Raw genomic sequence first — 288,358 nt, forward strand, 5'->3', positions numbered from 1 at the left:
AATGTACCCTAAAAACACTTCACTACACTATACTAACCCTAAATTAAGAGTAAAACACTACATATGCACTACATATACACTGTTGCCCACCTCAATAAAAATTAAAAACGTCTTGTACGTCAGTTTTTCCAAAACAGAGACTCCAGCTGTTGCAAAATAACAACTCCCAGTATTGCCGGTCAGCCATTGACTGTCCAGGCATGTTGGGAGTTTTGCAACAGCTGGAGGAACCCTGTTTGGGGAAAACTGACGTACAGTATTTTTGGTGGAGGAGGCAAGTGTAACACTTGCATCCGGGTACACCCCTATGAAAATCCCTAATTTAGGCCTCAAATGGGCATGGCGCTCTCTCACTTCGGAGCCCTGTCATATTTCAAAGCAACAGTTTAGGGCCACACATGGGGTATCTCCGTACTCTGGAGAAATTATGCTACAAATTTTTGGTGGCTTTTTCTCCTTAAACCCCTTATGAAAAGGAAAAGTTGGGGTCTACACCAGCATGTTAGTGTAAATGTTTACATGTAACATGCTGTTGTTGCCCCATATTTTTCATTTTCATAAGAGGTAAAAAGGAAAAAAAGACCCCCAAAATTTGTAACACAATTTCTCCTGAGTATGGACATACCCCATATGTGGGCGTAAAATGCTCTGCGGACACACAACAAAGCTTAGGATTGAGAGCTCACCATGTACATTTGAGGCCTAAACTGGTGATTTGGCTGCTGGTTACAGCGGTTCTGACATGAATTTAAAAAAAGAAATACCCACATCTGACCTCATTTTGGAAACTACACCCCTCATGGAACGTAATAAGGGGTATAGTGAGCCTTAACACCCCACAGGTGTCTGACAGATTTTTGGAACAGCCCACTGTTACAAATATCTGTCAAACGCCAGTGGGGTGTAAATGCTCACTGCACCACTTGTTACGTTCCTTGAGGGGTGTAGTTTCCCAAATAGTAAGCCATGTTGGGTGTTTTTCGCTGTTCTGGCACCATAGGGGCTTCCTAAATGCGACATGACCCCCAAAAGCCATTTCAACAAAATTCGCTCTCCAAAATCCCATTGTCTCTCCTTCTCTTCTGAACCCTCTACTATGCCCACAAAGTACTTTACAGCCACATATGAGGTATTTCCTTACTCAAGAGAAATGGGGTTACAAATTTTGTGGGGCTTTTTCTCCTTTAAAAAGAAAAAATATGGGTCTACAAGAGCATGTTAGTGTAAAAAATGAAGATTTTGAATTTTCACCTCCACTTTGCTGCTATTCCTGTGAAACACCTAAAGGGTTAACAAACTTTCTGAATGTCATTTTGAATACGTTGAGGGGTGCAGTTTTCATAATGGGGTCCATTATGGGGTTTTTCTAACATAAAGACCCTCAAATTCACTTCAAAATTGAACTGTTCCCTGAAAAATTCAGATTTTGAAATTTACTTTGAAGCCCTCTGATGTCTTCAAAAAGTAAAAACATGTCAACTGTATGATGCCAGCATGAAGTAGACATATTGTATATTTGAATCAATATATAATTTATTTGGTATGTCTATTTTCCTTACAAGCAGAGAGCTTCAAAGTTATAAAAATGCAAAATTTTCAAATTTATCATGATTTTGTTTTGTTTTTCACCAAGAGATGATGCAAGTATTGACGGTGGTCAGGTGTCCAAAAAATGATCTGGTCCTTTGGGTCAAAATGGACTCTGTCCCCAAGGGGTTAGGTGATCTTTATTACCTTTTTTTTCACACTTTTATTTTGCAATGTTATAGCCCCCTCTAGTGGCTATAATACTGCACACACTCAACTTCTACACAGATCACTGCCATGCGTTAACATGGCAATGATCAGTGTTATCGGCGGTCGATTGCTCAAGGCTGGATTTCAGGCTTGGAGTAATCAATCGTGGATCGAATGCACGAGAGGCAGGTAACGGACCCTCCGCTCGTGTTCTAGCTGATCGGGACATTGCGATTTCACCGCGATGGTCCCGATCAGACCGACTGAGCTACCAGGAATGTATTTTTGTTACTTTAGACGTGGGGATCAAATTTGAACGCCACGTCTAAAGGGTTAATAGCGCACGGCACAAGGATCGGTGCAGCACGCTATTAGCCCAGGGTCCCGGCTTTCATTAGAAGCCGGGACCGACCCACTATGATGCGGGGTCACGGCGTGACGCCGCGTTATAGATCGGGAACGGGCGCAGGGCGTACAGGTACACCCTGAATCCTTAAAAGGTTAAAACATTTTGATGGTATTCGACCTACAAAAGCAGACCCCATACCTTATCAGTTTTACCAAAGAACCAAGGCAATGGAACATAAAAGTGTCCCACCCCTTGGAAATTTGAAGAGAACTGTTATAAAGTATTTATAAATGCACAGCATGATATGAAACAAATAATATACGCTTACATAATACGAACTCTACACCCACACACGCTGCTTACCTGCCAGGCTTTAAAATATTATAAGTGGGTTACTATAGCATCATTCTAGAACACTATGGGACTGATTCCTTAACGGGAAAAAGAAAAAAAAACACATGAAAAAAAATAATCGTGAAAGCGTTAGCTATGTATTAAAAAGATTTACATCAAAAAGTGCTGCACTGTTCAGAAGACAGCAGAGGGAAATATTTTATGCACTATTTAATCCAACGAATTCTAATTCTATTTGCTGTTACTACTGCTTTAACCGTATCCCGCAGAGCCAAACAATCAGAGGGAAATAGTAGACACACAAAGGAAAATTACATAGACTATTACATTTTTAATTAGTACATCAGCCATTGAAACCAATGATCATTATCGCTTACGATGTAAACTAGAGGGAGTTCAAAAATAAATATCTTTATAAAACTCTTTTTGTATCATGCTATATATATATATATATATATATATATATATATATATATATATATATATATATTTAGTTATTTATAAAACTCTTTTTGTATCATGCTACACATACACCATAGAAACTAAAATGATAAAATATGAACTAGTCACTTGGTTTGTGCTAGTTTATGTATAAAAGGGGTTATCCAGTGATTTATTTTTTTTATTCTTCCTGGGCTACCACCATAAAAATAACAAACTTTAACTTATTTTCCTCTACTGTCCTGGTGCCACCGGAAATGCTATTTCGTCCTCGGACTTCTTTATTCTGAGGCCCGACACGTCAAACTGTACTGAGCTTATCGCCAGCCACAACGATGTCCCGTATCGGCCGGAGATGAGCTGAGCGGCAGTGTTATGTAATGTGCTTGGCCAGTTATCTGAATGCAGTGTGGTGTTTTGGGCCCAGAATGCGGAAGAAAACTGGGGCCTTTTGTTATTTTGTTATTTCTAAAACCCAGGCAGATTGAGAAAAAAAAATAAACACTGGATAACCCCTTTACGTAAACCACATTTGGCACAGGGACTGCAGAAAAAGATTGTGTTGGCAACACAGCTGAAAAGAGTGTTAGGCTAAGTTTCCACTTGTTTTTTTTCTGGCAGTTTTTGGTAATCTGCCACTGCAGTTTTTGAGCCAAAGTCAGAAGTGGATCCATAAGGGAGGAGAAGTGTAAGTTCTTCCTTTATATGTCCTATTCCTTTATATGTCCTATTCCTTTTGAATGCACCTCCAGCTTTGGCTCAAAAACTGCAGTGGCAGTATTCCAGAAACTGCCAGAAAAAAAAACAAGGGGAAACTTGGCCTTAAACACAGTAACCATGTATTGGCTGTCGAACGAGCTGCTTATAAACAAAGTTGAGAGAAGTGATGGAGTGAAGTCAAGCATTATGGAAAGCTTTGTGAATAAGGATCAGAGTTTGGAATACCATTAACCCTGAACAAGAAATAAGAAAGGAGTATAAACATTAAAGGGGTCATCCACCATAAGGTGATTTTAGTACGTACCTGGCAGACAGTAATGGACATGCTTAGGAAGGATCTGCGCTTGTCTTGGGGCTAAATGGCTATGTTGTGAGATTACCATAACACTGTGACTAGATTTTTGTGAACTGGTATTTCCTGTTTGAGTTTTCTTCTTTGCCTACAAATCCCATAATTCTATTTTCCTCCCTCCCACACATCAGCCACCCCACCCATTGAAACATAAATGAGCTGCATCAATTCAAATGACCTGTGGTTTTCAATCAGGGTGCCTACAGCTGTTGCATTAGTTGCAGATTGATCTCTCTCCCACCAAGCGATCCCTCCACCCATTGAAGCAGACAGGCTCCCTGTCATCAGCTGACTAGTGAGTCAGGTCTTGGCCGCATTGCAACCTGGGAAAAATCTGAGACAACTGTCATTTTGAATGCTGTTAAAAATAAATATTGTGGTGAAAATCACAGAAGAATTGTGAGAAAACCGTCACAGGTACAGACACTATATTGTGAACTACACTAACTTTACAGCCCCTGTAGCATGGTCAAATAAAAAAAATCCTGGAATACCCCTTTAAGAACAGTCAATCTCAGGAAGAAAGATCAATATGGTAGATGCATTCAGGATAAATTAAAGATGAGTCAATATGATTGCTGAGTGGCTACTCCTTTTAATACAGAATTAGAATAGTCAATGTGAGTAAAAAAGAGATTACCGTATGTGCAAAGGTTGTAGTTTTGGCATTTCCGTTATAAAGCATATGATGACTTGCTGAAATTATTTGAATAAAGGGGACATTTATCAAGAGATTTAGAGGTTTTTTTTTTTGCTTACAAAAGTCGCACAAAAAGTCGCATGTGCGCCTAAACAATTTTTTGTACGACTTTCGTGGGTAAGCAAAAAATACCAATCAGCTCTACCTAAGAAATTTTCAGTTTTCACTTTGCAGTGGTCGTGAATTTATCAAGTGCAAAAGTCGCACATAAGCAAAAAAAAAATCGCAAACCCCCTTCAAAAAGTCGCAAGTGTAAGCCAGGTCAGACCTGGTTTACAAAACTCACTTTTGACAGCACTAGAGATGAGCGAACTTACAGTAAATTCGATTCGTCACGAACTTCTTGGCTCGGCAGTTGATGACTTTTCCTGCATAGATTAGTTCAGCTTTCAGGTGCTCCCGTGGGCTGGAAAAGGTGGATACAGTCCTAGAAGACTCTTTCCTAGAAATGTATCCACCTTCTCCAGCCCACCGGAGCACCTGAAGGCCGAACTAATTTACGCAGGATAAGTCATCAACTGCCGAGCCGAGAAGTTTGTGACGAATCGAATTTACTGTAAGTTCGCTCATCTCTAGACAGCACTTTTATAAAGATTTTTGCACAAATTTTTGCACAGCTCTGCTCCCTGGTCACCCGCCCGCGTCTACCTCCCGCCAACTAGCTGGTGCAACTCACTGTAAGGGCATGCTGGGATTTGTTGTCCTCCAACAGCTAGTGGGAGGGTGATAGATGCGGCCCGGCCGGCCAGGGAGCTGAACCAGCTCACTCACAGAAATATGAAAGTACGGCAATGTAATTTCACATTTCCCACCCGGAGCCCTGACCACGGCTCCGGCGGGAAATATGAAATTACAGTGCTGTACTTTCACATTCCTGTGAGCTGGCCTGTTTCACTCCCCGCTGACCACCCGCATCTACCACCTGCCTGCTAGCTGTTGCAACTACAACTCCCAGCATGTCCTCATTGTAAGGGCATGCTGGCAGCTGTAGTTGTTACAGCTAGGGGGCAGCAGATGTGGGCGGGCTGCGGGGAGCGGAACCAGCCGGCTCACAGAAATATAAAAGTACAGCACTGTAATTTCATATTTCCCGCTGGAGCCGTGGTCAGGGCTCAGGGCGGGTAATACTGTATGAACATACAGTGCCGTACTTTCATATTTCTGTGAGTAGGCTGGCTCTGTTCCCCAGCCACCACCCGCCCGCATCTGCCACCTGGCCACCAACTGTTTCAACTACAACTCTCAGCATGTCCTAACTGTAGTCTTGAAAAAGCTAGCCGGTGCTGCCTGCTAGCTGTTGCAAGACTACAACACCCAGCATGCCCTTACAGTGAGGACATGCTGGGAGTTTTAGCTGCAACAGATAGCAGGCAGGTGGGAGATGCGGGCGGCTGGAGAGACATTTTAACACCAGGGTTCCTCCAGCTGTTGCTAAACTACAACTCCCATCACGGGAGATGTAGTTTAGAAGAAGCGAGACTCTAGCTGGTGCTTAACTGGAGGCTCGTTGTTGTAAAATTACAATTCCCATCATTCCTAGACAGGAAATGATTGGGGGGAGGGTGTATTTTAGAGACAGCTGGAGGATCCCTGTTTGGGAAACCCTGCTTTATGGGAATTCTCCCCAGGGTAGAGCGCCATAAATGTACTGACCATTTTTTTTGTGTTTTTTTCTTTTCATTTCAGATCCGTGTATGCAGAGGACTACTTGGGATTCAGTGGGCTATGTGTTAAATAAAACCGGAACACTAAAATATAACCGGTCTGACCATGGAGAGAGTTAGCTCTTTGTTTGTATACTAAAACATACATTTATTGTTATATTTTTGACATCATGGCAGAAAGTACATAAAACAAGAAATCTTCATATAAAGGTAGTCCTTAGCTTAAGTAAATAATGTAGGAGGGTTATGTAGGCATGCCCATAAATCTTGTCTCACCAGCTGGGATTTCTTCCTAAGTGCTTTATCCAGCGTGGTGGATCCATGTTGAAATATCCATCAAAATGGCCGCCTCTGTTAGCTTCCTCCAGCTGTCATTCTCCTTGTGCTGGAGGGCTATACAGGACTTCCTGAAGACCCTCGTCTGTTCCTCCGTTCATGTCAATCCTGGATTTTTCTGGAGCCACTTATACTCAAATGATGGGTGTGTCCATCATGATTGAAAGTATGTCCTTTATAAATGTGGGTGTGTTTATCCTAAATGATCATGTGTCTGCTATCTATAAATATACAAATATGGTTTATTAAAAGTATATATATATCCTCCTTGTGGGTTGGCTGAATATATATGTTTAACTTGTGGGTGTATACATTATGTCATGTCTATATTGTAATCTGATTGGATACTACTAGCTCTACAAATATGGTACTTCTCTGAAGTCTCGACGAGACTATTCTCCTGCTACATATATACTGTAATAGTATATAGTGTGTCATGTTGTCTATCTATAGACATGATGGTGGAGATTTATCAAAACCTGTCTGAAGGAAAAGTTGCCTGGTTGCCCATAGCAACCAATCAGATTGTAACACTCACGTTTCTGAAGACAGGACTCCGGTGTATGTGGATCCGCTGGACCTGTATGGCAGATGACTCGGACCGTACCAGGGAGTGGAGTCTAAGGTGCCGCTTGACTTCACCAGAGCCCGCCGCAAAGCAGGATGAAATTGCAGCTGCAGGCGATACCCAGGTTGCTACCTCTGGCACGGCTCGACCACACAGGCGGCTGAGGAGATGCGAGGCACAGGAGGGATGAGGCAACTCGTAGTCTGGATAGCAGTAGGTCAGGGCAGGTGGAACAGTAGTGTAGTCAGGACGTAACAGGAGTTCAGTAGGCAGGTGGCTTTGGAGCAAGGTCAAGTCACAAGAGCAGAAGATCTGGTACACGGCAAGGCAATACAAAGGAACGCTTTCTCTAGGGCACAAGACAACAAAGATCCGGCAGAGAACTGAGGAGGGTGGAGGAATTTATAAACAAGCCACAGGTGGTTATACTAATGAGCATACTGGCCCTTTAAATCTTAAAGCTCCGGTGCGCGCACGCCCTAAGGGACGGGGACACGTGTCTGGAGCAGAGAGGTGGAGGCAGAGGCAGGAGAAACACCCGGAGAGTGACAGACTGGGGCTCGCATGCGGGCCAGCGTGTAATGCCGGAGCGCATAGTGTAACAGTACCCCCCCCTTTGGTCTCCCCTCCTTTTACATGAGAGAAAACTCCTGAGAAGTTCACGGTCCAGGATATTCTCCTCAGGTTCCCAAGATCTCTCCTCAGGACCGTAACCCTCCCAGTCGACCAAAAAAAATTGTTTACCGCTCACAGTTTTTGCAGCAAGAATCTGTTTAACTTTGTAGACGTCCGATGAGCCGGAGAGAGGTGTTGGGAGAAAATTCTTCTGAGAGAACCGGTTTACGACAAGAGGCTTGAGGAGAGAGACGTGGAAGGAACTGGGAATACGTAACGTAGCAGGTAGACGGAGTTTGTAGGAGACTGGATTGATCTTTTGTAGAATCTGGAAGGGACCAAGGTAGCGGGACCGAGCTTGTAACAGGGGATCTTGAAGCGGATGTATTTGGATGAAAGCCACACCATGTCACCAGGAGAGAAGGACGGAGGAGGTCTTCTATTTTTATCCGCTTGCGCCTTGGATACGGCGATAGGCGGAGTGGCAGGGTGACGATTTCGGCCCCGGCAGCAGGTGCCGGTGTAGTGAAGAATTGTGTGTCTTGAAGCGTTCTCACACTCGGGACTTCGCTGCGGCCGGTGATTGGCTGAGTGCAGTATGACTCGCCGACCACCGGCAACCAGGAAGAGGATCGCAGCGGAGACTGGAGCCGGTTACGGGAGGCCCGGGGGAGTGAAGGAAGGTATGTACATCTTTATTTTTTTTTTTCTGCCGGCAGTATGGAGGACAATTTTTCTATTCTGGAGTTCTCCTTTAATAAAAATTTTGTAATAAAAAAGATAAATTTCGTTAGATAAAATATTTTCCATCACTACTGTATCTTTTAATAATTTTTTTTAATGGTACCCTATGAAATTTTATAAAAAAAAAAAGGTATCTCCATCACTTTTTTGGATCGCTAAAGTCCAAAAAAGAATAACAAATGCATGAAAAAATGCCAAAGTTAAAACCCACATATTCTTTTTCTTGGCGTTTTTTCACTCCCATAGACTTCTATGGGAGAAATACGCCACAATTTTGACAAAAAAAAAATCGCCAGTGGCTCAACATGCTGCGATTTTGGAAAATCGCCAAGGAGCTGAAAAACACAAAAAAAAGAGTGAAAAAATGACAAAAGGATAAAAAAAAAAAAAAACGCCAAAGTTAAAATTTTTCTTGGCATTTAAAAAAAAAAAAAAAAAAAAAAAAAAGACATAATACTGTAGAACAGTGGAAGCAGAGTTTGACGTCTGAATTGGCCATGTACAATAAAACTCAGGCAGATGCAGCGTTTGTGGGCCTATTTAAAGCAAACTAAGTGTTCCCTGACATATACCTCAACATATGCCACCATATAGCCATAGAGTGCTATGCGTCAGCCTTTGGTTGCAAAAAAAAAAAAAAAACAAACATCAAATAAGTATACTTATACTTATTTTTACAATGGCTCGCAGTACATGAAAGCCCAGTCTGCTATGTTTATTTATACATTGCTGAAAGTATACCAGCCAGCCAACATTTCTGATATCTGGTAAGAACAGATATCACTGTATGGCTTTAACTTAGACTTCAGGCAGTAGAAGTTAGAATGGGTTTGCAGTCCAGTTATTTTGAAGGTTTTTCTGAATTCTAGTAACCAGAGTCTTATTGGCTAAGTTATTATTGCCATGTTATCAAATACTAATGATCCATTTGGCAAAGCCACTGATGAGGAAATGAAGCTCTACATGAGGAGCGGATAACCTTCTGTCATACTAAGTGCATCATGTTGGCTTTATTGTGTCTGAACAGCAGGCTCCTTCCATAGACTGGCTGGCTAGTGACCATCATGAATACTGTCATTCCTGTATAAGCTGAACTTAGCTGTGCTCTGCGCCATGTCTGCCTACCAAAAAACAGTCAATCTTCAACCTTGCCACCTAACCAGGGCTCAAGTCCTGCAGGAACTCATGGGAACTGAGTTCCTGCACTTTTTCCACAGCAGGAACGCAGTTCCCATTAGCAGGAGTCCTGCAGGACCAGCCCTTAAAGGGGTACTCTGCCCCTAGACATCTTATCCCCTATCCAAAGTATAGGGGATAAGATGTCAGATCATGGGGGTCCTGCTGCTGGGGACCCCAGCGATCTCGGCTGTAGCACCCCAGACATCCAATGCCGGATGACTGGTGATGCGGGGCGGAGTCTTGTGACGTCACAGTAATGCCCCCTCAATGCAAGTCTATGGGAGGGGGCGTGACGGCCAGACGGCCGTCACGCCCCCTCCCATAGACTTGCATTGAGGGGCCATGACTGTGACGTCACGAGCCCCGGCACTGCACCCAACGCTCTAAACGAATGCAGGGCGCAGCAGGGAGAACGTGGGGGTCCACAGCGTCGGGACCCCTGGGATCAGACATTGAGTTCCCACACTTTTTTTCCCAGGACTTAACCCCTGCACCTAACCATTTGTGCAGTGGGGTTTCTCCCTAGCAGGATTCCTCCACATGCTTACATATACCAAATCAACGTTTTAATAAAAAAAATAAACAAACTCTGATCCTTTTTTACCCATGTTATACCCTGCCAAACACAGTACATATTGTTAAGCACTCAATAATGTCACTGTGAAAAACAGCCTCGGACTGGCAGTGACGGCTAAATAAAGATTGCTCCAAAAGTGACCAATCAACAGTCACCGTGGCAGAAATTTTAAGGGTTCCACGTAAGCCCTAGGTCTCAATTATGTTCATCCAGCATAGAGCATATACAAAAAGTGGGGGAGCAAGTGCTCAGGATGTGCTATAAAACTAAATTTTTAATGTCATTAAATAAAATTACTTATTATAAATACAGCGTCCAAGTGAGTGATTATACTAAGGTTATAAAGGTCACGGTGCACTCTGGGTTTTGGCAGGGCCCAGCCAGCCCAGAGGAGCCTCACACCAGGGGCTGGCCGGGCCACTCACGTCAGACGCCAACTCCTCGCCACACCGAGCCATGAAAGCCGGTGTACTGAAGAAAACTGTTCCCGAGAAGCTGATGATAAATGCTGTCAACAAAGCCACTCTGATTGGCTGAGGCGCGCACACCCACCCCATACTATTGGTTGTTGGGGGGGGGGGGGGGGGGGGTTGCAGTCTGGTCTGCTCACTATTTTGCAGCCTTGCTCTCAGATCAGGGGAACAATTCTCTACAGCCTCCCTCTCTGTTCGCTCTGGCAGCTGTTGGGAACATTTCTTTTCAGCGTCTTCTTGCACCAAAATATACAGTGGAAAATCCACATGATTTAGCATTTCTGCGATGTGTGGCCATACCCTTAGGGCAGTGGCCTCTAAATTGTTGACCTCCCTCAACTGTAGCCATCCACATCTTGCAAAACTACAACTCTCAGCATGCCTAGACAGCAAATGGCTGTCTGGCATGCTGGGAGTTGTAGTTTTGCAAGATGTGGATGGCCACAGTTTAGAGTGCTATGCACAGTGATCTGCAAACTGTGGGTCTCCAGATGTTTCAAAACTACAACTCCCAGCATACCTAGACAGCAAACGGCTGTCTGGACATCCTGGGAGTTGTAGTTTTGCAACAGCTGGAGGTAAACAATTTAGAGGCCACTGCCCTAAGGGTATAGCCACACATTGCAGAAATGCTAAATCATGTGGATTTTCCACTGTACATTTTGGTGCAAGAAGACGCTGAAAAGAAATGTTCCCGACAACTGCCAGAGCGAGCAAGGAGGGAGGCTGTAGAGAATTGTTCCCCTTCTGAGAGCTGCAGGGAGGGAGGCTGTAGAGAATTGTTCCCCTTCTGAGAGCTGCAGGGAGGGAGGCTGTAGAGAATTGTTCCCCTTCTGAGAGCTGCAGGGAGGGAGGCTGTAGAGAATTGTTCCCCTTCTGAGAGCTGCAGGGAGGGAGGCTGTAGAGAATTGTTCCCCTTCTGAGAGCTGCAGGGAGGGAGGCTGTAGAGAATTGTTCCTCTGCTCTGAGAGCAAGGCTGCACAATAGTCAGCAGAGCAGACTGCACCCCCCTCCTATTAGTATGGAGTGGGTGTGCGCATCTCAGCCAATCAGAGTGGCTTTGCTGACTCAGCATTTATCATCAGCTGCTTGGGAACAGTTCTCTTCAGGGAACAATTTTCTTCAGTACACCGGCTTTATTCGCTCTGTGTAGCGAGGAGTTGGCATCTGGCGTGAGTGGCCCAGCCAGCACACCAGACAACTCCGGCTCCCTGCAGCAGCAGGCATGCGTTGTTAGCCTAGAATGTTCAGCTAACCGTGGATCTTGGGCACATTGATCCCGCTGAATACTGGACAACTCGCTTTCCTATGTGACCATCAGGGACAGCATTTTTTCTCCCTATAGGAACACCATTACACAACAAGGCTCTCTACTGAGCCATACTTTGTTTTACAGGTGGCATAGGATTAGCGTTATTCTGCAGGTCCCAGGTCACAATCATTGTTGCACATTATTATACTTGTGTGTTATAAGACTGTAATGGAGAGCCTGCTTTGTGCTTGCTATATATATAATTTGCAGGTCATTTAGGAGTACATTTTAGGCTCGTAGCCATCCTTTTCCACACCTGGTTGCATTTGTGTAATTTGTTATTATTTTGACATATTGTAATCGGTCTTTCCATTGTTTAATTATCTACCCCCTGATGACACCAACACTGATCTGTTGGTAGAAACACGTTGGTGGAAAGTACATCATAATCAACCAGAGTGGCAGTATACCAACTTTGCCCCTGGTGTGAGGCTCCTCTGGGCTGGCTGGGCCCTGCAAAACCCAGAGTGCGCCGTGATCTTTATAACCTTGGAACGAGTTTGCATTATAATCCCTCACTTGGACACTGTATAGAATAAGTAATTTTATTTAATGACATTAAAAGTTAAGTTTTATAGCACATCCTGAGCACTTGCTCCTCCACTTTTTGTATTTCTCCAAAAGTGACAGCAAAGTGTTGACCTGAGGCTCCAGTTCCTCCAGCATGAGATTGGAGGGGGAGGTAAGTAACATATGTTGTAAATTTGATATGTTGTACATCTAATATACTTAATTAAAAATGATGGCTTATAAATATAACACTAGGAGTCCCCATACTGTCCAGAACATAATCCTGTCTGGTTGCAGCATCTTCTTTGACCAAGCTGAAGCACAGACAAGGACAAAGTCCAGTAAGTTAGAGTGGTACCAGCACTCCTCTGTGCTCACTCCTGTCCTATCAAACAACAGCATGAGAACAGAGAGGAGGGGGTTACAGAGCAGCCTGCAGTGACTGGATGAAGAGACCTAGCACAACAGACCCAAAGAGGAAGGGGAGTCATGCAAAGTGAGCACAGAAAGACAAACCAAGTGAACAAGTGAAATAAATATATGTGCTAGACACATAAAAAATGGTACATAGGTACATGATCAGGATTAAGTACAGAGTAATATATAACAGTTTGTTTAGTTTGGGGGGTATTACAGGTACTATTTTAAGTATTTTCCTACAGGTGGTATGGGCTGGTATTTAATTGCACAAAAATTGTGGCTGTGTGTTGCATAAGTTGCAACAATTAAAATGTCAGCAATTGATGAAATCCTAATCACTGCAACCCTAATAAGGAAAATAACCTACGTAAGAGCACGTCTTAAAAAAAAGAAAAAGAAAAACAGCAAAATGGTGCAGCTTGAAAAGGGCACAGCCTGTCTAACAGTGTTTAATGTTATGTCCCCTCAAAATAACTCAACACACAGCCAAACCTGGGTAACAATATTGAGAACATCCCTAAGTGGAAATGTCCAAATTGGGCCGATTAGCCATTTTTCTCCCTGGTGTCATGTGACTCATTAGTCTTACAAGGTCTAAATGTGAATGGGGAGCAGGTGTAACTGAAGGCCCTCCAGATGTTGCAAAACTTCAACTCCCAGCATGTCCAGACAGACGTTAGCTGCAGCCACCTGTTGTCCAGGCATGTCCAGGCATGCTGGGAGTTGAAGTTTTGCAACAACTGGAGGACCACCAGTTTGAGACCCCTGCTCTACATGAAGATGACCTAGGTTACAAGATGACTGTCAAGGTCCCAAGCTGCAGTGCGGGGAAAAGTCTAGACCAGTGATTCCCAACCGGGGTGCCGCGGCACACTGGTACGCCGTGTCACCCATGTTCACCCCCCATTGTCCACCCCTCTGATCACATCCTTGTCACCCATGTACACCCATCTGTCCCTTTGTCACCCCTGACGCCCCCCTGTCACCCATGTACAGTCTTCTACACCCCTCTGTCATCCATGTACACTGCTCTGTCACCAATGTACACCTCTTTACACCAGTGGGGTAACAATAAATTTGGGGGCCCCCCTGCGAGATCTTTTGAGGTGGCCCCTAAGCTGCTCCCCGACAAGGTGTGCCATGCCCACGCCAATATACCCCACCCATCCCAAATTACTCCGCCCATACCTCACCAGCAGAATAGTCAGTACAGCTCTGGAGTGCTGGCCAATTAGTTGCGGGTGTGGTCGTGCTTCAGCTGTGCTGTGTGTGTCTGCTGTGTCTCCTGAGCTCCAGGGATTTCCATCTGTTCCACCTGGGGCCTGCTTCCTCCTCCCCAGGGAGGGAGTGGGTTTCCAGGCATGAGTGAGGGAGGTGAGGCCCAGGCTTCTGCTCCTCGGACTAGGCCGCAGGGGAGCAGTAGAAGCCAGCAAGCGGCCGGAACATCGGAGGATTTGGGGGTGAGGCACTCCACCAGGAGTCGCAGCAATGCTGCTCCAACTCCCCCCACAGAGGCGAGAAGCTCCAAGGTGGGATCCTCCTTGGGAAAGCTGGGTGCTGCCAGTGGAAAGCTGGGTTCATCCGGAAGAAGGCAGAGTACTCACGGAGGTGAAGCCGACCTCAGTGAGAAAGGCTGGGGAGTGCTGAGGACCCGGGAGTCAATTTCCACCTATACCTCCCGGGTAAAAAGTCACCTCCGTGAGTATGAAGATGCCTGTAAGACCATCAGGAGGCTCCGAGAGGAACTGCGGTGTGCCCGTGCCAGGGCTAAGGTTACTCCTAAGAGGAAAAAGGCAGAGATCCAGTCAGAGATAAAAAGACTTATGGCTGACATGCAAGTTTTGGAGGAGAGCAGAATTACTGGAGAAGAGTGGGCCATTTAAAGAAAAATTGGAAAATGAGGAGCGCTTCAGGGTGACAGAAGAAGAAAAAAATAAAAGGTTGATGGGGCTGCAACCTGAGAGCCAGGTGGATAATGTGGAGGAGATGGAGGAAGAACTACAGCCAGATCCACCTGATGGCCTGCGGCAACAGCAGCAGGCCCCGTACAGTGGGCCCCCAGCACAGCAGCCAGCATTATCACCTGCCGACTCAGGAGAGGACAGTGACAGCAGCTACCAGGGAGGGGCGCTAATGGCCCAGATCCGCATGCTGGAATCCCCAGTGTGTCCTCAGAATCTGGTGTTTGGAGATGAGCTCCCAGATGAGGCACCTGGGGATAGGAAGAAAAAGAAAACCAAGCCAAAGCAGCAAGAAGTGGTGAGTTCCATCTACACCCCCCTCCCTGTAAATCCTGAGTCGGCCGCAGGGTCAGCTCATTGTGCAAGCCCCGTTACCCAGCCCAGCCCGTGTTCTGTGGTGGACTCGGTGCAAAGGTGCGGAGAGAGTACAGATACTAAAAGGGCGCAGAGCTCCATGCCTGTTTGCAGTAGCAGGGATGGAGCAGAGAAGGCATCGGCCGAAAGGCCGTACAATGAGGGTGGCCCAGCAGTGGGCAGAGAGGCACACTCCGGTGCTGTAGTTCGCTCCCCTGTGGGAGAGGGGGGTGACTCAGTGCCGGAGGTAACAAAGGGCATAACAGACACTCCTAAAAGTAAAGAAAAACGTTAATTTTGCATTGGTGCCGCTGATCCCATTGATCAGCGGCGCCATGAAAAGACTGGAGATGATGCTGATGAGGCGGAGGGCACTAATAAGAACAGGGCTGGGGCCTCCTCTAGACCAGGCAAGCATGCTACCCGGTCCCTTAAAGGGCCAGTGGAGGTTGTTCCAGCCCCAGTGCCCCGTGATGCTGAGGCAAAACAGGAAAGAACATCATCATCATCCTCGTTTCCCGGATTTGCTATTTCTGGTCCAGCTAGAGTGAATGAGAAGGTAAATGGGGGTGCGGGGTGTATGACTGGGGAGAGGATGGAGGTTAATGTTATTGGAGAAGGCGATTTTGTTGTTGCTGTAATTGGGGGTGGTGGTGATGGGACTACAGATGAGGCTATTGGAAACAATGTTGTTGGGGGAAGTGCTAATGTTGTCATTAGGGGTGGTGGGGATGTTGTCATTGGCAGTGGTGTAGGTGTAGGGTCTGGTCCGGTGGCCCCCCCAGTGGTGACAGACCATAGGAGTTATGCCAATGTCACTGCTGGTGGAAGTAGAATATTTTCCTCGTCTCCTGACTCTAGGGACGATTTATTGCAGCGACGTCTCCTGGAGGCTCTGAAAAAGGGGGAAAGGTCGATTAATGTAGAGGGTAGAGCAGTTGATCTGTCTTTCTGGATAGAGAGACACGGTCTCTCTGCCTTCCGAGAGGAAAGAGGGGTCGATACTGTGTGGTCCCTCCCAACAGCCGGGGCAGGTAGTAACTGTAGGAATGTGGTTCGTCTTCGGTGGTAGGGCGAAGATATGTGTCCTTCAAGGACCAAAGTGGTTGAGCTCTTGCTAAAGATGGGCTTCAAGGCAGTCAATATCTTCGCCTTGATACATCCCTACGGTACTCCTGAATTCGATATCAGTTTTGTTCGGCCAGAGGGGCTTTAGCTTTTCTGGTCGAATTATGAATTGGTAAAGAATGAGCCCGGCTGGTGAGACTTTGCCATAGAGGCATTGTCTCGTCAAAACGAAATCAAGAAAGTGACCGTTTTGACCCGTAACGAATCACTCTCTTGTGTTGACATCATCACCTGGTTAGGACGGTATGGCGAGGTAATGTGGGTCCCACAGAAGAACAGGGACGAGTTTGGCATCTGGTCAGGAGCCTGGACGTTTTTGGTAAAACTTAAGCGTTCAGGAAATACAGTTACCCATATTCCATCCTCTGCCTTTCTCGGTAGGGATCGTATCCAGATTTTCTACCGGGGTCAGCCGAAGCTCTGTCACAGATGTGGTGACCCCACACACTTCAGTGCAAACTGTACGGTGCAGAAATGTGCCTTGTGTGGGGGTGTAGGCCATCTTGCCGCATCTTGTGCAGAGATTAGGTGTCACCTGTGTGGTGACTTAGGTCACCCATTCAGTCGCCCACGGCTTCTACCTCTCAGGCCACGCCTTCAGGTATGCCACATCCTCCACCGATCATCACGCCCGCACATTTCATCCCGGCAGCCATAAAAAAGGACATCCTTGAGGGAAAAGAGGTCAACCTCGCCTCTCTGCTAATTGCCACCACGGACTTACATGATACCAAAACCGTTGCCTGCGGGGAGCTGGCGGTCACGTTCAAAAGCAAGGACGCTAGGCTCAGCAGGAAGTTGAGTGTCACTGAGTTTGTGCTGGCATTTGGACTATTCAGGGACGTACTCTGTTCAGTCAGCCCTGGCCGCAGGGAGGAGTTGGACCTGTATTTACACAGGGTAGTGCAGATGGCCTACAAATACGGGGGTACCACGTTCTACGAGTACCACAAGTCTTTTTCAGCAAAAGTAGCAGCCGCATACGCTCAGTTCGGCTACGTCACCAACTGGGGGTCTATAGACACAGAGCTATACTGCGAACATTTCGCTGGTCTGAAAGCCCCCTCCTGCACCGCATGCGGGGTGACCACGCATTCTTCCAGCTGGTGCCCGCAGGTCAGCAACCCAGGGGAACCCAGCACCAGTAGGAGCCTGAACACCTTCACCCCTCCAGCTCCAAGGAACGTGGCCGCCTTAGATAGGCTCGGTAGACCAGTGAGGTACCTGGGCAAGACCCAGATCTGCAACAACTTCAATCTTTCCTCCTGCATATACAGCAATTGCAGACTACTACATGTGTGTTTTTATTTGTTTCAGGGCTCACCCCAGCTCTATCTGCTCCCAGAAGGGCCCTCAGGCATGACTAGGCGTGGTACAGGCCCAGGTCCTCGCCCAGGTCCTAGCTGGTCATCCTGAGCCCGACTGGGTGAGATGGCTGGTGGCGGGTTTCTGCGATGGGTTCCACACAGGTTTGGTCGCTTTGCCACAAAGCACGCATGAATGTGGTAACCTGTCATCAGCCCTTTCCGAGCCAGAGATTGTGTCCGGGCTAATCCAGCAGGAACTGGCAAAAGGTTTCATGATAGGTCCCTTTGATGTGCCCCCTTTTTCATGTTGGAGAGTCAGCCCTCTGGGGCTTGCCACAGGCAAATATTCCAATAAAAGAAGATTAATTTATGACCTCTCGGCGCCTTATTCCTCCATCATTCCCAGCATCAATGCTTTAATTCCCTCCGACGAGTTCTCCATGAAATATGCTACTATTGACCGAGCCATACAGATCATCCTACAGTTAGGGAGGAACACTTGGTTATCCAAAGCGGACATAACGGACGCTTTTAAACTACTCCCGATCAGACAAGACCTCTGGCAATGGCACGGTGTCAGGTGGCTGGACAAGTATTATTTCACAGTTAAGCTCACGTTCGGGGCAAAGAGCAGCCCCTGGCTCTTCGACCAACTAGCCACAGCACTGCATTGGGCACTCCAGAACGTGGCCGACTGCCAGCACGTCATACACTACCTGGATGACTTCTTACTACTCGAACATCCCAGTCTCGCTCCTCTCAACCTCACTTCACTACTGTCTCTGTTCAAGGAAATCGGGGTCCCAGTGGCACCACACAAGACGGAGGGCCCCGTCAGGCAGCTGGTGTTCTTGGGCGTCATCCTAGACACTGTAAACATGCAGGCTAGGCTTCCCCAGGAGAAACTAGTCAGAACCCGGGAGATGATACACAACCTATCCAGGAGTCGCACAGTAACCAGGGTCGAACTCCAGAGCCTCCTGGGCATGATGGCTTTCGCTATGAGGATCATCCCGCAGGGGAGAGCCTTCATATCCAGACTTTTGGACCTTCTCCCCTCAGTATCGGGTCAGAGGCAGGTCATTCACATCAACAATGAGGCGATGGCTGACCTACTCATGTGGGATCATTTCTTGGAGAGCTGGAACGGTGTCTCTTTCTTCGTTCCCCCTTTATCAGACGGGTCCCCGACAATGGTGTCCGATGCCTCATCGGTGGGCTTCGCAGCCATTGTCGGGAACAAGTGGTTAGCCGGCCCCTGGCCAGCTGAGATCCTCAACATTCCTGACTTCAGAGTAACTTCAGCCCTGTTTGAAACATTTCCCATCGTAGCCGCCGCTGCTGTCTGGGGAAATTCCTGGGCTAACTCCACAGTTCGATTTCTGTGCGATAATTCCGCTACAGTCGACATTCTCAACAGAGGACGCTCTAGGTCCCCCCACATAATGCGCTTTGTCAGGAGGTTCATTTTATTGTCTCTCCAGCACAATTTCCAATTTTTGATCGAACACATAGAAGGTAGGAAGAACTTGGCGGCTGATGCACTCTCTCGGGCTAAATTCAGTGTGTTTTTTCAGGTACAGCCAGACGCAGACCGGGTCGGAGTCCCGGTGCCTCCGTTCCAACAACTGCTGACGGACTAGCCAGATACGTCTCCATTGCCAATACTCTAACCAAGAAGTCTTTAGCTCCCAGCACGATCCGGGCTTATGATACCGCTTTGGCGGTTTTCTCCTCCTTCATGCAGGGCTTAGGGCTTTCCCCCACAATCACTTTACACTCTGCCCTAGCTTTTGTTGGTTTTTGCCATTCTTCTTTACACTTATCCCAGAACACCATCAAACTTCACTTAACAGGTCTTCAACACCACAGGTGGCTCTCGCACCCTCACGCCTCTTCTCTACTCTCTGCTCATCCGATCAAAGCAGCACTCAAGGGTATTTCAGTCTTGTCGCACCCCAAATCTCTTTCTCGCGCACCGGTCACGGGGGATCTTTTCCGGGCTATGTCTTCCTTACTGGACACGCACCCTTTTGGTTTTCACCTCAGCACGGTCATCAAAGCTGCCATACACCTTGCTTTCTACGGCTTCCTTAGACCAGGGGAGTTCACGCGCACTGGCTGCAGAGCACCCGGGCCAACCCTGAGCCAGCTATCATCCAACAGGCTAGGTCTCACTTTCACCCTTCCATCCACCAAAACCTGCAGATGGGGAGCATCCATCAGATATTTTCCCACCTCACATCAGTGGTGCCCAGTCTCGTCTCTCACCGACCTCCTCTCAATGCTGTCCGGGCAAGCAGCGGACAGTCTGCTCCTCCCGGTGGCTGGGCATGCTCTGTCTTCCCCCAGTTTACCAGATACGTCCGCTCCCTAGTCACCATGCTAGGTCATGATCCCGCTGTCATCTCAGGACACTCATTCAGGATCGGGGCGGCCTCCGCAGCCTCCAAACATGATGTCCCAGCTCACATCATTAAGAAACTAGGCCGCTGGAACTCCAGCTGTTTTGACCGGTACATTCCGGATCCCTCTACCGAAATGGCTAATGTGTTTAAAGTTTTAGCGTTGTGATACAAATAAAATAGAGTTACACCCTACTCTTGACTCTTTGCCCTCTATAGGCGTGCCCTCGGTCGCGGTTATTGGGCACACCTCATCCGCTGTTTGTATTTCATAATTCTGTACTAGGTCTACCGGGGTTCCAAGGCTCAGGACGGTAAGTACTCTTGTTCTCCTTTTTTCGTATACTTGCTCGTACGGCCTTTCGAGCCATGACCACAAGTAAAAAGCCTAATTGGCTGCATTTGTGGGAGTGGCGTGGGGTATATAAACTCCCCTCTCCCACAGGTAGGGGCGTATGACTCATGGGCGTCACCCACCCAACCCTCCCCTTTTCTATCATAATCCATACATAGGGCATGCCCTCTATAGGCGTGCCCTCGGTCGCGGTTATTGGGCACACCTCATCCGCTGTTTGTATTTCATAATTCTGTACTAGGTCTACCGGGGTTCCAAGGCTCAGGACGGTAAGTACTCTTGTTCTCCTTTTTTCGTATACTTGCTCGTACGGCCTTTCGAGCCATGACCACAAGTAATGTATGTACACAGTGACCTCACCAGCAGAATAGTGAGTACAGCTCTGGCGCATAATACAGGACATAACTTAGGATCCGTACAGGATAAGTAATGTAATGTATGTACACAGTGACCTCACCAGCAGAATAGTGAGTACAGCTCTGGAGTATAATACAGGATATAACTCAGGATCAGTACAGGATAAGTAATGTAATGTACACAGTGACCTCACCAGCAGAATACAGAGTACAGACCTAGTAGTATATTACAAGATGAGGATGACCATAGACAAAGGCTGTCCAGGCATGCTGTGAGTTGTAGTTTTGCAACAGCTGGAGGCACCCAAGTTGGGAAACACTGGGTTGGGCCCTAAGGCAGTTTTTGCCAACCCGGGTGTCTCCAGCGGTTGCAAAACTACAACTCACAGCATGCCCGGACAGCCAAAGGCTCTCCGGGCATGCTGGCAGTTGTAGTTTTGCAACAGTTGGAGGCAACCAGGTGGGGAAACACTGGGTTAGGCCCTAAGGCAGTGTTTGCTAACCAGGGCGCCTCCAGCTGTTGCAAAAATACAACTTCCAGCATGCCCAGATAGCCAAAGGCTCTCCGGGCATGCTGGCAGTTGTAGTTTTGCAACAGCTGGAGGCACCCTGGTTGGGAAACACTGGGTTAGGCCCTAAGGCAGTTTTTTCCGACCCGGGTGCCTCCAGCTGTTGCAAAACTATAACTCACAGCATGCCCGGACAGCTAAAGGCTCTCCGGGCATGCTGGTAGTTGTAGTGGGAGGGAGGCCATGCCGGCGGGGGGGTACCTCTATGGCCGCAGTAGGCCTGGCGTTGGAAAATCTGCCGGTGGGTGCTCATCTCAGCCGGCACCACGTCACGTGTTCACTGACATGATGACGCAGCCGCACGCCGAAGGCTGGGAGGTGCCTGTGGGGGGGATTTGCGGGGGGAGGCCGGTATGTCTTAGTGGAGTGGCAATGGGGGCCCCGTGGGCGGCGTGCCCCCTAGCAACGGGGGGCCCGATCCTGTGGGGCCGGGTCGGGGGCCCCCTTCTTCACTGGGCGCGCGAGGGCCTGGAGCAGGTGCTCCAAAGCGCCAGTGATAATCCGGCCCTGGCCGGCGCCCCAGCCTAGACGGAGCCCCCCCGCTGCGCCCCTGCTTTACACCCATGTACACTCCTCTATACCCTTGTACATCCCTTTGTCACCCATGTACACCCCTCTGCCACCCATGTACACTCCTCTACACCCCTCTGCCACCCATGTACACTCCTCTACACCCCTCTGTCCCTTTGTCACCCCGGTTACCACCTTGTCACTCCTGTTCACCCCTGTCACCCCCAACGCCCCCCTGTCACCCATGTACAGTCTTCTACACCCCTCTGCCACCCAGGTGCACCCCTTTACACTCCTCTGTCACCCATGTACACCCATCTGCCACCCATGTACACTCCTCTATTACCCATGTACATTCCTCTACACCCATCTGTCACCCTTGTACACCTCTCTGCCACCCCTGTACACTCCTGTCACCCATGTTCTCCCCTTTACACCCCTCTGTCACCCATGTACACTCCTCTACACCCCTCTGCAACCCATGTACACCCCTTTATGCCCCTCTGCCACCCATGTACACTCCTCTACACCCCTCTGTCACCCATATACACTCCTCTACACCCCTGTCACCCATGTACACTCCTCTACACCCTTCTGTCACCTATGTACACTCCTTTACATCCATGTACACTCCTCTACACCCTCCTTTCACCCATGTACACTCCTCTTCACCCCTGTCACCCATGTACACTCCTCTACACCCCTGTCACCCATGTACACTCCTCTACACCCTTCTGTCACCCATGTACACTCCTCTACACCCTTCTGTCACCCATGTACACTCCTCTACACCCCCTCTGTCACCCATGTACAGTCCTCTGCCACCACTGTAAACCCCTCTATTACCCCCTACAGCCCTGTATACTCCTCTACACACCTGTCTCCCATGTACACCCCTTTGACACCCATATACAGCCCTCCGTCACCCCTGTATACTCCTCTACACACCTGTCTCCCATGTACACCCCTCTGTTACCCCTTTACACCTATACGCCCCTGTATCCCTCTTCACTTGTAAAAGGGGAATCTTGAGGCTAATGCTGGTAAAGTGCGGAGCCCAATAGATTTGTTTTGCAGGTTTAACGGTGAAGAGTTGTGGCTGGAAGAAATGGTCAGGACGGTCCAGACCAGACAAATGGCGCTGATCAGAGAAGACATCACATGTGAGTTGCTGTATAAAGCAGCACTTTAAACTACATACCCACTGATAAATATATATTGGAATTTGTGTGCATTGCAGCTTTTTTTTTTTTTTTGCTCGTCAACTTCGGAGGGGTGCCCCGAGCTGAAAAAGGTTGGGAAACACTGGTCTAGACAGTGGTTTTACAGGACAGCTTTCACTTAGAACAGGCCTCTCTATTGTTGATCAAAGAAGTTGAGTGCACATGCTCAGTGTCATATCCAGAGTTTGTCTTTCAGAAAAAGATGCATCAGTGAAGCCAGTATTGTTGCAGAGATTGAGAGGGTGATGGGGTGGGGGATCAGTCAGTGCACAGACTATACTCTACACCTTGCATCAAATTGGTCTGCATCGTTTTCTAGAAGGATGCCTATTCTAAAGATGAAACACAAGAAAGCCTGCAAACAGTTTGCTGAAAACAAGCAGAGTAAGGATATTGTTCAATGGATTCATGTCCTGGGGTCAGATGAGACCTACATATATTTCAGATGAAAAGTACAAAGACCAGTGTGTTTTGCCTACAGTCAAGCATGGTGGTGGGAATGTCATGGTCTGTGGCTACATGAGTGCTACTTGCACTAGGGAGCTACAGTTAATTAAGGAAACCATGAATGCCAACATGTACTGTACTAAGCAAAATATGATCCCCTCCCTTCCTTCACAGACTGGGTTGCAGGACAGTATTCCAACATGATAATCTCAAACACACATCCAAGATGATTACAGCCTTACATAAGAAGCTGCGGGCAAAGGACATGGACTGGCCAAGCGTGACTCCAAATGTAAACCCTAGGGAGCATCTGTGGGGCATCCTCAAACAGAAGGTGGGGGAGCGCAAGGTCTTTAAAGGGGTACTCCGCCCCTAGACATCTTATCCCCTATCCGTGAAGCACCCAGCATTCTAAACAGTATGTTTATAACACTGGGTTCCCGTGGCAGGAGACGTGATGTCATGCCACGCCCCCTCCATTCATATCTATGGGAGGGAGTGTGCCGTGTGCTGCATGGAGATCACGTGGATGGAATAGGGCATAAGATGTCTAGGGGCAGAGTACCCCTTTAACATTCGCCACCTTTGGGATTTTGTCGTAGAGGAGTGGAAGAGGACTCCAGTGGCAACCTGTAAACTCCATGCCTAAGAGGCTTAATACAGTGCTGGAAAGTAATGTTGACCACACAAAATATTTACACTTGTGGCCCAATTTGGACAGTTTCTCTAAGGGGTGTACTCATTTCTATTGCCAAGGCTTAGACATTAATGGCTGTTGTTTTCAGTTCAGCAAAATTAAACACTGTTATAAAGGCTGTGCACAAACTACTTTACATTGTAGCACAGTGTGACTTCTTCAGTGTTGTCACATGAAAAGATATATTTGAAGGCAATTGAAATTCCGCAGGGGAAATTCCACAAGTAGAATTTCAGCAGGGGAAAACCCACAGCAGAGGGTGGTTATTAATGGTGCTTATTCTGATTGGGTGACTGTCTTGGGTCCTGTTCTATTTAATATATTCGTTAAAGACCTTGTAGAGGGGTTGAATAGTAAAGTAGCAATCTTTGTAGATGATACTAAACTCTGTAAAGCGGTAAACACTATAGAGGACAGTGCACTGTTACAAATGGACCTGAATAGGTTGGAGGTTTGGGCTGGGAAGTGGCAGATGAGGTTCAACACTGATAAATGTAAGGAAATGCACATGGGGAGGAAAATTCCGGGCTGGAATTATGTATTAAATGGGAGAACACTTGGGACAACTGACATGGAAAAGGACTTAGGAGTCTTAGTTAACAGTAAATTTAGCTGTAGTGACCAGTGCCGGGCAGCTGCTGCCAAGGCAAGTAAAATCATCGGGTGAATCAATAGGGGCATAGATACCCACGACAAGGAAATAATTCTACCGCTGTACAAATCACTAGTCAGACCACACATAGAATACTGTGTACAGTACTGGGCACCAGTGTACAAGAAAGATATAGTGGAGCTGGAGAGGGTTCAAAGATGGGCAACCAGGGAATTACGGGGAATGGGAGGACTACAGTACCCAGAAAGATTATCAGAATTAGGGTTATTTATAGAGATGAGCGAACTTACAGCAAATTCAATTTGTCACAAACTTCTCGGCTCGGCAGTTGATGACTTTTCCTGCGTAAATTAGTTCAGCCTTCAGGTGCTCCGGTGGGCTGGAAAAGGTGGATACATTCCTAGGAAAGAGTCTCCTAGGACTGTATCCACCTTTTCCAGCCCACTGGAGCACCGGGAAGCTGAACTAATTTATGCAGGAAAAGTCATCAACTGCCGAGCAGTTCGTGACGAATCGAATTTACTGTAAGTTCGCTCATCTCTAGTTATTTAGTTTAGAAAAAAGAAGGCTTAGGGGAGACCTAATAACTATGTATAAATATATCAGGGGACAGTACAGAGATCTCTCCCATGATCTATTTATACCCAGGACTGTATCTATAACAAGGGGACATCCTCTACGTCTAGAGGAAAGAAGGTTTCTACACCAGCACAGATGAGGGATTCTTTACTGTAAGAGCAGTAGGACTGTGGAATTCTCTGCCTGAGGAGGTGGTCATGGTAAACTCAAGGTAAGCTAAAGCATGAGTGGGAAAAAAGCCAAGATGGTGGCATCTCACTCCGTACACTGACCCGCTGTGTCACTCCTTACTAAGTGTGGTGATGTCACACGTTTTCTATGTAAATACATAACAAAATACTAGTGACAGTCACTCTGTGTATGAACAGGTTTTATTACAACATGCTTGGCAGTCTGGACAATTACAGTACAGTGATCCCCCGACTTACGATGGCCCCGACATACGATAATTTCAACATACGATGATGGCCTCTCAGAGGTCATCGCATGTTGAATGCAGCATCAACATACGATGCTTTTGCATGTCAGGGCCATCGCATAAACGGCTTTCTGGCAGCGTAGACTGCTTCAGCTGCTGCCGGATAGCCGTTTATGGTGCTCCGTGTGCTGCGGTGATGATCACTCACCTGTCCCACGCACTCCAGACCGTCCTCTTCAGGATCCCTTGCATGGCTGTTGCTCTCCTTCGTCGTCATCACGTCGCTGCGCACACCGTCCCGTCAACGGTGAGTATAGCTTCCTATACTTATCATTGCACGTATCCCTCAACATACGATGGTTTCAACTAACGATGGTTCATTTGGAACGAATTACCATCGTATGTTGAGTGATCACTGTATAGACAAATAGGTCTATGGTTAAACTTGCCTCTCCATAATCTGTATAAAATAGATGACAAAGTAACGCTGCACAACTATAAACAAAGCCTCCCTGACAAAGAAGACTGTTGTCTTTTAAATGAATTGAAAGTTGCTATTCGCTTCTGCAAACCCCATCAATGGGTGACATCTGAACGCTGACTTGCAAGAGGCAGAGAAAGCCAGAGTGAGGCGCCACTGGCTGGTGCTCTCCTTGCGCTTGTGCAATAACTTACACTGAACAGAGATAACAAAAGAAGGCAGGTTGTGCCTGTGCCACTTATTCCTCTTGACAGGTACACACAGACCCTAGCAAGAAACATAGGGTGAGCCGGTTGAGGATTTTTTTTAATATTAACCCATGCACTTCTAAGAAATATTTTACTGTTACACAGATTGTGGAGATTGAAAAATAAGTGCATATGAGTGCAGCTGGAATTGCTATGCATTTTATCATGTTGACTATGGCGGCTTTGACCAAATGTTCTCTTTAGTGGATTATGTACTTTTAAACTCTACAACAGTAAATACATAAAGTTATGTTTGATTTTGAGTACGTAAAGGAAAAAGAACAAAGAGTTACCACTTTTTATATTTATGTTGATTTGTTAAGAAGAATTTTTAGCATGCATTTAATTTATATATAGACTATGCATCTTAGTGATAAACTACATTCTTTATAATAAATGCATTTCTTTGTGTAATATGCCACCAGCATATTTTAGTTTGTTCTTTAACTGGTTACAGTTTACAGGGTACTGTATATCATAAAGCAGCAAGGTGTGGGAGGGACAGGCTTTCTAACAGTGTATTGAAAAGGTTGCCCCATTACACCTTACCCCTAAATTACAGTGGCACCAATTACAACAGACTGCTATTAATATTGCAATAATTAATATATCATTAAAATACTGACATAAAAGTACCTTAGGTTTAAACAATACAGCTGAGAGTGTCCTAACCACGTTTGTCCAACAGTTTCTTTCTTATTTTTCATATCAATAAATAAAATACTTTACGTTAGTGTTTTTTTTATTATGAAAGATAAAAATATTTGCTTTATTCACATTCAGAGCCATCACAATGGAAACAGCTCCTATGGCACCATTACAATGTGTGCAACAGTCACAATTTGTCTTAAAGCTGAGTCATAGTCATTAGGCAACCTATGGATATCCTACATTGGTCTCTAGTCTAAGCTGATTGGCTACTTTATTGGAGAGACACAAATCTGGTAGCATGTTGGGCCTCCTTTGACCTTTAGAACGGCAGCAATTCATCATACTATAAATTTTAGTAAGCATTCGACAGGAAGGTTGGCCCAAGTGGACAGGATACCTCTTCATAGATGCTACAAGTTGGATGGAAGTAATGACATGCCCTATTCTACCTTCTCCCAAATGGTTTTTAAGATTAAGAGCTGGAGTCTGTGAAAATAAGAGAAGCAAGGAAAACTCTCTGTCATGTTAGAGGAACCAATCCAACACTATACAACCCTCATGGCATGTCAAATCCATATGTGTCAAAGCACCCACGGTGTGCCCAGAAAACATTAACTACACTATTACACCTCCAATTCACTAGCCTGAATGATTGTCATGTGACTGGATGGGTTCATTGTTGCTGTTTGCACCAAATTCTGACCTTCCCATTAGCATTGTGCAACAGAAATCTGAATTAATCTAAGCAGACAATGTTTTTCCATTGTTTAGTGATTCAATTTTGCTCTTTCTTGCCCACTGGAGTCTTATCGATCTGGCACTCAACCTGGTCATCTACTGTAATAGTTCATGACTAGGAATTGTGTATTCAGATACCATTGTAGCACCAAGTATGGAGTTGTATTTGGCTGCAGTCTGATGACTATGCACTACCTGTTTACCAGAACAATTCTAGACATCCTATTGTGACCCTTTAATCAACGTTTATCCACATGATCCTTTTTTGCTGGATGCTTTTCCTTGATCACACTTTTCTTGATATACTCTTGACACTGCTGCATGAGAAAACCTCACATGGTTGTTTTTAATATACTGGCCCTGGATAGTCTAGCACCATGCCATGGTTCAAGTCTCTGACATTACTTGATTTTCATATTCTAATGTCGATTCCTACTACAAATAACCTTAGAAAATGCACTCACTTTGTTTTATACTGCACTCCAGGATCATGTGTAATTCCCATGAAGGGAATCTCCAATCGTGAAGGGCAAGTCTCTAATAAAGTGACCATTTAGTGCGTGTGACAACAGGTCTATAAATGAGGTAGATTAGATACTGGTGGTGCTAGGAGGTTAACTGAAAAACTGGTATCAGTGTCACAGTACTAACCTGTTGCTACAGCTGGTAGTGTGGGTGACACTGATGATAATGATGCTTACCTGTCCCTGATCTGTGGTCCTGTTAACGGGCAAAGATTCCAGACATTACTGCTGCTGCTTCCCCAAGCCTGCTCGTAGTGGGGCCCAGCAGAGAAGCAGTGGTGATGTCAGGAAGCTCTGCCCATGCCCCAAGCCTACTGCCCGAGTGAGAAGGGTAACGGGAGAATGGGACCATGGATCGAGGATAAGCAGGTTATTAACAGTGTCACCTGTACTACCTGCCTGTACCAACAGGGTAGTGTGGTAAAAACTGATGACAGTTTTCCTTTAAGGTCTAATTTACACAGTGCAGTTTTTAAATGTGTTTTCTATAGCCAAACTCAGGAGATAGAACATTGTACAAACACAATATTAATTTATTTTAATGGCACATAAAATTAGTGGCAGCGTTAACCTTTATGTCCAGCTGTCACAACATGTCACAACTGAAAATTAAAAAGTATGACTACTGATTTATGGCAGTCCAGTCTTTCAAGTCAGTAGATTATCACGCCTGTCCCAGATTGCACCCAGTTCCAGTGATCATCACAAGCTCATTGTTCACATTATTAAGAAGGTGCAGGGAACTTCTAGAAGGAAGGCCATTAAAGGCTGCGTTAAAAAAATAACCCAACTCCTGCTTTTCCCCTGGAGTTGGAATGGAAGACTCATGATTCAAATGTTCAGCTTGTGCATTTAGGGTTTTCTGTATGAAACAGATGGAAGTGCTGATATAAAATCGCAGAATCCTCCAGGTGGATGTTGGCTGATGAATGACTTATGATTAAGGTCACTTGTCATCACTATCAGAGGGACTGGATTCACGAGGTAGTAGGTGCCGACGGCTTCTTTCCCACAGTTTATTAACATTGGCAGTCTCTGTCTCACTACTACTTGTGAAACTGTCTCTGAAGCTGGCCAAAGGAGGACGCACTTTAGCACCTTTAGCAGTCACTGAGCCTTCAATAGCTTTGCGAAGCTTAAAGAAACAAAAAAAAACAGACCTAATGTGTTACAGTCTATTAAAAACATAATTTAAAAAGGTTTTCTTTTGTGTGCACACTCAAAATAGTATAAAAGAGACAAATTAGAGAAGGGGCTACAAGTTGCACCTCTGGTTTCAACCATTACTTTAGTTTCTCTATCAACATCATTTTAAATGGGCATAAGTGCTATAAGTAAAACGAGAATTTTAACCAAAGTGTTTCTGCATTATCCCAGTACAGATCCTGCTACAAGCAATAGGTTGGTTGTAGGATGATTGCAGTTTTGTTACAGTATGTAATTGACATTACAGTGCATTGTATATTCTTATATACCTTTTACATGTGCTTATGTTGTATAATGTAATATTTTGTCATCTAGTGGTGGCATTGTACACTGGTAATGAGAAAGGCCCCCATCCCACACATGACTCCTTAGCCATATTATTGTAGAAGGTTCTAGTGTGTGTGGGAGTGTTTTTTTTTTCAGTTCAGTTGAGTTAGCCTAGAGAATTCAGGAGGGAGTGTAGAGTATAGGTCCCCCTCACAAAGGTCTAAAATCTGGCAACTCTACCAATGAACACTTTATGCTAACACTACAGCTCCTGCGAAGAACTTATAAAGCCTGAATTAGTCACAAGGAGATCTGTTAGAGACTGAGATGTGTGTACATGAGTATTTCAAAGGTTATCTGGGATCTGAAAGGATTTCAGGCGAGGCCCAGAGATCTCATGGCTACCAAGTCACATATTTCCCCTAACACCTGTATCCCACAGAGGACAATGCAGCTCAAGCATCTTTAGTATGTTTAATCCACTTGGAGCCCACCAGTAAATATCCCCTCAGTAAGTTATTTCAGGACTTATCCCAACACTTAAAGGGGTACTTTGGCCCTAAGACATCTTATCCCCTATCCAAAGGATAGGGGATAAGAGGTCTGTTCATGGGGGTCCTGCCACTGGGGACCCCCGCAATCTCTCATGCAGACACAAAGTGATCATCGCTTCAGGCAGAAGAAACAGGTGGGTGCTGCATGAGAGATTGCAGGGGTCCCCAGCAGGGGGACCCCCATGAACAGACATCTTATCCTTTATCCTTTGGATAGGGGGATAAGATGTTTTAGGGCCGGAGTACTCCTTTAAGAACAGAGAGGAGAGAATAAGCTGTCACAGACCCAATACATATTCTACTACTTTGACTAAGGAGTACCTCTTCATTCCAGCTTCTAAACTGCTGTAATAACTTAAAGAGACAGTACCTCTAATTGCTCTGGAAAATGCATTGCCAATGCTTCCTAAAAGACTCACGTTTATTGCATTCAAGTGCCCAGCTGCATTGCTGCAGTCAACTGTCAAGGGTCCCTCATGTCCCAACCCCATCATCAGTTCCTCCCCATTTTACAATGCTGACCTAGAGAAGTGTGAAAGCACTGTGCACCCACTGTTGCCCCTGTGACAGCAACCTTGGTGAGTGTAAACACTACTACAATTATCCTGCTTAGATAATCCAATGGTTCCCAAGTCACAAGACACTTAACCCCCAGGTTGCCACACTGCTTTAATACATAACATATAGACAAAATGCCTCTTTCACAGCAATTTGGTAGCAATTACCTCTCTCAATGTAACCATCCCAATGAGTCTGCCTATGGAGGTGACATAAGCATGGTCCATCCCAAGCAAGGAAAACACTGTGTGTGCCTGAGAAGAGAATGTACATGGTAAGGAAAGAAAACCGAAATAATATGAGTTGTATTCACCAACTTGACAGTAACAAAAGTACAATTAAGTGTAATCAAGTGTTTCTTCTGTGCCCCCATCCGCCACCCCCACCAAAAAAAAAAAAAATCAAAATTCTTCATTAAAGCACTCTGCCCCCTAGGGGATAAGATGTCTGGTTGCTGGGGTCCTGCCGCTGGGACCCCTCCAATCTCCGTGCAGCACCAGCCATCCTAAACAGTATGTTGAGAACACTGGGTCCCCGCGGCAGGTGACGTGACATCACGCCATGCCCCTTATATTCATAGGGGATATGATGTCTAAGGGCAGAGAACCCTTTTAACAAACCAAGAAGCATTTAAATACTTTGTGATTTTAAGGAAGACATTTTCTTAAATGCTTTGATATAATTGTCAAATAAATATTAGATTAGATAGATAGATAGATTGATAGATAGTACTTTATGTAGAGATGTTCTTTCCACCAATTGGAATGGTGCTGGGTCAATTTTGCAGTTGTTGAAACTGATTGTTTCATCCAGCTGAAGCTCTTCCCATTCCAAAATCTAATGAAAATAAAGAGACATTTTCACAATTATACCACCTCAGCTTGTGCAGGCTTCCTCTATGCCATTCTCACTGTCAGAATCTATTCACACGTACAGCATCCCGTCCATATTTCATACACAGTATTTCAAGCTGCAGATTTTATGCTGCAGATTTCGATGTTTGATGTAAACTAAATGACTAAACACCGCTTCAAATCCTGTGCATCAAATATTTATTGCAATATTCATTCAATATTAATACATTTCTAGAAGAAAAATGGTGACATGTCCTCTTTACAACAAGACTACAAAAGTGTGAAGGCAGTTCATCCTTAAAGCAATTTAATAATAAAAAAAAAAAGCATCAATCTCACAGTATGATGACCATTATGGTCCAAGTCCTGCTTGTGGCCTATGTTACAAGGTCCTAAATGGTAAATGGGCCCTTATGGTGTAATATTTACCAAGGAATTTCAGAGCTTAATTTTGCCCAGGAATCCTACTGCATAAAGATAACGTTGGTGTGAATGGGTTTTCCGTTGACCCATTCACTGATGAATTTTCATGTTCATTCTTTCAATGAAATTCTCACTCCAAGAGAGCAAATGGGGTTGCAACAAATATACGCAAAAAAAACAAAAACGCACGTGCGACATAAACTGCGACATAATAATAAATAACAGGTGAAAGCCCAGAGTCGGGTAGGAATACACAGTACAAACACAACTAGACTTTCTAAGTAAATCAGGGCCATAAAGTTTGTAATTAAAATTCCCAAAGAAATGGAGTTATATAAACATTTGTGCTTTTTTCCTAGTCTTGTTTTAGTCTTTCTGTTTTACAATTGCTCTGTATGCATGACAGTTTTTACTTTATTTTGGCATTCTATTCATGAACCACATAAAACTGTTTTATACATTCCCCTCTTGAAGCACTGCATGCAATTCTTGGAGAACTGATAAGAGTATCTTAGTTATAGGAAAAATGCACTTTGTAAAAGTAAATAAATAAACTAATAATTAATATGGTTCTGTGGCTCCAATTTACAGTATAAAGAAGGGAAGGAGAAGGGGGGATGTCATATGACACAGCCCTAAGACTCTTGCTGCAGTAATAGAAGAGAAGACACAAACATCTCAGTGGAGTAACAAATCAATTGCAGACTCACCTGTGATTGTGTCATTGTATCTATCTCATCCATGTCTTCTCCCTGAAACACAACATCTATTTCACTTTGGGTCACTGGGGGCCATCACGTTAATTATAGAAGGAGGTAAATTGACTGAACATTGCTCTTCCTTAGAGGATTTCATAAGAATTAGAAATGTCTTTGATTTGATCTATTACCTTAGTGATGCAGACAGCTTGTGCACAGATTAACAAGCACATAGGGGAAATTTATCAAAACCTGTCTAGAGGAAACGTTGCTGAGTTGCCCATAGCAACCAATCAGATCACTTCTTTCATTTTTGAAAAGGTCTCTGAGAAATGAAAGAAGCCATCTGATTGGTTGCTATGGGCTAATCAGAAACTATTCCTCTAGACAGGTTTTGATAAATCTCCCTCATAATGTATATAGCAGAATTTGCTGTAGATTAGTGGCAATGTGATGTGGAAGCACATGGTACAGATTAGCTCTCTTTACTTACCTTCGCACACAGCCGTATCCGTTTGGACTTAACCTTTGAGGGAGATGCAGGATTCCTGGCAGACTTATGTTAGCAACAACACAGAAAACAAATTTGAGCACTGCATGGTGAGTAACAATAGAGCGAAAGGGCAAACAAGAGGATTGTTAGTAGGTGAGTAATAAAGACAAGCAGTGAGGGAAATGCATAGTAATGTGAAAAAATGCACTACACAAAACATACCCAAGAAGTAAGATGAGAATAACTGTACAGTATAGATGCTCCTTACCTCCATGTTTTCACTAAAGTCTTTGGCACAGAATATATTTTTCAAGGCAGCTACGGAATGATCGGACTCATCTGAAAGTAATAGAGAACAGATCTTCCACTGCTCTTTTCTGCATGTAAATCAGATGCATACTGAGTCTCCTTTAGTACCTTGGGAATGTTCCGTCAGACTACTCTGGTTACGTTTCAGTGCTGGTTTAAGAGGTTTCTGACTTTCCGCTACTCGAGGTGGACAAAATGTGGACTCCTCTGTTTCTATCTAAAGAAAAATAACAGCACTTAAATATAGGACTCCACAAACATAAGAAAGGAAAGGTGCTTGTATAGCACATATGAATCCAAAGACATTCACCACTGACATTTATCACATGGTTTGGTCAAATGGCCTCACGCATGAAGTTGTGTAGAACAAAACCATAATATGGCGCATGTACCAGAGGGCCTGAAATCTGTGCACTGACTTCAGTGTCACAGCAGCTGCACACAGTCTAAGACACGGCCAACCTATGTGATCAGTGGGGTCCGACAAGGTGCCAGCTGTCATGTGCTAGGGGGAGACAGCGGGATGGGTGTGTGTGCTTCCTGCCCATCCACGCTGTGCCTCCCGAGAAGGTCACCTGCGACATCTTCCTAACATACAAACCAGTGAACATTAGCTGGATAAAGCTCCCTAGTCCACCTGTTCCGGACCCCTACACCCGGTTGAATAAAACTTTCCCTGTTTGCAGCACATCTACTGTGGGTGAGTGTGTTTTTTTTTTCCTCTACAAATGTAGAGGTTAGCTGTAAGGCTGCATTCACATCTCGTTTTTTACATACGGGTGCCGGATCCGGCTGGGGGAGGGGCAAACCGGGCGCTCCCGTACCCCAGCTGGAACAGCCCGTTACTCCATTTACTTTAATGAGCCGACCGGAGTCTGACGGTGACTCCGGTTGGCTCAGTTATGACCCGCATGCGGTTTCCTGACCGGACCTAAAACCGTAGTATACTACAGTTTTAGGTCCGGTCCAAAACCGGATACGGGTCAAAACTGAGCCGACCGGAGTCACCGTTTGACTTCGGTTGGCTCATTAAAGTAACGGGCTGATCCGGCAAGGGTACGGGAGCGCCCGGTTTTCCCCTCCCCCAGCCGGATCCGGCACCCGTATGTAAAAAACGAGATGTGAATGCAGCCTAAATTGATGAAAAAAACGCAAAATTCTTTTTCCACTTTGTGTTTTTTAATTAAATTTTTTTTTAAATCCTTTTGGCGTTTTTTCACTCTTTTTCAGCTCCTTGGCGGTTTTGCTAAATCGAAGCATGTTGAGCCTATGACGTTTTTTCCCCTGAAATCGTGGCGTTTTTCTCCCATAGAAGTCTATAGGAGTAAAAAAACACCAAGAAAAACGCCATGTGGGTTTTAACTTTGGTGTTTTTGCATGCGGTTTTTATTCTTTTTTGGACTTTAGCGATCCAAAAAAGTGATGGAGATACTTTTTTTTTTTTTATAAAATTTCGTAGGGTACCATTAAAAAATAAAAATAGATACAGTAGTGATGGAAAAAATTGTATTCAACAAAGTTTATCTTTTTTATAACAAAACTTTTATAAATTTTTAAACAGGAATCGATTAATGTGTGCGGGCAGGGCCCTAAAAATGTAGCCGACAATAATAAAAATGTAGTGTGTGTGTTTTTTTAACTTTTTATTCTTTATTTTTTTTTAGGTAGTACTACTACTTCCAGCATGGAACACACTGTTCCATGATGGGAGTAGTAGTACCTGTACTAATTGACAGATCACCCTGGTCTGTTGCGATCCTTCTGTATAATTTATAGATGCAGCCGGCCGCTTTTCTATGGTCCCCTGCACTGCCATATACATACACCTATTCATATTTCCCGCAGAGAGCTGTGATTGGCCAGATGGTTCCAGCCAATCACAACACTCTGTGGGAAATATAAATAGGTGTATATATACGGCAGTGCAGGGGACCATAGAAGAATGGCAGGCTGCATCTATACATTATACAGGAGGATCACAGCGGGTGTCAGAAGTGACATCCGCTGTGATCTTTCCTTAACTGCAGGTACTACTACTCCAAACATGGAGCACACTATTTTCAATGCTGGGAGCTGTAGTACCTGCATTAATAGACAGATCGCAAAAGGTGCCAGAAGTTACAGTCGCTGCGATTTGTCCATTAATACAGGTACTACAGCTCCCAGCATGGAGCAGAGTGTGCTCCATGTTGGGAGTAGTATTACCTGCACTTAAGGACAGATCACAGCGGATGTCACTACTGACACTCGATGCGATCGTCCTATTTATTGCAGAGATGCGGAGCGGCTTTCTCGTGCGCTCGCATCTCTGCACTATACTGCGGCCAGTGATGTGAATAGAACATCACTCATTCATATTTCCCTCTGAGAGCTGTGATTGGCTGCAACCATCCGGCCAATCCCCACTCTGGGCGGAAAATATGAATGAGTGATGTTTTCTATTCACATCACTGGCCGGAGTACAGAGCAGAGATGCGAGCGCTGTATAGAGTTGCTCCGCATCTTTGCTATATTATGGATGATCGCATCGGGCGATATGTCTATTAGTACAGGTACTACTACTCCCATCACGGAACAGTCTGTTCCATGCTGGGAGTAGTAGTACTACCTAAAACATTTTAAAAATAGAGAGAAAAAAAGTGAAACACACACACACACACACTTTATTAAAAATTTATTTTAAATACATTTTTCCCATCCCTACTGCATCCTTTTTTTTGGTACCCAACAAATTTTGAAAAAAACGCCAAAAGGGGCCAAAAATGCAATTTCCACTCAAATGCAAAAATGCCAGAAAAAACGCCAGACGCAGGAAATTGCACTGGCATTTTTCTGTGAAGTGGAATCCTAGCCTAATAGTGGCACAGTTTAGAGCATTCACAATCAAATATGCATAGGTTTAGATACCGTAACTTCTTTACTAAATGTTTATTCCTGTAGCACATTAGTAAAAATAAAGGCGAAAACCCCCAATAAGCACTGACAATGTAAAATGCATCTTTTCACCTGAAACCGCACACTGTTCTCTGTTTCTTTCCTTCCCCCATTCTCTTTCTCTCTGAGCTGCTGCAGGCGGCGTTTTCTGCTGAGCTGAAACCGCAGCAAAGATACCAGCTGAGCGCAGTCAATGGAGCCCAGCAACACCATGGACTCTGGAGAAAGAGACAATCACGTCATCAATATTTCATTACTCCCTCTTTCACTGCACACACTTTCATATCCTTAATATTAATGATGTAGGATAAAAACATAGACTGGCCAGAGAAAGGCAATGATTTAGGTTCACAATATCTGGGACACAAGGACAACAAAAGTGTCCTGGAACCGCGTAAAATCATTGGAAACATAGAAAATGCATCACAGGTAAGCTATTGCATATCACTCATTAAAGGGGGTCCTTGTTTCAGATCCTCATAGGTAACAGCTAAATGAAGAGGGTTACAACAAGGGGGTACCTTGTGATCAACTTATTTTCAAAGTAACTCTCTAACAAGGAATTTTTCTAAATTAGAAAAACCCTTTATATATATATATATATATATATATATATATATATATACACATATACATACACATGTATAGTAAATTTGAGTAGCCATATTGGTCCAGTAAATTCTGTTAGTCCATTAAAAAAGGTATTACAAGATGTTGCAACATTTTTTGATTTGCATCTCTCTCTCTAACAAATACCGTATTTATCGGGGTATACCACGCACCGGCCTATAACACGCACCCTCATTTTAACAAGGATATTTGGGTAAAAAAAGTTTTTTATCCAAATATCCATGGTAAAATGAGGGTGCGTGTGTGCGCGTGTATACCCCGATACACCCCCAGGAAAGGCAGGGGGAGAGAGGCCGTCGCTGCCCGCTTCTCTCCCCCTGCCTTTCCTGGGGTCTAGAGCCCTGCTGCCGGCCCTTCTCTCCCCCTGCTGCAGGCCTCCGGCACGCGTCCCCTGCGTCGTTGCTATGCACGGTGCGGCGCACTGACGTCATGCGCCGCACCGTGCAGCGCATAGCAACGACGCCGGGGACGCACGCCGGAGGCCTGCAGCAGCGCGGACCCGACCCACGTAATTATGCCACCGGGGATGGGGGGAGGCAACGGGGCAGCGGCGCCGGCAATGGGTGCCGCTGCCCTTTCTCTCCCCCTGGCTGTCGGCGCCGCTTCTCTCCCCCTGGCTATCGGCGCCGGCAATGGAGCGCCGGCACCGATAGTCAGGGGGACAGAACGGGCAGCGGCGCCGATAGCCAGGGTGAGAGAAGCGGGCAGCGACGGCCTCTCTCCCCCTGCCTTACCTGGGGGTGTGTCGGCGTATAACACGCACATAGACTTTAGGCAAAAAATTTTAGCCTAAAAAGTGCGTGTTATACGCCGATTAATACGGTATATATATATATATATATATATATATATACACACACACACACACAAACTACAGGGATGTGGAATTCCTATCGCCCAACTAAGGGCCTGAAAAATTCACCTGCCCGGAGCCGGGCAGGTGAATTTATCAGGCCCTTAACCCTGCTTCGGGCAAGCAGGGCGGATCTGAAAGCCTCCGACAAGCACGGCGGCGCTCAGAGGGGTGTATGGAGCGGGCTCCGGACTCCTGCCCGCTTCATACTCTGCAGCCCCCGGCCGTTTTCAGTAGCTGGGGGTGGCAGCTAATAGCCAGCACACAGCTTGCTATTAACTGTTTAGATAGCTGCTGTCAAAGCTGACAGTGGCATCTAAAGGGACATGTGGATGCTTCCTGGTGGGCTAGTGAGGTTGATCGACCCCCCCCCCCACAGCGCGATACACTATAAAGGTAGTAGTTCTATGGACCTCCATTGATCTGTGTGAGGAATCTAATGACTCCTCCTAAAAGTCCCCTAAGGGACTAATAAAGTGTACAACAACAAAAAATGTTTCAATAAAAGTTTAAAAGACACACATTAACCCCTTCCATTTTAAAAGTTCAAATCACCCCCTTTTCCTATATAAAAACATATAAACATAATAAAAATAAACATATTTGGTATTGTTTTGTGCGCAATTGTACAAACTATTAAAATATAACATTATGTATCCCGTACGGTAAATAACAAATGTAAAAAAAAATACCAAACCACAGAATTGCAATTTTTATAATATCCCAGAAAAAAAGTTACAAGCGGTTAAAAAGTGAGATCAATACCAAAATGGTACAGATACAAAAAAACTGATTATGGCACAAAAAATTAGCCCTCATACAGCCTCGTATGCAAAAAAAAAAAAAAAAAAAAAAAAAAAGAAAAGAAAAAAGCTACACAGGTCAGAAAATGGCAATAAATTTTTTTTTCAGTTCAGAATTTTTTTTAAAGAAGTTAAACATGAGGGAAACTATACAAATCTGGTATTGCTGTAATCAGGACGACCTAAAGTATCAAAATAACATGTTACCTCAACCACAAGATAAATAGTGTAAAAAGAAAACCACCAAATTTGCTAAATTAACTTTTACTATTTCAATTTCACTTCACCAATATATTTTTTGGGGGGTTTGGAGAATATGTTATGGAAGAATGAAAAGGTATCATTATAGCAGGTAGTTTTGGCTATTATAGAGTGAGGAGGAAAAAACAAGAATGTAAAAGCGAAAATTGGCCCGGACAAGTGGATCGTCATGAGGGACAAGTAGATTTTGCTCCGTTTTAGTCCCGTGGACAAGTAGTTTTTTATAAAATTTCCACACCCCTGCACTGATATACATATGGATTTAACCCATCCTCAAAGTTGCTATATATGCTGTATTACCTGCATATAAAGTAAAAGATTCTTGGCAGTGTCACTGGGGTCTGTCACGTCACATCTATTGTCAGAGGTATACAGAAGTGTGCTGTGACATACTCAAATGTGTCCTTGTGGCATGGGTTTGGCAGGTTAGCTGGATAGTTCTTATCGGCTGTATATGATAATATAGGCCTTTGTGCTTTTTAATACCACCAACTATAGTTAATTGAAAGGTCTTAAATGGCCATAGTCAGATATAAAAACATTTAATATGTTGTACATCTTGGCAAAACAATAGTTTTTCTAATATACTTCTGTAAAAAAATTTTATTAAAGAAAACTGTCTTTGAAAATACCACCACTCGGGGTCCCCATACCTCCTGGGACACTGATTAGTCCTACAGCAGCATGAGCGTGTCCAAGGGTCATGGACACGAGATGGCTGATTGACAAGGCTGCAAGAGGAACACAGCTTGCTGAAACACTGCTGTAACACAGAGCTTTACTGAACATGTGCCTACAGCTGTTGTAAAATTACAACTCCAAGCATGCCTGGACAGTCAAAGGATGTCTGGACATGCTGGGAGTTGTAGTTTTGCAAAAGCTGTAGGCTCACAGCTGAAGACAACACTGCTGCAAAAAAGAGTTATCCAAACACTGTACCTCCAACTATTCTAAAACTACGAGTCCCAGAATTACAGGACTGGCAAAGGATGATACACATGAATGACATAGAAACATATAAAATGTATGCATAAAAATAAAATAGTTTTAGCACTAAACCTTCGCACTAATTTAGTAAGATGTAAGTTATACACTCACCATATTGTCTTTGGTGGTAGAGGACAGGCAATCTCCAATAATCATTGTGTGTGTGATGACCCAAAGTTGCAATATAGTCTTTTTATGGGGGTGGCCCTCTCACGAAAGAGACATAATTATCAGTTGCTGATCCCCTTCCAATGCTATTCCTCATTGCTAAGTGCTTTTTGTTGTCTGTCCCCACAAAATAACTGTCTAAGGCATGTAACCACTGTGGCCAGTTATTGGCTGAGAGGGAATTTTCTATGTGTTGCCACAGAGAACAAAAGGTGCTCAGCAGCAGAGTTTGAAAGCAGGTGAGTACATGTGTTCATATTTCTATTTCCCACCTTGAGAAATTTTGAACATAAAAATATGTATCCAAACAAACCCTTTAATAAACTATACACCCATACAAGTCAACCCCGCCCATACAATAACCATAGGTGGTATTACATTTTTTTTTTTATTCCCCATGGTTACTCCCTTCTTTTCCTAGTTCCAAGATGGCTCCAACATTCATGGTCTCCAAAAAGGCACCCCTCTCATTTTTGGTCTCCAGCAAGATCCCCCTCTAATTTCTAGTCCCTAGCATGGCCCCTATCTCATTCTGTGTTCCTAGCATGGCTTCCCTCTCATCCCACCACAGCTCCAATTACTCTTAAAGCCTCCATACCCATTAGACATGGATCAGTTGATCCTATCAATTGCAGTAGGAGGTGCTGACCGTTTAATGGGGGCCTCCCAACACTCCTCTTATAAATGATGTTAGGAGACATAAACATTGAGCATATTTAATTTAAATTATCTGATCATTTTGTTCTTGGGAGATCACTTACTGCCAAGTGACTCTGGTAGTGGGTACCCCCTCTCCATTCCAAATACATGAACATTTGGTTGAGCTAAGCATTCATGTGTATGTACTAATGGATAATTAAGAGTAGTACACACCTTAGAGAACATGATGTTTTAGGTTTAGGAGCTAGAGTTTATTACTTTACAAAGCATACATTTTTAGTGACAAAAGTCTGAGCCAAAGCATCTGAGTGTTCTATAAATCTAAGAAAAGTTTATAAGAAAAGTTTATATGCCTCTAACTGTGGAAACAAATTTCTTTAAAGTGGTTATCCAGAGGGAGGGTGTTTTTTTTCTTTTTAACAACTTTTCCCATTGCACATAATATGAAAAAAAATTAAATCTTTACTTACCTTCAGTGTTCCCTGTGGTGCCTCTGGTGTCGCAGCCGCTTACCAGAGCAGGACACCAGAGGAACCGCAGGAATGCAAGAGGTAAGTAAAGGTTTCTTTTCTTAACAACATGTACAATGGGTAAAGTTGTACCTCCCCCCCTTCCTGCCGGATAACTCGTTTAATTTTTCTTTTTAAAGCTGGTCAAACATATATACATAAAAATGTGTTGGCTGAATTTGCTAATTACACCAGGGCTGGCCGATCATCTAAGGTGTGTGGTGGCTTCCTGACTTTCCCCCAACAGATTATGTCAAGGGAAAATGTGTAATTTTTTCATTATCTGGGACATAAACCACTACCAGAGTGATCTAGCAACCATTTTCAAGAGTTTCTGGCAATGCTCCCAGTAACCTTTATGCACTTAGTATACAAAAAAAAGCTCAGTTCACACTTCATTTAAGTGCAGAGTTTGTCATCAGTATTATTGGAAAAAACAAAAAATATGGTAAGGTATGTTTTTAATGATTTGATGGTCCTTTTCCATTCGGTTAGAAAATACAAGAATCATGCATCGTAATATTTACCACTGAGTTTGGAAGCTGCTTCTCTATGACATTGTTGTGTATTTATTGAATTTCCCCCTTCAAGCTGTTCAGTACTTTATACTTTACTTATTTGCTTTGAATAGTCATGTTGAAGGTATGACAATGGTTAATAGAGATTTCTACAGAAGCACCATCCATGTGCTACATCTCAACATAAACACGTTGCTGGGAATCACAATGGAGCTCATGGTAAACGGCATATTCTTATTTTACTTCACTCATTTCTTGTTGCTGTGGAAACTAGGCATCTTCAGTTGCTATGGTTATGGAACTGGTTAGGTAAAAGAAAAATGAGGGTGAAACTGGAAATTGGCATTTCCCTGACCACAGAGGTGGTGTGATTGGCAGGATTATATACCATTTCTTCAGACATTTTCTATGGGAATGGTTTTATTTTTTTCATTATCAAATGTATACACTTTATAAAGTTTACAGGAGAAATCAGGTTACAAAGTGAACAGAATGTTCATAGGAACATATATAGTATTATGGATTAGGTACTAGCACAAGTAATGAGACTACTTTAACATTCAGCTAAAGAGGGGAAAAGGGAAAACAGTAGGGATCATGGTATAAAGGTGATTAATAGGGTCATATCATACTTGGAGAATGGACTGAGGACATCCATATGGTGACCAAGTTATCTTAAGCATATCAACTGTGTTGCCCTGCATTGCATTCGGTTCTCATATAGCATAATAACATGTTTATGTGCTTACAGTAGGGAAATTGTCACGATGCCGGCTGGCAGGTAGTGGATCCTCTGTGCCAGAGAGGGATTGGCGAGGACCGCGCTAGTGGACCGGTTCTAAGTCACTACTGGTTTTCACCAGAGCCCGCCGCAAAGTGGGATGGTCTTGCTGCGGCGGTAGTGACCAGGTCGTATCCACTAGCAACGGCTCACCTCTCTGACTGCTGATGATAGGCGAGGTACAAGGGAGTAGACAGAAGCAAGGTCGGACGTAGCAGAAGGTCGGGGGCAGGCGGCAAGGTTCGTAGTCAGGGTGGATAGCAGAAGTTCTGGTACACAGGCTTTAGACACACAAAACGCTTTCACTAGGCACAAGGGCAACAAGATCCGGCAAGGGAGTGCATGGGAGGAGGTCAGATATAGTCACGGACCAGGTGGAAGCCAATTAAGCTAATTGGGCCAGGCACCAATCATTGGTGCACTGGCCCTTTAAATCTCAGGGAGCTGGCGCGCGCGCGCCCTAGAGAGCGGAGCCGCGCGCGCCAGCACATGACAGCAGGGGACGGGAACGGGTAAGTGACCTGGGATGCGATTCGCGAGCGGGCGCGTCCCGCTGTGCGAATCGCATCCCCAACGGCCATGACAGTGCAGCGCTCCCAGTCAGCGGGACCGACCGGGGAGCTGCAGGGAGAAAGACGCCGTGAGCGCTCCGGGGAGGAGCGGGGACCCGGAGCGCTAGGCGTAACAGTACCCCCCCCCCTTAGGTCTCCCCTTTTTTTTGTCCGGTGACTGCCTCCCCTGGGATGAGGACACCGGGAAGGAATGGATGGTTTCCTCAATGGCAGGCAGTACAGCAGGAGTGGGAATGGGGAGGGAGGGCAGAGGGCGAGGCCTGGCACGGGGCAGTGTGACACCAGGACGAGGGCCATGAGGAGGCACCGAGGCTTGCCTGAGTGGACTGGGAGGGGGGGGAGAGGCATTTTCTGTGGCAGGCAGAGTCCCTAACGACCTTAGGGGGACCGGATACAGGAGGAACCACAGGGTCACGGCAGGGAGTACTGGGAACCGGTTTAAGGCAGTCCTTGGAACAAGAGGGGCCCCAACTCTTGATCTCCCCAGTGGACCAGTCCAGGGTTGGGGAATGGTGTAGAAGCCAGGGTAGTCCAAGGAGAATTTCGGAAGTGCAATTGGGAAGGACCAAAAATTCAATTTTCTCGTGATGAGGTCCGATGCACATTAGGAGGGGCTCCGTGCGGTAACGCACGGTGCAATCCAACCTGGCTCCGTTGACCGCGGAAATGTGGAGTGGCTTGACAAGACGGGTCACCGGAATGCGGAATTTATTCACCAAGGACTCCCGAATAAAATTCCCAGAGGCACCAGAGTCCAGGCAGGCCACGGCTGAGAGGGAAGAGCTGGCTGAAGTAGAAATCCGTACAGGCACCGTGAGACGTGGAGAAGCCGACTTAGCATCAAGAGACGCCACACCCACGAGAGCTGGGTGCGAGCGTGCGTTTCCCAGACGTGGAGGACGGATAGGGCAATCCACCAAAAAATGTTCGGTACTGGCACAGTACAGACAAAGATTCTCTTCCTTACGGCGATTCCTCTCTTCCAGGGTCAGGCGAGACCGATCCACTTGCATGGCTTCCTCGGCGGGAGGCCTAGGCGCAGATTGCAGTGGAGACTGTGGGAGAGGTGTCCAGAGATCTAAGTCTTTTTCCTGGCGGAGCTCTTGATGTCTCTCAGAAAAACGCATGTCAATGCGAGTGGCAAGATGAATGAGTTCATGCAGGTTAGCAGGAGTTTCTCGTGCGGCCAGAACATCTTTAATGTTGCTGGATAGGCCTTTTTTAAAGGTCGCGCAGAGGGCCTCATTATTCCAGGATAGTTCAGAAGCAAGAGTACGGAATTGTATGGCGTACTCGCCAACGGAAGAATTACCCTGGACCAGGTTCAGCAGGGCAGTCTCAGCAGAAGAGGCTCGGGCAGGTTCCTCAAAGACACTTCGAATTTCCGAGAAGAAGGAGTGTACAGAGGCAGTGACGGGGTCATTGCGGTCCCAGAGCGGTGTGGCCCATGACAGGGCTTTTCCAGACAGAAGGCTGACTACGAAAGCCACCTTAGACCTTTCAGTAGGAAACTGGTCAGACATCATCTCCATGTGCAGGGAACATTGCGAAAGAAAGCCACGGCAAAACTTAGAGTCCCCATTAAATTTGTCCGGCAAGGACAGGCGGAGGCTAGGAGTGGCCACTCGCTGCGGAAGGGGTGCAGGAGCTGGCGGAGGAGATGATTGCTGCTGAAGTTGCGACTGAAGTTGGTGCACAATGGTGGACATTTCCGACAGCTGGTGGGTTAGATGGGCGATCTGTCGGGATTGCTGGGCGACCACCGTGGTGATATCAGAGATATAAGGCAGAGGGACCTCAGCGGGATCCATGGCCGGATCTACTGTCACGATGCCGGCTGGCAGGTAGTGGATCCTCTGTGCCAGAGAGGGATTGGCGAGGACCGCGCTAGTGGACCGGTTCTAAGTCACTACTGGTTTTCACCAGAGCCCGCCGCAAAGCGGGATGGTCTTGCTGCGGCGGTAGTGACCAGGTCGTATCCACTAGCAACGGCTCACCTCTCTGACTGCTGATGATAGGCGAGGTACAAGGGAGTAGACAGAAGCAAGGTCGGACGTAGCAGAAGGTCGGGGGCAGGCGGCAAGGTTCGTAGTCAGGGTGGATAGCAGAAGTTCTGGTACACAGGCTTTAGACACACAAAACGCTTTCACTAGGCACAAGGGCAACAAGATCCGGCAAGGGAGTGCATGGGAGGAGGTCAGATATAGTCAGGGACCAGGTGGAAGCCAATTAAGCTAATTGGGCCAGGCACCAATCATTGGTGCACTGGCCCTTTAAATCTCAGGGAGCTGGCGCGCGCGCGCCCTAGAGAGCGGAGCCGCGCGCGCCAGCACATGACAGCAGGGGACGGGAACGGGTAAGTGACCTGGGATGCGATTCGCGAGCGGGCGCGTCCCGCTGTGCGAATCGCATCCCCAACGGCCATGACAGTGCAGCGCTCCCGGTCAGCGGGACCGACCGGGGAGCTGCAGGGAGAAAGACGCCGTGAGCGCTCCGGGGAGGAGCGGGGACCCGGAGCGCTAGGCGTAACAGAAATACAATGTTGGGGGTCTTTCGACTGTGAGGCAATTTGAATTGGCTACTTAAAGCATAAACTGAGATAATTTAAACATTTCATTAGCCATTTTTGCAATCACTACCTTATTCCCTTTACCAAGGATTAATCTAGGTTGTTCCCAGTTCCTGCCTTTCTGGCTCAGATTGATAGATCTCACCCTATACTGAAATATAGAGAGTAGTGCGGCAGGGATGAGCTGGCAGGGATCAGCCTGATGACTCTTAGTTCAGACAACATGATAGTGATAACAATTTAAAATAGCTTAAAGATAGTAAGCCCACCCTGAGAGAGGAACAGGGTCAGGGAGATGGTATTGCATTTAAAACTTGCAGTTGACTTATAATGGGTCCATCAGATCTCCTTGTATTGTGTTTTAACAGGAAGAATAGCACTGCAAGCAGATCAGTTCTTCTCATCACATATGACAGTAGTGTGAACAGAACCTTTATGTGTGCTAGGAAAGGTTTTGAAATTATCATTAACATAATGTGAATAGGGCCTAAAACCTCAAAAAATGGCAAAAGGCACTGAATCCTGTGCAAATTTATCATTTCATATTGTCCTCCGGCAGCACAGGAAACAATAAGGTTAACATGCATTTCTTACTATTAGGCAGAAGAAACAAAAGAGCTAATTAGCCTAATTAATTATGAAACAAGCAATTAGCCCTGGACATCCTCCACCCCCTCACATAAATAGCCCTAAGAGACAATAGCACACTGTGTTTTTCTGTTTCTTCTTTAGGCAGAAGTATTTCTCATCATTCTAAGAAGTTTTCGTCTACTTAGGCCCCCTCCGCTCCCTTAGGGTGAGAGAGCGCTTGGTTGGAGGTGTGGCCCTGGCTAGGCTATTGCAGCATTCCAGGTGTTAATCCGCTTACCGGTGGCACTGCTGACTGAGCGCAGTGTAAGGCGCATCACAGAGCGACACTCTGCATCAGGGATTCCGGTACGGCCAGCGCTCGGAGCGCACATATAAGTAGATTTTTTCCTTATTGTTGATGCGCGGAGCCTCCGGTGGCGTCTGACGTCACTTCCGGTCCGGCCGGAACGTGCGGATGTAGGTTGTTTCTGGGAATATCTCCATAAGCAATTTATGATCTTGCCACAGTTCTGATGTTTTTTCAGAGGAGGCATCTGGAGGTTCTTTTCTCTGCTCCTGAGTACATGTTACCTGAAGGTGTGTTTCCTCACTTCCGGTTTTGCGGACCGTTGTCCAGCTTCCGGCCTCAGGGTAGGGGGGCGTGTCCTCCCTAGGTTATTTAGATGCAGGTTTAGAGGTGTTCCTCCAGCACTCTGCCGGGCAGCACCTCTGGTGGTCAGGAAGGTACTATATCTCCTGCTGATGTCCTGTGTTGTTTTCTCAGTACCTTGGTTACAGGGTCTTTATTGGTTTTATTTGCAGATGGCTAGTTGTAGCGATAAAACAGGGAAGAGGAAAAGGAAAGAGAGACACAGGAACTGTGTTAATTGTGAACAACCTTTGCTTGATTCTTGTATTGAAGATATCTGTCAGCTCTGTAAACCAAGGGAGCCTAGCTTCCATTCTGAAGCCAAAGAACTGGTTGGATGGATAAAATCCCAGATGACCGAGATGTTTAAATCCTCTTGCCAGAGTAAAGGTGACAAGTATAAGAGATCCAGGCATGAGGAATCCTCTTCATCTGAAAGCAGTGCTGATGATATTTCAGAGGGAAAGGTGTTTTCTAGTTCAGATTACTCAGAACCTCCCAAAGATCCGGAGGATGGGTATCTCTTGAATAAGGAAAGAATGCCTTGCTTTATTGATGCAGTGAAAGCTACAGTGGAAGATGATGCGTCCACAAAAAATATGCTTCTGAAAAAGGCACTATTCTCTTTTCCTAAAGAGAATAACCAATTTTTGCCCTCACATCCTCTTTTGCAGGATTTAATGCTGGCCTCATGGAAAAATCCAGAAAAGAAGTTGGAACTCGGGTCTAGATTCAAGTCAGTTTATAAAATAGACCCCAAAACTTCCTGTTCCTGGGAAGACCCTCCAAAAATTGACATGGCTGTGGCCAGACTATCTAAAAAGGCTTGGTTTCCATCGGAGGAGTCTTCTCTCTTAAAGGAGCCAATGGATCGTAGAGCAGAAGTGAATCTAAAAAAAGTATATTCTGCAGCAGCTAACACCTGTAAGGCAGCCTTAGCTACGGTTCCGGTTGCCCGCGCCTTAAGGTTATGGCTCAGCAAGTTGGCAAAAGATATTGCCAGAGGAGTCTCCAGAGAAGATCTGTTAGACAGCATGACGGAAATGAAGAGGGCGTCAGATTTTCTAAATGATTTCCCTTTAGACTGTTTAAAGGCTAATTCTAAAATATTAGCACTTTCCAATTCAGCAAGAAGAGCCTTGTGGATTAAGGAGTGCCTTCCAAAAATCACTTCTGTGCCTTACCATTTAAAGGGAAAAAGTTGTTTGGGTCACAGCTGGATAAAATATTAAAAGCTATGAGTAAGTCTAAAGGTCCTGCTTTTCCTTATGTTCAGAAAAGGTCGAAATTTCGTTCTTACAGAAATACGCAAAGAAGATCTCCTTTCATCAGGAGAGCAAGGCAAAATGGGAGGCAGTGCAGATTCAAAGGAGGAAGAGAGGGGAAGACGTTGCCTCCTAAGAAGCAGTATCCAGATGGCAAAGACCAAGCATTGTGACGCCAGAGGCATTCCAGTGGGGGCAAGACTCCGTCATTTTGCCTCTGCTTGGATGACCACCACTTCAGATGTGTGGGTAAGGTCAGTGGTCTCAAAAGGTTATTGTATTGATTTTTCCAGCCTCCCGCCTTGTCATCAGTTCATCAATCCAGCAAAACCTCATCTTCTAAATCTGGTGCAAGATTTCATCAAGAAAGGAGCTCTGGAAAGAGTTCCTCGTCATCAGAGGGGACAGGGAGTTTACTCCAGAATTTTTGCTGTCCCGAAAAAAGAAGGTCTGTGGCGTCTAGTAGTAGACTTGTCTTTTCTCAACAGGTACATCAAGAAAAAACATTTTCGGATGGAGACAATCCGTGCAGTCACTGCGTTTCTTCAAGAGAATGACGTAGCAGATACATTAGATCTAAAAGATGCATATCTGCATGTTCCCATAAGAAGATCGCACCGCAGGTGGCTATACGGAAAGGATTGAGAACACGTCACCTCCAGTTTACCTGCCTCCCATTCGGGATATCATCAGCGCCCAGAGTGTTTACCAAAATTGTGGTAGTCTTAGCAGCTCATCTCCGCCTCCAAGGAGTGTTTCTAGTGCCCTATCTGGACGATTGGTATATCAAGGCCGCGTCTCCAGCCCTTCTTCAACATCATTTTCAGATGACCATCTCCACTCTAGAGAAGCATGGCTTCCTAGTAAATATCCAGAAGTCAAGTTTCTGGGATACGTGGTAGACTCCAGGAGAACGAGAATCTTCTTGTCGGAAGAAAGGTCACTCAGTCTGATGCAGGGCGTTCGCAGTATTCTCGAGAATACAGACATAAGCATCAGATTAGTCATGAGAGTGTTGGGTCTCATGACCTCATCTTTAGAAGTGGTCCCTTGGGCCAGGGCACACACCAGAAGGCTTCAGTCGGAAATTCTCTCGCAGTGGAAGGGGCATCGTTCAGCTCTAGACTCTCCCCTGATTCTGTCCAGTTCCACCAGACGGGATCTGAGTTGGTGGTTGAACAGGGACAAGATCCCCTGCGGGAGGTGTCTTGCCAATGCTCCCCAGTTAGTCCTCACCACGGATGCATCCAGTCGAGGTTGGGGTGCTCACCTAGGGGACCAATGGGTCCAGGTGAAATGGTCTCTTCAGGAGTCGGAGCTCTTCCAATCTGCGAGAGATGAGAGCGGTTCACCTTGCCCTGCGCCACTTTGCCAGCTCCCTGAAGGACCAAAGATAATTGGTCCAGTCAGACAATCTGGTGACCGTGTTCTATATAAACAAGCAAGGGGGTACAAGATCCCCGTCCTTGATGGAAGAATGCAGTGCCATGATGAGATGGGCAGAAGCGAATATTCAAGAAATTCGAGCAGTTAACATACGAGGGAAGAAGAATGTGCAGGCGGATTGGCTAAGCCGCCATCAAATAGACCAATCAGAATGGAGTCTCCACCCAGAAGCTTTCAAGTGGGTCACAGCCAGAATGGGGCTACCACATATGGATGTGATGGTGAACAGGCTCAACAAGAAAACTCCACGATTCTGTTCTCTCAACAGGAAGGACAATCCGAACTTTCTGGACGGCCTCTCCATCAGTTGGAGCAACAGCTTCATTTACATATTCCCTCCCCTCCAACTGGTCTCTCAAGTTCTGAAGAAAATCAAGTTGGAACAGGCATCAGCGATTGTAATCCTGCCCTTCTGGCCCAGGAGGGCATGGTTTCAATACGTGTGGGAGCTTTCGAGGGGCTCATTTCTGGAAATTCCATACAGACCGGATTTGTTAACCCAACAGGGAATATGCCATCAGAATCTGCACAATTATCGATTAACGGCATGGAAGATATCTGGCCGTCCTTGTAAGCGAGAGGATTTGCTGATGAAGTAGTGGACATTTTGGCCTGCTCTCGCAGGCCTTCTACCATCAAAGTGTATGATAATGTGTCCAAAAAATGTATGTCATGGTGCAACCGCAATCAAGTCATTATACCAGCTTTGAAAGATGTACTGAAATTTCTCCAGGAAGGCTTTGAGAAAGGCCTTAAATGGAATACACTCAAAGTTCTTTTCAGCAATTAATTACATTTTTGAAGGGAAATTTTCAAACTGTAATCTAGTGAGAAGATTTTTTAGAGCCATCAAGAATCTTCGTCCCCCAGTAAAGATTCCAGTGGTATCTTGGGACCTTTCCATTGTTCTGGAAGCTTTGAGTAATCCTCCATTTGAGCCATTACATCTAGCCTCAGTAAAATTGCTCTTCCTGAAGACCATTTTTTTAGTAGCCATCTCTTCAGCTAAACGTGTTGGGGAGATTCAGGCTTTATCCTGTAGAGAACCTTATTTAAGGAGCTCTCCAAATTGCTTAATACTAAGAACAGATCCGTCTTTTCTACCAAAAGCTTCTTCAGTGGAGAACATCAATCAAGAAATATTCTTGCCAACATTGTACGAGGACCCTCAAGGCGAGGAGCAACAGAAACTGCATCTGCTGGATGTAAAATGAGCGGTTCTTTTGTACATAGAAAAGGTGGAAGAATTCAGGAAATCAAATTCATTATTTATCCAGTTCCAAGGCCCCAATAAGGGTAATCAAGCCTCTAAAGCATCTTTAGCAAGATGGATTAAAGATACTATCCTGTTGGCCTATTCTTCTCAACATCTTCCAACTCCGGAGGGAATTAGAGCCCACTCTACCAGATCGGCATCTACTTCTTGGGCGGCTTTGGGACCTGGGACCAGATTTGTCGAGCAGCCACGTGGTCTACTCCAAACACATTCATCAACCACTACAAGGTGGATGTGATCACCAATAAATAGGTGTCCTTTGACAGAAGAGTGCTTGAAATGGCTGCCACAGAGTTCCCTCCCTAATTAGTTATTGCTTTTCATCCCTATTGTTTCCTGTGCTGCCGGAGGACGATATGTAAAGTTCAGATTTACTTACCGAAATCTCTTCTTTCCATGAGTCCGAAGGCAGCACATGGACCCTCCCTTAATAAATATTATTGCTGCATATAAACACAGTGTACTATTGTCTCTTAGGGCTATTTATGTGATGGGGGTGGAGGATGTCCAGGGCTAATTGCTTGTTTCATAATTAATTAGGCTAATTAGCTTTTTTGTTTCTTCTGCCTAATAGTAGGAAATGCATGTTAACCCTATTGTTTCCTGTGCTGCCTTCGGACTCATGGAAAGAAGAGATTTCGGTAAGTAAATCTGAACTTTTATTGTTCTTCTGTTAAGTGCCCATTTCTGTCCAATTGCTACTCGCTGCCCTATTGTTGCCCATTTGCCATGTGCTGCCCCTTTAGCATCCTTCTGTCACAGAAGGGAAATAAAGATGAAATAAGTGTCAATTGGGCAGAAGTTGGCAGTGTACAGAAGAATAATAAAATGGGAATGACATATGGGTACAAGAGGCAATGTAATCTGTGCCCATTTGATATGTATTGCCCTCAATTGAAGCTCAAAATGACTGACTCAAGATTCTCTGGTCTGATAACATCAAAATCAACGCTTTTGGCCTCAATTCTATGCTTCATGTTTGGAGGAAAATGGGCACTGTTCATCACCTGCCCAATACCATCCCTACAGTGAAAAAAGGTGGTGACAGCATCATGTTGTGGGGTGTTTTTCAGCGGCTGGAACAGGGAGATTGGTCAGGGTTGAGAAAAAGCTGAATAAAGTAAAGTACAGAGATATTCTTAATGAGTGCTCAGGACCTCAGACTGGGGCACAGATTTATTTTCTGACGTGACAATGACCATAAGAACACAGCCAAGAAAACACAGGAGTGGCTGTGAATGGCATTTAGTGGACCAGCAAGAGCCCTGTCTTGAACCCAATCAAACATCTCTGGAGAGACCTGAAAATGGCTTCCACTGACTATCCCAGTCCAACAAGGCCAAATCCAGGTGTGCAAACCTTGAAGACTGAAGATGTAATCATAAATGTAGTTGTTCCTTTTCAATAAATAAGCAAAGATTTCTAACATTCTGTTTTCACTTTGTTATTATAGGGTACTGAGTACTTTTTTAAAGCACAAGGCCGCAACATAACAAAATGTGAAAAAGTTAAAGGTTTTAAAAACTTTCCAAATGTACTGTAGCTCTTCCCTTTCACAGTTGTATCTGTGGGTATAGAGAATCGAGTGCAGATTAAGTTGCACCCAACCTGTGGATGCCCCTTCTACTCTACTGGCATTTTGTGCATCTACACGGGTTGCATGTAGCTAAGGCCACTCATGATTAAAATTCTTCTTTTTTTTTTTTATTCACTTTAACATGTACTGCCATGTACTTCCTGTTTTCAATAAAAATAATCAGAGGATGGTGAATTCCTACAATACTCAGTGGAAGAAGCCCATGCTGCAGAAACTTATAGGAAAAACAGTGTCTCCCAGGCTTCCACATCTACTGGATGCCTCAGTCTCTGCTAGGAACTTAGTGGCAAAGCCCCTCAAGTGTTTATGTCAGTGCGCCAAGTTTATAAATCGCACCCACTCAGTCTTTATTTCAGGAAACAATTGAAAATTGACACCATTGTATCTTGAAAGTATTGAAAGTCAGGGTACCAATCCGCAGAATATATGAGTAGACGGAAGATCTATCCGATCTGTATATGCCTTTTAGACAAAACATGCATAAGAGTTGCTAAAATCAACAGGCAATCATCACAATGCACAAATAAATGAAACAGCAGGCTCTACACCAACAAGGTAGAATACATCACTATATGTGATATGTGTGTTACAATGTCTGTCAGGATAACCCAGTACTAAACTTCAGTTAAGTTGTTGCATTTAAATACAGTACTCTGTGCAAGAGTCGGTGCAGGAAGTACAGTGATCCAAGTCTATCTTTTTAGGATACGTTCACATGCGTGGATGTGTAGAGAGTTTCTCGCTGCAGGCTTGAGCCGTGGCGGATTTTCCTCACCAGAAATAGGTCATGGAAAACCTGTTGTGGCTCTAACCAGCAATGGGAAACCCGCTTAACATCGACTCCTGTGAAAGTACCATTAAAAAGTACCTGTCATGTGCTTGATTTTTATAATCTTCCCCCATCATGATAAACCGCCCCCTGCCTTTATTTTCATTATTTTTTTACATTGATACTGTTCTGTATCTTCTGTTCAGTCTCAGTGAGCTCCACAGACTGGAAAGAGGAGGAAGTTCTCCCCAGTAGAGCTTCAGATGATGTCACGCCTGAAGGAAAGGGAGCTGAAATATTCTGCTATATATACTGAAGGAAAGGGAGCTGAAATATTCTGCTCCATACACTGAAGGAAAGGGAGCTGAAATATTCTGCTCAATACACTGAAGGAAAGGGAGCTGAAATATTCTGCTCCATACACTGAAGGAAAGGGAGCTGAAATATTCTGCTCCATACACTGAAGGAAAGGGAGCTGAAATATTCTGCTCCATACACTGAAGGAAAGGGAGCTGAAATATTCTGCTCCATACACTGAAGGAAAGGGAGCTGAAATATTCTGCTCAATACACTGAAGGAAAGGGAGCTGAAATATTCTGCTCCATACACTGAAGGAAAGGGAGCTGAAATATTCTGCTCTATACACTGAAGGAAAGGGAGCTGAAATATTCTGCTATATATACTGAAGGAAAGGGAGCTGAAATATTCTGCTCCATACACTGAAGGAAAGGGAGCTGAAATATTCTGCTCAATACACTGAAGGAAAGGGAACTGAAATATTCTGCTCCATACACTGAAGGAAAGGGAGCTGAAATATTCTGCTCTATACACTTAAGGAAAGGGAGCTGAAATATTCTGCTATATACACTGAAGGAAAGGGAGCTGAAATATTCTGCTCCATACACTGAAGGAAAGGGAGCTGAAATATTCTGCTATATATACTGAAGGAAAGGGAGCTGAAATATTCTGCTCCATACACTGAAGGAAAGGGAGCTGAAATATTCTGCTATATATACTGAAGGAAAGGGAGCTGAAATATTAAGCACAATATTCAGCACTGCACACTGAAGACATAATGATACTATAGTTTAATACATAAAGTTACAACATTTTATCAAGAAGTATATTAGAAAGGTAATTCAAATAGGCTAATCTACAGCATATGTTTATAGCATATTTATTACATTATTTTTTTTTACATATTACCATTTAATGTAAATTATGTGGAGAACGTTTAATAAGACTGACATACAGCATACTTCATCATTGTTCTGCTAGGTTCATTTACATGTTAATAAGGCAGCATGGTGGGTAATAATAGAGAAATGAAGCAAACATCATGTACCATCACCTTTTTCTCACATGAGCTACTACTTTGAATACATTTTTAAGCAGTAACAAAAACAGACCTTGAAGATGTGCCTATTTGAAAGTGATGAACCAATTTGTAGTTGCTCCTGCCTCACTTTGTATTATTTTTGTGCTAATTTTTCTTCACACTTTTTTTTTTCCATATTGGGTTGACATTAAAGGGTCAATTACCAGTTTTTTTTTTATAGAATTATGTTTTCAATGTACAATTTTTTTTACACCTATAGCTACCTAAAGGGGTATGCTGCACCTACAACTACCTAAAATGGGCTGCTGCACCTACAGTTTACCTAAAGTGGGCTGCTGCACTACAACTTCCTAAAAAGTGATGCTACTATATACAGGGGGCTACTATCCACAGGAGGACCTACCTACAGGGTGTAAACCCTACTTATAGGAGGCATCTACCTATAGGTGACATCTAACTATTCAGGGCACCTGCATAATGGGGGAAACTACGTGAAGGGACCTGTATACCTACTGGAGCGACCTAACTACTTATTTCCCAACACACTTATCTACCCTTTCTACTGTGTAGGACACTAAGAGGGTTATGATTACTGCTTGGAAAAGTGAAAGTGAGATCCTAAAATTTTTGTCTGGAAGGTTCTGTGGAGATGAGTTGTGGCTGAAAGAAGAAATCATCATGATGGTCTGGGCAGGATAGAGAAGAAAAAGGAAAGTGAACGACTCCAATCAGAGAAGACATGACCTGTGAATCACCGGATTTAACTGTATGTAATCAATTTTATGGTCTGCAGAGCAGTGAAAAGCTGATAACTACTACTATATGATCACTGTAGGGGGGTATTTGCTCCTTGTATACTGTTATTGGTAATAATGGTCTCAGTATACAGGATTTGGTCAGTAACAGTACGATGGTAATATGTATGGTGATAATATTCCTCCTTGTACACTGTTATTATTGGTGATATTGGTCTCTGTATACAGAATTTGGTCAGTAACAGTATGATGGTAATGTGTATGGTGGTAATATTCATCCTTGTATACTGGTATTATTGGTGATATTGGTCTCAGTATACAAGATTATGTCAGAAACTGTATGATGGTAATATGTAATTTGGACAGTAACTGTATGATGGTAATAATGGGGGTAGTTTCCCCCATTATGCAGGTGCCCTGAATAGGTAGGTATCCCGTAGGTAGGTGTCAGCTAAAGGTAGATGCCCCTGTAGATAGTTACTCCCTTTAGGTAGTAGCAGCTCCTATAAGTAGAGTTTACACCCTGTAGGTAGGCCCTCCTGTGGATAGTAGCCCCCTGTATATAGTAGCAGACCTTTTTAGGAAGTTGCAGTGCAGCAGTCCACTTTAGGTAAACTGTAGGTGCAGCAGCCCCCTTTAGGTAGTTGTAGCGCAGCAGCCCCTTGTATACTGGTATTATTGGTCTCAGTATACAGGATTTGGTCAGTAACAGTATGATGGTAATATATATGGTGATAATATTCATCCTTGCATACTGGTATTATTGGTTATATTGGTCTCAGTATACAAGATTTGGTCAGTAACAGTATGATGGAAATATGTATGGTGACAATATTCCTCCATATATATCAGTGTTATTTTGTAAATATAAGATTTATATAGAGATTCATGTGTTTATTAGGAATTGATATATACAGTCATGGCCGTAAATGTTAGCACCCCTGAAATTTTTCAAGAAAATTAAGTATTTCTCACAGAAAAGCATTGCAGTAACACGTGTTTTGCTATACACCTGTTTATTCCTTTTGTGTGTATTGGAACTAAACCGAAAAAAGGAGGGAAAAAAAGCTCATTGGACATAATGTCACATCAAACTCCAAGAATATGTGGACAAAATTATTGGCCCTCTTAAACTTAATATTTGGTTGCAAACCCTTTAGAAAAAATAACTGAAATCAGTCGCTTCCTATAACCATTAATAACCTTCTTACACCTCTCAGACGGAATGTTGGACCACTCTTCCTTTGCTTCAGGTCTCTCTTACTGGAAGGACCCCCTTTCCCAACAGCAATTTTAAGATTTCTCCACAGGTGTTCAATGGTATTTAGATCTGGACTCATTGCTGGCCACTTCAGAACTCTCCAGCACTTTATTGCCATCCATTTCTGGGTGCTTTTCGACGTATGTTTGGGGTCTCTGTTCTGCTGGAAGACCCAAGATCTCGGACGCAAACCCAGCTTTATGACACTGGGCTGTACAGTGCGACCAAAAATCCGTTGGTAATCCTCAGATTTCATGATGCTTTGCACACATTCAAGGCACCCAGTGCCAGAGGCAGTAAAACAACCCCAAAACATAATTGAACCTCCACCATATTTCACTGTAGGTACTGTGTTCTTTTCTTTGTAGGCCTCATTCCATTTCTGGTAAACAGTAAAATGATGTGCTTTACCAAAAAGCTCTATCTTGGTCTCATCTGTCCACAAGACGTTTTCCCAGAAGGAATTTGGCTTACTCAAGTTCATTTTGGCAAACTGTAGTCTTGCTTATGTCTCTGTGTCAGCTGTGGAGTCCTCCTGGGTCTCCTGCCATAACGTTTCATTTCATTTAAATGTCAACGGATAGTTCATGCTTACACTGATGCTCCCTGAGCCTGCAAGACAGCTTGAATATCTTTGGAACTTGTTTGGGGCTGCTTATCCACCATCCAGACTATCTTGTGTTGACACTTTTCATCAATTTTTCTCTTCTGTCCACACCCAGGGAGATTTGCTACAGTGCCATGGGTTGCAAACTTCTTGATAATGTTGCGCACTGTGGACAAAGGCAAATCTAGATCTCTGGAGATGGACTTGTGACCTTGAGATTGTTGACATTTTTCCCCAATTTTGGTTCTCAAGTCCTCAGACAGTTCTCTTCTCCTCTTCCTGATGTCCATGCTTAGTGTGGCACACACAGACACACAATGCAAAGACTAAGTGAACTTCTCTCCTTTTTATCTGCATTCAGGTGTGATTTTTATATTGCCCACACCTGTTACTTGCCCCAGGTGAGTTTCAAGGAGCATGACATACTTGAAACAATCTTATTTATCCACATTTTTGAAATGGTGCCAATTTTGTCCAGACCCTTTTTGGAGTTTGATGTGACATTATGTCCAATTTTCTTTTTTTTCCTCCCTTTTTTGGTTTAGTTCCAATACACACAAAGGGAATAAACATGTGTATACCAAAACATGTGTTACTGCAATCCTTTTCTCTGAGAAATACTTCATTTTCTTGAAAAATTTCAGGGGAGCCAACATTTACGGCCATAACTGTGTATGTGTATATATATATATATATATATATATATATATATATATATATTTCCCTACTGTGTACTGTACGCCCAACTATGATTGACATTTTGCCCTTCCCTTTGTAGCTCCGCCTTCACATAGCCACACCCATAACTGAAATGGGCTGCTTAGTATAAAATGCCCGAGCCTATTTTTGGTTCCAGTCTGACCCTGCATCCTGCCATTACAGGGCCCCTCACTATAGATAAAGGGATGGCTAGCTTCAAATGCTTCCACCTTTCTCCTTCTGCTAACGATAAATGCAAAGAGAAGGGCAGCAAGCAATCTGAATGAAAGAACAGCCAGCCATGGCACTTTTTGATCACTGGAGTGCAACACTGCCTACTTTTACTTTGGCTGTAGTGCTAGTGCAGGGATCATTAATTAACCCAAGTCGAGAAAACTATTTGCTCAGCACATCTGAATGCTGGGGAAAAACCATTACAGAGTGTGTAACTGGATAAGGGTGCCTTAACAAAATAGGTAACTCTCATTAAAGCTATTCTGCTGGTATCCTAATCATGATTTATTCCCTTGTGTCGACTTATTCAAGACTTCTGCTATTCACCCTGGCATCAGCTTTTGGACCAAATGCCGATTGATGGCAACTCATACCTGCCTAAACAGTGCTTGGAGTTTATTATAATTTCTGTGTGTTTAATTTCCAACCGCTTTTTGAGGATTGGCAACAGGTTCTCAATTGGATTGACATGTGAGTAGTGCACCTAAGTGCAAAAAAAAGGTCCAAGTGTGTCACGCAAAAGGTGCACAAGGATGGGATCTATTGCAAGTCCTCTGCCAAAGGAGAGAGGCCCTCACAAACCTTCTCTTCCCCTCCAAGCCAAAGGGTCCAAGGTCGATGTCCTACCTTTGCCATATCTCATGGAGGATTAACAATGCTCCAGCTTCCACATCTAAAAGCCTTGGATCTTACCGCTGAGCTGATTAGGAAGATTGGATTGGGAATTGGGTATAAATTGACAGCAGTCAGTCAGACTATTCTTCTAATAATTGTTAGTGGATTATAACACAGAAAGGCATTTTTTTTAAATAAATAATTTATATAGAGGCTTGGTAGACTCAAAGCTTCCTAAACATTGTAAAACAAAAATAGAAAAACAGAAACACAGCCGCACATCCACAATTAATATTTTGATCTGGATGCTTCTCAGCATAAATTCAAAAACTAAGAGGTTGTTAGCATACATTTTGATCAAAAAGTACAAGCCCACTCACCATGTCAAGGCCACCTATTCAGAGTGGGCTTAACCTAACACTGGCGCAGCGACAGGCGGCAGCCACTGCAACAATGTGCCCACAGGGTGAATGACCCAGTGGCCAGGCAGCCCCACTGCTGCCCGACCAATCTCTTTTTGCCAAGACATATGTCTTTTTGGCTTCCATATCAGTATTACGCTAAGCTTACTATACAATCCCATGTGTAGTGTTATGTACAGTTTGATATTTAAAAATAATCACTTCAATTGATCTAAATCACTTGGTGATTCAGACACTGCTGCAAGATCTACTTTACCTGTACTGTACTTGTTTGTCCATGCCCGAATATGGCAGCTTTGAGCAAAGTGTTTTAAATGTACCAACATTGGGGTTCATGTTCTTTAGCTGTCAAGTGAATAGCTAAGCAGTCTCTTGCAAAGGTTACAAAGTGATGTCCATATTTTTTTCTATTCTAGTAGCAAGAATAATGCTGTCACCCTGTAGCACATTGGAACACTGACGAAAAGGCTGAGGCAACAAAGAAACAGGAGCCATCATGCTGTCAAACAGTTGCTATGGAGGGGAGAACCAAGACATGTGCAGTTTTCAGAATGCACGGATACCATTTGGTCAGGCAGATAACAGAACAGCAGGCAAGTATTTTAATTAGACCATATTACTAATGTATTAAAATGACAGTAAGGAGGAGTCGGGGATCTCAGCATATCGCTGAGGAACGTAAAGTATTGAATGTTTTACTACTGTTATGCAGATACAGATTAGCCAAAGTCCTTTCATCATGATTGATTCTAGCCAAATATTCCGAACAGTTATAACCCCAACTTTTCTGTAAATTAATGCAATGTAAAAACAAGCCTCCCAAAATGACTTCTACGTGGTGCATCACTTTAGGTAAAAAGCAATCTTTTTTTTTTTACATTTTCCCTCCACCTTAGGTTACCAAAACACTTTGTGCTTTCATGATAATTACAAAAGATAGCTGAATGTTCAATTTTGCCCATAATGGGGGAGATTTATCAAAACCTGTGAAGAGTAAAAGTTGACTAGTTGCCCATAGCAACCAATCAGATTGCTTCTTTCATTTTGAAAAAGGTCTCTGAAAAATGAAAGAAGCGATCTGGTTGCTATGGCCAACTGGTCAACTTTTGCTCTGCCCAGGTTTTAATAAATCTCACCCTAATTATTAACCCTCTAATCATTTTACCTGCAGATTCCACCAAAGCCAAGTTTTTCAACCGACAGTCTGTAAGCAGTTCCTGAAGTTCACGGTACTTGGTGTTTAATGATAAAAAGGGAATATTTCTTAGCATAATGTCCTCAACTCGTACATTGTACCTCCTGTTACAGAAATACAAAAGAATACTGTATCTGGTAGACTGTCTAAAACATATGGTTATTGTCAGATTACTTTATTTCAGTTTCTACAGATGCTAGATGTGTGAATTTACTGAGGTTAGTACAGTACTAGGTGAAACGTGTATACGTAACATGCTCTATTGAAGGAAAATGGAATAACTATTGTGCTGTGAAGGGTGAACAAAGGACAGTTATGCTTAATTTGTAACAAAACTGTAATATAGGTAAAAAGGCACAGATTTCATTGCACAACTTTTACAGTGTATATACTGTAGTTCACACAGTGACTATGTCTGTCTGGTCTTATCCATGTGGTGTGATGCTTTTATCATTTCCTCCGCTATCAGAGAGGTTGTGGTTGGCCCTAGATTTTACCATTGATGCACAAAACCTAAATCTCTGAATTGAAAGAATCATCTTCTTCACGTAGAGAAGGCTCGCCTATTTTCATTGGGGTCTGCAAACATGTCTAAAGGGGTACTCCAGAGGAAAAACATTTTTTTTTAAATCAACTGGTGCCAGAAAGTTAAAACAGATTTGTAAATTATGTTTATTTACAAATCTCAAGCCTTCTAGTTACTTATCAGCTGCTGTATGCTACAGAGGAAGTTGTATAGATATTTCCAGTCTGACCACAGAGCTCTCTGCTGACACCTCTGTCCATGTCAGGAACTGTCTAGAGCAGAGGTTTGCTATGAGGATTTGCTCCTGCTCTGTAAAGTTCCTGATACAGACAGTAGTGGCAGCAGAGGGCACTGTTGTCAGACTAGAAAGAACTACACAACTTTTTAATAAACACAAGAATTTTTAATAAACATAATTTACAGTATTGTATAACTTTCTGGCACCACTACCCCTTTAACCCCTTAAGGACACATGACGTACTGGAACGTCATGTGTCCACTCCCGATCTATAACGCGGGGCCACGGCGTGGCTAATAGCGCATGGCATTGATCGCAAAAATAGTACCGTTAAAAACTTCAGATCACGGCGCAAAAAATGAGCCCTCATACCGCCCCATACACGGAAAAATAAAAAAGTTATAGGGGTCAGAAGATGACAATTTTAAACGTATTTTCCTGCATGAAGTTATGATTTTTCCAGAAGTACGACAAAATCAAACCTATATAAGTAGGGTATCATTTTAACCGTATGGACCTACAATATTTTTTTTAAATAAGAAAACACCCACAAGCAAAAATAAATAAATAAAAAAAAGCTATTCAAACAAACACAATTCTGAAGCTCATTGCATTTTCAGTGTTTTACAACATTCTGCTTTTTCAGAGAATGCTACATTTTTTCGGAAATAAGAATATCACTATAATAAGGTTGTGTTTTTCTTTTTTTTCTTTTTTTTTTTTTTTACAAAAGGTACTGCTACATGTAAAGAAAAAACAAGGTCCAAACAGAAATCTATAGTTGCATGGCATCTTAGAACAGCAATGTTGTGGCATGACAGCAAGCTAGCAGTGATAAGAGGTATGCTTAGACAGAACACATGGGCTAGGAAGCAAATGAGCTTAACAGCACCTCCCAGTGGCAAAACAACCATCTTATTTATCTTACTACTCTGATGTGAGTGATCACAGTCTCAGAATATGTGGGTGGTATAAAATAGGAAACAAAAGTAATTTTGAGCATAACAGTACAATATATTGTGGGAGATTGCTTGTCCAGACGAGTTATTGTGTGGTACAGACAAGAGTAACAAATTCAGCAAAGATCTATTTTTTTTGCATAAGAGTGTAGCTCCCATGCTTTTCGCTGTCACAGATACTGCTTCTGCTTGTGTGCCATGCTAATACCTTAAAGGGGTACTCCAGTGAAAACCTTTTTTCTTTTAAATCAACTGGTGGCAGAAAGTTAAACATATTTGTAAATTACTTCTATTAAAAAATCTTAATCCTTCCAGTACTTATTAGCTGCTGAATGCTACAGAGGAAATTCCTTTCTTTTTGGAACACTGATGACATCACAAGCACAGTTCTCTCTGCTGACATCTCTGTCCATTTTAGCAACCATGCATAGCAGATGTATGCTAAGGGCAGCATGGTGGCTCAGTGGTTAGCACTGCTGCCTTGCAGTGCTGGGGACTTGTGTTCAAATCCCACTAAGGACAACAATAAATAAAGCGTTATTATTATAATAACGTCAGCAGAGAGAACTGTGCTCGTGATGTCATCAGAGAGCATTCCAAAAAGAAAATAATTTCCTCTGTAGTATTCAGCAGCTAATAAGTACAGGAAGGATTAAGATTTTTTAATAGAAGTAATTTACAAATATGTTTAAATTTCTGCCACCAGTTGATTTAAAAGAAAAAAGGTTTTCACCGGAGTACCCCTTTAAAATCTCACTCTCTTATTTGACTGAGACTTTTTAGAAGGGTTGTCTAGAATATAACATCAATTGTCTTTATTTAGCAAAGGATGAGGCCCCTGCACTCTGATGATCAGTCATGTCCCACAATCAGACCCCCCTCCTTCACAGATGATACACTGCTCATAAAAATAAAGGGAACACTAACATAACACATCCTAGAAGATTAGTTCATCCTGAATGAATGAACTAATCGTATGAAATACTTACATCTTTATATAGTTGAATGTGCTGACAACAAAATCACACAAAAATTATCAATGGAAATCAAATGTATCAACCCATGGAGGTCTGGATATGGAGTCACGCTAAAAATCTAAGTGAAAAACCACACTACAGGCTGATCCAACTTTGATGTAATGTCCTTAATACAAGTCAAAATGAGGCTCAGTAGTGTGTGTGGCCTCCAATGTGCCAGTATGACCTCCCTACAACACCTGGGCATGCTCCTGATGAGGTGGTGGATGGTCTCCTGAGGGATGTCCTCCCAGACATGGACTAAAGCATCCGCTAACTCCTGGACAGTCTGTGGTGCAACGTGGCGTTGGTGGATGGAGGGAGACATGATGTCCCAGATGTGCTCAATTGGATTCAGGTCTGGGGAATGGGCGGGCCAGTCCATAGCATCAATGGCTTCCTCTTGCAGGAATTGCTGACATACTCCAGCCACATGAGATTTAGATTTGTATTGCATTAGGAGGAACCCAGGGCCAACCGCACCAGCATATGGTCTCACAAGGGATCTGAGGATCTCATCTCAGTACCAATGGCAGTCAGGCTACCGCTGGCAAGCACATGGAGGGCTGTGCGGCCCCCCAAAGAAATGCCACCCCACACCATTACTGATCCCCCAAAAAACTGGAGGATGTTGCAGGCAGCAGAACGTTCTCCACGGCGCCTCCAGACTCTGTCACATGTGCTCAGTGTGAACCTGCTTTCATCTGTGAAGAGCACAGGGCGCCAGTAGCGTATTTACCAATCGTAGTGTTCTCTGGCAAATGCCACACACCCTGCAGGGTGCGCTGTAAGCACATCCCCCACCTGTGGACATTGGGCCCTCATACCACCCTCATGGAGTCTGTTTCTGACCGTTTGAGAGGACACATGCACATTTGTGGCCTGCGGGAGGTAATTTTATAGGGCTCTGGCAGTGCTCCTCCTTGCACAAAGGCGGAGATAGTGGGTCCTGCTGCTGGGTTGTTGCCCTCCTACAGCCTCCTCCACATCTCCTGATGTACTGGCCTGTCTCCTGGTAGTGCCTCCACGCTGTGAAAACTATGCTGACAGATACAGCAAACCTTCTTGCTACAGCTCCTATTGATGTGTCATCCTGGATGAGCTGCACTACCTGAGCCACTTATGTGGGTTGTAGACTCCGTCTCATGTTACCACTAGAGTAAAAGCACCACCAGCATTCAAAAGTGACCAAAACATCAGCCAGGAAGCATAATAATTGAGAAGTGGTCTGTGGTCACCACCTGCAGAACCACTCCTTTATTGGGAGTGTCTTGCTAATTGCCTATAATTTCCACCTGTTGTCTGTTCCATTTGCACAACAGCATGTGAAATTGATTGTCAATCAGTGTTGCTTCCTGAGTGGACAGTGTGATTTCACTGAAGTGTGATTGACTTGGAGTTACATTGTGTTGTTTAAGTGTTCCCTTAATTTTTTTGAGCAGTGTATATAGAGGGTCTATTTAAGGCATAGGTAACCTTTGGAACTGCAGATGTTTTGAACTAAATCTCCCATGATGCTCTTACAGCCAAAATGCTACCAAAGCAGAGTTGTAGTCCAAAACATTTGCAGTACCAAAAGTTTCCTGTGCCTGGTCTATTCTAAGGAGGGGTCATCAGTGATATATCCTAGAGAAGCTTTTCCCATCCAGTGTGCCTCCAGATGTTGCAAAACTACCTTTGGCTGTCCGGACATGCTGGGAGTTGTAATTTTTCTACAACTGGAGGCACACTGGTTGGGAAACACTGTCCTAGAGAATCTCTTTAAGCTGTGTTTACAATAGACATTCTGCTTAGGATAACTGCCTGGGTGGGATTAATCTATATCAATTATTAATAGAAAGGGAGATTAATCAAGACCTGTGCTGAGGAAAAGTTTACCCATTGCCCATATCAACCAGATTGCTTCTTTGATTTTTCAGAGACCTTTTCAAAAATTAAAGAAGCGATCGGATTGTTGCTATGGGCAACTGGTCAATTTTTCCTCTGCACAAGTTTTTACATGACCCAACCTAACAATAATGGTAGATAATAAAAAAACTGGCTAAGGGTGGGTTCACACTACGTTTTCTCCCATACGGGAGCGCATACGGCAGGGGAGAGCTAAAACCTCGCGCTCCCGTATGCCTTAGTATGCGCTCCCGTATGTCATTCATTTCAATAAGCCGGCCGGAGTGAAACGTTCGGTCCGGTCGGCTCATTTTTGCGCCGTATGCGCTTTTACGACCGGACCTCAAACCGTGGTTGACCACAGTTTTAGGTCCGGTTGTAAAAGCGCATACGGCGCAAAAATGAGCCGACCGGACCGAACGTTTCACTCCGGCCGGCTCATTGAAATGAATGACATACGGGAGCGCATACGAAGGCATACGGGAGCGCGAGGTTTTAGCTCCCCCCTGCCGTATGCGCTCCCGTATGGGAGAAAATGTAGTGTGAACCCACCCTTACAAAGGGTTAGTAAAGCACATGAAGTGTAAGACAATTGTTGGTTATGACAGCCATTAACTTAAAGCATATGTCATCAGAATCTATTGCTTAAATCAGATTTATGTTAAACATTTTTCAAACCTTTTACATTTTTTCTAATAATTTATCTCATTATCTATATTTTAAAATAATCCTGAAATCTTGCAGTTTTCTCACTGACTACCGAGCCTTACAATAGTCTGACACTTAGTCTTTTGTAGGCATCACTTATATCATTATCATCATAAGCAACACCACTATTATACAGTGGGGGCTAAAATTGTGCCTGCTTCTCCAATTTTTTTTGTACAACTTTGCATATGTAAAAAAAATATAAAGTTTTACCAAATAATAATGTTTATGTAAGGCTTGTTATCAGGATTCTAAGCTTACATTTTAATCTCTATAGTCCTTTCCAGCACTGACATATTAGAACAGCATGAGCCCAAGGTTAGCTAGTACATCTGGTCTTATTCACCACCTCAATGTGGTAAATAAGCCTACTATCTGTCAATGAAAGATGGGGTAGGCATGAGTGGCATGTGTCAGCGCCATGATTACAGCTCGTTCTGCCCTAGGCACTTTGGCTGAATATACCCCTAATAGGGTGTCAACCAAAGCAGGAACATTTTTCTTTCTTTCTCAAGGCCACATAATGCAGCAGCAGCAGCCAATGGGAGTTATAATTGTTTTTACTCACTGAAGTGAGGTCTCCCTTCCCTCACCTTCAACACTGCTGCCATAGGCACTGGCCCAAGGGTGCCTAATGGCAAATAGAACCCAGGCCTTTATCTAATACTATATTTCAGCTGCTCCAGGGAAAAGGCACTTATGCTTGGAGGAAGTTCCAGCTTCATGAAACTTCAGCCATTCAATCTCTCAGGGGTTCCTGAAGCATGATCAGAAGCAATGTAAAAGTACTGCTGAATATGATGGTGCTATAAAAAGAAAGAATTCAGGTTTTTGTTTTTCTGCTGTAGTAAACAAGTCAATGTCCTAAGAAGACATATTAATGTGTTCACTATATTCATATCAATATTTAAACTTAATTGCATTGATTCCATTGGTACACAAGCTATCTGCATCATTCTCTATATTTATTCTGATGTAGTTGATAGTTACTAATTTAATGCATACCCGATAGTATAATTAAATACAATCCAATATATTGAACACTCACTCTTGATGCCCAAAGCCCAGCTCTGGAAGATAAGGCAGCTTTTTAATGCGAATAATACTGTCATACAGGGAGGGCTGCAGACTCTGAGCTACTGCATTTGCCAGAATGACAGCAATCATCACTGGTAATATATGAGAAATCTGTCCAGTCAGTTCAAAAACAATAACTGCAGTAGACACTGTATGTGTGACAGCTCCTGAAAGCGCTGCAGCACCTGATAGAGGGAAACATGCATAAGTATAAGAACCGACTTTGGACAAGAACAAATAATGCAAAGAAGTACAAAGCAATTTCTTACCTACAACTGCATAGCCACCAGGTACAATCCGATATGTGCTGCCATCACTGTGAATACCATCTGGGAACCAAGCTGCCATGCTCTCACCAACTAGCCTGCCAAACGCAGCACCTAATGGAAAGTTCATTTTGTTATTTCTTTTTTTATTAAAAAAAAAAATAAAATAAAAAAAATAAAAAAAAAATATATATATATATATATATATATATATATATATATATATATATATATATAATTATTATTATTTTTTTAAATTAATTTATTTATTTTAGGAATCATTGTCCAATACAAAGATTGCAAACTGACTTAAATCTGGGAAGGTCAAGCTCCTCTGAAGAAAGGGTATTATGGTAGAAATGTGCTGTACAAGACTTAATAGTATTTGCCCATTATACTTTAAATAATGCAGTAATAGTGGATTATGTGTAAATCAAATCCAAAATACAACCGTGTCTCATTTACCATCACTAACCCGTCACTTGGCCCATTTTAAGTAATAAATGTCACTGTATGTAATATGATTAATTTTTCGGACGGTGGGGCAATAAGATAAAAATGTCAAGTTCCCTGCAATATTAATGCAGAATACAGGCTAATGATATAAATCCTTTAACCCCTTAAGGACTCCGCACATTTTTACCTTAACAACTCAAAACAATCTTGATTTTTGCACTTTCGTTATTTCCTCCTCATCTTCTAAAAATTATAACACATTCAATTTTGCACCTACAGACCCATATACGGTCTTGTTTTTTGCATCACCAATTGTACTTTGTAATGACATTACTTATTTTATAACAGTCTGCGACAAAAAAAAAAAACATTATTTGTGCGGTGAAATAAAAAAAATAAAACAACCGCCATTTTGCAACTTTTAGGGCTTCCGTTTCTACGCAGTGCACTTTTGGGTAAAAATGACACATTATCTTTATTCTGTAGGTCCATACGCTAAGCTGCCAGATAGTTTTACTTTCAGTTTAGACGCCACAATCAACTTTGCTCGTCACGTCTAAAGGATTAATGCCGGGCATCAGCCTGATCGGTGGTGCCCGGCATTAGCCGTGGGTCCTGGCTGCCTATAGCAACCGAGACCCACGGGGTTTAACCTGTTCTCTGCTCGTGAGAAAGGTTTAAAGGGGTATTCCAGGAAAATTTTTTTTATATATATATATATATATATATCTATATCAACTGGCTCCAGAAAGTTAAACAGATTTGTTAATTACTTCTATTAAAAAAATCTTAATCCTTTCAATAATTATCAGCTGTTGAAGTTGAGTTGTTGTTTTCTGTCTGGCAACAGTGCTCTCTGCTGACATCTCTGCTTGTCTCGGGAACTGCACAGAGTAGAATAGGTTTGCTATGGGGATTTGCTTCTAAACTGGGCGGTTCCCTAGACATTTGTCATCAGAGAGCACTTAGACAGAAAAGAACAACTCAACTTCATCAGCTCATAAGTACTGAAAGGATTAAGATTTTTTAATAGAAGTAATTTACAAATCTGTTTAACTTTCTAGAGCCAGTTGATATATATAAAAAAGTTTTTTCCTGGATAACCCCTTTAAAACCTGTTAGTGGGACTCAGGACGTACAGGTACGCCCTGAGTCCTTAAGGACTTTGGAACGGGGGTGTACCTGTATGCCCTGCGTCCTTAACCCCTTAACGAAGCAGGAGGTATATGTACGTCCTGGTGAGGTGGTACTTAACGCACCAGGACGTACATTTACGTCCTATACATAACCGCGAGCATATGAGCGATGCTCGGGTCAAGCGCAGCAGGTCCCGGCTGCTGATAGCAGCCAGGGACCAGCCGGTAATTGCCGACATGTGCAATCGAGCAGATGTTCGCCATTAACCCCTCAGATGCGGTGATCAATACAGTGCGGTCACTAAAATGGATGATCGGACCGCCCACAGCACTGCCACGGTGATCAGATAATCCAGAACGGCAGACGGAGGTCCCCTCACCTGCCTCCGCTGCCTACCATGGGTCTTCTGCTCTGGTCTGAGTTTGAGCAGACCAGAGCAGAAGATGACCGATAACACTGATTAGTGCTATGCCCTATGCATAGCATTGAACAGTATTAGCAATCGAATGATTGCTATAAACAGTGCCCTATGGGGACTATTAAAGTATAAAAATAAAAGTTAAAAAAGCTAAAAAATAAAAGTTAAAAAAATGAGAAAAATCCCCTCCCCCAATAAAAATGTAAATTGCCCGTTTTTCCCCATTTTACCCCAAAAAGTGCAAACATTTTTTAATAAACATATTTGGTATCGCCGCGTGCTTAAATATCCAAACTATTAAAATATAATGTTAGTTTTCCCATACGGGGAACGGCGTGAACATAAAAAAAAGTCAAAAATTGCTGCTTTTTTTTTTTATAACATTTTATTCCAAATAAAATTTATAAAAATTGCCTTAAAAGTTTTATATATTCAAATGTAGTATAAAAAAAATTACAAACCACGGCGCAAAAAATGAGCCCTCATACCGCCGCTTATACGGAAAAATGAAAAAGTTATAGATCAGCAAAATAGAGGGATTTTGAATGCACTAATTTGGTTAAAAATGTTATGATTTTTTTTTAAGCGGTATAATAATAGAAAAGTATGTAATCAGGGGTATCATTTTCATTTTATTGACCCACAGAATAAAGAAAACTGGTCTATTTTACCGTAAAATGTACAGCATGAAAACGAAACCTTCCAAAATTGGCAAAATTGTGTTTTTTTTTATTAATTTACCAACACAAATAGTATTTTTTGGGTTGTGCCATACATATTATGGTAAAATGAGTGATGTCATTACAAAGGACAACTGGTCGCGCAAAAAAACAAGCACTCATACTAGTCTGTGGATGAAAATATAAAAGAGTTATGATTTTTAGAAGGCAAGGAGGAAAAAACAAAAACGTAAAAATAAAATTGAAACAGTATATGCAAACAAGAAAGCAAGTTATGCTGACACTGCTTGCCCTGCTTCCCGTGACTCCCTGATTACACTGCAACTGTGACTTGTTAGAGTGAATTGCATAGACGGTGGTGCTCGTGTGAAAAAACAGTTTCACACTGTGATATCCATGAAAAGAAGAGAGTCACAGGCGACTCACAAATACTTCAATGCTTCATCTTCATTCTTAGGTTCGTGCAGGTAAAACAGCTCCATGCAGCACCGGTGTGCTGAACGCTAGTGCGCTAATGATTACAGCTGTTTCTTTCCGTTCAGGAACTTCAACAGATCATTTCTGCTCTCCTGTGCATGTGACTTATATATGTTTCTCCTCTTGTAACGTCGTGAACTGGTGAGTAGAAAAGAGATCTAACAAATAGTGTAATATATACCAAGAGAAAAAAAAATTCAATGATTAAAAACGCATCATTGCAAATATAAAAGAATTTGTTAATATTTACTCTAGGCTAGAGATCATTTAACACTTTTCTTTCTTGTGCTCCTGTCTGTAGAATCCATCTAGCTTCTATTTCTCTTAATTTTTTTCACTTAATTGTATTTTGCCCGTCTCTAATCTCTACTTTTTGTAACCCCATGAATTTCAGCCGACTTATATTTCCTCCGTATTCTGAGTTTAAGTGCTCAATCAGACGTGACGATTAGAGATGAGCGAAATTACAATGATTCGATTCGTCACAAACCTCGCGGCTTGGCGTTTGCTGACTTTAGCCTGCACAAATTAGTTCAGCTTTCAGGTGCTCCGGAGGGGCTGAAAAAGGTGGATACAGTCCTAGGAGACTCTGTATACACCTTTTCCAGCCCACCGGAGCACCTGAGCTGAACTAATTTATGCAGGCTAAAGTCCGCATCTGCCGAGGCGAGAAGTTTGTGACTAATAGAATTACTGAAACTCCGCTCATCTCTAGTGGCGATCCTTTTTTTGTTTGAATGTTCCCTGAATCTCACATTCATGGGTCTGATAGTACTTCCAATATAAAATCTTGTGCATTCACATTCTATTGCATAAACTACGTGCTTTGATCAGCAGGCCATAAGCTCAGTGAGGTCTCGTTTTACACCTCCTATTACTGCATTTTTTCCTGTCAGGTAGTATTCACACCAGTTGCAGTGAACACACTTGACATTTCCTTTTATTTGTGTTCTTCCTAGCCAATGTTCATTTTGTTTTCTTTTCTCTGTGAATTTGCTTCTTACTAGTATATCTTTAAGATTTTTCGTTCGTTTAAAGGTTTCCATTGATTTTTTGAAATTTAGATGACTCAAAACCGGATCTCTTTCTATTAATCCCCAATGGGAATGGATAGATTTTTTTTATCACTTCGTGCATCGGACTATATTTTAATGTAAATATGAACCTTCCAGTATTGTCATTTTTATGTTTAGTATGTTTTCTGTGTCTTTTTTTCAAAAGAGTACTCCGATCTGTTTTTTTGACTTTTTCCAGTGTCCTTTGTAATTTTTCCAGGGGATAACCTCTTACCAGGAGGCGATTTACTAAATCATTAGCTTGCATGTCGAATGTTTCCTCTGTACTATTTATACGATTATCTTATTATTTTGAATTTTTACTTGTACGTCCAGGAATTCTGTGGCTGCATTCACATCTCGGTTTTACACTACGGGTGGCGGATCCGGCTGGCAGAGGGGAAAACCGGGCTCTCCCATACCCCAGCTGGACCAGTGCTGAACTCCATTCACTTTAATGAGCCGACCGGAGTCAAACGGTGACTCCGGTCGGCTCATTTTTGACTAGTATCCAGTTTTGTAACCAGACCTGAAACCGTAGTATACTACGGTTCTAGGTCCGGTCACAAAACTGGATACGGGTCAAAAATGAGGCCACCGGAGTCACCGTTTGACTCCGGTCGGCTCATTAAAGTGAATGGAGTTCAGCGATGGTCCGGCTGGGGTACGGGAGAGCCTGGTTTGCCCCTACCCCAGCCGGATCCGGCACCCGTAGTGTAAAACCGAGACGTGAATGCAGCCTAAGTGTGTTTTACTCCATTTGGAGGTAAATGCCATATTCATTATTATTGTTATTTAGATATGTGAAAAATTGGCAAAATCTGCCGGGGACCCACTCCAGAGGATGAAGAAGTCATCGACAAAACAAAAATAACGTCCTACAAACCTCAGGAATGGCTTCCGAGCAGAAAAAAAAATCTTTCCTCAAAACATGCGAGGAACAAATTTGCTAACGTACATGCTACGGGTGTCCCCATAGCAGTACTGCCCCTTTGGGCGTACCACTGTTCCCCGAATTAAAAAACATTATTGTTAAAAACGAACTGCAAAGCCTCGCAAACAAAATGAATAAATGGTGTGCTTTTATCTGTTCGAACGAAGGTATATCTGCTGCATTCTATTGCAACCTCTTGAGGTATACGAGTATATAAACTCTCAACGTCTATTGACGTGAGGATGTACCCTTCGATAAAGGGAGTGTCGTTGAGTGCATTCAGGAATTCGTTAGTATCTTTGACTAATGACGGTACATTAGTAAGTAGCGGTCTCAACAGCCAGTTTACATACTTTGAGAGGGATTCTGTCAGAGAACCCACCCCGGAGACAATGGGTCTCCCCAGGGGTCAGCTCAAGGTTTTATGGATTTTAGGTACTAAGTACCAAGTGGCATTTTTATGATTTTGTGGCAATAAATTTTCGCCCATTTTCTCTGACAGAATCCCTCTCTCTACCTGTTTTCTCAGTAGGGTTTAGACTGCAATTTGAGGATAGGGTTTGTAGTAAGTTTTTTTTTCGTACACCCTAGTGTCCTCTAACTGTCGATGTGCCTCCTGTAAATAATCAGATTTGTTCATTATGACTGTGTTTCCCCCTTTATCAGCTTTTTTTTAAAATAATTATGCTATCTTGAGATTTTAACCAAGATAATGTTTTTTGTTCAGCTGGACTTAAATTAGGGGTATCTTTTGGGTACACAAGTGCCCTCATATCATCTAATACTTTCTGTTGGTACAGGTCCAAGCTTCCCCCAGGTGGTAATGGTGGGGAAAATGTGGATCTGCTCCCTCCTATGAACTCCTGGATTTCAAGTTCAGAATTTTCAATTAGGTAGAATGACTCTTCGCTTAATAACTCAGTGAGGGCCAAGAGACATTCCTTTTCTTCATCTATAGCTTCTCTCATCACATTAAAGCCCAAGGGACCTATACTGGTAGGAATTTCTCCTTCTTTTCTACATATCTCACTGGGCATTTTATTTTCTTTACAGGAAAAAAATATTTTTAGGTTTAATTTACGTATGCATCAGAACAAATGTATTTCAAACTCTTCCAGACATAAATCTTCTACTAAACAATAATTTAACCCCCTAGATAATAATTCCATAGTGGCTTCATCTAGAATAAGGTTAGACAAATTGATGACTGCTGATGCATTTTTATTAAGTGACTGTTCAGTCTTTTCTTCTAAAGAAGAGTGGAAGTGTTTAGTGCAGATAAGTCCTTCTGTTACAGATACTTGTTCACATTCTGCGTTCTTGCTGGTGGACTCCTTCGGACAATTTAATTGTGCCATGACACTCTTTTGCGTTTCATTTTCTTTTGACTTTTTTATTCTTCTCCCATTTCAAGATTTTTTCTTTCCCTGTTGACTTTTCATATTTCTTTTATAACTGGAGGTTTTCACTGTGAAAATATTACCGGTTTCGTAATCATACGGTCTCAAAGAAATGTATATTTTAATTTCTTTTATTGTTTTTTGCAGAGTAATCAATTTCTCAGTTTTTTTGTTAAATTCTTCAAACTGTTCTTCAGGTAATCTCAGGCGCAGTTCACTTTTAGCTTGGCTGAATACTTTTGAAATTTTGTCATACTCTTCTATTTCTCTGCAAAATCAGGTATGGCATTTCTAATGAATACATTAGAAATACATTGTTACTCCATGTAAACTCTGAGGCCCCTGGGGACCCATCCTACAAAGCTTGCGAATGGGTCCCCAGGGGCCTCAGAGGTTACAAGGAGGCCTCCCAATATACCGATGACCCTATTTTTATGCAAAAAATGGCAAGATATACACAAAATGTATTCATTAGAAATGCTATACCTGATTTTGAAGAGTTTCACAAAATTTCAAAAGAACTCAAGCCAAGCTAAAAGTGAACTAAGCCTGAGATTACCTAAAGAATTTAACAAAAAAACTGAGAATTGATTACTCTACAAAAAACAATAAAAGAAATTTAAAAAGAGATACATTTCTTCAAGACCGTATGGATTACAAAACTGGTAATATTTTCACAGTAAAAACCTCCAGTTATAAAAGAAATATGAAAAGTCAACAAGGAAAGAAAAAAATCTTATAATAATAATAAAAAAATGACAAAAAAGTAACAGATTCCAGCTCATCGGAAGAACTAAATAATTCAGAAAACATGGAGGCAACAACAACGACAAAAAACGAGAAAGAACAAAAAAAACAAACAAACAGAAAGAAGAAAAAAACAAGAAGGAGAAGAAGAAGAAAAAAGTCAAAAGAAAATGAAACGCAAAAGAGTGTCATGGCACAATTAACTTGTCCGAAGGAGTTCACCAGCAAGAACGCAGAATGTGAACAAGTATCTGTAACAGAAGGACTTATCTGCACTAAACACTTCCACTCTTCTTTAGAAGAAAAGACTGAACAGTCACTTAATAATAAAAAAATGCATCAGCAGTCATCAATTTGTCTAACCTTATTCTAGATGAAGCCACTATGGAATTATTATCTAGGGGATTACATTTTTGTTTAGTAGAAGATTTTAGTCTGTAAGAGTTTGAAATAGATTTGTTCAGATACATACGTAAATTAAACTTAAAAATATTTTTTTCCTGTAAAGAAAATAAAATGCCCAGTGAGAAATGTAGAAAAGAAGGAGAAATCCCTACCACTATAGGTCCCTTGGGCTTTAATGTGATGATAGAAGCTATAGATGAAGAAAAATAATGTCTCTTGGCCCTCACTGAAATGTTGGGTGAAGAGTCATTCAACTTAAAGGGGTATTCCAGGATTTTTTTTTTTATTTGACTATGCTACAGGGGCTGTAAAGTTAGTGTAGTTCATAATATAGTGTCTGTACCTGTGTGTGACGGTTTTCTCACAATTCTTCTGTGAATTTCACCCCAATATTTATTTTTAACAGCATACAAAATGACTGTCTCAGATTTTCCCAGGTTGCAAAGCAGCCGAGACCTGACTCACTAGTCAGCTGATGACAGGGAGCCTGTCTGCTTCAATGGGTGGAGCGATCGCTTGGTGGGAGAGAGATCAATCTGCAACTAATGCAACAGCTGTAGGCACCCTGATTGAAAACCACAGATCTTTTGAATGGATGCAGCTCATTTATGTTTCAATGGGTGGGGTGGCTGATTTGTTGGAGGGAGGAAAATTGAATTATGGGATTTGTAGTAAAAAAAAGAAAACTAAAACAGGAAATACCAGTTCACAAAAAGCTAGCCACAGTGTTATGGTAATCTCACAACATAGCCATTTAGCCCCAAGATAAGCGCAGATCCTTCCTAAGCATGTCCATTACTGTCTGGCATGTACGTACTAAAATCACCTTATGGTGGATAACCCCTTTAACGAAAATTCAGAACTTGAAATCCAGGAGTTCATAGGAGGGAGCAGATCCACGTTTTCCCCACCATTACCACCTGGGGGAAGCTTGGACCTGTTCCAACAAAAAGTATTAGATGATATGAGAGCACTTGTGTACCCAAAAGATACCCCTAATTTAAGTCCAGCTGAACAAAAAGAATTAACTTTGTTAAAATCTCAAGATAGCATAATTATTAAAAAAGCTGATAAAGGGGGAAACACAGTAATAATGAACAAATCGGATTATTTACAGAAGGCACATCAACAGTTAGAGGACACTAGGGTGTATGAAAAACTTACTACAAACCCTATCCTCAAATTGCAGTCTAAACTACAGACCCTACTGAGAAAACAAGTAGAGAGAGGGATTCTGTCAGAGAAAATGGCTGAAAAATTATTGCCACAAAATTCTAAAAATGCCAACTTGGTACCTAAAATCCATAAAACCTTGAGCTGACCCCCGGGGAGACCCATTGTCTCTGGCTTCGGTTCTCTGACAGAATCCCTCTCAAAGTATGTAGACTGTCTGTTGAGACTCCTACTTACTTATGTACCGTCATTAGTAGAAAGATACTAACAAATTCCTGAATGCACTCGACGACACCCTCTTTACTGAAGGGTACATCCTCCCGTCAATAGACATTGAGAGTATATATACTCGTATACCTCAAGGGCTTGCAGTAGAATGCATCAGAGATATCTTGGTTCAAACAGATAAAAGCACACCATTTATTAATTTGTTAACGAGGCTTCAGTTCATTTTGAACAATAATGTTTTTCAATTCGGGGAACAATGGTACGCCCAAAGGGGCGGTACTGGTATGGGGACACCTGTAGCATGTATGTTAGGAAATTTGTTTCTCGCATGTTTTGAGGAAAGATATGTTTTTTCTGCCTGGAACCCATTCCTGAGGTTTGTAGGACCTTATTTTCGTTTTGTCGATGACTCTGGAGTGGGTCCCTGGCAGATTTTGCCTATTTTTTAACATATCTAAATAACAATAATATGAATATGGCATTTACCTCCAAATGGAGTAAAACACACTTAGAAATTCTGGACGAACAAGTAAAAATTCTAAATAATAAGATAATCACTGAAGGGTTCAGAAAACAAACCGCAACCAACACACTTCTACACCATTCCAGTTATCACCCTATTCACACCAGTGAGGCGATCCCTTATGGACAAATGTTACGCCTCAGATGTATAAATAGTACAGAGGAAACATTCGACATGCAAACTAATGATTTAGTAAATCGCCTCCTGGTAAGAGGTTATCCCCTGGAAAAATTACAAAGGACACTAGAAAAAGTAAAAAAAATTGATCAGAGTACTCTTTTGGAAAATAAAGACACAGAAAACATAGGAATATGAAGTAATAAAAAAAATCTATCCATTCCCACTGGGGATTGATAGAAAGAGATCTGGTTTTGAGTAATATAAAATTGCAAAAACCAATGATAACCTTTAAACGAACGAAAAATCTTAAATATATACTAGTAAGAAGCAAATTCACTGAGAAAAGAAAACAAAATGAAAATTGGCTAGGAAGAACACAAATAAAAGGAAATGTCAAGTGTGTTCACTGCAACTGGTGTGAATACTACCTGACAAGAAAAAATGCAGTAATAGGAGGTGTAAAACGAGACCTCACTGAGCTTATGGCCTGCTGGTCAAAGAACGTAGTTTATGCAATAGAATGTGAATGCACAAGATTTTATATTGGAAGTACTATCAGACCCATGAATGTGAGATTCAGGGAACATTCAAACAAAAAAAGGATCGCCACGTCTGATTGAGCACATAAACTCAGAACACGGAGGAAATATAAGTTGTCTGAAATTCATGTGGCTACAAAAAGTAGAGATTAAAGAAGGGCAAAATACAGATGGATTCTACAGACAGGAGCACAAGAAAGAAAAGGGTTAAATGATCGTATTGATATGGCAGTATTTCTCTAGCCTGGAGTAAATAGTAACAAATAGTTTTATATTTGCAATTCTGCGTTTTTAATTATTGATTTTTTTTCTCTTGGTATATATTACACTACAGTATTTGATAGATCTCTTTTCTACTCACCAGTTCATGACATCACAAGAGGAGTAACATATATAAGTCACGTGCACAGGAGAGCAGAAATGATCTGTTGAAGTTCCTGAACGGAAAGAAAGAGCTGCAATCATTAGTGCACTACCGTTCAGCACACCGGTGCTGCGTGGAGCCTCTTTACCTGCACGAACCTAAGAATAAAGATGAAGCATTGAAGTATTTGTGAGTCACTTGTGAATTTCTTGTTTTCATGGGTAAAAATAAAATTGTCTGAGTCCTTAAATGGGCACTGTCAGATACGAAAACTTTTGATATGTTGTACAGCACGCAAAACCAATAGGTTTTGCAATTGCTTTCATTAGAAAAGTATTTCATACTTAAAAAGCCAGCTTGGACACATACTAGTCCTGCTGTGTCCATGCATCATCACCTATGTCACGAACACACTTCCTTGATTGACAGCTGTGAGCGGAGGGCTCACAGCTGGAGGAAAAGTCCTCCCACTGTCAGCTTGTGTCCCGCTACTGTCAGTAAAGACAAGCTGGAAGTTGTAGTTTTGCTGATGCTAGGGGAGATGTGAGCAGACAGCATACTGAGGGAGGGGGCGGAGACCTGCACAGTGAGGCAACGCCCCCTCACTTTGAGAAGAATTCAGACTAGTGAGCTAAATTAAAAGTGTAATAAAAAATAAATAAAGGTGCTAGACACATAAAAATTAGATGTACAGTGGGGATCAAAAGTTTGGGCACCCCAGGTAAAAATTGTATTAATGTGCATAAAGAAGCCAAGAAAAGGCATCAAATTACAGATTAGACATTCTTATAATATGTCAACAAAAGTTAGATTTTATTTCCATCATTTACACTTTCAAAATAACAGAAAACAAAAAAAATGGCATCTGCAAAAGTTTGGGCACCCTGCAGAATTTATAGCATGCACTGCCCCCTTTGCAAAGCTGAGACCTGCCAGTGTCATGGATTGTTCTCAATCATCATCTGGGAAGACCAGGTGATGTCAATCTCAAAGGTTTTAAATCCCCAGACTCATCTGACCTTGCCCCAACAATCAGTACCATGGGTTCTTCTAAGCAGTTGTCTAGCAATCTGAAACTGAAAATAGTTGACGTTCACAAAGCTGGAGAAGGCTATAAGAAGATAGCAAAACATTTTCAGATGTCAATATCCTCTGTTCCGAATGTAATTAAGAAATGGCAGTCATCAGGAACAGTGGAAGTTAAAGCAAGATCTGGAAGATCAAGAAAAATATCAGACAGTACAGCTCGCAGGATTGTGATAAAAACAATTCAAAACCCACGTTTGCCTGCACAATCCCTCCAGAAACATCTGGCAGACACTGGAGTTGTGGTACACTATTCCACTATAAAGAGATACTTGTACAAATATGGTCTTCATGGAAGAGTCATCAGAAAAAACCTCTTCTACGTTCTCACTACAAAAATCAGCGTTTGAACTTTGCAAATGAACATATAGACAAACCTGATGCATTTCGGAAACAAGTTCTGTGGACCGATGAGGTTAAAATTTAACTTTTTGGCCGGAATGAGCAAAGGTACGTTTGGAGAAGTAGGGGAATAGAATTTAATGAAAAGAACCTCTGTCCAACTGTTAAGCATGGGGGTGGATCAATCATGCTTTTGGGTTGTATTGCAGCCAGTGGCACAGGGAACATCTCACGAGTATAAGGAAAAATTGATTCAATAAAATTTCAGCAAATTTTGGATGCCAACTTGATGCCATCTGTAAAAAAGCTGAAGTTAAAGAGAGGATGGCTTCTACAAATGGATAATGATCCTAAACACACCTCAAAATCCACAGGGGATTACATTAAGAGGCGTAAACTGAAGGTTTTGCCATGGCCTTCACAATCTCCTGACCTCAACATAATTGAAAATCTATGGATAGACCTTAAAAGAGCAGTGTGTGACAGACAGCCCAGAAATCTCAAAGAACTGGAAGACTTTTGTAAGGAAGAATGGGCAAAGATACCTCAAACAAGAGTTGAAAGACTCTTGGCTGGCTACAAAAAGCGTTTACAGGCTGTGATACTTGCCAAAGGGGGCAGTACAAGATATTAACTCTGCAGAGGGCCGAAACTTTTGCAGATGCCATTTTTTTTTTTTTTTTTTGTTTTCTGTTATTTTGAAAGTGTAAATGATGGAAATAAAATCTAACTTTTGTTGACATATTATAAGAATGTCTAATCTGTAATTTGATGCCTTTTGGAGATTTTTCCATCTTTCCTTGGCTTCTTTATGCACATTAATAAACATTTTTACCTGGGTGCCCAAACTTTTGATCCCCACTGTACATGGTCAGGATTAGGTACTGAGTGATATATTAAAAAAATGTTTTTTGTTGGCGACGGATACGCTTTAAGGCCCAAATGGGCTGAGTCCTTAAGGGGTTAAAAGGGAATACATCAACTAGATTTTCACGTTTCTAATTAGAACCAGATACGGAAACATGTTCTTTTTTTTCTCATTTGGTAATATTTTCTGATTTGAATTTTTTTATTTCATTTTTATGTACATTATTATACCGGGACAGGTTGGGGACGTGGAGAAGTAAGGAAAGGAGCAACTAGTTTCGTGCCCTGAGGCACTTTGTCAAGCTAGCACACCTTGTGCTAGCTTGGGAAAGCGCCTCAAGGCGCGAAAATAGTTGCTCCTTTCTTTGCTCCTCCATGTCCCCAACCTGTCCCGGTCATACAGATGATCATGGAATAAAAAGCATTCAAGTTTACAGCATCTACAGTGGGTGAGTGCATTTTTTTCCTATCTCTCATGGACAAATAATATTTTTAGGTTGTGCTGGACATTTTATAGCAAAATGAAAGATGCCATTACAAAGCACAGTTGGTCCTGCAAAAAACAAGCTCTCTTATGGGTCTGTAGATGGAAAAAATGTTATGCCGCTTAGAACAGAGGAAGAAAAAAAGAAAATGTCAGGTGTTTGGTGTCAGTAACCAGATGGCTTTTAATGAGTTTTTATAATGCATAGGGATCCCATGCTTTGTACATATATGAAATTTTATATTGTTATGTTTTATTAAATATGATTACTAAATGTGATTGTTTGGCGCTCATCTATTACAGACTTGAGGCTATAATTTTTCAGATTTTATTGTTAATAGTTGTGAGCCTGGACGTCAAGGGCAGGGATGTGGAAATCCTATCGCCCGACGCCTGGGACAAGAAGTTTTGGGCGCCGGGCAGGTGAATTGTTTATAGATTTAGCCCTGTATCGGGCTAGCAGGGACAGACGGACTTCCCCCTTATTTTTCTTTAATGCCGGTGTGAGGCGCAGGAGCCGATGCAAGTCTGCACCTCACACCGGTGCTCAGAGTGTATGGAGGGGGCGGCGGTGTGAGGTGAGATTTTCGAACCCATTTCACCTCACAGCGGCCCCCAGCTGATTTCAGTAGCCGGGGGCCGCTGCTCAGAGCCCCCCCAGCCGGTGTGAGGGGATCTTACCTCATCGCTCCTCCCCTCCGCTCTCCGAAGTTTGCCGAAGCTAGAGCAGGGAGGAGCGAGGGCAGAGCCCGAGGACGGTCTGCAGGAGATGATTAAGCCACGCCCCCTCATCCCCCTCCTGGAGAATGGAGAGCGCAGCTCTGCATAATACAAGAAGACAGGGGGAGAATGAGGACGTACACAGCTCCTCCCTCCCCTGCTCTGTCTACACAGGACCTCGCTTATCACGGGGAGGTTTCAAGTTTTCACGGGGGAAAACACAGAGCGGGGGGACGGGAGAGGACGTGTGTGAGGAGACATACTGAACTGCACTGCACAGGCTGGGGATTTCACCTCACACCGGCATGTATATGTATGTATATGTATGTAATTTATGATTGGGGGGGGTGTATCTGCGGAAGGTGTATGATGTGTGCATATGTATGGTGTATGTGTCATGTGTATATATGATGTGTGTATGTCGTCTGTATGATGAGTCTGTGTGATGTGTGTATCTAATGTATGATATAGGGGGCAGCAGCCCAGTGTATGTAATGTATATGTGTATGTATGATGTGTGTATGCATGATGTGTCTATGTGTGATGTGTGTATGTAATGTATGATGTAGGAGGCAGCAGCCCGGTGTATGTAATGTATATGTATGATGTGTGTATGTGTGATGTGTCTATGTGTGTATGTAATGTATGATATAGGGGGCAGCAGCCCGGTGTATGTGTATGTATATGTGTATGTATGATGTGTGTATGTAATGTATTATATAGGGGGCAGCAGCCCGGTGTATGTAATGTATATGTGTATGTATGATGTGTGTATGTAATGTATGATATAGGGGGTAGCAGCCCGGTTTATGTGTATATATGATGTTTGTATGGTGTATGTAATTTATGATGTGGGGGGGGGGGGCAGCAGCAGGTGTATGTATGATGTGTGCATATGTATGGTGTATATGTATGGTGTGAGTGTATGTGTGATGTGTATATATGATGTGTGTATGTGTGATGTGTGTATGTAATGTATGATGTGTGGGGGGGGCAGCGGCGGGTGTATGTATGATGTGTCTATGTATGATGTATGTATGTAATGTATAATATAGGGGTCAGTGGCCCGGTGTATGTATGATATGTGTATGCATGTATGTTTTGTACAGGGGCGGACTGATAAGTGCTGCTGCCAGTTGTGCTATCTAATTTTATTTATTTTTAGTGTCTTCTGGCCACCCGCACTGAATTGCACCACCAGAATCCCACCCCTCCATACTTGCCCGCTGACCAAGAGCCCCACGGATGCACGCAAACATGCCCGAACCAAAACTACAACTCCCAGCATGTTACACCATAACCTAAACTGTAGAACTAGAAGTGTAACATGCTGGGAGCTGTAGTTTTGGTTCGGGTCAGCTGCAGAGCCATAGGCTGCATCAGGGCATGCTGGGTGTTGTAGTTACTAACTGCAATTCCCAGTATTCCTTGACACAGCCTATGGCTCTGCAGCTGACACAAACCAAAACTACAACTCCCAGCATGTTACACAATAACCTTAACTGTACTATACAGTGCAACATGCTGCAACACTTCCACAACCATAGGCTGTATCAGGGCATGCTGGGAGTTGTAGTTATCTACTAACTAAATGCAACATAATGACACATAAATTATAGTAAATAAAATGCAGCATATAAACAGGAGAAGCAGACCCCCCCCCCAGTAACACAGCGTTGTTTAGTGTTTTCCAATCAAAAGACTCCATATATAAGTCCCTATGAAGACTGAAAAATAGTGATTAAAATATTTTAAAAAGTGCGTATATATGTGAATAAGCCCCTTTTCTAATAAAAGTTCTGATAATAAATGGTTCCAATAAAAACTACAGATCACGGCACATAAGATTACCCTCATACATCCCTGTATATGGAAAAATTGGAGTTATGGGGGTCAGATGGGGGGGGGGGGGCTTGCCTCGGGTGTTAAAGGAGCTAGCTACAGCTCTCCCGCCACTAATAGCCTGGCATGCTGCGATCACCGTGGCCGCTATTAAACCATTAGATAACCACTGTCTGAGTTGACAGCAGTGTCTAAAGGGATCTTATAACCATCCCTGGTCTAGTGGGGGGGGGGATCAGACTATTTTGGTTGAAATTATTTTATCTACCAGGACAAGTGGATTTTCTTGAGGGACAAGTAGATTGTGTTCTGCTTTAGTCCCTTGGACAAGTAGTTTTTTTTTTTTTATTTCCACACCCCTGAAGAGTCATCTTGTTTTATATATTGGTTTTCTTTAGTACTTATGGGTGGTACACAGATAGACCCTTGGCTGAATTGAGGGTGAGCCGCAATAGTTTTTGTTTTGTTCATATTTAAAAATATAGACAAAAAAAAAATGGCACCAACATTTTTATAACATGGTTAATTTTGATTTAAATAACAGTTAATTTCCTGATGACAAATTTCTGAAATGCCTGACACATTCATTGTCTGTGACTCCACATCCTAGTAAAGTGGAGTCGCAGAAGTTGAATATGTAAATTCAGCAGACAAAGCCCCGTCCCCTGCACGATTCACTGAATTTAGCAGAGGATCTTCTGGGGGACATATCTCAGGACCTACTGGACATATTTAAGTAAGTGACCCCTTGTTGGACTCCTGTTCGCCCACATTATAAGCCAGTGTATTGGGTTTAGTGTAGGTGAACAGGTTGACAGTTTTCCTTTACCCCTATCCACAGGATCCTGTGGATCCCCAGCTCTCTCCATACACGGAGTGATTTCTGCTCTGTGCATGGATTACTGCCTACCATGACACAAAGCGGTGGCCAACATTCCCCTCTGTGTATCTCTATGGGAGGTACAGTGATCAAGTATCGAACCTGGAACCTCGCAGGTACCTTTTGGTCCGGAGGCGAAGGGTAAGGTTTGTTGGGAGGCATCTCTCCTATCAGAGAAGGGCTTGCGATAGACCGCATCCTCTGTGTACATTTTTTTTTGGGTAACACGTTTGCACTTTTTCCTGCACTCTGGGTGATTCGAGAGCACGTTCCTCGGCTCTTAAAAAAATAAATAAATAAATAAATAAAGTATCTTTGGATCTCCCATAGAGATACATGAAGGGGCATGTCGGCCACCGCTCCGTGCATGGGGAGAGCCTGGGTGCTGGGCAGGAGATTGGAGAGGGTCCGAGTTGTTGGATGCCCTGCAATCAGACACTTACCACCTATCCATGGAATTCTGGTACTTATGTACAGGAGTTCCCCTTTGACACGAGAGTTTAGAGAGTCTGGTTCTCTAGGCAGACTTTCTCTGAGGATAACCTGTGAGCTGCATTTCCACAGAGCTTACAGAAAGCAGAGTCTGGAATACTCTATGCTAATGGCGTATTATTTATTTAAGCACACCAATTTGTGACTTGTTTGAGAGATATCTGAGCAGTATGTGAAAGTTTCCTTGGCAATAGAAATGCTGGGTTAAAGTGTTTTCTTAAATCAGGCAGTGTTGTGACAGATGTTATTGTAGAAAACAATGGGTATTGCAGAGGTGCCAACTTTGGTGAAGTGGTCAGTTACGTAGGAGATTTTAGCATAGACTCATGTTTAGGTATGAATTTCTTACTCAAAACATAAACAAAACGAAGAATAAATGTCAGAAAATATTTTTTTTGTAATGTTTTAAAGATCTTAAACATACATTTTGGCTAATGTGGGAAGGTGAGAGGGAGTTACTGCTGTGTCAGTTAACTTCATGAAGGAAGAGGATTGGTTGTTTATAAAATACTACAATATTATATTTATATATTATATATAAAATAATATATATTTATATAATATATAATAATATATTTTAGTGTTTAAATGTAAGTCTTGCTTAAAATACAACCCAAAATAAAATAAATTATATTTATTCAGTGTTAAAGGGGTATTCCGGGCAAAAATATTTTATCCCCTCCCATAGACATGAATGGAGGGGATAAACCAGGAGGTTTCCGAAACTGGAGATACAGCACCCGGGTGCGGGTGCTGCAGGGAGATCGTGCGGGGGGGGCTGGCCTCAGCAGCGGGCCCCCCGCAATCAGGCATCTTATCCTCTATCCCTTCTGTTTGTTTCCTTTTGTTTTGTGGAAGTGCAGTAGATCACACAGATTGAACATAGTCACTACTAAGGGAATGGGCCTGCCATGGGTATGCTAAGGTATAAATAGACATACTTTTACATTAGGTGATGTATACCACAGATGTAAAGCCATGGCCTAAATGTGTGCCCACTTGTGACTTTGACCCGTTTGCCACAATTTTGGATGAGCATAAAAGGATGAGGAACCTGACTGTCCAGAGACATTTTCCTCTATGTGATCCTTCTAATTTGAATAGTGATGCATATGAAAATGTGACTAATGATTGACAAGATGAAGAAGAACATGTAATCTATACAGATTTTGTGGACCAATTTATTATACTTTCTTTGCATACCTTAAGTTTGGAATCGCATAATTTTTGTGGGAAAGGGAAATAATTTCTGTATTATTATTCCAGGTTTTTACCCTATAGCTTCTAGGACACAAGCTCTGGATAAATTCCAGGAAGCTGTAGAAAAAGAGCTGGTAAAATTGCTTAATAAAATCCAGAAGCAGAAGGGGTTTAAAAATCTGAAATCAGATGAATTTACTGCATTAACAGAGTTAAAGAGGCACTGTCATTATGAAAAACTTTATATTTTGTAGTACTACTGATAAGATTACTTTTTTCAATTTATATTTAAAAAAATGTAAATTTTACTAAAAAAGAAAAAATGAAAACAGCCTCCACTAGGGGTCATATGTCTTTATGCAGACAGACTACTCTGTATTTTACAGCTTACTGAATACCGTCCATAAAGTATGTTGGTATCCGGTATAGGAGGAGATCACTGCAGCACTACAGCTTTCAGCTGTTCCTAAACTACAACTCCCATGATGGGAGTTATAGTTTTGCAAGAGCTGGGGGTACAATGTTTGTAAAACTCTGATTTAGAGCTGTGTATTCTCCAGCTGTGTGACTCCAGCTCTTGCAAAACTACAGAACAAAGGATGTATGGGCATGCTGGGAGTTGTAGTTTAACAGCTAAAGGCAACACTGCTCTAACACAGTGCTTTACAAACACTGCAGCTCCAACTGTTGCAAAGTTAAAACCACTAGCATGCTTGAACAGCCAGAGCTTTCTCTGACTCCTGAATGGCAAAGAAGCTGGTCAGACATTCAGGAGTCTGCGAAAACTGAATGACACACATAGTGACAGCTATGTAGATTAACATCCAGCTTTACTAGGAACAGATAGAAAATGTATGAATAAAAACTACTGTGCAGTGATTTGCAGATTGCCAGGCTGCTCCCAGACTCAGAGCAGATGAGTCATCCACAGTGAGGGAGAGAGATGGACACGCCGTCAAGTGAGCCAGATATACTGTAAACGCTATTTGTTAGGCTTCTTTCAAACTGCCATTAGTACATGACAGTGTGACGGCCATCGGGGGAGCCTGGGGAAATAGCGGGAGAAAAATTACTGCATGTGCCATCTTTTTTTCTCCCGCTAGTCCCGTCAAAAAATAACGGCACCCCACAGCCCCCATTATAGTAAATGGGAGCTGCCGGGACCCTTGTTGCCCGTCATGAGAACGTCTGTTAACGTCACATAAAAAAATTAGACTTTAACCCCTTAAGGACCAGGCCCATTTTGGCCTTAAAGACCAGACCAATTTTATTTTAGCATTTTCGTTTTTTCCTCCTCGCCTTCTAAAAATCATAACTCTCTTATATTTTCACCCACAGACCCATATGAGGGCTTGTTTTTTGCGTCACCAATTTTACTTATTTTACCATAAAACGTACGGCGCAACCAAACAAATATTATTTATGTGGGAAAATTGAAAAGAAAACCGCAATTTAGCAAATTTTGGAAGGTTTTGTTTTCACGCTGTACACTTTCCGGTAAAAATGACATGTTTTCTTTATTCTGTGGGTCAATACGATTAAAATGATAACCATGTTATATGCTTTTCTATAATTGTACCGCTTAAAAAAAATCTCAAACCATTTTAACAAAATTTGTATGTTTGAAATTGCCCTATTTTGACCAACTATAACTTTCTCATTTTTCCGTATATGGGGCAATATGAGGGCTCATTTTTTGCGCCATGATCTGTAGTTTTTATCAGTACCACTTTTGCTTAGGTTTGACTTTTTGTAAATTTTTTTTGGAATAAAATGTGACAAAAAAGCAGCAATTTTCGACTTTTTAAATTTTTTTTTACGTTTACGCCGTTCACCATACGGGATAATTAACAATATATTTTAATAGTTCAGACTTTTACGCATGTGGCGATACCAAATGTGAAATTGCCATATTTTGACCAACTATAACTTTCAAATTTTTCTGTATATGGGGCGATATGAGGGCTCATTTTTTGCACCATGATCTGTAGTTTTTATCAGTACCACTTTTGCTTAGGTTTGACTTTTTGTAAATTTTTTATACATTTTTTTTGGAATAAAATGTGCCAAAAAAGCAGCAATTTTCGACTTTTTAAATTTTTTTTTACGTTTACGCCGTTCACCATACGGGATAATTAACAGTATATTTTAATAGTTTAGACTTTTACGCACGTGGTGATACCAAATATGTGTATACATTTTTTTTTACGCTTTTTGGGGGGTAAAATGGGAAAAATGGACGTTTTACTTTTTTATTGAGGGAGGGGATTTTTCTAATTTTATTACTTTTTCATATATCATATATTATAACAGTGTGCTCAATCCAGCTTTTCATGTTTTGTGAGTATTTTTTCCATAGTGATTTTAAGTATTTGCATGTGACTATTTGATACTATATATATGTCTGTTTTATTGTGTGTCATTAGTCATGATTAAGGATCAAGTATGATCAGAAACGTGTTGGAATATGTATCCTGTCCGTGTGTCCTTGAACATGTTGCAATAAAAGTTTCCAGCATTTATCACATTCAAGTGCTGGACCTTGTTTTGTGTATACCACAGATGTACAGACATTTTCTATTGTGAACCTAACCATACAGTTTTTCATACATATTCTATTGTTTCTGCTAAAAAAAAACAAAAAAACATTGTATAACTCACCAATTACAAATACTGGCATGAATGCTCCACATGGAACTGGAAGAGTGGTAGCCAGAGCGGACATCCAAAACTAAGAAAAAGAATCCGAAAATTTTACATGCAAAGACACTAACAGACGTAAAAAGAATACATAAGCTGTGTGACACATGGAACAATATTAACTTACACCAAATTAAACTTACCTTCATTAGAATGAAGACCACCAGGCTGACAAAAACGTTGGTTCTGGGGTTTTTCCAGGCATTGGAAGCACTTCTAAACATGAAGTCCTCAGAGACCCCTTGTTGAGCCCATGTACAGTTATCAAATAGTGTCACCAAAGTCTCTTTTTGTGTTAGCTAAAGAGAGGTATTTACAATATGCTTGTTACTTTTCAACTGTGTCGTTAGCTGTGTATACTATTACCACTGGCAGACTTACCTGACCAGCCATGAACTGACCGAATCCTGGTGGGAAAGTCAGAGTTGATATGAGTAAAGTGACCACAGCAGGAAAGAGAAGGCGCCTGTGGGTTAAGTTTTAGCAATCAGTTTGGTAATCATTAAAAAATCTGCAATGTTGCTACCAAAGGCTAACTATAAGACTGGGTTCCCACATGGTAGTGGGCCACACACATGGCCAAACCTTACATCTTATACTGAAAATTGCATTGTGGTTATTGCACACAGTTATATAGTAAAAAATGTGTTTTATACTGCCATTCATCCTCTACTTTGTGCTAACATACATTTGTTAGCTTAATAAGAAGAAGAGGGCAAATAGAAGGGAATAGAATATCAGAATCAAACTATGCACAGTTTGTTTGCTCGCCATTACCAATGAGACATACAGTCTACACAGAAGCTGTAGACACTTAGTGGGAAACTTTTCATCAAGACCAACTGCAAAGTTGGATTTATTGGCACAATTAAAAGGTTTGTTTACAAAGCTTTGCTAGATCTTCCCTAGACAACAGCTATTATTGAAAGCATCAAGGATTAACAACAGTTCCAAACTGCATCTGGAAGTGACATAATTACAAGAACGGTGTGTTGTAGGATTCAAGAAATGGGGTCTCATTGTCAACCAGAAGCACACAAGGGGTGATAATCGAAAAGTCGAATTCTTAAACATTGTTAGATTAGACCAGGCAGTCTAAGAATACACCAAATTTTGAACAGTGGCAGGTTTGGTTTGAAAATCTAGCTCATCTTTAGACTGACTAGTCTAAGGCTACATTCACACTGCCGGTTGTCTCTGGCAGTATGAAGCCCATCATTTTCGGATCGCGAAGAGCGGGAGAAAAAATAGTGCTTGCACAGTCTTTTTCTCCCGCTATTGTCTCGGAAGATAAAGGTGCCCGACGGACCCCATTGACTATAATGTGTCCATTGGGACTCGTTATTGCCCATTAAGGTTGTACCTTCTAATAGTTGGCTTTTTTTTTTTTTACACCAAAAAGTGATTCATTTTTGGAACATGTAAGCCACATCCTTATTAGAGGTTACGCTCTTCTGTTGAAAGCACTTTTGACTTTACTGTTCATTTCTTCCACAACAGCTACCAGTCTAATGAAGGGGAAACACTACCACATAAGATCCACATTAGGGATCGACCGGGAGCTTTAAATCAATGCACTGCAGTGGCTTTTGCGGTGCCATAGGCCGCCGCCCGCTTCTCTCCCTCTGCCTGTCAGGGGGTCCTGAGACTTATCACCGCGACCGCCCCCGACCCGTCGCACCGCGAACACCGCCCCCCTGACCCCGGCCCCATTGCCTTCCCCATCCCCGGTTTTATAATTACCTGTTCCCGGGGTCCACTCTACATCTGGCTCCGGTGGCGTCCTCCTGAGCTGTCACTGGGCGCACTGACGGTGACATCACGTCGCGTCACTCGTCATTGCGCACAGCGTAACGCAGGACGCAGCAGGAGCAAGAAGTAGCGTGGGCCCCGGGAACAGGTAATTATAAAACCGGGGATGGGGGAGGCATTGGGGCCAGGGCGGTGCGGTGCGGTGGGGGGTGCGACGCGGTGCGACGGGTTGGGGAGCGGGGCATTATCGGCTTATCGGCAAGATAATTGCCGATACCGATTATGCACAAAATCGTGATTATCGGCCGATAATATCGGCCATACCAATAATCGGTCGATCCCTAGTCCACATCATATCTTACAAGTTCCCAGAGACAAATTTCTAAATCTTGTAGAAAGCTACCTGAGGAGAGTGAAGGTTAAAGGGAAACTCCAATACTTAACTTCTTGTCTCCTTTCCAACCACTGGGACCCAGCATGATCTCCTGCACGGCACTCCTTGCGCATGGAGTAGCGGTGGTCGACACGCCCCCTCCATGCACTCATGCATCTCCAGCTCTCCAATAGAAATGCATGAAAGGGGGCGTGTCGACCACTGCTCTGTGCGATGGTTGATACAGCTTAGTGCATGAGGAGACGGGGTCTTCAGGCAGAAGATTGAGGGAGGTCCCATCAGTCAGATACCCCGGGGATAGGGGATAAGAAGTTAAGTACCGGAGTTCCCCTTTAATATAGCAACAATGGGGGCACAACTTTATATTAACACTCACAGTTTTGGAATGGCATGTCCAACAAGCTCATATACATGAGAGTCCAACATATTTTTGACTTTAGAGTATCTCTATTGCTGTTCTACTAAATACACTGCAGCATATTACTGCATTGTATAGTACAATCACATTCAGAGATTTACTGCAGAACAGTCATGACCTGGCTGCAATGTGGAGACAGAAAAAAATCAATCAAATGGTTTCCTTGGAACTGGCCGCCTAGAGAGGGAATTGAAGAACCTTTTGTGACCAGGGTTAGTGCTGAATGCTATGATTTTATTATCATTGCTAATAAAATCAACTCAATAACTATAAAGGAGGGACTGGAGGCATTATAAACAATTCATGTGACAAAGCACTTAGGAAAAGCAGTGTGGTGTAAAATTAGCTATATGGCACTTATTCAGCTAGTTTTATACAACTATTTCACATTTGAAGAAATAATATACACTACTTTTACAACTTTATCAAGTAGGTTAACACTTCCCTGCTCATGTTTTAATTGTTGTCATGCCTTCAGCAGTTTTGTTACTTGATATTATTGTATGGGTTACTATGCTTTGAATTCATAGTGTATACTTCTCTGTTCATGGTGTAAAAGCACCATCTAGTGGCCATTTGCATACACTGCAGCTCTGCACATTAGAAGTTTGACCCATTTCAGCTTCCATAGCTTGTAGCCTATGACATCATCAGCTCAGCCCATAGCAGCTATTTCCTAATTTTTCAGCCAAAAATCCAGATGCAACCACTCAGCTTAGTAGGATCCTGAGCCATTCTCTTTATCCAAGCTTAAAGGGGGTTATCAACCATAAGATGATTTTAGTAGTACGTACCTGCCAGAACTGGTTATTTCCTGTTGAATTTCATTCTCTAAACTACACATCACATAGTTCCATAGTTTGTAAGTATGAGGTCCCTTCTATCCCTCCCACACATCAGCCACACCACCCATTGAAACACACCTGTGATTCAATGCAATACACAAGTGTTTCCTAATCAGGGTGCCTACAGGTATGTTCAGACGAGTGGATTCATATTGTATTTTACCCTGCGAATCCGCCGCCGAAGGACCGCTACAGTGTGCCTTTAAATGTGCCTGCTCGGAGTGGCAATACGCCGCTACGAGCAGACACACTGCGATGTGCAAGCCTCGGCACCCATACACAGTATACTTGCACATCAAGGCTGCTCTCAACCTAGCAGTGGAAGCGGCCACGATGTGTGCAAGTACACCGCGCATCTCAGCAGTGTGTCTGCTCATAGTGGTGTAGTGCCGCTCCAAGCAGGCACATCTAAAGGCACCCTGTAGCAGTCCTTCGGCAGCGGATACGCAGCTTAAAATACGCTGTGGATTCACTTGTCTGAACATACTCTGAGACCCTGGGCCAGCTCGATGGACTCTAACCCTCAGATCAGGCTGCAGAGCAGGGAGAAGAGAGACACCGCACCTCCTGAGGTGACACCCCAGTGCACCCAAGTCTGTGGAGAAGATCTTGGTAACAAATCTTGCTCCAAGATTTGTCTTGTTACAGTTAACCCTATTGGTCACAAAGAGAAAGTGGTAAGATTGTTTGCCATCCTTGATGATCAAAGCAATAGATTTCTCACTAACTCAGCTTTTTGATATCTTCAGTATTAAAGGACCAGCTCTTCATATTCACACACAGGTGTGAGTGAAGAAAAAGGGTGAAGAGCTACCAGTTTCCAAATCGGATCCATAAATGGTGATGCATCCTCTCCCTACCCTGACAGAATGCAGATTCCAAAATAGAGAAGAGATTCCTACAACTAAGGCAGCATTACATCATGGATATCTGAAGATCATAGCCATTTTGTAACTTTTGGGGGCTTCCGTTTCTACACAGTACATTTTTCGGTAAAAATTACACCTTATCTTTATTCTGTAGGTCCATACGATTAAAATGATATCCTACTTATATAGGTTTGATTTTGTCTTACTTCTGGAAAAAATCGTAACTATACGCACGAAAATTAAATGTTTAAAAATGTCCTCTTCTGATCCCTATAACTTTTAAATTTTTCCCCATACGGGGCGGTATGAGGGCTAATTGTTTGTGCTGTGATCTGAAGTTTTTATCGGTACCATTTTTGTTTTGATCTGATTTTTTGATCGCTTTTTATAAAAAAATTTTATGGTATAAAAAGTTACAAAAAATACACTATTTTGGAATTTTATTACGTGTACGCCATTGACCGTTTTTATAGTTTGGACATGTCCGCACGTGGTGATAACACATATGTTTATATTTATTTTTATTTACACAGTTTTTTTTTTTTAAATGTGAAAAGGGGGGTGATTCAAACTTTTTTTTTCACTTTCTTTTTTGCAATGTTATAGCTCCCATAGGGGGCTATAACATACAATACACTGATTGCCAGCACTGATCAATGCTATGCCATAGCATAGCATTGATCAATGTTTTCGACGCTCGACTGCTCTTGCTTGGATCTCAGGCACGGAGCAGTCATTCGGTGATCGGACAACCAGGAGGCAGGTAGGAACCCTCCTCGTGTCCGTACAGCTGATCAGGACACCGCGGTGGTCCCGATAAGCCCAACTGAGCTGCCGGGAATGCTTTTTTTTTTTTACTTTAGACGCAGCAATCAACTTTGATCGCCGCGTCTGAAGGGTTAATACCAGGCATCGCCATTTCCAGCACCTTGTAGAAAGCATGCCATGAAGAATGAGGGCGATTCTAAAGGCAAAAGAAAGTCCAACCCGGTAGTAGCAAGGTGAATCTAGTAAAGTGGCCAATGAGTATACAAGAACAGAATTTGTACATGCAACCTCTCAGGTGCCAAAATTTAAATGAAAAAAAAAAAAAAACAGCAATAAAAGTCACATAGGCAGCTGCTGGTTGTTAAAGGGGTACTCTGATGCTTAGACATCTTATCCCCTATCCAAAGGATAGGGGATAAGATGTCTGATCGCGGGGGTCCCGCCGCTGGGGACCCCCGTGATCTTGCACGCAGCACCCCAGTTAAAATCATTCCCGGAGCATGTTCGCTCCGGGTCTGATTATCGGCGACCACGGGGCAGGCGGCGTGTGACGTCACGCCTCCGCCCCCGTGTGACGTCACGCTCCACCCCTCAATGCAAGCCTATGGGATGGGGTGTGACAGCTGTAGTAAGCAAAAATAATAAAAAATAATAAGCAAAAATCAATAATCCTTTATTCACTAATCACTACCAACAACAATTGCTTACTGCATTTTTAATAACCAAAAAATGAATGAAAACTAAAAATCCATTAAATCCTGGCCTATTGTACTCCCTTTATGAATCTAGCTTTGCTATGTTTTTTTTTAATTCACATCTCTTATCTTAATTTAGCAAAGATAAAAGTCAGAATTGTACATGCCACGTTAACTGTAAAATACAATTATACAGCACCCTTAAGACAGTAAGGCAGTAGAAACAATTTACTGTTGTTTTCATGTTAACACACCGTAGTAATGAATAACAAAATATGAAATCATAAATGACAAATGAAGATACAAACCTGGTGAAAATAATTTCTTATTCTGTTTCAGCCCAAATATCTACCTTAAAGGGTACCTCTCATCAAATAAACTTTTGATATACCGTATTTATCGGCGTATAACACGCACTTTTTAGGCTAAAATTTTTAGCCTAAAGTCTATGTGCGTGTTATACGCCGATACACCACCAGGAAAGGCAGGGGGAGAGAGGCCGTCGCTGCCCGCTTCTCTCCCCCTGCCTTTCCTGGGGGTCTAGAGCCCTGCTGCCGGCCCTTCTCTCCCCCCCTGGCTATCGGCGCCGCTGCCCGCTCTGTCCCCCTGATGCGCCGATAGCCAGGAGGAGAGAAGCAGCGCCGACAGCCAGGGGGGAGAGAAGGGACAGCGGCACCCATTGCCGGCGCCGCTGCCCCGTTGCCTCCCCCCATCCCCGTTGGCATAATTACCTGGGTCGGGTCCGCGCTGCTGCAGGCCTCCGGCGTGCGTCCCCGGCGTTGTTGCTATGCGCTGCACGGCACGGCGCATGACGTCAGTGCGCCGCGCCGTGCATAGCAACGACGCAGGGGACGCGCGCCGGAGGCCTGCAGCAGCGCGGACCCGACCCAGGTAATTATGCCACCGGGGATGGGGGGAGGCAACGGGGCAGCGGCCTCAGCGGCCTCAATGGGTGCCGCTGCCCCTTCTCTCCCCCTGGCTGTCGGCGCCGCTTCTCTCCACCTGGCTATCGGCGCCGGCACCGATAGTCAGGGGGACAGAACGGGCAGTGGCGCCAATAGCCAGGGGGAGAGAAGGGCCGGCAGCAGGGCTCTAGACCCCCAGGAAAGGCAGGGGGAGGGAAGCGGGCAGCGACGGCCTCTCTCCCCCTGCCTTTCCTGGGGGTGTATCGGGGTATACACGCACACACACGCACCCTCATTTTACCATGGATATTTGGGTAAAAAACTTTTTTTACCCAAATATCCTTGGTAAAATGAGGGTGCGTGTTATAGGCCGGTGCGTGGTATACCCCGATAAATACGGTATTTTAGATTAATGAATGTTGAATAACTTTCCAATAGCATGTTAATGAAAAATATGCTTCTTTCTATTGTATTTTTCCCGATCAGTCCTGTCAGCAAGCATTTCTGACTCATGCTGGAGTCCTAAACACTCAGAGCTGCCAGCCTGCTTTGTTCACAGCCAAACAGGCTGTGAACAAAGCAGGCTGGCAGCTCTGAGTGTTCTCCTTTGTGAACAAAGCAGACTGGCAGCTCGTAGTGTTTAGGACTCCAGCATGAGTCTGAAATGCTTGCTGCCAGGACTGGTAGGGAGACCCCTAGTGGTCATTTCTTCAAAGTGGAAAATTAAATAGAAAGAAGCATATTTTTTAATAACATGCAATTGTAAAGTTATTCTGCATACATTAATCTATAATATATCAAAAGTTTTTTTGATGAGAGGTACCCTTTAAATTTAAAGAACTTAGATCCTGATAAAGTAACCAGAAATTTCCACCTGTCCACGTACACACACGCTTACAGTATATATTATACTTTAGCACAGAAATCTATTCCTTTCCACCATTTTAGCAATGGCGGCTATAAATAAAACATGACAATGACAGCAACTGGAAGTTGAGCTGAGGTCTACACGAGCTAATAGAAATTAGTGAGGGCTATAATGACTTTTTATTTCTCATTTTTGTGATAATGTGACCAAGCCTGAGAATACCATTGTAAAAAGGCGCAATAAAGGCGCAAAGCCACTGAAAAGTCTCTAAAACTACACCAGCCCAGACTTAGCTTAGCTTTTTGGTGTACGTGAAGAGAGAAATTTCAGAAAATGTCTATCTGCACAAAATGTATCAAATGCTCTGTGACCATTTAATAAATTTGGCGCTCCTACACATTACCAGCACACAAAAAAAGGTGAAGAAAAATTCTTCATTTACACCTACAATGATAAATGCTGGCCATAGTGCATAATACTGTACAACCAAGTATAACAACTATACATATGTTCATATCTACATTTATAAAACTCAATGGGGGAGATTTATCAACAACTGGGCAGAGGCAAAGTTTCCCAGTTGCTCATAACAACCAATCAGCTTGCTTCTTTCATTTTTCAGAGGACTTGCTAAGAATGTAAGAAGTGTATGTGTGTATGTATGTGTGTATGTTCCAAGATCACGTCCAAACGGCTAAACAGATTAACATGAAACTTGGAACACATGTTACTTATATGTCAACAGCAAACATAGGATAGGGAATTTAACCCTTACTCACCCCCATTTGCCAGGGTCGGTGTTTTTGTTTAAAGACCCATACAAGTCTATGGGAAATATATGTTACTGCATAACTTCTGTACAGCTGGAGATATTTCAAAAATACCTGGTACACATATTACTAATATGTCAAATAAAAATATATAATAGTTGAATTAACCCTTACCAACACCCTTATATAAAACATGGGTTTTTGTTTCAAGTCCCATTCAAGTATATGGGACTTAAAGTACCTTACTCCACATGCTCTGCTCTGCATCTCTCCTGGTGAATGTGTCAGTCCGGCTTACAAGCCACACCCCATCTCACAAAGACACGTCCACTGTTTAAGCCCCACCACTTTTATTCTCTACCCTTTTTGTGCATCAGTCTGGCTTGCAAATCACCACGTCCCCTTCTATTTTCAGTTACAATATCTTCATCACATATCAGTCCCACCTGAGGACAGAATATGAAGATGGGACATAAGGACGGCATGAGGACAGCATATGAGGCTGGGATATGAAGACGGGATATGAGGTCGGGATATGGGGACGGTTATGAGGACGGGCTATGAGGACGGGCTATGAGGATGGACTATGAGGTCGGGATAGGAGGAGGAGGACGGGATAGGAGGACGGGATAAGAGGTCGGGATAGGAGGTCAGGACACAAGGACGAGATATGAGGTCGGTATAGGAGGTTGAGATAGGAGGTTGGGATATGAGGACGGGATATGAGGTTGAGATATGAGGACGGGATATGGGGTTGGGATATGACAACAATATGTGAGGATGGGATATGAAGTCAAAAGCTTCCTCCTTTGTTAATTTTCCTCCCCAACAAGGATTAGGAAGGAAAAACCAGGCAACGCCGGGTACTCAGCTAGTATCTTATAAAAAAGAAAACAAATCATTGCAGTCATTAAGACACAGAATACCTGTGGCTCCTGTACAGATGATTGCCTCAGCCTGTAGTAATCTATTAAGCCGATCTGTACTACTCCCTGAATGCAAGATTACTATAGGCTGAAAAAAATCATTCATATAGGAGCCATAGATATTGTGTGTCATAATGACTGCAATTATTTGTCTTTTTTTTTACAAGATATATGTACATATGTATATTTTCGATACTTCGTATATGTATTACGGTATGTAATCTTTAATGTTTTTTCCTGTATTACTGTTGTGCAATAATTGAATTAGTGAGCCAAGGTGTTAAAGAAATAGGGGCGTCTTATACAGGATACCATAAAGCGCCACATAATGCAAAATTAATGTAAAGAGTGTTAGTGTTCTAAGTAAACCTCCAGTGTATGTCCTGCTAATGAGCAATAAAGAAGCCTGTTTATTTGCAACTACTGGTCCTGAGTAGCATAGATTCTTCTACTGTAAATGTTTTGTCTAAGGTCAGTAATGCTTGCTAGAAGGCAGTGGTCAAAATCCTGTGCTCCAGAATTGCATGTTACTTACCCTCTATCGTGTGTATATATTCTATGATTACAACTTCGAGAATGCACATATTGGTGCTTGTATTCCTACAACAGCTAAAAGCTAAAATAGTTTATTTGATAATATATGTGATCGACAGAAACTGCAGTGGTTGCAGATACTACCACGGAAGATTTATTTGTCCTTGGATTTTCACCAACCATAATCCAGCCCTGTATACATGCACATGCTTCCCTAATCTTTTATTTTAAAATAAAAAATCAGTGCTGAGTACTGAGCCATTAGGGAGCAGAATCAGTAAGTGTAACTAGACAGAGATCTGTGTATAGCGGTCATGGCGGTGTACTGGAGTATTGTAGAGTAGTCCAGACAGGGCAGTACTGGGTGGATCTCAGAAAGTATAGCCTCTAGGCATGCTGGATATGATGGCAGAGAAGGCAGGAAGAAGAAGTAAAGCATGTAAACACACAGGGCAGAACTGCACATAACATTGCAAGAGATAAATAAAGAAACGGTACATGTGGAAAATTGTCTAGGTGTCTGCTGTGCAGATTCATGTTCTATATATATATATATATATACACACACACACACACACACATTTAGATAGTGAAAAACACCTTTAAAAAGAGTTTCTAAACATACTCACTTTTTCATAAGAAACTTGTTAATCGCTTTCTGTTTCCTCATGAACTCTACAATCTTGCGATTGAGGTAGACAAACAGTGCTCCACCAAACCCACTAGCGATCCTGCCAGAAATCAAACAGAAAATGTCAGAAAGAGCACAGTAAGTTACCACTAATGTAAGCAAACAAGAAGCCATATTAAAATAATGTGTAAAGAAAAACAATACAATCCTTAGCATTGGCGTGTAGGGAAATTTTTTAAAGGAGTCATTGCACTGTTAGCATTGTGCCTCCTTAGGATTGGTGGGGTGCCAGGAATTAACTAGGATATGCTATCATTTCCTTTTCTAACACATCGTTCAGTGAGAAAACCTCTTCATATATCAACATTTTCAAGCATTTAAGGATATGCAACAGCAACACATTATCTATGACTATATTCAGCACATCTCTCCTCAGGTGGTGTTCTATCCAGACTGCAGGAAATCACAATTTAACCTCTGGCCCTGCGCAACTTTGCATACATTTGTGTCAAAGAAATGATTGCCCATTGCAGTCTTGTTTTGTTTTTACTGTGCAAAAAAAAACATGAGAAATCATGCCAGATGCAATGTTATTAAGGTACTAATGTTTCCAGGAGTAATATGAATATCTGCACAGATAAGGTTACAGCACATTCAGGTCTTCAAGGCAGCAAGGTCTCACAGGGGATGATCAGGAGAGGGAGACGGCGAGGGAGAGTGTGTGTCACTGTTATGGATTTTTCATGTGATGTCCGTGTAATGTTTTTGGGTTATGATCTGGGACCTGTTTTGGGCTCTGTAGATTTTTTGGGGTCTATATTTAGGAGGTCTGAGTTTTGTATTTAGGGGTCTGGTCATGGTCCTGAATGTATTGTTGGTCTTGTTAGTATTAGTAAATTTATTATTAAAGGAGTACTCTGGTGCAAAACAAAAAAGATAGGGGATAAGATGTTATATCGTGGGGATCCCGCCGCTGGGGACCCCCGCGATCGCCCCCTCCATTCATGTCTATGGGAGGAGGTGTGATGGCTACGTACTAACCGTCACACCCCTCCCATAGACATAAATGGAGGGGGTGTGGCGTGATGTAACGAACACTGGAGCTCCACACTACCATGTTCTGGACGCCGCTGCTGTCGTCCCAGAGATCGTGGGGTACCCCAGCGGCGGGACCCCCGCGATCTAACATCTTATCCCCTATCCTTTTGATAGGGGATAAGATGTTTTGCACCCAAGTACCCCTTTAAGGTTGAGTCTGTGGTCTCTACTTTTTCTAGAGTCTGCGGTCTCTACTTATTCTTGAGTCTGCGGTCTCTACTTATTCTTGAGTCTGTGGTCTCTACTTATTCTTGAGTCTGTGGTCTCTACTTATTCTTGAGTCTGTGGTCTCTACTTATTCTTGAGTCTGTGGTCTCTACTTATTCTTGAGTCTGTGGTCTCTACTTATTCTTGAGTCTGTGGTCTCTACTTATTCTTGAGTCTGTGGTCTCTACTTATTCTTGAGTCGGTGGTCTCTACTTATTCTTGAGTCGGTGGCCTCTACTTATTCTTGAGTCGGTGGCCTCTACTTATTCTTGAGTCTGTGGTCTCTACTTATTCTTGAGTCTGAACTAGTTTAGGGCTTTAGTCTGGATTGCGTTTAAGTTTAGGATGTTTTGTCTGGGGTCTGTGTTAGACTTTACATCACCTCTATTACAGCAATGCAGAACTGCTAAACATCAAAGTATGGCAGACAACTTTAATTGTAATAGTATGCTCCTGGGCCTGAATAATTTTTTTAATCTTTAGTCTGTATTTATATTGAAATATTTATTAGAAGTTTGAAGTTTCTGGGGTCTGAATTAATTATTTGGTCTGGGACTGTATTAGTTTATGCAGTCTGGGTTGTGAATTCATTTTGGGGTCTGTGATTTTTTTAGGAATCAGGTATAAATAGGTCTAAATTCATTTTGGAGGACTAAACTTTGGCATCTGAGGTTTAGTGTATTTAGACTGTGGTCAAAATAAATTCATAGGATCTGACTCGAGAGTCTGTATTCATTTTAGTGTGTGATATTAATTTAAAGTACTTGTATTTGTGAACATAGGTTAGCAGTGTTTGGGAGTATGGACTATGCAAATGGACAGGTATATATTAAATAAGTGAGGTACTTCCGAGAAAAAAACATTTTCAAATCACCTAGGGGAAGGTTTATCAAAACCTGTGCAAAGGAAAAGTTGCCCAGTTGCCCATAGCATCCAATTAGATCGCTTCTTTCATGTTGCAGAGGCATTTTTAAAAATGAAAGAAGTGAGCTGATTGGTTGCTATGGGCAATTAGGCAACTTTTCCTCTGGACAAATTTTGAAAAATCTCCCCCTAGTGCCAGAAAGTTACGCGGATTTGTAAATTATGTCTATTTAAATAATTCAAGCCTTCCAGTACTTATCAGCTGATGTATACCCTGGAAAAAGATGGGTAGTTCTTTCCAATATGACTTTGTGCTCCCTGCTGTCTCCTCTGTCTGTGTCAGTAAGGACCTATTCACATGGCGGAATTTCAGAGCAGAATCCAGCAGAAAAACTCTGCTCATGAATTCCAGTGAAGCATTCTCCCGTTGTTTTCTTGAGACTCTGTTGCTCTGTGCACACAGCAGAATTTCTGCACCAAAACATTTCAATTCAAACTCTGGACTCCGCATGGACATGCATTGTTTGAAGTATGCTGCTTAAAACACCACTGCAAGGAATCTATTTATGGTAACAACTTAAAAGTAGGAAAGTGTGGCGATTCTGCATTAGGGTGGCAGGGATCACTGAATGCAAGCTTCTGCGGGTTTAGTACAACATAGAACCCACTCTCATTGTCCCTTTTTTTTTTTTTTAGAGGGGGGGGGGGGGTTATGTGATCAGCCCCTAGTTATCTAAAAGGATACACTAATTCATTTTTATAAGTGACCAAGGGTCCTCTTTAAATCCAATAAGCACTCAGGTTCATACAGCCTAGTTTTGGAAAATATGCATAGAAATTATGATGTGGTCAAAATACTCACTTGCCTAATAATTGTGGTCACAGTGTAGAATGTTCTACAACAAGGTTTGGAGTCTTTTAATTTACTATATGAAAAATGATCACGCAAGCTCCAAAACACACAAGCAAACGTGTTTTAGGCTTTATGGGTATGGATAAATAATGTTTCTTTTAACATGGTGTATCAATAAAGCCAGATTTTTTTTAAGTGTTAGTGTTTTTCTGACTACTATCTGGTGTTGCTGAATTCCATGTCCCCCTCTCCATACTTCTCCCTAGTATACAACTAGTCAACTGAGATACATTTTTTTTTTGTCTTTTGCATATTGATCACAGTGGGGCAAAAAATTATTTAGTCAGCCACCAATTGTGCAAGTTCTCCCACTTAAAAAAGATGAGAGAGGCCTGTAATTTTCATCATAGGTATACCTCAACTATGAGAGACATAATGAGAAAAAAAAATCCATAAAATCACATTGTCTGGTTTTTTAAGAATTTATTTGCAAGTTATGGTGGAAAATAAGTATTTGGTCACCAACAAACAAGCAAGATTTCTGTCCTCCACTTATTAACTGTATTAATAGCACCTGTTTTGAACTTATCAGTATAAAAGACACCTGTCCACAACTTCAAACAGTCACATTCCAAACTCCACTATGGCCAAGACCAAAGAGCTGTCGAAGGACACCAGAAACAAAATTGTAGACTTGCACCAGGCTGGGAAGACTGAATCTGCAATACGCAAAACGCAACTTGGTGTGAAGAAATCTGTGGAAGCAATTATTAGAAAATGAAAGACATAAAACACCACTGATAATCTCCCTCGATCTGGGGCTCCACGCAAGATCTCACCCCGTGGTGTCAAAATGATCACAAGAACAGTGAGCAAAAATTACAGAATCACACAGAGGGACCTAGTGATTGACCTGCAGAGAGCTGGGAACAAAGTAACAAAGGCTACCATCAGTAACACACTATGCCACCAGGGACTCGATTCATGCAGTGCGAGGCGTGTCCCCCAGCTTAAAGGGGTATTCCAGGCAAAACCTTCTATATATATCAACTGGCTCCGGAAAGTTAAACAGATTTGTAAATTACTTCTATTAAAAAATCTTAATCCTTCCAATAGTTATTAGCTTCTGAAGTTTTCTGTCTAACTGCTCAATGATGATGTCACGTCCCGGGAGCTGTGCATGATGGGAGAATATCCCATTAGGAACTGCACAGCTCCCAGGATGTGAGTCATCAGAGAGCAGTTAGACAGAAAACAACAACTCAACTTCAGAATCTAATAACTATTGGAAGGATTAAGATTTTTTTATAGAAGTAATTTACAAATCTGTTTAACTTTCCGGAGCCAGTTGATATATGAAAAAAAGTTTTGGCCTGGAATACCCCTTTAAGTTAGTGCATGTCCAGGCCGGCCTGAAGTTTGCTAGAGAGCATTTGGATGATCCAGAAGAGTATTGGGAGAATGTCATATGGTCAGATGAAACCAAAGTAGAACTTTTTGGTAAAAACTCAACTCGTCGTGTTTGGAGGAGAAAGAATGCCGAGTTGCATCCAAAGAACACCATACCTACTGTGAAACATGGGGGTGGAAACATCATGCTTTGGGGCTGTTTTTCTGCTCAGGGACCAGGATGACTGGTCTGTGTAAAGGAAAGAATGAATGGGGCCATGTATCGTGAGATTTTGAGTGAAAATCTCCTTCCACAAGCAAGGGCATTGAACATGAAATGTGGCTGAGTCTTTCAGCATGACAATGATCCCATACACACCACCCAGGCAACAAAGGAGTGGCTTCGTAAGAAGCATTTCAAGGTCCTGGAGTGGCCTAGCCAGTATCCAGATCTCAACCCCATAGAAAATCTTTGGAGGGAGTTGAAAGTCCGTGTTGCCCAGCGACAGCACCAAAACATAACTGCTATAGAGGAGATCTGCATGGAGGAAGGGGCCAAAATACCAGCAACAGAGTGTGAAAACTTTGTGAAGACGTACAGAAAATGTTTATAATTACCAAAACCCTATAGGAGGACAAGCCCCCTTCGGGGAAAAAAAAAAAAAAAAACCTTCACTAGGGTACCACTAAAAACTAGCTTTATTGATATGCATTAAAAGTAAGGTATAAATCCCAAATATAACAAATAGTGGTGTTTAGCTGTATAGCTACATGAGTTCCTGATAGTTTTAAAACACCACTATTTTGTTATATGTGTGATGTATACCTTACTTTTAATGCATATCAATAAAGCTAGTTTTTAGTGGTACCCCAGTGAAGGTTTTTTTTTTCCCTGAAGGGGGCTTGTCCTCCTAAAGGGTTTTGGTAATTATTATTGTTGCCCTAGGATCCACACAGGACATATGAGTTTGGTACAGAAAACTTTGACCCAACAAAGGGTATATAACAAAGTATTAAGATGAACTTTTGTTATTGACCAAATACTTATTTTCCACCATAATTTGCAAATGAATTCTTTAAAAATCAGACAAAATGATTTTATGGATTTTTTTTTCCATTATGACTCTCATAGTTGAGGTATACCTATGATGAAAATGACAGGCCTCTCTCATCTTTTTAAGTGGGAGAACTTGCGCAATTTGTGTCTGACTAAATACTTTTTTGCCCCACTGTATATTGCATACATATGCATACATATATATTGTATATTGCATGTATAACAGTGTCTGTGTAGCATGATTTCTGCACTTTCAGCTCCTGACAGTCTAATTGTGGACCTGAGGGGCCCCAGACAGCACTGGACATCAGACACTTGACAAAGAAACATGTCTATTTACCTATTCCTTTCTAAAGACAATCAGGAATGTTCCCATTAACCCCTATACTACCAGTAACCTTTTAACATAGCACATCTGGGTTCTGATTCATATTTTTGTGGTTTGCCCTCAACAGAAAACTTCCTATAAATGTGATACATGATGTGGGTTTCGCTATGGATCCTCCCCCCCCCCATCTGTGAATGGATTTTGAATTCCAAATAGTGAACTTTATGACCAGATCTGCTACACAATTGAACAACATATACGGTGTGTACTATGAACTGTGGATTTCCCACAGCATGAGAATAGTATTCTTCTCGCAAGAAAATGCAGGTGCTGTAGTAGAAACCAAAAAGAATAACAAAAATATTGGAGAGTGAGCATGACCACAGTATTTGTTTCTTTTAATATCCTTATTAAGTGCACTGAAATAGACTTTGCAGGAGAGGAATCTCTCCCCTCAACTCCAAGTCTGCTCTTTGCTTATACTTTCCCAGGATTGTCCACACCAGTCATTCTGTACCAGGCACATATGGTTCCAAGACTAAGTTCAGTAGCTCTTACTACTTTTATTTTCAAAATAAAATGTACAGTTATTGTATGTTTCATTGTGAAAATAAAAGTAGTAAGAACTGTGTCATAGTGCTCGTTCTCCAATATTTTTCTGTCACTCTTTAGATGCTTTGTGGGAGGGTTATGCCACCAAAGTCTTATGTTTGTTTTCCGGCAGAAAGGACATTCAATGGACACAGAGATTAAAGCTGCAAGCACTGCTGTCCCAATGCTGTTTTGAGATTATACCCTAAACTGTAAAATTTGCAAATCTGACATTTATGATAACAACAACTCAACATCTGAGTAAATTCCTCAGGTCATGGGTGGAGAAACGTAAGTGGGAAGTGTGACAATTTAGGATGTTTGCCAGATCTGATTGGATTACATTCCAGTCTGTCCAAGAAAAAAAAACGGTCAATGGGACATACAACAACACTTTTGTTTATGCAGCTGCTCACAGACTGAGTAGGCTGTAACAAATAAAAGTAACAAATTCATGTCTTCGATAGATTTTTGCATAGTTGCTTCAACATTAATCTATACTTATAAGAAATATACACCAACAACTGATATGTAGAGTAATAGAAAGACTGCTCATCCATTTAGAATACAGTGAAATCTTATTAAGCTCATTATCTAAATTTGCACAAAAACTGGTCTTTTATGGGGGTGGGCCTCTAAAATGACATTACAAAGAGTGCTGGTTAAAGTGTCAAATGAAGTCAACAAGCATTTCAAGCACACAAATAATGATGAAAGAGCCAAGAAAATGATGTCTTTCATCATGTGTTAAATTCGTTTTCCAGCATGATACACCCTCTTATTCCTTATCATCAGTATCACTTCCCATCTGATTTAAAGTCCATGTGGTTAGCACAGTTGCCTTGCAGTGCTGGGGTCCTGGGTTCAAATCCCACCAAGGACAACATCTGCAAAGAGTTTGTAAGTTCTCTCATGTTTGTTTGGGTTTTCTCCCACAATTCAAAAACATACTGATAGGTTTAGATCGTGAGGCCCAATTGGGACAGGGGCCAATATCAGTGTACAGTGCTGCAGAATCTGTGTACACTATATAAAAAAAGAGTTATTATTATCATTGTCTCATTCCTAGTCCACTGCATAACTTTCCCTGTCTTGCCTGCGTCCCAGCCTGGATAATTAGCTCATTCCTCAATTCCATCTACAGCTTGGCTCCTTAACTCATTCCTAGTCCACAGCATGGTCTCCCATCTTTGTTATGATCCTAGCATGGCTACCTCTTATCCCTGGTCCCCAGCATGGATCCTGATCTCATTTTTAGTTCACAGCATGACTTCAAGTCTAGTTTCTGGTTCCCACATTGGTCCCTATCTCATTCCTGATCCCATACATTGCTTCCCATCTTATTTCCTGTCTCCAGAATGGTTACCCAGCTCATTCCTGGTCCCCAGCATGTCTCCCCATCTCATTCTTGGCCCCATACATGTCCCCAAGACCCAAGTGGTCTTTTTCAGGTTTTACTGTATATAAGAATATTGGATTTTAGGATGATAGAGCCTTTAGAGTACGAAAGGTATGCCACACATGGAATTGGCATTCATAAGTAGGCTTCAAAAATGAAAAAAAGTTAAGATAATAATTTGACAAGCTATTGTTCCATTTAGGAGGGACAGACACTAACCCAATTACTGCAAATGCTGGAAGTTCTTGAAGGTCAAAAGGAAAGTCCAGACGAAAACGAGTTTTAAACAATGCAGTTATCGTCTCTAAAAAAGAAGCAACAAGACAGAGCAGAATAAACATCAGTGAACATGCTCAAGTGATTGACATAAGATGTGTCATCAGAAGGGTTCACCCTGAGCGATACTATGCCTATGGCAATTAGTAACATGGCAACCCATGTCACTAGCTTATACTTCGCACACAATGATAAGGTTTTTATTGGAACAGTGCATGCTAGGAAGAGGAAATATTGAAATATGCAGTTGGTCAGAACATGGGCACTAATCCAGCAGTGGCATCTCTTGTCATATTGTGTCACAGATAAATACATCACAGTAAAATCTTTACAGTAATAGTGCTAAGAATTCTTTCATTTGCTTAGTCTTGCTCTCCAAAAAAAATCTCATTATAATCATCAGTATTCCAAAGATCAGACATGTCAAAGAGTTTATCAGAGCGTATTCACACTACCATGAGATTTTATGTCTGTCAGGGGAAATAAAAGAAGTAGGGAGATAACTGTGCAAAAGATTGTTCACATACAACTAGATACAAATGGAATAGTCCCTTCATTCAGAGGCGGCTTCTGACACATCACTATGGCATTTTTAAGGTTCTCTTTAAACAAACAACAGTATGACCTTGGGTTGACTAGAAACATCTACGGTATATCCCAAAATGTATGATCTAAGCCTCATACTTGTTTTTATTTACTTATTTTAGGTATCTCTGTTTAACTTTTTCTCCTTCTCGATTTCTGATGCATGTGTAGGATTGCTCAAATGCATTGTTTGTCCTAGTTGTCGACATTTAATAAAATATGTGTGTGTGTATGTGTGTTTATTTACAGGAAAAAACAAAATAGTTGATTCAGCAAATGGATAAAAATGTCCAGTTATTTCCAATGCTCAAAAGCAATTCACACCAATGTGCATAACAGGGACGATCATCTGGACGTGTTTCGAACAGACACCTGTTCTCCATCACAGATAACCAAATAATGCCAAATAATTGCTTTTAAACTTTGGAAATAAAGCTGGAAATGTTATCCATTTGTTGGATCAACTTTTTTTTTTTCTCCTGCTATTGCCACGCACTTGGTCTGTGCAGATCCGAGCATTGGACACAGGAGGTAAGCTGACTATTTGCTTTGTGCATTTTCCATGATTATTTACACACTGCAACCAGACTTGAATTTCTTATTCAAACTACTGCTAATTTTATTTGGTGACATTGTAAGAATATAACAAATAACCTCAGTGACACTAGAACTTAATTCCATCCAATAAGATAATGCAAAACTAGATTCCTCTTCAGGTTTTAATTTCTACCCTTCAAAACACATTTAACGTAGAAACATACAATGTGTCGGCAGATAAGAATCATTTGGCCCATCTAGTCTGCCAAATAATCTGAATCCTATCAATATTCCCTGTCCCTATCTTATATGAAGGATAGCCTTATGCTTATCCCATGCATGTTTAAACTCCTTCACTGTATTTGCAGCGACCACTTCTGCAGGAAGGCTATTCCATGCATCCACTACTCTCTCAGTAAAGTAATACTTCCTGATATTACTTTTAAACCTTTCCCCCTCTAATTTAAAACTATGTCCTCTTGTGGTAGTTTTTCTTCTTTTAAATATCCTCTCCTCCTTTATCATGTTGATTCCCTTTATGTATTTAAACGTTTCTATCATATCCCCTCTGTCTCTTCTTTCTTCCAAGCTGTACATGTTAAGGTCCTTTAACCTTTCCTGGTAAGTTTTATCCTGCAATCCATGTACTAGTTTAGTAGCTCTTCTCTGAACTCTCTCTAGAGTATCTATATCCTTCTGGGGATACGGCCTCCAGTACTGCGCACAATACTCCAAGTGAGGTCTCACCAGTGTTCTGTACAGCAGCATGAGCACTTCTCTCTTTCTACTGCTTATACCTCTCCCTATACATCCAAGCATTCTGCTAGCGTTACCTGCTGCTCTATTACATTGTCTTCCTACCTTTTAAGTCTTCTGAAATAATTACTCCTAAATCCCTTTCCTCAGATACTGAGGTCAAGACTGTGTAAAATATTCTATATTCTGCCCGAGGGTGTTTACGCCCCAGGTGCATTATCTTGCACTTATCCACATTAAACTTCAGTTGCCAGAGTTTTGACCATTACTCTAGTTTTCCTAAATCCTTTTCTATTTGGCGTATCCCTCCAGGAACATCAACCCTGTTACATATCTTTGTGTCATCAGCAAAAAGACATACCTTACCATCGAGACCTTTTGCAATATCACTAATGAAGATATTAAACAAAATTGGTCCCAGTACATTCTCCAATCTTTAATGCCCTGGGCAGTGCTTCATTGGAGAATATCTATTATAGCTTGCAAAGTAAAGAAGACAAGAAACCACAATTCTAGTCAGCCTGTTTATGTCAGATTGGTGATAGAAGAGAAAGCTGCATAATCTGACAATGACAAATTTGAGCAGAGGAAATCAGGCTCATGAATAGATATCATACAATAAATTACTTGGCACAAGGGAAGCAACAATTACTTTTAAAGAAAGCTGCTGCCACCATAAGGAAGATCTTCTGCACATACAAGGTTTAAGAGTTGGTTGCTTAAAAAAGAAAAAAAAAAAAAGAAGCATACTCACCTGCCTGATCCCCCTGCAGGAGCTCACTGCTTCCAGTGATGTTCCGTCCCCCTAGTAAATGCCTGTTCAGCCAAACCACTGGCTGAGGCGTATCACTGCAGAGATCATGTGACATTTTCATTGCACCCATACAGGTGTCATTTAAGTTAATTGGTTGGATCAGACCTTATTTAAAGGGGTTATCCAGGAAAAACTTTTTTTTATATATCAACTGGATCAAGAAAGTTAAAAAGATTTGTAAATAACTTCTATAAAAAAATCTTAATCCTTTCAGTACTTACGAGCTGCTGAAGTTTAGTTGTTCTTTTCTGTCTAAGTGCTTTCTGATGACACCTGTCTCAGGAAATGTCCAGAGAAGAAGCAAATACCCAAAGCAAACCTCTTCTACTCTGTGCAGTTCCCGAGACAAGCAGAGATGTCAGCAGAGAGCACTGTTACCAGTCAGAAAAAAACAACTCAACTTCAGCAGCAGATAATTATTGGAAGGATTAAGATTTTTTAAAGTAATTTACAAATCTGTTTACATTTCTGGAGCCAATTTATATATATATATATATATATATATATATATATATATATATATATATATATATAAAAGTTTTTTTCCTGGAATACCCCTTTAAAAGGTTTCATTACAAAGCTACTTTTCATTTTCTATTCATTTATTATTCAAGATATTTTTTTCCATGCCACCGATTGGGACTATTTTGAAAAGTCCATTACATAAAATCTAATATCAAAATTCATTTTAATTCTATATTTCTTTGCAGAGAAAAAAAGAAAAAATACTTTCATAAACTACTGTTTGGTATATATGTAATTAACATAGCTATGGTTTTACTACAACAAAATAGACACTCTTAAACCTGGCCCCTAATCCAGGCAATGCCCCATATATATAGCCATATAAGCAATATTTACCTTCATCTTTGTTCCACACAGCAAGGACTCGAAATATAAAAGCACTAAAGGTTGCAGCAAAGAAACCCCGCCAGTAATTTCTTACAGCAAAAAATGTGGAGGTGACCTCAATGCTAAACAGGACCCCTAGATTAGAAATAATGAGAAATGTAATTAGGCACTTCAAGGCAGTATTTTGACACTTTGTTCAGGCTTATTCAGCAGTTTTACCAAAAGCATCAGAAACTACTTTTTTCATGATAGATACTTTGGGGCAGATTGAAGAAACTAAAAGAAAAATTATCTGAATGGAAGGCCTCTATACATGTTATTTCATTACATACAATTAAAAAATCAATAAAGATTTGAGAATATGGATCAATTAACAAGGACATTTTTCTTTGTGTTCTATAGCAACCATTTACAGCACTGCTTTCATGTCTTATAGTGTTCTTGAAAATCAAAAGGTAGCATGGTGATCAAAAGGTAGCATGGTGATTGGTTGCTATGGGCAACAGACAGTTTTTCTTCTAGACAGTTTTTATAAATCTGCCCCAAAGTATTTCACAGAGAACATCAAAGCTTTAACTAAGCATAATGTATTTCTTCTAGTATTTTCAACAATTTTAACTTTTTTTTAAATTCTACACACACTCTACATCCTAGTGCAAAGGTCGTCTTTCTACAAGCTAACAGGAAGTAAGAGAAAAGGAGGAAATGGTTAAATTTCAAGGCCCCTGACGCATTTGTCATTGTTATGGTTACATAACTATAGATGTAGATAAATGTCACACATATGCTTCGAACAGCCTTTCTTTGTACCGGCTTGGTCTTCCCACCCACAAATCATTTACATTTTCTTCTCCTACCCACGCCTTGTCTCTACCCCCAGATCCTCATGAGTCACTCAATCCTCTTACCTCCAATAGGGGCAGCAAAGCAGCATCCCACTCCAACGGCACAAGCTGCAGCCAGCATCTCAATGTTTCGTGACTCATTCTACAGAGTAAGAAATAGTATTGTTAGGATAACTAATATTACCACCCACATTATCAGGATGTAAATCAACCTACTTCTGAAACTCTACTTAGTCCAGTAAAGTCACTGCAGGTAAAGTACACACAGACTATTTTTAGTTTATTTTGACTTGTCATATCATTACATTTTTAAAGAAGACACAAACTGAAATAGGGACCTCAATGACCAACCTTCAACAACATCACTGTGCTAATATATATGCCTGGACAAAGCATTGTGCAAAAGAAGCACCTTTATAGGGTCACCAAGCATTATATTGTACATCTATTATAATCACAAAAAAAAAAACACGTCATTCCAAGACAGCATTTTCTCAGGTATTGCTTTTAACTAAAGACACTGTTAATGCCTTAGTACGAGTGAATCAATTTTAAAGAGCACCTGATCTTGATAAAATATAGAATCCTCCCAGTTAACTCTCCCTATCATGATAAACCACCCTCTGCCTTTATTTTTATTTTTTATTTTTTTCATTTTCTACAATGATATAGTGCTGTATCTTCTGCTCACTCAGTAAGGTCCACAGACTAGGAAGGGGCATTCCCAAGCAGGCACATCATCTTCTGAAGCCTGACAGGGGAGAATTTTCTCCCTCACTCTGCTGCAAACAGCCAAGAGAAGTCCAGTGGGAGAAGGGCTGTGATTTGCTGAGACTGCACACACCCCTCTCAGCTCTCGGCACTGAACTCTGTGTGCTCAGCTCTGCCCAGCAGCTTGCATGAAATATTAAGCACAAAATTCAGCACTATACACTGAAGGCACTATGACTCTACAGTCTAGCTCAGCTCAAAGGGAAAGGTAGCTGAAATATTCTATACATTCTATGCAAGTTTTCTAGCATCATACTTCTCCTTTAATAGACTGAACACAGTTTTCTACATTTGGTCCATATCTCAGACATACACTGGGGGTCCTTTACCAATGTGATCCAGACTCTTTTTTTCTCAGGTTTACCGCCCAAATTGTGTCACATGTTTCATGCACCAAATTTTGCCACCAAACTCCCCCCCCCAAACTCCACTCCGCTCCACTCCTAGTAAATTAGGGCCACTGTGTCTATGTGAGACTTAAAAACGTGGTCTACTGCACTACTGGTCAGTATTTTTAGCCAATCCAGGAGTGGGTCAAAATACAAATAAAAAGGAGCAAAGCTTTCCATTATAGTTTTATTCTGTGTCGGTTCCACAAACAGAAGGAAGAGGAGGAAAAAAAGAAAACAAGAGGAAAATGTCCCTTTATATGGGCTTAGTATCATCAGTGAGCATTCATAGGAACACTAGTTTCTGATAATTGGCCTGTGTAAAAGGGTCAGAGAACCTTGGCATGTGCTGTACACTGAGAGGTACTGCTTTACATAAAAGGGCGGGTGCTTGACACTGAGAGGTACCGATTTACATAAGGGGGCCTGTTTTGTGCACTGAGAGGAAGTGATTTACATAAGAGGGCGTGTGATTGACACTAAGAGGTACTTATTTACATTAGGGGGCATGTGCTATATAGTGAGAGGTAGTGATTTACATAAGGGGCATGTGCTATATTCTGAGAGGTAGTGATTTATATAAGAGGGAGTATGCTGTACACTGAGAGGTAGTGATTTATATAAGAGGGAGTATGCTGTACACTGAGAGGTAGTGATTTATATAAGAGGGAGTATGCTGCACACTGAGAGGTAGTGATTTATATAAGAGGGAGTATGCTGTACACTGAGAGGTAGTGATTTATATAAGAGAGTGTGTGCTGTACAGTGAGAGGTAGTGATTTACATAAGGGGGCGTATGTGTACACTGAGAGGTAGTGATTTATATAAGGGGGCTTGTGCTGTACACCGATGGGTAGTGATTTACATAAAAGGGTGTATACTGTACACTGAGCCTTCTTATATCTACTGCAGTTCACTTACAGGCTGCCTGAGCCTCATACATACCTCAGTGAACAGAGCATAAGGGTACATCACACGCCCCTTATGTAAATGACTGGCCCCTCAGTGTACAGCACATGCCCCTTATGTAAATAACTGCCCCCTCAGTGTAAAGCACAGGCTCCTTTACCTAAATAACTGCCCCTCAGTGTGCAACACACGTTCCCTTATGCAAATCACTGTCCCTCAGTGTACAACACACGTCCCCTTATGTAAATCACTGTCCCTCAGTGTACAACACACGTCCCCTTATGTAAATCACTGTCCCTCAGTGTACAACACACGTCCCCTTATGTAAATCACTGTCCCTCAGTGTACAACACACGTTCCCTTATGTAAATCACTGTCCCTCAGTGTACAACACACGTTCCCTTATGTAAATCACTGTCCCTCAGTGTACAACACACGTCCCCTTATGTAAATCACTGTCCCTCAGTGTACAACACACGTCCCCTTATGTAAATCACTGTCCCTCAACACACATGTGTACAACACATGCCCTTTATGTACGTAACTTCTCTTCAGTGTACAGCACATGTTCTCTTATGTAAATCACTGCTCCTCAGTGTAAAGCGCATGCCCTTTATGTAGATAACTTCTCTTCAGTGTATATCACACACCCCCTTATGTAACTCACTACCTCTCTGCACACTATTGTAATGAAGTATCTGCCCTGATGCTTACCCATTTCCCTGGCCCAAGCAATTTTTTTCTGTTTCTGTTTTTCCATCGTCATCTACCAATAGCTTGTTTTCTGAGGGACAAACTGTACTTTTTAACATCACAATTTTGGGGTTCAGATATCTTACTGATTCATTTATAGAACTCTTTTTTGCTTGGGAAATGGGAAAATGCAATTTGTTTTGCATTTTAAAGTGAATATTTGGGATACAAATACGTAGAAAGAGGAGTGGTCTCGGCACCAGCTACCTGCTGCTCTTCAAACCGTGATACTTCACCGGAGGTCTAATGTTATCCCTGGAAGTCACACCTGTAGTCCGTCTGGTGCTATACATGCTGTGCAATGTAGTACAGTCAGATATTTATGGAAGAACAGAAGCGGAGCACTCACCAGGTTCTTGAAACACTTTAATTCACTGGAATGGTTTACAAGCAGTAGAGCGAGTTGGAACACATGCGGGGGGTATACAAGCTGGCGACTGACCGTTCTCGCGCCGGAGCACTTCGTCAGGCCGGTGCTTGATGACGTGAAGGAAGAGGTGTGCTTATAACAGGTAAGGGTTGCCATAGTTACATATAAACAAAAAAAACACCTAAAATAATGTGCATGGTGCAGATCACATTAAAAGCATCCTTCTATCTTGCGTGCAAGAAACATTACACATGCATACTAATAGGGTTTTCCCTTATTAGAAATAAATTCATATAAGCGCATTTAATTCATATTTATCATTTAGGCCGAGCGGGCTCTATGCGTTCATTCTCAAGATCCAAAGAGCTTCTCTATTGAGAAGATCTTGGTCTTTAGTGAATCCCTGTCTAGGGGTTTCTATCCTTTCAATAGCAAATAATTTTAATGCTTTAGGATTGTTACTGTGGACTTCTGACATATGGGTTATCAGGCGTGGAGCTCCTACCCCTGTTGTCAGGGATCTAAAATGCTCTCTTACCCTATGAAATAGGAGCCTTATTGTTTTCCCAATGTAGAAGTACCCACAGGAACAAAGCATGCAATATACAACAAAAGAAGTTCTGCACATAAAAAACAGTTTGATGTTAATAAAAGTAGCAGATTTCTGTCTTCCATTGTGTGCGCAAAATGAACATGACCCGCAAGGGAAATTTCCCATAGGTCGGCTTTCTGTTAGCCAATTCGTTTTCTGCTTTTTATTCTTTTTTGTCGTTTGTTTATGTAGTCTCGTATGGTAGTATTTTTTCAGTATATAACAATGGGATTATTTTGTACAGTGGGTGATAGATCAGTGTCTCGTTGCAGCATGTACCAGTAATTTTTAAAGGCTGTTTTGATTTTATCGTTCATAGGGGTATTTTTGAAGGCAAATGTGAACCTGTTAGAATTTACTTAGTTTTTTGTGGATTAAATCAAATCTGGATATACCATCAACTTTTTTACGGGCAGATTTGATGACTCTAGATGGGTATCCCCGCTGTTGAAATCTGTTTTCCATATGGGAGGCTTGTTTGTTATACAGTTCAGAGTTATTATTGATCTGCTTTAAACGGATAAATTGGCCGACTGGGATAGCATTCTTGGTGTGTGTGTGTGGGATGGGACGGCTCATAATGCAAGAAGGCATTTTTTTGAGGAGGGCTTCCTAAAGCCAGATGTAATGATGCCGTTCTCAACAACATCTATTTTTACATCTAAGAATTCAAGTGACTGATCACCATATACACATGTAAAATACATATTCATGGTGTTGACCTCATTTAGAAATTTGACAAAATCAGTGAATTCATTCTCGGTCCCATCCCACACCACCAAGATGTCATCCACAAAGCGGAGAAAAAAGTTTGATGTGTTTGACATGCAAATTGAGGGCTGAAAAAACATATTTACGTTCGAAAATGGCCAAAGATTTTGATTTAGTGGGTTTTGAGGTGGACATGCAGAAAGCGATCCCCAAACTTTCATTAAAAAAATTTTTTGCAGCAACAAATATGTCTGGTAGACCATACCTAAAGGGGGAGAGACCCGATGTAAGATCAACTCCCTAGGGTTTAAAATCGTTGAAGATTTCAATAGGGAGGATGAGGAGAATGTTAGAACACTATTCACATTAACAGAAAGTGATCTCCCAGATAAGATATTGCCAGAGGATGATGGAGCTTCTTTCAGAGGAGGTAACCCCTCTAGGTGGTAACCCCTCTAGGTTCAATTGACCTTTTTTATAGGGTTGTATGTGCTGAAATCAAAGCACTTGTTTATTCTGAGGTCAAAGAAAATATATCCTTAGATGAGAAAAAAGCTCTCAATTGGCTTGCAGACAGAGAAGATCTAATCGTTTCCAGATCTGATAAGGGGGGCTCCATCGTTGAAAGATTATGAGAACTAAGTGTTTAAACAGTGTTTAATCCCATTGTTACATACAGAAAAAATGCTACCATACGAGACCACATAAACAAACGACAAAAAAAAGAATAAATTGCAGAAAACGAATTGGCTAACAGAAAGCCGACCTTTGGGAAATTTCCCTTGCGGGTCATGTTCATTTTGCGCACACAATGAAAGACAGAAATCTGCTACTTTAGGAGGTTATGATATTAACATCAAACAGTTTTTTATGTGCAGAACTTCTTTTGTTGTATATTGCCTGCTTTGTACCTGTGGGTACTTCTACATTGGGAAAACTATAAGGCCCCTATTTCATAGGGTAAGAGAGCATTTTAGATCCCAGAGAACAGGGGTAGGAGCTCCACGCCTGATAACCCAATAGTCAGAAGTCCATAGCAACAATCCTGAAGCATTAAAATTCTTTGCAATTGAAAGGATAGAAACCCCTAGACAGGGATTCACTAAAGACCAAGATCTTTTCGCCTGCTCGGCCTAAATGATAAATATGAATTAAATGCGCTTATATGAATTTATTTCTAATAAGGGAAAACCCTATTAATGTTTCTTGTACGCAAGATAGAAGAATGCTTTTAATGTGATCACAAACCAACTTCACAACAAATGCACATTATTTTAGGTGTTTTTTGTTTATATGTAACTATGGTAACCCTTACCTGTTATAAGCACACCTCTTCCTTCACGTCATCAAGCACCGGCCTGACGAAGTGCTCCAGCGCGAGAACGGTCCGTGGCCAGCTTGTATACTCCCTGCATGTGTTCCAACTCGCTCTACTGCTTGTAAACCATTCCAGTGAATTAAAAAAGTCCCTGTTTCAGGAACCTGGTGAGTGCTCCGCTTCTGTTCTTCCATAAAAATATTTGGGATAGTTTTGGTATACCTGCAACAGTGACAAAATTCAGTCAGATCTTTTGAACTGGTTGTTATAATAAGAGGAACCAGGGAGAAGAAAGATTTCCCAAACTAGTTTCTTATTATATGCTTACAGTTGAAAAATCATATACTAGTTGTATAAGGGAGCCTTTGGCTCTCTGCTTTGCACTGCCTGTAAAATGCAGGCAGGGTGATTACGCCATCACTCTGCCCATGTCACCTCTCAGGTAACAGGCATGAGCAGTAGAGGTTAGAACAGCGATGTTCCATAAGTGCTTTGTTTGCTTGTAATGTGTGCAGTGATGATGGGTGAATGAACAACTCCTAGCATATCCTTAGCATTGTTCAGGAGCACAAACCAACTTCACAACAAATGCAGGAATCTTTCAGCGCTGAACAGAACCAACACATCAAGAAAGGTAGACTGAACTTTTATTTTTCATCATGCAAAGCGTTTCACTGCACATGGGCAGCTTCCTCAGGCGTGATGAAGCTGCCCATGCATACCTCTACATACAAGTACCTTTGTTGTGTATGAGAGTAACATAACCATCTTTGGTAAGCTGCTTTCATACAGATTTGCTCACCTACTTGGAAGTTGTCACACTCTGGAACGCTTCTTTTTCTCTTACCATTGTTCAGGCCATACTAGAGATGTAGTTTTAAATGGTAAAAAATGGAAATTGCTATATTTTATAGATAGAAAAAATGTTCTGTGGCGCTACACTGCAGGCATATGTCACACAAAGTAGGAAACCTGTTATTAGAAATTTTAATCCCACCTCTGGTCTGCAATATGTGTAAAAGGATTGTTTCCCATGGGTTTTCTTTTTGAATATTTTATTCTGATTTTCCTTTCTTTTTACACATTTATGAATGTATAAATACATTTATACACACCTTATTATAACATTGTTGTTTTAGCTATTTTAATCTTTTTATTTGTCATTTAATGTGTCCTTTAAGGTTTTATTTAACCCCTTAAGGACCGGGGTTTTTTCCGTTTTTGCATTTTCGTTTTTTGCTCCTTGCCTTTAAAAAATCATAACTCTTTCAAATTTGCACTTAAAAATCCATATGATGGCTTATTTTTTGCGCCACCAATTCTACTTTGTAATGACGTCAGTCATTTTGCCCAAAAATCTACGGTGAAGCGGGAAAAAAAATCATTGTGCGACAAAATTGAAAAAAAAAACGCTGTTTTGTAACTTTTGGGGGCTGCCGTTTCTACGTAGTACATTTTTCGGTACATTTTTCACCTGATATGTATTCTGTAGGTCCATACAATTAAAATGATACCCTACTTATATAGGTTTCATTTTGTCGGACTTCTGGAAAAAATCATAACTACATGCAGGAAAATTAATACGTTTAAAATTGTCATCTTCTGACCCCTATAACTTTTTTATTTTTCTGTGTATGGGGCGGTATGAGGGCTAATTTTTTGCGCCGTGATCTGAAGTTTTTAACGGTACCATTTTTGCATTGATAGGACTTATTGATCGGACTTTTTATTCATTTTTAAATGATATAAAAAGTGACCAAAAATGCACTATTTTGGACTTTGGAATTTTTTTGCGCGCACGCCATTGATCGAGCGGTTTAATTAATGATATATTTTTATAATACGGACATTTCCGCACGCGGTGATACCATATATGTTTATTTTTATTTACACTGTGTTTTTTTTTTATTGGAAAAGGGGGGTGATTCAAACTTTTAATAGGGGAGGAGTTAAATGATCTTTATTCACTTTTTTTTTCCACTTTTTTTTTGCAGTGTTATAGGTCCCATAGGGACCTATAACACTGCACACACTGATCTTCTATGTTGATCACTGGTTTCTCATAAGAAACCAGTGATCAACGATTCTGCCGCATGACTGCTCATGCCTGGATCTCAGGCACTGAGCAGTCATTCGGCGATCGGACAGCGAGGAGGCAGGAAGGGGCCCTCCTGCTGTCCTGTCAGCTCTTCGGGATGCTGCGATTAGCCGCGGCTATCCCGAACAGCCCGACTGAGCTAGCCGGGAACTTTCACTGCGCTGCGCGCTATTAGAGGCGGGTCACGGCTTCACTATGACGCCGGGCCCGCCGTGATATGACGCGGGGTTACTGTGTAACCCCGCGTTATATCAGAAGAGCAGGACCAAGGACGTACCGGTACGTCCTTGGTCCTTAAGGGGTTAAACACATTTGTTTTCTTCAGTTTATTCCTAAATAAGGTGTATATAGAGAAAGAGGCAATATTTAGAATGCCTTCAAAAATGCCCTGCTTAATTTGCCATATATATATATATATATATATATATATATATATATTGTGATGACTCGCTCTTGTAGACAGGTGCGGTTGCAATTAAAGAGGCAAGGAATCAGGATTTTTAAATCAAAGTTCCGTGTTTTATTCACACTTAGCAATAACAAAACAGTCTTAGTTCAGAAAAAGAAAACAATGTAAACCTGCGTTCCTTAGGCATTGGTTCACACCAGAGTCCATACCGTGAGGCAATAATAAAGTCTTTTCCAGGCCTCCAGGCAGGTTGCTCCCCAGCTTTCAGACTAGAGCCAGCTCACCGCTCACACAGCGTAAGCTAAAAACATGCATTCCAGGTGGAGCAAGCTGCCTTTAAGGCCAACAAAAGGCGACCTGGATTGTGGGGAATGGCCCCAAGCCAACACTTGGCCATTCCCAGTAAGAACCGTCTCGGGTTAGCTTTGCAGCTATACTACAACTGCAGTGTCCGTCTGCAAACTGCAGCACAGACACTAGAAAATTATCAACTTTTAATCCACCGAGGCCAGGAACCTCGGTGGCACATACTGGCCATCCACGATGGCCCCTTTCTTTCACCTTCTCACAATATATATTTATTTAAATATATATTTAAATATATATATATATATATATATATATATACACATACATACATACATACATACACTAGCTGAGTACCCGGCGTTGCATGGTTCTTCTTTCCTAATCCTTGTTGTGGAGGAAAATCAACAGAGGAAGCTTTTGACTTCATATCTTGTCCTCATATATTATTGTCATATCCCGACCTCCTATCTTGACCCGTAATATGTGTACCAGGTATTGAAATATCTCTAGTCGTACGGAAATTATATGGGAACATACATTTCCCATTGATTTGCATGGGACTTTAAACAAAAACCCCAACCCTCACAAATGGAGGTAGTTAAGGGTTAAATTAACTATCCTATATTTTAAGTGGACATATAAGTAACATGTGACTGAGTATTATCAAAATATCTCCAGCAGTTTGGAAGTCATGCAGTAACTTATATTTCCCATAGACTTGTATGGGACTTTAAACAAAAACCCCGCCCCTGGCAAATGGGGGTGAGTAAGGGTTAAATTACCTATCCTACGTTTGTTGTTGACATATAAGTAACATGTGTGCCAAGTTTCATGTTAATATCTTTCGCCGTTTGAACGTGATGCTGGAACATACATACGTTGAGTTTTATATATATATATATATATATATATATATATATATATATATATATATTTATATATATTTTTATTGTTTTAACCATTTTACAAAAATGAAACTGTAGTCGGGACATTCCCTGGACAATTCAACAGACAGATAATAAGACGGATCTACAAATTCCAGTACATTTATCCAGTCATCTGTATAAACAGCAAGTAACAGTAAATCGTGTGGAATTGAAGTGAGCATACGATAGAGCATATCCAGGTAGCTGATCATAATAAAACATAAGCCAATAAAATAATCTATATATATATATATATATATATATAAAACTCAACGTGTGTGTATGTATGTGTGTATGTTCCACAAAAACTTTCAAACGGCTAAAGATATTAACATGAAACTTGGCACATATGTTACTAATATGTCAACAACAAACATAGGATAGGTGATTTAACCCTTACTCACCCCCATTTGCCAGGGGTGGGCCTTATGTTTAAAGTCCCATGCAAGTCAATGGGAAATATATGTTACTGCATAACTTCTAAACGGCTGGAGATATTTCGATAATACAGTACTTGGTCACATGTTACTTATATGTCCACTTAAAATATAGGATAGTTAATTTAACCCTTAACTACCCCCTTTTGTGAGGGTCAGGGTTTTTGTTTAAAGTCCCATGCAAATCAATGGGAAATGTATGTTCCCATATAACTTCTGTACGGCTGGAGCTATTTCAATACCTGGTACACATATTACGGGTCGGGATGGGAGGTCAGGATAGGAGGTCGAGATAGGACGATGGGATAGGAGGACGGGATAGGAGGTCGAGATAGGAGGTCGAGATAGGAGGTCGAGATAGGAGGACGGGAAAGGAGGTCGGGATAGGAGGTCGAGATATGAGGAAGGGAAAGGAGGACGGGAAAGGAGGTCGGGACAGGAGGTCGGGATAGGAGGACGGCATAGGAGGACGGCATAGGAGGTCGGGATAGGAGGTCGGGATAGGAGGTCGGGATAGGAGGACGGGATAGGAGGACGGGATAGGAGGACGGGATAGGAGGTCGGGATAGGAGGTCGGGATAGGAGGACGGTATAGGAGAACGGGATAGGAGGACGGGATAGGAGGACGGGATAGGAGGACGAGATGTCAGGACGGGATATGAGGTTGAGATATGATGACGGGATAGGAGGTCGGGATAGGAGGTCGGGATATGGGGTTGGGATATGACAACAATATATGAGGACGAGATATGAAGTCAAAAGCTTCCTCCTTTATTTATTTTCCTCCCCAACAAGGATTAGGAAGGAAAAACCGGGCAACGCCGGGTACTCAGCTAGTCTAAAATAAAATAAGATAAACAGACAAACTCCCCCCCCCCCCCCCCCTTCCCACAAAAATATAGGTACCAGCTTGCATGGCTCCCCTGGACGGAAGGTTAGTTATCGGAGCGCACTAGACAGCTCACAAGAATGACAATATATATGATAATACAGTGGTCCCTCAAGTATCAATGTTAATTAGTTCCTGGACGACCATTGTATGTTGAAACCATTGTATGCAGAGACCATAACTCTATGGAAACCTGGTAATTGGTTCTGAAGCCCCCAAAATGTCATCCAAAAATAGGAAAAAGTGAGGACTGAAGAAAAATAAGTAGATACCTAATACAGATAAAGCAAATCCTTACATATTAAAGTAAGAAAGAGCTGCTGGGAGCTTTAAATCACTGTCTATGTAGAGAACAGGAGCTTCTTCGGGGTCCTGTATAGTACAAGCAATGTCCTAAAAAAAAGTAAAATGGAGCTGCTTTTACCTGGTGTCCATAGGAGCGGCTAACCCTAGCACAGATAAAGAGTACAGAACATGTAGTACCTCTCTGTACTGTAGGAGGCACTACCAGACATCAGTCAGTGCATGCACTTTAGTAATACAGGTGTTTTACCAGTGAAATGTCCATTTTGATTGGTCAGTTCTTCCAGTCATTGACACTTTTCGCAGATCTGGACTGTCCGTAGCATTGTATGTTGAGTCTGGTTTCAAGTTACAATGGTGCAGAAAAGACCATTGTATATTGAAACTATTGTATATTGAGGCCATTGTAAGTTAAGGGATCACTGTATAAGGGAGCAATTATGAGGGTTGCACCAATCCTTTACAAAGTACAGTCGATCGTGTCCCCCAACCTACCTGACCGCCCTAAAGTACCCTCCAAGCTTCTCGACAAATACCTGTCATGTTTTTGTCTCTATTGCCTAGGTGATGCCCACCTGAACTACTGACATCATAGCAGGCCTATTTGTGATCATTAGGTCTTGAAGTAGCCCCTCTTTGTATGGACTGCACTAGTTGTGAGGGGTGATTGTCTTTTATTACTGTTGAAAACATGTCTGCTTCTCCCCCTCTGTCAGTCGGCAAGTTACTCTGTGTAATGCTCAACGGTCCCATGTTAGTGTCATGCACTGTTACTTTTATCATATGTAAAGTGCCATGGAACCAAGGGCGCTATATAAATAAATAAATAACAATAATAATAATTTCTCGCAAAACTAGCGAAGCAGTCAAAAAGCACAAGAGACAGCCAAACTATTCCACAAGAGTAGAAATAAAATGGATAACCGGAGAGCGTCACCTTATGTACTCACCTCGTATATTCCTCCAAAGAGAGACATGAACTTGCTGAGCAGAGCAGCGCACATACTGGCAACATGCACAAACGGACCCTGAGGAGATGAAAAGGAGAAATGTCAGCTTCCATTCATTCAATGATACATAATGTCACTGCATGTGGCGGGCTGGCAGATTGCTGACTGAAACATATTTGCTTCAAACAAATAAATGCTGTTTCAAATGACTTTCGCAGGTAATCCTATTTCAGGGTTCTGCAGGCATCATTTGTGCTCCATGTGTTGGTATTAGAGGCTGCATTTATCTGTCATGTGTAAAGCCCATTGGTTCCTGCTCACTTTACATTTTCATCTTCTAATAATATGCATGTAACAACAAGATCAGTACTCAGTCACCCATGATGTAGCCTTAACATTGGCTACTGATCACCGAAAATTCATATTGGCCCGTGTCAGTTTAACATTTATTTTTCATAAAGAGGCAAATTCACATGCACAAAAATTTTCTGTTGTAAAGAACTGTTAGACAATGTTCACACACATTGCTGTTGTGCTCTGTGCCATTGTGGGTCCATTCGGACCCAAAACGGGTCAGAGCACAACCGACTCCACCAAGACCTGACAGATACCATTGACTTTAATGGGGCCTTTCGGGGATCCAGTAGCTTAGTGGAGAAAAAGTCCATACTCACTTCTTTTCCTAATGGCATTCCACTTCCAAGGGCACAAGTTAGTCCAATGACTTTGGCAATAAATGTTTTAAGTGTTAGATATTCCTTGAGTACCACACCACGTAAGATAGTCTTCATTTCTGGTATGCCAGAGCCTGTAAGATATTAAAATGAAAGTTATCATAAAGAGACTACATTGCACTATAAGAGTGATAACATAAAAATCAACTTCCTTTCTATACAGCCAAGTGTCCACAAACATGGCTTCTTTTTAAAGGTATTTGAGTTTCTCAACTGCTTATCATTTCATATTGGTAAAGAAACATATCTGCCTGTAATCACCTAGAACTGATGGCTAGAAGTCTGAACTTCTATATTATAACATAAAAAAGCATATCCAAACATTATACATGTGAGAATAGAGAATTCCTACATCTTGGTCATGCATTCCAACCACCTTCTGAAAGTTAGGTTTCCATCTGCATTTTTTCCATTGTTCTGCTCAGTCATAGATGTAGAACAAAAGACCGCTGCGGCCTATCCTCTGCACGCTGGACACCAATAGGGCCTGATGAACCTTATTGGCTTTAATGGGGGTCTGGTGAGTTTCCATCATGTTGCCCGGCATTTTACCAGACAAAACAGTGCATTGAGCAGCATTACTTTTTGCAGCATCAGGAAATATATGTTATATGAAGAGCAGATGGTTCAGTTATTTAATAGGACTTGCTTCACCTAGAAAGCTAGGTGGTGGGACATGGTGTAAAGTAAGATAACAGTACTATAAATATAAGCAGGAAAATGTCAGATAGCACAGCAGGGGTGAGTGAGTAAAATGAAGCCTGTCCTTAGTTGAAAGGTCTCAAAGACAGTAATGGACTGGTGCTTTGACTAAAGGCTATTTTACTTCAATAGACACAAAAATACCCTGTAAAAAGGAGAAAAAAAAGTCAGCCACAGTTAAAATCACTTTTTGCAGCTTTGAACTTTATAAAATATTGTATAAAGTTATGTATACTGGTAAGAAAAATATAGAACAAAATTGGGGAGTCAAGGTTGTCTATGCTTATAAAGTAAATAAAGTACTACAAAGTTGGTGCGACAGCAAGATACATTGTTAAAACTCCTAGCAACTCCATAGCCAGCTGCTAAAGTGAGCTGTCTACAGGTTTATTGGAAGTCCCATGTAAGTCTATCGGACTTTCGGCAATTCCATAAACCACTTATTTTATCAGTGGGCTAAGGAGTTGCCAGGAGTTTTAAAAGTGTGTCTTGCTGCCGCACCAACATTGCAGAGTGAGGGAAGCAATAAACATTATAACAACATTAAAGAAAAGCGTTAATTTTTAACGTAAATTTGTTTTCCCTTAGTCCTAACAGCAGCACAAGTGGGGTGTTCTGCCCCTGTGAAGCTGGCAGGATGGTGGAATTTTGAATTCCGCCCAAGCAATTTAAATTAATTAGCCCCCCCATAAAAGGCCTCCTCCCCTAGGCCATCTCGCTTAATAACAAGTAACAAAAAAGGTTAGGGCGGGAAATTTGTGTGCTGCTGTTAGGACTAAGGGAAAACAAATTTACGTAAAAAATTAACGCTTCCCTTACGTCCTAACCAGCAGCACAAGTGGGGACTTAGCGAGTAACAACACAAATAGGGAGGGACTACGGCAGAGTGGCACTTAGGATTGACTGCCCAAAGGCCAACTCTTCCGATCGTTTGGCATTAACCCTGTAATGACTCAAAAAAGTATTGTGGGTGCTCCAAGAAGCAGCAGCACAAATCTGTTCCAGAGGAACAGACCTTTTCTCAGCAAAGGAAGTAGCAACTGCCCTAGTGGAATAGGCAGTGACAAAGGCAGGAGGAGTTAGCTCCTGGACTATGAAGGTCTCTCGGATTGCTTCCTTAATCCACCTGCTTAGGGTAGGTTTAGAGGCTTTCAAGCCCTTGTTCTTTCCAGAAAAAGAAACAAGGAGGTGTTCAGACTTCCTGAATTCTCCAGTTCTTGAAATATAGACTCTGAGAGCTCTAGAGATGTCCAGAGTGTGGTCAACCGCTTCTTCAGGAGAGGATGGATTAGGAAGTAGAACTGGAAGGGAAATAACCTGGTTGGTATTGGAGAAAGTCGGAACCTTAGGAAGGAAGGTAGGTAAAAACCTCAACAGGACTCTGTCCTGTAGAAAAACAGTGTAAGGCTCGAAAGCCGAAAGGGCCTGAAGCTCACCCACTCTCTTGGCTGAGGTTATGGCCAATAAAAAAGTGACTTTAAGGGACAAATACCTAAAGTCTACTTCTTCCAGAGGTTCAAAGGGGGGGGGGGGGGGGGGACGCATAACCCCCTGAGAACAGTGGTTAAATCCCAACTGGGAATAGGTCTGAGAACTGTAGGTTTAAGTCTTTCAGCCCCTTTGAGGAATCTTCTAACCAGGGATTCTTGTGATAGAGACCTGCCTAGGAAGGCAGAGAGTGCTGCGACCTGAACCTTTAAGGTGGATGGGCTAAGACCCTTTTCAAGGCCATCCTGGAGAAAACGCAGTATTGCAGAAAGAGGAGGATCTGAGGTAACTACCTCTTTCGTTGCACACCATTGAAGGAAAATCTTCTTTATCCTGGAGTAAACCTTGTTTGTAGACTCTGCTCTAGAGTGTGCAATAGTTCTCAAGACCTCCGCAGGAAGCCCACTCCTTAGTAGGGTCCTGTCAATCTCCAGGCTGTCAGATTGAGTCTCCTCAGATCTAGGCAGGAGCCTGTGTTGTGAGACACAAGGTTCTGAACGTGGGGAAGCCTCCAATAACGCCCCTGACTCATCCTCATGAATTGGGTGAACCAAGACCTCTTCGGCCAGAATGGGATGATGGCAATCACTGAGGTCTGGTCTTGCCTGACTTTCATCAACACCCTGGGTATCATGGAAAGTGGAGGGAATATGTAGGCCAGCCTGAACCTCCATGGAATGGACAGAGCGTCTATCGCCACCGGATTGTCCTCCTTGTAAAGGGAACAAAACTTGCTCACCTTGGCATTCAGCCGGGTTGCCATGAGGTCTATTTCTGGTGTATCCCACTTCAGGGTTATCCTCCTGAAGATCTTCTCGTTGAGGGACCATTCTCCCTGGACTGCAAGCCCGCGACTTAGACGATCTGCCACTACGTTGAGATCCCCCTTGATGTGGACTGCAACAAGGTGGGATAGGTTGAACTCTGCTCACGATAGAATAAGTCCGGTCTCCTTGAGGAGCACTTGGGACTTTGTGCCACCCTGTCTGTTGATATAAGCCACTACGGTGGTGTTGTCTGACCGGACTCTTATTGCTTTCCCTAAGATATGGGGAGCAAAGTGGAGGAGCGCAAGACGAACTGCTCTTAGTTCTCTCATGTTGGATGAGAGTAACCTTCACTGAATCAAGGACTTCCCATCTGTCAGGTTCGTCCACCACCTGAGAGAGGCACGGACTTCGGACGACAGGGTGCATTTTTTGTCCAACCCACTGGGGTTGCGATTCCAGGCAGTCAAGACCTGATCTTGGAGAGGTCGGAGGTGCCACAGGGCCCAGGGGACTGCTTCTGCAGACGCTGACATGTGGCCCAACATCTTCATTAGAGTTCTGATGGGCACTCTGCGAGGTGCCGACAAAAACCCTGCGGCTCTTATGACGCGCTCTCTCCTTTCTGGGGTGAGAGACAGCGTCATCCGAGAGGAGTCTAGGACAGACCCCAGGAACCTTCTTGAGGTAGATGGAATGATCTCGGATTTTTCCCAATTTATGAGCCACCCTAGGCGTTGAAGAAAATCCAGGGTCAGTTGAAGATGAGCTTGAAGAATGTCTAGAGTCGCGGCTTTTAAAAGCCAGTCGTCTAGATAAGGAACAATCTCTAGGCCTTTTAGTCTTAGAGCAGAGACAACTGGAGCCACCACCTTTGAGAAGGTGTGGGGAGCGGAGGTAATGCCGAACCGTAGAACAGCAAATTGGAAATGCCTTACCATACCTTTTATGGTGACGGCGATTCTTAAGAACTTCCTGTGGGCAGGAAATATAGGGACATGAAGGTATGCATCCTTCAAGTCTATAGTGACCATGAGATCTTGTGGGTTCAGGATACTGACCACCGAACGAATGGTTTCCATTATGAACCGCCTTTTCCTTATAAATCGGTTTAGGTAGCGCAGGTCTATTATCATGCGCCAGTCGCCATTTGGTTTGGGAACCAAAAATATTGGGGAGTAGACGCCAGATCCTCTTTGATCTGGGGGAACTTCTTCCAAAGCTTGTCTTTCCCAGTATTGGAGAACTGAGGTTCTATGACAGCCTGTTTTGGCTGAGGAAGTAACTTTGTTAAGACAAACTTCCTTGGGGGAGGGGAGGTAAATTCTATCCTGTACCCCGAGGGATCCTGGATTTCTTGCATCCAGGTTGTAAGGAATAAACTTAAACGTCCTCCTACTGGAGGAGGATGGGCAGATAGATTCTCTGCAAAAAACACTTGAGGGGAAGGGAGAGGGAAAACGTTGGTGGATGTCAGTGGAGAGTCATAGCTCGGCCTTCCGGTCTTTACCGCGGCCGCGACCTCCACCACGTTTTTGGAAGGACTGACGTCTCTGGGATCTAGACGGGCCCTGGGACTTCCCCCCTCTGGTTCTACCTTTACCCCGAAAGGCCTGAACAGGAAGGCACCTGCCTTTTTTGTCAGCATAACCTTCCATTATGCGATCCAGTTCAGAACCAAATAGCCAAGTAGGCTCGAAGGGCATCCCACACAAGTTAAACTTGGAGGTGTTGTCCGCTACCCAAGGGCGTAACCACAAGGGACGTCTGCTAGCAGAAGCGAGTGCCATGGACTTGGCAGCTAGCTTAAGGTGTTGCTGGGAGGCCTCGCAGAGGAAGTCTATACCAAGGAGGAGTGTCTTGAAGCTGTCCAAGATGTCTTCCCTGGGGACATTGTTGTCAATCTCGGTTTGTATGCGCTCCACGCGCTCCTTCACGAAGTCAGACACTTCTCCCGAGGCAATAGCCACAGAGGCAGACGCTGATGCTGCTGAATATGTGCGTCTGAGAAGGGAATCCACCTTCCTATCAAGCGGGTCCTGGAGGTTGCTTCCATCATCCGTGGGAACCAAGACTCTTTTGGACAGTTTATTTACCGCCATATCAACCTTAGGAGGTGGCATCCAGGAATCAGATTCCGCGTCCGAGAGAGGGTACATCAACTTGAAGGTGCGAGTGACAAGCGCAGGTTTATCTGGGTGCTTCCACTCAGCCTTCATCATCTTTTTGCATGCATCATTCACCTTGAAAACCCAAGGTTCTCTAGAGGTGGATGCAGAGGCTTCCCCTTGGTCAACATCCTGGTCCCTTGACCGGATGGACCTAAGTAATCTCTGCGTCTTTTCCGCAGGGAAAAGAGGCGGAAACATCTTCACCTCAACAGGTTGTTCAGACTGTACAGATGACCTCTGGTCCAATACATCGACCGACATAACGGATTCTTCCGCCACAGAAGGAGGAGTGGATTCAGTTCTAGCTCTTTTGGGAACAAGAGCACTCTTAATTTCAGATATGGAATTTCCCATAAACTCCTTCATCCAAATGAACATGTCCTGGACAGTAGGTTCAGCTGGATTAGAGAGTGGATGGCAACCGGGACACCTGTTATATTCATAAGCGTCCGGAAGAGGAGTGCCGCAATTGGCGCAAGTTAGATGACGTTTTTTGGCGCTAGCCTTACGACCACCAGAGTGTGGGTCACTAGAGGAGGGAGTAAACATGACTCTGGAAAGGAAATAAAATAAGTAAGGGATAATAAAATAAAATTATTATTGCCCTAGCGCCAAATAGAGAGGGAGAGATACCTATAATGCAGATAGGAGCTCTAACCACTAATGCTAGGCTTGTAAATAGGACTAGCTATGATGGCAGCAGAGAATGAATGAAGGTCTCAGCTGTCTTTATATGGGAAGGGACCCGGAAGCCCCGCCCCCTTCAGAGAAAGAACAGCCTGCAATAGGCTGAAACACACGGAAGGGAATTTTAATAAAAATTATCCACTGAGCCCTTCCCTAACTAGGAAAGGGCTCACGCCTGAATTTTCACCTAAATATAAACTTTAAAGGCAGCGCAAAGCGCTGAAGAAAAGTGAGGCCGGGACCGGAAGTCGTCAGACGACGTACTTCCGGTCCACGGCTCGCACAGTGTAATGGAGGCGCGGAGGAAAACAAGCGTGCGCCGGGACACGTGGGACGCCGGCGGGTAAGAAAAAACCTGCGGCGGCATCCCTAATGCTAGGAGGGATTACCAGATCCTTCTAGCAACATAAAATAGTCAAAACAAATTGTTTTAAGATAAATCAGGCCGGAGGCCCAGATAATAAAAAGAGAAAAAAACAGGGGGCAGTTGGAAAAGGTACTGCGCCCCAAAAATATCTCCCCAAAATACAGGGGAGACATCCAGGCAGGCTCCAAAGGAGCCTGCACCGTCCTGCTGTCCTTACACAGGAAAGAAAAAAAAGCGAGATGGCCTAGGGGAGGAGGCCTTTTATGGGGGGGCTAATTAATTTAAATTGCTTGGGCGGAATTAAAAATTCCACCGTCCTGCCAGCTTCACAGGGGCAGAACACCCCACTTGTGCTGCTGGTTAGGACGTAAGGGAACAAACAATTCCAACCAGAATGAACAATAATTGGGTAAATTATAATAGTGAATGAAAATTTAAGCTGACAACTAACAAACATAACAAAAATAATGTTATCTGTTAATCACTAATAGTTGAATATATATGGGTCAATTGGTCAATACATATACAGCCGTTGTAAAAAGAGCAAACAACAGGGAAAGATTGTCATGTTTCTATAATGTCACAGCAGGCAATATACATCAGCCATTTCTTACCTGGGGAAACAGAACATGTATGATAAATGTGAACAACTGTATTGGACAATATCACCTAAAATGTGCCTACGTTGGTAAAATGATCATTTACCAGATGGTTCATTCAACCATTCAAACGCCCTTCAAATGCAATATCTCTGCAGAAACCTTGCACAGCACTTGTCAATATGTGACACAAGGTTACACATGAGGTGTTTACACATACCCACAGCCTGAGGAGCCAGAATCTGTGTGAATCCTGCAGAGAAAGTGATGAGGACAACGGGATATGTGACCCAGGCCAAGTACTGTAGAAAAACATTGCTCTCTAAACCACCGTACATCCATTTGTGAGCTGTGAATGAAGAGTTGAAAGAGATAAGACAGAGATTATAATAACAAAAAAAGCTTATATCATAAAGCACATGATAAACTGATGGAAAAGATCAAATATTACAACAATACACCTGACTTTTAATTCTGCTTACTTTCTCCAGTGACTGGTAAGATCCTGAAGCAGAGGCTCTTCAAGAAATGAACTGGGGGAGGTGTAGATAAAGCTGGCTAGTGGTGTATGTTCTATCACAAAAAAAAGGATGTTGATGTAAGCGCTGCGGAATCTGTAGGCGCTATATAAATAAATATAAATAAAAGTATACTGTAGTGCACAGCAGTGGGTTCATTCAGTATGTAGAGACTACGTTCAAGTAGGGCTGGGCGGTATGGCCAAATATGTGTATATCGCAGAATTTTTGTAACTTATGGCGGTTCCACGGTATATAGCGCTGTCCCCATTGGGGTACTACTCACGTCACCCGCAAGCACTGCCTCCTCGTCCTACTGTTTGTTGCGGGCTGCCGGCGCTGACACTCTATACTGTGCGGTATCCCTATGCCTGAGCTGCAAAAGGTAAACTAACGCATGTTCCGACGTCGGCCTTACGCTGGGGACGTGAACGTAGAACAGCCATCAGTCTATCACCGGCCGCAGCGATGTTCCGCCTCGACCGATGATAGGCTGAGCCCACTGTCATGTAAGAAGTCGGCTTCTTACATGACAGTGGGCTCAACCTATCACCGGCCCAGGTGGAACATTGCTGCGGCTGGTGATAGGCTGACGGCTCTCCGATGTTCTATTCCCTTGGAATCAAGTACGGACCGACGGGGAAGGCGAGTTAAAGTTAATTTTGTTTACCTTTTGCAGCCTGGGCATAGGGATACAGTATAGAGCAGTGGTTTGCAATCTGTGGACCTCCAGATGTTGCAAAACTACAACTCCCAGCATGCCCGGACAGCCGTTGGCGCTGCGAGTTGTAGTTTTGCAACATCCGGAGGTTGAATACCACTGGTATAGAGTGTCAGTGCCAGCGGTCGCAACAAACAGGAGGACCAGGAGGGCAGCGTTGGGGGTGACATATGTGAGTAGTAGCTCTGGGCTGATAATTAATTGGGGGAACAGCACTCGTGGGTCACATATGATTAGTTCCCCGATGTGGGGACAGCGCAGCGCTGGGCTGATAATTCATTCATTTCCAGGGGGAGGAGCCAAACCGGTATAGCGGTATTGGTTAAAATTCATATCGTGCAGCACAAAAATTTCGGTATTTGGTATGAACCGGTATACCGCCCAGCCCTACGTTCAAGCCTGTTTCCTGCTCCGCCACGTTCATCTTGCTGTACTCTAAAGTCCCTGTGCTCACTGGTGTACGTCACAGTATACATCAGCATCACTTTTTTGACAGGATGCTGACATATAGCTGGGAGGTAAAGCAACAACATTGTGTGAAATTAGCCTATCAGTTAATAATACTTATTTATCTTGTTTGTGGGCTCTTATACAGTTCGAAACTGTACACATGCTGTTCACCACCAGGGTCATGTGTAGAGGTTCCTGGAGCTGAAGAGAATCCAGGGAGAAAGAATATGTCTATAAAGGGGTCTAGTCTGGAGTCTGCAGATTAAGGTTCTGGTCTCAGATCTGAAGATAATTGTCACATCTGGGGGTCTGAATAAGTTTTGGTGTCTAGCCTGGAGTGTGAATTTGTTTTGGAATATAAATCAATTTTAGGGTATGGATTTTGGGGACTGAATTAAATTTAAGGGTTTGGTCTGGGGTCTGACAATATTTAGAAATGTGGTCTGGGGTCTATATTCATTTAGGGGTCTAATCTGAATTAATTTAAGGGGTCTGAATTTATTTGTGTTGGGGGAGGAGTGACTGTAGAAGCAAGTCTTGGCAGCAATATCCTAAGTCATCAGGAAAGGCTGTCATAGCAGGATGCGCTGAATGAAGAATAATACAACAAAAGAAAATGAATTTAATAAGAGAAGACATTGGCTGTGAGTCACTGGACCTAGAGGATCTGTCACCTCTCCTCCTTGTATTGGGGCATTTTTACTTAGAATTCTATGTTGTGACATTGCTATGTTATTCCTCTTAAAAATGTATGAAATAAGTGTGGCTTACATGCATACATAATTTTAGCTATGAAAAAAAATTGTATGCATACTTGTGGACTGCAATTTATTCATACATTTTTAAAAGGAAGAAAATCCAATAGAAGATGTTCCAGAATTGCTATTTTTGGAGGAAAACAAGTATTAAGTCAGTAAGGTCAAAATAATTGTTATGTATTGTGTCTGTGACAGCAACTATCAGTATTCTCTGCATAGTGATGACAGTTTGCAGATCGTCTCTGTAGACCTGGTATCTGGCCACTAGATGGTAACTAAGGAATTATTTCTTGTATATGTTCGTATAGTTGTACGGTACACTTATCCCTGACTTAAATAGCCAGTGTATGCCTGTCTGTGACCATATGATTAGGTATTTCTATGTTCCAGTTTTAATTTCTTTCATGTATTAACCCCTTAAGGTCCAGGCAAATTTTCTTTTTTGAACTTTCCATTTACTTCTTTCCTTTTAACCCCTTAGGCTGGGTTCACACCACGTTTTTCAAATACGGTTACCGTAAACGGTTTTCTGCTAAAAAAAACGTATGGCAAAAACCGCATGCAACCGTATACAACCGTATGACTCCAAATACGGTTTTTCCACGTATACGGTTCCAAAACGTATGTACGGTTCTATCCGTTTGAATCCGTTTTTGCCAACGGTTTTGCAATTTTGTTGGAATTAGTTTTCCAGCAATTTAATAAAGTTACTATTGTTCTATTGAATTTCCTTCTGCGCATGTGTCAACTCCAAAAACGGATTAGAAAAACCGTATACAACCGTATTCTGAAATTCTGTGTACAGTTCTCATAGACAACAATGTTAAAAGAACCGCATACGGTTTGCATACGGTTTTCCAACCGGAGGCAAAAACGTGGTCGACAGCGTTTTTGCCTACGGTTGAAAAATCGGCAAAACCGTATCCGAGGCAAAACGGATGCAACCGTACACAACATTTGGAATACGTCTTACAATGCATTCTCTATGCATACGGTTTCGGATACGGCCGTATACGTTTTTTTGTGGAAAACCGTATATGGTTACCGTATTTGAAAAACGTGGTGTGAAACCAGCCTTAAAGGGCCACTCCGGTGGAAAATATATATTTTTAAATCAATTGGTGCCACAAAGTTAAACAGATTTGTAAATTACTTCTATTAAAATTTGTATTCCTTCCAGTACTTAACTGCTGTATGCTCCACAGGAAGTGCTTTTCTTTTTTAATTTCTTTTCTGTCTGACCACAGTGCTCTCTACTGACACCTCTGTTCACGTCAGGAACTGTCCAGAGCAGGAGCAAATCCCCATAGCAAAACTCTACTGCTCTGGACAGTTCCTGACTTGGATAGAGGTGTCAGCAGAGAGCACTGTGGTCAGAGAGAAAAGAACTATACAACTTCCTCTGTAGTTTACAGCAGCTGATAAGTATTGGAAGGATTAAGATATTTAAATAGAAGTAATTTACAAATCTGTAACTTTCTGGCACCAGTTAATAAAAAATAGAAAAATGTTTTCCACTGGAGTACTCCTTTAAGCACCAAGCCCATTTTGGTCTCAAAGACCAGGCCAATTTTTGTGTTTTCACTTTTATTTTTTCCTCCTCCCCTTCTAAAAATAACACTTTCAATTTTCCACCTGCAGACCTATATAAGGGCTTTTTTCTTGCATCACCAATTGTACTTTGTAATGACATCAATCATTTCACCAGAAAATCTATGACGAAACAATTTATTTGTGGAGTGAAATTTTAAAAAACATACACCATTTTGTAAGGGGGCTTCCGTTTCTAAGTAGTGCATTTTTTGGTAAAAATGACACCTGATCTTTATTCTTTAGTTACATACAGTTACAAGGATACCCAATGTATAAAGGTTTTATTTTATTTTACTACTTTAAAAAAATAACTACATGCACCAAAATTAGTATGCTTAACGACGCAGGACGTATACTTACATCCTCCGCCGGCTCCCGCGATATGCCGCAGGGTCACGCGGTGTCCCCGCATCATATCGGGTCGGTCCCGGCGGCTATCAACGGCCGGGACCCGCGGCTAATACAGGACATCACCGATCACGTGATGCCCTGTATTAACCCTTCAAACGCAGCGATCAAAGCTGACCGCCGCGTCTGAAGTTAAAGTATCCCAGCTGCTCAGTCGGGCTGTTCGGGACCGCCGCGGTAAAATCGCGGTGTCCCGAACAGCTTACAGGACACCGGGAGGGCCCTTACCTGCCTCCCCGGTGTCCGATCGACGAATGACTGCTCCGTGCCTGAGATCCAGGCAGGAGCAGTCAAGCGCCGATAACACTGATCACAGGCGTGTTAATACACGCCAGTGATCAGCATGAGAGATCAGTGTGTGCAGTGTTATAGGTCCCTATGGGAGCTTTAACATTGTAAAAAATAAGTGTTAATAAAGATCATTTAACCCCTTCCCTAATAAAAGTTTGAATCACCCCCCTTTTCCCATAAAAAAAATAAAACAGTGTAAATAAAAAAAAAACATATGTGGTATCGCCGCGTGCGTAAATGTCCGAACTATAAAAATATATCATTAATTAAACCGCACGGTCAATGGCGTACGCGCAAAAAAAATTCCAAAGTCCAAAAAAGCATATTTCTGGTCACTTTTTATACCATTAAAAAATGAATAAAAAGTGATCAAAAAGTCCGATCAAAACAAAGATCATACCGATAAAAACTTCAGATCACAGCGCAAAAAAATAGTCCTCATACCGCCCTGTGCGTGGAAAAATAAAAAAGTTATAGGGGTAAGAAGATGACATTTTTAAACATATATATTTTCCTGCATGTAGTTATGATTTTTTCAGAAGTACGACAAAATCAAACCTATATAAGTAGGGTATCATTTTAACTGTATGGACCTACAGAATAATGACAAGGTGTAATTTTTACCGAAATATGCACTGCGTAGAAACGGAAGCCCCCAAAAGTTACAAAATGGTGTTTTTTCTTCGATTTTGTCGCACAATGATTTTTTTTTTCCGTTTCGCCGTGAATTTTTGGGTAAAATGACTAATGTCATTACAAAGTAGAATTGGTGACGCAAAAAATAAGCCATAATATGGATTTTTAGGTGGAAAATTGAAAGGGTTATGATTTTTAAAAGGTAAGGAGGAAAAACCGAAAGTGCAAAAACTGAAAAACCTTGAGTCCTTAAGGGGTTAAAATTGTCCCCTTTTGATCCCTATAGCTTTTTTTTATTTTTCCACATACGTGGCAATATGGGACTTTTTGATCGCTTTTTATACATTTTTTTATGGTATATGAAGTGACTAAAAATGCAATTTTGGTCATTGGTGTTTTTTTTTACGTGTATGCCATCGTCCATCTTGTATTTTAGTAGTTTGCAGGTACCACATATGATTATGTTTATTTTTTATTACATTATTTTAAAAAACTGGGAAGAGGGGCAGGGATTCAAACTTTTATTAGGGAAAGGGTTAATTCACTTTTATTAACAATTTTTTTTTCCACATTTTACTTTTATTTATTTTTAGTCCCCATAAGGGGTTATAACATGCAATCTTTTTTTTGCATACACTGTTCAATGCTGCCTCAGCATTGATCAGTGTTATCGGTTCTCTGCTGGTCTAGTCTTCCATGGCTGGCCAGAGCTTCAGACAATCGATCAGACAGCGAGGAGGCAGGTAAGGGCCCTGATCGGAACCTGCGATTTCGCCACAGATGTCCTGATCAGCTCCACTGAGCTAACGGCATGTTAACCCCCGCATTTAGACGCCACAATCAAATTTCATTGCGGCGTCTAAAGGGTTAATGCTGAGCATCGGCTTCAAACCCAGGTAACGGGACCAGGGCATACAGGTATGCCCTCGGTCTTTAAGTACCAAGACGAAAGGGCGTACCTGTACGCCCTTTATCATTGAGGCGTTAAGAGCCATAACTCTTAATTTTTTCATCTCGAAACCCATATGAGGGCTTGTTTTTTGCAGGACCAATTGTCCTTTGTAATGATTTCTTTCATTTTTCCATAAATCCGCTCTGTTTTCCTATTCCTGGATAACCCCTTCAATGGTGTGACTTACATATTTAAGGCAACTGTTAAGGGTGTAAACAAATAGAGCCATATTAACTCCAGTATGCGTTGTGCGCTGCTAAATCACAAATACGCTTCTGGGCTATGATCTCAACTTATTCGCATTGTAGTATACATAATCTGTTGAAAACCAACATCTCGGAAGCATCTTTTATCTGGCTAACCTCTTCACTTCCTTAAAGGGGTACTCCACCGAAAAACATAATATCCCCTATCCAAAGATCATCTCCGACACGACAGCGAACTCCAATCCGTGCCAGATAACTGGCGACTACAGCCGCTATGCCCCCTCCATTCATGTCTATGGGAGGAGGCGTGATGGCTACGTACTAGCCGCCTCCCAAATACATGAATGGAGGGGTTGTGGCGTGACGTCACAAACGCGGAAGCTCCAAGCTTCCGTGCTCCAGAAGCTGCCGCTGACGGCCCGGCGATGGGGACCCCCGCGGCCAGACATTTTATCCGGTATCCTTTGGATAGGGGATAAGATGTTTTTCAGCGGAGTACCCCTTTAAAGCTCAGAAAGCTGCATTAGCTATATCTTCTCTGTACTAGAGGAGACACAAGTACTGCAGCCAGCAGAGAGCAGAAACAATGAGGAATGCTTCTTCCAGCACCTGGAGAGACTCTTGGGAGAAGAAAAGTGAACATGTGGGGGTAGTTAACTGCACTGTGTATAAGGGTGGTAGCTGGCTGCACTGTTTATATAGGCATGAGGCTGGAATATGCAGAATGTGGGTGGTATTAAAAAATGGTTGCCTTATAAAAAAAAAACTTTTTCAAATTGACATCTAGTAAGGCTCCCAGAACCCCTAATGAACAGCTGATTTCCTAAGGAAAGCCACATGATGTAAAAGATAAAGGTTGCCCAATGAATTCAGCTTAAACTGTTCACCATGACATACAAGACCATCCACAACCTGTCCCCTCCATACATCTTAGACCCAATATCCACCCCTCATGTAATTTCCAATCCTCCTCTCTGCCAGCAACCCTATGACCTACAATAACCCTACTGCCAGGGGAACTGCTATTTCCCTAATCTCTCATAGATAACCAGCTGTGTCCCCCCCCCACCCCCCGTCACTTTCTGATTGTAAGCCCTTAATAAATGTAAAGTGCTCTGGAACCAAGGGCACTATATAAATAAATAACTACTATGACTAATAATAATAATAATTTATGGGATAGGTCCACCTAGTTTCCATTGCTAGAGGGTCTAGTTCTAATGCTTATGTGGCCATTTAGGTTCTTTTGTCTGTTGACAGGGGTCAACATGCAAACTTTGACTGGTCAGCAGCTACACAGCCCCATATACCATAAGCTGTGATGCCATGTATGTTCAGATGCCAGTATTAAAATTTGTCATCAATTTGCGCTACAGTATCTCTTCTCTGGAACCTGACTAAATGGGCTATAGCCATTACTCCCAATGCACATTGATGACCCTGATGTTGGTTCACAGGATGCAGGTACTGACCACTGCATACCATGAACCATACCATATAACCTGCCATTTTGGCAATGCACCAACTAACGTAAAGCCAATACAATGTGTCCCTTGTCAAAGGGGGAAATTTTATCAAAATCTGTGTAGAGGAAGAGTGGATCAGTTGCCCATAGCAACCAATCAGATTCCTGTACACAGGGTTTGATAAATCTCCTGCACTCAGATCTGAACACCAGTCAGTTTTTCCTGCTTCCAACGCTTCAATTTCAATGGGTCCATGGAAAATCTGTGTTAGGCTGGGTTCACACCACGTTTTGTTAAATACGGTTCCCGTATACGGCTGTGAGGAGGTAGGGCGGGGCTTAATCGCGGCGCCCGCACATTCGGGAACCATATTTAATGTATGTCTATGAGCCGACCGGAGTGAACCGCAGCCTCCGGTCGGCTTCGTTTTCGTCCGTATGCGGTTTCCCGACCGTAGGCAAAAACGTGGTCGACCACGTTTTTGCCTGCGGTCGGGACTCCGGTCGGCTCATAGACATAACTTAAATACGGTTCCCGAATATGGCTGAGTGCGGGCGCCGCGATTAAGCCCCGCCCCCCTCTTCCCAGCCGTATACGGGAACCGTATTTAACAAAACGTGGTGTGAACCCAGCCTTGCAGACTGACTGTTATTCACTCATTGAAGTGAATGGTTGTTAAGCTTTCAGCAGATCTGACACAGCGGTAAAAATCCGCTGTGGGTAAAAACGTATGAACTTACCCTAACAGAGGAAAGAAGGTTTCACCATCATCACAGATGGGAATTCTTTACTGTAAGAGCAGTAAGACTATTCAACTCTCTGCCACCATGATGTTGTGATGTGTGACATAATAAACAAGTTTAAGAAGGGTCTAGATGCTTTTCTTGAAGAATATAATAATATAAGTTATGGATTCTACATTTATGGTGATAGATCACTGATCTAGGGATTTATTCCATATTTGAAATAGGAAAGTATTTTTTCCCCTTGTATGGGGAATGTGGGAGTGTAACGACCCCTTATTATACTTTACGCTGCGGATCCGCCTCCTGCTGTGGCTGTCTACTCGTAGCGTCAATCTCCCTCTATAAGCAAACACACATGGACCTGCGAGTAGCCGCATGCAACAGTCATCGCAGCCGCTGCCCCTGCTCCCTGAGTGAGTAGACTGCGTGTGCGTGGGGCAGCTCCCAGGTCCATGTGTGTATGCTGGTAGCGGCGGATTGCCACTATGAGTAGACAGGCACAGCAGGAGGCACACTATAGGGTAGGGTCATCAGTGGATCTGCAGCATAATATATGCTATGGACCAATTACATGTGACCCTACCCAAATGATATAGATCAGTGTATACTGTATTTCAGCTATATAAACATTTTTCCTTTAAAGTACAGCCCTAACTTTTATACTTTTATATATACTACCACACTATTACAGCTGAAATTACATCCCATCATAACAGGTATTGTATAGAATATCATAGAACAGAAAGTGGGGTATGCTATAATAAATGAATGGTGACTAGCTTGTTAAAAATAAGCCATATCAAATAATATTATTATTATATAATAACATTATAATTCTTTGTTACCTTGTAAACACACACTACGCTCAATAAAATAAGGAAAAGCATGCCCCCACCACCCAAAAAAATAAATAAATAAAATACAACCAAAAATGGAAAAAAAAATACATCCATGGAGCAGATAAACATGTTCATGTAGCTACAATAACGTACTATGAAAACATGTTTATTAAAAACAAAAATATATTTTGTCATGTAAGAAAGTCTTATCTATCCTAAATAATAACAAACAAGCACACATGCACCCCTCCCTTTCGAAAGGAGGGTTTTAAACCGATAGTTAACCCTGCATTTGTCCATTCAGAGGCTATATGCCCAGCAGAGGTGGGTATAGTGAGGCCATCTCTGTGATGGGGGGGGGACACGTTTGATCAAAAAGTGCACTTAGAACCTTACATTTTTTTGATCAAGAGTGCTGCTGCAACCTTCTTTTTCATCTCATATATTGTATATCATATATTAGATTACGTGCTTTTTAAAATGCGTCATGCTAAAAGATTGTTTCCTGTAGACATGAATTTTCAAAGTATAGTTTATTATTAGATGGTTATGAATTGAGGAATTATCCCTAGCTTATTGGAAAAAAAAACTAACAAAAAGCAACATAAAAACCTTGTAATATTTCTCACCTTGCAAACACACAGCAATTGTGAAATCCATGACCCAGCTCACCAATGCCATCACTAAACCCAGCAAAATAAGGAAAATCCAGTCCTCTCCGATACGAGACAGTATAATCCGCTGTGAGTGTACACAACAAACTGTGAAAAGAAGAATTAAATTATAATGCATAACTGATGAAACATAGTTAATAGGATCATCAGGGCACATGACTGGTTAAAGACAGAAAATCAGCAAGAAAAAATCCAAGTACAGAAATGCTATGTATTCCACCAAGATCAGACTACATCAGGTTTGTTTGTAGTCTGTTACCATAGTGCTGCATAGGGGCTTTTAGACTCAAAACTATACTTACAAAAGTAAAAAGTTTAATTTAAAAGACAAATGGAGTCTCTTTCCTGACTCTAAAGAAATAATTATTGGTATTAAAATAGAATGAATATGAAGACTTACGTAGACTAGAAAAGATCAATAAAACTGACGGAAAAACTTGCAACTAAAAGTCTATATTTGAGGTCATCAGGGAAATATATAGTGGAACCTCTTTGTGATCACTCAAAATTGCATTAAAAAGTGGTCTTCTCTGGGAGTGGTATTCTCAAAGAAAATGTCCACTATACATAATGTATGGTGGAATGAAAATTTGTCATACAAAATCTAATCGGCATACGGGGGTGGGCTTCTTGAAGTGGTGATCAGAGGTTTTACTATGTATATATTAGTGCAAAGGGGGCAGTTACATTGCTGTAAAATTTAGCCACAGTTACATTTTTTTAATTTCTTGAGTTCTTAAATTTACTCTTCAATTATTTAGGCATATTTATGCAGGTTGTTTCTGCTGCCTCAGTAAGCTTTATGTGTTCTGTCCCTCTTGTCCTTGCATTTTCTTGGCTGTCCTTAGCATTCCATTTCTTATTGTCCCTAGCTCTCTTAGCTATCCATGGCCAGAAATATCTGGGAAAGTGTACATAATAAACACATATTGTTTATGCAACATTTAAACAATGGATTAATATAAATGAAACAATTATAAAAGCTATTAAAAAAAGGGATGGGGGGATGCACAAGGACAATACATAATGTATGGGTCAATGTTCTGTAGAACACAACTTGTGTAAATATCCACTAATAATGGACTGCCAAGGACTGACAAAGGTGAAGAGATTACTGAGAAAGTGGGGTTTGTCTTTAGGTATCATCAATGTGTTATTATTTATAGAATATCCAGCCTGAATAACTATATGACAGATGAAGACAATACAGCTGCAACTATTTCAGTGGATGGCCACAATATGATGACCCCACAATAAAACAGAAACATTAGATACCAAAGGTACTAAATAATTAGTAAACAATACTTAGTAAAACAATAATACAGTATAGTAAAATTATGTGTGTACAATGTAGATACATAAACTTCTCAACATTAAAATTTCAAACCAAAAAAGCTGTGAGGTTATACAGATCAAGGAAGTAGCATGTGTCACTAAGATCGCAAATCCCATTTCCAAGCGCCTAGCTCTAATCTGTGGTGTGTGGGAAGGGCTTCAATGGCATAAAAGCTCATTTTTTTTTAGCAACATGAAACTTGAGAAACTCGATAATTGTGAGATGAAATGTCTACATGCAAGTTATTACCACAGAGGGACAGGATCCTTGAACTGAGAGACGTCATTTGTCGTCAATTGCAAAGGGAGCTGCCAGTAGTGGATCTTCATGATTTGTGTGCCCAAGTGCACACCATGGCCTCTCAGAGACCATGGTAAATTAAATCAACTTAAAATGCTGCTGTTTGAGGGGCTATCCTAAAAGCAGCTATCTGGTAGCACTGCCAGCTGTAGCTGCGGCCTGGCAGCTTAATGTGCCCCGTCCCGCTGCACATTCAGTAACTTCAGCTGTGATAGAGACACAGCGGGTCTCTGTTACTCACTGGGGGAGATTTATCAAAGGATTTAGACTGTTTTTTCCTGTCTAAATTTGTCGCACAGAAAGTCGCAGTCTAAATATGTGCGACTTTTCTGCGACTTTTGCTGTAGAGGATTTTTAGAACATGATGCATGCTAGTCTATTTTAGACGGAAATGCATTGGAAAATGCATTGGTGCTGAATTTATCAAAAGCGACTTTTGTGCGACAAGTCGCATCTGCCCAAAATACGCTGAAATGTCAGACCATGTTGGAGCAGGTCTAAATGCAGTTTAAGCTGTAGACCCTGAAGTCTGAGCACAGAATTTATCAAGGGCTGTGAGATCTTTGATAAATTAGGAGCACAATAGACAGGAGACTACCACATACGCTGGTCTATAAGAATACCCAGAATAGACTAGATTAGTAAATGTCCCCCACTGTGTTTTTAATTTGGCCCTGGCTTCACAGCCTTCTATTCTGAACTCTCTACACTGATGACATGCAGCGTTATAGCTCTTCCCATAACATCACGCCTGCACTTCTATAAAATACCAGTGACTGTCTCTCTGCTGTCTCAAACATCATGTCCTCCCTATATCTGAAACTATATCTTTCTAAAACTGAACTTCTTGTAGTTTCTCCATTGATTTATCAACCTAAATCTGAAATTTCCATTTCGGTGTGTGGTACTACTATAACTCCCGTGCAGCTAGCTCACCATCTTGAAATTATGCTAGACTGATCTGTCTTTTACTACCTATATTCAGTCCCTTTGATGTACTTGTCACCTGCACCTCAAAAACATCTCCAGAATCCACTTGTTTCTCACTAGTGCTTTGATTCATTCTCACCTTCCCTTCTCTAAACTCTCCCCTCTTCAGTCCATCCTCAATGTCCCAGCCAGACTCATCTTCCTCTCCATCCGTCCATGGTTACCCATTTAGTGGAGAATAAAGAACACAATCCTCACTCTCACCCACAAAGCTCTCCCCAGTGCTGCACCTCCCTACATCATCCTCCCTCATCTCTGTCTAGCACTCTACACATACTCTCCGCTCTGCTTAGGATCTCAAATGAACATATTCTATAATCCGAAGGCTTTGCTCATGCTGTACCAGTTCTGGAAAACGATACCCCATACCCTCAGACATACAGCCAACATCCACAGTTTTAAGCATGCCCTAAATACATATCTCTTCATGTAGGACTATAACATCACCTATTTGGTCTCCCCCACTATTACTCTGACCCCTTTTTGAGACCTCTGGGTCTTGGAGACATCAAAATGCCATATTTAGCAGTCTCCCCCATGCACTTTAGACATTTGGAGATCAAATAGTGACTGGTTCACCCTCCTTTATGTAGCCCACCCTATTTATAAAGCATGGCTTTACCTCAACCCCATTCTTCATAGTCTGTAAACTCTCGTGAGCAAGACCCTCACTCCTCCTGTCTGAATATGTTGTATGTAATACTGTAATATCTGATACTTGATTTTATTTGTACCCCCAAAATTGTAAAGTGCTGTGGAGTCTGTTGGCGTTCTATAAATACATTTTACTATTATCCCCTAATGAGATGCTGGGCTGCCCTCCTTCTTCCATTCCAGTCAGAAGGAGTCCCAGTGTACCTATGTATTGTGAAGAAGCAGTGAGAATCATGCAGACCTATTCCAGTAAAGGTGCAGTCCCACAGTGCAGGTATTTATACAGTGTATACTCACACTTCACAAACAGTACACTGAACAGTGCATACAATACACCCTATACTGTTCTCCTGTCTCCCTATATTACAAATCCCAACTTGCCCTGACTGCAGATCTTCAAGACCGAGGATTTATAGTTCTTCTTTGAGCTGAGTGAAGCTTTGTTTCTTAATGGTCTATTCACACGTACAGTATTCTGTACAGATTTGACGCACAGATTTGATGCGCAGGATTTTCTGCTGCAGATTTCAATGTAAACTGAACACAGCTTGAAATCCTGCGCCTCAAATCTACGCAGAATTCTGTATGTGTGAATAGACCCTATAGGTGTATTCCAGCACTTAAAGGGGTATTCCAGGAAAAAACTTTATATATCAATTGGCTCCAGAAAGTTAAACAGATTTGTAAATTACTTCTATTAAAAAATCTTAATCCTTTCAGTACTTATGAGCTTCTGAAGTTAAGGTTGTTCTTTTCTGTCTAAATCCTCTCTGATGACACGTGTCTCGGGAACCGCCCAGTTTAGAAGTAAATCCCCATAGTAAACCTCTTCTAAACTGGGCAGTTCCCGAGACACGTGTCATCAGAGAGCACTTAGAGAGAAAAGAACAACCTTAACTTCAGAAGCTCATAAGTACTGAAAGGATTAAGATTTTTTAATAGAAGTAATTTACAAATCTGTTTATCTTTCTGGAGCCAGTTGATCTATAAAAGAAAGTTTTTTTCCTGGATAACCCCTTTAAAAATGAATCCCCTTCCCATAGGATAGAGGATTAGTATCTGATTGCAGGGGGTCTGACCACTGGGGCCCCTGTGATCTCCAGCACAGGGCCCCTTGTGCTGTACTTGTGTATCTACGCACTACCATACACAATCCATGGAGCACATGCAGAGGGAGACCAGGAGCTTTATTGTGGAGATTGCGGGGGTCCCAGAGTTTGAACTCCATGTGATCAGACCCTTCTCTCCTATGCTGTGGATAGGAGATAAGTGTTTACGTTTTGGAATACCCCTTGTAGAACAGGACATTGTTTATCTGTACTATTTCTGTGCTTATATTTCATGTTTTCTTAATTTGTGTTGACATTTTTGGGGCTCCAGAAAAAATTAGCAGTTTCCTATTTCCTTCTTCAAGGATATTCCCTGAGGAAGGAAAACGCTTTTTCTGAAACGACATTGGAGAATTATTTTTGGCCCATCTAGCTACCTATAGTGACATCACTTTTCAGCTACGGGACTCAGCTTCTTTCACTATTACAGCACCCAGGTAGAGACGCCGGGGCAGTTCTACATTGCAGCTACACAGAAGCTTCTCCATGGACTCATACTTTGAATTCATCTGAATCCAGGACACAGATAAAGCCTGTAGGATCATTTTACACACAGGAGAAAGAACAACTTTCTATTAATACTTTATATGTCAACAACTGGTTACAATTAGAGTGTTAATATCGGCACTTTGGCAATTCAATACACTGGTATTACAGTGGATGAATGTGGTATATATATCAAACACTTGTACCTTGTTTCTGTGGGTCAGGTCTGCGGGCATTACTGGCGGCCATGGTCCGGATCTGGACCGCGGTCCGCCAGTTGATTACCCCTGGCCTAGGCCTTATTTTCGGAGTAGGGCTTATATTGCAGCCCACCCTGAAAATACTGCTAGGGTTAGGGTTTATTTTCGGGGAAACACGGTAACCATTGACTAATAGTAAATTAATAGATATGCTGGGTAGTAAGTTCTCTATAGCGCTGCCGCCAATTGATTAGTTTGTGAGTATTCTTCAATTTAATGGTTCAGCAGGTTCCATTTATTGGAAACATAGCTGCTTTTGGGGCACATATATCTATATGAACCAGTGTATGTTATTTTTGTTTTTGTGATATTAATTTGCACTGACAAGGGGATGGATTGCTTTTTTATAACTGATAAATTTCAGCTGTTGTATTGGCTTTCCATGCCTTTTTTCACCAACCTTTTCTCATGTGTTCAAACACTTTTTCCCTGTGTCACTTCACATTATAACACATAGTAAAAAATTCTGAGCTTATCTGTTTTGGTTTCTTTGTGTGTATGGATTAGCTAATTTTGTTACCAACATCTGGTGAAAATGTTTAATACTTATTTCACCCGCCATATATATGTATATATTTTTATTTTATAATAAATATATTTTTTTATTTTATATGTATATATAATTTGTAGAAAATTTTGGAGGGCACTGCTCTTTTTTTATTGGTATGTTCAGACCTGGGTGTAGGAGTGTTGATTGCGGTATCATTGGCCGTAGCTGCTAAATTCCACTTCACTGCCGAGGTGCTAAGTGAAAACAAGTGCTAGTGTACGTAAGCAATATAGAAAGAGAATGTTCACTTGCACTCACCGGTCCTGTGACTTGCTGTGTTTCGGACAATTCCGTAACGCTGGGAGACGCCTGGATGAGGGTGCTCAGAGGCTAACAGCCGTTTTTGCGCACAGCCAGAAGAAGCGCACGGCTGTGCGCGAAAACGGCTGTTAGCCTCTGAGCACCCTCATCCAGGCGTCTCCCAGCGTTACGGAACTGTCCAAAACACAGCAAGTCACAGGACCGGTGAGTGCAAGTGAACATTCTCTTTCTATATTGCATACATTATATATATATTAGTGGCATTGAGGCAGGTTTGAGGGCAATGAAAGGGTGTTTTTCCAAGACCTTTATCCTAGTTGAGCTAGCATATATGCTCATCAGGTGCCTAATTAATGAGGCCAGCAGAAGTATGGGAAGTCTGCATATAAGGAAAGGAAACAGAATAGTCTGTGCTCTCACCAGAAGACAGCAAGGTGTCTGTAAAGGGGGAGGCAGGGGTCCTTGCGAGGAGCACACAGCCAGGCGCTTTAAGTGACCCCCAGCAGTGAAGTGGACAGACAAGGAGTCTTAGCACATACGGCAAGAGGCTGCAAACGCAGTATGTGAACAGTGAGTAAAAGTTGCAGGAAACCTGCAGAGGGAATTTACTGTGTAGTTAGTGCTGGATGGCTTAGGATGGATTTTGTTTATTCCTGTGTTGTATTTTTGCTTATCCTGCAACCAGTCTAATAAAGCGGGAGAGGAGCCAGACTTGCATGAAGAACTGTGGTTTGCCTGCTGAATGAAGTAGAAACATGTCCTGTGGCTGTATCAAGGATGATCCCAGAGCTAACCCCAGAGTGAAATCCCTAATATATATATATATATATATATATATATATATATATATATATATATATATATATATATATATATATAGTCATGGCCGTAATTGTTGGCACCCCTGAAATTTTTCAAGAAAATTAAGTATTTCTCACAGAAAAGGATTGCAGTAACACATGTTTTGCTATACACATGTTTATTCCCTTTGTGTGTATTGGAACTAAAGCAAAAAAGGGAGGAAAAAAAGCAAATTGGACATAATGTCGAACCAAACTCTAAAAATGGTCTGGACAAAATTATTGGCACCCTTAACTTAATATTTGGTTGCACACCCTTCCTATAACCATCAATACGCTTCTTACACCTCTCAGCCGGAATGTTGGACCACTCTTCCTTTGCAAACTGCTCCAGGTCTCTCTTATTGGAAGGGCGCCGTTTCCCAAGAGCAATTTAAAGATTTCTCCACAGGTGTTTAATGTTATTTAGATCTAGATTCATTGCTGGCCACTTCAGAACTCTCCAGCACTTTGTTGCCATCCATTTCTGGGTGCTTTTTGACATATGTTTGGGATCATTGTCCTGCTGAAAGACCCAAGATCTCAGACGCAAATCCACCTTTCTGACACTGGGCTGCACAGTGTGACCCAAAATCCGTTGCTAATCCTCAGATTTCATGATGCCTTGCACACATTCAAGGCACCCAGTGCCACAGGCAGCAAAACAACCCCAAAACATCATTGAACCTCCACCATATTTTACTGTAGGTACTGTGTTCTTTTCTTTGTAGGCCTCATTCCATTTTCGGTAAACAGTAGAATGATGTGTTTTACCAAAAAGCTCTATCTTGGTCTCATCTGTCCACAAGATGTTTTCCCAGAAGGATTTTGGCTTACTCAAGTTCATTTTGGCAAAATGTAGTCTTGCTTTTTTATGTCTCTGTGTCAGCAGTGGGGTCCTCCTGGGTCTCCTGCCATAGCTTTTCATTTCATTTAAATGTCGATGGATAGTTCGCGCTCACACTGATGCTCCCTGAGCCTGCAGGACAGCTTGAATATCTTTGGAACGTGTTTGGAGCTGCTTATCCACCATCCAGACTATCCTGCGTTGACACCTTTCATATATTTTTCTCTACCATCCACGCCCAGGGAGGTTAGCTACAGTGCCCAGTGCCATGGGTTGCAAACTTCTTGATAATGTTGCGCACTGTGGATAAAGGCAAATCTAGATCTCTGGAGATGGACTTGTAACCTTGAGAGTGTTAATATTTTTCCACAATTTTGGTTCTCAGGTCCTCAGACAGCTCTCTTCTCCTCTCTCTGTTGTCCATGCTTAGTGTGGCACATACAGACACACAATGCAAAGTAAACTTCTCTCCTGCTTTCAGGTGTGATTTTTATATTGCCCACACCCGTTACTTGCCCCAGGTGAGTTTAAAGGAGCATCACATGCTTGAAACAATCTTATTTTTCCACAAATTTGAAAGGGTGTCAATAATTTTGTCAATTTTTTGGAGTTTGGTGTGACATTATGTCCAATTCACAATTTTTCCTTCCATTTTTGGTTTAGTTCCAATACACAGAATAAATCTAAACATGTGGAACCTGTGGAGAAATCTTTAAATTGCTCTTGGGAAAAGGCGCCCTTCCAATAAGAGAGACCTGGAGCAGTTTGCAAAGGAAGAGTGGTCCAACATTCCGGCTGAGAGGTGTAAGAAGCGTATTGATGGTTATAGGAAGGGTGTGCAACCAAATATTAAGTTAAGGGTGCCAATAATTTTGTCCAGACCATTTTTAGAGTTTGGTTCGACATTATGTCCAATTTGCTTTTTTCCTCCCTTTTTTTGGTCTAGTTCCAATACACAAAGGGAATAAACATGTGTATAGCAAAACATGTGTTACTGCAATCCTTTTCTGTGAGAAATACTTCATTTTCATGAAAAATTTCAGGGGTGCCAACAATTAACTCCCATGACTGTGTGTGTGTGTGTGTGTGTGTGTGTGTGTGTGCATATATTGCATATAATGGATTATACACACAGAATTCAAAATCACATATAGAAAACAGAAGTGCTTTGGACCTATAGTCATCCAGATCCATGATGGACATCCATACTTACTTCTACATTTGGCACAGCGACTCTCATCATATTCCCTTAGCTCTGCCACCCTTGGCTGGTCCTCTCTACCAGGCTTGCGGTGCTCTCTCTCTTTACGAATTCGAGCAGCTTCCTCTTTAGCATAAACTCCAAGGTCCTGGGTGTAGCGTCCATACATCTAAGAAAGAATACATTGATTAGTAATTTATACTGCATGATGTACAATATCTAAGGAATATAATGTGGTATTTTTTAAAAGAACTGAAAAAAAAATTTATAAAAAAAACTTACCTACTGTAGGCATCAAATACTAATTACGTCCACACGTATTCAAGAGACCTTTCTACAACTTCTGGGAGTAAGAGCTAATGAACTGGATTAATACAAATGATGTTGTCATGTTGTCCCCCTTAGGGTATGTTCACACTGCGTAATTCCGACGAAATTCCGTGAGCAGAGTTCCGCAAGTGGAATTAGGCACAGTGAACATTAGCATCAGTATGAATGGGTTTTCTGCAAGACCCGTTCACACTGAGGAATTTCACTGGCGGACTTTTCCGCCGCTGAAATTGTTTTACAAAAAGAAAGAACATGTTCATTCTTTGTGCGGATGTCCACGAGCACTGCATAGCCGTCAATGGTGAAGTGGTGGTCAATGGTGGAATTGGATGGAATTCTGCAGTGTGAACATACCCTTACCGTAGTGGGAAAACATTGAATACTTCACTCAGCTTGAATACTATTCCATTTTTTCTCTTAGTGCCTACTACCAAGCTGCTTTTACTCTGCTGTTCCTGTCGAATTCACATATGTTCTTAAAAGATTCTCAGTAAATAAGATATGTGTAAATGTACCTGAAAATACAAACTCTTTAGAAGGCAAATAACAGAATGGCGCTGCGGAATCTGTAGGCGCTATATAAATAAAATTATTATTATAGTGATGTTGTATATGTTCACAATATGAAGTCAGAATAACATACACCTGAACTAAACCTCAGTTGAGCAATAGCTCTCCCTGGTGGTACTCTACAGTAAATCAGACAACGCATTCTGAAAGAAATGCATTGTACATTTAGCATGATCGCAGGATTACAATGACACACCATAAATAATATTTCTTATATGCTAATAACTCTTGGGAATTGTTTAGAGAGGGTTATCAGACAGATGGAACATTATAGAGTAATATTTTATGTAAATAGAGCGTAATCATTGTAAAATGAAGAGTGGATAGTACACAATGTGCTTCAATTCCTGTTTTTAAGATCCCTGCCTGTTGACAGTGAATGGAATCATTATTGTTTACTTCCAGTAATTAAAAGAGTTTTCTCCTTTGTATGTTACGTAGCTGTCTGAACAGCGCTTCAATTAGACAGGTTTTCACTTTCTTAATGAAAACATAATTTATGCCTAATAAAAAGTGTATTGTTCACCTGTTTTCACAATATATGATTGGCCTGAAGGACAGTAGATGGGGCACATGTCCAATATGAACACTTGGCACACCCTTATGAGGTGTTTTCATGTACCTTATCACTTATCCCACTGGAGAGCTGGTTAGAAGGAAGAATAGTGGTCAGAGTTTATTCTTGCTTATTCAGTAACATTGGAAGTTCATTAATACAGTACAGTTATAAATCTAAACTACATGATAACAGACACACACAGTGCCGCTACAATATTTATAGCTAGGACTTATCTTTTATTAAAGTTATCAGTGTGTCACTTAAAAACAAGATTTCTTGATATAACAACATGACATTGGCATGGGGCTGTATAAGTCATGCCCAGAGCACCAAGATACAGATCTTTCAGAACTTGGAAAGTTACTGCCAGTTTGTATAACTAATAGTCACGTAAAATGTTCTTTCTGAAGAGTAAAAAAAAGTACATCTGAGATCATATAGACAAACCCCCCACGGTTGGTGCATAAAACGCCTACACTATTTCTTTTAGTTCCTAAGCCATTTAGTACATTATTCTGAGGATGATATTTTATTCCGAAGGAAGAAAAGCTTCCCTAACATAGAATATAGGTTTATGGTCAGTTTCATATTTGACCCCCCCTCGTCTCCCTTTTTGTTCCCCCTGATGTGATTGTAAAACAGCATGGGGAAATGGATACCATTGTTTTTATTGGGATTGTGCCTGACATTTGGTGTGTCAGCTGAAATATCAAACTGATCCTGGAGCTGGATTGGAAAACATCTACTGCAGAGTTCCTTCACAGGCCGCAGAAAAGGGTAGAAAAGCCCAATGACAACTGATGTATATTTATTATGTTTTGAATCAGTTGTGGTCAGTCACAAAAATGTGATCCTGTGAAAGTTCAAGAAAAAGCCATAACACATGTTGTAGGAATTAGGGGGATTATTTTTCTAGCACAGTTCTGCACAGCAAATGGGCATGAAACTTCCTATACACCTAGTGTTTTGTCATAAATGTGGATGTACACAGGCTTAGATGCCATCTTCCCCACCCAACGCATACTGGCACCAACAATGCTCTAATGTTTAGGGACCATGAAAGAGGTGCTGCAGAGCAAAGTGATCCCCATAACTTCTTGCCCAGATTCCCCCTAACAGGCTGTGTTAATTCTGTAGAACACATTAGGCAACAATTGAATAATGTACATTACAATTAACTGTAATATAATATCAAGTCTTTCAGATATACAGTGATGCAAGTGGTCTTATGTATATTGTACAAGAAATGTTATGCATGATTTTTGACATGGATATTCATGTTTCCTGGCCTGCTTATTTAAATGAATCTAAACATGACAGTAGTAAGGCCAGTAATACTGAACGTTTGTACATTTGCAGCTTGCAGAACGAAATTTTGCGACCCAGGTGCTGGGCAGGTGATTTCTTCAGCATTTAGCCCTGCTTTGGGCAATCAGTGCTAAATGCCGGAAGATTTCACACACGTCGCCACACACTGCTACTGTACCTATATCTCCCTGCTGCAGCTTATAACGAGCCTTCCTGGAGGGATGCGCGATTGGTGATGTCATCTCATCCGCCGCGCAGGACGCCGGGAAGCTGACATCCTGCATGGCGCATGTGATGACATCACCTAACGGCGCATCCCCGCAAAGAAGGCTCATTTTAGGCTGCAGCAGGGAGATGTAAGTACTGTAGCTGTGAAACTTAACTTGCCTAATTACTTGCCTAATAAGGGAGGACCTGATTATAACCAGGGGCTAACCTATCTTCTTAGGGGGCCTAATTGTTTAAATAGGAGCCCTACCTGCTGGGGGTAATATCTATCTGGGGGCCTGCACAACTATTGGGAACCCCTACCTTATCATCAGGTAGGACTCCCCAGTAGCTAGACAGGCCCCCAGATAGATATGACGTCCATCAGTGATGGGGATCATATCTATCTGGGGCCTCTATACCTATATGGGAGCAATAACTGATGGGGGTCATATCTATCTGGGGGCCTACCTACCTACTTGGGAGCTCTACCTGATGGGGGTCATATCTGGGGGCATGATTGGGGAATTATATGTGAGGGGCGCATGATGGGGGCATTATATGTGAGGGGCGCATTGATGGCGGCATTATATGTGAGGGGCGCATGATGGGGGCATTATATGTGAGGGGCGCATGATGGGGGCATTATATGTGAGGGGCGCATTGATGGCGGCATTATATGTGAGGGGCGCATTGATGGGGGCATTATATGTGAGGGGCGCATTGATGGGGGCATTATATGTGAGGGGCGCATGAAGGGGGCATTGATGGGGGCATTATATGTGAGGGGCGCATGAAGGGGGCATTATATGTGAGGGGCGCATTGATGGGGGCATTATATGTGAGGGGCGCATTGATGGGGGCATTATATGTGAAGGGCACATTGATGGGGGCATTATATGTGAGGGGCGCATGATGGGGGCTTTATATGTGAGGGGCACATGATGAGGACATTATATGTGAGGGGCGCATTGATGGGGGCATTATATGTGAGGGGCACCTGATGGGGGCATTATATGTGAGGGGCGCATGATGGGGCATTATATGTGAGGAGCGTATGATGGGGCATTATATGTGAGGGGCGCATGATGGGGGCATTATATGTGAGGGGCGCATGACGGGGGCATTATATGTGAGGGGGGTATGACGGGGCATTATATGTGAGGGGAGCATGATGGGAGCATTATATGTGAGGGGCGCATTATGGGGGCATTATATGTGAGGGGCGCATTATGGGGGCATTATATGTTAGGGGCGCATGATGGGGGAACTATATGTTAGGGGCGCATGCGGCCCAGCCTCTACCTCCAGTGGCCCCCAGATAATAGGAGTTTGAGACCCCTGATCTAGGGGATTGTCTTCTAACCCTAGAGAATTTCAATATGCAATACATACATACAGCACCAAATGAATATTAGACACACTAGACTAGAATGTGGTCATGGATGCAGAGTTGGGCTTTTTGAAAAGCTCTGAAACAGAGAAGTCCCTTATCAGCCCTTTTTATCTCTTTATGCCATTTTGATGTATCTAATCTTCCATTCGCTTTGTAAGAGTTTAGCTAAATAAAAGGCTTTTTTTTTTTAATAGGAGCAGGCTGACTGCTCATCTATGACAAACTGTTTATTCTGGGGTTAATATAGTCTATGGCCAAGTTTTATAGATTCTGCAAAATTCATATAGTGTGAAATGAGTTGTGCAGTTTGTGATGGTGCTCATGAAGTTGTGTATTGACATGACAGCTTTTAGAACAGTGGTCTCAAACTGTGGCCCTCCAGATGTTGCAAAACTTCAACTCCCTGCATGCCCGGACAGCCGAAGGCTGTCCGGGCATGCTGGGAGTTGAAGTTTTGCAACATCTGGAGGGCTACAGTTTGTGACCACTGTTTTAGAAGGATTTTTCAGGTTATTTAGTTCTAAGTACATGATTACAGACACTTTCCTCAACCACAGAGACTCTGGGATCTACAGATCGGCCCAGCACATTGAGTTTCTCATTGCTGGTCTCCTGTGAAGCTTCTTTTTATTTTTCACAAAGTTTGGGAAGTTGAAATGACAGATTATTCCCATTGTTGGCTTCTGTACAGGAGACAGAATCATCTTCAGAACACACATAAGTACGTTATATAAATGAGGAAACTAGGCTACAGTGGAATGCCAGGAACTGTGGATTATTATTATTAGCAGTGTTTTGCTTCTCAATCCCTTAGTCTTGCTGTTCACCTGACTGCCACTGCCATCCGCACAAAACCCAATATGAAAATACTAACATGCAAATGCAAACATGGAAATATTACTGCATGTCTGCTGGTTTTTCTGGGTTTTGAGGAAAACACTGAGACACACATTACTGCCAGTGCACTGTGTTCCCTGTTATACTACATTTACATAGTACTTGGCTGCATTTGTCATTTGGACTTGAATGTCCCGTCAAAGCTTTGTGTACAGATTTACCCTTCAGACCTTTTTTTTCTATATTAAAGGGGTACTCCGGTGAAAAACTTTTTTTTTTTTTTAATCAACTGGTGCCAGAAAGTTAAACATATTTGTAAATTACTTCTATAAAAAAAAAAATCTTAATCCTTCCTGTACATATTAGCTGCTGAATACTACAGTGGAAATTCTTTTCCATTTGAAACACAGAGCTGTCTGCTGACATCATGAGCACAGTGCTCTCTGCTGACATCTCTGTCCAATTTAGGAACTGTCCAGAGTAAAAGGAAATCCCCATAGCAAACATATGCTATTCTGGACAGTTCCTAAAATGGACAGAGATGTCAGCAGAGAGAACTGTGCTCCTGATGTCAGCAGACAGCTCTGTGTTTCAAAAAGAAAAGAATTTCCGCTGTAGTATTCAGCAGCTAATAACTACAGGAAGGATTAAGATTTTTTTAAAGAAGTAATTTACAAATCTGTTTAACTTTCTGGCACCAGTTGATTAAAAAAAAAAGTTTTTCACCGGAGTACCCCTTTAATAGCCCATCTTAAGGTATAAAAGATGATCACACAGACAATTTACTAACATACCGACTGGTCAAATGAACCTCTGTATAAAAGGTCTAAAGGGCCATGATGAAGTGCATCTAAACATGAAACAGCCAATGCCTTGTTCCTACTATCCATCCCTGATTTACGCTCATCTGCCTCAATTCCGCTTCCAAGGATTTTGTGCTGAATTGGTGCGGAATCCAATCGAAATTCTGCAGAAGTGTGAATGGGCGTGTGGACTCCCATAGAGGTGTATTGGGCTTTCATCTGAGGAGGAATTCCTCAAGCGGAATTCCACCATGTGAATAGACCCTAAGGCTGGGTTCACACTGCAGAATTTCTGCCGGAGATCGAGGAGATCGAGCTGGCGGCGCTAGGACCGAGAAGACTGCATTGCTTTTCTGGGTGGATCTTTTGGGAGATCTGCTCAGAAATGCATTGCCATCTATGCGGATGGCAATGTAGTCCATGCGGTCCTAGTGCCGCCAGCTCAATCTCCGGCAGAAATTCCGCCCAGAGATTCCGCAGTGTGAACCTAGCCTAAGGGTCTATTCACATGGGCGGATTTCCGCTTGCTGAATTCCGCCTAAAATGAAAGCCCAATAGACGTCTATGGGATTCAACACTTCTGAATTTCCACATGCGAATTCCGCACCAATTCCACACAAAAATCCGCACGAGCCAGAAACCACCCAAGGAATAGACCCTAAAAAGCCTCACAAGCACAGAACAGCGGTAGAGGAAGCCAGGAGAAACTAAGTTACTGCGCATGTGCCGCTCTGTGGTTGGACAGCACCTGTGTTGCGTGCTATTTGCAATGAAATGTGAAATTGTGATGATAAGGCATCCTAGCGGCTGTCAATAAAGCGGGGCGAGGCGGTTAGTAAAACATGGGCAGAATTTTGCTAGGCTAATTTGCATTTGAAGAAAAACGCTTATTTCTCAGCACTGGAGAGGACAAATGTAAGAAAACAAATGTATGCTGAATTCATGTTAAAAAGTCCTATATAGCCATGGTCTTAGTTATACCGCTAAAATCCTGCTGACAAGTCCTTTTGGAGGTGTAGTCCTAAAATGGAATATACCTAATATAATAAAATGCACATAGGAGAAGGAATGGATAGCATTCACCGCTCTCAGGTGTATGGCTTCTTTATTTCCTTATACATCATATAGTGACATCATGCGACGGACAGCTTGTCTGCAGCGGGCACAGACGCTGGGATATTCCCGTCACTGAATTGAAGTGTTTTGTGCAATATCGGAGAGAGCACCACCCCTCCGGACCAAATTGATCCGGCGGGATCAGAGGCCACTTGAACAACCTGTCATTCATTTTATGTGGAGGAGTGCAGTGCCAGACAACTGTCTCTAACATAGTAACAATGGGGGAGATTTATCAAAATCTGTGCAGAGGAAAAGTTGCCCAGTTGCCCATAGCAACCAATCAGATTGCTTCTTTTGTTTTGCAGAGGCCTTGTTAAAAATGAAAGAAGCGAGCGGATTGGTTGCTATGGGCAACTTGCCAACTTTTCCTCTGCAAAGTTTTTGATAAATCTCCCCCATAGTTCATGAGGTTGAAAAAAGACCAGAGTCCATCAAGTTCAACTTGTATCCCTAATGAGTCCCTACTGAGTTGATCTAGAAAAAGGCAAAAAACCCTCATACTAGAGGTAAAAATTCCTTCCCGACTCCAAATATGGCATCAGAAAAAATCCCTGGATCAATGTTCTGTCCCTATAAATCTAGTATACATAACCAGCAATCTTATTATCCTCCAAAAATGCATCCACACCAGTTTTGAATTCTTTTACAGAGTTCACCATGACCACCTCCTGGGCAGAGAATCGCACAGTCTTACTGCTCTTACAGTAAAGAATCCCCGTCTGTGCTGGTGTAGAAACCTTCTTTCCTCTAAACGTAGAGGATGCCCCCTTGTTATAGATACAGTCCTGGGTATAAATAGATCATGTCTACTTTGTTAGAGTACACGAAAAAACAACATCTATGTAAATTATTTCAAAATTGTTCTACGTCTAGATATTGCTGTGACATGACTGTTATGGCGCCACCTGGTGTTCTGTTGATTCCCTCTCAGTGTGTCCAACTAAGATTATTTCCGGGGGAAAATTCCGTCGCAGAATTCTGCAAAATGTACTGCCCATTATTTTCAATGGGTATTCCACTGTTCCATTCACACAGCGGTATTTCCCCAAAATGATAAAAGAGATGTCTTTAAATTTTGTGGGATTCCGTTCAGACCCCCGGTGAAGTTAATGGGACTCTTAAAGGGGTACTCCGGTGGAAAACATTTTTTTTTTTTTTTAAATCAACTGGTGCCAGAAAGTTATTTGTAAATTACATCTATTTAAAAATCTTTACCCTACCAGTACTTTTTAGCAGCTGTATGCTACATAGGAAATTCTTTTCTTTTAGAATTTCTTTTTTTGTCTTGTCTACAGTGGTCTCTGCTGACACCTCTGTCTGTGTCAGGAACTGTCCAGAGCAGCATAGGTTTGCTATGGGGATTTTCTCCTGCTCTGGACAGTTCCTGATATGGGCATCAGGTGTCAGCAGAGAGCACTGTGGACAAGACAAAAAAGAAATTCAAAAAGAAAAAAAGATTTCCTCTGTAGCATACAGCTGCTAAAAAGTACTGGAAGGGTAAAGATTGTTTAACAGAAGTCATTTACAAATCTGTTTAACTTTCTGGAATCAGCGTTTTCAAAGCACAGAAATTCTTCACAAATTCTGCAAAACGGCAAACAATCCGCAGTCGGCTTTTCTGATGGGAATTTGCAGAATAGCAGAAATTGAACATAGCCTAAGGTGTCCAACACTTAGGACAGTGTTTCCCAACCAGGGTACTCCGAGCTGTTGCAAAACTACAACTCCCAGCATGCCCAGACAGCCGAAGGCTGTCTGGGCATGCTGGGAGTTGTAGTTTTGCAACCACTGGAGGCACCCTGGTTGGGAAACACTGATTTAGGAGTTGCTTTTAGTAGACCTGCACAATAACAAGGACCCAAGCACTGGTGCTGAGGTAGTGACCACCAGCACTGGATGCAATATAAGGAATGGTCTAAGTGGGAGACAAACAGCAATAAGTGGGAATCTCCTAATTAGGCCAATGTAAAATAATTGTAGGTTTTGTTTTAATCTAAAAGTAAATATTATTTTGAGGGACAATCGCTATAATGAAATTGAGGACAATTAGCCATAGCTAAAAAGGTAGCAAAACCTATAAGTTCTCCACTAAAATAGTCCAGTAATTGTCAGCATTTGTTGATCATGTATGCCAGGCTTTGGCTGATCCCAAGCACAATGTACAGGGCATGATGCCCTCTTGCACTACCTGTGAGGTCACCGTCAATCATGTGAAGAATCACTTTACACATACCTGAATGGCGATAAGAACGCTGCTGGACATTTTGTTCATTGTTTTACGTGACAAACAGAGGAAAGTACTCAGTCTCCTACAGAGATGCCACAGACAGACAATGAAGTTTACTTTCATAGTTTAAATATAATAATCAATAGTTAACTACAAACGAAGTCACATATTTGGGTACATTATGCTCATTTGGTGGAGCTTAGAAGGATTATCCAGGATAAGAGCAGTGCTGAATTCTTTAAAAAACAAAAACAGCACCACACCTGTTCGTGTTTGGTATTGCAGCTCGGTTCCACTGAAGTGAATGGAACCAAATTGTAATTCCACACGCAACCTGAGGACATGTGTGGAGCTGTTTCTGGAAGAAATTAGATCTGTTTTTCAAATTCTGGATAAAGTCATTCGTAATATAATTTGATTACCAAAATAACTTGAAGCATCTAATCCCACCATTCCTAAATAAATACTGCCCCAGAAATCTACAACCCAGCATTGGGTCGTCTTTTTCTCCATGGTAACTTAGACATGAAGGGCTGGTGATGCATACAAATAGGAAGTAGCAGCACTTTCTATTCTAAGTAAATGACAACGCTGGATCTCCATAAGAGCGTCATTGTCACCTACAGCATGGATCCTTTCTTACCAAGGAGTGGCCTGAATATTTAGCACATAGCTTTGCAAACTTTGAAACTGCAACATTTCTCAAAGGTCTGAAACAATACCTCATCAATTATTACAATGAGAAATGTTCTTGTTATGAAAAATTATAACTGAGGAAAAAAAGCAGCCCGTTTGTATGCCCTATTATGGTCTATTCACACATACAGTATTCTGCGCAGATTTGATGCACAGGATTTTCTGCTACAGTTTTCAATGTAAACAGAATGACTGAACACAGCTTCAAATCCTGCGCAGCAAATGTGTGCAGAATACTGTACGTGTGAATAGACCCTTAGGGGACACTCTTCCATTATCGAAAGGAGGCAGAGGGAGAGAGAGAGAGATGGAGAGAGAGAGCGAGAGAGAGGCAGAGAGAGAGAGAGAGACAGAAAAAGGGAGTGAGAGATGGAGACAGAGAGAAAGAGAGAGAGCGAGAGGCAGAGAGAGCAAGAGACAGAGAAAGAGCGTGAGAGATGGAGACAGAGAGAAGAGAGAGTAAGAGAGGAAAAGAGAGAGAGAGAGAGAGTAAGAGAGAGAGAGAGGAATAGAGAGAGAAAGTAAGAGAGGAAAAGAGAGTAAGAGAGGAAAAGAGAGAGAGAGGAAGAGCAAAAGAGAGAGAGAGAGAGTAAGAGAGGCAGAGAGAGAGAGTAAGAGGCAGAGAGAGAGAGAGAGAGAGCGAGAAAGAGAGGCAGAGAGAGAGAGTAAGAGGCAGAGAGAGAGAGAGAGAGAGAGAGAGAAAGAGAGGCAGAGAGAGAGAGAGTGCCTGAGAGATGGAGACAGAGAGAAAAGCAGAGAGAGAGAGAGAGAGAGAGAGAGAGAGAGAGAGAGAGAGAGAGAAACAGAGAGAGGGAGAGAGAAACAGAGAAAGAGAGGCAGAGAGAGAGAGTAAGGAGAGTAAGAGAGGCAGAGAGAGAGTAAGAGATGCAGAGAAGGAGAGAAAGAGGCAGGGAGAGAGAGGCAGAGAAAGAGAGAGTAAGAGGCAGAGAGAGAAAGGCAGAGAGAGCTAGAGAGAAAAAGAGCGTGAGAGATGGAGACAGAGAAACAGAGAGAGAGAAAGAAAGAGTGAGGGGAAGACAGAGAGAGAGAGGGAGAAAGAGAGGCAGAGAGAGAGACAGAAAAAGAGCATGAGAGAGGGAGACAGGAATAGAGAGAGGTAAGGCATCTGGTTAAGCTATTTTAGAGATGCCCACCACCAGGAACAGCCAAGGGTGCAGTACAGCGGCTGTGTCCTCCCTTGCTATTGCTTGTACTCAGTACAGGCAGTAGCAGGCTTTTTCCTTCTAAGTGTATTTCTAAATGGCTTAACTGGATGCTGTCCCAATGCCATCTCTGGCATCGGTAATGGCATCTTGTATCGCTTTTTAAAGATGGACAGCACCAGGAGCAACAATACATACATGTAGAAACAAGTGGGCAGATAGGTATCAACTTTGGACCTTTACAATTTAACAAAAAAGTTGTCATGTCAACATACATGCATCATTTGAAAAAAGAAATAAGAGAAAATACATAAAAAAATAAATAAAAAAAAGAATAAACACAATAAACCTTAGGCAACAACGTCAGCCTCCCCCCAAAAAGTTTGTAGCCATCTGTAAGATTCTTGCACTTGTCTGCTGGTAGTTCCTTCCACAATTATCTCAAGCTTTTAAATATTCCTTGTCTCACGAGCAAATCTTAGCTCCATCCAAAGATTTTCAATTGGACTAGGAACAGGACAGGACTATTGGTTAAGAAGGAAACTGTCCAACATTCTTGAGTTACAGGTGACAACACCCCCTTTTAATCCTGCGCTGTCTCGTACTGTGTCTGGTGCTGTCCATTTCAAAATAGCGATACCTAACGTCATACATATTGTAATGACATTAGTTTGAGAGCTGTGCTGATCTGCAGTAAAACCATATGACACTGTGGTTTCTGGCCACCTCGTGGCCTCATTGTGGTCACCTGGTGGCAATTCCATATGGCTTTAGGGGGTCTGTACACAGAAAATAACAAAGGCAGTTCACTATAAATTACAGTGGTCTGAAATCAACTGCTGGTGTCTAGCATACAATATATACTTCACTTGTACTTTGCAATGAACCATGACAATTCGTAGCACTACTGCATGGTTCACATGTCAGTACAAGAAACAATTATTCCAGTGGACATTCCGAGTAGAGATGAGCGAACTTACAGTAATTCAATTTGTCACGAACTTCGCGGCACGGCAGTTGCTGACTTTAGCCTTCATAAATTAGTTCAGCTTTCAGGTGCTCCGGCGGGCTGGAGACTCTTTCCTAGGACTGTATCCACCAATTCCAGCCCACCGGAGCACCTGAAAGCTGAACTAATTTATGCAGGATAAAGTCAGCAACTGCCGAGCCGAGAAGTTCGTGACGAATTTCACTCATCTCTAATTCCGAGCTTTGGTAGGGACCATACAAACAACACTATCTATTCTAAAGCACACAGTTGTTGGTACAGTTTACACAGCTCAGAAGCTCACTATGGGCAGGACTGCTCTACTCTATAACTATAGTCCATGGTTTTTGGTAGGTGTCCCGCTCTGTCAGTGGGTGGCTTCCTCTATTTATGTATCTATTTCTTACTGCTTATGAATACTGTGCTGCAAACGGGAAAATGCACTGACATTAAGTGCTCTCTAATCCTGTGTCTAAATCCCACATTCTGTAGCTGATAAGTGATTCTAAGGAATGCCATACAGGTAAATAAGCAGCTGGTGTAACAGATTTCTTAAGATTTAGAAACAGAAGATCAAAAGTTTCAGAAACTGACATAAGAAAGTTGATCAAGGTCAATGTCTTAAAGTCAAGTGATCAGGTACTGTGCATCATGCTTTGTGCAAGTGAAATAATTACATAGATAGATAGAGATAAAAAGAACCGATTTGTTTTTCATGCAAACATCAGCTGTTCCCACGCCAGTATGAGGGGAGAATTGTATTAATAGAAAGCACACCCCTTTACCCGCTTAGAAACTGAGACTTTAATCGGCAGAACAATGAACAACAGAGTCGTGTACTGCATAATTCTTCTCAGTGAAAATAAGTGTGGGCACTGCCAGGCAAAAGCACCCACTGCCAGAGAAGGCTTCACGCTGCCAAGCTAGATCCCTTGCAATCTGACCAAGGCAAAGAAACACATATATAACTGTCTGATCAGAACAACAAGAATCACTGAAGGGGCACCAATGCCAGACCAAGGTATATAAAGCACAGACACATTCACACAGATAATAAAGGGCACTTAATTCAATACATTGGCTCAAGAACTGTCAAGCAGCACTGGCATACCACACAGAGCACAGATCTAATACAGCATAGAAAATGTCAACATTGCTGAGACTGCATTCACACCTCGTTTTTGCAATACAGTTGCCGTATCCGGTTTGATTTAAAAAACCATATCGAACCGTATTGCAAACCGTATACATAGACATTTAATTGTAAACCGTATGCCAACCGTAGCATCACGTTGTGTACGTTTTGCATCATTTACAGTTGTATACTGTTTTTAACTGTACACTAAACCGTAGTCTACTACGGTTTTGTGTCCCGGTCAAAAATCGTATACAACCTGTATACGGTTATTTTAAAATTAAGTTCTATGGTAACCGTATGTGCATACGGTTACATCCGGTTTGCACAATACGGTTTTTCATTTTTTTTCATTTTTTTTTCGGAAATTCAATATAAAGAAGAACTTTATTTAAAATGTTGACAAACTTTAAAACCGTATATATATATTTTTTCAAGAAAAACGTATTAAAACGTATGCAAACGTATATCCTTTTTTAAACCGTATACAGTTTAAAAACGTGAGGAGGCATATACGGTTGCATACGTTTGCATACGTTTCGGTCCGGTTCAGTGACATACGTTTTTTTTAACAGAAACTGGATACGGCAACAGTATTGCAAAAACGAGATGTGAATGCAGCCTTAGTTTGTATTTCTTTCATTCTGCCAAATGACTATTTAGTGCAACCTATGCTGTGCCCAACCAAATGGGTCTCATAGTTAGGGGTTAAAAAGTAGCACAACACCACATGACCACATCTCACCATACCATTTTCCCAAGTGAGTATTTTCCCAAGTAAATACAGTAGGTGCCCCAGTAGGTAGTTTCCGCAGTATGTAGGTCTCCACTAGGTAGTTCTCCAGTATGTAGGCCCTCAGTAGGTCGTTTCCCCTGGTTATATGTCCCCAGTAGGTAGCTTCCCAGTATGTAGGCCCTCAGTATATTGTTTTCCCAGTAAGTAATTTCCTCAGTTTAACCCTGCATCCCTGATCCTTAAGGACTCAGGGCGTACCTGTACGCCCTGAGCGTTTCCAGTCCTCGCCGCTCACCGGACGGGGACCGGACCGGGATGCCTGCTGAAATCATGCCTGGGGGGGGGGTCATGAGACTAGTTCAGATCGTCGATTTGCGGCAATTCCAGGCTGATCGGGTCTTTGATGACGCAATCGCCTGGAAAATAGGGATGATCGAAGCTGTCAGTGACAGCCCTGATCATCCCAAGGGATAGGAGCGAGGTGGTAGTGGTGCCACCCTCTCCTATCCCCTGCCATTAGTCAGTAATGACTACTGACCAATAGCAGTTGAAGACGGGGGGGGGGGGGGGGGGGGGGTGTTACCATGGAAATCCCCCGCTCTGCCCGCCCCTGGATGTCAGGCAGAGCGGGGTGGGAAGAAGATGGCCGCCGGTACCTGGGGACCGGCGATCATCGGTGGCATCAGCGGAGATCAGCGGCGGAGGAAGGGAGGCGACAGCTCGGAGCAGCAATGAAGGTAGCAGTAAAGCGATCTGGAAGAGCACAGTTTGGAGACCACTATACAGTGGTCTCTAAGCTATAGACCTCCAGATGTTGCAAAACTACAACTCCCAGCATGCTGAGACTGTCCAGGCATGCTGGGAGTTGTAGTTCTGCAACATCTGAAGGGACAGATGTTACAGAACTACAACTGCCAGCATGCCTAGGCAGTATGGGCATGCTTGGAGTTGTAGTTTTGAAACATCTGGAGTGCTACTGTTTTGGCACCACTGTATAGTGGTCTCCAAACTGTGCTCTTCCAGATGTTGCAAAACTACAACTCCCAGCATGCCCATTGGCAGTCTGGACATGCTGGGAGCCGTAGTTTTGAACAACTGGAGGCACACTGGTTGGGAAATATTGTCTGTTTCCTAACTCAGTGTTTCCCAACCAGTGTGCCTACAGCTGTTGCAAAACTATAACTCCCAGCATGCACTGACAGACCATGCATGCTGGGAGTTGTAGTTCTGCAACAGCTGGAGGAACACTGGTTGGGAAACAGTGAGTTAGCAAACAGATAATGTTTCCCAGCCTAACTCAGTGTTTTGCAACCAGTGTGCTTCCAGCTGTTGCATAACCACAACCCTCAGCATGCACGGACAGCCACGGGCATGCTGGGAGCTGTAGTTTTTCAACAGCTGGAGGTTTGCCCCCCATGTGAATGTATAGGGTACATTCACATGGGCGGGGGTTTACAGCTAGTCTCTCTCTGCAAGTTAGAGAGGCAGGAAATTTTCCGCCGCAGCTCAAACTTCCAGCGGGAAACTCGCTGTAATCCCCCATCAGTCTGAATGTACCCTAAAAACACTACACTACACTTACACAAAATAAAGGGTAAAACACTACATATACACATACCCCTACACAGTTACACCCCCCCCCCCCCCCCCCAAATAAAAATGAGAAACCTCTGGTATGGCACGGTTTACAAAACGGAGCCTCCAGCTGTTGCAAAACGACAACTCCCAGTATTGCAGGACAGCCATTGACTGTCCAGGCATGCTGGGAGTTTAACAACAGCTGGAGGCGCCCTGTTTGGGAAACACTGCCGTAGGGTAATTTTGATATCCGAGGCAAGTCTAATTCTTGCATCCGAGTCCTACGCATGGCGCTCTCTCACTTCGGAGCCCTGTAGTATTTCAAGGCAACAGTTTAGGGCCACATATGGGGTATTTCGGACTCAGGAAAAATTGCCCAACAAATTTTGGGGGGCTTTTTCTCCTTTTACCCCTTATGAAAAGCTAAAGTTGGGGTCTACACCAGCCTGTTAGTGTAAAAAAAAAATAAAACAGGAAAAGGAAAAAAAGACCCCCAAAATTTGTAACGCAAATTTTGGGGAGTACGGACGTAAAATGCTCTGCGGGCGCACAACAAGGCTCAGGAGTGAGAGCGCACTATGTACATTTGAGGCCTAAATTGGCGATTTGCACAGGGGTGACTGATTTTATAGCGGTTCTGACATAAATGTAAAAAAATAAATACCCACATGTGACCCCATTTTGGAAACTACACCCCTCACGGAATGTAACAAGGGGTAAAGTGAGCTTTAACACCCCACAGGTGTTTGATGAATCTCGTTAAAGTTGGACGTGAAAATGAAAAATTTTATTTTCTTCACTAAAATGCTGGTGTTATCCCAAATCTTTCATTTTCACAAGGGGTAATAGGAAAAAAAGCCCCCCCAAAATGTGTAACCCCCATTTTTTCTGAGTATATAAATACCCCATGTGTGGACGTAAAGTGCTCTGCGGGTAAACTACAATGCTCAGAAGAGAAAGAGCGCCATTGGCTTTTGGAGAGAGAATGTGTCTGGAATTGAAGGCCATGTACATTTACAAAGCCCTAATGGTGCCAGGACAGTGCAATCCCCCACAGAATTGAATAAGGGGTGCAGTGAGCATTTACACCCCACAGGTGTCACAGATTTTTTGAACAGTGGTCCATGAAAATGAAAAATGTAATTTTTCATTTGCACAGCCCACTGTTTCAAAGGGGTGTAAATGGGGTGTAAATGCTCACTGCACCCCATATTACATTCTGTGAGGGATGTGGTTTCTGCTGTTCTGGCACCATGGTAGGTTTGTAAATGTACATGGCCCCCAACATCAATTCCAGCAAAATTCTATCTCCAAAAGTCCAATGGCGCTCCTTCTGTTCTGAGACCTGTAGTGCGCCAGCAGAGCACTTAACATCCACATATGGGGTGTTTTCTTAACCGGGAGAAATTGGGCTTCAAATTGTGGGGTCCATTTTCTCCTATTACACCATGTGAAAATGAAAAATTTGGAGTAACACCATCATTTTAATGTTAAAAATCTAATTTTCCATTTTCACGTCCAACTTCAACGCAACGTCGTCAAACACCTGTGAGGTGTTAAGGCTCACTGTACCCCTTGTCATGTTCCTTGAGGGTGTAGTTTCCAAAATAGTATGCCATGTGGGGATTTTTTTGCTATTCTGGCACCCTGAGGACTTTCTAAATGTAACATGCCCCCCATAAACCATTTCAGCAAAATTCTCTTTCAAAAAGACAAATTTTGCTCCTTCTCTTCTAAGCATTGTAGTGCACCAGCAGAGCACTTAAAGGGGTACTCCGCTGCCCTGGCTTCCGGAGCTCCGCTCGCAGCGTCCAGAAGTTTAGTACTCCAAACTCTGTGTGCGGGCTTCTGTGTTCGAGGTCGCCCCCTCGTGACGTCACGCCCGCTCCCCTTAACGAAAGTCTATGGGAAGGGGGCGTGACAATGGTCGTGCCCCCTTCCCATAGACTTTCGTTGAGGGGGCGGGCGTGACATCACGAGGGGGCGGGCGTGACATCACGAGGGGGCGGCCTCGAACACAGAAGCCCGCACACAGCGTTTGGAGTAATAAACTTCCAGACGCTGCGAGCGGAGCTTCGGAAGGCAGGGCAGCGGAGAACCCCTTTAACGTCCACATATGGGGCGTTTTCTTAATCAGGAGAAATTGGGCTTAAAATTTTGGGGTTCATTTTCCTAAGAAAAAATTGAGGTAACACCATCATTTTAGTGTTAAAAATCTAATTTTCCATTTTCACATGCAACTTCAACACAAAGTCATCAAACACCTGTGAGGTGTTAAGGTTCACTATACCCCTTGTTATGTACCTTGAGGGGTGTAGTTTCCAAAAATAGTATGCCATGTGGGGGGGATTTTTGCTGTTCTGGCACCCTGGGACCTTCTAAATGCAACATGCCCCCCAAAAACTATTTCAGCAAAATTCAATTTCAAAAAGCCAAATTTTGCTCCTTCTCTTCTGAGCACTGTAGTGCGCCAGCAGAGCACTTAACGTCCACATAGGGGGCATTTTCTTAATCAGGAGAAATTGGGCTTAAAATTTTGGGGTTCATTTTCTCCTATTATCCCTTGTGTGAAAAAGAAACATTTGGGGTGACACCATCATTTTAGTGTTAAAAATCTAATTTTCCATTTTCACATCCAAATTCAACGCAAAGTCGTCAAACACCTGTGGGGTGTTAAGGCTCACTATACCCCTTGCTATGTTCCAAAATATTTCCAAAATATTATGCCATATGGGTTTTTCTTTTTTTTTTTTTGCTGTTCTGACACCATGGGGGCTTCCTAAATGCAACATGGGCCCCAAAAACTAGGGATCGACCGATATCGGTTTTTTAGGGCCGATACCGATAATCGGTGGAGGTTAGGGCCGATAGCCGATAACTTATACCGATATTCCGGTATAAGTTATCGGCTATTTATCCCCCCTCGACACCGCTGCAGATCAATGATTAAACCGGGCGCTTTAAATCAATGCACTGCAGTGGCTTTTGCGGTGCCATAGGCTGCCGCCACCACCCGCTTCTCTCCCCCTACCTGTCAGGGTGGTCCGGGCCATCCTTCCTTCCTGTAGTGTCTGGCGGCATTCCGAGTGGAGTGTGAACCTGTCCGGGCTGTCCTTCTTCTCCGGGGGTCATCTTCTCCACTCCGGGCAGGCTCCGGCCTAGTACGCTGCATAGATGCCGCTGCGCAGCGACGCACTTGAAGTCACGTCGTAGCGGCGTCTATGCAGCGTACTAGGCCAGAGCCTGCCCGGAGTGGAGAAAATGACCCCCGGAGAAGGACAGCCCGGACTGGTTCACCCTCCACCCGGAATGCCGCCGGACACTACAGGAAGGAAGGATGGATGGCCCGGACCACCCCCATTATGGGTAAGTTAAATTTTTTTTATTGACTCGGAGGGTGGGGGAGGGGCCCGATCGGTATAGCGGTATGGGCAAAAATCCATACCGATATACCGCCCAGCACTACGGTGGGGGGTGCGACGCGGTGCGGTGGGTCGGGGGGGGGGGGGGGCGGTCGCGGTGCGGTGGGGGCAGTGCGGGGGGCGGTGCATTATCGGCTTATTGGCAAGGTAATTGCCGATACAAATAATGCCCAAAATCGTGATTAGCGGCCGATAATATCAGCCATACTGATAATCGGTCGATCCCTACCAAAAACCATGACAGCAAAATTCGTTTTCAAAAATCCTACAGTTGCTCTTTCCCTCTTGAGCCATGTTGTGAGCCCACAGAGCACTTTATGTCAACATATGAGGTATTTACGTACTGGAGAGAAATTGGGCTACAAATTTTGGGGGTCTTTTTCTCCTTTTACCACTTTTAAAAATGAAAATGGGGCTACAAGAACCTGTTAGTGTAAAAAACGCAGATTTAGATTTTTCTCCACCACTTTGCTGCAATTCTTGTGAAACACCTAAAGGGTTAACACACTTTTTGAATGTCATTTTGAAAACTTTGAGAGGTGTAGTTTCTATAATGGGGTAATTTATGGGGTATTTCTCACAGAAAGGCCCCTCAAATCCAGTTCAAACTTAACTGGTCCCTGAAAAATTCAGATTTTGAAATTTTCATGAAAATTTTGAAAATTGCTGCTATACTTTGAAGCCCTCTAATGTCTTCAAAAAGTTAAAATAGGTAAATTTTATGATGCCAACATAAAGTAGACATATTGTATTTGTGAATCAATATAAAATGTATTTGGAATATCCATTTTCCTTACAAGCAGAGTTTCAAAGTTAGAAAAATGCAAAATTTTCTACATGTTCATGAAATGTGTAAATGTTTGTGATTTTTCACCAAGAGAGGATGCAAGCAACGACAAAAATTTACCGCTATGTTAAAATAGAATATATCACGAAAAAACAATCTCTGAATCAGAATAATCGGTGAAAGCATCCCAGAGATATTAATGCATAAAGTGACAGTGGTCAGAATTGCAAAAAAAGGGCTCAGTCCTTAAGGGGTTAAAGGCCCCCTGTAGGTCAGTACCCCAGTATATAAGCCATTAGTAGATACTTTCTCCAGTAAATAGATGTCCCAGTAGGTAGTTTCTGCAGTATATAAGTCTCCAGTAGGAAGTTCCCCTCTATATACAGACCCCAAGAAGGAAGACTACCTGTGTATACAGGCCCCATGTAGGATGTTTCTGCAGTATATAGGCCCCAATAGATAGTTTCACCATGTATACAGGGCCCCAGTAGGTGGTTTCCCCATATACATAGGCATCCTTTCTATTATTGAAAGAAAAAAAAAAAAAAGCCCGTACCTTCTGCCAGCTCCTCCACCATCATCTACTTCTTCTCTACTAGGCCACAGGTGCTTATCTTCTAGGCTTTAAGACGTGTAAACATTTAAGAGCACCACTCACCCACATCCACCTCAGTATTGAGTGTGATGCTGCAGCAAGGCTGTTTTAATGGGCTCATAGATGTTAATGTTAAATATACTGTTGGCTGCTGAAAGCCTAGGGACAAGAACATGTCTCATTTACCAAACACATGAATTATGTTGACAGTTTTGAAATACAACATCCTATAAGTCTCCAGGGGATTAAAATTATCCTTTACATTTTTTACATAGCAAAACAAAAGTGACCAAAATCCTGGCATTGCCGATACCGACTGCACAGTAGTTCTGGGTCAATGCTGAGATATTTGGATGTGTACAGTCACATTAAGACGGTTTTGTCATTGAGACAATTATTTGATCAGTTTCAAAAAGGAGATCAATTATAATCTCAGAAGTGGCAAGACTTGCTTTAGGCTATTTTGATACATAAGGCCTTCTGTGTGATCACTATAATGTACTGTTGGGTCTAAAGTACTGTAGAGTATATATGTCATAATCAGGAAACTTGTGGGCGTAACTTGTAGCTTCAGGGCCCCAATGCAAAATCTGCAACAGGGCCCCATGTGCCCTTTATAATACTGGTCTTATTGGGCAGATGTGCCTTGGGGCCCCCTTAGACATCAGGGCCCCAGTGACTTCTACCACTGGGGACCCACGCGATTTCCCTGCTTCACCCAGTATTCGTTTAGAGCGTCGGGGGCAGTGCCGGAGGCTCATGACGTTGCGGCTACGCCCCCTCAATTCAAGTCTATGGCAAGGGGCGTGATGGCTGTCTCGTCCCCTCCCATAGACTTGCATTGAGGGGGCAAGACCGTGAAGTCACAAGTGGGGCGTGACTGTGACATCATAAGCCTCCGCCCCGCATTGCCAGTCTTCCGGCACGTACACAAGATGGCTGGGGTGCCGCAGCAGAGATCCCGGGGGTCTCCAGCGACGGGACCCCTGCGATCAGACATATTATGACCTATCCTTTGGATAGGGATAAGATGTCTAGGGGCGGAGTACCCCTTTAAGGTCGATGAAAGGATACAGCATAGAAAGAAAAAACGGAGAACAGAAGTGATGAAGTGAATGAGAATGTAAATGTTTTGGGATAAAATTAGGCAGAAGGAGGATCCTGAAGATGAAAACAAGTGATGCAGGCCCCCCCGTGCACACTCTTTACACCACGTGCCCTTATACAAAAATACTTTTGTGTCAGAGTAGGCAAGGAGCCAGGGTCTGAATGAAACCCAGCTGGGGAAGGAAGGGAGACCCCTGTGATCATTACAGAGCAGAAGCTAATAAAATAACACGATGAACAAAACATATTACATAATAAAGCCCCTGTCAAACACTGTTTAGTCCTTGTCTGGCTTATTTCATATCGCTCTGCAATGAACCTGATGAAGCCATATTTTACTTTAAAAAGGGTTCTATTTTATATCTTGATATGACTTAGCTGAGCTAATAGCATTTACAATCACAATGACAAATGTTCCAGTCTGATTGAATATTAGGCGAAACTATAAAAAATGCATTTTAACTGCTGAGTGTGAATACAGCCTTACACAACACCTCAAAACTTATGATCAGTCAGGGTCTCGGTGCGGAGACCACTTCAGATCACTAGAGACAGTTGAGTGACGTACATGGCAGCACGTCAGTCATTGCAGGAGACTGGTTCCATTATAGATTATAGAGCCCGCTACTTGCAACATGACTGAGCACCAAACGGGGAGCCAAGCACACTGCTGCATGTTTCAACCTGCTGTATCTAGCAATCAGTGGCGGTCTCAACACAGACACCACAAAGGAGCAAAACTTTTAGCAAAATCTAGCCAAAACCAGGGAAAGTAGACATAGGCAGGACCTGGCAGAGACAAATCACTCATCACTTGTAGGATAGCTGCCAGGACCCACCCCAATTACTAATTATCCAAATGCCAGATGTATTGGTACCGGTATACAAAAAAATTAAAAATGGCAATTAAAAAAAAAAAAAAACGGAAAAGTTTAGACTGAAACTATACAAATTTGGTATTGCTGTAATCAGGCTGACCTAAAGTATCAAAAGAACATGTTAGTTTCACCTTAAAAATCTTTTTTTTTTTTCAGAGCATATGTTATAATCAAATGAAAGGTGTCATTACAAAGTACAATGGGTCCTGCAAAAAAAAAAAACAAGCCCTCATATGGCTCTGGGAAAAATAAGTGTTATGGCTATTATAAGGCGAAGAGGGGGAAAAAAAAAGTGCAAAAACAAAAACTGGCCTAGTCCTTGAAGGGTTAAAGAATGTTTAGGTCTGCCCATTAAGAAATAACTTATTTACATACTATGTTGGTTGAAATTATTTTGTGTACCAGGACAAGTGGATTGTCATGGGGGACAAGTAGATTGTGCTCTGTTTTAGTCCCTTCAACAAGTAGGTTTTTTTTTCACACCCCTGAGGCCTTTAAAAAAATGAAAGAAGCGATCTGATTGGTTGCTATAAACAACTGCACCACTTTACCTATACACAGCTGTTTATAAATCTACCCCAATTTACTCTGTCGGGGAGATTTATCAAAACCTGTCCACAGGAAAAGTTGCTGAGTTGCCCATAGCAATCAGATTTCTTCTTGCATTTCTTAAAAGGCCTCTGAAAAATTAAAGAAGCAATCTGATTGGTTGGTATGGGCAACTCAGCAACTTTTCCTCTGGACAGGTTTTGATAACTCCTCCTGTGACTTTTTGTAGAGCTACTTATTGACTTTAATTATGAAGCTACAGCTAAAAAGTTTTTTTGGATGCATGAGTTTAGGCTCTGTTCACACTATGGAAATTCCACCTGAAATTTCCTTTCGCTTTCAACAGCCTCCTCCAGAATTTGGCATTCATTTTGCATCTAATGTTCCACTATCAAACACTTCCACAATGTGACCTGAGCAGCCCAATTCTATTGAGATCAGTGGGAGTCTGCTGCAAGCGGAATCTTCATGAAAATTCTGTAGTGTGAACGGGGCCAGTTTAGAAGCAAATCCCCATAGCAAACCTCTTCTAAACTGGGCGTTTCCCGAGACAGGTGTCATCAGAGATCACTCAGACAGAAAAGAACAACCTTAACTTCAGAAGCTCATAAGTACTGAAAGGATTAAGATTTTTTTATAGAAGTAATTTACAAATCTAGAAAGAAGAAATGTATAACCAATCCTCAAGGATTTTACCCCAAAAGGTACATAATGATATTCAAATAAAATAGATTTGCTTCAGTTAACAATTTTATTAAATATATAAAATCAATAGAATAAATTGCACTATTTAGTACTCTGGCACAGATGTAATAAAAGGAGGTGAAAAACCACTGGGCCCTAGTGGTAATAATCACCTATAAAAATAACAAAAAATATCAAAAAATATATAAAAAAAATAAAATTATATATATATATATATATATATATATATATATATATATATATATATATGTCCCGTAATCTGGCAACTTTATAATGTAAGTATAGTTTGCTGAATAGTTCCGGTCTATTAGAATTATTAAAAGTCCTTTTATGTGTGACTGATATTAGAATCTTTGCAATAGATATTGTAGCAAATGATGTAGCATAAGTATTGTAACTTGTGTTTTTCTCTGAGTATTATAGTCTCTTTGTTGAGCCCAATAGAACACTGCTGGTAATATTGTATCTCACCCGCTCTTGTGGGACTCTGTATGCGATATCCTCTCCATTCACCACGCACCGACAGCGTTGGCAAAGGCTTTTACTCCTGCAGGGATGGATTTTCGCGGGTATGCGCTTGGCACAGCGCCTCTTGCGACCTCCGCACTGATGTAATTATTGTGCGGGCAACGCTGTCACTGCTGCAGAGATGGACTTTTGCAGATATGCGCTTGGCACAGCGCCTCTTGTGACCTCCGCACTGGTGTTATTATAGTGCGGGCAACGCTGGATGGCGTCCCTCGTGGTAAATGGATGGAGTCCTGGGCGGATGGATAGGTGAATCTCTCCCAGCAGGTTCAGGCTGTAACAGGCATAGTAAAGATCCGGAACAGATAAAGCTGGAATGGTAGCCGATCGCGGTATCTTTCAATAGATCGCCGGTAATGGTGCCAGGTTCACACTTAGTAAATGGTTATGCGGTGCATAAATGTATATCCTAAACGCGTTTCAGGGTTCTTATGCTGGATAACGCACCACCCTTTCTTCAGTAGGGATTAAAAGCAAATATGAATTGAAGCTTTTCCTATAGGTCACTTTTATATGGTGGTACACATTTGGATCTAATTATTTGTAGATCAGAACTAATATCTGGCCTGGACTATATATTCTTAGTAGGATATATAGCCTGATTTGCATTATCTATATCCCAATTCACATTGTGCGATAGCGTTATTTGTAACCTAACATTGATTGTAACCTAATTCACATCCTAAATTTATAATGGAGAGAGCAGCAAATTTATATGGACAAAATACACAAACACAAATAGACAAAATAAAATAACTTTCTCAATTCTATATTTTATTCTCGGCCGTTGGGTTTCGGTTTATAACCAAATATATCCTCGGATTGTGGTTTGTATTTTTGTAATTTACAAATCTGTTTAACTTTCTGGAGCCAGCTGATATATATATAAAAAAAATCCTGGAATACCCCTTTAACACAGAATAGCCCCATTCAATGGCGGTAATGATCATCCTGCATTTCTAACAGGTATTCGATATACATAAGTAAATGCCCATTCTTTGAAATGCATGAACAAAAAAACTTAAGCACCCCAATTAGAGACATAGGAGATTGCCATGGTCCATCTAGTCTGCCCTTATATTATTTGCTTTTTATTTGATAGTTTATGCCAGGCAGGTTTCCATTCACCTACTGTGGATTTACCAGCCACATCTGCTAGGTGTTAGTACCAAGCAGTGGAAAATAGTGTTAATTGGAGCGTGAATACCTATTGGAAAAGAGAAATATCCACTTGACCACATGGTCCATCTTTCACCCACAAAACCAGTTACACATGCACATTTTTCCTGCTGCAATAAAGGTTAAGGCAGAGTTGATAGACTAGGAATACAGAAAACACATGATGCCAGACCCAGCAGGGAGCAACACTCCCTGTGAAAAAATCCAGTTTCCAGAGTATACAGAGAGGAAAGAATCTAGACCTCCACTACAGCCTAAATAGTTCCATATAGTTTACATTAACCGGAATGCAGAATGTTCTAGAAAAAAGGCAAGATCAGAAACCAGTAGGCAAAGATTAAGAACGTTTACTCTATGACAACAATTTTATATATGAACTAGATAAGAATGGCATATGAATACAGTACTAAGAATAAAAAGAAGACCACTGAGAACTAGGGGGGAAAAGTAAAATGGGCTTAAAGCAGGGGTGTGGAAATTTACTTGTCCACGGGACAAGCAAAATCTGCTTGTCACTCATGACGATCCATTTGTCTGAGCCAATTTTGGCTTTTACACTCTCATTTTTTCCTCCTCTCCCTAGAATAGCCATAAATAATTACTATAATGATACCTTTTAATTTTTCCATAACATATGCTCCGAAAAAAAAAGAGAGAAAATATTGGTGAAGTGAAATTGAAATAGTAAAAGATAATTTTGCTAATTTGGTGGTTTTCTTTTCTACGCCATTTACCTTGCGGTTGAGGTAACATGTTATTTTGATACTTCAGGTCGCCTGATTACAGCAATACCAGATTTGTATAGTTTCCATCATGTTTTATTAATTAAAAAAATTCAGAACTTTTTCAAAAAAAAATTTAACTGCCATTTTCTGACCCCTGTGAGGCTGTGAGGGCAATTTTTTTGCGTCAAAATGTGTTTTTTTGAATCGGTACCATTTTGGTTTTGATCTGACTTTTTAAATCGCTTCTTAACTTTTTTCTGGGATATTATAAAAATTGCAATTATTTAACATAGTACATAGGTAAAAAGTTCATAAGGATGAAAAAAGACCAGAGTCCATCAAATTCAACCTATAACCCTTAGGCTAAGTTTCTACCTGTCTTTTTTGTGGCCCAAAAAAACGCAAGAAAAAACGCCAGAAAAAACACCACAGCATTTTCCTGTGTTTGGTGTTTTCTCTTGCATTTTTTCTGGTTTTTTTTCCATTTGAGTGGAAATTGCATTTATGGCACCTTTGGCGTTTTTTTTTCTTTTTTGGTACCCAAAATTTGTAGGGTACACAAAAAAAAAAAAAAAAAAAAATGGATGCAGTAGTGATGGTAAAAAAAATGTATTTTACAACATTTTTATTTTTTTATAACAACATTTTAATTCATTTTTTAATAAAGTGTGTATGTGTGTTTCACTTTTTTCTCTTTTTTTTTTAAAGCATTTTTTTTAGGTAGTACTACTACTCCCAGCATGATACAGACTGTTCCATGATGGGAGTAGTAGTATCTGTACATATAGACATATCGTCCATAATATTGCAGAGATGTGGAACGGCTCTATACAGCACTCGCATATCTGCACTATACTCCAGCCAGTGATGTGAATAGAACATCACTCATTCATATTTTCCACCCATAGTGATTGTTGCCGCCAATCCCTGCTCTCAGCGGGAAATATGAATGAGTGATGTTCTATTCACATCACTGGCCAGAGTATAGTGCAGAGATGCGAGTGCAGGGGACCAGAGAAGAGCGGCCAGCCGCATTTATACATTATATAGGAGGATCACAGTGGGTGTCAGGAGTGACACTCACCGCGATCTGTCTATTAATACAGGTACTACAACTCCCAGCATGGAGCAGAGTGTGCTCTATGATGGGAGTAGTAGTACCCGCAGTTAAGGACAGATCACAACGGGTATCACTCCTGACATCCGCTGTGATCATCCTTTCTATTGCAGAGATGCGGAGCGGCTTTGTCCTGCGCTCTGCATCTTTGCACTATACTCTGGCCAGTGATGTGAATAGAACATCACTCATTCATATTTCCCGCTGAGAGCAGGGATTGGCTGCCACCATCCGGCCAATCCCCACTCTGGGCGGAAAATATAAATGAGTGATGTTCTATTCACATCACTGGCCGGAGTACAGTGCAGAGATGCTGTATAGAGCCGCTCCACATCTCTGCTATATTATGGAGAATCCTAGCCTTACAGAGTTCACCATGACCACCTCCGCTGGCAGAGAGTTCCATAGTCTCACTGCTCTTACAGTAAAGAACCCCCATCTGTGCTATATTAAGGAGAATCCTAGCCTTACAGAGTTTACCATGACCACCTCCTCTGGCAGAGAGTTCCATAGTCTCACTGCTCTTACAGTAAAGAACCCCCATCTGTACTGGTGTAGAAACCTTTTTTCCTCAAGACGTAGAGGATGCCCCCTGACTATAGATACAGTCCTGGGTATAAATAGATCATGGAAGAGATCTCTGTACGGTCCCCTGATATATTTATGCTTAGTTATTAGGTCGCCCCTAAGCCTTCTTTTTTCTTAACTAAATAACCCTAATTCTGATAATCTTTCTGGGTACTGTAGTCCTCCCATTCCCCATATTACCCTGGTTGCCCGTCTTTGAACCCTCTCCAGCTCCACTATATCTTTCTTGTACACTGGTGCCCAGTACTGTACACAGTATTCCATGTGTGGTCTGACTAGTGATTTGTACAGCGGTAGAATTATTTCCTTGTCATAGGCATCTATGCCCCTATTGATGCACCTCATGATTATATTTGCCTTGGCAGCAGCCGACACTGGTCACTACAGCTAAATTTACTGTTAACTAAGACTCCTAAGTCCTTTTCCATGTCAGTCGTCCCAAGTGTTCTCCCATTTAATACATAATCCCAGCCCGGATTTTTCCTCCCCATGTGCATTACCTTACATTTATCAGTGTTGAACCTCATCTGCCACTTCCCAGCCCAAACCTCCAACCTACCCAGATCCATTTGTAACAGTGCACTGTCCTCTATTGTGTTTACCCCTTTACAGAGTTTAGTATCATCTACAAAGATTGCTACTTTACTATTCAAGGTCTCTACAAGGTCATTAATAAATATATTAAATAGAATAGGACCCCACTTGTAGCAGTCACCCAATCAAAATAAGTACCATTAATAATCACCCTCTGTTTCCTATCACTGAGCCCGTTACTTACCCACTTGCACACATTCTCCCTCAGCCCAATTCTTCTCATTTTATGCACCAACCTTTTATGTGGCACCGTATCACAGGCTTTGGAAAATTCCAGATATACGACATCCAGCGATTACCCTTGGTTCACTCTAGAGCTCACCTCCTCATAAAAACTGATCAGGTTAATTTGACAGGACCGATCCCTCATAAACCCATGCCGATATGGGGTTATACATTTCTTTTTATCAAGATACTCCAAAATAGCATCTCTTAGAAAACCCTCAAAAACAATTTAGGTACAATGGAAGTTAAAGGGGTATTCCAGGAAAAAACTTTATTTTATATATCAACTGGCTCCAGAAAGTTAAACAGATTTGTAAATTACTTCTATTAAAAAATCTTAATCCTTTCAGTACTTATGAGCTTCTGAAGTTAAGGTTGTTCTTTTCTGTCTAAGTGCTCTCTGATGACACCTGTCTCGGGAAACGCCCAGTTTAGAAGAGGTTTGCTATGGGGATTTGCTTCTAAACTGGGCGTTTCCCGAGACAGGTGTCATCAGAGAGCACTTAGACAGAAAAGAACAACCTTAACTTCAGAAGCTCATAAGTACTGAAAGGATTAAGATTTTTTTAATAGAAGTAATTTATAAATCTGTTTAACTTTCTGGAGCCAGTTGATATATATAAAAAAAAAGGTTTTGCCTGGAATACCCCTTTAAGGTTGTTCTTTTCTGTCTAAATCCTCTCCGATAACACCTGTCTCGGGAACCGCCCAGCTTAGAAGCAAATCCCCATAGCAAACCTCTTCTAAACTGGGCATTTCCCGAGACAGGTGTTATCAGAGAGGATTTAGACAGAAAAGAACAACCTTAGCTTCAGAAGCTCATAAGTACTGAAAGGATTAAGATTTTTTAATAGAAGTAATTTACAAATCTGTTTAACTTTCTGGAGCCAGTTGATTATATAAATAAATATTAAAAAAAAAGTTTTTTCCTGGAATACCCCTTTATCTTCCATTGTATCTAAATTGTTTTGAGGGTTTTCTAAGAGATGCTATTTTGGAGTATCTTGATAAAAATAAATGTATAACCCCATATTATGTATAACCCCATATTAAATTTATACATTTAAAATTGTCATCTTCTGACCCCTGTAACTTTTTTATTTTTCCGCTTACAGGCCAGTATGAGGGCTCATTTTCAGTATGAGGGCTCATGTTCTGAAGTTTTCATCGGACTTTTTGATCGATTTTTATTAATTTTTTTATGATATAAAAAGTGAGCAAAAATACGTTATTTTGGACTTTGGAATTTTTTTGCGCGTACGCCATTGACCGTGCGGTTTAATTAATGATATAATTTTATAGTTTGGACATTTACGCACGTGGCGATACCACATATGTTAATTTTTATTTACACAGTTTTTTAATGGGAAAAGGGAAGGGGTTAAATGACCTCTGTTAACTTTTTTTTTGCAGTGCTATAGCTCCCATAGGGAGCTATAGCACTGCACACACTGATCTCCTATGCTGATCCCTGCAAAGCCATAGCTTTTCACGGATCAGTCAGATAGGGGCTTGATTGCTCAAGCCTGTAGCTCAGGCTTGGAGCAATCAATCGACGATCGGACGCCGCGGAGTCAGGTAAGGAGACCTCCGCCTGCGTCCCAGCTGATCAGAACATCGCGATTTTATCGCGATGTCCCGATCAGCCCGACTGAGCTGCCGGGAAGCGTTTACTTTCGCTTTCAGAGGCGGTCAACTTTGATCGCCGCGTCTGAAGGGTTAACAGCACGTGGCACAACGATCGGTGCCGCACGCTGTTAGCCCAGGGTCCCGGCTATCGTTAGCAGCCGGGACCGACCCGGTTTGATGCGGAGTCACCGGGACCGCGCTCAGGGCCCTGAGTCCTTAAGAGGTTAACAGCATACAAAATGACTATTGTCTCAGATTTTTTTCCCAGGTTGCTATGAATACAGTGAAGAAGAATTTGTTTGTTTTTATGCTTTTTCTTGATCCCCGTCTATAATTTCTTCCGCATAAATTTTCATCCTCTGCTAAGCAATCAATTTTTTTAAAGGGCCTACACTTTCATTTTTGCCCTTTTTGCTATTTATATAGTTAAAGAACATTTTGGGGTTAGTTTTACTCTCTTTGGCAATGAGTCTTTCTGTCTCTATTTTTGCGGCTTTTATCAGTTTTTTTTACATATTTTACTTTTTTCTCTATAGCTTTTTAATGCTTCTTCACTGCCGTCCTGTTTTAGTAGTTTAAATGCTTTATTTTTGTAATTTATTGCCCCCTTAACATTTTTATTCATCCATATTGGTTTTCTTTTATTCCTGAGCCTTTTATTCCCATAAGGTATGTACATCTTACTGTGAGAATTTAAAACATTCTTAAAAGTCTCCCATTTAGTGTCAGTATTCTTGTTTTTTGAGGACATTATCCCATTTTATATTGTTAAGGGGTTCTCTGAGTTGATCAAACTTTGCCTTCCTAAAGTTCATTGTTTTTGTAGCCCCTCGAGAGATTCAGTTATTGAAGAACAAGTTCTAATGTATTATATTATGATCACTATTTCCTAGGTGTCCTTCTACTTGCACATTAGTTACTCTGTCAGGTCTGTTGATTAATATTAAGTCTAGTAGGGCGCCCCCTCTGGTCAGACCCTGCACCATTTGGGACAGATAATTGTCTTTAATTATAGTCAGAAACCTGTTTCCTTTATGAGATTAACAGGTCTCAGTCTCCCAGTTTATATCAGGATAGTTAAAGTCCCCCATTATTATCACCTCATTCTGATTTGCTGCCTTGTTTATTTGCCTCAGTAATTGATCTTCTGCTTCTTCCATTATGTTTGGTGGTTTATGGCAAACCCCTATCATAATTTATTTTTATCTCCATATATTTCTACCCATAATGACTCCACATTATCGTTTCCCTCCCTTATATCCTCCTGCAGTGCGGCCTTCAGACTGGACTTTACATAAAGACAAACTCCTCCCCCTTTCCGTTTTGTCCGATTCTTTCTGAATAGACTATAACCCTGTATGTTGACCACCCAGTCAAAGCTATAGTCCAACCAAGTCTCTGTTATACCCACTGTGGTTTGGTATTTTTGACATTTACGTAATTTACCGTACAGGTTCTATAATGTTATATTTTAATAGTTCGTACAATTACAAACGCGATACCAAATATGTTTATTTTTATTATGTTTACATGTTTTTATATAGGAAAAGGGGGTGATTTGAACTTTTAATATGGAAAGGGCTAATATTTGTCTTTTAAACTTTTATTAAAACATTTTCTATGCGTTCTAACCCCTTCTTCAGTGGCTGTTAGCTCTGACCGGACCTTACTGCTTACAACAGCACTTAGATTAATTCAGCTGTGGACTGTGCAACGCGCCCGTGACGTCAGACACAACTCTAATTCCTCTGTTGCTATATTTGCCAAACGGGATATCGGAGAGATCAGCCGCATTCCGCACTGAGGCGCGATTAGGGCCAGTTACATTCAGTGCAGGATGCCACTTCAACCGCAGCGCAACTGACAATCGGGATTGCCCAGCTGTGAACCCTATTATGTGCCTTTAACACAAACTGGCACGGTGGTGAGCGATTTAACATTGGCATGCATGAGATCATTTCTCCACTGTGGTAAACTGCTACAGACTTTACTGGTACTAAGGATTGGCTATATGAACTAACCCATTACTCTCTAGCATTCCCTTGCATTGTAGCATCCATTTTCTATAATCATAAGGATTAATTCATGTTTGGGTCATTGCATTTTTATACACATGATATATTTTTTATTGTAATATTGGATATTTGAATGCCTATAGGTGATCCCTATAGGTGATCTATTTTATATGGTTCATATGTGTTATTAAAAATTATTTTTATCGAATATTCATTGTACATCCGTTTTTGGTTGAAGTACTTGAGGACTACGATCCTGCTACTTCCCATTCTTCACAATGTTGACTAGCAGTACACCATTGATCCTTTTCACTATGCAGTGGTCATGTATTTATCAACTGCAACTTTTGTGAAAAGTCGCTGATTTTTGCACAAACACTCACAAAATGTGGCAGAAATAGACCGGTCCAGACATGGCTTAGCTTTTTTGTGCATGTGTATAAAAGTCACAAATTTTTGTGCAGCAGGATAAAAAAAAGCCGCAAAATGTTGCGGAACAAATAAACCAGAGAAATTCCAGGAAATGTGAATCTGCACAACATGTATCATATGCCCAGAGTCCATTTAATAAATTTGGTGTACCTACACATTTCCAGCAGACAAAAAAAAAAAGGTGTAATAAATGCTTTACCTACACCTACAATGAAAAATGTCCCCCATTTTGCTTATTTCTAAATATACAGGTAATTATCAATGACAAACATATAATTTTTTAATCAGTGACATGATCTATCAAATGATTTTTTGGGGAAAATAGAATTCCTGAAAGAGCCACAATGTTCGAAAATGCCACTGGAATGATGTAGGATTTACTATATTTACTGGTTGTCACAGAGATAAATATATAATATATAAATGATCATGTGATGTCAGAGCCTTCACTAGACCACACTTATAGAATATATAACTACTTGATTTAAACCATTTTATTATTATTATTACTATATGCTAGGATTTTAGAATGCAAAGAAGTGCAGCTTTTTACAAAGTACAGTTACATTCCCCAAAACTGCACCACTTAATGTCTATGGGGGAGATTTATCAAAACCTGTGGAGAGGAAGAGTGGTGCAGTTGCCCATAGCAACCAATCAGATTGCTTCTTTCATTTTCCACAGGCCTCTTTAGAGGCCTGTGGAAAATTAAAGAAGCAATCTGATTGGTTGCTATGGGCAACTGCACCACTCTTCCTCTGCACAGGTTTTGATAAATCTCCCCCTATATTATTACTACTATGATTTACTTTACATACACGAACACATTTCACCTGGGCCCCAAGGAATTTTTATAGGACTACTAAGAACACCTAAACAGAGAAATAATTACCGTAAATGTTCCTTTCAAAATGAATGAAGTCAATAAAAGGATTTAAGTTCTGGTTTGCAGTGAACAAGCCATACTGTCGATCCTATATTTCAGGACCTTTGAACGCTATATAACAGGGATTTACTCTTACTATATGATCAAGAAGCTACACATTTTATAACTTTGTGTGACTCACAAATGAAAGGACAGAGGTATTTCTTGTATAGGTACTAAGAGAGAGTGTGGCAGGGGCATAATTTGTAGAATTTCATGCAGAATTTGTAAAAATGACAACTTCTTATGAGGAGCAGGTGGAGAGAGAGAGAGCTTGAATAAAGATATGGAGGGAGATTCATCAAAACTTGTGCTGAGGAAAGGTCCACCAGTTGCCCATAACAACCAATCAGGTCGCTTCTTTTATAGTTGAACAGGCCTCTGAAAAATAAAAGAAGCAATCTGATTGGTTGCTATGAGCAACTGGTCAACTATTTCTCATCGTAGGTGTTGATGAATTTCCACCTAGTAGGCCCAGACTTATGAATTTGTATATGGCAACAGAATGACATCATAAAGGCTGGTGCTCCAGCTCCACACAGAGTGATTTTAAAACTTCAAATCTTTATTATGGCTACACGAAGGTTCTTAATCATGGCTTAAGTTCACACTGCTACTCATGTACCTTATATATTGTCATGGGCACATTCAGTACCAACTCTCTCTAGATTTGAGGTATCTCCTATGTGTACCTCTAACAGAGTGAGATAATAGCAACCAATCACAGTTCGATTTTAATTTTGCCAGAGCAATTTGAGAAATAAAAGCTGAGCTGTGATTGGTTGCTATCTGCCAACATTTTTGTCTTTTATAGACAGATTGATCAATCTGGGCCGTAGCATATTGGAGGGGTACTCCGGTGGAAAACTAAATTTTTCCAAATCAACTGGTGGCAGAAAGTTAAACAGATCTTTAAATTACTTCTAATTAAAAATCTTTATCCTTCCAGTACTTATCAGCTGCTGTATACTACAGAGAAAGTTGTGATCTTCTTTTCTGTCTGACCATAGTGCTCTCTACTGACATCTCTGTCCAGGTCAGGAACTGTCCAGAGTACAAGCAGTGAGACACCTTGTGGCAGCTTTTTTAACCACTTAAGGACCAGGCCCATTTTGGCCTTAAGGACCAGACCAATTTTATTTTTGCATTTTCATTTTTTACTCCTCTCCTTCTAAAAATGATAACTCTTATATTTCCATTCACAGACCCATATTAGGGCGTGTTTTTTGCGTCACCAATTGTATTTTGTAACTGCATCACTTATTTTACCATAAAATGTACGGCACAACCAAACAAATATTATTTATGTGGGAAAATTGAAAAGAAAACCGCAATTTAGCAAATTTTGGAAGGTTTTGTTTTCACGCTGTACACTTTCCGGTAAAATTGACATGTTTTCTTTATTCTGTGGGTCAATACGATTAAAATGATAACCATGTTATATGCTTTGCTATAATTGTACAGCTTAAAAAAAATCTCAAACCATTTTAACAAAATTTGTATGCTTGAAATTGCCCTATTTTGACCATCTATAACTTTCAAATTTTTCCGTATATGGGGCGATATGGGGGCTCATTTTTTGCGCCATGATCTGTAGTTTTTATCAGTACCCCTTTTGCTTAGGTTTTACTTTTTATAAACGACAAAAAAGCTGCAATTTTGGACTTTTTTTTCTTTTTTAAGTTTATGCCGTTCACTGTAGGGGATAATTAACAATATATTTTAATAGTTCAGACTTTTACACATGCGGCGATACAAAATATGTGTGCATTAATTATTTTTTTTTTACACTTTTTGGGGGTAAAATGGGAAAAACGGCAGTTTTACTTTTTTATTGGGGGAGGGGATTTTTCAAATTTTTTACTTTTTTATTTTACATTTTTTTACTTTGTTTTTTTTTTTTTAACGATTTTTATGTCCATAGGGGACTATTCATAGGAATCATTTGATTGCTAATACTGTTCAGTGCTATGCATAGGACATAGCACTGATCAGTATTATCTGTGATCTTCTTCTCTGTTCGATCTCAGACCAGAGCAGAAGACCCCGGGAGACGGCCGGAGCCAGGTGAAGGGACCTCCGGCCGCCATGCTGGATGATTGGATTGCCGCGGCAGCGCTGCAGGCGTTCCGATCATCCATTCAAATTACCGCACTGTCGCAGATGCAGTGATCTGTATTGATCACGGCATCTGAGGGGTTAATGGTGGACATCCGCGCGATTGCGGAATTTCCTCCATTACCAGCGGGTCCCTGGCTGCTGCTCACAATCATGGCGGCGCGTAAATGTACGTCATGGTGCATTAAGTACCACATCACCATGACGTACATTTACGTCCATTGTCGTTAAGGGGTTAAACACAAATAAAACATAGAAAACTTAATTTTTATTTTTTTTTAAACAAAAGTACATTAGAAAGATTTTTTATTTGCCATAAGGAGTGCAATAGCAAAAATTTATTTTAATGACAGTGCCCCTTTAAATAAACATAATTTACAAATCTTTTTATCTTTCTGACACCAGTTGATTTGAAAAAATGTGTTTTCCACCAGAGAACCCCTTTAATCTCTACCTACATATATATCGATGACTTTATTTGTAAGGCTGCATGAGTGAAAGAGGATCTCTGACATAACTAAAACATCTCAGTTCAGAGCAGTATACGGATGGGCTTATTAGTTTCATGGTCTATTATATGCATCATGTTTACCGTTCATTTCTGGATCCCTTCTTATTTCTGTTTTCATGTCTTACAAGTTAATGGGTAAATGCATTGTGTGAAAGACATTTTGTTTCCATGGTTACCTTGTTCATGTTTTATCTACTTCCTTCACAAGAACAGTCTTGAAGAAACTTCAAGTCAATAGTTTTCAAAATAGAATAAAAACCTTATCTTGTGGTATATTTAGAATTTGCTGATAAGGTTACATAGAGTCAGCCCAAAAATGTCTCATTGGGTGTGCCAATAAAGTGTCACGGATGTGCCTTATTTTTCCTACTGACACTTTCTTACTCTTAGGTCAGGTTTACACTTCGGAATTTCCGGACTGAGATTCCGAGTGAGGCCAGGACCGCACGGACATTGTCGTCCCCATAGATGGCAATGTCTATGAAGCAGAAATATCTCAAGCAGATTTTCGGGGCGAAAAGTCAGCAGTGTGCACTGTGAAAAGAAATCCCATTGCCAGCAATTACGCTTGGAAATCCCGTAGTGTTAACCCGGCCTTAGAATACTTTCACATTACAGACATTCCGTGCTGAATTTCCATGAGAAAAATTATGAAGCTGCATTCACACAGCGGAAATTCCACCACAGATCTACATTCTGTCGAAAGAATTGATGTCTGCGTGACATAGTGATAACGCTTTTATACATGACAGTAAAGCTTTAAAGGGTATCTCTAAGACAAATCTGACAAATGATAGCACTGTGCACATCATGTTTTTAAACGGACATGTATTTCAAATTTCACGCCTATACAAGGCCCCGTTCTCCCTGCCCCCACCGCATATCACTATTTATACGAGACAGAGCTTCCCACTCCATCCCCATAGCAGCCATTTCCAGTTCGAGACTCTGCATAATGCTATTCTACACCGCTGGGTCTCTCGCTGAAGATGACTGCTATAGAGACAAAGTATCTCGTAATAGAGGCAGGGGGAGAACAGTGCCCCATTTTGTGTTTGTGGGAGTGGTGTTAGTTGATTAAACCAGGTGTGTACCTGGGTGGTCCACTCCACCACTTCCCATAAAAGAATGGTCATTAGTCCTGTATCTTTGTATGAGTAAGGCTGGTTTTCCCGGCTGAAACGCGTAACTTTGCGTCCTGCTGTCCTGTGGCTTGATTTTGAAATGAAATATGATTTTATTTGCACGTTACCCTGCGTTGGATCTTCCATTCTTCCCAATATTACCTGGTGCTGGTTCCCACAGTTCCGTGCGGCAGGGGTTTGGCTAACAAGGTGAGCTGGATATCCTTCATTTCTCTACAGTGCCCCATTTTGGCACAGAATTTGAAATACATGTCAATTTGAAAAATGCCTGCAGTGTTGCACGATTTTTCTGAAAATTTACCACATTAATAGAGGTACGCTTTAAGTTTCGAATCATAGACTGTTGGATATCCTTCTTCAGGATCATCTGATATACAGCATCATTCAGGGTGCCATCAATTATAGGCTATCGCATCAAAGAATCACACCTTGTTTTCCTACTGTGAAATGGTGTATAAGCTAAATGCCAGATTTATATGAATTACGGTAAACCAATTTAGTGTTGGTAGTGTCATAGTGACATGTCATAAGTATTGATCATTGTTATCTGCCAAGACCAAAAAACAAATGCTAAATCGAATGGGTTTGAACACTCAGCTAAGGCCTGGTGTACTTTTCCCTCTCCAATTATCCGCCTAGGGGGAGATTTATCAAAACCTATGCAGAGGAAAAAGTGGAGCAGTTGCCCATAGCAACAAATCATATTGCTTCTTTAATTTTTAAAATGGCCTTTCCAAAATAAATAAGCTATCTCATTGGTCGAAATTCTGCTACATGAAGCTTAACATGCAGGTGAATGGGTTTTCTGTGAACCCATTCACACTGAGGAACTTTCTGGTAGGAATGTCTGACAGAAAATTAAGATTAAGAATTATGCCAGAACATAAAACCTGCTGTTCTGGGAAGATTAAAAAATTCCGCCAGAACATAAAACCTGCTGTTCTGGCGGAATCTGCTCCACAGACATTGCCATCTATGGGGATGGCAATTTCTGCGCGGTCCTAGCACAGACTGATTCAGATGACGCCATGCTCTGAAGCTCTGTGCTTCTTAAGTGTGAACCGGCCTTAGTGTGCTTATTTTTACTGGTAACACAATAGCAACAATCACTCCACCAGCCATGTACAAGAGGATCCTCCCAATAGGACAGAGCATGTCCGACCAGCAGGGCTGGACAAATTAGGTTGACACTCTGTACAGGAGTCAAGAGAACATCAGGGGCACTACAATAAGTACAGTCATGGCTGTAAATGTTGGCACCCCTGAATTTTTTCAAGAAAATTAAGTATTTCTCACTGAAAAGGATTGCAGTAAGACATGTTTTACTATACTCATGTTTATTCCCTTTGTGTATATTGGAACTAAACCAAAAAAGGGAGGGAAAAAAAGCAAATTGGACATAATGTCACACCAAACTCCAAAAATGGTCTGGACAAAATTATTGGCACCCTTAACTTAATACTTGGTTGCACACCTTTTGGAAAAAATAACTGAAATCAGTCGCTTCCTATAACCATCAATAAGCTTCTTACACCTCTCAGCCGGAATGTTGGACCACTCTTCCTTTGCAAACTGCTCCAGGTCTCTCTTACTGGAAGGGCGCCTTTTCCCAACAGCAATTTTAAGATCTCTCCACAGGTGTTCAATGGGATTTAGATCTGGACTTATTGCTGGCCACTTCAGAACTCTCCAGCGCTTTGTTGCCATCCATTTCTGGGTGCTTTTTGACGTATGTTTGGGGTCATTGTCCTGCTGGAAGACCCAAGATCTCGGATGCAAACCCAGCTTTCTGACACTGGGCTGTACAGTGCAACCCAAAATCCATTGGTAATCATGATGCTTTGCACACATTCAAGGCACCCAGTGCCAGAGGCAGCAAAACAACCCAAAAACATAATTGAACCTCCACCATATTTCACTGTAGGTACTGTGTTCTTTTCTTTGTAGGCCTCATTCCATTTTCGGTAAACAGTAGAATGATGTGCTTTACCAAAAAGCTCTATCTTGGTCTCATCTGTCCACAAGACGTTTTCCCAGAAGGATTTTGCCTTACTCAAGTAAAAGTTTTGCAAAATGTAGTCTTGCTTTTTTATGTCTCTGTGTCAGCAGTGGGGTCCTCCTGGGTCTCCTCCCATAGCGTTTCATTTCATTTAAATGTTGACAGTTTGCACTGACACTGATGCTCCCTGAGCCTGCAGGACAGCTTGAATATCTTTGGAACTTATTTGGGGCTACTTATCCACCATCCGGACTATCCTGAGTTGATACCTTTCATCAATTCTTCTCTTCCGTCCACGCCCAAGGAGATTAGCTACAGTGCCATGGGTTGCAAACTTCTTGATAATGTTGCACATTGTGGACAAAGGCAAATCTAGAGCTCTGGAGATTGACTTGTAACCTTGAGATTGTTGATATTTTTCCACAATTTTGGTTCTCAAGTCCTCAGACAGTTCTCTTTCTGTTGCCAATGCTTAGTGTGGCACACACACAGACACACAATGCAAAGGTTAAGAGAACTTATCTGCTTTCAGGTGTGATTTTTATATTGCCCACACCTGTTACTTGCCCCAGGTGAGTTTAAAGGTGCATCACATGCTTGAAACAATCAGTTTTTTCCACAATATTGAAAGGGTGCCAATAATTCTGTCCAGCCCATTTTTGGAGTTTGGTGTGACATTATGTCCAATTTGCTTTTTTCCTCCCTTTTTTTGGTTTAGTTCCAATACACACAAAGGGAGTAAACATGTGTTTAGCAAAACATGTGTTACTGCATTCCTTTTCTGTGAGAAATACTTCATTTTCTTGAAAACTTTCAGGGGTGCCAACATGTACGACCATGACTGTATGTAGCAGCAATATTTATACAAAGAATGGTTTTTCTTTTTTAATGATTCCAGTTTAAAACGTGCGTTTTGCATGAAATAACTGGGCAAGTTAATACACTGCTCAAAAAAATAAAGGGAACACTTAAACAACACAATGTAACTCCAAGCCAATCACACACCTGTGAAATCCCACTGTCCACTCAAGAAGCAACAATGACAATCAATTTCACATGCTGTTGTACCAATGGAACAGACAACAGGTGGAAATTATAGGCAATAAGCAAGACACCCTCAATAAAGGAGTGGTTCTGCAGGTGGTGACCACAGACCACTTCTCAGTTCCTATGCTTCCTGGCTGATGCTTTGGTCACTTTTGAATGCTGGCGGTGCTTTCACTCTAGTGGTAGCATGAGACGGAGTCTACAACCCACACAAGTGGCTCAGGTAGTGCAGCTCATCCATGATGGCACATCAATGCGAGCTGTGGCAAGAAGGTTTGCTTTGTCTGTCAGCAGAGTGTCCAGAGCATGGAGGCGCTACCAGGAGACAGGCCAGTACATCAGGAGATGTGGAGGAGGCCGTAGGAGGGCAACAACCCAGCAGCAGGACCGCTACCTCCACCTCCTCCAAGGAGTAGCAGGAGGAGCACTGCCAGAGCCCTGCAAAATGACCTCCAGCAGGCCACAAATGTGCATGTGTCCACTCAAACGGTCAGAAAGAGACTCCATGAGGGTGGTATGTGGGCCCGACATCCACAGGTGGGGGTTGTGCTTACAGCCCAACACCGTGCAGGATGTTTGGCATTTGAACACCGATTGGCCACTGGCGCCCTGTGCTCTTTACAGATGAAAGCAGGTTCCCACTGAGCACGTGACAGAGTCTCAAGATGCCGTGAAGAACGTTTTGCTGCCTGCAACATCCTCCAGCATGACTGGTTTGGTGGTGGGTCAGTCATGGTGTGGGGTGGCATTTCTTTGGGGGCCCGTACAGCCCTCCATGTACTTGCTAGAGGTAGCCTGACTGCCACTAGGTACTAAGATGAGATCCTCAGACCCCTTGTGAGACCATATGCTGGTGCGGTTGGCCCTGGGTTCCTCCTAATGAAAGACAATGCTAGACCTCATGTGGCTGGAGTGTGTCAGCAGTTCCTGCAAGAGGAAGGCATTGATGCTAAGGACTGGCCCGCCCGTTCCCCAGACCTGAATCCGATTGAGCACATCTGGGACATCATGTCTCGCTTCATCCACCAACACCACTTTGCACCACAGACTGTCCAGGAGTTGGCGGATGCTTTAGTCCAGGTCTGGGAGGACATCACCTCATCAGGAGCATGCCCAGGTGTTGTAGGGAGCTCATACGGGCACGTGGAGGCCACACACACTACTGAGCCTCATGTTGACTTGTTTTAAGGACATTACATCAAAGTATGATCAGCCTGTAGTGTAGTTTTCCACTTTGATTTTGAGTGTGACTCCATATCCAGACCTCCATGGGTTGATAAATTGGATTTCCATTGATAATTTGTGGGTGATTTGTTGTCAGCACATTCAACTATGTAAAGTTTTTCATACGATTAGTTCATTCATTCAGATCTAGGATGTGTTATCTTAGTGTTCCCTTTATTTTTTTGAGCAGTGTATATATAATTTGGGACATCACAGCAGTTCATGGTTGAAAGCCCTCCAATATGGCAGAACTAAAGAAATTCTGCAAAGAAGAACATTTCTCCACAGCAATGTCAAAGACCGATCTCCATTTATAAAAAGTATTTGGTTACAGTTTTTGCTGTTACAGGTGGCACAGCCTGAGGGCTTTTACTATTTCTTGTGTTCACATCAATGTTAGGGAGCTCCATTACAACTGCTGATAACTGGGCTGGAACGGAGGTTGTGACATCGGGCATCAATGGAACCTGACAGGTCCATTCACTTTGAATGGGGTCCCATTAGATAACAGTTATTTTTCATGAATTTAGCAGAGAAAAAACTAAAACTCAAGCCTTTTTTCTCCACTAAAGTCCTGTCATTTTAACGGAATCAGCTAACAAAGCTCCCTAACAGAGCTCCGAACACTGATGTGAATATAGCCAAGGAAAGTAGAGAATGTATTTTATGTTGTTGTTGTTTTCCTGTATTTTGAGTTAACTTAGGTAATTGGTTTATAATTAAAAATTTTATTTGAAGATGTGAAACAAATTTAACAAATTGATCATCCAAATTAATAGAGGATATTGACATTTAGCGGTATGTAGTACAAGGTACAGCACCTCCTTTCAATCTTTGCCAACTTATACACTGGTACCAAGGACTTTTGCTAAAATTCAGGTAACACTGCCAAAACACACGTTTTCTTTCTGTACCTTGACATTTGGTAATCGTGATTAGTGCTTTCTACTGTTTTCAATAAGGAAACTATGATAAGAAATAATTACTACAGCTTTGGGCACAGTTATTGCTATCTCTTCCATAAAGTGATAATTTTCCATTACTTAACGGGGTGGTACTGTAGCTGTGCTGCAAGGTAAAGATCTGCGGAATCAATGTTTTTCTCAAACAAAACACACATTCATCTTGTCCCGTGTGCACCTAAATATACAAGGATCTGGGTCCCCACCGGCGACAGTACAGTCCTAAAGGGTCTATTAATTGCACAAACAAAACCTCCAGGGTTTCTCTCAGGCATTTATTTCTTCTGGACTTTTACCAAGAGACAAACACAAGGACTTTTTCTCTCACAAAACTGAAAGTTTCTGCATGTACTGAATGCAAAAGGACAAGAAACCTCAGGAGCTTTGGGTTACAGACTAAAGTGTATGTTGTTTATTTGTAGATATTATGACACTTTATAGGCTTACTGCTTGGTATCCCATAAAAAAAATTCTTACAAAGTCACTGTTGTCCAAAGAAACCAATCAGAACTAGTCTGAAAATGACATGCCATTTTTATCAGTCTCCCTAGGCAACAATGACACTTTGCATGCAAGACGCCCAATATGTTACATAACGGAGATGTAGGGAAGTGAATAAAATATAACTTTTAATATAATCATAAAATGACTAAACATGCATCTGTGAGCAGTGGTGGACCAATTGTAGCATTTGTCCACTCAATAACACATACCATATACTAACTGTTAATTTAGTGCTTGTAATCAACCAACTTAGAAGCCGGTAACCGAGTACGGCTCCCCGCCACTGCGGGTGCGCACGAGGATTGAGCGAGGCGGCGAACTGTCTAAATTAGATCACAGGATCCGGCCGGACAGTATATGCTGTGCTTTTTACCCCACAAGAAGTGGGGCGCTCTGATTTATGTGCCAATATTGTCCATAGCAGGGGCTGTGTGGTATCAACAGCCCCTGCCTACATTTCTTTACAGGTGTTGGAGACAAATGGTCTCACCTATATGTATTCCTTTAACCCCTGAGGAAGTCCCCCCTATAAAGAGGGATGGAAACGCGTCAGGTTTGTTGGGACATGGTTATTACACACCTTGGTTGATTACAGGCACTATATTAACAGTTAGTATATGGTATGTGTTATTGAGTAGACAATTGCTACAATTGGTCCACCACTGCTCACAGATACATGTTTAGTCATTTTATGATTATATTCAAAGTTATATTTTATTCACTTCCCTTAATTTTCTTATATCTTAGTGACTGGAAGTTACCAAAAATTGGGGAATAGATACCCGTATCTTGTCTATATTACTCTATAGCGGAGATGTAGACTATTCATTTTAGTTCAGTTCTTCTAACTTTCAGCTATGTCACATGCAGCAAAAATTCCACTGGACCTAACGGCTGAGTACTCCATGCACTACTGCCTAAAATGGTTAGTATTTCTTACGTTGTTCTTTGTGTTCGCACAATTCTATACCATAAATTTGTTTCTGACTCCAGTTAACCAGATACCACATTAACTGAATGGCCCCAGCTCTGTCTATGACCTGATTCTCACAGGGATCTATAGGATTATCCAAAGTCCACAGCCTGAGCCCTAAGAACATACTACAGGAATCCACAAAACAGTAGTGTGTCACCATGCACACAACAAAAGCAAATCTCCTAAAACCCTAGAATAGGCAGTGAAAGAAAGAGATTGGTTTCTCCTTCACAAGTAAAAGATTAAAGTTTCATGTACATACCCAAATGCACAATGCCTTAAAGGAATACTCCGCTGCACACCTCTTATCCCCTATCCAAAGAAGATGTTAGATCGCGGGGGTCCCGCCAATGGGGACCACCGCAATCTCTGCTGCAGCACCCTAGTCTATCGGTGCACGGAGCAAACTCGGCTCCTTGCCAGATGACTGGCGATGCCGGCGACCACGCCCCCTCCATTCACCTCTATGGGAGGAGGTGTGATGGCTATGTACTAGCCGTCACGCCCTCTCTCATAGACATGAATGGAGGGGGTGTGGCGTGACTTCACAAACGTGGAAGCTGCAAGCTTCCGTGTTCTGGACCCCGCAATCTAACATCCTATTCCCTATCTTAAAGTGGTATGAATAAAATAATGCACAAGGCTAATTTAACATTGTGGAGAGGCACAAAGTGGCATTGTGAAAATAAATTGATATTTTTCTATGAGGCATGCTAAATATTTTTTTTTTTTTTCAGTTCTAGAAAAGGAATTCTATAAAAACGCATCAGGTTCTTACATGGTAAAACATGATTTTTTTAATTTGCATTTGTATTTTTTGTTAAATAATTTACTTTTATGGCATTCAAGGCAGATTTATGCAGTGTCCCATGACGTTGCCTGCAGGACTTGTTGGTATACTGCTATTGCCATATCCTGCATGTCACTGTATTTATCTGCTGCTTTTAAAGGCTTTACGTGGTATTTTTACATTTAGTATTGTATTTCGGTCTCTTGTTGACTGGGGTTAAAGGAAAACTGTCAGCTTGTCCACCCACACTAAACTAAAATATGTCCAGTAGGTCCTGAGATATGTCCCCAGAAGATAATCTGTTAAATCTGTTTCAGTGAATTGCGCACAGGATGCGGGGCTCCGCTTACTCAATTTACATAATTATTGTCTGTGACTTCACATCCTAGTGAAGTGGAGTCACAGACAGTAAATATGTAAATTGAGCCGGCAAAGCCCCGCCTCCTGCGCCCGATTCACTAAATTTAGCAGAGGATCTTCTAGGGGACATAGCTCAGGACCTACTGGACATATTTAGGCAAGTGACCTCTCATTGGACCCCTGTTCACCCACATTATTACCCAGTATATTGGCTTTCGCGTAGATGGACAGGCAGACAGTTTTCCTTTATCTCATTCACTACACATAGGCCCATACACTTTATATTACCATACACTTAGTATTGGCATTATCTTCAGTTCTGTACAATTCTCAAACATTTTGCGCTAAAAACTGTGTTAGGCCAATTTCACATCTGCCTTGGAGCATCATTCCCAGAATCCATTCAAATAGTGGGACATGCTGTCATTTTTATCCTACTCGAATCCTGCAAATAGACACCAGATGGAATCCAGACAGACCCCATAAAAAGTCAATGGGATCCATTGGGATCAGGTGCAATTTTTTCAGGAACAGAAGTTTAAGACACTTTTGCGCCTTGTCTTGCTTTGGAAAAAGAAGAAGAAGAGGTGTGGTTTACATGTCATTGGTTTTTACATTATTTTTGCTAAACTATTTGAATAATCCCACTCCACTCAATATGTGGCATTGAAATCCACAAGGCAAAAAAGTGCACTTAAAAATGCACAAAATTCCTTATACAACATGTGATATGAGAAATTATACTGAAAGTGAGAAATTTATACTGGTATAAGGGAAAAAACATGAAAACCACTAGAGCGTAACAGGCACTAATGCAAAATTTCCCACTAGATTTGAGTACCTTGAATGAAAAATGTGTCTAGTTATGCAGATAAGTATGTCTGCTCTTGTATTGCTCCAGTAAGCAGATTTTCAGTTCAGAAATGTAAATAGGATGGGTGACTTTGCCTGTGGGGACTCTAAAGTCATAATGGTTGTCACAGATCTTTTCCAGAAGCTTTACTAGGAAATGGCCCCTTGACAGAATAGGATAAGTCAAGGCCATTTTATGGATATTGTTCCACGTATGAGAGCTGTCAATAATTCCATGTGCCGTTCTAGCTGTTATGGACATCACATGAATGAACCTGTTTTTTATCACTGGACAGGTTCCAAACAGATAAGTTCTTCATTCTCCACTATATTATCTGGTCTTTATCATTCTGTTTGAAAGATTAGACAGTCAATATTATTAATTTATTTATCATGCCACACCTTGACCTGCATTATGAGAGAAGAGCAAAGGTAGTTTTTATGCACTGCATTGTGCTAACTTGACAGATAAAAACTGTAAATTTAAAAAAGGTTTTAGATCTTCCATGCCAAACACCCGCTGGCATTGTGGTGATGCTGTGGGTACGATGACGCACATATGGTGAGACTGTCCTAAACTCATTTCATTTTTGGAAACAGGGCTCAAGGTTCTATTGGATGCTGCAGAGGTTTATGTTCCCAATATGCCTAAAGCTGTACTTCTCTTCATGTTCCCCTTAATACAATCTTGTTACCAAATGTCATTGGCTGGGCATCTGCTTCAAGCTGTTCCTACCCTGGAAGAATTTAATGCTGAGGGCACATATGTTTTACATAAGGATATCTACTGTCAACGACCCCTGCAAGTGTAGATTGCTCTGGCATTACCTGGAGCCCTTAGCTAGACTTTTATTCTTTCCAGACTTATCAAAAGCTGTCATATTTCACTGCAGCATGAATGTAAAGGATGTATCAACCCTTTGCTTTTTGTTAGACTTTGCGGTTTGCCTTGGACCACCTGGTACCTTTGGCATCTCTGGCGGGTTTCAGGCGTGCCATCATCTGAAGCCATAGAGGGGAGAACTTCCTCCCTCACTCTGCTACACACACAGCCCAGGGCAGTTCAGTGTATGAGATAAGCTATGATTGGCTAAGGCTGTACACACCCCCCTCAGCACTCCAGACGGCATTTCCTGATTTTGGACTTTTGCCAGGCCAGCAGGAGTACAAAGTCTGTGCAAGAGATAGGGGGGAAATGTGTTGTGGACAAGTAGAGAGACACCTTTGGAACCTTTTTTTAAACACAAATGAAGCATAGAAAACTTCATTTTTTTAAAACAAAGTACATTAGAAAGATTTTTTTATTTACCATAAGGAGTGCAATAAAAAAATTAGTTTTAATGAAAGTGCCCATTTAAGGATGAAGTACGCACCTGACGCCCTTGTCCCACTCCCCTTCTATAAGGCAGGCTTAGAAGCTGAGACCGCATCATAGCGGGGTGGTCCTGGCAGCTATCAACCACCGGGCCAGTGACTAATGCCGAGTTGATCACAGCATCTAAAATATATTTAAAAAAAACATCACAGAAGCTCAGCGGAGCTGATCGGGACCACCGCAGTGAAAATGTGGTGTCCCGATCAGTTGAGAGGACGGCGGGAGGGCCCTAACCTGCCTTCTCGCAGTCTGATTGGTGGCTCGATGCTCCAGGAAGCCACCTAGCATTGAACATGTAATAGTCCCTATGGGGACTATAAGATAGAGTAAAAAGAAAGAAAAAAAAAAGTTAAATGAATGTGATTTAACCCCTTCCCTAATAAAAGTTATAAAAGTTTGAATCACCCCCCCCCCTTTCTCCTAAAAAAATAACAATATGTAAACAAAAATAAACAAACCTATGTGGTATCGCCGCTTGCGTAAATGTCCGAACTATAAAAATATGTTATTAAACCGCATATACGTAAAAAAAAAAAGTCCAAAATTGCGTATTTTTGGTTACTTTGTATACCCTAAAAATGTATACAAAGCGATCAAAAGTCCCATCAAAACAAAAATGCTACCGATAAAAACTAGGGATGACGGCACAAAAAATGATCCCTCATATAGCTCCATATACAAAAAAATAAAAGAAGTTATAGGGGTCAAAAGAGGACATTTTTAAACATACAAATTTTCTTACAAAAAGTTATAATTTTTTAAAAGAAGTAAAACAAAATAAAACCTATATAAGTAGGGTATCATTTTAATTGTATGGACCTACAGAATAAAGATAAGGTGTCATTTATATCAAAAAGTGCTCTGCGTAGAATCAGAAGCCTCCAAAAGTTCCAAAATGGCTTTTATTTTTCACCGTATATTTTGAGGTGAAATTATTGATGTCATTACAAAGTGAAATTGGTGGTTCAAAAAACAAGCCCTCATATAGGTTTGTAGGTGGAACATTTAAAGTGTTGTGATTTTTAGAAGGTGAGGTGCAAAAGAAAAAAAAAGTGCAAAAGTAAAAATAAAAAACGATGTCCTGAAGGGGTGAAAAACTCACATAGAAAAGAACATTGCGAGGCACTCCTTCGGTCTGTGGTCTTAATTGCAGGTGAAATGCATGGCTAACAATTGTTTCCCTACTACAGTATATAGCTTGTTAACAGCTTGTTAGCCATGTACTACACCTGCAATAAAGACAACAGTCCGAAGGAGTGAGATATATGTGAGATATACATATAGCCCCTTATATGAAAAAACCAAAAAAATTATAGGAACAACTTTTACAAAATCTTAACCCTTCCAGTACTTGTCAGCTGCTGTATGCTCCACATGAAGTTGTTTTCTTTTTGGATTTCCTTTCTGTCTGCCCACAGTGCTCTCTGCTGACACCTCTGTCCATTTTCGTAGGAGAAAATCCCCATAGAAAACCTCTTCTGCTCCGGACAGTTCCTAAAATGGACAGAGATATCGGCAGAGAGCATTGCGGTCAGAAAGTACACACACTCTCGCAGTGTCCAGCTCACCACTCCTCGTCTCAGTGCGCGGAAACGTGTGGACTCCACGTACAAATGCAAACTGACAAGAAAAGGAAAGTCCAGCACTGCAGGTCCAAAGCAAGGAAGCCGTTTTATTGTATAAGAACACACGGACACCAAACGTGGATCACAAGTGACGCGTTTCGGCGAGCTCTTTCGCCTTAGTCGACTAAGGCGAAAGAGCTCGCCGAAACGCGTCACTTGTGATCCACGTTTGGTGTCCGTGTGTTCTTATACAATAAAACGGCTTTCTTGCTTTGGACCTGCAGTGCTGGACTTTCCTTTTCTTGTCAGAAATAAAGTAAATCCAAAAAGGAAACAAGTTCCTGTGGAGCATACAGCAGCTAAGTCCTGGAAGGATTAAGATTTATAAATAAAAGTTATTTACAAATATGTTTAACTTTCTGGCACCAGTTGATATAAAAAAAAAGTTTTCCAGGGGAGTACCCCTTTAAGTTCATTTCTCCCTATTTCATATGCATTCCATTTTATGCTCAGTCAATCAGTACAGTGATCTCTCAACTTACAATGGTCTTTTCTGGACCATTGTAAGTGGAAACCAGACTCAACATACAATGACAATCTGGACAAAGACAGTCCAGATCTGTGAAACTTGTCAATGGCCCGAGAGAACTGACCAATCACAATGGGCAATTTACTGGTAAAACCCCTGTATTACTGAAGCGTATGCACTGACTGATGTCTGGTAGCGCCCCCTACAGTACAGAGAGGTACTACATGTTCTGTACTCTTTACCTGTATTACTGAAGTGCATGCACTGACTGATGTCTGGTAGTGCCCCCTACAGTACAGGGAGGTATTATATGTTCTGTACACTTTACCTGTACCAGGGTTACCTGCTTCTTTGGACACCAGGTGAGGGCGACTCCATGTTACTTTTTTAAGACATTGCATGTACTGTACAGGACCCAGAAGAAGCTCCTGTCCTCTACATAGACCAGTGTTTCCCAAGCACTGTGCCCCAAGCTGTTGCAAAACTACAACTCCCAGCATGCCCGGACAGCCTTTGGCTGTCCGGGCATGCTGGGAGTGGTAGTTTTGCAACAGTTGGAGGCTCCCCGCTTGGAAAACACTGACATAGACAGTGGTTTACAGCTCCCAGCAGATCTTTATTACTTTTATATGTAAGGATTTGCTTTATCTGTATTAGTTTTCTACTTATTTTTCTTTAATCCTCACTTTTTCCTATTTTTGGATGACATTTTGGGGCTTTAGAACCAATTACCAGGTTTCCATAGAGTTATGGTGTCAGCATACAATGGTTTCAACATACAATGGTCGTCCTGTAACCAATTAATATTGTAACTTGAGGGACTACTGTATTATGAAATTAAGGGAATAGCTATATGAAAAGGATGATTTCATAATTTATTTATTTTATTGCAATCTCAATATTTACCTCCATAAACACAATTGCACATTTTCCATACATGGTCCAGCCATAGTCTTTGACAGATAACACTAGAACCAGGCTTGACAAGATGAAACAGGTCTTGAAAGATGCAATGCTGCTTGTTACTACTTCTAGTAGATATATAGTTTTATTTGATGTGCCATGTATAGAATCAGATCAATGTTAAGTACCACAAAGAAATCATCAGCTTCCTCTAAGCGCCAATAGACATTGAAATCAAATATGTATGAGTCACGAATATCCTGCTATTACTAAAATAACTATGGCTTGCTGTATTTATGGAGATTAAAATGCATAGTCGGGGTCAAGGAGTAGCTACTGTTTGTTCACTATACACAATGAGCATTATTCCATGGAAAGTTTACAAAGGCAGAAAATGTTAAAAATAGATGTTTGCTTATAAGGTAGCTCTGTTGACTAACGTATAATCACTGGTTTTTACAATGAATAAAGGATGGAGTATTGCTTCTGTTTTTAAACTTAAAGCACCCTATAAACCGTGGTATACCATGGTTTTAGGTTCGGTCAGAAAACCGTATTCGGGGCAAAAATGAGCCGACCAGAGTCAGCGTTTTGACTCCGGTCGGCTCATTGAAATGAATGGGGTTCGGGCGGATCCCACTGGGATACGGGAGTTTTTGCTCCCCCAGCCGTATCCGGTTTCCGTACACTACAAACATAGTGTGAACCCAGCCTAAGACTTGTTTCAAGAATGTCTGTATTATTGCTTCTGTAGCAGGTAGACAGGAGGTCATTATCTGACCTCCTGCTGCCATAGCAACCAATGGTGACCCACGATCATATCGCGGCTCCGCCGTTGGTGAACGGGGGGAGCCCCCTCCCCCTGTCAACACCATAGATGCCATGATCAGGATTGATCACGGCATCTACGGGGTTAACTCCTTAACGACGAAGGACCCGAAGCTAATACAGGACATCACCGATAGCAGTGATGCCCTGTATTAACCCTTCAGACGCGGCAATCAAAGCTGACCGCTGCGTCTGAAGTGAAAGTATCTGGGCTGCTCAGACAGGCTGTTCGGGACAGCCGCGGTGAAATCGCGGCGTCCCGAACAGCATACAGGAAACCGGGAGGGACCTTACCTGCCTCCTCTGTGTCCGTCCGGCGAATGACTGCTTCGTGCCTGAGATCCAGGCAGGAGAAGTCAATTGCCGATAACACTGATCACAGGCGTGTTAATACACGCCAGTGATCTGTGTAAAAGATCAGTGTGAGCAGTGTTATAGGTCCCTATGGGAGCTATAACACTGCAAAAAAAAAAAAAAATGTTAATAAAGGTCATTTAACCTCTTCCCTAATAAAAGTTTGAATCACCCCCCTTTTCCCATAAAAAAATAAAACAGTGTAAATTAAAAAAAAATAAACATATGTGATATCGCCACGTGAGTAAATGTCCGAACTATAAAAATATATTGTTAATTAAACCGCATGGTCATTGGCGTACACGTAAAAATCCAAAGTCCGAAAAAGCCTCTTTTTGGTCACTTTTATACCATTAAAAAATGAAGAAAAAGTGATCAAAAAGTCCGATCAAAACAAAAATGGTACCGATAAAAACTTCAGATCACGGCGCAAAAAATGATCCCTCATACCGCCCTGTACGTTGAAAAGTTATAGGGGTCAGAAGAGGAAATTTTTAAACGTATACATTTTCCTGCATGTAGTTATGATTTTTTCCAGAAGTACGACACAATCCATCCTATATAAGTAGGGTATCATTTTAACCATATGGACCTACAGAATAATGATAAGGTGTCTTTTTTACTTAAATATGCACTGCGTAGAAACGGAAGCCCCCAAAAATTATAAAATGGTGTTTTTTCTTCGATTTTGTCGCACAATGATTTTTTTTTTTCCATTTCGCCGTGAATTTTTGGGTAAAATGACTAATGTCACTGCAAAGTAGAATTGGTGATGCAAAAAATAAGCCATAATATGGATTTTTAGGTGGAAAATTGAAAGGGTTATGATTTTTAAAAGGTAAGGAGGAAAAAATTAAAGTGCAAAAACTGAAAAACCCTGCGTCCTTAAGGGGTTAATGCTGCCGGGACCGGCGCGATCCCTGGCTGTAATTGACAGCCATGTCCCGCCGGTGATCTCCTGAGCTGCCCGTGGCAGAGCAGGAGATGTGAGGACGTATGCATACGTTCCAGCAAGCGTACATGTCGGGTGCTGGGACGTATGCAAATGTCCCATAGCAGGAAGGGGTTAATTAACAATGTAAAAATAGAAATGTATTTTTACAACTGAAGCCATAAGTTTATATACATATAAGTTAAAGACATTAAAGCTCCATCCTTACATTGCCTCAGAGGAACCATGTGCAGGCTGTCATGACAGGGGTGTGGAAATGTTATAAAAAAAACTACTTGTCCAAGGGATTAAATATCTACTTGTACCTGTTACTCAAAATAATTTCAACCAAAATAGTCTGTAAAAAATGTCTTTATTAGTTTATTTAGTTTTTGCACTTTAGTTTTTTTTCTCCTCGCCCTATAATAGCCATAACTTCTATTTTTCAATCTACAGACCCATATGAGGGCTTGTTTTTTGCGGGAACAATGGTACTTTGTAATGACAAATTTCATTTTTCCTTAACATATGCTCCAAAACCAAGAAAAAATTTGTGAAGTGAAATTGGAAAAAAAATTATTTAAAAAAATGCAATTTAGCAAATTTGGTCTTTTTATTTTTTTACGCCATTCACCTTGTGGTCTGACTTTTTTTTTTTTTATTGCCATTTTCTGACGCCTATCACATTTTTATTTTTCCATATACTGGGTTGTATGATGGCTTCTTTTTTGCGCAGTAATCTGGTGTTTTTGTCGGTATAATATTGGTATTGATCGGACCTTTGGATTGCTTTTTTTTTACTTAATTTTTTCTGGATATGATGTTATAAAAAAAAAAAAAAAATGCAAAAATGTAGTCTCCACAGCCTCCTGCAGCCGGGGGAACTGCTACTCCCATCATGGAAACCATTCTGTTCCATGATGGGAGTAGTAGTACCCCCTGCTGCGGGAGTCTGTGGGCAGCTGTCAACTGACTTTTCACAAATATAAAAACTGCATACGGCTTTTATAATGCACAATTTTGCATACGGTTCTGTTAGTTTTTTGTTTGGGGAAAAAAACTGATACAAAACCATATTGCAAAATCGTGATGTGTATGTAGCCATAGGGTGCATTCACACACGTTATCTTCATACGGTCACCAGATCTGGCTGGGGTATGTAAAACCGGGTGCTCCAGTATTCCAGCCGGACCAGGCCCATATCTCATTTATTTGAATGAGCGACCGGAGTCAGATAGTCAGACAGCTCATTTTTGCCCCATATGCGGTTTTGTGGCATACGACTGTAGCATACGACGGTTTTCAGTCCGGCAACAAAACTGGATACAGGGCAAAAACGAGCCAACTGGAGTCACTATCCGACTCCGGTCAGCTCATTAATACGAGACCCGGCCCACATCTCACTCATATTTATATCCCGAGTGAGATGCGGGCAGGGTCCGGCTGGTAAATGTCAAAACCATGCGCTCCCAGATCTCAGTCCACATCTCATTCATTTAAATGAGAGACCGGAGTCAGATAGTGATCCGCTAACCGTATGAAGAAAACATGGTGTGAATGCGCCCTAATACAGTTTTCTAGCAATCTACAACTTATCATTCCTTCTTACTTCAGCTGTATCTGTGCCTCCCACATTATGTGGGAATAAGATACCCCACAGACACAGCTAAAGAAAGTAGAAATGATAGCCCCTTACCACTCCTGTGGTTTCACTGTGCCTCCTACCTTGAAGACACACAGGCACAGCTGAGGGGATATTTCGGGCAGATACAGTTTACAATGTATTATACAGTGATCCCTCAACTTACAATGGCCTTAACATACAATAGTCTTTTCTGGACCATCATAACTTGAAACCAGACTCAACATACAATACTATGGACATTCCAGATCTGTGATACCTGTCACAACTGGAGGAACTGACCAAACAGAATGGGCATTTTACTGGCAAATCACCTCTATTACTGAAGTACATGCACTGAATGGCTGTCTGGTAACGCCTCCTACAGTACAGGGAGGAACTACATGTTCTGTACTACTCCTTACCTGTGCCAGGGTTAGCTGCTCCTTTGGACACCAAGTAAGGGCAGCTCCATTTGGAACACTGTGTGTACTGTACAGGACCCCGAAGAAGCTCCTGTCCTCTACATAAACCATTGTTTCCCAACCAGGGCGCCTCCAGCTGTTGCAAAACTACAACTCCCAGCATGCCCGAACAGCTGTCCGGGCATGCTGGGAGTTGTAGTTTTGCAACAGCTGGAGGCACCCTGGTTGGGAAACACTGACATAGACAGTGATTTACAGCTTCCAGCAGATCTTTATTACTTTTATATGTAAGGATTTTCTTTATCTATATTAATTATCTACTTAGTTTTCTTTAATCCTCACTTTTTCCTATTTTTGGATGACATTTTGGTGGCTTCAGAACCAATTACCAGGTTTCCATAGAGTTATGGTCTCAACATACAATGGTTTCAACATACAATGGTCGTCCTGGAACCAATTAATATTGTAACTTGAGGGACTACTGTATAGAAAAATGTAGAGGGTAACAAACAACCCACATTTATTACAATACAGTAAAATGTACTAAACTAACCAGCGACAGGTACTGAGGACAGTTGATGTCAGTCCCTTGCCCTCATGATACAACAGTCCTGCTGTATGCTAGATAGGGTTGTGTTGTTGGTAGTAAAATAAAAGCGGCCATCACTCAATGTATATTACAACGTCACTAAAACCAGTGAAGATTGCTGCACATCTGCAACCTATCCCCATAGACCTTTATGGTCAAGTCACTGAAGAGACTAACCTTTACAACACTTATATGCAGCACATTTAATGCTGCGTAAAATCCGCTGTGCAGCCGTGTATTCAGTGAGGTATGGAGGCAGGGCTGCGTGTCACAGTTATGTTGGTGCGCAGCCCTGCCTCCAAACCTCACTGATCACACATGGCTGCTGCAGTCAGCTAACAGAAGAATACGCAGCGTATTTCTCAATATTCATCGTGAAATATGCTACATATATGTTGTGTGTGACCCTTCCCTTAAAGGGGTTTTTCCCTTAAAGGGGTTGTACCACTTTCCACAGCAAACTAAATATCTTTGTTTGGTTGAATGCAAATATATGTCTGCCTCTGAAACATAATGTAGATATGACCATTTTTTTTTTTGTCTCTGCTTTCTTTTTATATTCCCCCCTTTTCATATGAAAACCTGTGTGGTGGGTGGAGCTTCGGATTGTCACATGATTTGCTCGAAACTTTATTTCTTAGCAGTCATTAGAGCAAATGCTCAGTTCTGTGATGTATAGTGTAAGTCATGAGTTAGGAAAATCTAATCTTCATAATGGTAAAGTTATCTCTTCTCACGCAGCATACAGTCTTATTATAGTGAAACATATTCTTCCCCTTTTGCCAATAGATTTTAGTGTTACAAACTGTATTATAGACAGCTATATTGGTACATACTAATAATGTATATTTCTCTATAATGGCCAGTGAATATTCAGCCAGACTTTGTAAGTACGTAAGTGAACATCATACAGTGTAGCTGCTGTATGCTGTAGTCTATATGGCTGTATACTCACTGTGTTAGGAGAACTGAGCATGCCTGACCAGAAGAGAGAACTACACTGCTCAAATAAAGAAAGGGAACACTAAGATAACACATCCTAATCATACATAGTTGAATGTGCTGACAACAAAATCACACAAATATCAATGGAAATCAGGTCTGGAGGTCTGGATATGGAGTCACACTCAAAATCAAAGTGGAAAACCACACTACAGGCTGATCCAACTTTGATGTAATGTCCTTAAAACCAGTCAAAATGAGGCCCAGTAGTGTGTGTGGCCTCCACGTGCCCATATGACCTCCCTGCAACGCCTGGGCATGCTCCTGATGTGGTGGTGAATGGTCTCCTGAGGGATGTCCTCCCAGACCTGGACTACAGCATCCGCCAACTCCTGGACAGTCTGTGGTGCAACGTGGCGTTGGTGGATGGAGCGAGACATGATGTCCCAAATGTGCTCAATCGTATTCAGGTCTGGGGAACGGGTGGGCCAGTCCATAGCATCAATGCCTTCCTCTTGCAGGAACTGCTGACATACTCCAGCCACATGAGGTCTAGCATTGTCTTGCATTAGGAGGAACCCAAGGCCAACCGCATCAGCATATGGTCTCACAAGGTGTCTGAGGATCTCCTCTCGGTACCTAATGGCAGTCAGGCTACCTCTGGCAAGCACATGGAGGGTTGTGCGGCCCCCAAAGAAATGCAACCCCACACCATAACTGACCCACCGCCAAACCGGTCATGCTGGAGGATATTGCAGGCAGCAGCACGTTCTCCACAGCGTCTCCAGACTCGGTCACATCTGTCACATTAGCTCAGTGTGAACCTGCTTTCATCTGTGAGAGCACAGAGTGTCAGTGGCGAATTTGCCAATCTTGTTGTTCTCTGGCAAATGCCAAACGTCCTGCATGGTGTTGGGCTGTAATCACATCCCCCACCTGTGGACATCGGGCCCTCATAGCACCCTCATGGAGTCTGTTTCTGACCGTTTGAGAGGACACATGCACATTTGTGGCCTGCTGGAGGTCATTTTGCAGTGCTCTGGCAGTGCTCCTCCTTGCACAATGGCAGAGGTAGCGGTCCTGCTGCTGGTTTGTTGCCCTCCTACGGTCTCCTTCACGTCTCCTAATGTACTGGCCTGTCTCCTGGTAGTGCCTCCATGCTCTGGACACTACGCTGACAGACACAGCAAACCTTCTTGCCAAAGCTTGCATTGATGTGCCATCCTGGATGAGCTGCACTACCTGAGCCACTTGTTTGGGTTGTAGATTATGCCTCATGCTACTACTAGAGTGAAAGCACTGCCAGCATTCAAAAGTGACCAAAACATCAGCCAGGAAGCACAGGAACTAAGAAGTGGTCTGTGGTCACCACCTGCAGAACCACTCCTTTATTGGGGGTGTTGTGCTAATTGCCCATAATTTTCACTTGTTGCCTGTTCCATTTGCACAACAGCATGTGAAATTGATTGTCAATCAGTGTTGCTTCCTGAGTGGACAGTGTGATTTCACTGAAGTGTGATTGACTTGGAGTTACATTGTGTTGTTTATTTTTTTGAGCAGCGTACTTACAGGGCATATCCCATAGCAATAACCAGAAAAGAAGACAGCATCCAGCCTATACTGGGAGGGCAGCCTTTCAAAAACAATTGAGTTCTGATAATTACTTTATTTGCAAATATGTTTAAAGGGGTACTCCAATGGAAAACTTTTTTTTTCAAATCAACTGGTTCCAGATAGTTAAACAGATTTGTAAATTACTTCAATTAAAAAATCTTAATCCTTCCATTATTTTAACAACTGCTGCATGCTCCATAGGCAGTTGAGTTTTTTTCTTTTCAGTCTGACCTACTCTAGTACTCTCTGCTGACACCTGTCTGTGTCAGGAACTGTCCAGAGTACAATCAAATCCCTATAGCAAACCTCTCCTGCGCTGGACAGTTCCTGACATGGACAGAGGCGTCAGCAGAGAGCACTGTGGTCAGACTGAAATTAACTTCACAACTTCCTCTGGAGCATGCAGCAATTGATAAGTACTGGAAGGATTAAGATTTTTTTTTATAGAATTTAACTCTTTAATTCCTTAAATGGGCACTGTCAGATACAAAAACTTTTGATATGTTGTAAAGCATGCAAATCCAATAGGTTTTGCAAATGCTTTCATTAGAAAATTTTCAGTATTTCATACTGAAAAAGCCAGTCAAACAACTGCCCCCCCCCTGCCTGCTTGGACACATACTAGTCCTGCTGTGTCCATGCATCATCACCTACGTCACGGACACACTTCCTTGATTGACAGCTGTGAGCGCAGGGCTCAAAGCTGGAGGAAATATCCTCCCACTGTCAGCTTGTGTCCCGCTACTGTCAGTAAGGACAAGCTGGGAGTTGTAGTTTTGCTAATGCTAGGGGAGATGTGAGCAGACAGCATACTGAGGGAGGGGGCGGAGACCTGTACAGTGAGGCCACGCCCCCTCCCTTTGAGAGGAATTCAGACTAGTGAGCTAAATTAAAAGTGCAATAAAAATATAAATAAAGGTGCTAGACACATAAAAATTATGCACATGGTCAGGATTAGGTACTGAGTGATATATTAAAAAATGTGTTTTTTGTTGGCTCTGATAGGTACGCTTTAACCCCTTAAGGACTCAGGGTTTTTCCGTTTTTGCACTTTCGTTTTTTCCTCCTTACCTTTTAAAAATCATAACCCTTTAAATTTTCCACCTAAAAATCCATATTATGGCTTATTTTTTGCGTCGCCAATTCTACTTTGCAGTGACATTAGTCATTTTACCCAAAAATGCACGGCGAAACGGAAAAAAAATCATTGTGCGACAAAATCGGAAAAAAAATGCCATTTTGTAAATTTTGGGGGCTTCCGTTTCTACACAGTGCATATTTCGGTAAAAATTACACCTTATCATTATTCTGTAGATCCATACGGTTAAAATGATACCCTACCTATATAGGTTTGATTTTGTCGCACTTCTGGAAAAAATCATAAATACATGCAGGAAAATTTATACGTTTAAAAATTTCATCTTCTGACCCCTATAACTTTTTTATTTTTCCATGTACGGGGCGGTATGAGGACTCATTTTTTGCGCCGTGATCTGAAGTTTTTATTGGTATGATTTTTGTTTTGATCTGACTTTTTGATCACTTTTTATTCATTTTTTAATGTTATAAAAAGTTACCAAAATACGCTTTTTTGGACTTTGGAATTTTTTTGCGTGTACGCCATTGACCTTACGGCTTAAGTAATGATATATTTTTATAGTTCGGACATTTACGCACGCGGCGATACCACATATGTTTATTTTTATTTTTTTTTACACTGTTTTATTTTTTTTATGGGAAAAGGGGGGTGATTCAAACTTTTATTAGGGAAGGGGTTAAATGACCTTTATTAACACTTTTTTTTAACTTTTTTTTTGCAGTGTTATAGGTCCCATAGGGACCTATAACACTGCACACACTGATCTCTCATCCTGATCACAGGCGTGTATTAACACGCCTGTGATCAGCATTCTCGGCGCTTGACTGCTCCTGCCTGGATCTCAGGCACGGAGCAGTCATTCGTCGATCGGACACCGAGGAGGCAGGTAAGAGCCCTCCCGGTGTCCGATCAGCTGTTCGGGACGCCGCGATTTCACCGCGGCGGTCCCGAACAGCCCGACTGAGCAGCCGGGATACTTTCAGTTTCACTTTAGAAGCGGCGGTCAGCTTTGACCGCCGCTTCTAAAGGGTTAATACCGCACATCGCCGCGATCGGCGATGTGTGGTATTAGCCGCGGGTCCCGGCCGTTGATTAGCGCCGGGACCCACGCGATATGATGCGGGATCGCGGCGGGATCCCACTTCATATAGCGGGAGCCGGCGCAGGACGTAAATATACGTCCTGCGTCGTTAAGGGGTTAAGGACACAGCCCATTTTTGGCCTTAAGGACCAGGCCAATTTTATTTTTGCATTTTTGTTTTTTTCCTTCTCGCATTCTAAAAATCATAACTCTTTTATATTTCCATTCAAAGACCCATGTGAGGGCTTGTTTTTTGCACGATTAATTGTACTTTTGAATTACATCACTAGTTTTACCATAAAATGTATGGTAAACCCCAAAAAATATTATTTATGAGAGGAAATTGAAAAGAAAACTGAAATGTTGCAAATTTTGGAGGGTTTCAATTTCACACTGTACATGTTACGGTAAAACTAACATGTTTTATTCTGTGAATCAATACGATTAAAATTATACCCATGTTTACATACTTTTCTATTATTGTACTGCTTTTAAAAAAAAACCTCAAACTTTTTTAACAAAATAAGTAATTCTAAAATTTTCTTTTCCATTTTGACCATTTCTCATTTTTCAGTATACAGAGTTGTATGGGAGCTTATTTTTTGCATGTAACTTTGTAACGAAACTGGTCAATTAATCAGGTGAGGTGTAGTCACAGCAAATTCAGGAGGCCCAGGTAGTAAAAGGATGGGGAGGTTTATTCCACCAAAATAAGAAGTGTGATGTTTCAGCAAACACTGTGCTTGAAAAGGGCACTGGTTTGCCAAAATGTTGCATTTATCACTTTGGTCAAATAAACTTCTGCATTTTTCACTACCTGGGCCTACACTGACCACCCCAATCCCATGAATGTCCTGGTTCTTCCCGATTCCTGTCTCAGCAGGAACATCCCACTCAGCAAATCACTGGAGGAACTGGATTGAATGGGTAGCTCCCCCTAGGACAGGAACCATGAAGGAGCGGTAACAAGCCTGGACTGGGAAACGTCACGAGATATATCTAAAAAAATAAAAACAACTTCTTAGACAACCATTTTTTAAAAAGGGATTTTGTGTGTGTGTGTGTGTGTGTGTGTGTGTGTGTGTGTGTGTGTGTGTGTATATATATATATATATATATATATATATATATATATACACACACACAAAAGAAAAACAACCTATACTTAAAGGGGTACTCCGATGGAAAACTTTTTTTTTGCTCTGGACAGTTCCTGACATGGACAGAGGTGACCGTGGCAAAAAAAAGAAATCCAAAAAGAAAAGAATTTCCTCTGTAGTATACAGCCTCTATTAAGTACTGGAAGGATTAAGATTTTTAATAGAAGTAATTTTCAAATCTGTTTAACTATCTGGCATCAGTTGATTTAAAAAAAAAAAAAACATGTTTTCCACCAGAGTACCCCTAATGCTCCAAGTTTTGTCTTGGGCTAAAAAAAAAAGTGCCTTAATGCAAGCCTAGAAAATAACCCAAATGTAGCCACTAGCTGACTACAATCAGGCCTTTGAAATGAATGGGGTCCACGCCGGTCTGTGTATGTTGGCATGCAATTTTGACATTTTGCTGATGCATCCATCCCATGGAGGACACAAACATGATGTGAACCCTGCCTAATACCAGATGCTGAACTTTAAAAGGACACTATCAGCAAGAACAAAGTCTTAAACTTGAACTAGTGAATTATTAGCTGAAAGGATATGGCTAATTCTTCAAGCAAATAATTACCTGCAACTATGATGAAAGTGTCTTATATTGATGTTCACTTTTATTGATAATGTGCTTCAATGAAACCGCACACCATAGGGCTCACAGAATGCTTAGCACTTTCTGTCTGGTCTGTTACTTCAGTGTGTACCCGAAAAAGAACAGAAAAAACTCCCCCAATAACGCTTGATGTGGCACCTACAACACAAGCTTTTGTATGCCACATAACAGATGTGTAGTCACTCCACAAGCACCGTATAAATGAAGACTTGGAAGATCAGTACAGGTGACAAATGCCAACAGCTAAGAGTTCACATCTGCCCTGGAGCGCCGTTCAGGAGCTTCACCGCAGAGTCAGTTTTTAGTGACAAACAGAGCTGGACAGTCCACTGCACAAAGGACACCAACTGACTTTGAATGGGTTCTGTCAGGTTTTTGTTTTGTGTCAGTTGTTTTGCAGGAGGGGAAAAAAGAAACTGACCTGTAGTCTATGGGTGTTTATTATTACTCCCATAGACTTTACTGCCACAGAAATATGCAGTGTCAAATACGCAGCGTATAAGCTACGTGTGACCCTACCCTTAAAGTGGACCTGTAAGCAGTTCTGAGCTATTAAAACAGCTCACAGTACTATAAAGAGGTCAGGGAGCAGAGTGTAGACATGTTGTTCAAGCTCCTGATTGTGTCCGATAATGCCCAGAAGGCAATAGCTACTTGTTAGGTGGAAAGAGCGCTATACATTGAGAGTATCCCCAGACCCTCCTCTCAGCTATGACCGATAGTTCAAGCAAGCAGTCTTCTGATAGGACGCTAGAGCTAGAAGGGGATAGTTAAAAAGAGGAGCCAGAAACACTCTAAAGAGCGTTCTGGGCACCTAACCAGTACAACCCACCTCCGAGCCCTTGAGGAGGGAGACTCAACAACATTTCTCTTGGTCATGCAAGCTGCATGACGAAGACCTCAGTAGTGGCTACACTCTTCTTTATAGGATGGTCATCAGTTTTGATGGATCGGATCTTATGACAAATCTGCTTTAGGGTGCGTTCACACGCTATTACTAGCAGTGTGTTGCCTGCTGCAGGAAATCTGCTGCGAGTTACGCTACCATTCATTTGAATGGGTCCACAAACAGTCCGCAAATCTGACACTATTGTAGACTGTCTGTGGACCCATTTAAATCAATGGTAGCGTAAATCGCAGCGGGATTCCAGCAGCAGGCAACACACTGCTAGTAATAGCGTGTGAACGCACCCTTAAAGGGGTATTCCAGGAAAAAACTTTTATTTATATCAACTGGCTCCAGAAAGTTAAACAGATTTGCTAATTACTTCTATTAAAAAATCTTAATCCTTTCAATAATTATTAGCTGCTGAAGTTGAGTTGTTCTTTTCTGTCTGGCAACAGTGCTCTCTGCTGACATCACTGCTTGTCTCGGGAACTGCACAGAGTAGAAGAGGTTTGCTATGGGGATTTGCTTCTACTCTGGACAGTTCCAAAGACAGGTGTCATCAGAGAGCACTTAGACAGAAAATAACAACTCAACTTTAGCAGCTCAGAAGTACTGAAAGGATTAAGATTTTTTAAAGGAGTACTAAGGCGCATTTTTTTTATTAGCCCTCTGTGCCCGGGCTGCAAAATTAAACAAAACAAACTTTAACTCAGCTGCCTACGTTCCCCCGTTGCTCCGATGTCAGTGTCCCGTTCTCTGGTCCCTGTCTTCTTGCGCTTTCTGCGGGTCGGTGAGTCACGCAGCGTATCTCAGCGTATCACCAGCCGCAGCGGGACTTTGCTGCGGCCGGTGATACACTGAGAGCAGCGTGACTCACCTACCCGCAGAAAGCGGAAGAAGACAGGGACTAGAGAACGGGACACTGACATCGGAGCAACGGGGGAACGTAGGCAGCTGAGTTAAAGTTAATTTAAAAAAAAAAGGGCCCATAGTACTCCTTTAATAGAAGTAATTTACAAATCTGTTTAACTTTCTGGAGACAGTTGATATATATAAAAAAAAAAAAAGCTTTTTCCTGGAATAACCCTTTTAACCCCTGTCGTTAACAAAAACTTTTGATATAAAGTAGATAATACTATTATATGTATATTTGTAATATTCATTGATTAAAAAGTTTGTATATTTTTGAGTGAAAAAATGCTGTCCCTGCAGCTATTGCTTGTGTGTCTCTATGAGGAGTCCAAATACAGCGAGGGCAGGACAAGCAGGGCTCTGTGCAGTGAGGACAAAAAGGGCTCTGTGCAGGCTCTTGGCTTGTCAATTATCCTGATGTGTGAGCCGGGAGCATGTCATAGAGCCTCAGCGCACAGAGCCCTGCTTGTCCTCAGTGCACAGAGCCCTGCTTGTCCTCAGTGCACAGAGCCCTGCTTGTCCTCAGTGCACAGAGCCCTGCTTGTCCTCAGTGCACAGAGCCCTGCTTGTCCTCAGTGCACAGAGCCCTGCTTGTCCTCAGTGCACAGAGCCCTGCTTGTCCTCAGTGCACAGAGCCCTGCTTGTCCTCAGTGCACAGAACCCTGCTTGTCCTCAGTGCACAGAGCTCTGCTTGTCCTCAGTGCACAGAGCCCTGCTTGTCCTCAGTGCACAGAGCCCTGCTTGTCCTCAGTGCACAGAGCCCTGCTTGTCCTCAGTGCACAGAGCCCTGCTTGTCCTCAGTGCACAGAGCCCTGCTTGTCCTCAGTGCACAGAGCCCTGCTTGTCCTCAGTGCACAGAGCCCTGCTTGTCCTCAGTGCACAGAGCCCTGCTTGTCCTCAGTGCACAGAACCCTGCTTGTCCTCAGTGCACAGAACCCTGCTTGTCCTCAGTGTACAGAGCCTTGCTTGTTCTCACTGCACAGAGCCCTCACTGCACAGATTGCTGGCAGTTCCTAAAATGGACAGAGATGTCAGCAGAGAGCACTGTGCTCATGACGTCAGCAGAGAGCTCTGTGTTTCAAATGGAAAATAATTTCCACTGTAGTATTCAGCAGCTAATAAGTACAGGAAGGATTAAGATTTTTTAATAGAAGTAATTTACAAATATGTTTAACTTTCTGGCACCAGTTGAATAAAAAAAAAATAATAATTTTCACCGGAGTACCCCTTTAAATTGGGCTGTGTCCTTAAAGGGGTACTCTGCTGTTAGACATCTTTGGATAGGGGATAAGATGTCTGATCGCGGAGGGGCCGCCACTGGGGACTCCTGTGATCCCACCTGCAGCAGCCTGGTACCTCTGCAGCCCGGAGCTAAGTTTTCTCCAAGGCTGATGACAGGTTGTGCAAGGGATGGTGTGACGCCCCTTCCATAGACTTGTATTGAGGGGGACGGACGTGACGTCACGTGGGGAGCGGGGCCGTGACATCATGATGCCCCGTCCCCTGCACTGCCCTTCATCAGCTTCGAACTTAGCTCCGGGCTGCTGCAGGTGGGATCGCAGGGGTTCCCAGCGGCGGGCCCCCCACAATCAGACATTTTATCCCCTATCCTTTGGATAGGGGATAAGGTGTCTAGGCGCAGAGTACCCCTTTAAGGTGTTATAGTTGAACTATCATGCAGAAAAACGTATTACCTATCCTTTGAAGTTTTAGATTGCGGAGGGTCAAACCACTGGGACCCATCGCAATCTGCTGCACAGGATCCCGGCTTTCCCTGGGAACGTTCAGCTATCTCCAGCTCTCTTATAGAGATGGAGGGGGCATGTCGGCCACTGCTTCGTGCGGGGTCAACGTTCCCTGTTCCCAGGGAGAGCTGGGGTCCCATGCAGGTGATAGCGGGGGGTGCCAGCGATCAGACCCCCAACGATCTAAAACTTATCCCCTATCAATCTAAGGATAGGCCATCAATCCCAGGAAGTCCCTTTAATGGCTTATTTAATCAGTATGTAATCAATGTTAATGTCAGGAAAAGTTTACATTATGAACCACCTCAAGAAAAATAGTCACTAATTATTCTGTGTTCAAATTTTTCAAGTTTTTTCATATACTCATTTGAATAGAAATGTGGGATGTTATTTTTGGGAAAGTGACAGGCTGGGAGTTGTAGTTTTGAAACAGCCGAAGAGCCACAGGTTGTAGTCCAGCCATAAAGGATATACTTTTACTGTATGTCAGGGTTTCCCAACCAGATGTTGCAAAACTACAACTCCCAGCATGCCCACACAACCGAAGGCTGGAAGTTGTAGTTTTGCAACATCTGGAGGCACCCTAGTTGGGAAACCCTGCTGTATGTATATGATCCCAGAGCAGGGGTAAAGTCTCTTTTCTCCAGTGACATGCTGAAGTAATGTGCAGGGATCACAGGGAAATGTAGACCTGGTACTACAATATAACATGCTGCTACTACTGTCATATGAATGAGGGCTCACTACATACAGCAGTGGCTCCTGAACAGACGTGCAACTACAATTCCCAGCATTCCCTGACAGGACTTCGATTTTGCAAATCAGGTTTTCGTTTGGCACCGCAACCTGTACATCCCCTAGCACTAGCTGCAGGGCATGCTGGGAGTTGTAGTTTCAGAAACAGCTGGCGAGACAAACACTGCAGCTGGAGGGGTGATGAGGGCAGTGTGGGGGCGGTATGAAGGCTGCAGTCGGGCGGACATGTAGTGTACATAGTCATATATAGTGTACACACTCACTGAAAGCTGAGGTTTTACAGAAAAGCTGCAGGGACGTCATAGTGACACAGGGTGGGCTCCATCCCGGCTCCGCGCCTATACCACTCACCAGAGTCTGCTCGTATTTCAGAGCCCTGGGCTCCATCCCGTTCCCGGGCATGGCTGCAGCTCTCTCCCCTCCTCGCTCGGTCTTATGGAGCCTGCGGCTGCCTTCTCTCCCTCTAGCTCGTTCTCATTCAGGACAAGTCTCTGTGTCCCACGTCTCTCTGCTTCTCCCTCCCCCGGTGTAAGTGTCCAGCCCCAGGTCCCGCCTCATCTCCTCCTCCTCCTCACTGTACATAGTATTTACTTCATGCCTGAGCCCGGGACCCTGCTCTTCACACAGGTAGTGCCATACCTATTACACATGGGTCACTCTGGTCACCTGACTATGTTATTTGAGGGTCGTGACCTGATTAACCCCTTAAGGACGCAGGGTTTTCCGTTTTTGCATTTTCATTTTTTCCTCATCACCTTCTAAAAATCATAACGCTTTCAATTTTGCACCTAAAAGTCCATATGATGGCTTATTTTTTGTGCCACCAATTCTACTTTGCAGTGACATTAGTCATTTTACCAAAAAATCCACGGCGAAACGTGAAAAAAATTCATTGTGCGACAAAATTTCCGAAAAAATTTAATTTTGTAACTTTTGGGGGCTTCCGTTTCTACACAGTGCATTTTTCTGTAAAAATGACACATTCTCTTTATTCTGTAGGTCCATATGATTAAAATAATACCCTACTTATATAGGTTTGATTTTGTATTACTTCTGAAAAAAATCATAACTATATGCAGGAAAATTTATAAGTCATCTTCTGACCCCCTATAACCTTTTTATTTTTCCGTGTACGGGACGGTATGAGGGCTCATTTTTTTGCGCCATAATCTGAAGTTTTTAGCGGTACCATTTTTGTATTGATCGGACTTTTTGATCATTTTTTATTCATTTTTTCATTATATAAAAAGTGACCAAAAATACGCTATTTTGGAATTAGGATTTTTTTTGCGCGTACGCCATTGACCATGTGGTTTAATTAATCATATATTTTTATAACTCAGACATTTCCGCACGCGGCGATACCACATATGTTTATTTTAATTTACACCTTTTTTTTTTTTTTTTATGGGAAAAGGGGGGCAATTCAAACTTTTATTAGAGAAGGTGTTAAATGACCTTTATTAACTTTTTTTTTACTTTTTTTTTTTTTGCAGTGTCATAGTTCCCATAGGGGGCTATAACACTGCACACACTGATCTTTTACACTGATCCCTGCATTGCCATAGCTTTGCATGGATCAGTGTTATAGGCGGTCGATTGCTCAAGCCTGTATCTCAGGTCTGGAGTAATCAAACGCCGATCGGAGGTGACGGAGCAAGGTAAGGGGACCTCTGCTCGCGTCCTAGCTGATCGGGACATCGTGGTTTTATCGCAATAGTCCCGATCAGCCCGTCTGAGCTGCCGGGAAGCTTTCACTTTCATTTTAGACGCGGCGATCAACTTTGATTGCTGTGTCAAAAGGGTTAATAGTGTGCGGCACAACGATCGGTGCCACACGCTATTAGCCCAGGGTCCCAGCAATCATTAGCCGCCGGGACCGACCCGGCGTAGGGCATACAGGTACGCCCTACGTCCTTAAGAGGTTAAAAAAATACACACTACTTTTCCAGCACCCGGATGAAGTATAAGCCCTTTATTGTGAAGGTATACAAATCATGGAATGTTAAAAATAACACTTGCTAATAAATCTCAGCCACATGGGCTGGTTCACATCTATATAGGGTTGCCACCTTTCTTGCAAAAAAATACAGGCCATACTAATTTACATAATTAATTATATATGCGTGACATCACAGGATACACATATGCGGGGGAAGTTTTGTTCTATTCTGACCCCTATAACTTTTTTATTTCTCCTTATACAGAGAAGTTTGAGGCTCATTTTTCGCGCAACGATCTGTAGTTTTTAACGGTTCCCATTTTGTTTTTAATGGGACTTTTTGATCACTTTTTTTTAGTTACTAACTACAACACCCAGCATGCCCTGATACAGCCTGTGGCTCAGCAGCTGCCCCAAATGAAAAAACTACAACTCCCAGCATGTTGGACTATATAGTAGTATAATATATAGCAGTGATTCCCAACCGAGGTGCCGCGGCACACGTGTGTGCCGTTCTGCACTGCCCAAGGTGCCGCGGGATTTTGCAGTGATTTATTTATCTTTTTTTAAATGCCCCGGCCTGCGCGCTTATGACTGACGGCACAGTGGGGAAAGGAAGCCTGCGTGCACACTGAGCACACAGCGTCCCCTGTGTCCCCCTCTCCCTTGCGGCACAGTGAGCCGAAAATGGTGCCCTAGGGCGGAAAGAGCTGCATCTGCGCCGGACTCCCGTGCCTGCCGTGGAACTGCAAGCTGCGCCGACTGGCTACACCCCTCTGTACACTCTACTCCCCTCTGTACACTCCTCTACACCCCTTTTGTCACCCATGTACACTCCGCTACACCCCTCTGTCACCCATGTACACCCATCTGTCACCCATGTACACTCCTTTACACCCCTCTGTCACCCATGTACACCCATCTGTCACCCATATACACTCCTCTACACCCCTCTTTACACTCCTCTACACCCCTCTGTACACTCTTCTACACCCCTGTCCACTCCTCTACACCTCTCTGTACACTCCTCTACTCCCCTCTGTACACTACTCTACACCCCTTTGTCACCCATGTACACTCCTCTATACCCCTCTGTCACCCATGTACATCCATCTGTCACCCATGTACACTACTCTACACCCATCTGTCACCCATGTACACTCCTCTACACCCCTCTGTCACCCATGTACACTCCTCTACACCCCTCTGTCACCCATGTACACTCCTCTACACCCCTCTGTCACCCATGTACACTCCTCTACACCCCTCTGTCACCCAAGTACACTCCTCTACACCCCTCTGTACACTCCTCTACACCCCTCTGTACACCCCTCTGTCACCCATGTCCACTCCTCTACACCCCTCTATACACTCCTCTACACCCCTCTGTCACCCATTACACTCCTCTACACCCCTCTTTCATCCATGTACACTCCTCTACACCCCTCTGTACACCCTCTACACCCCTCTGTCACCCATGTACCCTCTTCTACACCCCTCTGTCACCCATGTAAAAAAGTGCGCAGCCTAATAGGTTTGTTTTGCAGGTTTAACGGTGAAGAATTGTGTGTGGAAGAAATAGTGATGATGGCCTGGACCAGATGGAGAAGGCAACGATGCAAATTATAGAAGATGTAATTTGTGAGTTGCTGTATAAAGCAGCACTTTAACCCCTTAAGGACTTAGGACGTACCGGTACGTCCTAAGCCCGCTCCCGGTGTTAAAAACGGGGTCACGCCGTGACCCCACATCACACCGGGTCGGTCCCGGCTGCTAATCATAGTCGGGACCCTGGGCTAACAGCGCGCGGCATCGATCGTTGTGCCGCGCGCTGTTAACCCTTCAGACGCGGCGATCAAAGTTGACCGCCACGTCTGAAAGTGAAAGTAAATGCTTCCCGGGAGCTCAGTCGGGCTGATCGGGACATCGCGATAAAATCACGATGTTCCGATCAGCTGGGACGCAGGCGGAGGTCTCCTTACCTGTGTCCGCGGCGTCCGATCAGGGTTTGATTGCTCCAAGCCTGAACTACAGGCTTGAGCAATCGAGCCCCTATCTCGCTGATCGATGCAGAGCTATGGCTCTGCAGGGATCAGCATAGGAGATCAGTGTGTGCAGTGTTATAGGTCCCTATGGGAGCTATAGCACTGCAAAAAAAAAGTGGAAAAAAAAAAGTTTACAAAGGCCATTTAACCCCTTCCCTAATAAAAGTTCAAATCCCCCCCCCCTTTTCCCATAAAAAAAACTGTGTAAATAAAAATAAAAATTAACATATATGGTATCGCCGCGTGCGTAAATGCCCCAACTATAAAAATATATCATTAATTAAACTGCATGGTCAATGGGGTACGCGCAAAAAAATTCCAAAGTTCAAAATAACGTATTTTTGGTCATTTTAATCATATGGACCTACAGAATAAAGATCCGGTGTCATTTTTACTGAAAAATATACTGCATAGAAAAGAAAGCCCCCAAAAGTTACAAAATTGTGTTTTTTCTTCAATTTTGTCACACAATGATTTTTTTTCCGTTTCGCTGTAGATTTTTGGGTAAAATGACTGATGTCACTGCAAAGTAGAATTGGTGGCGCAAAAAATAAGCCATCATATGGATTTTTAGGTGCAAAATTGAAAGGGTTATGATTTTTAAAAGGTGAGGAGGAAAAAACGAAAGTGCAAAAACCGAAAACCCCTCAGTCCTTACATACCCACTGATAAATAGATATAGTGCATTGCGATTTTTACAGTTTTTTTTTTTTTTTTTTTGCTCGTCAACTTCGGTGACCTATACTGGTATACAGTATAGGTCACTTTTTCCCAACCAGGGGTGCCTCCAGCTGTTGCAAAACTACAACTCCCAGCATGCCCGGACAGCCGTTTGCTGCTGAGAGTTGTAGTTTTGCAACAGCTTGAGGCGCTCTGGTTGGGAAACACTGGTATAGTATATGGCGGGAACATTCCAGGAGTTGGAGGATTGGTTGGATAAATACCGGCCATTGCATTGCTGGTATTTTTAATATAAAAATACCGGCAGGGTTGCCAAAATACCGGCTGTGCCGGTAAGATACCAGCCAGGTGGCAGCCCTGCATCTATACCACAGTAGTACGCCTGGAGATATGTACCACAGTAATATCCCGGCAAATATGTTTAACCCCTTTAGGACGTCATGTGTACCTGTACGCCCTCAGTGCCTGAGCCTTACAGGGTCACCCTGCATTTTTCCAATCTCCGCCCCTTACCGTGCAGTGATCAGCTGCTGGGATGTTTGCTGTTAGGGGGGTCCTGTCCGGTGAATAACGACTCTTCCAGGCCAATTGGGTGGCAGTATTTCCTAACCACTGCACCTCCAAAGGGCATGCTGGGAGTTATAGTTTTGTAACTACTGGAGGCCCACTGGTTGGGAAACACTGAGTTCAGGGCAGTTTTTTAACCAGGGCACCTCCAGCTGTTGCAAAACTACAACTCCATGACTGCTAAAGGGCATGTTGGGAGTTGTAGTCCCCCCCCCCATCAAAAATGTAAAAGGACACATTCATAAGGGTGGGTTTACAGTGAGTTTCCCGCTCCAGGTTCAAGCTGTGGAAAATCGGCAGCAGATTCCATTCTTCAATTATGTCTGCTGCAGAAAATCCACAGCTCAAACTTGCAGTGGGAAACTTGCTATAAACTGTTACTGCCACTCCATTAAAATAAACTATGGTGTGGGCAGTGTTTCCTACAACTTCCAGCATGACCGGACAGCCTTTGACTGTCCAGGAATGCTAGGAGTTGTTGTTTTACAACAGCCTGAGGCTCCATGTTGGGAGACAGCGCCATAAGGTATTTTCAGTAGAGGAGGCAAATGCCATGCTTGCCTCGGACATAGAGTTAGCAAGTGAGGGAGAAGAGGAAAACACCACTTTTCTTCTTTTATCCCTTTTCCCCCCATCATCATGCAGTGAAGGCGGTGCTGCAGGTCAATGCCAGTAGAAGTCCTCCATACAATTTTCCCTGTTCCCATACAAGCCACCTTGTCCCCTGTACAATTTTTACTGTCCCCTATACTAGCAGCCTTGTCCTCCGTACAATTTTCCCTCTCCCTCAATATAGGTGGCCCTGTCTGGACCAAAGTTCTGGATGATTATGAGCCACTGATTCCTGGGTTTGTTGGCTGCACATGAATACAATTTGGCTCCACACTCCTCACTAAAATTGTCTTTTTTACATTGTTTTTTTCCAGCAAATATAAGGCAATACTGGAGTGGGGATGTTCTGTACAACATGTCACTTTACAATATGGTCATGAAAAGCGCTCAGCTCTTAGCAAATCCAGCACCTCCGTGGCTGCCCTTGTGTCAGTAACATAAATATCCACCACCTATAGAGAAGGTATATATTTCTGCAACTTTAAGTGTTGCAAGTCCGCCCTAAAGTCGTATGTAAGAAGGAAGCGCCCCCTGCCCACCCCCTCCGTGAAAGACCTGTACAATCTCTGCATCTCAGCCACCCTTGTACAAATCCCAAATTTTGGCCTCAAATGCGCATGGAGCTCTTTCACTTCAGAGCCCTGTCGTATTTCAAGGCAACAGTCAGGTTGCCACATATGGGGTATAGAAATTGTGTTACAAATTTTTGTGGGATTTTTGTCTTTTAACCCCTTATGAAAAGGAAAACTTGGGGGCTACACCAGAACACTAACATGCTGGTGTTGCCCCATATATTTCATTTTCACAATAGGTAAAAGAAAAAAAAGACCCCCAAAATTTGTAACACAATTTCTTCCAATGGGGATGTGGATGTAAAGTGCTTTGCAGGTGCACAAGAGGGCTCAGGAATGAGAGAGCACCATGTACATTTTAGGCCTAAATTGTTGTTTTTTTTGCACTCATGGTTGCCGAGGTTCTGATATAAAAGCTAAAAAAAAAAAAAAACACCCACATGTGACCCCATTTTGGAAATTACACCCCTCAAGAAATGTAACAAAGGGGTGGAGTGGGCATTAAGACCCCATGGTTGTTTGACAGATTTTTAGAACAGTGGTTTGTGAAAATAAAAAATTAAAATTTTCATATTCACAGCCTAGTGTTCCAAAAATGGGGGAAGGCATGGTTCACTGTTATGGCCACCAACGTCCCATCCAGCTAGATTCACTCTCCAAAAGCCCAATGGCGTGCCTTTACTTCTGAACCCTGCTGTGCACCCACAAAGCATTTTATGTCCACATATGAGGTATTTCCCTACTCGGGAGAAATTTGGTTACAAATTTTGGGGTGGTTTTTCTAATTTTAATCCTTGTAAAAATGAAAAGGTTGGCGCTACATCAACATGTTAGTGTAAAAAAACATGATATTTTTTTATTTTTATTGCCCTCTCTTCCATAAATTTGTTAATTTGTTGGTATCCAAATGTTCACTGCACCCCTTATTAGATTCCTTGAGGGTATGAGGGGGGCACTATAGGGGCTTTGTAAATGCGACATGACATCCAATAACTATTCCAGTCAAACTCTAAACTCTCCCCAGGGGTTAGGGGTTGCACTAGCATTTTAGTGTGTGTATATATATATATATATATATATATATATATATATATATATATATATATAACATTTTAGTTATTTATTTATATTTTTCACTGCCCACTGTTGCAAAATTGTGTCAAACACCTGTGTGGTATAAATGATCCCTGCACCCTTTATTACATTCCTTCAGGGGTGTAGTTTCCAAAATGTTGTCACATGAGGGGGCGTTCCACTGTCCTGGCACCATGGGAGCTTTGTAAGTATGACATGGCCCCCAAAAATTTTCCAGCAAATTTCTAAAAGTCAAATGTTGCACCTTTCCTTTTGAGCTTTGCTGTGCGTGCACAGAACAATTGACTTCCACATATGGGGTCTTTCCGTACTCGGGAGAAATTGGGTTACAAATTATAAGAGTTTTTTTTACTTATTTTACCCCTTGCGTAAATGGAGATTTTGGCCCTCATTTACTAAAGTCCAACCGACTCTTTTTCTCGGTTATTGCACCTAAGTTTTTGTCGCAACGTCTGTGCGACTATTTATGCGACCAAATTTTTGTCGCACAACCGACACTTTAGAAAAAACTCGGAGTGTTTTTTTTTCCACTCTGAAATGGGTGTGTTTTATGCAAAAATTGAAGTTTTACCTACAAAAAAAAAAAAAAATACTCAGAGTACTTCCAAAATCACTCGAGAAAAAGTGTGAGTTTGCCTCATACAGTAACCGACAGCCAAGAGGCCGAGTGAAATTCCAAAAATGGAATAATTTCTAACAAGGGACTGTTTGCCATTGTGTTTTTTGTGAAAGTAACTTGTTTTATAACCTGAAAACATTTTTTACAGTTAAACACTTTTATGAATAAAATATTGAATGCTTTTGTGATAGTTAATGTTTATATATTTTTTTCTTTTTAATACATTTGCAATATTAGGTTTAAATCAATTTAACACCCAAGCTGATAAACAAGGATAATTGTTGTAATGTTTGAACAATTATAACACATGAATACTGCACTTTTTATTCATGGAAACATTTTTAAACAAACAAGTCTAAACCATTTTGACTCACACAACTAATTTCTTTAGCTCGGAGTTTGTGCGACACAATTGACTAGTGCGACACCAAAAAAACGTGCGACAGAAAAATAACCAACATGTGCAAAAAAAAAGCCTGAAAAAAAGGACGAGTGATATTGAAATTACTCCAGAATAAACACTCTACTCTTAGTAAATCAGGGCCTTTGTCTTTTCACCCAAGGCCGGTGCTAGGCTATTTTGTACCCCTGGCAAGATTTTTTTTTTGTGCCCCCCTGGGGAGTATGGTCATGGATATATTTTTATTTCCTCTGCTTTACAAAAAATTACCTCTAAATAACCAAATAACAGCAGTATACTGCCGATAATACCAGTATAAAAAAATAAATATTATTACCATGCATTTTACCGCCTTTATATTGTTACTGACCAAAAACTGTATACTGAGACCAATATTATCAATAAGGGATGGGGTTTAGAACATAAATTATAGATCCACACTAGAACATATTAACCCCTTAAGAACTCAAGGTTTTTCCGTTTTTGCACTTTAGTTTTTTCCTCCTTACCTTTTTGAAAATAACCCTTTCAATTTTGCACCTAAAATTCCATATGATGGCTTATTTTTTGCGCCACTAATTCTACTTTGCAGTGACATTAGTCATTTTACCAATAAATCCACAGCGAAACGGAAAAAAATTCATTGTGCGACAAAATTGAAGAAAAAATGCCACTTTGTAAATTTTGGGGGCTTCCACATTTTTTTGGTAAAAATTACACCTTCTCTTTATTCTGTGGGTCCATACAATTAAAATGATACCCTATTTATATAGGTTTGATTTTGTCGTACTTCTGGAAAAAATCATAACTACATGCACGAAAATGAATATGTTTAAAATTGTCATCTTTTGACCCCTATAACTGTTTTATTTTTCCGCGTACGGGGCGGTATGAGGGCTCATTTTTTTGTGCCAGTGCCGTGATCTGAAGTTTTTAGTTACCGTTTACCATTTTAGTACCATTTTGTTTTGATCAGACTTTTTGATCGCTTTTTATGAATTTTTTTATGGTATATAAAGTGACCAAAAAATACGCTAGTGGGGTTTAAATACTCACTGCACCTCTTATTAAATTCTGTGAGGGTTGTAGTTTCCAAAATGGGGTCACATGTGGGGGGATCCACTGTTCTGGCACCATGGGGGGCTTTGTAAACGCACATGGCCCCTGACTTCCATTCCAAACAAATTCTCTTTCCAAAAGCTCTAGGGTGCTCCTCCTCTTCTGAGCATTGTAGTGCACCAGCAGAGCACTTGACATCCACACATGGGGTATTTCCATACTCAGAAGAAAGGGGGTTACAAATTTTGGGGGTCATTTTCTCCTATTACCCCTTGTAAAAATGTAAAATTGGGGGAAAACCAGCATTTCATTTACAATCCAACTTTAACAAAAAGTCGTCAAACACCTGTGAGGTGTTAAGGCTCCCTGTACCTCTTGATACGTTCCTTGAGGGGTGTGGTTTCCAAAATGGTATGCCATGTGGGGGGTTTCTGCTGTTCTGGCACCATAGGGGCTTCCTAAATTTGACATGCCCCCCAAAAACCATTTCAGAGAAACTCACTCTCCAAAATCCCATTGTCGCTCCTTCCCTTCTGAGCCCTCTACTGCGCCCGCCGAACACTTGACATACACATAAGAGGTATTTCCTTACTCAAGAGAAATTGGGTTACAAATTTTGAGAGGATTTTTCTCCTTTTACCCCTTGTAAAAATTCAAAAACTGGGTCTACAAGAGCATGCGAGTGTAAAAAATGCCTAAATGGTTAATTACTGAATGTCATTTTGAATACTTTGAGGGGTGCAGTTGTTATAATGGGGTCATTTATGGAGTATGTACTAATAAGAAAGCCCTTCAAATCCACTTCAAACCTGAACTGGCCCGTGAAAAATTCCGATTTTGAAAATGTTGTGAAAAATTGGAAAATTGCTGCTATACTTTGACAAAAACTTCCAAAAGTAAAAACATGTCAACATTATGATGCAATTATAAAGAAGACATATTGTGTATGTGAATCAATATATAATTTATTTGGAATATCCATTTTCCTTATAAGCAGAGAGTTTTAAATAAAAAAAATGCCCAGGCTTGGGACACTCCCAGGCTTGGGACTCTCCTCTTTGGGACAGCAATGACCCAGTGTCCTCCAATCTGCAAGCCTTCCTTTCAGATTTCTGCAGTGTTTTTAAAGAGCCTGCACTAGCCTCCTCAGCCGAAAACACACTCCTTAATCTCTGCCAAGGGGACTCTACTGTTGGTGACTATGCGGTTCAGTTCTGCACCCTAGCCTCCGAGTTGGCCTGGAATGATGAGGCCCTGTGTGCTACCTTTAAAAAAGGACTTTCCAGTAGAGTCAAGGACGCTCTCGCTGCACGAGATCCTCGATCTTCCCTGAGTGACCTCATTCAGTTGTCCACTCGAATAGATGTGCGTTTCGCCGAGAGGCAGGAAGAACTTCAGCAGGAATGTGAACCACTGCGGACACGTCATCTTCCCCGTTTGGCACCTGTGTTCCAGCGGCCACCTCTACTACCCTTTCGAAGCAATTAAAATTTGTGTCTCTACTGTGCCAGCCCAGAGCATTTTTTCAAAGATAGTCCTTTGCGATCACAATGTCCAGGAAACACACACACCAAAGTAACATGGGAGAGGTGTCCCTAGGTGAGAATTCCTCCTCTCCTCGACTGACCACACCGGTCTAAGTCTATACCTCTACCAATGAATCGTTCTTTGCCTCAGCCTTTCTAGACTTCGGTTCAGCTGGAAACTTTATCAACGCCTCCCTGGTCCACGAACACAGTCTCCCAGTGATGCGGCTCTTCAAACCTTTGTACATTTCTTCTATCAACAGAGAATGCCTTGACTATCCGGGACAATTCCACACACTACCACTTTTGTTGCAAGTGGGAGTTTTGCACAAGGAGAAGATCAAGCTCTATGTGCTTCCTCATTGTACTTTGGAGCTTCTTCTCAGTCTGCCTTGTCTACTGGTGAGATCACCCGCTGGGGATCCTACATCCATAACCACTGTCTGACGTTCCCACAACCAAAGAGTGTCTTGCCGTCTCCTTTCCTGCCGGGCCTGCCTCTTCCATGTCAGGACTTTTCTGATATCTCCTGTGAAAAACAGGCTGAGAGTCTTCCTCCACATCGGCCCTATGATTGCCTGATTGACCTTCTCCCATCGACTACGCCTCCTCGGGGAAAAATCTATCCCTTGTCTGTTCCTGAAACACAAGCCATGGCACAATACATTAAGGAGAATCTCCAGAAGGGCTTCATCCGAAAAAAATCCTCATCTCCTCCCGGAGCTGGATTCTTCTTTGTTGAAAAGAAGGACGGTTCTCTTCGTCCTTGTATTGATTACGGAGGACTTAATAGGATTACAGTCAAAAATCGGTACCCTTTACCTTTTGACTTCTGAGCTCTTCGATCGCCTGCGGGGGGGGGGGGGGGGCAAGGTCTGCTCCAAGCTGAATCTGCAAGGAGCATACAACCTCATCAGAATTTGCGAAGGAGACGAATGAAAGACGGCCTTTAATACCCATGATGTCTGCTCCAGTTTTATGTGTCGTGGTGTATCTAGATGATGTCCTGATCTTCTCACCCAACTTGGAGCTTCATTGCCCACGTGTGACAGGTCTTACGACGCCTACAGGACAATCGTCTCTACGCAAAACTTGAGAAATGTCTCTTTGGGAAGACAAGCCTTACGTTTCTTGGTTATATAGTCTCCAATCAAGGCCTCCAGATACACCCTGTTAAGTTGTCATCAGATCTTAACTGGCCTTGATCTGATCTTATTGACTTGATCTGATCTGACTGATCTTATTGGCTTGCAGGCTATTCAACGCCTTCTGGGGTTTGCCAATTATTATCAACAGTTTATTCCACACCTCTATTCTTTGGTTGCTCCGATAGTGGTGCTTACTAAGAAGAACAGTAACCCCAAACCCTGGCCTCCTGAGGCCGAAGAAGCCTTTTCCCGATTGAAATCAGCATCTGCCTCTTCTCCAGTTTTATCAAGACTCGATCCAGGAAAACCCTTCTTCCTCGAAGTAGATGCCTCTTTGGTAGGAGCTGGAGCTGTTCTGACCCAAAAGACCATGTGAGGTAAAACCGTGACTTGTGTTTTTTTCTCCAAAAGCTTTTCGCCTGCCTAGAGGAATTATTCCATTGGAGATCGTGAACTGTTGGCCATAAAGCTCGCCTTGGAAGAATGGTGTCACCTACTCGAAGGCTCTACTCATCCAGTCAGTATCTACACAGACCATAAGAATCTTTTGTATCTTCAGTCCGCTCAGCAGGCCAGATGATCTCTTTTTCTTCTCCCAATTAACTTTCCTCATCCATTTTTGGCCCGCAGATAAGAACATCAGGGCTGATGCCCTCTCTGGGTCCTCTGATGTGGTTGGGCTGGATTACACTCCACGGCATATTGTACCACCTAAGCGTTTGATTTCTGCTGCTCCAGTTGACCTAATGCAGGTTCCACCTGGAAGATCCTTCATGCCACCTCAACTGTGACGTAGAGTTTTGAACTGGGGACATTCTTCGTTACTGGCTGGGCATTCTGGAGAACGGAAGTCCTTCCAGTTAATCTCTCGGCATTATTGGTGTTTTCTGTACTCGCGACAAAACTCCACGGCAGAGACCTGTAGGTCTCTTACAGCCTTTACCTATTCCGGAAACTCCATGGTCTCACATTGCTATGGACTTTATCACCGATCTGACACCTTCCTGTAACAATACGGTCATCTGGGTGGTGGTCGATCGGTTCTCTAAGATGGCTCATTTCATTCCTTTACCTGTTCTTCCATCTGCTCCTCAGCTGTCAAAACACTTTCTTCAACATATCTTTTGCTTACATGGCCTTCCTACTCACATTGTTTTGGATTGTGGGGTGCAATTTGTTTCCAAGTCCTGGCGGGCCCTCTGTTCACGTCTAAAAATCAAGCTGGACTTTTCTTCTGCTTATCATCCCCAGACCAACAGCCAGGTAGAAAGAGTAAATAAAATCCTGAGAGATTATCTTCATCATTTTGTCACGGCCCTACAGGACGATTGGGTCGATCTCTTACCCTGAGCGGAGTTCTCCTACAACCACAAAGACTCTGAGTCCACAAAGACGACTCCATTCTTTGTAGTCTACGCTCCTCTTCCTAATCCTCCTTTACCTCTTCCAGCTTCTTCTGGTGTGCCAACTGTTGATGAACGAGTTCGAGATTTCATATCCATCAGGCAGGAGACCCGGCGTTCTTTGCTTCATGCCTCCTCCCGTATAAAATCTCAGGCGGATAAGAAGAGAAGGCCTCCTCTGACTTTCTCTCCTGGCGACAAGGTCTGGCTCTCGTCCAAATACATCCGTTTCAGGGTTCCCAGCTACAAATTGGGCCCTCGATTCCTGGGACCATTCGAAATTTTGCAAAAAATGAATTCGGTTTCATACAAGCTCCGTCTGCCTTCCTGCCTATGTATTCCATAGATAAAGAAAATATTGCAAAAAAAATTGGCATTTGATTACCAGTGACCCTATACTTGGAGAACATATCCCCCAAAAATCTAATTGTATTTTTAGGAGAAGTAAAACTTTAAAAAACATCCTTGCCCCATCTGTACCCCGTAAACAACAATTTAAATTAACATTATATAAAGAAGGAATTATTTAAGTGGGGTATAAATAGGTGCCAATGCTGTACACATATTTGTAATAAGAAGACAGAAATAACTATTGAAGGGGAATCTGAACCATATTCCATTAAAGAATTTTTAAATTGTAGTAGTGATTTCATTATATATATGATAGAGTGCCCTTGTGGCCTAAGATATATAGGGAGGACTATTAATAGTCTTAGAGTTAGAATCAATAAACATAGGTCCAACATTAAAAATGGATAAGCTTTACATAGCGTATCCAGACATTTCCTTACCCATCATAATAAAAATGCTGGAGTCATGAAAGTTTCCCCCGTAGAGAAAATTAAACCTCGAGATTATAAAACACTCTGTAACAAGGAGATGTATTGGATTTTCCGTCTTAACACTCTTTTTCCCCATGGTCTCAATGAGAGTCTAGAACAGGTTTACTAATATATTATATATTTTTTATAAATAATATATATTTTAATATATTTTTGTATTCATATTATTATTTTATATTTTTTTTAAACAATATTTTTATGTACTTTGGTATAATTGTATGTTTGTATACAGCTTCTTATTTTGGATGATGGTAGCATGATATTTTAAAAGTATAAATTTTATTGTTACCCGATCTTTGGGTCTTCTGTAATGTTTTGCTTCCGTTTGCATTCCACCACCCACAGGAAATGACGTTTCATGGAACGCATAGCGGAGTCATGTGACCGGACGCCGACCGGAAGTCCGTCACATGTCACGCGGGACCGCCCGGAAGACGCTACATGCAAAGACCTAAAGTGAAGGTATTTAAATTGTTTGCACTATGTATATTATATGCATGATGAAGGAGGTGGCGCAAGCCAATAAAATACCTCAGAAACGCGTCGCATGTGTCAAATAAACTTTTATGAATCTACCACCTGCCGGCTCAGTGGTCTGCTCACCTCGATCCGGAATCGGTTAGTAACCTGGGTGGAAACCTGTGACTGCCATTGGTCCTGTATCTGCTTGATGTGCCTACTAGGAGGGGGGGATACATTTAATTACATTTCCCCCCCACTGTGGAGTAAGTTATTATCCATAATATATTGTGTAAGATCATTAATCACTTCTCTGAGCGCTTGGAAAAAACTTTTTTCTCCTAAATTTTTCTTCATGTTCAATAGTCTTTTCACGTCTCCCTTCTCAAGCCAGATGTTATCAATCGGTTTTCGAAAAAAGATATTGTTTCCACTCCCGTGTCTGGTTCTCCTGATGTCTTCGAAGTTAAGGAAATTCTGGCAACAAAGACCGTAAGAGGGAGACGATATTTTCTAGTGGACTGGAAGGGGTTTGGTCCGGAGGAAAGGTGCCAGAGGAGAATATCTTGTACCATGACCTGGTCCTTAATTTTCTGCGACCTAAAAAGAGGGGGGAGACCAAAGGGGGTACTGTTACAACTAGCGCTCCGGCCAGGCACTCTGGCCTCGAGCGCTCTCCTGCCTCGTCCTACTCTGCCGGTTCGCATCGCAGGATGTGTTCTGCCTTACTGTGTACCAGACCTCTTTGCTACATTTCCTGTTCACGCTCCAGTGCCGCTTTTCCTGACCTTCCTGCCTGTTCCCGACTACGAGTTTGCCTTATTCTTCCTGTGCCACGCTTCACCTCGGCAGCCTGTGTGGACAAGTCGTATCAGGGGTAATGACCTGGCCGCCTGCTGTAGCAAATCCATCCTTCTTTTACGGGCAACCAGCGGCACTTTAGACTCCGCTCCCTGGTGCGGCCCACGCCATCATCCACACAGGCTCAGCGGATCCACTTCGCCACAGCTGTTGTCTCCCAAGTCAGTCTAAGGTCCAGCTAAGCCAAGTTAAGTTGTCACAGCTGCACCACAACTACAAGTCCCAGAGTGCTGCTAAAATTTTGGTATGATCTTTAGGAAATACCTGGAGGATTGATGTTTTATCTGTAAAGAGTGCTGTAAAGAAGTAATTTTTTCTCCTTCATGAACACTAGTGTTGGGCACGAATATTCACATTTCGAATCGCAAATTCGCGAATATATTCGCTATATATTTGAAATTACGAATATTCACTTTTTTTCTGCATGTGCAAATATAAGACGAATATTCATCTATGTATTCACGAAATATCGTGAATTCGAATATGGGCAATGCCGCTCATCACTAATGAACACCTGAAAATCAGCTGCTGTGCATCAGATCCCAACAAATGTAAATGTAGTGAGGTGACTGGAGTCCATATAGAACTTTGTTTTTCTTCATTATTCACTGTGTTCATGTTTTAGCAGCCATATCTTTTACATTCAGAAAGTATTCAGACCCTTTCACTTTTTTCACATTTTGGGTACTCGTGCTAAAATTAAAAAAAATCAGCCCCCCTTATTATGCACCCAATACCTCATAATAACAAAATGACAACACAATGTTAAATTTTTTTGCTAATTTATTGAAATGTATAAACTAAAATATTGCATTGGCAAGTATTCAGACCCTTTTTCTTAGCTGAATCACCTTTGACAGTGATTACAGCCTCCAGTATTCTTAAATATAGTGCCACATGCCCCACAGCATGATTCTACCACCACCATGCTTCACTGTAGGGATAGGATTGGGCACGTGACGATCAGTGACTATTTTCCTCCAAAGAATATGCTCAGAATTCAGGCCCAAAAGTTTAATCTTGTTTTCATCAGACCAGAGAATCTTATTTCTTACATGCAGGCTTTAAAGGGGTATTCCAGCCATAGACATCTTTTCCCCTATCCAAAGACCCGCCCCCTCCCATGGCGTGGCGGGATGTCACGTCTCGAGTCCCGGAAACACAGAGGTTTCTGAGACCAGAGCAGCAGCCCAACATAGAATGTGGGTGCTGCATAGAGATTGAGTCCCACAGAGTCCCAGTGGTGGGCCCCCTGCGATCAGACATCTTATTCCCTATACAGTGATCCCTCAACTTACAATGGCCTCAACATACAATAGTTTCAACATACAATGTATTTTCTGGACCATTGTAACTTGAAACCAGACTCAACATACAATTCTACGGACAGTCCAGACCTGTGAAATGTGTCAATCGCTGGAAGAACTGACCAATCAGAACGTGAATTCACAGGTAAAACACCTGTACTAGTGAGGTACATGCACCGACTGGCTGTCTGGTAGCGCCCCCTACAGTACAGGGTGGTACTACATGTTCTGTACTAGTCTTTACCTGTGCCACAGTTAGCTCCTCCTTTGGACACCAGGTGAGGGCGGCCCCATGTTACTTTTTTTAGGACACTGTGTGTGCTGTACAGGACCCTGAAGAAGCTCCTGTCCTCTACATAGACAGTGATTACAGCTCTTAGCAGGTCTATCTTACTTTTATATGTTAGGACTTACTTTATCTATATTAGATATCCACTTATTTTTCTTCAAATCATCACTTTTTCCTATTTTTGGATGACATTTTGGTGGCTTTAGAACCGACTACCAGGTTTCCATAGAGTTATTGTCTCCACATACAATGGTCTCAACTTACAATGGTTGTCCTGGAACCAATTAATATTGTAACTTGAGGGACCACTGTACTTTGGATAGGGGATAAGATGTCTATGGACGGAATACCCCTTTAAAGGGGTTAAAGAGGCTGTGTGGCAGTATTTATTTAATTTATTATTATTTAAATGGTACAGATTGGGCTACAAAAATACAGCAAACCTTACCTACCTCCCCACTCCCCCACTGCTGCTGTTCCACCTCAACCTGGTTCTCCCTTGATCTTGGCTTTCTGGTGTATTGTCCCAGTACTTAAAATTTTGGTTAAATGTTGTACAATCTGATTTAAAATTGTATGCTTTGGACTATGTGCTTGGCAAGTGGTGAAGAGTCAATTCCATTTACATCATACACACAGTATTCAGCTTTAATGGTGGTAATAGGAAAATAGTACCAGAACCTGTCCAGAGGGAAAGTTGCCCAGTTGCCCATAGCAACCAATCAGATTGCTTCTTTTATTTTGCAGAGGCCTTGTTGAAAATGAAAGAATAAATCTGATTGATTGCCATGGGCAACTGGGCAACTTTTCCTCTGCACAGGTTTTGATAAATCTCCCCATGATGTTCCAGTAGAGTTTGTCTTGGGTCTTCGTGTTAAAGTAAGAGTCAGCAACAGCCAGCTTTAGAGTTACAGAGCCCCTGCTTGGGGCTCAGTGGCTGTTGTTCTTCTGAAATGAGAAGTCCAAGCAGCCACCTCACCCCTGTTTAAAGTATCCCATAGCTTTTGCCTGTCACCTAAATTTGGTCTCTGGCCAGCACCAGTTCATGCCCCTCTTAAAGGAGTAGTCCAGTGGTGATTCAGTGGTGAGCAACTTATCCCCTATCCTAAGGATAGGGGATAAGTTGCAGATCGCGGGGGGTCCGACCGCTGGGGCCCCCTGCGATCTCCTGTACGGAGCCCCGACAGCCCGCTGGAAGGGGGCGTGTCGACCTCCACACGAGGCGGCGGCCGACACGCCCCCTCAATACAACTCTATGGCAGAGCCGAAGCGCTGCCTTCGGCAATCTCCGGCTCTGCCATAGAGATGTATTGAGGGGGCATGTCGGCCGCCGCCTCGTGCGGGGGTCGACACCCGCTATCTGGGCAGAGAGCCGGGGCCCCGTACAGAGAGATCGCAGGGGGCCCCAGCGGTCGGACCCCCCGCGATCTCAAACTTATCCCCTATCCTTAGGATAGGGGATAAGTTTTTCACCACTGGACTACCCCTTTAAGACCTGTGACCTGACATAGGAAATCACAGCTCAACCACACTACAACTCCAAGCAAGTTTTCCCATTGTCAGCAAACCAGTGGAAGAATCATCCTTCAGAGCAGAATAGGACCAGGGGTTACCACTAGACTCTACACAGTAAATTAACCAATCCCATAGTTGAATCCTCCTTAGGAGACAGTCCTGGCACTGGCGAATTGCAGAAGTCTTGAAATAGAAAGGTCAACACTGTAAATATTTGGTCTTTGCATAAAATTGATGTATTTGTGATCAAAAGTTTAAAATTATGTTTGAAATGCTCATAATTGTTCCTCAGTATACCACAGAAACATCTGACTAATAGATCTATAAAACACTGTAGCTGCATACTTTCTGAAAAACAAAATTTGTGTCAGTTTCAATACTTTAGGCCACAACTGTAGACCAACACCTCATGTGGACCCTCCTCATGATATCTGACCTAGGGGAAGCATGGGAATGGCTCTGTTGCCACCTCATATCATCCATTACCGTGAAAAGGCTGTGGTGCACCACTAGGCTTAACCATTTGCAGACACAAGCTTCCTAGTTTGTTCCATTAGCTAATGATCTTCTCCAGCCAGCCAATACAATGGTATTAAAGGGGTACTCCGGTGGAAATCTTTTTTTTTTTTTAAATCAACTGGTGCCAGAAAGTTAAACAGATTTATAAATTACTTCTATTAAAAAATCTTAATCCTTCCAGTACTTTTAGGGGCTATATACTACAGAGGAAATGCTTTACTTTTTAGATTTCTCTGATGTCATCACCACTGCTCTCTGCTAACCTTTGCTGTCCATTTTAGGAACTGTCCAGAGCAGGAGAAAATCCCCATAGCAAATGTGGTGTCCCGGTACCGTATTGCATCCAGTACCTAGTGTAGAGGTCCCCAAAGTCAGATTAACTACGTTCAGGTAGGGTTCCTTGGGTGGGACAGCCCCTAGTCGCCTCTCCTTAAGTCTATCTTTAATATTAATAAATGTATATATTAATAATTATATCTAAATTGTATAGAAATGTATAGTACTTACCTTGTTCAGCGTCGCAGGACCTTCGGTCATGTGACCATGCTAGTAACCTCTATGGTATGTTGCAGGACCTTAGGAGGTCCTTGGGTCACGTGTTACCCACAAATCTGTGTAAAGGTGATTGACATCCGTTTGGACCAATTAGCATTAGTCCAGCCCCTGCCCATATAAGGCAGCTGCGTCCAATTATCGTGCTCTTGGGTTGCTGCTCTCGTGGATGCTGGACTAACAGGATGGTGTGCTACGCAACTTTCAAAGACATGCTAGACCTCAAAACCTACGGCCTCAGCAGAACCAAAAATCGTGAGTTTTACCCCAATTCCTGCTAATGCTAGCGTGACTACTGGACCGCAACTAATTCCCCTAAATCCAGTGGAACAGCGCAATAGACTAAAGAATTTTAAAGCTAAAGTCCCAACCATTGTCAATCTCCAAAAGGAAGCTGTTGTATTGATAAGAGACTATTATGTTAACAAAGTGTACAGAAAATCTTCAGTAAAGTTAACGCTGATAACAGAAGCTTTCCGGTTGGGGACAATCCATTATTACTCTCTACCTCAAACCTATTATCATCTACCTCCCTATCGTTCCTGGGAAGGGCAGCGGTAGGAAAAGCTTTATTGAGGACCCCTCACCCTGGCGTCATGAATAGCAAGGGTTAACAAGCACCCTTTGATACCCTCACAGCTACACTGCCAATACCCTACATCCCCCAGGCTGCCACATAGATTTTTGGCGTCTTACGAACAGGATACGGGTGTGTGCCTCCATCTATTGCCACCAAGTAAAGTGTACTCCCCCCTAGGTGAAAGACTTTATTAATGTATTGTGAATCTCCTGCTAAAATACGGGACAGTGCTGCTGGTGCGGTGTGCAGAAGGTGCGCAGGAAAAGTAAGGGGGGAGGCGAAAAATACTGCAGAATCGAAATTCGCAGCGCAAGGGGTTAAGGGCACAGCAAGTCCTTCCCACGCGCGTGAGCATGAAACTCCGCCCACCAAAGTCTCCGGAGCCGCGGCGGGAAATTTGCAGACAGACCTAGTGGGTGCGAAAAAGAAACGCAGAGTCGGGCTGAAGATTAAAATGGTTAAAGAACTGGCCCAGTGTAAAGTCCTGAAGCACCAGATCACTAAACTAAAGTCCTGTTTGCACGCTATTCAACTCCTGATCGTCGCACTCAAGTTGCAGGTCAGCGCACTCAAGTTTCAGATCAACGCTCTCAAGTTCGAGATCTACGCACTCAAGTTCCAGATCAGAGAACAGCTATGTCTCTTAAAGGGACCGACGTTCCCAAGCTTCATTTAAAGGGACAATCCCGTTTGCCAAGATTTCGGATCCTACAGTGGCAGTCATAGGCGTGCGCACGGGGTGTGCCGGGTGTGCACAGGCACACCCTAATCACCGCGGCTGCGGCCCGCTGCTGCAGGACTTTTTATTTATTTTTTCTCACTATTAAACCCCAGCCCCGCCGGACATCCCCGACATCACCAGCCCGAAATACCCGTCACAGCAAACCTAGCTTTTCAGCCATCCAGTCACATAATAGCACCACCCCCACCCCATGTTGGAGGAGGGCGGCATGCAGCACTGCACTGACAACATACACGTCCTCCCCTCAGCCTCGTCTTGCTGGAGGAGCTGAAGGAAAAAATTGTCTGTGACAGCCCCCCCCCCCATCCCCCATCCCACAACCCCCCCCCCATCCCCCATCCCACAACACCCCCCCCCCCGCCCCACCCCTCATGTTGCTGGAGAAGCACTGTGAGATTCAGTACCACCTGCCTCACCCCCCCCCCCCCCAACCACAACCACATTGCGGCTGCTGTTTTGCTTACTTCATCCTGACGAGGAGCGCTGCTTCCTCCCCCGAAGTGCCTCTCTCTGCCTCAGCTGCTGCGCTACACATGTCTTCAAATCAGGGTGAAAAGGTCAGTCACAAATATCGGCCATTCCTGTCCTCAGAGCCTCAGCCAGACAGGGAAGAGACACTGACTTGGTGAGGCTCCTTTCATGTGTGATCTGTCTGCTAAAATGTGTATCTAATCCCCCATGTGTGATCTGTCTGCTGAAATGTGTATCTAATCCCCCATGTGTGATCTGTCTGATGAGCAGTGTATCTAATCCTCCCATGTGTGATACTGTTTGCTGAGACCCTGTATCTAATCCCCCCATGTGTGATACTGTTTGCTGAGCCCCTGTATCTAATCCCCATATGTGATTTGTGCTGTGTATTTAATCCCTTTATGTTTGATATTGTCTGCTGAGCTGTGTATCTAATCCCCCTATGTCCGATACTGGTTGCTGAGCCCCTGTATCTAATCCTATAATGTGTGATACTGTCTCTATCTAAGGCTGGGTTCACACTACGTTTTGTCCCATACGGGAGCGCATACGGCAGGGGGGAGCTAAAAGCTCGCGCTCCCGTATGTGACCGTATGCGCTCCCGTATGTCATTCATTTCAATGAGCCGACCGGAGTGAAACGTTCGGTCCGGTCGGCTCATTTTTGCGCCGTATGCGCTTTTACAACCGGACCTAAAACTGTGGTCAACCACGGTTTTAGGTCCGGTTGTAAAAGCGCATACGGCGCAAAAATGAGCCGACCGGACCGAACGTTTCACTCCGGTCGGCTAATTGAAATGAATGACATACGGGAGCGCATACGGTCACATACGGGAGCGCGAGCTTTTAGCTCCCCCCTGCCGTATGCGCTCCCGTATGGGACAAAACGTAGTGTGAACCCAGCCTTATACTGTTATACTGTCTACTAAACAGTGTGTCACCCCAGTAGTAAGGAGATTACATGAGGAGGAGGTTTGTTACAGTGTGTCACCCCAGTAGTAAGGAGATTACATGAGGAGGAGGAGGTTTGTTACAGTGTGTCACCCCAGTAGTAAGGAGATTACATGAGGAGGAGGTTTGTTACAGTGTGTCACCCCAGTAGTAAGGAGATTACATGAGGAGGAGGTTTGTTACAGTGTATCACCCCAGTATTATGGTGATTACATGAGGAGGAGGTTTGTTACAGTGTGTCACCCCAGTAGTAAGGAAATTACATGAGGAGGGGGTTTGTTACAGTGTGTCACCCCAGTAGTAAGGCGATTACATGAGAAGGTTTGTTACAGTGTGTCACCCCAGTAGTAAGGTGATTACATGAGGAGGAGGTTTGTTACAGTGTGTCACCCCAGTAGTAAGGAGATTACATGAGGAGGAGGTTTGTTACAGTGTGTCACCCCAGTAGTAAGGAGATTACATGAGGAGGAGGTTTGTTACAGTGTGTCACCCCAGTAGTAAGGTGATTACATGAGGAGGAGGTTTGTTACAGTGTGTCACCCCAGTAGTAAGGAGATTACATGAGGAGGGGGTTTGTTACAGTGTGTCACCCCAGTAGTAAGGAGATTACATGAGGAGGAGGTTTGTTACAGTGTATCACCCCAGTATTATGGTGATTACATGAGGAGGAGGTTTGTTACAGTGTGTCACCCCAGTAGTAAGGAGATTACATGAGGAGGAGGTTTGTTACAGTGTGTCACCCCAGTAGTAAGGAGATTACATGAGGAGGAGGTTTGTTACAGTGTGTCACCCCAGTAGTAAGGTGATTACATGAGGAGGAGGTTTGTTACAGTGTGTCACCCCAGTAGTAAGGAGATTACATGAGGAGGAGGTTTGTTACAGTGTGTCACCCCTGTAGTATGGAGATTACATGAGGAGGGGGTTTGTTACAGTGTGTCACCCCAGTAGTAAGGTTGGGCGTGTCAAAGGGCAGAGCCAATGTGTGGGGTCAAGGGGGCGGCAAAATTAGCTTTCGCCTAGGGTGCCAAAAGTCCTTGCACCAGCCCTGATCATGTATGATTGTGACTGTCTATTATATGTAGGCTCACATCTAAGGACTACATCCCCATCATGTGTGATTGTCTATTATATGCACGCTACATATAATAGACAGCCACAATCATACATGGCAAAACCTAATTTTTAAAACCCTTTGGCTCCGCCCATTGAACCCCCTTGGCAAATTTAAGATCAGGGGTAGAATTAGTCCCGTAAGCCTTATGGTAAATTCTAGACTTGTCCTTCTCCCTACAATTATAACTATACTGCACCTAATGTGGGGGAACTGTACTGCACCTAATGTGGGGGAACTATATTGCACCTAATGTGGGGGAACTGTACTGCACCTAATGTGGGGGACTATACTGCACCTAATGTGGAGGAACTGTACTACTAACCTAATGTGGGGGAACTATACTGCCAACCTAATGTGGGGGAACTATACTACTATCCTAATGTGGGGGAACTATACTGCCAACCTAATGTGGGGGAACTATACTGCTAACCTAATGTGGGGGAACTATACTGCCAACCTAATGTGGGGGAACTATGCTGCCAACCTAATGTGAATACAAAAATATAAGATTGTACTATTCTGATCCCTATAGCACTTTTATTTTTCTGTATATGGGGATGTATGAGGGTCATTTTTAACGCTGTGATTTGTAGTTTTTATCGGTACCAATTTTTTTTGGCTTTTTAGATATTTTTTATGGTATTTGAAGTGACCAAAAATTTGCTAATCTGATTAGTGCACTATGACGACTATTGGGACCCCACTTCTGATTTTGCCCAGGGCCACGCTAAGCCTAAAACCGGCCCAGGATCCAATCCTCCTACACTATGCAAGCAGGAGTGTGTGTGTGCGCGCGCGTGTATGTATGTATATATATATATATATATATATATATATATATATATATATATATATATATATATATAGTGTAAGGATTCCTCCTTGGGGATTAGCTCTGGAATCGTCCGGGACCACACCTCAGGATGCGTTTCTTCTCAATAAACCAGCAAACAAACGGTTCTAATGCAAATCTGGCACCTTGCCAGTTTTATTAGACAGGTTGCAGGGAAAGAAATAAACAAAAAGCAGGAACAAACAAAATCCTAGACCGTCTGGTCACTGACTACACAGATCAGCTTGTCCTGACTAACAACCGCTGAGCTACCCTCAGCCGGTTAAACATATGTCCCCTGCAACCTTTTACTCACAATTCATGTCACTCTCTTTGAGCCACTCAGCTCGGGCTGTGTACTCCTCAGCAGCCTCTGTCTCTTCCCTACAGCCCACATGCTGTCTCCTAGGAAGAGCCCCAACTATTCTGTTCCTTTTAAACACACACTTTCCCTTCCTGATACCTCATTAATCAGGCCACAGGTGGGGCATTCTGCAGAGATAGCAAGGGAAATACACCCTTTCCTTGCCACACTGCCACAATAGATATATATATATATATATATATATATATATATATATATATATATATATATATATGAACCCACACACACACGCGTGCGCGGAGTGAGTTTGTGCTTTAGGCTGCACACCCTAATGCAATAGGCTGCGCACGCCTATGGTGGCAGTACGACTTCCAGGACCTGCTCCACCACCGGACCCTGTTTCGGTGCCTGTCCCAGCATCACCTGCACCCCCTAGTCAGCAAGATGGTGATGCTCCAGTGGTTTCCTCAGGGGAACCAGTACTGCCAGCAGGGCAGGTCTAACCGGATTAATCTCCAGTCGCTGCTCTGACCTCCAGGGCACCTGCGGCTACTCCTGTCTTTTTGGGGAACCCTGTTCTCCCACATTATAGTGGGGATCCGTTTATGCTGAGGGACTTCAAAGAGAAGATATCCAGCCTCTTCGCTTTTTATGCTTTCTCCCCTCATCTACAGGTGCAGTTACTTACTGGACAGTTGCAGGGACCTGCATTGGAGGAAGTACGTACATGGCCATCAGCCGACAAGGCTACAGTGGAGAAGATGTTTGAGGGGCTCTATCAAGTGTTCGAGTCTCACTCCCCCTCTGAGGTCCGTTTAAGATTGTACGAGCAACGGCAGAAACCAGGTGAGACCAGGGATGTGGAAATTATATCGGCCGACGCCCGGGACATGCAGTTTTGGGCACTGGGCAGGTGTATTCTTCCGGCATTTAGCCCGGCTTCGGGCAAGCAGCTCTAAATGCCAGAAGAATTTGAAAAATGTGCGCAGCGTTTGTATTGTACCTGCGGCCTCCTTCCTGAAGCGGTGCGCACTATGCGTGATGTCATAGGAAGCGCAGGACGGCGGGACGCATAGGCAGTGGCGTGACGCTGACTTCCCGTGCGGCGCCTGGGATGACGTCACCTGACGCGCGCATCATGCGTCCCCCGGCCCGCACATCGTGCATCCCCCGGCCCGCGCATCGTGGATCCCCCGACCCGCGCATCGTGGATCCCCGGACCCGCGCATCGTGGATCCCCTGGCCCGCGCATCGTGGATCCCCCGGCCCGAAAGCAAGGTCCTGCGATCTTTACAGGCAGCAGTAAGTGTAAAACGTCCATAGAGATATTTTTGCAAGGGGGTATACTTGTTTAAATAGGAACCCTACCTGGGTGATCATGTATATCTGGGGGCCCACCAATTGGGAACCCCTATCTCTTTATCAGGTGGGGCTCCAGCTGTTGCAAAACTACAACTCCCAGCATGCTCGGACAGCCAATGGCTGTCTGGGCATGCTGGGAGTTGTAGTTTTGCAACAGCTGGAGGCTTCCTGGTTGGAGAAACAGTGGTATACTGGCTGCACAGTGTTTCCCAAGCAGGGTGCCTCCAGCTGTTGCAAAACTACAACTCCCAGCAACATGTTGGACTATATAGTAGTATATAGTATAGATCAGTGTTTCCCAACCAGGGTTCCTCAAGCTGTTGCAAAACTACAACTCCCAGCATACTCGGACAGCCAATGGCTGTCTGGGCACGCTGGGAGTTGTAGTTTTGCAACAGCTGGAGGCTCCCTGGTTTCTAGAAACAGCGGTATACTGGTTGCACAGAGTGTCACAGCTCACTCCCCCACTGTGACACACAGGTCCCAGCACATAGAAAATGCCCTATTATCCTTATGTGCGGGCGGCGAAAATGCACATTTATATAAAAAAACATACCATTATTCGGTATGAACAGGTATACCGCCCAGCCCTAGGGGTCATATATATCTGGGGGCCTGTACACCTATTGGGAACCCCTATCTCATCATCGCGCCCCCGCAGCGCGATCGCGGGGGGATATCCACTATAGAGGTAGCCGGAGGGCTTACCTCTGCTTCCTGCTGTCCCGCTCTGTCATTGATAGATCCTGGCTGGACCAGGCTCTATCAATGGATCACAGAGCACGCAGATCAATGAAGTTCAATAGAACTCTATTCATCTGTATGAGGAATCTAATGATTCCTCCTATCAATCTAATAAAGTGTAAAAAAAAAAAAAAAGTTTTAATAAAAGTTTGAAAGACACACATTAACCCAGTGGTCTTCAAACTGTGGCCCTCCAGATGTTACAAAACTACAATTCCCAGCATGACAGGACAGCTGTTGGCTGTCCGGGCATGCTGGGAGTTGTAGTTTTGCAACATCTGGAGGGCCACAGTTTGAAAACCCCTGCATTAACCCCTTCCATGTTAAAAGTTCAAATCACCCCCTTTTCCTATATAAAAACATGTAAACATAATAAAAATAAACATATTTGGTATCGCTTCATGCGTAATTGTACAACCTATTAAATTATAACATTATGTATCCCGTACGGTAAATGTAAAAAAAATACCAAACCACAGATTTGCAATTTTTATAATATCCCAGAAAAAAAAGTTAAAAAGCGATTAAAAAGTCAGAGCAATACCAAAATAGTACCGATAAAAAAAACAGATTATGGCGCAAAAAATGAGCCCTCATACAGACTGGTATGCGGAAAAAAATAAAGCTACAGGGGTTAAAAAATGGCAATTAAAAAAATTTGAAAAAGTTCAGAATTAGTAAAACATGACGTAAATTATACAAATCTGGTATTGCGTAATCATGCGCCCTAAAGTATGAAACTAACATATTACCTCAACCACAAGGTAAATGGCGTAGAAAAGAAAAACACCAAATCTGCAAAATTATCTTTTACTATTTCACTTCACCTAATATATATTTTTTGGTTTGGAGAATATGTTGTTGAAAAATTAAAAGGTATCATTATAGTAGGTAGTTATGGCTATTATAGGGCGAGGAGGAAAAAATCAGAGCGTAAAAGCGAAAATTGGCCTGGACAAGTGGATCGTCATGAGGGACAAGTAGATTTTGCTCCATGTTAGTCCCGTGGACAAGTAGTTTTTTATAAAATTTCCACACCCCTGGAGACTCTTCGGGCCTATGCTGTGGCCCTGCAGAATGCATTAGAATCGGTACAAAAGCTAGACGGCATCACGCCCGATCAGGGTAACCGGGTATTGATGGACAGGTTCATAGACGGGGCCCAGAATAATTGGGATAAGGCCCAACTCAGAATGCTGGCAGCTCAAAACCCCGATATGGCTTTTCCCGCCTTCAAGAGACTGGCCATTAAGGTCATTGAATCCAGCACCGAATCTGAAGAAAATAGCCCCCTTTCTACTGAACCCTTGAGGGCCACGGCCCCAGCCATAACTACACCCCAGCCGATTGCTGTGTCACCTCCCTCTAGTCCCTGGGCTAATGACTTGCAACATGTCCGACAAGACATTGACCAGTTAACTAAAGCTGTGAAAGAAATGGTGGGGAGAACTAATTCCCCGTCCTCCAAAGAGACTGCCTCTCGTCCCACCAGGCCGCCTAATAATCCCCCTGTATGGCCCCCTGGGACTCAACGGCCTGTCTGTAGTTATTGCAACAAGACTGGACACTGGAAGAGCCAATGCCTGGCTTTAAACAGACATCTCCTGTGGTCGAGGACCGCACCCCGGGAGTAATCACAGAAGGTCCGGAATCAACCAGCACCAAAACAGGACTCTCTATGTATGTTGCCCCTTGCCCCTATGTACAAATAGTAGTAGAAGAGGTTAAATTGCAAGCTTTGATTGACACTGGGTCCCTGGTGTCCACTATTCCTCGAGGGGTGTTTCATAAGCATTGGGGTCCTGAAATGTTGTGTGAACCTCATAAGGTAGATTTTCGTGTAATGGCAGAGAATGGGAAACCAGTACCCAAGCATGGCTACTGGGAGCCCACAGTGCAAGTGGGGAATCATGTTCTTAGGGGGCAAGGTGTTATTATTACTAGTGTTGTTGATGATCATGCAGCTGAAATTATTCTGGGAATAAACATCATGAGACACTGTTTTGATGACATAGCTAACTCTTTACAAGCTTCTATTCCCTACATGTCACCCTTTGGCCGGAGAGCCGTGCAACACCACCTCAGGACACTCCAAGCTGAACGAAAGTTTATCAATCCTCGGAGAGAGATCTGCCGGGTGAGAATTCAAGACATGTGGGCCGTCGCGCTGCAGCCACAGACAGAAACTATTATCTGGTGTCGAGCCCGACCAGGGGTGAAGAATCAAGAGTACCAGGCACTCTTGGAACCCATGCAATTGGAAGTGGTCAACCTCTCTCTGGCTGTCATAAGATTGGCCAAGTATACCCCTGTTGCTCAGCTGCATCATCTGGACCCCCGAGATGTGATGTCTAAACCTCAAGTAGCCAGACAGTGGACTGCTCAGATTGCCCCGGGGGCCGACAAGGACCGGAAGGACCCCTGGTGGACTCAGTTGCAGATAGGAGATGACAAAACTCCCCCGGACCAAGTTGGAGGAGTCATTCAGATGGCTAAACAGTTTCAAGAAGCCTTCAGCAAACATCCCACCGACTTTGGCAAGACCACGATGATCCAGCATCGGATTATAACTGGGGATAGTCCCCCCATCAAGGAGAGGCACCGGCCGGTTGCTCCTGCAATGTACCAGACTGTAAAAAAAATTGCTGCAGGAAATGAAGGAAGCTGATGTCATCCGAGAAAGCCAGAGTCCTTGGGCCGCTCCTTTAGTCCTTGTTAAGAAAAAGGATGGAACTATCCGATTCTGTGTGGACTACAGGAAGTTGAATGACATCACCCATAAGGACGCATACACTCTTCCTAGAATAGAAGAGTCCCTCACCGCTCTGGGATCCGCGGCTTACTTTTCTACACTGGACCTGAAGAGTGGGTACTGGCAAGTCCCTATGGCCAAAGAGGATCAAGAAAAGACGGCATTTGTAACGCCCCGGCTACCTTTCAGCGGCTGATGGAGAGATGCCTTGGGCACTTGAATTTTCAGAGTGTCCTTCTTTATCTGGATGACGTCATCGTCTACTCTCAGATGTACCAAGAGCATCTTGAACATCTCTGAGAAGTCCTGCATGGCCTGAAAGTAAAGCCCTCCAAGTGCCACGTGCTGAAGCCCAAGGTCCACTATCTGGGGCATGTCGTCAGGGCTGAAGGTGTGCAACCCGATCCCGATAAAGTGAGTGCCGTGAAAGAGTGGCCTACGCCCAGAACTGTACGTGAAGTTCGAAGTTTCCTGGGGTTTGCCGGTTATTACAGACGGTTCATCCCTCATTTCGCCCAGATTGCCGGGCCTCTGACTACACTGTTACAGGGAATTGCCAAGGAGAACTATAATAGGAGACTCCCTATACAGTGGGGTGAAGACCAAGAAGTGGCTTTTCGGGCTCTGAAGCATCTCCTTACTGAGCCTCCTATCCTAGCCTACCCCGACCACAGCCAGCCGTTCCGGTTATACACTGATGCCAGCTTTGAATGCTTGGGGGCTATTCTGTCACAGATAAAAGACAGTAAGGAGAGAGTCATCACCTATGCTAGCTGACACCTTCGGGGTGCAGAGAAGGATGATGCTAACTACAGTTCTTTTAAACTCGAACTCCTTGCTCTGGGCGGTCACCGAGAAATTCAAGGACTATTTGGCAGCTACGCCCTTCACGGTCTACACCGACAACAATCCATTGGTGCATCTGAACACTGCCAAGTTGGGGGCCATTGAGCAACGCTTGGCTTCCTGATTGGCAAACTATGATTTCAATATCAAATACCGCAGTGGAAAGAGTAATGTTAATGCAGATGTGCTCTCCTGTATGGCCCCCGAGGAAGAGCCCACCCCCATGGAGGATGTATGGGAAGATGTGGAGATGCCGCCCTTTTATCAGAGGTTCGTGAGCCAGAATACTCTAGCCACTCAAGAAGGTGATGACCCTGGGCCTCCTAACGTACCCGAAGACTTGTACACTTGGAGGACTCTGCAAGATGAGAGTAGGGTCATGGGAGACCTCTTGTACTACTTACTGCAAAAGAGAGTGCCGACTAAGCTCCGCAAGGCGCAAGGGGACTTGGAATTGAAGCGGTTGTGGCGGCAAAGGAATTGTCTGTTCCTCCACAAAGGACTGCTATGTCGAAATTCCTTGGACCCAGTTTCTGGAGAACGCCTGCATCAGATCTTGGTCCTGCGAAGGGATGCCACCATGGTTCTCAATGCTTATCACGACCAGTCGGGACACTTTGGGGTCCACAAGACCGAGGCCACTATCCAAAGAAGGTTCTATTGGATAGGGATGCGTGGAGATATCGAGAAGTGGTGTGCCGAGTGCACTATCTGTAATGTCACCAAGAATCCTCGCAAGGACGCAAGAGCCCCGTTGCATCCCGTTCATACTGAGAGGCCTAATCAACTGGTTGCCCTGGATCACGTGAAGTTAGCCCCTACTCGATCAGGATACACCTATGCCTTGACTATGGGGGATCATTGCTCCAAATGGGTAGTTGTTGTGCCCGTCAAAGCTCTTACTGCCAGGATGGCCGCCCAGATCTTCTACAGCCATTTGATCCAACCCCTCGGGTGTCCTGAATCGGCCCTCACTGATCGGGGGACTGCGTTTGAAGCTCAATTGTTCCAAGAACTCTGTCAGTTTCATGATTGTAGCTCAGGACCACTGCATATCACCCTCAAGGGAATGGGCTGTGCGAGAGAATTAATCAGGTGTTTATTCACATGCTAAGGGCAGCATCTGTTTCAAAGCACGAAGAGTGGCCTAGACTACTGCCTGAACTGTTGGAAATTTACAATAATACTGTCCACTGTTCCACTGGGTACACTCCCTTCTTCTTGATGATGGGCCGACACAGTCAACTGCCTAAAGCACCTTTCAACAACTCTCCTCAGGCCTCTCCATATTGGGTCTCTGAGCACCAAAGAAGGATTGAAGAAGCCAAAGATATTGTAGGGAAGAAAATGGGCGAGGCTCAGTACAGACAGCAAAAGGACTACAACTGGCATGCATCCGCTCGACCACTGCAACTTGGGGATAGAGTCTGGCTCCGGAAGTTTCCTCGGTCGCATAAACTGTACTCTCTGTGGGAGATGGAGCCTTACACTATTACGGCCCTGCCATACCCCGACACGGACGTTTATGAGGTAAGGAAGGAGGTGTTCAAGCCGCAGGTAGTCCACCGAAATAGGCTAAAGCTGTGCATGAAAGACAACTTGCCCGAGCCACCTCCTCCAGCACCCTCAGAGGCAAGGCCAACAAGAGAATATGTTCCGGGAGAGGGAATCCACCCCACAATGGATTTTTCGCTGTTCTCCTCTCCTCACCCTACTATGTTCTTTGGGGTACAGTGTCCGACTGCAGTACAACCAACTTTGATCTCTACGCCTGGCCCAGAGTGTCCTACAGTGACAGCTCCAAGTACTCCCGTTTTCCTACCAAGTACTCCTGGACTTCCCTCACCAAGCCTAATGGATCACGCCAGTCCTGTAGAGAGTATGACTCCCGTTGCAGATTCGCCAGAGGGTCCCACCGGGATCTAAATTGCCAGAGAATTGTCCTTTGAAGGAGCCCCTGAGAGTCAGGAAGTGGTGTTGCGTCGGTCTCAAAGGTCCACTCAAGGGAAACTGCCCTTAAGGTATCAAGACTGACCTTTCACACACAGTACTAAACACATAGTACTTCACAAAACAATTACTTAAGTGTACTTACCTCACTTAAAGTTAGTACACCAAACAAACAAAAATTTATCTCACACTAAAGTAAATGCCTTGGGAATTGTAGCTCATGTCATTTTTCCAATTCCTGCCACTGTCATGTACACTAATTCTCTGTTCTTATACGTGTGCGAGATGTTCTGCCTGGCCAGTAGATACTCTTGCTAGCTTAAAAATAATACACGTAATTCAAGGTAACCTGAAAGGTTTATCTGTTGTGTTCTAGGGATAGGAGCGTGTAGCCAATAAACCCTAGTAGCCAGCTTTATTGGTAGAAAGCCTCGGGCAAGCCAATATACTTCCAGTGTACTAAACAGGTAGCTAATATGGCACAAATGTACAGTGAGATTTCAATTGTCTAGTGAGCTAGAGAAAGAAAAATGCTAAGTAGGATGTATCTCATGTGACTAATATAATCCTGTTACCAAATTCATGATCTAACCAACCCTGTTCGTGAGTTTACCCAAACCAATGTATGTACACCAAAAGTAAATGTTAAGTAGGTTGATAGGTTGTACCCGACCTTCACTTTGTCCCTCTATCTTAGGGGACTGACGTCGAGGCCGACTTATCTTAAGTTAGGGGGTTTGTGGTGTCCCGGTACCGTATTGCATCCAGTACCTAGTGTAGAGGTCCCCAAAGTCAAAGTAACTACATTCAGGTAGGGTTCCTCAGGTGGGACAGCCCCTAGTCGCCTCTCCTTAAGTCTATCTTTAATATTAATAAATGTATATATTAATAATTATATCTATATTGTATAGAAATGTATAGTACTTACCTTGTTCAGCGTCGCAGGACCTTCGGTCATGTGACCATGCTAGTAACCTCTATGGTATGTTGCAGGACATCCCTTTGGACCAATTAGCGTTAGTCCAGCCCCGGCCCACATAAGGGAGCTGCGTCCAATTATCGCGCTCTTAGGTTGCTGCTCTCGTGGATGCCGGACTAACCGGATGGTGTGCTACCCCACTGTCAAAGACACGCTAGGCCTCAAAACCTACGGCCTCAGCAGAACCAAAAATTGTGAGTTTTAACCCAATTCCTGCTAATGCTAGCGTGACTACTGGACCGCAACTAATTCCTCTAAATCCAGTGGAACAGCGCAATAGACTAAAGACTTTTAAAGCTACAGTCCCAACCACTGTCAATCTCCAAAAGGAAGCTGTTGTATTGATAAGAGACTTATGTTAATGAAGTGTACAGAAAATATTCTGTAAAGTTAACACTGTTTACAGAAGCTTTCCGGTTGTGGACAATCCATTATTACTCACTACCTCAAACCTATTACCATCTACCTCCCTATCGTTCCTGGGAAGGGCGGCAGTAGGAAAAGCTTTGAGGACCCCTCACCCTGGCGTCACGAATATCAAGGGTTAACAAGCACCCTTTGATACCCGCACAGCTACACTCCCCATACCCTACATCCCCCCCAGGCTACCACACAAACATATGCTGATCTGGACAGTTCCTTAGATGGACAGCAGAGGTCAGCAGAGAGCACCGTAGTCATGACATCACAAAATCTAAAAAGAAATTTCCTCTCTAGTTTACAGCCCCCAAAATGTACTGGAAGGATTAAGATTTTTTAATACAAGTAATTTACAAATCTGTTAAACTTTCTGGCACCAGTTGATTTAATAAAAAATAAAAAAAAGTTTTCCACGGGAATACCCCTTTAACCTTTTCAGGACATAGGGAGTATGCATACGCCCTGCATCCCGAGTCCTTAAGGACGTAGGGCGTATGCATTCGCCCGTGGGAATTCCGGTCCCCGCTGCTAGCTGGTTGGGGACCGGACCGAGATGCCTGCTGGAATCATTCAGCAGGCATCCCGGCACATCGCGGCACAGCCCTGATAATCCTGAGGGATAGGAGCGATCTCCTCCTATCCCCTGCCATTGGTCAGAACTGAATTCTGACCAAGGGCAGCGCAGGACAGTGGGTTGCCATTGAAACCCCCTGTTCTTTCCACCCCTGGATGTCGGGCAGAATGGGGGGAGAAGATGGAGGCCGATACCTGACCAGAAGATGCATGGGGACCGCCGATCTTCGCTAGAGACAGCGGAGATCACGGCGCAGGTAGGGAAGCGACGGTGGGGGGGGGGGGGGGGTGTAAAGTAGGGGGCAGTAAGCGATATTTACTGCTGCCCTTCCTAGTGGGTGCCAAACTGCAACTCCCAGCATGTTGGGAGTTGTAGTTTTGCAACATCTGGAGGGTCACAGTTTGGAGACCACTGTTACAGTGGTGCCCAAACGGTAGCCCTCCAGATGTTGCCAAACTACAACTCTCAGCATGCCCAGACTGCCCAGGCATGCTGGGAGTTGTAGTTCTGTAACATCTGTCCCTTCAGATTTAGCAATTTTCATGAAATTTTTGAAAATTGCTGCTCTGCTTTGAAGCCCTCTAATTTTTTCAAAAAGTCTAAATATGTCCATTTTATGATGCCAACATAAAGTGGACATATTATATTTGTGAATAAAAATAAAATGTATTTGGAATATCCATTTTCCTTACAAGCAGAGAGCTTCAAAGTTAGAAAAATGCAACATTTTCAAAATTTTCAGGAAATTTGGGGATTTTTCACCAAAAAAGGATGCAAGTAACGATGAAAATTTACCACCAAAATAAAGTAGAATATCTCACGAAAAAACAATCTCCGAATCAGATTATTCGGTAAAAGCGTTTTAGAGTTATTAATGCGTAAAGTGACGGTGGTCAGAATTGCGAAAAAGGGCTCAGTCCTTAAGGTGAAAAAGGGCTGCGTCCTTAAGGGGTTAAAACTTGACACATAAGGAATGTCTTCTCATCCAATCACAGGCTTAGTGGGTTGTTGCTGCTGCCATTTAATGTATGTTGAGACCATAATTTAGAGTGCAATGGCGACCCAGTGTTGAAATGGCAGAAATGGGGGAGTAATAAATTAGGTAAGGCTTGGTTAATTGTTTCAACCTGTTTGTGTCTTAAAAAAAACTAAACAAAAATAAAACAACAACAACAACCCCTTTAAGCTGTCCATATGTTGAGCCCATGCAAATATGCATTGGGGCAGTGTTCTTCTCTAGCCCTGTCTTCCCTATGAGAAAAGAAAATAATTGTTTACACAGAGTTCTACAGCATTTATAATTTACAAAACATAAATCTTTGAGTGATGATAAGTGCTAGTGTTTCTCAGAAATGTACCAGAAATATTAGGCAATGTGCACAAATATTGACAACATTGCTTTCAGGGAACTGGACAGGTTTTGCAGTCTAGTGTGACCATGTACTTCTACAAAGTGCATATCTGCTGGCAAATATGCAAACTGTAAAGTGAGTACTCCCTTTTTTTTTAGATACTAGTGAATAAAGGCAAGTACCAGTTATCCAAAGCATACTGATACACACATTTATTTATTGGACACTCACTAATTCATGTAACTAAGAAATGTTTCAGTTTTCTCGGTAACTTTTGTTTTCACAGACCTTAGTCAACTGTATCCTTAAAGAGGCATTGTCATTAGGAAAAACATTTTATATTTTGTAGCACTACTGATAAGATGACTATTTTTAAACTATAAATATACATTTATTAATAAAAAAAATTACTAAAAAATCTAAAATGAAAATAGCCGCCACTAGGGGTCATCTGTATTTATGCAGACAGACTACTCTGTATTTTGCAGCATACTGGATACCGGCCATAAAGTGTGTTGGTATCCAGTATAGGAGATCACCATTGCACCACTACAGCCTTCAGCTGCTCCTAAACAACAACTCCCATGATGGGAGTTGTAGTTTTGCAACAGCTGGGGGTACAATCTTTGTAAAACTCTGTTTTAGAGCTGTGTATTTGTGGTGAGGGTGTTGGAAGGGCAGATGTTGTTAACCCTTAGGGTAGATGGTATTAACGCTTTTTGTGTTCTTGACGCCAGGGCATAGTTATCCTCTACACCACCCTAGGTATGGCCGCTCGTTCCTGGGCCAGGCATGGGGTAAATAATCACTCAGATGCAATGTTACGGAACAACGGCACTTTAATGAGGCAGACAAGGTGTTTAAGTCTTTACAGGACAGTTTAGGCCCAAGGAGATGCTCAGTGAACTTTAGGAAGCTTGAATTCAGGTAGAAAACAGACATGGTGCACGTCTACAATCCTGCACAATGATCCAATTGCTTCTGAGCATAATTTCAAAAACTAACAGGTTGTTAGTATATACGTTTTGATCAAAAAGTACAAAGCCCACTCGCCACGTCAAGGCCACCTATTTAGAGTGGGTCCCTAACGTCCCTAGCATAAAATGGCGTAGCACTGGGCGGCGACCACCACCGCCGCGACACCAGTGCCCACAGGGGGAACGACCCACTGGCAGAGCGGCCCCAATGCCACTCAAACCAGTCCATGGGTCACACCTCCCTGCAGACACGGTGCCACGGCAGCAACGGACGCTGCACAGCACCACACCAGTGTGAACAGGATGTTACAGCACACTTACCATGCTCTCCCAGTCAAACTGGGAGGCTGCCAGGAAAGAAAAGGCCCATGTGTTGCTAACTACTACTTAGATAGTATTGGGCTGAGGGGGTGGGGAAGAGTTCAGACAACATGTTCAAATAAAAAAAAAAAAAAAAAGAGGGGATAGAAAACAGTGTGAATTCAGGTAGAAAACAGACATGGTGCACATCTACAATCTAGCACAATGATCCAATTGCTTCTCAGCATAATTTCAAAAACTAACAGGTTGTTGTCCCTAGCATAAAATGGCGTAGCACTGGGCGGCGACCACCACCGCCGCGACACCAGTGCCCACAGGGGGAACGACCCACTGGCAGAGCGGCCAGTGGGTCAACTGTATCCTTAAGTCAACTGTATCCTTAAAGAGGCATTGTCATTAGGAAAAACATTTTATATTTTGTAGCACTACTGATAAGATGACTATTTTTAAAATATAAATATACATTTATTAATTAAAAAAAAATTACTAAAAAATCTAAAATGAAAATAGCCGCCACTAGGGGTCATCTGTATTTATGCAGACAGACTACTCTGTATTTTGCAGCATACTGGATACCGGCCATAAAGTGTGTTGGTATCCAGTATAGGAGATCACCATTGCACCACTACAGCCTTCAACTGCTCCTAAACTACAACTCCCATGAGGTACAATCTTTGTAAAACTCTGTTTTAGAGCTGTGTATTTGTGGTGAGGGTGTTGGAAGGGCAGATGTTGTTAACCCTTAGGGTAGATGGTATTAACGCTTTTTGTGTTCTTGACGCCAGGGCATAGTTATCCTCTACACCACCCTAGGTATGGCTGCTCGTTCCTGGGCCAGGCGTGGGGTAAATAATCACTCCAATGCAATGTTATGGAACAACGGCACTTTAATGAGGCAGACAAGGTGTTTAAGTCTTTACAGGACAGTTTAGGCCCAAGGAGATGCTCAGTGAACTTTAGGAAGCTTGTTGGTTCACTGGAACTTGTAGTGGACTTGGACTGACTTGTGCAACCCACACTGAATTTAGTAAATGACTTGACTAACTTTACTATCTTGATTAGACTTGTCCCCTGTATTTGTGCTTACCGCCAGGCTTTGACTTTCACCTGCAGGGGTTAACTGGTAGTAGCTGCATGGTTGCGTGACTAGGCCTTGGCCTTCCTAAGGAACACCAGACAACTGCTCAGGTATTCACTTGGCTGTACCTCAGCATGCACTAAACTGCAACTAAGCTGACTCCTCCCAGCTATGTATGGGAGCAATTTAGAGATGTCCCATTGGTCACCAACAAGTCACTTGTTCACCTTGCACCTTCCTTGGTAACATAGGCCTTGACAACAAAGATTTAAAGATTCAAACACCTCAAAAGATTAACCAGCATATAACATGAGACCTTATTTCACTTTATAATCCTTAGGAGGGATGTGGACCCAGGGGAACACTGAAATGGAAGCCGCCACACAGGACGGCCAGGTGTACAGAATAACAACTCCTGTATTGGGCCACCACATATTCTCCAGCTGTGTGCCTCTAGCTCTTACAAAACTACAGACAAAGGATGTGTGGGCATGCTGGGAGTTGTGGTTTTGCAACAGCTAAAGGCAACACTGCTCTAACACAGTGCTTTATAAACACTACAGATCCAGCTGTTGCAAAACTACAACTCCCAGCATGCTTGAACAGCCAATGCCTTCTCTGACTCCTGAATGACAAAGAAGCTGTTCAGACATTCAGGAGTCTTTGAAAGCTGAATGACATACATAGTGACAGCTATGTTGATTAGCATCCAGCTTTACAAGGAACGAATAGAGAATGTATGCATAAAAACCACTGTGCAGTGATTTGCAGACTGCTAGGCTGCTCCCAGAGCAGATGAGTTATCCACAGTGAGGGAGACAGATGGACACGCCCTCTCCAGAAAGCAAGAACGCAAAGCAAGTGAGCAACATATAAATGCTATTTGCTCTGGATAGACAGGGTCAAGACACATAAAAATGATAAGTACATGATCACGATTAGATACTGAGTAACATCACTTTTTTTTTTATTATGACAGGTACACTTCAATGATAGTTGAGACAGGATGCAAAGTATATCAGGAAATAGAGCAAGTATTGAACAATGCCACATTGTTCACTTTCTCCTCTTTTGATACTTTTTTGGTTAGGAAGGTGATGGAATGCTTTGATGAATCCTTAAGGATCTGTTCTGGGACCCATTTTGTTTAATATCTTTATCAGTGATATTACAGAAAGTCTTGATGGTAAGGTGCGTCTTTTTGCTGATGACACAAAGATTCCTAACAGGGTTGATGTTCCTGGAGGAATACGCCAATTGGAAAAAGATTTGGGTAAACTATAGGAATGTTCAGAACTCTGGCACCTAAAATTTTATGTGGATAAGTGCAAGATAATGCACCTGGGACGTAAGAACCCAAGGGCAGAATATAGAATATGTAATACAGTCCTAACCTCAGAAAAGGGATTTAGGGGTCCTTATTTTAAAAGACTTACAGGTAGGCAGACAATGTCATAGAGCTGCAGGAAATGCTAGTAGAATGCTTGGGTGTATATGGAGAGGTATTAGCAGTAGAAAGGGAAGTGCTCATGCTGCTGTACAGAGCTGGTGAGACCTCACTTGGAGTATTGTGCACAGTACTGGAGGCCATATCTCTAGAAAGATGTAAATATTTTGGAGAGGGGTTCAGAAAAGAGCTACCAAACCAGTTCAAGGGTTGCAGGATAAAACTTACCAGAAAAGGTTCAAGGACCTTAAAGTGTACCTGTGAGATCCTCCCCCCAATTTTTTTTTTAATATGTTACTGAGTACCTAATCCTGACCACGTGCATCTAATTTCTATGCCTCCATCACCTATATTAATTATAAAAATACCTCTTTTCTTTAGCTCACAATGTTAGAAATCCATGGGTCATCTCTTGTCCATGTAAAAGCATGATGCTGCTTCAGGACTGTTTAGTGTTCCAGTAGGTATGGGGACACCTAGTGGGCGGCTGTTTTCTTTATTAAATATTAAAAAAAATTTAAACAACCAAAAGGTTTTACAAATGGTCTTTAATTGTCATCAGTAACAATGTATAAAAAGTTTTTGGATCAGACAGTGCCCATTTAACATATATAGGTTGTAAGAAAGACGAGACAGAGGGGATATGATAGAAACCTTTAAATACATAAGGAGAATTAACACAATAAAGGCAGAAAGTATATTTAAAAGAAGAAAAACTACCACAAGAGGACACATTTTTAAATTAGAAGGGTAAAGGTTGGAAAGTAATATGAGGAAGTATTACTTTACTAAAAGATTAGTGTATGCATGGAATAGCCTTCCTGCAGAAGTGGTTACTGCAAATACAGTGAAGGTGTTTGAAGGGGTACTCCACCCCTAGACATCTTATCCCCTATCCAAAGGATAGGGGATGAGATATCTGAATGGGGGGGGGGGGGTCTGTCCACTGGGACCCCTGCGATCTCTGTGCCGACACCGCAGCATCCTGAACATGAAAACTTGGAGCTTCCGTGTTCGTGACGTCTCGCCACGCCCCCTCCCTCATGTCTATGAGAGGGGGTGTGATGGCTAGTACATAGCCGTCACGCCTCCTCATATAAACATGAATGGAGGTGGCATGATGGCTGTGGTCACCCATCATCCTACATGTGCAATGAATGACTGGGGTGCCACGCCGGAGATCGCAGGGGTTCACAGTGGCACAATCAGACATCTTATCCCCTATCATTTGTATAGGTGATAAAATGTCTAGGGGCAGAGTACCCCTTTAAGCATGCATGGGATAAGCATAAGGCTATAATATATGGACAAGGACTAATGATACTGTAGTATTCAGAATATTGGGCAAACTATTTTTATGAAATACACACTATACCCCCAAAAATGAAAAGTGTAGTTTTGTAAATAAGTAAATTGGCAGCTGGTGTGAGAGGTGATTTTTTTTTAATTTTATTTAAATGGTACAAATTGGTCTAGAAAAATACAGCAAGCCTTACCTACCTCCCCACTCTTCCACTGCTGCGCTTCCAACACAGCTTAGGTCTCCAATGATCTTGGCTTCCTGGTCTAGTGTCCCAGTACTTTCAATTTTGGTTGAATGTAGTACAGCCTGAGGTAAAATTGTATGCTCTTTAATAGTGAATTGCAACTTTGGACCATGTGCTTGGCAGGTGGTGAAAAGGTTAATCCTATTTACATCATACACATACACACAGTATTCAGCTTTAATGGTGGTAATTGGCAAAGATTGCAAGTTGATGTCTAGCCCAGCACCACATGAGTGTACTTACACAGCTGGTTTAGACACTGTAACAGGTTTGATGCTCTTTTATATTACAGTACCATTAAAAGGGTTGTCCAAGTCAAGTGACACTGCAATCTCACTCATGGGGTGACTAGGTGGTGCTGGTAATAGTGAAGGGTATGATGGTATTAACCCTATTTTGTAGTGACGCCAGGAACCGTCCCAGAAACGGTAGGGAGAAATAATTGAATGTCCACAGCAGATATTTGATGAAAACTGGAATAAACTTTACTGCATATTTTATGCAACTGCAGGTAACAAAACAGTCTTTGCATAGAGGACCGTAGTTCAGGTTCTTCATAGGTTTGCTGGGACTTCTAAGTACAATGAGCTTTGGTTTGCTAGCCACTGTGCTACTGGTTTGAAGATAATTGAGTTGCAGTAGTCACACAGGATTTTAGTAGTTTTGAGTCGGATGACTCACGGTTTAGTGGCTGCGGAAGATAAGGCTTCAGGCCTAGCTTGAATTGATTATTTGTGCTGAGATGTGCTTTCTCTGATAATCCGGAACGAAGAGCGAATTTAGTGGCAGCAGCCCCTTATATAATAAGAGAGCATGACAAAGCTCATTGGTCAGCAGAACCTGTGAGTCCTGACCTCTGGAACCCTGGGTATATCACATGACCCAAAGGTCCTTAAACCATAGCATAACATAAATTACAGGCACATGATCTCTAAGGTCCTATACAGAGGTATCCTATATGAATTAAATATATAAATATACACATTAAATATCAACATATTAAGAGGCGACTAGGGGTTAGCCCTCCAGGAGAGCCCATTAGCATGGAGGGACTCTGGATGAGGGGACTCCAGACAAAAGGGAAAGGACATGTCCTCACATGCAGCTGCATGTCTTGTAAATACAGGGCACAACACAGCTGTACAAAAAGGTTTTATATTTTTTTTCTAAATGCATGGCTAGGTCATAAAACATACAGAATTACTCAAAAGACAACATGAAGAAATTTTTTTCCACAAAGGTGATTTGACAAAAAAGTCTGAACTAATACGGCAAACAGTCTAATAATGTACATGTATGCATTATATGTGTTTTGTACATATTGTTGAACATATTGTGGCAAAGTCCTGTATACTATACATGCATTTTTACATGATTTTTATGAGTTGCCTGACTTTTACAGCGTTTACATGTAAAAATACAGGCCCTATTCAGTACAGAAAAAAAGACCTGTCTAGTAAGCTAAAATCCATGGTGCTACCATGTGAGACTACCATGCTGCTACCAGCAAGGTATTAAAGAGGAACAGTTTTTAAGTACATTTAAGTTACAGTTAAGTAGTAAGTACAGTTAAATATTGTAACATAATAATAATTTTCTGCAATTATCATATTGTATTTAAAGGCGTATTCCACTTTAGATAAATGGAACATCAATCAAAAACAGGTAAGCAGCGGCTACTACAAATGTTCCAGGGGGCCTAGTCGTGACCACCTAATTACTGTTAAAGGGGTAGTCCTGTGGAAAACTTTTTTTGTGTAGATCAACTGGTGCCAGAAAGTTAAACAGATTTGTAAATTACTTCAATGAAAAAATCTTAATCCTTCCAGTACTTTTTAGGGGCTGTATACTACAGAGGAAATGTTTTTCTTTTTGGATTTCTCGACCATGGTGCTCTCTGCTGACCTCTGCTGTCCATTTTAGGAACTGTCCAGAGAAGGAGATAATCCCCATAGCAAACATATGCTGCTCTGGACAGTTCCTAAAATGGACAGCAGAGGTCAGCAGAGAGCACTGTTGTTGTAACACAAGAGAAGTCCAAAAAGAAAAACATTTCCTTTGTGGTATACAGCCCCTAAAAAGTACTGGAAGGATTAAGATTTTTTAATAGAAGTAATTTACAAATCTGTTCATCTTTCTGGGACCAGTTTTCCACAGGAGTACCCCTTTAAACTGCAGGTCATAATTTGTTGCTTGGTCCCATGGTAGAACCCAGAAGGAAAGGAGTACACATTGGCTTTCAGGACATGACTATATGAATTATAGGCCCCCTCCATGCCTGCAAAAAATAAAAGCTGGCAGAATGATAACACACCCCAGAAGTGACAAAATTTATGGGAAACTACACCCACTAAAGTATCCACCTAGGGCAGTAGTGAGTACTTTGATTTCTTAGGCTAGGTTCACACAGTGGAATTTCTGGGCAGAATTTATGCTGGAGATTGAGCCGGCGGCACTAGGACCATGTGGACTACATTGCCATCCCCATAGATGACAATGTATTTCTGAGCAGATCTCCCAAAAGATCCACCCAGAAATGCATTGCAGTCTATGGGGGCAGCAATGCAGTCTGCTTGGTCCTAGCGCCGCCGGCTCGATCTCCGTCAGAGATTCTGCATTGTGAAACCAGCCTTATTGTGGGAATGGAATTATTGTAAATTCAGTGTACAGTATATTCTTGCAAATTCAGTGTTTTTTTTCACAGATGCACCATTTGTGGGACATATTTTTTGTATATCGCTTTTGAAATAGAGGAAATGCACCCAAAATTTATAATGCTGTTTGTCCCGTGTTAGGTAATACACTTAGGTCTTATTTTGTTGTTTGGCAACATGGTAGTACCCAGAAGGAGATTACAGACCCGGCTACATGCCTACAAAGGGTTGGAGCTGGCAGAACAAGAATTCCCCCAGAAATTACCCCATGAGGACCCCATAGTTCTTTATCCTTAGAAATCGTTCTCATTGGTCCTTGGTTGGCTAGCAGTGAGGTGCAGCTGTCTCTGACCCCCAACGATCCGACATTTTATCCCCTATCCTTTGGATAGGGGATAAGATGTCTAAGAGCGGCATACCCCTATAAACAACCACCAACTCCTGGGCCGAGGCCCAGAGAAACTCTCACCCCTATATAATGTGCCCCCCTATAAAATATCACTTTTATTGTTTATAAATAAAACCCTTTAAACAGTGGGTTAAAATCTAACTGTGACGGTGCTGTAATCAATGTAGGATGTATATCACAGGGTAACTGTTACGCCGAGCGCTCCGGGTCCCCACTCCTCCCCGGAGCGCTCGCAGCATCCTCGCATTTGCAGTGCCCCGGTCAGACCTGCTGACCGGGTGCGCTGCAATATCTCTCTCAGCCGGGATGCGATTCGCGATGCGGGAGGCGCCCGCTCGCGATGCGCATCCCGGCTCCCGTACCTGACTCGTTCCCCGTCTGTCTTGTCCCGGCGCGCGCGGCCCCGCTCCTTAGGGCGCTCTGGTGAATACCAGTAGCAACTTAGAACCGGTCCACCAACACGGTCCACGCCAATCCCTCTCTGGCACAGAGGATCCACCTCCAGCCAGCCGAATCGTGACAGTAGATCCGGCCATGGATCCCGCTGAAGTCCCACTGCCAGTTGTCGCCGACCTCACCACGGTGGTCGCCCAGCAGTCGCAACAGATAGCGCAACAAGGCCACCAGCTGTCTCAACTGACCGTGATGCTACAGCAGCTATTACCACAGCTCCAGCAACAATCTCCTCCGCCAGCTCCTGCACCTCCTCCGCAGCGAGTGGCTGCTTCCGGCCTACGATTATCCTTGCCGGATAAATTTGATGGGGACTCTAAGTTTTGCCGTGGCTTTCTTTCGCAATGTTCCCTGCACTTGGAGATGATGTCGGACCAGTTTCCTACTGAAAGGTCTAAGGTGGCTTTCGTAGTCAGCCTTCTGTCTGGTAAAGCTCTGTCATGGGCCACACCGCTCTGGGACCGCAATGACCCTGTCACTGCCTCTGTACACTCCTTCTTCACGGAGATTCGAAGTGTCTTTGAGGAACCTGCCCGAGCCTCTTCTGCTGAGACTGCCCTGCTGAACCTGGTCCAGGGTAATTCTTCTGTTGGCGAGTACGCCATCCAATTCCGTACTCTTGCCTCCGAATTATTCTGGAATAATGAGGCCCTCTGTGCGACCTTTAAAAAAGGCCTATCCAGCAACATTAAAGATGTGCTGGCCGCACGAGAAATTCCTGCTAACCTGCATGAACTTATTCATCTTGCCACCCGCATTGACATGCGTTTTTCCGAAAGGCGTCAGGAGCTCCGCCAGGATATGGACTTTGTTCGCACGAGGCGGTTTCTCTCCCCGGTTCCTCTCTCCTCTGGTCCTCTGCAATCCGTTCCTGTGCCTCCCGCCGTGGAGGCTATGCAAGTTGACCGGTCTCGCTTGACACCTCAAGAGAGGACACGACGCTGCATGGAGAATCTGTGCCTGTACTGTGCCGGTACCGAACACTTCTTGAAGGATTGTCCTATCCGTCCTCCTCGCCTGGAAAGACGTACGCTGACTCCGCACAAAGGTGAGACAGTTCTTGATGTCAACTCTGCTTCTCCACGCCTTACTGTGCCTGTGCGGATATCTTCCTCTATCTTCTCCTTCTCTGCTATGGCCTTCTTGGATTCCGGATCTGCAGGAAATTTTATTTTGGCCTCTCTCATCAACAGGTTCAACATCCCGGTGACCAGTCTCGCCAGACCCCTCTACATCAATTCTGTTAACAATGAAAGATTGGAATGTACCGTGCGTTACCGCACGGAACCTCTCCTAATGTGCATCGGACCTCATCACGAAAAAATTTAATTTTTGGTCCTCTCCAACTGCACTTCTGAAATTCTTCTTGGATTACCGTGGCTTCAACGCCATTCCCCAACCCTTGATTGGTCCACAGGAGAAATCAAGAACTGGGGTACTTCTTGTCACAAGGACTGTCTTAAACCGGTTCCCAGTACTCCCTGCCGTGACCCTGTGGTTCCCCCTGTATCCGGTCTTCCTAAGGCTTATATGGACTATGCTGAAGTTTTTTGCAAAAAGCAAGCTGAGACTTTACCTCCTCACAGGCCTTATGACTGTCCTATTGACCTCCTCCCGGGTACTACTCCACCCCGGGGCAGAATCTATCCTCTGTCTGCTCCAGAGACTCTTGCCATGTCAGAGTACATCCAGGAAAATTTAAAAAAGGGGTTTATCCGCAATTCCTCCTCTCCTGCCGGAGCTGAATTTTTTTTTGTGTCCAAAAAAGATGGCTCCCTACGTCCTTGCATTGATTACCGCGGACTTAATAAAATCACGGTAAAAAAACGCTACCCCTTACCTCTTATCTCGGAACTCTTTGATCACCTACAAGGGGCCCACATCTTTACCAAACTGGACTTAAGAGGGGCTTATAATCTCATCCGCATCAGGGAGGGGGACGAATGGAAGACTGCATTTAACACCAGAGATGAACACTTTGAGTATCTGGTCATGCCCTTTGGCCTGTGCAACGCCCCTGCCGTCTTCCAAGACTTTGTTAATGACATTTTTCGTGATCTCCTATATTCCTGTGTTGTGGTTTATCTGTGAGATATTCTGATTTTTTCTGCCAACTTAGAAGAACACCGCCAGCATGTCCGCATGGTTCTTCAGAGACTTCGGGACAATCAACTTTATGCCAAAATGGAGAAATGTCTCTTTGAATGTCAATCTCTTCCTTTCCTAGGATACTTGGTCTCTGGCCAGGGACTACAAATGGACCCAGATAAACTCTCTGCCGTCTTAGATTGGCCACGCCCCTCCGGACTCCGTGCTATCCAACGTTTTTTGGGGTTCGCCAATTATTACAGACAATTTATTCCACACTTTTCCACTATTGTGGCTCCTATCGTGGCTTTAACCAAGAAAAATGCCAATCCCAAGTCCTGGTCTCCCCAAGCGGAAGATGCATTTAAACATCTGAAGTCTGCCTTTTCTTCTGCTCCCGTGCTCTCCAGACCTGACCCATCTAAACCCTTCCTATTGGAGGTAGATGCCTCCTCAGTGGGAGCTGGAGCTGTCCTTCTACAAAAAAATTCTTCCGGGCATGCTGTTACTTGTGGTTTTTTTTCTAGGACCTTCTCTCCGGCGGAGAGAAACTACTCCATCGGGGATCGAGAACTACTGGCCATTAAATTGGCGCTTGAGGAATGGAGGCACCTGCTGGAGGGATCAAAATTTCCAGTTATCATATACACTGATCACATGAATCTCTCCTATCTCCAGTCTGCCCAACGACTGAACCCTCGCCAGGCCAGGTGGTCGTTGTTCTTTGCCCGTTTTAACTTTGAAATTCATTTTCGCCCTGCTGACAAGAACATTAGGGCCGATGTCCTCTCTCGTTCTTCTGATGCCTCTGAAGTAGAGGTCTCTCCGCAACACATCATTCCTCCTGACTGTCTGATCTCCACTTCTTCAGCCTCCATCAGGCAAACTCCTCCAGGGAAGACCTTCGTTTCTCCACGCCAGCGTCTCGGGATTCTCAAATGGGGACACTCCTCCCACCTCGCAGGCCATGCGGGCATCAAAAAATCCTTGCAACTCATCTCTCGTTTTTATTGGTGGCCGACTCTGGAGACGGATGTTGTTGATTTTGTGCGGGCCTGTACTGTCTGTGCCCGGGATAAGACTCCTCGCCAGAAGCCTGCTGGCCTCCTTCATCCTCTGCCTGTCCCCGAACAGCCTTGGTCACAGATTGGTATGGACTTTATTACAGACTTGCCCTCATCCCGTGGCAACACAGTTGTTTGGGTGGTCGTTGATCGATTTTCCAAGATGGCACATTTTATTCCTCTTCCTGGTCTTCCTTCAGCGCCTCAGTTGGCTAAGCAATTTTTTGTACACATTTTTCGCCTTCACGGTTTGCCCACGCATATCGTCTCGGATAGAGGCGTCCAATTCGTGTCTAAATTCTGGAGGGCCCTCTGTAAACAGCTCAAGATCAAATTAAACTTCTCTTCTTCTTATCATCCCCAATCCAATGGGCAAGTAGAAAGAATTAATCAGGTCCTGGGTGACTATTTACGGCATTTTGTTTCCTCCCGCCAGGATGACTGGGCAGATCTTCTACCATGGGCCGAATTCTCATACAACTTCAGAGTCTCCGAATCTTCTGCTAAGTCCCCATTTTCCGTGGTGTACGGCCGTCACCCTCTTCCCCCCCTCCCTACTCCCTTGCCCTCTGGTTTGCCCGCTGTGGATGAAGTGACTCGTGATTTTTCCACCATATGGAAAGAGACCCAAAATTCTCTTTTACAGGCTTCATCCCGGATGAAAAGATTTGCCGATAAGAAAAGAAGAACTCCCCCCATTTTTGCTCCCGGAGACAAGGTATGGCTCTCCGCTAAATATGTCCGCTTTCGTGTCCCCAGTTACAAACTGGGACCACGCTATCTTGGTCCTTTCAATGTCTTGTGCCAGATTAACCCTGTCTCTTACAAACTCCTTCTTCCTCCTTCTCTTCGTATTCCCAATGCCTTCCATGTCTCTCTCCTTAAACCACTCATCATTAACCGCTTCTCTCCCAAACATGTTTCTCCCACTCCTGTTTCCGGTTCTTCTGACGTCTTCTCCGTGAAGGAGATTCTGGCCTCCAAGACTGTCAGAGGATTGGTGGATTGGGAAGGCTGTGGCCCAGAAGAGAGATCCTGGGAACCTGAGGACAACATCCTAGACAAAAGTCTTATCCTCAGGTTCTCAGGCACCAAGAAGAGGGGGAGACCCAAGGGGGGGGGGTACTGTTACGCCGAGCGCTCTGGGTCTCCGCTCCTCCCCGGAGCGCTCGCAGCATCCTCGCATTTGCAGCGCCCCGGTCAGACCTGCTGACCGGGTGCGCTGCAATATCTCTCTCAGCCGGGATGCGATTCGCGATGCGGGAGGCGCCCGCTCGCGATGCGCATCCCGGCTCCCGTACCTGACTCGTTCCCCGTCTGTCTTGTCCCGGCGCGCGCGGCCCCGCTCCTTAGGGCGCGCGCGCGCCGGGTCTCTGCAATTTAAAGGGCCACTGCGCCACTGATCAGTGTGTTCACCTGTGCACTCCCTACTTATACCTCACTTCCCCTGCACTCCCTCACCGGATCTTGTTGCCATTGTGCCAGTGAAAGCGTTTCCTTGTGTGTTCCTAGCCTGTTTTCCAGACCTCCTGCCGTTGCCCCTGACTACGATCCTTGCTGCCTGCCCCGACCTTCTGCTACGTCCGACCTTGCTCTTGTCTACTCCCTTGTACCGCGCCTATCTTCAGCAGTCAGAGAGGTTGAGCCGTTGCTGGTGGATACGACCTGGTTGCTACCGCCGCTGCAAGACCATCCCGCTTTGCGGCGGGCTCTGGTGAATACCAGTAGCAACTTAGAACCGGTCCACCAACACGGTCCACGCCAATCCCTCTCTGGCACAGAGGATCCACCTCCAGCCAGCCGAATCGTGACAGTAACTCCCTGTCTCAATACTACAAGCGGTGCTGCAGACACCTTTCTATGGCACTATCACAGTGTGCGATTAAAAGTTATCACTTTGCCACCCTCAACCTTTTCCACTAGTATACACTGATGTGGCAGAACACAAAAGCACAGCAGACTGAGCTATTGTGTACCGTCAAATTAGCGTATACCAGAGAGAAGCATCTTTAACATCACTACTTGACTCTGTTTGGACCAGTGAAATTAATGGGGCCACTAGAGTAAACGTCAGCAACCCTTTTTTGACATAATAACGTTGGATATACTGCAGAAATGCAGTATAAATAAATTATGTATAAATAAATATATATATATATATATATATATATATATATATATATATATATGTGTGTGTATATTTTTTATTTTTTTATGCCCAATGATGGATATATTTTTGTTTTGTCCTGGGGCTTGTTTTTGCAACATGACAGATAAATCCATCCTTAACTGCAACTGTCACAGACAGCTGTACCTCACTGCTAGCCAACCAAGGACCAATGGGAATGGTCCAACTAATACATATTTATTTCTAAGGATAAAAACTTTGGGGTCCTCATGGGGTAACTTCTGGGGGAAACAGGCATGTAGTTGGGTCTGTAATTCATATAATGATGTGCTAAAACCAAAGAGCATCCCTCTCCTTCTGGATACTACCATGTTGCCAAACAACAAAATAAGACCTAAGTGTATTAATTAACAAGGGACAAACAGCATTATAACATTTTGGGGTGCATTTCCTCTATTTCAAAAGCGCTATATATCAAACAGATGTCCCACAAATGGTGAATTTGTGAAAAAAACACTGAATTTGCAATAATATACTGTACACTGAATTTACAATAATTCCATTCACACAATAATAAATCAAAGTACTCACTACTGCCCTAGGTAAATACTTTAGTGGGTGTAGTTTCCAAAATGTTGTTGCTTCTGGGGTGTTGCCTGCCAGCTTCTATTCTTTGCAGGCATGGAGGAGGCCTATATTTCATATAATGATGTCCTGGAAGCCAAAGTGCACTTCTTTTCTTCTAGGTTCTACCATGTGGCCAAGCAACAAATTATGACCTGAAGTTTAACAGTAATTATGTGGTCACCACTAGGCCCTCTGCAACATTTGTAGTAGCCGCTGCTTACAGCGGCTCCTCAACAAAAAGACCTGTTTTTGCTTGATGTTCCATTTATCCAAAGTGGAATATCCCTATAAATTTTTTTCCATATCAACTGGCTTCAGAAAGTTACAGATTTGTAAATTACTTCCATCAAAAAATCTTAATCCTTCCAATATTTATCAGTTGCTGAATTTGAGTTGTTCTTTTCTGTCTGATAACAGTGCTCTCTGCTGACATCTCTTTCTGTCTCAGGAACTGTCCAGAGTACCAGCAAATCCCCAGAGAAAACCTCTCCTGCTCTGGACAGTTAAAAAAAAAAAAAAGTTTTTTCATGGAATACCCCTTTAAATCCCCAATTTACTTCTGTTCCACAAGTGCTTTTTTTTTTTTTTTTAGCTAGTTTAATCGGTTTTACCGACCTTCCTCACTCCCTTATAGCCTTTTGTATCTGGGCACCCCATCTGCAGCTGGGGATATTGCTTTTGTTCGAGCTTAAGATTGTATTATGTCCAGCTGAGGTACAAATCACTGGCTGAGGCGGAACTGGTCGGCTCTAGAAAGCGAAGTTCAGGCCACAGATGGGGTGCCCTGATACTGGAGGCTATGAGGGAGCGAAGAAAGGTGAGATAAAGCTTTTGTTTTATTAGCCAGTCTGGGCACTTTAGATAAATAGAAATTTGCACCGGATAATCCCTTTAACATACAGAGCAAGTTCATTACCTGAATTATAATTATCAGATTCTGCATGAAATTGCCACAGATTAGCGCCATAAAATTGCAGTGGGGCTTATTTGCAGCACATCCATGGTAGACATCTCTGTTTCAGCCTTGGATTCCAGCTGTGGTTCCTGCTGTGGACAAAGGGTTAAGTACATGATTGTTACGCCGAGCGCTCCGGGTCCCTGCTCCTCCCCGGAGCGCTCGCGGCGTTCCTCTCTCTGCAGCGCCCCAGTCAGGCCCGCTGACCGGGAGCGCTGCACTGACATTGCCGGCGTGGATGCGATTCGCATAGCGGGACGCGCCCGCTCGCGAATCGCATCCCAAGTCACTCACCTGTCCCGGTCCCCGGCTGTCACGTCCTGGCGTGTGCGGCTCCGCTCCTTAGGGCGCGCGCGCGCCAGCTCTCTAAGATTTAAAGGGCTAGTGCACCAATGATTGGTGCCTGGCCCAATCAGCCTAATTAGCTTCCACCTGCTCCCTGTCCATATTACCTCACTTCCCCTGTACTTCCTTGCCAGATCTTGTTGCCATTGTGCCAGTGAAAGCGTACCTTGTGTGTTCCTAGCCTGTGTTCCAGACCTCCTTGCCGTTGCCCCTGACTACGATCCTTGCTGCCTGCCCTGACCTTCTGCTACGTCCGACCCTGCTCTTGTCTAATCCCTTGTACCGCGCATATCTCAGCAGTCAGAGAGGTTGAGCCGTTGCCGGTGGATACGACCTGGTTGCTACCGCCGCTGCAAGTCCATCCCGCTTTGCGGCGGGCTCTGGTGAAAACCAGTAGCAACTTAGAACCGGTCCACCGACACGGTCCACGCCAATCCCTCTCTGACACAGAGGATCCACCTCCAGCCTGCCGAATCCTGACAGTAGATCCGGCCATGGATCCCGCTAAAATCCCGCTGCCAGTTGTCGCTGACCTTACCACGGTGGTCGCCCAGCAGTCGCAACAGATAGCGCAACAAGGCCACCAGCTGTCTCAACTAACTGTGATGCTACAGCAGCTTCTACCACAGCTTCAGCAACCATCTCCTCCGCCAGCTCCTGCACCTCCTCCGCAGCGAGTGGCCGCATCCAGCCTCCGTTTATCATTGCCGGACAAGTTTGATGGGGACTCTAAACTTTGCCGTGGTTTTCTCTCGCAATGTTCCCTGCATTTGGAGATGATGTCGGACCAATTTCCAACTGAAAGGTCAAAGGTGGCTTTCGTGGTCAGCCTTCTGTCTGGGAAAGCCCTGTCATGGGCCACACCGCTCTGGGACCGCAATGATCCTGTCCCTGCCTCTGTACACTCTTTCTTCGCTGAAGTCCGTAGTGTCTTCGAGGAACCAGCCCGAGCTTCTTCTGCCGAGACTGCCCTGCTGAACCTGGTCCAGGGTAATTCTTCAGTAGGCGAGTACGCCATCCAATTTCGTACTCTCGCTTCCGAATTATCTTGGAATAACGAGGCTCTCTGCGCGACCTTTAAAAAAGGCCTATCCAGTAACATCAAGGATGTGCTGGCCGCACGAGAGATTCCTGCCAACCTGCAAGAACTTATCCATCTGGCCACCCGCATTGACATGCGTTTTTCTGAAAGACACCAGGAGCTCCGCCAGGAAAAAGACCTTGATCTCTGGGCACCTCTCTCACAGTATCCTTTGCAATCTACCCCTGTGCCTCCCGCCGAGGAAGCTATGCAAGTGGATCGGTCTCGCCTGACCCATGAAGAGAGGACTCGCCGTAGGGATAAAAATTTATGTCTGTACTGCGCTAGTACTGAACACTTCTTGGTGGATTGCCCTATTCGCCCTCCACGTCTGGGAAACGCACGCACGCATCCAGCTCACGTGGGTGTGGCGTCTCTTGGTACGAAGTCTGCTTCTCCACGTCTCACTGTGCCCGTGCGGATTTCTCCTTCTGCCAACTCCTCCTTCTCAGCGGCGGCCTTCTTGGACTCTGGTTCTTCTGGAAATGTTATTATGGCCTCTTTGGTGAATAAGTTCTGCATCCCGGTGACCCGTCTCGTCAAGCCTCTCTACATTTCCTCAGTCAACGGAGTGAAATTGGACTGCACTGTGCGTTACCGCACAGAACCCCTGCTCATGAGCATTGGACGGCATCACTAAAAAATTGAACTTTTTGTTTTGCCCAACTGCACCTCTGAAGTCCTCCTTGGTCTGCCATGGCTCCAACGCCACTCTCCTACCCTTGATTGGACCACCGGGGAGATCAAGAGCTGGGGTGCTTCTTGCCATAAAAAATGCCTCACGTCTGCTTCCAGTCCCGTCAGTCAAACCTCAGTGTCTCCTCCTTTACCTGGTCTCCCCAAGGCCTATCAGGACTATGCTGTGTCTCCTCCTCATAGCCTCCGTCCTGGTAACACTTTGCCCCGTGCCCAGCTTCACCCTTTGCCCGCTGTTGATGCGGTTTCCCGTGACTTCTCCACCATCTGGAAAGACACTCAAAAATCCCTCATACAAGCCTCATCCCGGATGAAGAAACATCCCGACAAAAGGAGGGGGAGACCTAAGGGGGGGGGGGGTACTGTTACGCCGAGCGCTCCGGGTCCGTGCTCCGCCCCGGAGCGCTCGCGGCGTTCCTCTCTCTGCAGCACGCCGGTCAGACCCGCTGACCGGGAGCGCTGCACTGACATTGCCGGCGGGGATGCGATTGTTACGCCGAGCGCTCCGGGTCCCCGCTCCTCCCCGGAGCGCTCGCTACACTCTCGCTACTGCAGCGCTCCGGTCAGATCCACTGACCCGGTGCGCTGCGATACCGCCTCCAGCCGGGATGCGATTCGCGATGCGGGTGGCGCCCGCTCGCGATGCGCACCCCGGCTCCCGTACCTGACTCGCTCTCCGTCGGTCCTGTCCCGGCGCGCGCGGCCCCGCTCCCTAGGGCGCGCGCGCGCCGGGTCTCTGCGATTTAAAGGGCCACTGCGCCGCTGATTGGCGCAAGTGGTTCTAATTAGTGTGTTCACCTGTGCACTCCCTATGTATACCTCACTTCCCCTGCACTCCCTCGCCGGATCTTGTTGCCATTGTGCCAGTGAAAGCGTTTCCTTGTGTGTTCCTAGCCTGTGTTCCAGACCTCCTGCCGTTGCCCCTGACTACAATCCTTGCTGCCTGCCCCGACCTTCTGCTACGTCCGACCTTGCTTCTGTCTACTCCCTTGTACCGCGCCTATCTTCAGCAGTCAGAGAGGTTGAGCCGTTGCTAGTGGATACGACCTGGTCACTACCGCCGCAGCAAGACCATCCCGCTTTGCGGCGGGCTCTGGTGAAAACCAGTAGTGACTTAGAACCGGTCCACTAGCACGGTCCACGCCAATCCCTCTCTGGCACAGAGGATCCACCTCCTGCCAGCCGGCATCGTGACAGTAGATCCGGCCATGGATCCCGCTGAAGTCCCTCTGCCAGTTGTCGCCGACCTCACCACGGTGGTCGCCCAGCAGTCACAACAGATAGCGCAACAAGGCCACCAGCTGTCTCAACTGACCGTGATGCTACAGCAGCTACTACCACAGCTTCAGCAATCATCTCCTCCGCCAGCTCCTGCACCTCCTCCGCAGCGAGTGGCCGCTTCAGGCCTACGACTATCCTTGCCGGATAAATTTGATGGGGACTCTAAATTTTGCCGTGGCTTTCTTTCTCAATGTTCCCTGCACTTGGAGATGATGTCGGACCAGTTTCCTACTGAAAGGTCTAAGGTGGCTGTCGTAGTCAGCCTTCTGTCTGGAAAAGCTCTGTCATGGGCCACACCGCTCTGGGACCGCAATGACCCCGTCACTGCCTCTGTACACTCCTTCTTCTCGGAAATTCGAAGTGTCTTTGAGGAACCTGCCCGAGCCTCTTCTGCTGAGACTGCCCTGTTGAACCTGGTCCAGGGTAATTCTTCCGTTGGCGAGTACGCCGTACAATTCCGTACTCTTGCTTCTGAACTATCCTGGAATAATGAGGCCCTCTGCGCGACCTTTAAAAAAGGCCTATCCAGCAACATTAAAGATGTTCTGGCCGCACGAGAAATCCCTGCTAACCTACATGAACTCATTCATCTAGCCACTCGCATTGACATGCGTTTTTCCGAAAGGCGTCAGGAGCTCCGCCAGGATATGGACTTTGTTCGCACGAGGCGTTTTTTCTCCCCGGCTCCTCTCTCCTCTGGTCCCCTGCAATCCGTTCCTGTGCCTCCCGCCGTGGAGGCTATGCAGGTCGACCGGTCTCGCCTGACACCTCAAGAGAGGACACGACGCCGCATGGAGAATCTCTGCCTGTACTGTGCCGGTACCGAACACTTCCTGAAGGATTGTCCTATCCGTCCTCCCCGCCTGGAAAGACGTACGCTGACTCCGCACAAAGGTGAGACAGTCCTTGATGTCAACTCTGCTTCTCCACGTCTTACTGTGCCTGTGCGGATATCTGCCTCTACCTTCTCCTTCTCTACTATGGCCTTCTTGGATTCCGGATCTGCAGGAAATTTTATTTTGGCCTCTCTCATCAACAGGTTCAACATCCCGGTGACCAGTCTCGCCAGACCCCTCTACATCAATTGTGTTAACAATGAAAGATTGGACTGTACCATACGTTTCCGCACGGAGCCCCTCCTAATGTGCATCGGACCTCATCACGAGAAAATTGAGTTTTTGGTCCTCCCCAATTGCACTTCCGAAATTCTCCTCGGACTACCCTGGCTTCAACACCATTCCCCAACCCTGGATTGGTCCGCTGGGGAGATCAAGAGTTGGGGTTCCTCTTGTTTCAAGGACTGCCTTAAACCGGTTCCCAGTTCTCCTTGCCGTGACCCTGTGGTTCCCCCTGTAACCGGTCTCCCTAAGGCCTATATGGACTTTGCGGATGTTTTTTGCAAAAAACAAGCTGAGACTCTACCTCCTCACAGGCCTTATGACTGTCCTATTGACCTCCTCCCGGGCACTACTCCACCCCGGGGCAGAATTTATCCTCTCTCTGCCCCAGAGACTCTTGCTATGTCTGAGTACATCCAGGAAAATTTAAAAAAGGGCTTTATCCGCAAATCCTCTTCTCCTGCCGGAGCCGGATTTTTCTTTGTGTCCAAAAAAGATGGCTCCCTACGTCCTTGCATTGACTACCGCGGTCTTAATAAAATCACGGTAAAGAACCGCTACCCCCTACCTCTCATCTCTGAACTCTTTGATCGCCTCCAAGGTGCCCACATCTTTACCAAACTGGACTTAAGAGGTGCTTATAATCTCATCCGCATCAGAGAGGGGGATGAATGGAAAACGGCATTTAACACTAGAGATGGACACTTTGAGTATCTGGTCATGCCCTTTGGCCTGTGCAACGCCCCTGCCGTCTTCCAAGACTTTGTTAATGAAATTTTTCGTGATCTCTTATATTCCTGTGTTGTTGTGTATCTGGACGATATCCTGATTTTTTCTGCCAACCTAGAAGAACACCGCCAGCATGTCCGCATGGTTCTTCAGAGACTTCGTGACAATCAACTTTATGCCAAAATGGAGAAATGTCTGTTTGAATGTCAATCTCTTCCTTTCCTAGGATACTTGGTCTCTGGCCAGGGACTACAAATGGATCCAGACAAACTCTCTGCCGTCTTAGATTGGCCACGCCCCTCCGGACTCCGTGCTATCCAACGTTTTTTGGGGTTCGCCAATTATTACAGACAATTTATTCCACATTTTTCTACCATTGTGGCTCCTATCGTGGCTTTAACCAAAAAGAATGCCAATCCTAAGTCATGGCCTCCTCAAGCGGAAGACGCCTTTAAACAGCTCAAGTCTGCCTTTTCTTCGGCTCCCGTGCTCTCCAGACCTGACCCATCTAAACCCTTCCTATTGGAGGTTGATGCCTCCTCAGTAGGAGCTGGAGCGGTCCTTCTACAAAAAAATTCTTCCGGGCATGCTGTTACTTGTGGTTTTTTTTCTAGGACCTTCTCTCCGGCGGAGAGGAACTACTCCATCGGGGATCGAGAGCTACTAGCCATTAAATTAGCACTTGAGGAATGGAGGCATCTGCTGGAGGGATCAAGATTTCCAGTTATTATTTACACCGATCACAAGAACCTCTCCTATCTCCAGTCTGCCCAACGGCTGAATCCTCGCCAGGCCAGGTGGTCTCTGTTCTTTGCCCGATTTAATTTTGAAATTCACTTTCGCCCTGCCGATAAGAACATTAGGGCCGATGCTCTCTCTCGTTCCTCGGATGCCTCGGAAGTAGAGCTCTCTCCGCAACACATCATTCCTCCTGACTGCCTGATCTCCACTTCTCCAGCCTCCATCAGGCAAACTCCTCCAGGGAAGACCTTCGTCTCTCCACGCCAACGCCTCGGAATCCTCAAATGGGGTCACTCCTCCCATCTCGCAGGTCATGCGGGCATCAAGAAATCCGTGCAACTCATCTCTCGTTTCTATTGGTGGCCGACTCTGGAGACGGATGTTGTGGATTTTGTGCGAGCCTGCACTGTCTGTGCCCGGGATAAGACTCCTCGCCAGAAGCCCGCTGGTCTTCTTCATCCTCTGCCTGTCTCCGAACAGCCTTGGTCTCTGATTGGTATGGACTTTATTACAGACTTACCCCCATCCCGTGGCAACACTGTTGTTTGGGTGGTCGTTGATCGATTCTCCAAGATGGCACATTTCATCCCTCTTCCTGGTCTCCCTTCAGCGCCTCAGTTGGCAAAACAATTTTTTGTACACATTTTTCGTCTTCACGGGTTGCCCACGCAGATCGTCTCGGACAGAGGCGTCCAATTCGTGTCAAAATTCTGGAGGGCTCTCTGTAAACAACTCAAGATTAAATTAAACTTTTCTTCTGCCTATCATCCTCAATCCAATGGGCAAGTAGAAAGAATTAACCAGGTCCTGGGTGATTATTTACGGCATTTTGTTTCCTCCCGCTAGGATGACTGGGCAGATCTTCTACCATGGGCCGAATTCTCGTATAACTTCAGAGTCTCTGAATCTTCCTCCAAATCCCCATTTTTCGTGGTGTACGGCCGTCACCCTCTTCCCCCTCTCCCTACTCCCTTGCCCTCTGGTTTGCCCGCTGTGGATGAAATATCTCGTGATCTTTCCACCATATGGAAAGAGACCCAAAATTCTCTCTTACAGGCTTCATCACGCATGAAGAAGTTTGCTGATAAGAAAAGAAGAGCTCCCCCCATTTTTTCTCCTGGAGACAAGGTATGGCTCTCCGCTAAATATGTCCGCTTCCGTGTCCCTAGCTACAAATTGGGACCACGCTATCTTGGTCCTTTCAAAATTTTGTGCCAGATTAATCCTGTCTCTTACAAACTTCTTCTTCCTCCTTCTCTTCGTATTCCTAATGCCTTTCACGTTTCTCTTCTTAAACCACTCATCATCAACCGTTTCTCTCCCAAACTTGTTTCTCCCACTCCTGTTTCCGGCTCCTCGGACATCTTCTCCGTAAAGGAGATACTGGCCTCCAAGAAGGTCAGAGGGAAAACTTTTTTTTTGGTCGATTGGGAGGGTTGTGGTCCTGAAGAGAGATCCTGGGAACCTGAGGACAATATCCTAGACAAAAGTCTGCTCCTCAGGTTCCCAGGCTCTAAGAAGAGGGGGAGACCCAAGGGGGGGGGTACTGTTACGCCGAGCGCTCCGGGTCCCCGCTCCTCCCCGGAGCGCTCGCTACACTCTCGCTACTGCAGCGCTCCGGTCAGATCCACTGACCCGGTGCGCTGCGATACCGCCTCCAGCCGGGATGCGATTCGCGATGCGGGTGGCGCCCGCTCGCGATGCGCACCCCGGCTCCCGTACCTGACTCGCTCTCCGTCGGTCCTGTCCCGGCGCGCGCGGCCCCGCTCCCTAGGGCGCGCGCGCGCCGGGTCTCTGCGATTTAAAGGGCCACTGCGCCGCTGATTGGCGCAAGTGGTTCTAATTAGTGTGTTCACCTGTGCACTCCCTATGTATACCTCACTTCCCCTGCACTCCCTCGCCGGATCTTGTTGCCATTGTGCCAGTGAAAGCGTTTCCTTGTGTGTTCCTAGCCTGTGTTCCAGACCTCCTGCCGTTGCCCCTGACTACGATCCTTGCTGCCTGCCCCGACCTTCTGCTACGTCCGACCTTGCTTCTGTCTACTCCCTTGTACCGCGCCTATCTTCAGCAGTCAGAGAGGTTGAGCCGTTGCTAGTGGATACGACCTGGTCACTACCGCCGCAGCAAGACCATCCCGCTTTGCGGCGGGCTCTGGTGAAAACCAGTAGTGACTTAGAACCGGTCCACTAGCACGGTCCACGCCAATCCCTCTCTGGCACAGAGGATCCACCTCCTGCCAGCCGGCATCGTGACAGCGATTCGCATAGCGGGACGCGCCCGCTCGCGAATCGCATCCCAAGTCACTCACCTGTCCCGGTCCCCGGCTGTCACGTCCTGGCGCTCGCGGCTCCGCTCCTTAGGGCGCGCCTGCGCCAGCTCTCTAAGATTTAAAGGGCCAGTGCACCAATGATTGGTGCCTGGCCCAATCAGCCTAATTAGCTTCCACCTGCTCCCTGTCCATATTACCTCACTTCCCCTGCACTTCCTTGCCGAATCTTGTTGCCATTGTGCCAGTGAAAGCGTTCCTTGTGTGTTCCTAGCCTGTGTTCCAGACCTCCTTGCCGTTGCCCCTGACTACGATCCTTGCTGCCTGCCCTGACCTTCTGCTACGTCCGACCCTACTCTTGTCTAATCCCTTGTACCGCGCATATCTCAGCAGTCAGAGAGGTTGAGCCGTTGCCGGTGGATACAACCTGGTTGCTACCGCCGCTGCAAGTCCATCCCGCTTTGCGGCGGGCTCTGGTGAAAACCAGTAGCAACTTAGAACCGGTCCACCGACACGGTCCACGCCAATCCCTCTCTGACACAGAGGATCCACCTCCAGCCTGCCGAATCCTGACAATGATGTTCATGGTATAACCCTGTCTCTAGGCTCATATGCTTTCCAACTGCCTCTAACAAGACTCTAATGACATAAAAATTTGGATTCTAAGGGTAGGGTCACACACAGCATATACACAACATATTTTACACTGCAAGAAATCTGATGGGACAGCGGGAAATATGCTGTGTATGTGCTATGAGCAGAAACACAAATTTACTAGTAACTCAGCCCAACAGGACTGAGTGAAAAGTCCACTTGTTATCCCTCACTATAAACGTGTAATACTTAACTTTTATTAAATATTAATAACTATGAGCTAAGCATGATTTAAAAACCCAGAATCACATGCACTATGAAAATATTGCAAAATCGTGCAACAGGACTGTTATTGTACTTATGAAAACAACACACCTGCAGTGTGTGCTGTTAATAGTGCTAATGCAGATATTAAAATCTTTTACATCACCCCCCCCCCCCACCCCCAACATGTTGTTTCGTCACAGGTGTGACGTCTTCAGAGGTTATGGGCCAAATGACAGTGAAAAACGCCATTGGGGGGGTTTTATAACCTCCCCTGTTAATGCCTGGGCCACTCCTCCAGGTTTTATCCTATCCGTTCTTATTCTTTACAATGACATCATCACCAGCCTGTCATAAGGTCTCTAACAATGTCCAATCATATCCTAACTACTCCCCTTCAGTTGTAACTGGTTTTCCAGTTGGTTCCCAAGCTTGTCAATCTGCAGGGATTAACCTCGTTGGTGCGTGCACCAGAGGCTCCGTCACTCACCTGCGTCCCGGTGTATGTGCGCGCACTTACTATGTCTCTATCACTCCTCCCCCGTTCGGGCCCGATCTCGCGAGTGCTAATATCAATGTCCCATTCTACATGCGCATCTATCTCGCGCATGCACGGGAACTTTAGTTTAGTTTTGATGGCCGGGACATGATCGCGCATGTTTGAACTCCTGCGCATGCGGGAGAACTACAAAGTTTGTAATATTCAGGCAGTTAGTATTGATAGAATTAAGGGAGAACTCTAAGGGGTGGGAATTAAGGGTACCACAATCTATTTAGCTATTTTGTTTCATAATGTATGGACACATAAGATGGTGTTGTTACGCCGAGCGCTCCGGGTCCCCGCTCCTCCCCGGAGCGCTCGCTACACTTCCCTCACTGCAGCGCCCCGGTCGGTTCCACGGACCCGGGGCGCTGCGTTACCACCTCCGGCCGGGATGCGATTCGCGATGCGGGTAGCGCCCGCTCGCGATGCGCACCCCGGCTCCCGTACCTTACTCGCTCCCCGTCAGTTCTGTCCCGGCGCGCGCGGCCCCGCTCCCTAGGGCGCGCGCGCGCCGGGTCTTTGCGATTTAAAGGGCCACTGCACCGCTGATTGGTGCAGTGGTTCCAATTAGTGTTTACACCTGTGCACTTCCCTATATCACCTCACTTCCCCTTCACTCCCTCGCCGGATCTTGTTGCCCTAGTGCCAGTGAAAGCGTTCCTTGTGTGTTCCTTGCCTGTGATTCCAGACCTTCTGCCGTTGCCCCTGACTACGATCCTTGCTGCCTGCCCCGACCTTCTGCTACGTCCGACCTTGCTTCTGTCTACTCCCTTGTACCGCGCCTATCTTCAGCAGCCAGAGAGGTTGAGCCGTTGCTAGGGGATACGACCTGGTCACTACCGCCGCAGCAAGACCATCCCGCTTTGCGGCGGGCTCTGGTGAAAACCAGTAGTGACTTAGAACCGATCCTCTAGCACGGTCCACGCCAATCCCTCTCTGGCACAGAGGATCCACTACCTGCCAGCCGGCATCGTGACAGTAGATCCGGCCATGGATCCCGCTGAAGTTCCTCTGCCAGTTGTCGCTGACCTCACCACGGTGGTCGCCCAGCAGTCACAACAGATTGCGCAACAAGGCCAACAGCTGTCTCAACTGACTGTTATGCTACAACAGTTACTACCACAGCTCCAGCAATCATCTCCTCCGCCAGCTCCTGTACCTCCTCCGCAGCGAGTGGCCGCTTCTGGAATACGACTATCCTTGCCGGATAAATTTGATGGGGACTCTAAGTTTTGCCGTGGCTTTCTTTCCCAATGTTCATTACACTTGGAGATGATGTCGGACCAGTTCCCCACTGAAAGGTCTAAGGTGGCTTTCGTAGTCAGCCTGCTGTCTGGAAAAGCCCTGGCTTGGGCCACACCGCTCTGGGACCGCAATGACCCCGTCACTGCCTCTGTACACTCCTTCTTCTCGGAAATTCGAAGTGTCTTTGAGGAACCTGCCCGAGCCTCTTCTGCTGAGACTGCCCTGTTGAACCTGGTCCAGGGTAATTCTTCCGTTGGCGAGTATGCCGTACAGTTCCGTACCCTTGCTTCAGAATTATCCTGGAATAATGAGGCACTCTGCGCGACCTTTAAAAAAGGCCTATCCAGCAACATTAAAGATGTTCTGGCCGCACGAGAAATCCCTGCTAACCTACATGAACTCATCCATCTTGCCACTCGCATTGACATGCGTTTTTCCGAACGGCGTCAGGAGCTCCGCCAGGATATGGACTCTGTTCGCACGAGGCGTTTCTTCTCCCCGGCTCCTCTCTCCTCTGGTCCCCTGCAATCTGTTCCTGTGCCTCCCGCCGTGGAGGCTATGCAGGTCGACCGGTCTCGCCTGACACCCCAAGAGAGGACACGACGCCGCATGGAGAATCTCTGCCTGTACTGTGCTAGTACCGAACACTTCCTGAAGGATTGTCCTATCCGTCCTCCCCGCCTGGAAAGACGTCCGCTGACTCCGCACAAAGGTGAGACAGTCCTTGATGTCTACTCTGCTTCTCCACGTCTTACTGTGCCTGTGCGGATGTCTGCCTCTGCCTTCTCCTTCTCTGCTGTGGCCTTCTTGGACTCTGGATCTGCAGGAAATTTCATCTTAGCCTCTCTCGTCAACAGGTTCAACATCCCGGTGACCAGTCTCGCCAGACCCCTCTACATCAATTGTGTAAACAATGAAAGATTGGACTGTACTATACGTTTCCGCACGGAGCCCCTTCTAATGTGCATCGGATCTCATCACGAGAGGATTGAACTGTTGGTCCTCCCCAATTGCACTTCTGAAATCCTTCTTGGACTTCCCTGGCTTCAACTCCATTCCCCAATCCTGGATTGGTCCACTGGGGAGATCAAGAGTTGGGGGCCCTCTTGTTCCAAGGACTGCTTAAAACCGGTTCCCAGTAAACCTTGCCGTGTCCCTGTGCTTCCTCATGTAACCGGTCTCCCTAAGGCCTATATGGACTTTGCGGACGTTTTCTGCAAAAAACAAGCTGAGACTCTACCTCCTCACAGGCCTTATGATTGTCCCATTGACCTCCTCCCGGGCACTACTCCACCCCGGGGCAGAATCTATCCTCTGTCCGTCCCAGAGACTCTTGCCATGTCTGAATACGTCCAAGAAAATTTAAAAAAGGGCTTTATCCGTAAATCCTCCTCTCCTGCCGGAGCCGGATTTTTCTTTGTGTCCAAAAAAGATGGCTCTCTACGTCCTTGCATTGACTACCGCGGTCTTAATAAAATCACGGTTAAGAACCGCTACCCCCTACCCCTCATCTCTGAACTCTTTGATCGTCTCCAAGGTGCCCATATTTTTACCAAACTGGACTTAAGAGGTGCTTATAATCTCATCCGCATCAGAGAGGGGGATGAATGGAAAACGGCATTTAACACCAGAGATGGACACTTTGAGTATCTGGTCATGCCCTTTGGTCTATGCAACGCCCCTGCCGTCTTCCAAGACTTTGTTAATGAAATTTTTCGTGATCTACTATACTCCTGTGTTGTTGTATATCTGGACGATATCCTGATTTTTTCTGCCAATCTTGAAGAACACCGCCAGCATGTCCGTATGGTTCTTCAGAGACTTCGTGATAATCAACTCTATGCCAAAATAGAGAAATGTCTGTTTGAATGCCAATCTCTTCCTTTTCTAGGATACTTGGTCTCTGGCCAGGGACTACAAATGGACCCAGATAAACTCTCTGCCGTCTTAGATTGGCCACGCCCCTCCGGACTCCGTGCCATCCAACGTTTTTTGGGGTTCGCCAATTATTACAGGCAATTTATTCCACATTTTTCTACCATTGTGGCTCCTATTGTGGCTTTAACAAAAAAAAATGCCGATCCCAAGTCTTGGCCTCCTCAAGCGGAAGACGCCTTTAAACGACTCAAGTCTGCCTTTTCTTCGGCTCCCGTGCTCTCCAGACCTGACCCATCTAAACCCTTCCTATTGGAGGTTGATGCCTCCTCAGTGGGAGCTGGAGCTGTCCTTCTACAAAAAAACTCTTCCGGGCATGCTGTTACTTGTGGTTTTTTTTTCCAGGACCTTCTCTCCGGCGGAGAGGAACTACTCCATCGGGGATCGAGAGCTTCTAGCCATTAAATTAGCACTTGAGGAATGGAGGCATCTGCTGGAGGGATCAAGATTTCCAGTTATTATTTACACCGATCACAAGAACCTCTCCTACCTCCAGTCTGCCCAACGGCTGAATCCTCGTCAGGCCAGGTGGTCTCTGTTCTTTGCCCGATTTAATTTTGAAATTCACTTTCGGCCTGCTGATAAAAACATTAGGGCCGATGCTCTCTCTCGTTCCTCAGATGCCTCTGAAATTGAACTCTCTCCTCAACACATCATTCCTCCTGACTGCCTGATTTCCACTTCTCCAGCCTCCATCAGGCAAACTCCTCCAGGAAAGACCTTTGTTTCTCCACGCCAACGCCTTGGGATCCTCAAATGGGGTCACTCCTCCCATCTCGCAGGTCATGCGGGCATCAAGAAATCTGTGCAACTCATCTCTCGCTTCTATTGGTGGCCGACTCTAGAGACTGATGTGGTGGACTTTGTGCGAGCCTGCACTATCTGTGCCCGGGATAAGACTCCTCGCCAGAAGCCCGCTGGTTTTCTTCATCCTCTACCTGTCCCCGAACAACCTTGGTCTCTGATTGGTATGGATTTTATTACTGACTTACCCCCATCCCATGGCAACACTGTTATTTGGGTGGTCGTTGATCGATTCTCCAAAATGGCACATTTCATCCCTCTTCCTGGTCTTCCTTCAGCGCCTCAGTTGGCTAAACAATTTTTTGTACACATTTTTCGTCTTCACGGGTTGCCTACACAGATCGTCTCGGATAGAGGCGTCCAATTTGTGTCTAAATTCTGGAGGGCTCTCTGTAAACAACTCAAGATTAAATTAAATTTTTCTTCTGCATACCATCCTCAATCCAATGGACAAGTAGAGAGAATTAACCAGATCTTGGGTGACTATTTACGACATTTTGTTTCCTCCCGCCAGGATGACTGGGCAGATCTTCTACCTTGGGCCGAATTCTCGTATAATTTCAGAATCTCTGAATCTTCCTCCAAATCTCCGTTTTTCGTGGTGTACGGCCGTCACCCTCTTCCCCCCCTCCCTACCCCCTTGCCCTCTGGTCTGCCCGCTGTGGATGAAATTTCTCGTGATCTTTCCACCATATGGAAAGAGACCCAAAATTCTCTCTTACAGGCTTCTTCTCGCATGAAGAGATTCGCAGATAAGAAAAGAAGAGCTCCTCCCATTTTTTCCCCTGGAGACAAGGTATGGCTCTCCGCTAAATATGTCCGTTTCCGTGTCCCGAGCTATAAGTTGGGACCACGCTATCTTGGTCCTTTTAAAGTTTTGTGTCAAATTAATCCTGTCTCTTACAAACTTCTTCTTCCTCCTTCTCTTCGTATCCCTAATGCCTTTCACGTCTCTCTTCTTAAACCTCTCATCCTCAACCGTTTTTCTCCTAAATCTGTTCCTCCCACTCCTGTTTCCGGCTCCTCGGACATCTTCTCTGTCAAAGAGATTTTGGCCTCTAAAAAGGTCAGGGGAAGAACTTTTTTTTTAGTGGATTGGGAGGGTTGTGGTCCAGAAGAGAGGTCCTGGGAACCTGAGGACAATATCCTGGACAAAAGTCTGATCCTCAGGTTCTCAGGCCCCAAGAAGAGGGGGAGACCCAAGGGGGGGGGTACTGTTACGCCGAGCGCTCCGGGTCCCCGCTCCTCCCCGGAGCGCTCGCTACACTTCCCTCACTGCAGCGCCCCGGTCGGTTCCACGGACCCGGGGCGCTGCGTTACCACCTCCGGCCGGGATGCGATTCGCGATGCGGGTAGCGCCCGCTCGCGATGCGCACCCCGGCTCCCGTACCTTACTCGCTCCCCGTCAGTTCTGTCCCGGCGCGCGCGGCCCCGCTCCCTAGGGCGCGCGCGCGCCGGGTCTTTGCGATTTAAAGGGCCACTGCACCGCTGATTGGTGCAGTGGTTCCAATTAGTGTTTACACCTGTGCACTTCCCTATATCACCTCACTTCCCCTTCACTCCCTCGCCGGATCTTGTTGCCCTAGTGCCAGTGAAAGCGTTCCTTGTGTGTTCCTTGCCTGTGATTCCAGACCTTCTGCCGTTGCCCCTGACTACGATCCTTGCTGCCTGCCCCGACCTTCTGCTACGTCCGACCTTGCTTCTGTCTACTCCCTTGTACCGCGCCTATCTTCAGCAGCCAGAGAGGTTGAGCCGTTGCTAGGGGATACGACCTGGTCACTACCGCCGCAGCAAGACCATCCCGCTTTGCGGCGGGCTCTGGTGAAAACCAGTAGTGACTTAGAACCGATCCTCTAGCACGGTCCACGCCAATCCCTCTCTGGCACAGAGGATCCACTACCTGCCAGCCGGCATCGTGACAGGTGTAAACATAATATTTATATGCTAGATTCATTCCATTGATAAAGGAGGTAAGTATTACTATAGTTCACTTCATTCTATCATTCCCTCTCTCACAGGTATTTGAGTCTATCCATTCTTCATCATCACTGATTCCAACCATCACTATCATCCGTATAATTATCTGTTCCTGCCCAATGGGGGCTCCTCACTACTTACAATACAATTAATCCCATTCATTTATTATGTCCCTAGTGTTGGTCCTTATAAATGTATACCTTTTACCACTATTGTGCCCCATGATCAAATTACTAAGACCATTCTTGTCATAGAGGGTATCCCTCTCAATTCTTCACCATGGACTTGGATCATTGGACCATTGGACTTTGAGGCATTCCCATCTATTTAGCTATATTGTACCACAATAGGACAGGCATACAACATGGCAGGAACACCTACAGTATATAATGGATCATTTCTTTGGTAAAATGGGTAGGCATTGTTGTTAATCACTTTATTTTATCAATCCCTCTCTCATAGGTTTTGAAATCTCTCCATCTCGCTTCACACAGAACTCCACTACCATCGCCATAGAAATCAATTACTTACACCCCACTTAATAGAGATTCAGATTACCCATAAATAAAGGTCTTTTGTCTCAATTAGTATCATGTGTTTATTGTGTCCTTTATATTAATATTGGGTCCCTATATATGTATTCCTTTTATTCCCTTATTGGATCTCACCTATTTTGCTGGGATTATTTTCAATTATAGAGGGTATCACCCTCAATTCTTCACCATCAGTGGCCTCTAAAGAGGCATTAAACTTCGGGGCTCAGCTCTACACATTTGAAAAGCAAGAAATTATATACTCTATTACTAATCATGGCTGATGCTTAAAAAAGGTCAATATTCACAAGAATGCTGAAAAGATAAAGCCCTCATTAAGTCTTGGACCAACGCTACACTTCTGTAAACCTCAAAACTTCAGTAACATGGGATTTCACCCATGAAATTCTCTGACATGTCTCGACAGGGGTGTGTCCATGTGGGTATTGATGGTACTGATGTGCTTAGATATTCTCCTGTGCAACTGCTGCACTTTCCCACACATAATTTGGGACATGGGCATTGAGCCAGATAGACCACCCCAGTCGTCTGACAATTGATGAATGTTTGGATACAATATTTCCTCTAGTCTACTGGGTTGACAAAATCTTTTGTCTTTGGCATAAATTTGCAAAAGCTACACCCACCACAAGGGTATGAACCCGTGGTGTGTGACCTCAGCCATGTTTGAGGTGGTGTCTCTGTGAAGAAACTATGCACTAAGGATTCCCTCATATTACGTCCTCGACAATATGTGATCGCTGGTCTGTTAGGTAATACTTCCTTGAGTTCCATATCATTTGTGAGGAGTGGCCAGTATTTTTCCAAAATCCTTACTACTTTGTTAGAATCAAACGTTCCTATGCAACGGATTACTTTCTGCGTCCCATCTCTTAGTCTTGCTTGGTTACTAAGTAACTGATTGCGTGGTGTAGCTCTAGCTCTTGCATACGCCTTGTGGAGCCATTTTTTCGGGTAGCCTCTGTTTAAAAATCTTATGTACAATTCATCACATTCCTTTTGGAATGCGTCATCACTGGAACAGTTCCTTCTGGGTCAAATGGATGTCGTTCACCCATTCAAAGGATTTAAAACTAGTTGTAGGGGTGAAGGACAAACCTTTTTGAAGAACCTTGCGTTGGTTTTCTGTGAGGCAATGTAAGGACAGATTAAAAACATGGAAATCCTGTGCAGTCAATTTTATTGTAGATTGGGGCCCGGTGGTTTGTCTCGAAGTACCGCTCCCATCCCTAAAAAAGGGGATGATGTAGTTCCCTGGTTCATTGTATTCATACCTGGTACCAAAACAGGTGAAGATATGTTCACTATTGGATGATTTGCCAATGGTGCCAATTGTAAAAAGGATGAAGAGCCAGAGATTGGTGGCATGTACCCATTGTTCGGGATCGTATTGCTCAAATTTTGACTTCCCAAGTCTCTTGGTACTGTTGGGACACATCTTGGTTCGCTAGATATAGTATTGACAGGTGATTTACGTGTAGTTTGCCTCCGAGAGTAACCTCCTCTTCCACCTCTCCTAAGACCTCTATTTGTATTTTAACCACTGGGCCCTCCTTTACCTGGGTCCTCAGACTCAGAAATATCTGACTCGGATATATCAGTGTAGGGGGTGGGATTATAGTTATAATTTTGGTTCTTCTTTATATAAATCACGCTTGTCTCGAAATCGCATTTATCGCATATATATTCACGATGCTTATGTTCCTTCGTCTCTTGTTGGAAGGATTCGATGTGTTTTTAAAGTTTTAATTCTAGATTACTAAAATCTGCAGATGTTTTAAAGGTTTGTATTTCAATAATTTGTTTGTCAAGTTGTGTCCCAGTTGTGTCCCAGTACTGACCTCTCGTAATTAAGCAGGTGTTCCTGAATGCGTATAGTACAATCTGTAAGTAGGTTCTGCCACCCTGCTAGAAATTCTGGGTCCTCTTGATGTGAGTTTGGTACTATATTAATATGTAAACCTCGATATGTGATCTTCTGTTGCGTATATGTCTCCAGACTAGCTACCTCCCACCATGAACGTACATATTGTTTATACGTTTTTTTTGCAAATCTCTGAATGCTGAGTGTATGTCAATTTGGTCTAAAGGAAGCCTGTTACTAGAAAAAACATGTGCTGCTTGACACAAAAACATTTCAGTATTAGGTCCTGAGGACAAAAAGCTACCAGCCATGACAAAATATGCACTCTGTGCACAAGGGTCAATGGATTTGGAGTGATTTACTCCTCTCAATAAGGCTCACAATTTTTTTTAAACTTGTGATCAAAATTTTTTTTGTGAGCCTTATGAGCAGAAATACAGGGCTTCCCTGTCACAGCCCTGTGCGTGTAGTAAAGTTTGGAGGCGGGCCGAGCACACTGACAGAACTGTGACATGCTCGGCCTGCCTCCAAATCTTTTTGTACACACAGTGCTGTGACTGGGTAACCCTGTGTGTCGCTCACAGCGCATATGCAGCACATTTCTCGCTGCCCGGCGGATTTCTCACAGCATTAAATACTCTGCGTATAGGCTGTGTGTGACTCTACCATCAATGTAGCAAACATAAATGTGAGAGAAGGAGTTGATCAAGTGGATCATCAAATGGCAGAACATCAGAAAGGAGCACAGACCTCTTGGTATTAGTATTTCTTTTATTGATAAAAATCGGTGCAACATAAATGTGATAAGTAGTAGGCAAACGGACAAAGGAAAGACAAGGTTACTTTTGTGAAACTGACAACATGAATGAAATTTGTATTGGATGTCAGACATTACACACCTAAACTAATTTATAAAGTTTTATTAATTTTTTTTATTATAGTATTTATTGTTCTTAAAGGGGTAGTCCAGTGGTGAAAAACTTATCCCCTATAAGTTTGAGATCGCGGGGGGTCCGACCACTGGGGCCCCCTGCGATCTCTCTGTACGGGGCCCCGGCTCTCGGCCCAGATAGCGGGTGTCGACCCCCGCACGAAGCGGCGGCCGACACGCCCCCTCAATACATCTCTATGGCAGAGCCGGAGATTGCCGAAGGCAGCGCTTCGGCTCTGCCATAGAGTTGTATTGAGGGGGCGTGTCGGCCGCCGCCTCGTGCGGAGGTCGACACGCCCTCTTCCTGCGGGCTGTCGGGACTCCGTACAGGAGATCGCAGGGGGCCCCAGCGGTCGGACCCCCCGCGATCTGAATCTTATCCCCTATCCTTAGGATAGGGGATAAGTTGCTCACCACTGAGTCACCACTGGACTACTCCTTTAAAATAGTTTTCTATACATAATATAATGTGCATCATAAAACAAGATCATATAGTTATAACCAGCACTGAGATTTAGTTTTCAATATAGCTGAAATATAGACAATAAGTGTCTGATTGGCGAAAGGAGGGGCTGGTTGAGCATGCTGAAGAGGAACTCATCAGCATTTGAAAGGCAGTTGTTCAATGCTTGATCAGCAAATGTCAAGGAACGGTCTTTGATTTGAATCATTATTGCTTACAAGGCTGGCATCAGGTTTACATGAGCTCCTAGGCGACAGTGGACCCCTTATTGCTAATTATTATTTTTTTATCCAGACAGTATACCATACACCAATAAGGAAGCCAGTGATATTTTTGTTTTCTTTTTGTAAAAATGAAATAAATATATTTTCCTGTCATCTCTACCAAACATTTAAACACACCACGTGTGAACACACCCTTCAAAGGAAAAAGACAGCTATATGCTGCAAAGTTTTACTTTATTCCCTTTACTAATAGAAATTTAGATGCTGCACCGATTTTTTTTAAATATATTTTCCCCACAGTCATAACAGCCATAACTGCTTCATTTTTACATTGACAAAGCTGTATAAGGTCCAATTTCGTCTTTTTTTTTTTTTTTAAAGATCAGCTTAGGTGCCATGTTCCTCACATGCATTAGTGTTTAATTTCTATTGATTTATTATGAATTTAATGCC

The 288,358-nt window shown here is 43.2% G+C and overlaps 1 protein-coding gene across 2 annotated transcripts; it reads right to left on the minus strand.

Moving 5' to 3' along the window:
* Positions 1 to 27,120: 27,120 nt before the first annotated feature.
* CLCN2 (chloride voltage-gated channel 2) lies at positions 27,121 to 217,004 on the minus strand. 2 transcript variants are annotated; one of them, XM_056565666.1, is made up of 24 exons: positions 216,847 to 217,004; positions 150,446 to 150,602; positions 141,556 to 141,687; positions 131,563 to 131,691; positions 124,502 to 124,635; positions 123,828 to 123,905; positions 111,757 to 111,835; positions 110,858 to 110,983; positions 107,248 to 107,332; positions 99,241 to 99,342; positions 89,249 to 89,333; positions 89,011 to 89,166; positions 88,829 to 88,898; positions 67,602 to 67,712; positions 67,304 to 67,517; positions 60,892 to 61,025; positions 36,984 to 37,129; positions 34,086 to 34,194; positions 33,937 to 34,007; positions 33,669 to 33,731; positions 33,188 to 33,229; positions 31,933 to 32,037; positions 31,368 to 31,454; positions 27,121 to 29,750 (listed from the first exon to the last, which is right to left on the minus strand). In XM_056565666.1, exons 1-24 carry the CDS (start codon positions 216,895 to 216,897, stop codon positions 29,562 to 29,564), a joined length of 2,655 nt encoding a protein of 884 aa, XP_056421641.1. In that variant the 5' UTR covers positions 216,898 to 217,004; the 3' UTR covers positions 27,121 to 29,561. The 2 variants fall into 2 exon arrangements, with proteins under 2 accessions (XP_056421641.1, XP_056421642.1); XM_056565667.1 differs by lacking the exon at positions 33,669 to 33,731 and having other exon boundaries at positions 27,124 to 29,750.
* Between the last annotated feature and the right edge of the window lie 71,354 nt (positions 217,005 to 288,358).

The sequence above is a fragment of the Hyla sarda genome, chromosome 3, assembly GCF_029499605.1.
Source record: "Hyla sarda isolate aHylSar1 chromosome 3, aHylSar1.hap1, whole genome shotgun sequence".
In the NCBI taxonomy this organism is placed as follows: Eukaryota; Metazoa; Chordata; class Amphibia; order Anura; family Hylidae; genus Hyla; species Hyla sarda.

Coding starts and splice junctions, on each gene's coding strand:
- CLCN2 (XM_056565666.1), bottom strand. CDS start 216,897: ATGCCCGGGAACGGGATGGAGCCCAGGGCTCTGAAATACGAGCAGACT. Junction 110,984..111,756: donor CTTTGCTGCCCCTATTGGAG/GTAAGAGGATTG, acceptor TTTCTAATCTAG/GGGTCCTGTTTAGCATTGAG. Junction 107,333..110,857: donor TGTGTGGAACAAAGATGAAG/GTAAATATTGCT, acceptor CTTCTTTTTTAG/AGACGATAACTGCATTGTTT.